The sequence below is a fragment of the Fundulus heteroclitus genome, chromosome 13 (assembly GCF_011125445.2).
Source record: "Fundulus heteroclitus isolate FHET01 chromosome 13, MU-UCD_Fhet_4.1, whole genome shotgun sequence".
Taxonomy (NCBI): domain Eukaryota; kingdom Metazoa; phylum Chordata; class Actinopteri; order Cyprinodontiformes; family Fundulidae; genus Fundulus; species Fundulus heteroclitus.
In genome coordinates this window covers 8306068-8539956 of record NC_046373.1, presented here as the reverse complement: position 1 = coordinate 8539956, position 233889 = coordinate 8306068, and the positions used below count along the sequence as shown (strand labels likewise).

Here is a 233889-nt window from a genome sequence, read left to right as displayed (position 1 = left end):
GGGAGAAGGGTGAGGTGAGGCAATGAGGAGTTGTGCCACAGCGCAGATGGTGCTCTGCCGCACACACTTCCTGATGCAAACAGTTGGCGCATGCCTATTGCTGACTCTCTTTATATTGCGAATATGCGTGTTTAATTACACAATTACACATGCTGGCATTCCACAGACTGTCCAACATATTTAATGGATGTGTGTGACATACTTATTTGTTTTCAAATCGTCCATAAATGCGCAGTGAAAATGCACATGGGGAGGCAATAGCAAGTGTTGCACTGATGGGGGGGGGGGTGCTGAGCCACATAGGAGCAACAGGTGACAGGTGCACGTTGCTGCGGGCCCTTCGTCTACGCAGAGGGCGCAAGTGCTGCACTGACAAATTTAATGCTACACTCCTTTGAATCTAATCAGACAACATAGAAGATTACTTTTCAAAACTAAAGGGTTTTCCTAGACCGGATGGTCAGTTGTAACAGGAAACATTAGAGAGAGGACGGCAGACTCCAGAGCTAAACGACCTGCTTCAAACAAGTGGGAGGAAGATAACCACCTGTTTTCAGCAGGAGTGGTGCACCTGTAAAGACTTCTGATTTCTATGCCTTTTATTTTCATATTTTATTTTCATTCATCTTCTCCACACTGAAAAGACAGATAGGATAGGATCAATCCAGGATGACTGTCCTCCTTGGCGACTAGTTAAAGCAACCAAAAAAAAAAAAAAAGCAACATGTTTGTATACTGAGGCTCCGCAGACGGTCAATGCCAGATTATTGAAAGCCAACGGTGAGTACATGTCCGGTGTTCCTTGCCTACCTTAGCAAGTTTTTGACACTTATTCTCTTCTGTCGATGTCCCTGTCATGTCTTGCCTATATGTCAGACACCCCATCAGCTTATCTCTTTTCTGGACATTGACCTGGTCTGCTTCTTTAACTACGAACCTTGCCAAGCCTTTTTGATCTGTCAGCTGGAACGCCATGGAGGCTGCTCAGAACCGCCTGAGAGAGCATGCCCAATGCCATATGTGAAATCCTGCGCCAGAGCTTTATGCTTAATTTTAATAAGCCTTTTTAAATGCACACTATGGCTGGCTCAAACAGCGGAGTCCCCATTTGTCTGGTCTTTCAAAACAGATTTTTACAACAGAGTGACAGAGATATTCATGAAAAAGGATTAGTACATAGACTTTATGCATTGATAAGAGTAAGATCATACACAATTATTAATCTTAATAAAAGACAGAGATTAGCCCCCCACCAAATAAAATGTTAAACGATCAAACTGGACCTTACAGTAAACATTATTTTGTTTTTCTAGCTCTGATATTGTTGAACAGTTTTGAATTGATTCACAGATAATCAAAAGCTTTGAATTGAAATATAAACGTCTATTTTGAGTTTTTACTTTTGTGCATCTGACTCCTTTCATGAACTTCACTGCGTCCCCTGCAGAGACAAAAACACTCAGTGATTTTGCTTGATTTGTGACATTCTTACATGGTTGTGGTAAGAATGTCACAACACTAAGCAAAGTCAGCATGTTTCATCCCATAGCTTGTTCGTAGCTTCTCTGTTTAGATGTGATTCTCTCCAAGATGATTACACAGCAAGAGCTTATCATGACAGAAACCAGTGGGCATGTTACGTTATCGTCGTTGTCCGTTGTTAAAACGGAGTTCTCCTTTCCACTGTCACCGCATGCATATTCAGTTTGAGCAACCACTGCAAAGTTAATGACTTGATGCAATCAAATACTCTCTGTTGCCACATGTTCATTCAGTGGGAGGTATTGCTGCAAAGTCAGGGACTAAATCCAATCGATTGGGCTTCCTCAGATAGAAAACATTTTATCAACTGGCATAATGCACTCAACATGGGTGCACGGATACCTTGGGTTGAATCCAAACATGTGTAACTAACTTTAAATCAGTTTATGTGACTGGTAAGAATAGTCTCTGGATCTCTGTATATAAATTGGATGAGTTTGTCTTATAGAGGCACTTGCTGGGAATTAATGCTTTCTTTTCTTCTCTTTAGGTCTTACCCTTTTGCACCCATATGGTAACATCCCTAATTAAACTGTCAACATATAGTACCTCTGAATGCCAGTTTGGTCAAGTGCATGGATGCACTAATGGCATTAAGTATTTTAACTAGCAGTGGCCAAACATTACCAACTTTTGTCTTTACTTGAATTACATGCAAAAGCCACAAGCCATCAAATCAGAGAACTTGAAGACTTATTCTCTGCCTCCGACCAAATCTGGGACTATAAGGGTTCTGTGAGGGTTGGAGTCTTTGGTGAAACCTGCTAATAATTGGCCTGGCAGACTTCAGTGAATTCAGCCATCAGAAAGATTTACTTGCTAAAGCTTTCTGCGATGTCTTACCAAATTTCAACACCTGGCATCCACACCTAAACTGGCTTACTCACCACAGCCTGTGTTATGAGAAATATCCAGCAGCAAGTGTGTCTCTGACGCCCATTTCTCAGGCCCCACCACTCTTAGTACATTCTGGTTCAAAAATTTTATGCTCTCACCGCTAAACCTAAGTGTAATTCTGATACTTATCACTAACCCTGATTTCTTCTCTAATACGTAGCTTAAAACGAACCATAGTGATAAGGTTTTAAATGATGAATTGTTTATTATGCTGTGTGCCAGTAGTGAACCAGAGGAAAAGCTGAACTACTACTTGGAAAGGGTTTTGGACCGTGACCCCAGAGTGGTGTTGGGTCTTACAGTTCTACTTTTTCCTTTATTTTTAAGAAGTAAACACAAGAAAACAAAACTTCTTGTTGTACTGCTGCTTTCACGTTTTCTTCAGTACTTAAAAATCTTAGTATTTACTTAGAAAGCACTTGTAAAACCTGGAGAACGGCTGCTGCAGGAATAAAACATTTTTTATTTTTCTAAAATGATAAAATTCTCTTTTACAGCAAACACTCTTTCTCCCACAACAGCAGGTGGGATTTTAATCCTGCTCCCAACATACATAACTAGTGACCAATCATGGCAGGAGGCCAACAAACGTGAAATGGCATTTTTAAGAACCTTGTATACTACGGCTTTAAAAACAACAGAACGTTAGTCCAAATTGGTATCGGCAGATAAAAGTCATACAGAAAACAAAGAACCGAAACTATCTGCCCGCAGCATCTTTTTTTTTTGTTTACAACTTATTGCCAGCATTGGGCTTCATTCAGCTAAGGCTGAATTGGGCCTAGAGTTGCATCAGCTTTGGACTATTTGTGTTTGTCTAATTGCTCTCTGCTCCTGTCTCGCGCCGTGTCCCTTTGAACGAACAAACATGCACTGCGTTGTTTCTTCAGCCACTCGTCGGCGTAGTTCCTAACAGCCCTGGCACGATGAATTTGATAAATCCCCTTATCGCCCCGGGAGACAATTAAAGCGCATGTGACAGGGGTCCCTATCTCCGCTCTCCTCCTGTAGCGCTTCATTTAGAAGCCATTTGTCTCCGCTATGGATTTCCTATTTTTAATGGCGGCGCGTATGCAGGGATCGGGGCCGTGCTGAATAATAGATGCCTTTCGCTTCCTATCGTTCCTTTTCACCCCCCCCTCCTCAACCTCCCTATCTCTCCTTCTCGTTCATTTCTGCGTAGCTGGGGCCCTGGGGAAAGAGTCTGTGTCGCTCTGGAAACCAAGTTTGCGCTGCCTCTCGTGCTCTCCTGGAATCTGGCAGGAGGCTATTCAATAACGCAGACAGGGCTTTTGGTGTGCGCCAGCAGCAGACAGTAAACTGATATCAACGGGCACACGTTAACCCTCAGCACCCGCCCACCCCCCTCCACCCCCCCTGCTCTCCAGTAAAAGACGTTTATCACAGCGAGCTGGGCCGCGGTGCGCTGAGGTGATATATCGCCCTGGCCGAGCGCGAATGAATAGACTAGTAATTATCCCGTTAAAAGGGTGGCCAGACAAAGAGGGAGCCTCGCTATAATTTAAATTGTTTTGTTTCCCCCCGCAGTCGAAGTCTGGCTGCCTGACTGACACAACGGAATGGGAAAAGTGAGCCTATTTATAGCCTGGGACGCTCGGCTAATTGTAGAATTTAATAAGGTTTCTGGAAGAGTGGATTGTGTAAAAGCCCAAGGCCTGCAGCTCCTCGCCGCCATCGCCCTCGTCTCTCCTTCACGTCTTCTTCTGCCACTTCAGCTTTGTTTGCGCTCATATTTCGCCATATTATCCTATCCTCCCATCTTACCTTCTTCCTTTGTTCCACCTTCTCCTCTCTTTTTTTTTTTTTTTGTGCATGCTGACCTCCATGCCGATTTTTCTTCCCCTCCCTCCCCCAGTTAGCTTCTATCATGTGAAACCTACCTTAGACTGATACTCCTCTCAGTCCGACTGCGTCCCCCTGATTGTGTGATTCTCGACATGTCACAGCGGTTTAAGGTGTGCAAGGACCAGTGTGTGTGTGTATGTTCGTGATTACAACCTACTATGCGTGTGTGTGTGTGAGTGTGTTGTGTGTGTGAGTGTGTGTGTGTTCGCGTCTGGTCTCATCTGGTGAGTGTGAGACAGGGGTAATTGAGCTCAGAGGGTTTTCTGTCTTTGGTGGCAGAGGGGAAATTGGAATCTTCAGAATCCATTAGAGAGGCCCTCTCACGGTAGGCGTGTGCGTGTTTTGTGTGTCTGCTGCGTCTCTGTGTATGTTGGGCGTCCGCACGTTCAGTGACAAAAAAAAAGATGCGGATGAAAAGCGGCAAGCGTCTTGAGGGATAACGGAAGGAGTGGGCCGATACTGGTTGACGGAAAAAATAAATATGACATTTAAAGTCGCAAATTAAGTTGGAAATGCCTTGCTTGTTCGCTCTATTGTGCGTGTTTGTGTGTGTGTGTGTGTGTGTGTTTGTACTTGTACTAGTAGCTGAGTGAGAAATGCATTTGCCCATTTTACTAGTAAAGTGAGGACCTTATTTTGGTCCTCACCTTTATGGGCAAGGGGTCAGGTTTAGGACTAAGGTGTCAATTAGGTTTAAGGTGGGGTTAGGATTGAAAATGAATGGAGGTCAATGGAGGTCAAGGCATGGTCCTCACTTTGTATTTAAGACAAGGAGGTATGTGTGTTCTTGTACTTGCAGCTGAGCAAGAACATTTTTTTCTCATTTTAATAGTAAAGTGAAGGACTTTGATGTAAAGTGAAGACTTTACATCAAACCTTTTTTTTAGACCTTTTTTTTTAGGTTTAGGACTATGGTGTCAATTAGGTTTAGGTTAGCGTTAGGTTTGTAGTGGTAATGGTTAGGTTTAGGGCTAGGGTCAGGGTTCGGGTTAGGACATAGGAAAGCTGGGAGATGAATGGAAGTCAAGGCACGGTCCTCACTATGTACATTAAACATGGATGTGCATGTGTGTGTGTGTGTGGTCCCATGAGTGCATACACAAGTTCTCTGCTTCTAACTGACTGAGTGTCTTTATAGACTGCAGGAGAAAAAAGGAAAAGAAGGTAGGTGCAGAGAAAGAGAGATAGAGAGAGAGGGGTGAGGGAACAGCAGGTAGCCAACAGCAGATGGTCTCTTGCTTCCTCCCTGCAGAGCTATCACTCTCCTTCCCTCTCTCTCTCTGCTCTTTCTGGCTTGTGTCGTTTCCTGCATCATACGTCGTATAATGTATCATTTCACCTCGGCGTCCTTGGTCACGCACAGTATTTACTGTCTTGTGCTTAACACGTTGCTAAACAGCCTTCTGGCGCTGAGGTTTATGGTTAATTGGTACAGGAAGGATGTCCTAGGATAACAAACAAGGTCTGCGTTTTTATCAATGTAACTTCCGATTGAAAGAAATAGGAGAATTTTACCCGGAGAGCCCGCTTTTACGTTTTGCAGCCATCATGGTGCCACAGATCCCCGATGTACTGAAAAACAGCGGTTCCAGTGGGTCATGTAGAAACTGTAATGACTATAATGCTGTTACGGCTTCATTACTGTTTTTTATTAAGTATGAAACTCCATTTAAAATTAGAATTTTAATGCGGTTTTGTACCTGTAATGAAATTGTGTTCTCATTATTTTTGAACAAGCTATTTAAATGCAAGAAGTCAGTCCTTGGTTATGCTGCGCTGTCATCCAGTTATTATACAGTGGCTTTCAAACTGTGGGGCATGCAGGACTCATTTTTAGCCTTTAAGTGCTGCGACTTGTTTTTTGCCCAGATCAGGAATAACATTATGACCACCTGGACCCGCCATGGACCCCACTGACCCCTGAATGTGTGCTGCACTATTTGACACCAAGGTGTTCGTCACAGTTACTTTAAGTCCTGTTAAAATTTCACTTGATTTTTTATCCTGAACATAAATCTTGATTGTTTTATCTTCCATTATTTGATTACCATAGAAATATTCTTGTTTTCAAATTCCGACCCCACTGCTGAAGATCGGTCATTCTGAAGTACATGTAACAAATGTACTGTTGGCGGAAGCTCGCATGCAGTAATGTCAAACTATTCTATTTGTGCATCATACATAGAATATTTGAGATTTTATTTAGCCTGTGATCTTTGATTTGTCCATAAGATCTGTCCTGATGTTCTCTTGTTCTGCTTTTTGTTGAGCTTTCTGTGTTTTTACTCTTATCAATCATCGCCACAACCTCTTCTGTTCCCAGGGCCCTTGGCTGAGAAACATGCTCACAGCTCCGTAGATCTCCCATCTAAATTAACAGTTCGCCTTGTGGGGCTCCTCCACATACACCCACTTGCTCTTTGCTAAAACACTCAGTCATAGTCCCCTCTGACCAAAGCACATGGCTCCAGAAATAAACACCATTAGCAATTGGCCAACTCCACTTGTTTACATTTGTGATGGCTGGACAGAAAATAATTTCACCATGCAGACATGCCTCCTAAAATACTTGTTGATATGCAGGTTGGGTCTTAGTGCTTTTAGGGAGACTTTGTGACCTTGAGATGCTACTCTTTGTTGCCGATCTCTACCAGTGAGTTGCGGGGCTCATTTTTTAACATTTTTATCAGGCTAAATCTAGTTCTGTTTAGCTGTGACTCCTTCCTTGATGAGGGCATTGACTGAGCTACTGCTGCCAATACGTTCATGTCCTCATTCCATAGATGCTACTCATGGTCCTGTCTTTCTGTGTTGTACTCTGTCTCCCTCCTAGACAAAGCAAATGTCTGAGCTTTTCCTGTGTCTAGCTGTATTCGTGCTCTCTTTCATCCTATAGACTTTAGAATAGGTTTGGACTTATCTGTTTAGCTGTGTTTCTGTCCGACATCAAGCCGCTACAAACCTACTCCTGCCATTAGCTCTCTTCTTTTTCTTTAACATAGAAAGTACTCCTGGATCAGTGCTTCTATGTTTTCCTTTTCTTCTGCGTATGCTCGACCATAAAGAGGACGGCACAATGCAACAATGAACTTAAAACCTAGGCTTGAACTGGAACGTGTGTATTTGACCTTGAATATTTCTGTATAATTGGATTGTAATGGGCCTTGAGTGTCATATAAATAAACTGAATTCAGTTTAAAGTGAAGAGAAAATCTTTTTCACCACCCTTTTAGTCTTGCTCAGTTTGTGGTGTCAAAACAGTATTTGTTCACCAGAATGAAATTGTCCAATATGTCTTGGTATGCTAAAGCATTAAAAACTCCTTTCACTGAAGTTAAAAAAAGCCAGGTCGAACCCTTGAGAAACAGCTCCACACTGCACACCCCTCTGCGCCACACTTTACACTTTGGAAAGAGGTTTTATCTGGGCAACTGAAGGAGTTAAACTCATCCACTGGATTGTGGATTGCCAGACAGAGGAGCCTGATCCATCTACTCTACAGTCCAGTGTCTTGCTTTACACCAGTAAATCCAAGTTAGGACTTGGGTGCTGCAGCTTGGCCATGGAAATCCAATCTGTAAAACCCAAACCACTGTTTGTTTGCCATTCTGAAAGCAACATCGAGTTTGAAGGGCTTTAGCTACTGACTCTGCTGAAAGGTGGTGACCTCTGCGCCGCGGTGTCCACTCACCTGTCCCTCTGGCTACTATTTCACTGCAATGTGCTTTACCCTGTATGTTTTCTTTTCTTATGTACTGTTCATGTACAGCACATTGTCTTGGCACTGAAATGTGCTGTAGAAATAAACTTGCCTTGCCTTGCCCTGCCCGGCATAAATGATAAGTTGTCTTGTATTTCTCAATTAAAAAGAAAACGGGCCAGCAAAATAACTCTTTGCGTAATTCTTAATTTATATCCATTGAAACAGTAAGTTTTACATTACTAATTTAAAGTTCTTAGATATACTGATTAGGTAAATAGGGAAAAATATACTTAAGAAAAATGTCCAGTTTGACATTGTCAGGGATGACAATAATTGAGGCACCAAAAGTGTGTTTTGCCCTTTGGCCTCCCAGAAAGTCTCTGGTAAAGTTTGGTCTTTCTGTGTAGAGTTTTGACGCATCTCTGGATTTCATCCCTTCACTTTTTTTCCAACGTACCAAATAAATGCATGATGGCCTTCGGGCAGAATCCTTGCAGGAACTTGGTTTCTCGCCTTCTGATGAGCTGCCATACGTAGGATGTGCTTCCACCTCTCATCACCTATTGATAACTGCGCTCCAGTCCCCCGTGTATGGTTGCTTTATCCCTCCACACTGTAAATCACTAAACTTTCTGCATCATTCTTTTCAAATCATCATTGCTGTGCTATTTTATGTAGGTAAACAGTCATTTAAACATCGGCCTTCATTTTATAGACGCTGTAAAGTACGAATGAATGATCCACGAAGCAGAATTTTACGTTTTCTTCAGCAATAAGTTGCACAAATTACACGACTGCATTGGCACTTGTTCAGATTGATAACCCGACTTTTACAGGATTCTCAAAGCGGGCTGATGAAAAGTGAACAACATGTAAAATGCTGCTTTCTTGTCAATTAAAGTGATAAGTGTGGTGTTTTCTTTCAGAGCACACTGTGTTGTTGTTGAGGGAAGCCGGCTCGGATCGATAAAGTCACACTGTTAGCACTTTGGTCGGGGCTTTTCTTCGCGGGGGGACGTGGAGCGTGTGTATCTGTGTGCTGTCAGGCGCGCCGTTATGTGTGTAAAGTCAGGTTCATGTTGATAAGGGTGCCGGGACTTATGGGAAAGTGCATTGCGCAGCAGGGATGTGTGCATTGCTCTGTACTGGGGCGTGTGTGTGTGTGTGAATGTATGCAGTTGGTGTGTGTGGGTATTTGTTTTTGTGTGTGTGCGCGCGAGGTAGGCCTAATGATTAGCCTTCTCTTAATGGGAAAATAACGTCAGAGCCACTGGGACGTTTAATCCATCTGAGCTGATTCTGTTTCCATCACAGTTATTGATCAACTCCAGTGACAAATCAACAGGGGGGTTACCAGTGTGTGTTTCTGTGTGTGTGTGTGTGTGTGTGTGTGTGTGTGTGTGTGTGCGTGTGTGTGTGTGTGTGTGTGTGCAGACTAGAGAGAATCTTACACAGCGTTTTACTATGTCACAACATGAACCCTTAATGCAACAGTAGATTCCTATATGCTACTTTCCTGTTTTTTTTTTTTTTTTTCTCCTTTCTTGTTCCCTCCTTTATTTGCTTTTTTTTTATCCCGTTCTTGTTTTGTCTACTATTTAGATCCCACCTTCTACCATCCTTCCAACCTCCACCCTCCTCCCCATCCTCTATCTCAAGTCTTTAAGTGGTATTGGCTTTAAAGGGGCAGCAAATCAGTTGCTGATTAATACGGGAATTTTGGTGGCCATTTGTCTGCACCGCTGCCCCTGTCTGTGTCAAACTGCCCCCCCCCCCCTCCCTTTTCCTGATTCTCTTGCTCTACCCCTCCTCTTGTTCTCCTTCCCATGGCGGTGATGAATGATCGGCCGATTGCCGAGGGATTAGAGTGGTCACGGTTACCTGTGCCTTGACAAAGTGGTCCTGATTGGTGACCAAGGAACTCCATGGGGGGGTGATATCTCAGAACGGACTAGCGTGGGGTTATGTGTGTGTGTGTGTGTTGTGTTTCATTTGAACTTGTGTGGTCTGTATGTAACAGGAAGGGTCGGCATACACACTTTATCAGATTTTCTGCTGTGATTGGGGGGCAGGTCTCTGTCGCACGTGTGCGTGTTTTTGAAAGGGGCAAGGTTGAGCCCCCCCCCCGCCACCTCGGACGCTGATACTACGCGACAGAGATTGGCGAGGTCCCGGCAGCAATGTGACCACGCTGACACCGGAGAACCCGCTAAACGGGCGCCGGTGGACACTGATGAATCGGCGGTCGGGGGAATCGAACGCGGGCCTAATCAGTGCATGGATCTCCCTGCAGCAACATTTTTCAGTTTTGTCTCGCCTTATCGGTTGACGGCCATCAGGTACGCCACATCCCATTGTTCCGGCCCCTCTGTCGCTCACACTTGTTAGTGATTAGGTGCAGTACAGAGTATCAGAGGAAGGCTGGGATTTCTGAAATAGCCTTGCATGTACTTGCAGGTCCGAGCATGCACAACTAGCGCTCTCTTCTCAGATTAAACTGTTGACATCAAGGGGTGGGCTGTTATCATATTTTTATTCACATTCTCATTTATTAACTGGATTAGATGACTTTCCAGAAGGCTGGTTCCTTGCATAAGATATTACCGTTTAATCTTACAAACTCATCAACAGGAACATGCTTAAAAAGAGATTCATTTTTTATTGCACTGGTGTAATCTTTAAACAAGTTTTTTTTTTTTACAAACTCCTCTGGCATAATATTTAGTACAGTTAATGTAAATGCCTTGAACAGCTCATCTTTTATTAATAGGGCATCATTTGGTCTCCCATAACATAACATAACAAGGTGCTTTTCCTCGTGCTCACCTTTTTTCATGCCAAACACACCTGGAGTGTTTGTTGCAGAGAAGCTCAATTTGTCTGAAGCACCAGGCCCAGTTAGAGTCCCAGGAAGAATTTAGCAAACTTTTACATTTACATTGGTGATGGTAGGACAAAAAAGGCTACTTTCTTGAATTCCACCCAAACTACCAAATGGCATGGAGACGGTGTCTAATAGTTGTGATGGGGACATGAGGATCCAATGATGCCTCAGTTTCTAGCAGATACATGATTGAGATTTATTTACCTCGCTTACTGGGCCACTCACCTTTCCAGGTGGTAAATTTAAATCGGCTCTGGAGTCCAACGACGAAAAGAAACGAGCCTCTGTGTCATGTTGATGCGCCTCAGTAAATTACAGATAATATTTACCAACAACTTTACCACCACTGATTTTCTAAAAAACAATAATTTCTTCCCTGTGACCTTGCAAGGATTAGAGTGGATGGATGGATAATAATTTCTTCATTTCCTTTTTATTCTTCATGTAAGAAATATATATTTTTTAAAACATGTGTGAGACTTTGAAAATTTCAAATAAAGTTTGATTTATTTAAGTACCTTCTACACATCTTTCCCTTAAATGCATCTGTAGTCTTACATGTGGCAAAAATGAAAGGACAGATTTGAATGGTTTGTGAATAATGTAGCAGACATAAGTGTGATTGAATTGCTGTTAACCACAATTATCAAAACATCTAATCAATGAATATCTTAATCCTATTCATCATCAACAGTTTTGTTCAAACACAGGAGAGAATCAGTTGGCAGAGCTTGAAGACAATGAGATGCCTATTATGTTAAAAAGCAATCAGCTATACCCATTTGAACTTCAGTAAGAACATGTTCAAGCAGTTTTAAATGGGTGGTGGTCGGTGTTAAACGTTTTCTGAATATTCAGCCACTGTGCTAAACATATCTTGTTGTTGCTGTTCTGGAGGTTTCTGAATTTTACTCTGGCTTGACGGCAAACCAGAGTAGACATGAGCTGATCACCTCGAGTAAAAATACCAAAAATGTCAAACAAAAACACATAACGTGTTCTAACTCCTTCTATTCTGAAAGGATTACAACAAGGACTCCTAATGCTGCTCAAAAAGAGAAGTTGTAAGAATGCATAATAACGTAATCGGTCACATTTGTTTTTTTAGTATTTAGATTTTGATTTATAAGCAAAATATAGAATAAACATAAGCTACGTTTTACAATAGTTAGTTTGTGCTCTAACTCGTGTAAAAGTAGCCACTATTAGCTGGGTAATCAGTTGAGCTGAACAGATATTCCGTTTGTAGCAAAACAGCCTTACCCACATTTATACCAAATATTATTCATACCCATGGCAGATTCTGTTGAAAAAAATACTTAAATTTACCAATATGTTTTTCTTGCTGGAGGTAAAATTATCCTTTTTGAAGCAGCCCAGCCAGACTCACAAACTGACTCTAAAAGACAATCATTGAGGGGAGCTAAATATTAGCGTTATGGTAATAAAAAGCTTTCAACCTCAATGATTTTGAGCTCATCACCAAATATAAAGTTTCTGAATACCTGAGGAGGCATGCAAAGAGAAGGGTTTGACCTGTGTAATACCAATATTTTCTTCCTTTCATAATGAGAAGAGTATAATGCATTTCTTGACATTGAATATTTAATAAAATCTAAATAGAAATAGATGAAAAAAAATTTAATTGAAAATCCTTTTACATCCATTTAATATATTTTCAAAATTCCTGTCTCATGTCCATTGAGAAACAAACTTCTTGCTTGAACGAAAAATATTTTAAATCTAAATCTGCCTGGGGCATGAATACCTTTGGGTTAACGGTAAATACTAGCGATGGACAGGCTTGCTTGTTTTGTCTTTGCCATGTAAATTTCTTTTTTACTACTGTAAATATTTCCAAATGACTGAAATTTGTAATTTTTAGTGCTCTTCTTTCAGCCAGCTGACAAGCAGTGTTAAGCAGCTGCCAGGGGAGGAAGCAATGCTGCTTTCTTTTGTTTGATCTGTCATTTTTTTTATCTCTGTTGTTGACTGAGAAACCGTAACTAACCCAAACAGCAGACAATAATAAAATTGGCCATGGATAGACTCTGGTTTGAGCTTCAGTGTCTGGCTCACGGACACTTGGTAGAGGGAAGGTGGAATCAAACCTACAATCTCTCAATTGCCAGATGCCCAAACTTCCTGCTGAGTCTAAGCTGCCTTGGTGCCAAACTGAAATAGAAAATAAAAAAATACAGAAGATCTTTGGTGAGAATACATGTACCATTATACCCTACTGACCAGTCATTGAGGTCTAGCAGCAGAAGCCTAGCCAGCTTATGTGCACCTTAATCAAATATGCTAGAATTTACACAGCAACTATGTTTTGTATTTTGTCCAGAGCCAAAATTTTATCGTTTAAAATAAAAATTTTGGACAAGATAAATATTATGTAACTTAAAGTTAGTTGAAGAGTTCAAAGGGTCAGAGAAAGGAGCATCCAGTAATTTGTCATGGCAGAACAGAACATTTTTGCAAACAAAGCCAGGAAAGCGGGCAAGTGTGACTTTATGTTCAGAAAATTGCTATTTATTTCAATACTACATTAAAAAAGTTTGCAAGTTGGCCTGCTTTTAGGTAACCTGGCTGTCGCCTGATGGATTTCATCCCGCAGAGCTCCATACATCCATTTGGGGTTGCTCCACTGGAGATGTATTTCAGAAGGAGGGACCTTATCAAAAAATCCTTGCATATGATTGGATAAACCACTGGTCTGTCATCTTTACTGACGTGCTACGACCACTCACATTAAAACCAACCTGTTACGCTGACAAGAGCGACGCAGGGAAACCCAAAACAGAACAGCCGCCATCTTGGATATAGCGTGATGTCGATAAATGACCAATGTCGTCTGTGCATTGAAAATCTGTGAAGAAAAGGCTACATAACGCACAGCAAACTAATTCTTAACATAGTTGACATAAAAGTATAGAAGAACAACTAACTGAACTGCCGCTGCAAGCCGCCATTGTTGTCTAAATTCAAACAGGCGCTTCTCTGATGCGTCACATCTACAAAAATCCCGCCCGGCCATCCTGATTGGCTCGTCCATTTTATGTGGTATTAAAATCCCCCCCAAATGGCAGCGATTCCAGATGGATGTGCGGAGCTCTGTGGAATGAAATCCATCTGGTGAGAGTCAGGTTTGTTTTATTTTGGTAACGTGATTTGAAAATATCTCAATTTTAAAAGTTACTTTTAAACCTCTGAAAACCTGAAAATGGCTTGAAGATGACTCAACCCCTTTTTTTGGTTTCAGGATTTCCTGAGATAGATGAGAGGGACTTTCTCTGGTTGGGGGACACTTTAGGGAGGGGGGGGGGGAGATCTTTTCTGTCCCTTCGGGCTACAGGAGGATGAAGAATGGAGAGATGGAGATGTGAAAAGGATGTATAGTTTGGATGGAAGATGATTATATCAGGGCAGTAAAGGTTGAAGAAGAGCCTTGACTAATTATAGTCATCTATTACAGACACAATTAAAATCTAGCTAATTTACTGCAGCTCGACGCTCACACACCCAGCTGATTTATACTAGAGTTCAATGACACCCAAAGGACAGAATTACTCTCTCTCACACACACATTCACTTGGAGGAATTAAAAATACATACTTAATTTTTCTTTTGTTCTATCAACATTATCCAGACAATGAATACAACAAAAGTCTAAAGAAAATGTTTTAACACTTGATTGTTTTAAAGCAGACTTTGACCAGGACTGTCCTGACAGGCTTATTAACGTCTTGACAGTGTTTGGCGAACAGAAATTATGTTTTGCCATTTCTATTTCAAAAATTCTGTTCGGTATGAGAATAAAATGTAAATTGTAAAGTTTGCAAAAGCTACTGATAACGAAACACTTATTAATCATCTGTGTGAGGTTACTAGCCGTAAAAGTTATTATTCATGCTGAGAAAACATTTTGTTCCATGTGAGTCTGTCGTATTATGTATGGAACCAATAACAAGCAAGACAATTTATGGGGTTTAATCTTCAGTGCCAAAATAATGTGTGGCAAACAACTCACTTCATGTAAAATAAATGCTGATACCACCAAACTTATAATGTTATAAGACAAAGCTATAACTTTTGTTGTGTACTGAGAGGGCTGGTGAATACAGAACAAGCTGCTTAAAAGCAGGAATCATTTCCAGCTTTAGCTCACAACACAAGGTTTAAGCCAGCTAAGTGCTAGCGTTACTAGCTTTGACTGAAAGCCTCCCACTAGCGCCCATGCTAGGAATTACTTTTTATCCGCCAGGCACTTTAGCCTATATCATATTTTGACTTTGATTGACTGAGCTTTGAGCAAATACAGCTTTATTTAATCCATATTGAACGCGGTACAAAAACTATGTTTCTAAACCTTCTTCATGCACATTAGTTAACAAGAAGCACCTAAAACGTGAGAATTTTTGGAACTTTCACTGCTTTGCTATACTTGTTAGGACTTTGACATAAGAAAAACCTACAGTTCTGCACAAAAAGTCGAGTATAGGGGGAAAAAAGAGAGAGAGATCAATTTGTCAGCAATATTCTTGCTTGTTCAATTGCTTGTCAAGGTGTTAGGTTGCTGCAGCAACGAGGCCCCGCCTCCATTTGGGATGGGCCATGACCACCTCCATCTCTCCACACATACATTTTTTAATTGAGCCAAAAATCCTGACAGGAGATCCTCCCACTCCGGCTGAGTCTACCAATGGAAAGCTCTCTCTCCCTCTCTCTCTCTCTCTCTCTCTCTCTCTCTCTCTCTCTCTCTCTCTCTCTCTCTCTCTCTCTCTGTTAACGGCCCCTCAGGTGATGCAGCACTTTAAGGGTTAAGTCGGCAGCATGCTGGATCTCTGCAGAGGTGACAGATGCTTCCTATCCCACCCAGCACCACAGGGGAACAGGAGACACTCAGCATACCAATGAGCCACCGTCTGACACACGCATGCACACACACACACACACACACACACACACACACACACACACACACATGCACTTTTTTTATGCAAGCATGCACACACAAGCATAAATATGCCCATTCACGCGCTCACTTGCACACACAGTTCACCTTCTGGGCTATATAAAAGATGTCATATTTATGATAATCAGCTGTATGAGCATCATTTATACATCTTCCTGATTTGTATGAGCATACTAAAACAAATAGATGTGCATGACTTCCCTTCCAGCAGGAGTCAGACAGATGTGATCTTTTGTCTCAACACATGACCTTTTATAGAGGGCCGTCACACATGGCTATGCGATAGCAGCCAGGCACATTCGCATAAATACAGATAGTCTCAAGCATATGGTCCAAACACAGTATATACACACAGGCAGAGACATACACAGGCTATAAAAGTGACAGCTGTCGTCATGATGGAGCACCCAGAGAAGGGGAAGTGAAGGCTAAGGCACCGCGCAACATGGTGTCGAGAAGACCCGCTATTCATTTTCAGCTTAATATGTTCCAGCCCATTGGAAAAACATTGCAGCATATAATGTAAGCAATTTCATATGCGCGCACGGCTCCCACACAGCTTTCCTCTCCGAAGCACCGGGCGAAATGAAGAGACCAGATTAAGATGATGGTTGACTGACTTCAAAAATAACACAGAGCCTGAACAGGGTGGGGAGATGTCCACTGGCGTGAAGCTGCAGGAAAACATCTAAACTTCTATATGTGTGTGTGTATGTGTGCGTGTGTGTGCGTGCGTGTGTCTGTGTGTGTTAATTAATCTGGTCCCATCAGTGTCTCTGTTCTGCAACTCTGAACATTCGCTCTCAGTTGCCTGGTGTGGTGTTTATCCAGCAACGCGGAAAAAATCATCAGCGGCGTGACACGGAACGGATGGCTCTACCAACACTGATGCAAATTTGTGGGAAAAAGGCACACAAAGATTTTCCTTAGAGAGCCCTGGCCGATATCAGTTTCTGCTGTTCTTTTGAGGTCTGTCTTGACGAATCCAACCAATTCCTTTGTTGTTGATTTTTTGAGGACTAAAACACGTAAACGTGACTGATCTTACATTCAATGTACAACAAGATAATCCTCACTTATGCTTTAAAGCACATACAATTCTTCAGAGTTCTATTAAACTACAATTAAGAAACAGCATTAAGGTAGAGAGACATGCAGTTGTTTGATGCGATTACAGGTGAAAAATTGGAGGGAGCGCTTTCCCTGCAGTCGCACTACTTCCTATCTTGCCATGTGCGCTGGCATGTTGAAAAAGGTCTAATGCAGATCTCACTTTGGTAAGAGATGTGCGTGGAACATCTGCTCCCGTCATATCTTTGAAGCATGTCTGTCCCTTTTGAGGTGTTGCTGTGAATAGCGCATGTTCATTGGCATCAAAAGAGTGGAATTCACATTGTCTACTGTTTTTTTTAACACCTTTTTTGTATATCTAAGGATCAGATGACCATCTGCAAGAAATGTCAATGCTCTATGAACGCTTTCAAGCGGTCAGAAGAGTATTAGCTGAATTAATCAGAATGTAGGTCAAGCTGTGAGTTACGCTTTCAGTTTCAAGCAACCTGCATGCCGGGGCGAGTGAACTTTCATCACGGCAGACTGTGGCAAAAATGCTAGCTTACCGAACGTTATTATTCGCTCATCGCTGCAACATTGCGGTAGCTTCGAATTTGACGTGCAGCATACAAGAAGCGTGGGAGCTCTGGCACTGACAAGACTTTTTTTTTTTTTCAATGACAGCGTAGCTTTTTTGCAGTATTTATTTAATGAATTTGAAAACGTTTTTTTTCCCCCATTGACTTGCACATCAAAGATCCTCAAACATGAGAGAACAACCTCGTCAGGAAACATCCACACGAACCCCGTCACCATAATGCTTTTTACCCCCCCTCTGCGGCATAAATGCTAAGGAACACAGATCCATAGACAAACAAGGCGGGGAGCCTCAGCCGGTCCCCTAGCATCTTTATAAGGGTAAATAAATGGTGGGTTTGGCAGTGGGTAAATGCATGTGCTCTCTGCCTGCAGGGCCCAGATGGCAGCCCAGTCATTTGCTTTACCTTGTTTTGTTTAATTACTACAATCTAATCTCTATTTCTAAAATTAATCACCACCAACCTGTTCTATTCGTCTCTCCCTCTCTCTCTCTTTCTCTCCCTCGCCCTCTTTTGTGCACACATATCGCAGCCACCATTCAAACCAAAAAAAAAAAAAAAAAGAAAGAAGCAAATGCACACGTATCGATGCATAATGGAGACACGAAAGGCGACAATGACTTGGCGGATTTAAAACAAGCAAATAAACAAAAACAATTTTCATGTTAACCCGATGTGGAGGAAACAATAAGGGGAGAAAAGCAGTTCCAGTTCCAATGGAGAAGGAGCTGGAGCGACTGTGAGGGGGGGAGGAGCGGAGCGTCAAGGCTGACAGCAGTCGGGCATATATGAGAATAACGGGGCGGAAAGCACTTCATTACGTCCCCTTTATTCCGTTATAATCACTGCACGACCATCACTCCTGGGCGACACCGGGGCCCAGGCACTGACACGAGGATTGATGCACCGGAAACATGGGGCTCCTGCAACACAATAAACAACACCATTAACCAGGGTGCCCCCCCCCCCCCCCCAAAGCCCCCCCATACCACCCCCACCCCCCATCCCTCCTCCCTTCGGCGCTGTAAACAGTTCATAATTATGGTCTGCCTGATACGAGCCTGCGCCTTGCATTTAATCTGCACTAATTTGACGACAGTCAAGAAGATTGTCAATTATAGTTTTATGTGCAGATGATCACGGATGCAGGTTTAGCCGCTTGTAATGGAATTAGATGGAAATCAATTTGAGGCGGCGGAGGGAGACAGATATGAATTGATACACAGGCGGGTCCGTGTAATTTAATGATAAGTCGGCCCACACACCTCAAAGTATTTTTTGTTTTGACAAAAATATATATATATAAAAATCGTGTTGTTGTGGAGATGTCTTATTTGGGTTGTTCGACCAGAAACCTTATCCTTGCTACCCAGATATAATGTAACAACGTGACAGGTTCGTTCAGAGTGAAACCTTCCCGGTGAAAGTGTTAGAAACCTAAAAGTATAACAGCTGCTTTGTAACAGACACCGGTTTCCCACATGGCTGCGATGGCACCCACTCTTTGTCTTCTACTGCCATCTAGAGGCCGAGCGGCAGTATAGCGCTTACATTTTAAGCCACGCAATGTTTCTTTTTGTCACCTCTTGGTATTTTTTTCTTCCTTTGTCCTCTTAAATCTGATACAACTCTCGGTTCTTATGCCTTCTTACAATATTTTATAATTTACTATAATTTTTTTTATTGGAGTGACAGATTTTTACTAGGCCTTGTCACCAGTAATCTTTCGTTTTGCTATTGCTGCCATAACAGTAGTGATTACATAAGACAAAACTGGGAAAGGCATAGAAGAAATGAGAGACAAAAAGCAATTAAATAAAAAAAAAGTCCTAACTTGTGTTGTGGTTTGGAGAAGAACGAGTTGTAAATTTCCTTTAAAATGAGTGAGTGCTCATTTTAAAAGGAAGCTACTGAATGTGGTTCATATAAAATGGCACTGATAAACATTTTCAACTCCCACCCATGAGAAATGCGTTGTGGAAATGAATCACCCTTCTGCTTCGAGGGCTTTGACACGAAGGTTTACTCGAAACGTAAACTGCTGGAAGACAGCAACACACTTCCTGCTCTGGGAACTAAACAGTGAAACATCATTTTTTCTGTTGCATCTATTCTGCAGAATACCTGATGTTAAATCAGTTTTATGATTCATATAAAAAAAAACTATGAAGAAAAATTAGCTCTAGTTTTCTGTAATAGCCTGGTAGGTTCTAGGTAAAACTTCAGCAATATTTAGATAATGATAATATTGGACTGACATTTTTAGAACCACAAAACCATATAAAGTCCGGCTAACGTCCTCACACCTCTTAAGCCTTTTCATATTTTACAACTACAAACTTTGATGTCATTTGTTGAGATTTGTTTACTTCATGGAACAACACAAAGTGGTGCATACTAATGCAAAGGAAGAAAAATAATACTTGGCTTTACAAACATTTTACAAATAGAAATCTGAAAAGTGTGACATCCACTTGTAATTCACTGTAAAACCATCACTTGCTCCAAGTGTTGCTGCAAATCTTTGGTAGATTTATGTCTCTGCTACCTTTGCTCCACTGTAGGCTGAAGTTTCTGGTTATTTTGCTTTGCAAAATAGCTCAACCTCAGTCAGACTAGACGAAAAGTGTGTGTGAACAGCAATCCTCTTACTTCTGGTTTTTATATGATTATGGTGTGTACCGAGCATACATACGGTGCAATCTAAACCATCCAATTGTACTTCTGGTTGTATTGGGTTGTTGTCATTGTTTATCTCCCTGTCTTCCAGACTGACGTTTCGTTTCCGGCCTTTACATGGTCCTCCTCAAGAATTTAGGTTTTTGCTTCTAATGCAAGTTAAAACTGATAGAAATGTAGATCAATGGTTACACAGATTGCACCGGGGACTTCAGAAAAACAAACAAACAAACAATGCAAACATCCACATTCATATAACCAACTTTAATGCACAAAGACCTCATCACTGAACAATGTCATATTTTTTTTTCTTTGCTGTGTGGTCTACATCCCTTCACATGGATTGAATAACTCTGTGGTCATTTTTGCTTGCTTCGCTACAAACAAACAGATGCAAACAACAAATGACGGACTTCATGACACATCCGAGGCCACCCGGACAGCGCCGCCCTTGTAGATGTGCAAAGGACTTTGATGTATCTCAGAATTGGACACTAGAATGAGATAACTTCCCCACCTGTTTCTTGCAGTACTTTCACCGTGCAAGACATGCAACACTTTCTATTGTTTTTACTTCTTGTCTCCTGGAGTTCACCGGACCCTGCTGCCCTGGGCAGAGAGCCGTCTAGAGACCAATACAGCCACTCACATAGAAAGCTTTCGCCTTTCATCCTGGTAAGGTTGGGATAAGCCTCCTGTTTCCCTTTTCTTCCCCTTTTCTTCTCAGTCTTCTTCTCCTCTTGTTCCTTCAGTAACATGGGGAGTAACGGTGCCTCCCATTCTTCTATTCAAGAATGGTAGGCAGCTCTTTTAACTATCAGGCTCCTCTCTTGGGGAACTAACTCCTAGTTTTGGTCCGTGAGGCAGACACCTTGTCTACTTTTAAGACTAGGCTTAAAACTTTCCTTTTCGACAAACCTTATAGTTAGAGCGGCCTAGGTTACCCTGAGCTATCTCTATAGTTACGCTGCTATAGGCTTAGGCTGATGGAGGACATCAGGGTCTATTTTTCTCACTCTGCTGAGTTCTCCTACTGCTCCCCAATTTTGTATTGTTTGCTGTTATTTCAGCTTTTAACTTTTTGTTCTCTGTCTTTTTTCACTTTATAGTAGGTACACCTGTTCTGGCTTTCCGTTAGCTGTGGCATCATCCAGTGGGGCAGATCATCTGCCGTTACCCTATAACATAGAAGGGATTCCTGAATCAATGTGTGCTTCTGTGCTTCTTGTGTCTCTGCTTGGTCTTCTCTAACCCGCAGGCGGTCGAGGCAGATGACCGGTCACACTGCACTGCAAAAAGGGTACTCAAAGTAGGTAAAATCCTCTTGAAATTAGCATATTTTTCATTGATTTGAGCTGGAAAATCATATTATTTGCCAACGGAGTAAGATTTTTGAACTTAAAATAAGAATAATTCATCTCCATCACCTTATTCCAAGGGCAGGATGTCTAATTATCTTATTTTAGGGGTAGAAATTCTCATTCAATTGGCAAATAGTCTTATTTAGCTCCTGAAATCAAGTAAATATATAAAAATTTTAAGAACATTTTACCTACTTTTAGTTCCCTTTTGCAGTGTGAGCCTGGTTCTGCTGGAGGTTTTCCTCCCTGTTGAAGGGGAGTTTTCCTCTCCACCGTCGCTTCATGCTTGCTCATTATGAGGGATTGCTGCAAAGGCATCAACAATGCAGACGACTGTCCACTGTGACTCTGCGCTCTTTCTGGAGGAGTGAATGTTGCTTGTCATGACTTGATGCAATCTACTGGGTTTCCTTAGATAGGAAACTTTTTGACCAATTTGTCTGTATGATTTGATCGAATTTGACTTTGTAAAGTGCCATGAGATGACATGTGTTGTGAATTGGCACTATAGAAATAACATTTAATTGAATTGAAATAACAATATTCTGAGAGTAGCCTATACAACAAAATTCTTAGTGGTGCTTTATATGCAATTAGATTATAAACATACGTTCTTGAGCTGTTTTGTATCATGAATGTATTTTTCAATATTACTGTAACACTTACAGTAAAAAAAAATCCCAAAAAACGTAACTATTTTAAAATCAGAGCTGGTTCTCTTCATTGCTGCAGCCCTGTCCTAGTTTCAGAGGCGTCGTTGCGTTTTCCGTCGGTAGATGGCAGCCTTGAACGTGTAATCCTCTCAGAGGTGGCTGCGCGCTCCCGTAGCGTCACGGAACGCGCGCAGCCGCACTGAGCTCCTTCCTGCTTGACAGGAACAAGCCCCGCCCCCGCGCGCCGCCTCGCCGCGATGCCGTCACCGCCGTGCCCGGGTGAAGAGTTCATGGCGCGGACTTGCCGGTGGATGGTGCGGGGCCCGTCTCCCAGCCTAATCACATTGTGCGGCGCGGCGAGTGTTATATTACTGGAACCGGCGGAGGCGGGACCTGAAGAGGAGCATGCCAATAAACAAAAGTAATGTCCCTCTTCTCATTTATAACTATTAGGAACACTTAACCTTCTGGTCAGAATATGGTTATGTATAAATCCACTACCCATTTGCTTCTGTGGTATATTGAGAGGAGAGATACTGCATCATCACTATTAGATTTTCTAAAAAATAAAAATAACAGATACTTCATTGAGCCTATTTGCATCTTATACGGCCTGCTGCAGCTTTGGATAAAATTGACTGACTTTGCGCTCATGGCTGCACAAAAAACAAAAAAACAAAAAAACTGCACACCCGATACACACCACCGTAAACGTCACTGGCTTTATCTGCTCTGTTTACATGGCACCGTGCAGACGGCTGTGCACCTGTTCTCTGCATCGTCCAGTTTAAAAAAGCTGGACCATATCCCTGTTTTACACACACACACGCCGACACACAGGATCTGCACAGGCTTTGTTCTGTGTCCTTCACTGCAAAGATGCACTTGAACGGTAATGGCCCTGCAGAGATATCCCTTTGCAATCAAAGTGTTTTTTTTTCTCTCTCACCAGAATGACTGATATCCATCCATATTTGTCCATATTTATCATTTGCATGTATTTTATTATGTATACTCTCATATCAGATGTGTTTAGTTTAGGCCTACCTCACTTTCTACCATGGGTGTATTTTGAAAAATAAAACGTTATTAGCTGTAGTGCCTTGCCAAAGTTACTCATAGCAATTGAGCTATTTTTTTTTTACATTTTCTTGCCTGGCGCTGAAAGCGTCACTCAGTTGGATTCCAAGTGGATTTGATGTGATCGACCCACCCAAAGAAGAGCGTAGTTGTGGAGTCGAAGCAACATGATAAATAGTTTTTATTATTTTATGTAGTGCGCGTTTGAATTTAGCCCCCTTTTCTCGATGAATAAAATCCAGCAGTCAGCAGCTGTTCTGGAAAGGCCTGAGGGGATTGTTAACACCGTCCTGGAAATAAAGCAACACAAAAGATGGAAAGCCATATCCCAAACTTAGAACGTCTGCGGGGAGCACGAGTCAGTTGATCCCTCGAAAGCGTGAAGAACACATCACGGCTTCAAACCTACCAAGACCTGGCTGACCCGGCATGAATCAGGGAAGCACGGTAGCTTTGGAGGAGATCCACAGTTCAGGTGGTGGAAGCTGTTCACTGGACAACTATTAGAAATGCACTCTACAGGCCTGGCTTTAGTAGAAAACATAGATGGATGAAGGCCACCCTGAAAGAAAGCCAGAAGTGGCTCAGTTTAAAGTCTGCCACTTTTTGGCCCGTCTGCAAATTGTTATGGGTGGAGAAAAGCGAACTACACGTCCCCACAGTGAAACACGGTGGCAGAATCATGCTGTGGGGGTGTTTTTCTTTAGTAGTCCCTGGCCATAATGGTCTGCTGTGACTTTTTAAGAAGAAACTAGAATTGAGCCTTCCAGCTGGACAGCAGCGTGGCCGTGGGGCTCAGCACAAATGCATGCCACGTTTGGCTCATTATGTTTGGAAGCTGTGTCTCAATTTCCTCTTCCACTTCACCAGTCTGCACGATGTGTTGGTGTGTCGCACAAAATCCTGACAAAAATACGCAGAGGTTTGAGGCTGTAACCTGGCAACACGTGAAGAAGTTGTAGAAATAGCTTAGCACGCCGGTGTAGACTGATGCAGAGGGACGACTAGAGGTTCCTTTTTAAAATAAGCACAATCTGAACTTCATTCATCTCTTGCATTGTCCCGGGAAATAATTGTTTCTTGGGAAAAAAAAGAGCATAAACGGCAGAACTTCAGTTTTCTGAAGACTACCGCAGTGAAAGAAATATAGGGTTCGGAATCATTGGGCAAATTTATAACGTATCACTTCTTTACAAATCTGTGAATTTGTATTTATAAATATTTGCCTTAGAAGAACAAAGGTTCACATATATATATATCATAAAATTCAAAAAAAGTTAGATTTTTGTGCCAAATCTTTAGAGCTACAGCATCCTTTGCATCCACAGCGAATGGTGTGAGAGGAGCAGAGCAGGATGATTTTCTGCACGTTTCTGCAGTACCTGTTTTTCTCCAGTAGTTGGCAGTAGAGGACCGGAGCTGCCGAGGCGCTCGCTCGGTCTTCACCTCTGCACGTTTGACTTGCAGCTGTTTCATACGCCAGCTGTGCATTCAAATGATAAAGTTAACCAAACGAATCAGGTAGAGAAGAGACAACGATAATGGAGACGGACAGACACGACCCTTGACAACAAATGAGATATCTACAGGGGCGGATCCAGGATTTTTCAAAGGGGGGTGCGCACCTCAGGGTCATGGGGTCAAGGGTCATGGGGTCGAGACAATGTGAGGCTAAACGACCAAAGAATGCCATCTTTATTCTTTCACACTACCCTAATTATTCATCTAAGGATTTTTTAATTGATAATAATTTTAATGGATGAACATAAATGGAATTAGCATGATTACCTTATTGTAATTGAAAATGGGTTTTTAAGTCAAAATCTCGTGCTTTTTACAGCATGCACAAGGTTAAAAAGTAGTTTGAAGAAAAAATTATCCTTATCAACAATTAATCAAACAAAGATTTTCTTTATTTCCAGAAATGATATGTATACAGAAAATGAAATAAAAAGACCCAAGGACTAAAGAACAGTTTGGTATGGTTCAAGTGACAAAAGAGTTTTAAAAATATACATGTATTTTAACAATATATTTTAACCATATAAACTATATTAAGAAAAAAAATACTTAGAAAGACCCAAGGACTTAAGAACAGTTTGGTATAGTTCAAGTGACAAAGGATTTTTTAACACATTTTAACAAGATAAACCATGTTGAGAATTTTTTTTTAAAGTAAGTTAAACCAATGAACATGTACGGTGAAGTTAAGCCATAAGCCTATAATAGAACTGTGAGACTTGACAAAGAATATTGCTCTCTTCTACAACACCTTCAACTTTATGATGATGATGATAATGGGTTTATGAATGTCAACCCTCTAGGATGCTTCTGGGCAAATGTGTGTATGATTTTGTTGATGTCTAAATGAATGTCCTTGTGGACATACATAAGTAGCAAAGCCACAAACCTTTCCTGTCCCATTGTTGACCTCAGCATGTTTTTCAAGGAAAAGGGTTAATCCAACAGTAGATCTTATATTATATGGGCATAAATTGAAACAGGTAAATATCGTAAGGTACCTCGGCGTATGGTTTGATGAAAAACTTTCATTTAAGATACATATACAGAAGATCATTGATAAATGTAAAAAAGGTATTAATATTTTGAGATGTTTGTCAGGGAATGACTGGGGGGCAACTAGTACATCTTTGAAAAGAATATATGATGTTTTAATTCGATATGTGTTGGACTATGGATGTATCGTTTATAAGTCAGCTGCAAATTCTTTGTTATTAGATTTAGATAGAATCCAAGCCAAAGCGCTTAGAATATGTTGTGGTGCTTTTAGAACATCTCTAATTCCTGCTCTTCAGGTGATTACTAGAGTAATGCCACTGGACTTAAGGAGAATGAAACTGTCAATACATTACTGGTTAAATTTATAAGGACATGAGGAAAATCACCCTACTAAACAGATATTCAGAGAATGTTGGGAATATGGCCATCACATAAGGAGTTTTGGATGGGAAGGAAATATTTATGCAGAGTATTCTGGTATAAGTAATATAGCATACTGTAATTACATCTAAAATTGCTCCATGGTTTTTTTGAAATGTCAACAGTAAATTTAGAAACCAAAAAAATAGAACAGTCCTGTGGAGGTTTGTATCAAATTATGCAGCAGTATTTAGTTATAAGGTATAAAAATATGACACAAATATATACAGATGCATCAAAACATGAAAATGGTAAAACAGGAGTAGCAGTATATATTCTGAAAGAAAAAAATTCTATAAAAAGAAGAACAACAGATAATTTATCAATTTTTTCAGCAGAGATGTTGGCAATTATTATGGCATTACAATGGGTGCTGGAGGTGAAGCATAGAAATGTAGTTATCTGTTCAGATTCATTGTCTTGCCTGACTAGTTTTAAAAGTGGAAAATCTGAAAGCTGTCAAGATCTTCTAGATGAAGTCAGTTATTTAATATATGGTATAAAGCAACAAAAAATAAGTATTCGATTTACATGGGTTCCAGCACATAAAGGAATTTTAGGAAATGAAAAAGTAGATAAATTAGCTAAAGAAGCAGTTAAGGCAAGAGAAATTGAATATGATGTCCCGCTAAGTAGAAAAGAAATAAAAGTAATTATTAAAGATAAAATAAATAATATATGGCAGGAGAGATGGAATTTAGAAGAAAAAGGAAGACATTTATATAAAATACAGAAAGATATTATCATAAGATATAATAGTATAATGAATAGAAGAGAGGAAATATAGATAAACAGGTTGAGGATAGGGCATACTAGTTTAAGTACTGGTTTAAAAATAATAGGGAAACATCCAACAGGTAATTGTTCTTATTGTGGAGAAATCGAAGAAGTAGAACATGTTTTGATTTATTGTAGAAAATATATAAAAGAGAGGAAAGAACTGGAAAGGGTATTGGGGAGTTCAGTAAAGATGGCTGATTTATTAGGGAAGCATCAATCAGATAAAATATTTAAAGCACTTATTAAATATTTAAAAGATACAGAGTTAGCTGGGAGGATTTAGTGTGTATGTGTGTGTGAGTGTGTAAGTATAGATATAATTTAGTTTCATTAAGATATAAAGATATATAGGAAAATATATTTCTAAATTACATCTCCGTCCAGCTGATGGCGGTAATGCACACAGGATGTAAACTGCCAGAAAACACAACAGAAGAAGAAGAAGAAGAAGTAGAAGAAGAACATGCTCGTCACTGCGCGCTATTATCCAACATGGCGACGACCGGTGCGGCAGAGAGTGATTATTTAGCGATAGTGATGGAGTTTCATGGATTTATCATCATCATCTGAGAGCGATTTGGAATATATAGAAGACTTTCTTGACAGCAACCTGATTTTTGACAAAATCCAGCCATACCAGTTTGAGGCAAGGAGACCAAAAAGGAATGATGTGAGTTGAATCTGTCTGCTGCGGCAGCGGTCTCCTTATTTTTGAGATGTTTTTTCCACTTTTACCCGATGTATTGCAACATCAAACCGCCATGCACGTGGGCATTGTTGCTTCAATAATAGCTCTAGAAAATTTCAATGGTGAAGTCCTCTGGGAATCTGAAATAATTGTTGTTTATCACACCTGTGTGAGCGCAGTGCCTCTGCTAAGAAACAACACAGGATGTGACGTCAGGCCGCCATTACTGCCCATATTTGGGCACTAAATGCCGCCGCCAGTATCGGTGATTGCGACGACAATTTATGCCGCGCCGGCGTCACAGTGCGTTCTAAATGACAGGTACTGGCTTTTAATCGTAATTCTATGAAGGATGTTTAAAATTTCGGGCTCTTTAAAAAATACTTTTGGTCTCCAAAAGGGGGGTGCGCGCGCCCCCTGCGCCACCGCCTGAATCCGCGGCAGATCTAAAACAAAAATCATGTATATATTGGCATCTTTTTAGTTAGGAGTTGATCCGCTTTGCCTTCTTTCTCTCAAAGCAAGACCATTCGAGAAAAAGCTGCACTGCATGTGTCACCAGTCTGACCCAGACTGCACTTCCTGCTCACCAGACAACTATCGCCCTGCAGTGACACACACACACACACACACTCACACACACACACACAGAGGCGCTGTGGTAGGAGAGCCGACACCAGATGGAGGCGCTGACACAGACAGGGCTGATAACGGGGGTTACCCTAAATCGTTCCCACTTTACACCCTAAACGCCCACGCCTCTCACAACGCACACACGAGGACACCCTCTCCAGTAGTGGAGTGCGTGCTATCTGCGGTCATCGGCCTCCTCCCAAGCTCACATCACACCCCTGTCACCTTATCAGCGCCTCGCCGCCCTGAGCTGTAATGTCCTCGCTCCTCAGAGGGGCGAAGAGACTAGTTGGACAGCTTATAAACGTCTGCGGCCTGTGTGTGTGTGTGTGTGTGCCCCGGAGAAGAGCCTGAGGTAGGAAGTGTGTGTGTGTGAGAGAGAGCGTGCGGGTGCAGAGGGCAGCCGGCAGACGCACGGCCTGGCACAGGGAGGCTGAGAGAAACAGCAGAGGATGTTGCGGTGTGACTGCTGAGGTGAAAGTGTTGCCAGCCACATGTACCGCACCTCTCTACCTTTTCCCTCGCTCCTCCTGCTCTAATTGTGTCTCCCTGCAGCAGCCTGCTTTCCCACCAGCTTTGACTCCTGGCCCTTTGCTCGACCGTGTCCTTCCTGCTACGAGCCCCCTCCGTTTCATCGCTCCCCCCCCTCATAGCCCGGTGTCTCCATGATACGAAGGTTACCCGCAGCCGAGAGGATTTAAATGTTTGTTTTCCTCCCGTGCTGATGCAAGCGGATACACAAGAACTTCTATAATAGCCAATGATTTCTAGAGGGTTTGGTGTTTTTATTTCTAAGCGACGAAGGCCCTGTTATTGTGTCTTAAGAGTATACGGGAAGATGGATGGAGCTAAACGGGAGGGGACTAGGCCGGAGGTACAATGGGCTGGTTGAGATCGAAGAATATTCGTGTGTCAGAAAATATTCATACACCTCAAACATTTAGCCAAAACACAAGCATAAACATAAGCGTGTTTTATTGTAATTTCAGGAGATGGACCGACACAAAACAAGGAAAATTTAACATGGCTTTGAGCATTCTTTGCTGATAAAGATCTGAAAAGTGTGGCATGCATTTGTATTTGGCCCCCCTGAGTAAACAGTTTGTAGAGCCACCTTTTAAGGCAGTTACCTCTGTTACGTTCATCTCGAGAATGAACTTATTTTTATGTGTAAAATGGCTCCAGCTCAGTGGAGCGCACATCAGTTTTCAAGGTTCCTCGCAGAAGGAAAGCATCCCCCGCACCATGAAGCGGACCTGACGCCACCGCGGATGGTGCGTTCAGGGAGTTGTGTGGTGTTGGTTTTCTGCCACTCCTAGTAGTTTGCATGTAGGCCAAAAGGTTCAGTTTGGTCTCCTCTGTCCAGAGCGCCTTCTTCCACATAGTTGCCGTGTCCTCCCAGGCAGATGCTTTGAACTGTGGATTCTTTTAGTAGCTCTTATATAAAGGCCAGATTTGTGGAGTGCACATTTAATGGTTGTCATGTCAACAGATTCTTTCACCTGACCTGTGGATCCCTGCAGCTCCTCCAGAGTTACCGCAAGCCGCTTGGCTTTTGTAACTAATGCCCGCCACACGATCTGGTGGACCCTATATACTAATGGGGTGACTCCTGAACGTAATTAGTTGCACTGGATTTTATTTAGAGGTATCAGAGGAAACGAGGCTAAATACAAATAATAAACTCCTGACTTTTCGTTTATTTTGTGTGCGTTTAAAATTATTTCAAAAGCATGTTATCAGTCACTTCAAAATCGCATGCTATTTCATGTCAATTATCGCATAAATCCTCATTAAAATACATTGAAGGCAATTTTAGCATGACTAATACATAAAAAAGGGGACGCGAATACTTTTCCAAAGCCTTTTATATCGTTCTCTATCAGCTTTAAGCTGACATTTAAGGATTTACATTATATAGTTAAAGCTTTTTTTTGAAAAGTAAAACCTGAATTTAGAGCAGTCTGAAATCGGAGGTAAAACTCTCCTGCTTCCAGTGTTCTTCTTTATGCTTTCTGGAAGAGTTGAATGAAGGAACAAGTGTGTTCATTCCCCGTGACAGTAACACAGGCAAGCTGTTAATGATGTTTAATGCAACTGGGACAAAGAAACGAGGCAGCGCCACCTCATACTTGTCTTTTTTTTTTTTTTATTAATTTACAAACAGCAGCAAAAAAAATGGAGCTTTATGCACTATCGTTCCTTATGTTTCGCTGCTACCTCGGGCTGCTTTGGGGAAGTCATGAGTGGCTTGAGCATGTACAATGCAGATCTTTGTCTTTCATCTCTTTAGAGCTGGCCCTCCACCTCCCACTTCTCTCTGACCATTTAGCTCTAACAAGTGCTCTCATGGTTAATGAAATTTCCCTGTCCCTGCTCAAATTTCTGCTATTAATCTTACTGTCTCCTCTCCCACTTTTCATCCTCTTACCTCTTAATAACACCTCCCTCCCCTCAGCTCTGCAGAGAAACAAGGATTCCCGGCTTCGTGCGTTGCTCCTCTTCCACCGCCGACCTACTACTCCGCGCTCGCTTCCAGCCCCACGGGTTCGTTCCTCGCCGCGCGTTTTAAACGTTTGCGAGAAGGACAAGCGGAAGGGAGAGGATGAGGAAAGCTCGGCCAACATTTGCCTAAGGCGCCGCAGCCCGGATCGATAAGTGGTCTTAAGTTTATCTGATTTTTATCAGCGGAGTCGACAGGGGGGTAGGTCAATGGGCTGTGCCCGCGTCAAGTTGACCTTTTCAGGGACGGCGGTGAGAAAGCCCCCCCCCCCCCTCCACCCCCCCGAGAGCCCCGCGGTCCCTTGTCACCACCTGACTGGCACAAGTCTGTTGCGCTCAACGACAAAGTCTGCAGAGACGTCTATATCAGCCTTTGGTCCGGCTGACAGGGCCTGGCTGTTGTATTTATAAACTGTCCTTTGGCCGTGACACTTTGCCAATGATCGGCTTCTAATTTATGCAGGCAAATCTCCTCGGTGCAAAAATGAAAGCTAATAGAGTCATTAGCCGCTAATTCGTGCTGGGATACCTTGTATAAATTGGCTTACTTTGTAAAGCCCTCCCCTGACAATACCCCCCCTCCCCAAAACAACCCGCTCCCTCTCCCCCTTTTCTTTCATTCCTCTCTCGGACCTTAACACAACATCATATCCACTCCGGGCACACAACATTATTTCGCTGCCTAAATGCTTGATGGTGTGTATTTGTTTAATGGCGTGTGAGGGAAGACATTTAGCGCGTGTGCCGGGCTGAGGCTCTCTCCACGTATGTGGCCGAGTTACACAAACACGCGGCGATGCGGCGCCACAGAGCGTTGCTCCCTGCTTGTGTCCGCGCGCCCGCCCGTGTCCCAGCACCTCGCCGTCCGTTCCCCGAGCTGTTAGTGCTGATGTGCTGCTGCTTGATGGCCGATTAGGACATTAAATGTTCATGAGCATTGATCAGCGATATCCCCAAAGTGGCGCGCGCCATTTTGGTATCCTCACTGGCCGCCGCTTAACGGCGCACTGATGGATGCACAGCGATCCCCGAAACGATGCGGCGGGGAGACCTGCCCGCGTCGCATGTAAACTCACGCAAAGGCCGGGGAACACAGTCAAAGCCTCACAAAAACACAAGGACCAACTGGGCTCATGTCATTATAGGGACATTTAACGGTTTTGTTGTATTGTACTTATGTAGTGAGTAGAGCATGAAGACAAAATTAGTGCTCGGGAGCCGGGGTGCCACCATGAAAAATATAATCTAAATCATCCCAAAAGTTAATACATATATATTTAAATTTTTCTTTTTTGGAAAAATAGAATTGTCCCAAGTTTCCCCCCCTATACAGCGCCCCTGCTCGGGAAACAAAAGGGCTGAACTGGATGAAACGATTGAAAGACTGGAAAGCATTCTGCTGAATACCAGTGGTGATGAAAGCACTGACATATAACTTTGTGTTAAAAAAAAAAAGGTTACGCTTTAAGGTCAAAGCCGGTCTGCTTCCATAACTTTTATACATGCATTCAGTTTTTTTTATTTTCATATAAAAAAATAAACATATTTAAGCCTGTGCAGGAAAATTTTTCCTCATACAGAACTGTCTCAGAAAATTAGAATATTGTGATAAAGTTCTTTATTTTCTGTAATGCAATTAAAAAACATGAAATGTCATACATTCTGGATTCATTACAAATCAACTGAAATATCGCAAACCTTTTATTGTTTTAATATCGCTGATTATGGCTTACAGCTTAAGAAACCCAAATATCTGATCTCAAAATATTAGAATATCGTGAAAAAGTATACTAGTAGGCTATTCAACTAATCACTTGAATCGTCTAATTAACTCGAAACACTGCAGGGTTTCCTGAGCCTTGAAAAACACTCAGCTTGGTTCAGTAAACTAAATCACAAGTATGGTAGTGGTTAAGAGACGACATAAGATTCTCACAGTAACTGGTGTACTGACCATGGCATTACTGTCCTTGATTGGCCTGCCAATTCCCCTGACCTGAACCCCATAGAGAATTTGTGGGGTATTGTGAAGAAGAAGCTGAAAGACACCAGACCCAACAATGCAAATGAGCTAAAGGTCGCTATTGAAGCATCCTGGGCATCCAGAACACCTCAGCAATGCCACAGGCTGATTGCCTCCATGCCACGCCGCATTGATGCAGTAATCTGTGCAAAAGGATTCCCAACCAAGTACTGAGTGCATTAATGGACATATTCAAATGTTCGATTTTGTTTTGCTGTTATATATATTTTTTTTTACTTGGTCTGAGGAAATATTCTAATATTTTGAGATAGGATTTTTGAGTTTTCTTCAGCTGTAAGCCATAATCAGCGATATTAAAACAATAAAAGGCTTGTGATATTTCAGTTGATTTGTAATGAATCCAGAATGTATGACATTTCATGTTTTTAATTGCATTACAGAAAATAAAGAACTTTATCACAATATTCTAATTTTCTGAGACAGTCCTGTAGATCCATCCATTTGTGGCGTAAGAAGAGCAATGTATCTAATATTTAAAAAACAACCACTGCAAGTCATGTATTATTTAGGAGGGCTAAACACTTTCCTCTGTGCAAAGACAAAAGAAACACAACAAAAAACTACTTCGGGTAAGTTTTAAAGACCTAAATATGTAACATTGTTTACCATTTGTCTTTGTTGCCATTCTCTCTCGCTCCGTCTCCAGCCCTCCCCATCTGCTGCTGACAGCTTCCTTGCCTTGACGGCTTCGGCTCTATCGGAGGTTATCAGTTGTTCTTTTAAAGCAGTTTGATGGAACCTTCATCTGTTTTTCTGTATAAAAATTGTTCCAAAACGTTGTGCCTGTGCAGTTAAATGCGTAGAAAGTAATCGCATCGTTTCATAAGTCGTTCTGTTAAGTTAAGCCACATTTCTTATGTAACAGTACTAAACCTTGACCAGATAAACTGAACCAAGCCCATATGATAATACTCCCACCTGTAGAGTAAAAGCTCATATCTTTCTGTTTTTTTTGGTTTTATCTTTTCCTGATATAACTGGAACAGGGTAAATCTGATCTTGAGAGACCACATTACCATTAAGTGTAATAGAGTCCAGTCTATAAACTCACATGCAAATGTGCCTTTTTTTGTTTTTAAATAGCCTCACTGATGAGCGCTTTGCCTAATGCTCCACAGCTAGTCCCCCGAGTTCTTTCCACATTGGAAGTTTAAAGGTTCTCTAACTTTCATTATAAAGCAGTAATGGATTTCACATTAGAGTTCAACAAGCATTGAAGTCACACCTGAAAACAAGCAGTTTAGATTATATTCTAATACATTTTCTTCTTCAGCAACACTAACTGTCCTTAGCTTTCATAAAACGCTGGAGAGCGCCTGACGTTTTGCCTTTAGTTCAGCAGCTTCAGTCTCCTTAGTCGCTTGTTAACTTGAGATGCAGCAATAATTTAACTCATCTCAAACCAAATATTCTTCAAACCCTGGATGCGTTGTCAGCTATGGTGTCATAGTGAGGACTACTGTCCCCAGATTTAAACTCTCAGCTACAAGAACATCTCTGAAGACCAGTAACCAGTGTCAGAATTACCTTTGGAGCAGAAGCTGACTGCTCCAGCAGCGAGATCCTGGGATTGGAGCTCCATCAGCGGAGAAGAGTTGCAGTAACCATCCAAATCTAACCCAGGAACACACTTTTTCCTGTTCCTTCTGTGGTGGTTCTGGTGCTGAAAGCTGAAACATCAAGCTTTCATATTAAAGTTGGTATCAGAACTCAGAACCAGGCAGTACATTTATTTTTCTTTAGGCTTCAGAGACACTGACAAACTCCTAATTAAACAATGTCCTTTCAGACTGAGAGAACCTCATACGTTCCCAATAAGTTTTGGACTTTTAATCAGTTCAGTCAGTATTTTGAGCACACATTTACTACATCGCAGCAGCCAGCCTGCCCCGCGGCTGAGTCTTGTGTGGCTAACTTTTTTTTTTTCCTGAGCACGGCTGGCAGAACTGGATGGTAGGCTGTCCACATTACTTCGTTGATCCATCTGATGCGTTAGACGTGCTAAACTGTGACGCTCGCCGCTCCCACCCATGTGTCTGCTCTCAGCTGCAGGTCTCCTCCGAGCAACACGCAGATGTCTCTGTGGTAAAGATGCGAGAAACGCAGAGAGCGTGCAGTCCTGTCATTAAGCACGGTGCAGTGTTAATGGAGCAGGAGAACAACTTTTTCTGTAAGTTTTGTCCAAACGCAACTGACTGGAACCGAATGGAAATACGTACGCTACAGGCCGGGTTACGAGCACGCTTGATTGTAGCATGCTAGTTTTCAGTTTTTTAAACGTAACAAAATAGCATATAGATGATGAAAATAAGCAATAAAGAAATCAACAGAACAAAGCAAAGTGAGAGGCTGCAAGTTTTATAGAGATTCCTTATTATGTCTGTAATTAAAGAGATTACAAATGAAATTGTGATAGTGTAATAAAAAGGGTAATTAGATAAAGTTGAGAGCTGGAATGTTTGAAAACCTGCAGCAGGACACGTGATATACGAGTTGAGAGCCTATTTTTGTGTTCTAACCCGTGTATCCATAGAGTATAATTGGGGTAAATGTAAGCTAAATTTGCAATTTCTAATTAATCATTAAAGAGTATAACTGAGTAGATTAATAATAAATGGCAACTGTTAGTGACTGACTCTTATTTATTCTTCTGATAATCTTTAGCTGAAGTGCCACAATCTTTTCATGTAGCTCAATAAACCCTAATCCTGAGAAATTGAGCGAACTTTCCTGCTTTCAGTTGTTATAAAGATTACTCAGCAGAAATGTTGGATTCATCCTAACTCTGAATGTAGCTTAAGAGCACTATGGTGTTTTTTTTTTTTGTGCCAATGTTCTTTTTTTCCTGCTGGTCACACTTACTTTTGGTGGATTTCTCGGAGCCCTGTTGTTGAGTTGCAGATATGTTGACGTTGGAGGACGTAGCCGAAAAAGAACATGCAAACTCAGCAAAGTACCATCCAAGTCAAAAGGGAGGAGCATGTGTGTCGTTTTTGTCATGTCAGTTGTTCAGAACTTAAATGTCAGAGCAGAGGCTGGGAAATTGTTAATAGACGTGTCGGAGAAGAGCATGGTTTTCAGTCTGCAGACATGCTGTCATTGGTGCTGTATGTTGTTAGCAAATCCAGCTGCCATCTGACATTAAACAGATGTAAAGCTAATGTTTGCTAGGGTGGGCCAAAAAGGAGAACCAGCCTATCACTCTTTTGTGATGCAATTTATGGTAAATCTGAGGTGTTTTTTTCCACTGGCGCAGCTTTTCAGTTAAAGCACCGATGCCAGGGATGACATCTACTGAAGCTGACGGAGGCCGACCGTGCCAGCTTCTTAATAGAAGATCCAACACGACTGCATGACTTCCCTGGAAAAGCTCACAGTCCTCACAGCAGGTCCAGGAAACAGCCTCCCCACACACACACACACATCCTCACCAGCAGGCAGCAGATGGAAAATACTAAGTGGAATCACAACATTTATTTCCAGATGTAGTATGACTCATGTGTGGAAATAGGATCTCAGATATTTCTGTTGTACGACAGTTTATAATTTATATTATTAAAACAAAACCTTGTTGGGTTTAAAATCATGAGCTCACATGACCAGTGAATGTAGCAAGTGAAGAACAAATCATGGCAGCGCAGTGCAAGCCATTTGTCTTCTTTTGAAAACTGCTTTCGGTCTCATTGGAAAGATTGCAGAAATGTGAAAAGAAATACTTTAGTTTTCAAAAGGCTTAAGGTTTGGATTTATATTTTCCCAAAACTTTGTTTTTACGATGCTACCCTGAACCTTGATCTTCTAGATCTTAACTAGCCCTAAACCCTTAAAGGAGATAGCTACAGCTTAACTTCTTGTGGGGCAAGAGTTAGAGAGTTTGTCATGTAACTGGCGGGTTGCCAGTTCTGTGCTGATGTACGGCAGCCTCACTTCTGTCTGTGGCTGCTAACACAGCTCACCACCGTCAGGGTGTGAAAAGGTGATTGACTGTAGTGTAAAGCGCTTTGGGGTCGTCAGATTTGATTAAGCGTTATACAAGTACAAGATATTTACCATTCTCCCAGCCAGTAGGTGGCGAGCTCACGCTTGCCCGTTCTCATTCCAACTTTTTACTTGCCAGGTCCGGTAGTAGCATTAGCAAAAATTTAACTTAAGGAGCAACCTCTGTGTGGCTTCATCAGCCCCTTTGCTTCCTTAAGTCAGCACCAATGCTCAGAAGCTTGACCTATGTTCACTCTCCTTTTGCTTCTCTTTTGGTCTGCTTGAATCTGAGAAATGTAACGGTGAGAAGAAGCACTATCTGGGAGCTACTATGATCTAAGATCTGGCAACGCCTGAGCTCTGTCTCACGTGACTTCAACTTATTATTCCTATTGGGGCAGAATCCTTTCGTGTTGATGTTGGCATCGTAGCCAGAGTTAAATATTTATATATTTTGGACCCGTCAAAATATATAAAACATTATTTATATACTATATATTTTTTAGGTAAAATTAATGATTTTATTTTGCACCACCCTGGTTGTTCCTTGGATGTATTCCATCCATCCATTTTCCGAACCGCTTTATCCCTCATGAGGTCGCGGGGGGTGCTGGTGCCTATCTCCAGCGTTCCCTTGGATGTATTATTTTTGAAAAAAATATTGTTTTGATCAAAACGTTGTAGCTAAAACCTTTAATCTCTCCTGGAGGGTTTGTTATATTAGTGTTTGCTTTGCTATCCAGTGTTATTTATTTGATTAGTCCTCTGATGCTGAGGAATGTTGCTCCTCTTACTGTCTGCAGGAACGCTCCTGTGCTGGACCTGTCAATTTCACTGAGCAAAACTGTCACGAAAACATTTTATTAGTGCAGAAATTAGCCCCAAACTAAATTAAAATTCCTTTAGAATGCTACTGCGCCAGAGCCAAAAATGATTATGTGATCATTTGTCTCATTTTTATTAATTTATGAAATCCAATCAGATTTCATTTTTGTCACCTGAAAACAGAGGATGAGTGGGAAACTAGTCAATGAGATGTATCCTCATTGATGTATGTGTGCCTGGTTTGCCGAAACCGCTCTTACAGCTTTGCCAAAAAGTTGACAAAGGGAAGAAAATTGGAGCATTTTGCAAAGCATGTGGAGCAAGAGTAGCTGGGAACACCCAGCAAACCTGAAGGGACATGAGGGAGCAGGCTGTCCTGGAATCAGTGTGAAGGAAAGCACAGTTTAACCAATGGTTTGTAAGTCGAACACCTTACACTGAGCTACTGCAAGGCTTATACAAACTGAAAAACCAATTGAATGTCATATTAATGTTATTGTTTAGAGAAGTTGCCAGAAGTTAGCGGCAGCTTCACTGTCTGGGACCCAAACTGCATGGAGCTGATTGGAAAAAAAATATTTGAAAGCCCAATTTTTCCAGGATAGCAAACATTGGCTTTCTGTTGTAACTTTTTCTTTCCTTTTCACATTTCCTGCCAGCTTCATTCATCTCAGCTTTCAGGAGAGAAGTTGGTACCTACCAGCTGCATGTAGCCTTTTACTTCTTTAACTTCTCTGCTGTGTAACGTCACTGTGGGCATTCAATAAAAACATTTTAAATAAAAAAAAGTGATTCAAATATATCACAAATTGTAGGTCATAATGCAGTTAAAATATATATTTTAACCAAACAAAATTATTGTCAGTTAAAATAAGCATTTTACACATTGTCTTTCTCTGTTTAAATATTTCTTAAGGGGCCATTGACATGAAATCAACTCCAAATGTTGGCAATAATTACCCAGGTGTTTGAGAAAGAAGGATCTTGACCGTCTCCTGTCAGATAAAAAAGCTCCTTTTAACTAACACACAAAAGACACAGCACATTACTCTAGTTTTAATCTCTTTACACTGGCTACCGGTACATTTTAGAGCTCATTTGAAAATCATAGTCTTTATTACTGACTTTTATAGCCATACTCCCCTTCTCTCAGTTTGGGAAGGCTGTAAATGGTTCCTCAAACTCATTTTAGGACCAGAGGGGATTGGTTCATTAGAACCGTGGCCTCAATGTATTGTGGAATAGGTTTCCTCCATCTTTGCATTGTATTGACTCTTGATTCTTTTAAGAAGGAGTTGAAGATCCACTTATTTTAACTAGTTGTATGGTGTTGCTTGTATGCTGTTTTTTTACTTTCTGTGTTGTTTTTATGGTTGTTTTATTGTGAAGCACTTTGTGGTTTTTATACTGTGAAAGGTGCTATATAAATACAGTTTACTTACTTACAAAAAAAACTATCCATACAAAGACATCAAAGTAGATTATTCCACAAATAAAGTTAGGATTAATACACTGGAATGACAAGGAAGAAGTATTAAACACATAAAGAAAAGGATGTGCACAGGGAATAGAAAGCCAATGAATCGGGTGAAATCTGTCACTATTTAGAAAACATTCCTGTTGCTATGTGTACATCAACATCAGCGGGTTTAATATTACCTGATGGCCTATAAAAGGATTCTTAACACCGAAGTATTGTAGAAGGGCATCTGATTTGCAGAATCAGAGACCTTCACAAAGATATCTTACTGTCGGGACTTTGATGCAATCAATTGGGTTCCCTTATATAGGACATTTTTAACCAATCTGTATAATATGATTGAATTTGACTTTGTAAAGTGCCTTGAGATGACAAGTTTCATGAATTGGTGCTATATAAATAGAATAAAATTGAATTGAATTGAATTGTTGCAAACAATCTGGCAATGGTTAGAGCTGCATTTCTGAATGTTTGAATATTCCAGGGAGCACTATTGGAGCCATAATCTGGAATCAGAAAGAACATCATTTCATCATCAACCAGCCACAGCCAGGTATCCCTTGTAAAATTTCCTAAAGAGGAGGTAGATTAATAATACTGATTTGTTCAAGAGCCAATGGCAGCCATAGAGAGCTTAAGAAAGTCTCAGAACAAAGCTGGGACAGTTTTCCCACGAACGCAATAAGTAATGCACACAACCGACAATGCCTTTATGCACACTCACTGCGCAACACTCCACTGCTGAAGAAAAAGAACGCTGAATCATGATTAATAGTTGCGTTTGAAGATTTGGACAAGTAAGTGAAATAGTCGGGCAATGTAGTCTGGCCAAACCTGGATTCTTCGAATGTCAGCGCGAAAACCATGTTTGAAGGGAAGAATGGTTCTGGACCGCACCCTAAATACACCCAAATGAAAGTGATGTTTGCAGGGCAGCCTTCATATAACAGGAAGGATGAATGGAAAAATGTACTGGAACATTCTTGATACGGATCTGAATATGAAATAAGTGTAGATTTCCAAAGATGACAATAGTCCCAAACACAACCAAGCAAACTTTACAGTTTTTTGTTTTTTGTTTTTTTTACGGTGGCTTGAGCACAATATTGAAAACAGGGCATGGAATAACACACAATTAGCACAACCACACACAAAGTATACAGAACACCTCAGATCCTGTGCAAAATGAAACACTCTTGTAAAAAATATGTAAACATTCATTAAATTCATATTATGTCACCCTATTAATCACACATTTCATAAGTCTTGATTCTGTTTGAACCAGTTACACACTGCTGCAATTAACTTACAGTTTTTCTTGAATGTTTACACACATTCTCGGAAAACATGTCTCATATTCTCAGAAAATATGATTTTCAAAAAAACCCAATTCTCCTGCAAAATCAAACTTAACTTTCAAAACAATATGAATTCCCCTCAGAACGTTATTTTGTTTGCAAATGACACACACAAACCATCAAAGGAATAAACATTTCTAAGAACCATTTGAACAATGATGAGCTCAGTATAAAACACTATGATGAATGGAAATCACATCTCATGACTAGACCTTTTTCTCTTCAGTGTTACACTTGCTGCTGACAGGGCATAAGTGTGATGCTAAAAAAATGACCTCATGTTTTTATAGCCGTAAACTCAGAACACACAAAAACAGGATATTGTATGTACTGTGCAGTATATTTTATTTTTCCCACAACAAAATACATCCAAGCAACACAAAGTTGTACAGTGCGCGGCACATATGAAATAACTGAAATTTACTGTAACAGCAAAATCCAAACAAACTATGCTGCATCCTGTCGTCTATTGGGTTCTGGCCCCGGCGCTTCATCCACATTCCCTGGCCAACCAGCGAGGGAAATGTCCGCTTGCATGGCGAATCCAGCCAGCGGTCCTCCTCCTCTCACTCTCACTCATCTGGCTCTACCAATGTTTCCGATGTTAGCCTCCGTTGCACTTAAACAGAAGGTCTAACCAGCAAACAGTTGTGCTATATTTTAATTGTTTACGATGGCAGGGCCTACCATCTTGTCTTACAAGCATGTTTCACAGCTTGTATTAAGTTGCACTTTGACTTCATGTCAACTCCCAGACAAGATGATTTGATAAAAGTAAGTTTAAAAAAAAATAATTTCTATATTTTCTTTATGAAATAAAAAGGGGAGGGGGCTTGGTTAATTGGATTTGGTAACAGAAAATTGTAGGTTTTATTTTGAAGCCATACTGCCCAACCCCACTATCACCTGCTTAACAGACTGATAATATTCTTCCAATCAGAGATGTCAAGCACTCTTCCTGCATAAAGTTGCTTTCCCAAGGTTCAGGCTAATACCAAGTATACCACAACTTTAACTGGGCTATTTCTGGGGTAAATTTTTACCAAGGGCAATCTGCAGTTACAGTCAAAGATCAAAGGATCCAGAATATTAACCTTATAGCTTGTAAAGGTTTCTGAAGCGGGAGTCCTTCTAAAGTAATGCCATGTACATATTTGCGGATGTATTTTCACAAACTTTGAATCAAAACATAACCCACCTCACTGCACACGGATTTGACTGAGCAGCATGAGCTTTCCCCATACATGGAGGATTAAGAAATAAATAATTAAGGCAATCAAATTGCTTCATAAATTATTTCATTAATCACAAGCTCACAAATTTCCTATGCCTCCATTCGTCATCCGGCTCAATGGCTTCATTACGGATCAATGTGGAGCTGTCCCCATCAAGAGTCAGGCTGTCATCATGGAGATTAATCTGCCTGCATGCAGAGTGGGTCTCCAAGACATTTCTCTAGTAGCCAGTGTGTTGCACTCGATGCAATCAGAAAGTGCCCTAAGATGATGCAATGGGCACAAGGTTTTTCAGCTGGGCACAACCCGCGTCTCTTTTCAGCATAGAACAGTGTTCAAAGGAAAAAAGAAAATCCAGATTCCATTATTTGACAAAGAAAAGACACTAATGCACCGTGGAAGAATGTGTTAAAATGCAACTTTAGCAAGTTTTTGGAACAGGTTGTTTTACGCTTCCGGTTGCGAATGCAAGTTTACATGAAGTATTCCGGCCACGAATGTCACTTTAATTTGAGCATTTAAAGACACATTAGCACTGTTCCTGATCATAAGAAATACAACTTCAGGGATTTGAAATCAAAATATACAACATCTTGATAAAAAAAATTCTTGGCAGAAATGGTAGAGCTCATTGGTTGGTTTCCTCGCTTTGAACCATAACCCATAAATGTGGCAAACAGGGCAGAGGTCAGGGCCCTTCCACAGGATTCACATTGGCATAGATGTTAGTTTGTTGAGATCATTCTCATGTTGAAACTCCAAATGTCAAAGCCTAAACCATATAGTAGCTGGTTTTTGGATAGAGTTGAAGTATTTGGAGGTATCTCTCCCGTAATTTCTGCTTCCGCAACGCACAAGTACCTCTGGGAGTTCTTTTTGGGTTGTTACCCTAAAAGCCTTTGGATATCAAGCTCACCTGACTGTGGACCTCCGGCAATCTTCCAGATCATGGAAGGCTTGAGCCTTTAGGGTTTTCTTGCACATAATTTCCTTTCATGCGAGGGTGAAAGTTAAGGTAAGTTAGTAGGTAAGTGAACGTTCATTTATATAGCTTTCACAGAGTTCTTCACAAGACAAGGTCACCCAACAAAATACACAGTAATGTACAGCACAGAAAACAAAACACAATAAAAACCATAAATGCATATCATAAAAGCTAAAAAGTAACTGAAAGCTTCTCGAAATAAAAACGTCTTTAGCTGCTTTTTAAAAGTATCCACAGAGTGCAATATCCATAAGATGATGTGATTCTGGGTGGTCTCCTCAAACGGGCGTGGGGAGACCACTCTGACGTTTTCATTCAGTGACCTCAGACTACAGGAAGAGGCGTGTATTTGAATCAAATCAGCAATATACAAAGGAAAGAAGCAAAGATCTAAAGGTTAAGAAATTTTTTTTTTAAATAAAACCTAGATCTATCTAGAGTCTGTTTGAGCAGGTCAGTAGTCTTGCAGCAGAGTTTTGGACAGACTCAAGACCCGCCGGACCCTTCTTCTTAAAACAAGAGCATTCAAATCATCCAGCCCCGATGAGACGAAAGGATGAATAATCATCTCAAGTTCACTGGTTTTCCTCATCTCAAAACTGGTTGATGTTCCTCAGATGAAAATGGGGGGTTCTTACTATTTGTAGGATACTTTCTTACTATTTTGCCATATTATGAGTTAGAATAGGAATAAGGTTGGTCAAAAATAAGACCTATATTTCTGAGGCTACGTTTCTGCAAGAGTCCCAGTTATTTATGTCAAGGCTGCTGATACATGGATGTAAAAGCCCAACGACATCAGACTAGTTTGAGAATGTCTATGCAGGCCTAACTTTAGTCTTTTAGGATGAAGTAGGATTACAAACAAAGTCCTTGCCAAAAAAGAAAACCCCTTTAATGGAACTCCATCATGTATGATGAGAAGGGTGGTACATAAGGACCCTTTTGATGGCTTCAAAACCTAAGTGCTTGATAAGCAGTAACCAAATATGAGTTGGAGTGTATGTATAATGTAAACCCTGTGTGGATTAGCTAAATCCACTCATTAAATATAACTTGTGCAGTAAAAAAAAAAAAAAAATCACTGGGGTAGTTCCCATGCATCATTGAATGCCTTGAAATCAATCTGGAGGTTTTCCTCCAACATTGAACGTTACATGTTAGCTATGCAGTTGAATTTGCAATTTTCTGAGCCCAGACCAAAAGCTTTGCTTGCACAGAAATTCCATTTTAAAAAGAGTGACCCTTTTTATTTTTTTTGCACCTATTAAGAAGTAATGAATACGTGTGTATAAATTTAAAAAGTGTTACACCCCTCCTTGGCTGGGAGATGGGTGTTACTTGACATATGAGCTGGTTGAAAAGTGGATCTTTGCTGCAATGAGCAGTAATGATCTTTGCAGCGCAGAGCGGAACACAGCATAAACTGAAAACTCATCAGTCATGCTGCAATTTACATGCCGGTTAATATTTCAAAGTTGCAACTGTTATTATAAATTAAATATGTTGAGAGAGCCTTGTATCTGCGTTACGTTTGAAAGGACTTATGGGAAATTTGTTGCTCGACTAACAATTTGGCATAAACACTTTAATGTTGAAATGGATTTTAGGGATTTCATTTCTAGCGTGGGTGCAGAAAGGCGTCTGGTCCAGAGGATGACATAAAAAAAAAAAAAAAGGGCCTGTTGGTGACAAATTCAAAGCTCGGTAATGTAGGTCTCACAGAAGTTTTGCTTGCCTTTGCTTTCATGACTGTGCAGCTTTGCGGTTGTCTTCAGTATAAGCTTGTGTTCTCTTTTGCGCTTCGCTTGGTTTTTATTTGTGCAACTCGGAGAGCAGACAGGGGGCCCCAGACACAGCAGCTGGCTGACAGGTATGAAAACCGGGCATGAGGAGATCTTCCCTGTTTTAGTCTAAATTCCTCGCTTATTTGTTTGATTAATTTGCACGGCGGCATGCCGTAACCCCGTTCTGTCACACGCCTCCTTCATGGTGGGTATTATTTTAGCAGGGCGGTAAGTGGCCCCATAATGTCAATGTAATACTGGGTCAGGCTTTTTCCGAACGGAGGGATGAGAGTGGTGGTGGTGGTGGAGGGGTGGATAGACAGAGTGGGAAAAGTGTGCGATAGGAGGGGGGAGGAGGAGGAAAACGTCCCTCGTTCATCTTCTGAAAGTGTGTGTTAAAATAACACCTGGATTCACTGTGGGTGTGCTGGAAGCTCCTCGCAGCAATTGTCAGCGGAGGAACTCTTGCAGACTCAGGGAGTGGAAACACAGGGAAGTGCTGGATCCCATGCTTGATGATAAAGAGGAGATTTCTAACATTTGTGAGCTCCATGCAAGCCTTAATCTGTCAATAAATTGGTAGGTAATAAAGACAAACAAACAAAAACAAAAAAAAAAAGGTTTGGTATTACTGCAGGGGCTTTTAGATGGTAGAGGGAAGAGGGATGGAGGTAGAGACATCTTGCATATTCAACGCTCTGTCGCCCGGCTGTCATCGGCCAGCTGAGCTTTGAGGAGATTGCGAACTAGTCGAATTACCGGCCGTGCTCGACTCTGTCTCTTGCTCTGACAAGCCTGTCAGAAATGGGATTTAATCTCTTAATAACGCACTGAGCTGGGATGTTTTTTTTTTCTTTCCTTTCCTTCCATATCCCCCTTCTTGCTCTATCCATTCCTCCCTCACCATCCTCTGATCATATCTGCCAGTGTCGCCAAATCGGGGTGTTTTTAAAAGTGAAATATCCATGTCAGAATATCTTACATCCCCTCCTGTCTTTTCTATCAGTATCTCTCCATCTCTAATACAAGTTGTCTTGCTACATCATGATTGATCATGGCCTGAGCGGCCAACGCCGGCTCCCGCTCTCCAGCTCCCCGGCACCAGGAATGAAGCGCAATCAAATAAGAAGGAAGCTGAGTTATTGGCGATATTGGCGATCATGAAGAGGAGTTGGGAGAGATGAGCAGGAAGTGGATTAAAGTTGGGTGAAAATATTAGAGATGCACCAAGATATTTGATGGTGAGAAGAATTGGACAATTTCCAACTTGACAGGCCCCGACGGATGATAATCTGAATTTTTCTGCTCAGTGGATGCACAATTTATACGTGATACCGGGTCATGCTGAGGACAGTAGGTTTTCACAAGTCAGAAGTTATGTTTCTGGGGTGATGGTTTGTATTTTTTTTTTTGACTGAGACGTTTAAAAATGATATTATAGGAAGCACAACAGGTGTAAGAAGATATTTGATAGGGAAATGAATTTTTCTTTGAACTGTTGTTCATTCAGGCCGCTACAACCAAACCAGTCTCACCGAAAAACACGTAATATCCACGTCAGTCCACAGGGGGAAACGTCGTATTGTCACAATTTAGCTTTTTCAGTACGTTTCATTTGACCTATTCATTGGCTTGCGACCAGGTCATGTGACTATCAAGTTTCCGCCAGCGTAAAAAGGACATGGCTGCCGTTGCCTATGGAAAAGTAAAGATTTAAGCAAAACCACTGCGTTAATATGCATTTTGATCACATTTGTAGCAAGAAGTATGGATATCATTTTCACAATATTCATTCAGGGAAGATAGACAATCTTTCATTCATTAGCTTCGCCGAAGATTTTCTCTGAAAGAAGGGAGGAAGTGACTTTTCCTACCTACGTCACCAAGGTGCACGCATTGCGCGCATGCATTTTGATGACATCTCTAGCAAAAAAGGATGCATGATATATGTATAATCTTCATTCAGGGAATGTAGACAGTCGTTCATTTATTAGTTTTGAGGAAGGTTTCAGTGTCACGTGTTTTACCACGTGTATGCTGGAGTCAGAGAGGGTTGGGTTCGATTTTTTCTGTACCCAACCCCCGTAATTATAGAGGGAAATGTAAAATTTAAAGACAGGATCTGTAATTCTTTATATTTGGATCACATTTCTAGCAAAAGTATGCATAATACTTTCATATTATTATTTGAGGAAATGTAGACAGTATTTCATTTAGTAGTTTTCCTAACCACAACCCATTTGTCAAGGCTGTTTCAATGGAGGTTGCTATCTTTTTTTGTCTTCAAAGCTTTTATTGAAAATTATAAATACAGACCAGCAGCCTGTTCATAAGTCATCAAGAACATTAATCGACTCGCAATCATAACAAAAAGTGCCAGGGGGGTACATAACTCAGTATTTATAGGGGCTTTTTTTTTAAGGAGAGCACATACCCTGTTGCATGTAAAGCTTAGGTTCTGATGAATAAAATATGATGTGCAGCTGGCAAGTGAGTATCTAAGTTTCATATTTTCAAAGGGATAATGGTTACATAACTTAATACATTTATATCCATGGGTTGGTCAAGGGTTCCGTTTCATATATAATACTATCATGTCCTGTCAACCACATATCAGTCTATCGCTCATGCAGTCCTTGATGGGTCCTTACCATTACACTTTCCCTGACATAAAGCAGTAAAAGGTCTCTTGAAGAAGCTAAGGTCAGTCAGTGTTTGTAGCAAGATGCTGCAGCTCTTTTCTGTTATGTAGTGTGTTATCCCTTCTGCCATTATATGTAGGGGTAGCCTCAGATGCAATTGACTTGAACCATCAGAGTAACTGAGAAAGCTTGCTAAACTTTTTCAATAAAGAGAGTCTAGAAACTCTGGAGATGCTTTTAAATGGAAGTATTCTTCATAAATGAAGAACATTAAGGACAACCCTAAGCATGCTCTTCAACAGAGTGTCTTCAATGAGAAACTTTTCCAGATCCATTGTAAGACAGACCGCTACAGGAGATCCTTCCTGCAAGTAGCCATCCACAGCTCATTGCAGAAACTCAATAACATGAGTCATACAAGCTTTTAATTTCCTTTGGGATTAAAAATGTATTTTTTATTACATTTACTAAAAAAAATGTAATAAGTAAATACGCATTACAGTGATAATGTCATTTTCAAACAATAAATGATTAGAATTTGTCCCTAATTCAAAATGTCCCTGCAAAAGTATTGAGCACAGTCTAATTTTACACATTTATCATGGGTGTAACGGACATTCACAAGCCTATGGCACGCGCACAGACTCTACTTCACACTCCCAATGGTAGTTTGGAAGCCTTCACAGATACCAAATGAGAGCCAATAGCACTATGTTTATATATGAGTGTTAAGTTAGATAAAAGGCTCTCCTGACAGTCTGAAGCCGATCTGGGCCTAGTATGGGTAAATGATGATTTTGGGCTATATCTGCTGTACATTACTAAAAACAGTTAAAAGCCCACCTTAAAGGTCAAGGGAAAAGGGTAGCATGAGAGTCTAGGTTTCTCACATGCAAATAAGTCTACAATTTGGCCATATTCAAAAACTGGATATAGATAGCGAAAAGGGCTCCTTTGCCTATCAAAATAACGGAAATCTGACGTTCTAAAACTTTTCATGGCCAAAGGTGTATAAAATCAAGCACCAGGTATGTAGACTGTTTGTATAAACCTTTGTGAGATAATGAGTTCCTTTCAAGCTCAGAGAACTTTAGTGTGGTTTTCTTAGTAAAATGTTCTCATTCCTAAATATCCCACAGTCAACTCTCACTGGTATATTATATATTATATAAAATCAACCCTAACTCAAAACTTCTCGCTATTAATTTCATTAAAATGTATAGAATTCTATCTTTAAAGTTAGCATTTCCCTCTATAAGGACGGGGGATGGGTACAGAGAAAATAGTTCCAGCATACACACCGTAGAACATGTGACACTGAAACCTTCGACGAAACTAATGAATGAATGATTGTGTACCTTCCCTGAACGAAGATTATGAAAATAATCTTCATACTTCTCGCTAGAAATGTATATGCAGTGGTTTGCTTAAATGTTTACTTTTCCATGGGCAACGACAGCCGTGTTCTTTTTACACTGAGGGAAACTTGATAGTCACGTGACCTGGTCGCAAGCCAGTGTAAACGAATAGGTCAAATAAAACGTAGGACTGAAACGTGTTGAGGAGCTAAATTGTAACAATACTACGTTTCCCCCTGTGGGGAAACATTCCACAACGGTGGATCGTGAAACGATGCGATGTCAGGAAAACATGTCGTAGTCATGCTGATACTACTACTGCTGAATGTTGTGATGGTGAGGTTGACAATGATAAGCCCACGTTTTCCTAATGCTTGACTTTCTCTTCCTTTGTTACAATGTCCCCACCAATCTTTGGGAGCTTTAGTAACTCATCCACTCAAAATATGCATTGGCGTGCAGAATTTGCATACATGGAATCTAAAGCATTACATTTAATACTGCAGCTCAACAGTCCTTACTTATTTTATATGAAAACATTGATATTGTGACGACAACTGCGATTCAGTACATTGTGCAGCTAGCCTCTAGCTAGCTAGAACTAGACTTCAGCGGGTTATAGTTACTTATATCCTTCGCTCTTTCATCCATTTACAGTTAGGGTATTTTTTTACTATAGTATTTCTGGTTGGAAGGTGGCTATCTGCCATAGAACGTCAATTAAATAACCACATTTTTGGACAATCTTAAATTGAAGAGTGAATTCACCCAGAGCTGACTTCAGCCATTTATAGGAATTGTGAACCTGTTACAACAAAGCTGACTCGTTTTATTCTTTCAAGCTTTCAACCTTTTGTTTGAACAGACTGGATTGGAAACCTTCTACAAATCCCGGAGTTGAAAGAAAGGGCCCGTATTCACTGGAGAATAATACACAGAGAGTCAACTGCACGACTTGGGGTCAAACGTTTTGGATATCATCACACACTATCAAACTTTTTTCTCCCTCTAAAATATCATTGTCATGCACTCTTGCTCTAAAAGTATTGTTTACTGGTCTAAGAACTGAGGCACACTATCCACAAACTCCCAGCACATTTGCAGACTCTTATTTACAAGCCGATTTCCTTTTCTTATCTGAGCCAATAGTTCCTTTTCCATTCCTATACTTGGCACTCACCTTGGAGACAGTTGTAACTCTGGTGATTAATGCCCCAGGAAATGAAGGTGTTGCCAGGGACAATTTGGGAACATCGTAACTTCCTGTGTTCTGCTGGGGCTGGAAGGGCTGGAATGCTTTGGTGTACGACACCGAGCCTTTAGCTAATTAGCTAAATCAGCTCGCTTGGGCTTAATTAGAACCAGCTCGCAGACACAGCCGTGTCCTGGGGCTCTTTAATTACCCCCAGATTCATTAGGAGAGAGGAGTTTCAAGCTCTAATTAACTGGCTATGTGCATTTGCAGGTGTGTGCGTTTGTAGGCATATATGCCCTTGTAATATGTGTTTGAAGGCATGCCTTTCCACCCATATGAAAAAAGGAATTTAGAGTCCAATGGGAAACGCTCATAACTTACAAAACTGCGTTTCAGATTTGATAAACGCAGGAAAAAATGGCAAGAGAGGCAGCAAAAACAATTGGTAGACCGCCGAATAAGAGAGGGAGAGGTTTTTTTTTTTCGAAGCAGAAAAGGGACAGAGATGTAGAGTGACGAGTGGAAGCGAGCGTGTCAAACAGATGGATGAAGATGGAAGGATGAAGACAGTGCCAGCTTTGTGTAAACCGAACTGTTATCTATCTTTTCTAGTAGCTGTCAGCTGGAGAGAGGCTAAATGTCTTTACATCGCCTCAACATTGAAAAGACAAAAACCTTAATAGGCAGGGTGATAGAAAAGAAGTGTAGCACATGCATTCCAGCTTATAAGTAGTTCATCCGTCCTCTGAAAGATGTTCTCTTGGTTGTTCCTTCATCTCTTGGCATTGTTATAGCTGTGCTTTGCAGAAGAATGTTTAGTCCTTGAACTTTTTCAAGTCGCATTATAAACACAAACTTCAGTGTTTGTTATTGGGATCATTTTGTGCGGCACAAAATAGTTTATATTTGTGACAGGGGAGGGAAATGAGGCATGCTTTCAAATAATTAAAAAAACTGTGATATGCTTTTGTATTCAGTCCCCTTAACTCTGTTACCCCTACATAAAATCCAGTACTAACCAATCGCCCTTAGAAGCTACCTAATTAGTAAAAGTACCAGTGATGGGTGAAATGATTCTTTTCACTGATTCAGCTTTTTATGAGTTAAACCTCAACCTGAATCGGGTTTTTGAGGGTCAGTGACCCTAAGTGCCACACATGTTCCTCCTTATGCCTATCCCCGATTATTTATACCGCAAAAACCACGGCCTCAAAACAAGGAAATTAGATTTACATGTGAGGAAAGTGACAGATCAACATCTAAAAGGAAAACCTTTATTTTATTGTTGTTGTTTCCCCCCTTGAATAACACAATAAATGAAGTTTGCAAAAAAAATATCCCTAGTGAGAATGTTTTTGACACAGGTCAAAAACCGTATAGATAAATAAATAAATAATTTACAATAAGGAAATGAAAAAGGCGGAACACAGATGGGATTAGCGAGGCAGCGGCAGCAGGAAGACATCGCATCATTTATTTGTCCTTGGAACAGATAGTGGAACTGGCTAATTTTTTTTTTTTTTTTTTATGCAGTCTGCTTTGGGACACAAACATCACATGAATAGTGAATCATTGTCTCTTCACCACCACAGGGAAATTAGGATGTTAGGAGACGTAATATCAAGTGACAAACAGCACCAGGAGAGGAAGAGTGAGCGAGCGAGTGAGTTGCTGTACTGGAAATGAGTTAGGGACTTGTTGTGCTGGGTTGAGTTAACAACTCCGTGATTCTTCTGTTCAGTGAATGCTCTTAGCGAGTCTTTTATTCACAACTCATTGCGGGGAGGGAAACCACGAGTTGAGCTGTTTTTTCCTATAGGGCTGATACAGTGGTTAAGTTGAAATCTTACCATAAACACAGTTAAAGTAACAGTTGTGTGGTTACATTACTGTGTACGTACTCTTCTTTGTCGTTGGCTAGCCAGGAATAACAAGAAGAAGAAGAATCAGGGAAGGAGTTAAAGGAGAGAACGAATCATGACTACAGAGGCAGTAAAGTGACTCACCAGTTTTGAACGATTCGTTTAGGACTCGCACATCGCTAAAATCCACCAGTGTTAATTAATTTAATCTAGGTATAATTCCAACTGCAGCAGTGAAGGCCTTAGATGTTGTTGTTAGAGAACAATAACCACTGTCACAATATGTAGGTAATTTTGGTCACAGCACTGAGGTCAGTTTATGATGTTGCAGTGAAGATTAAAGCTCAAATCATGGGGGAGTTTTTCCATCATCGGGGGAATTTCTCTTAAGCCCATATGGTTATTTCTTTTAAATGGAAGATGAGAAGAGGTAGAATTAGCCGAGCTATTGGGTGAGTAGAAAATGGCAAGTTTATGTCACGGAGCATTGAATTTTGTGTAATAGGGTTTTTTAAATGCACAATGTAGTGAGGATCCCACAAGCACCGTGTGTTGATGTTAGGCAAGAACAGCTTTTTTAGTCCCTTGATAATATGTTGTTTGCACATAGGCACGTTTTACTCACTGCACATCTCACAGGCGTAATACACATCACTATTTTTTTTTTATTGTAGCTTGTATGGCAATTTAAGGAGAGTGGTTGATAAGTTATTAAAACACATAATGATATATGAAAAACATATGAGTTATGATGTCTAGTCCATTTGAATAATATCTGAGAACTTGCTGATACTCCAAGTTTGTGCTAAATAATTTAGCACAGCGTTTTTTTACATTTGAATGCATGCCTTAAAATTATAAAGTGATGGAGCCCCAGCAACCTAAGGAGCCTAGAAGGTTCAGAGAAGAAGAAAAAAACACACAAGAGGTATTGGTTTGGGATTTTTTTATTTTATTTTATTTATTTATTTTTTTTTTGGGGGGGGGGGTTGAGGCCATTTGAAAATAGTAAAGAAAACTCAAGGTTTAACTTAATATTTTAAAATGCAAATGAAAGTTCTTAGCTAAGGAAAACAGAGGACAATTTAAAGTGATTTTAGATTTTCTTTCAAACTTCTTGTATATGCATGCATTCATACATTCTTGATACCACAAGTGTTATTTTTTATGAGTTTAGATCAATGTCTATTTTCATTAATGTTATCGTCATTAGCTTATACAGCTAATGATTGTAATGACATGGAGCTAAACCAATGACAGCAGGTAGATGATGAGGAGTACCACAAAAACGGAGGGCCTGTGAAGGGGCCTTCAATTTAGCCCCGCCCCCGACGGCAAAACAGTGCCAGCTTGTAGTCACATCGTAGCTGAAGCAACTCTGCAGTGACAATGAAAATATCTCTCATTGAAAAAATCTGCTCGTCATAAGTTTTTACTTTGTAACAATGTTTGACTTTTCAGTGTCTAATTTTTCCTTGCCAAATCACTTTTTCAATGTCATTGCAAGTGATTTTTTCAATGTTGGATTTTACAATGCCAAATCTCTTTTCAATGTCGCTGCAAGCTGTCACCATTTTAGCTCCATAGGTTCTTGCCATCGCTCTTCAGTGTAACAGGTCGTTACGCAGAAAGTCGTCAAAATTAGGTTGAAATTAAACCGTGAGCGTAACGGTGCTACATGCTAAGCTAACAGTACGACACGGATGTTTGAGAGCAACATAAAGTTCACACTCATCAATGAAGTTGTAAACAACCTGTAGTGGTACGGGAGGCGCATGTAGTTTTCACAAGTGGTTATCTTGAAGGTGTGTTCAGGGTCGTTATCATGTTGGATAATGGCCCAATTTCCAATAGTAGGGGATCATAGTATGCCTCAATATGTCACAGCACATGTTGGCATTACTGGTTTCAATGAATGGTAGCTTCCTACAGCCACCAGCACTCATGCAGGCATTAACCATGACACTCCCACTACAATGTTTGACTGTAGGCAAAACACACTGGCCTTTGTACTCTCCACCTGGTTGCTGTCACGCATGCTTGACACGATTTAACCAAATAAGTTTATCTTGGTCTCATCCGACCACAGGGCATGGTTCCAGTGATCCACGTTCTTAGTCTGCTTGTCTTCATGAAAGTGTTTGTGGGCTTTCTTCTTTATCATCTTTTGAAGAGGCTTCTGGAACGACAGCCATGCAACAATTTGATGCAGTAAGGATGTGGTTTGAGACCTGATTGGCTGATTCCCCTACCCTTTCAATCTCTGCAGCAATGCTGGCAGGCACTCATAGGTAGGGATGGGTACCAAATTCAGTACATTTCTAAGCATCAACCGAATTCTATCGGTACTATCAAGGACCAATTTGCGTGAGATCAAATTGTACCATGTTTGATACCTAAACACATCACTGTGACACTGAGGGAGTGGAAGAGTGGCCGATTTTCTATGCCGAACATGAACACAGCATTGAACACACAAGAGCGTAATGACGTCAGTAGCCGGTGGTCCTGTAAAGAAAGCAAAAAGTATGGCTCCGCTTTTCAAAATGCGCTGGCAGATTCTGCTCGCTGCAATATTTATGAGGTGAAATGGAAGGCCAGTGGTGGGAATACTTCTAATCTAAGCACCTGGCCACTGCTGCCAATTTAGCGCATTTCTCACTATATTTGCCCACTTTTCGGACCCATCCAGCACCTTTGTTTCAAAAAAGTGACCTGCAAAAAATCTATGACTTTTATAACCTGGCCAGTCAGACTAACCTTTACCTCTCTTCGATACAGCTTAAGATAGTTTGGAACGGCTCCCATGGAGGCTTTTTCTGGTGTGGGGTTAACAGGCGCAAAGTAAACCAATCAGAGAAACTGCGGATATGACGTAAAAAATGCCCAATCAGACTTCCGCTGTCAACATTTCACAATATAATTCAACCTGGCGAGCCGCGGTCGAGTGGAGACTACGGACCAATGATTTTTTTTTAAAACAGAAGAAAGTGAACTAGCAAACGAACACTCCATAGCAGCGGCCATATTGTTTGTTTTGGCTGAGGGATTCTCAGGCGCTGCACATTACTCAACATATAATACCCGCCCACCCATGTGATTGGTCGATATCAGGAAAGAGGGCTCCATGGGAGCAGTACCAGACTCACTTCGCTGTATAGCAAAGCAAAAGTGAAACCGAGCCTGGCAGGCCAGGCTAGCAACTTTCTTCTTCCCATGAAAGTAACACTAGTTCTAGTGTTATGGTCTTGAGAGAGTGGTGAGTGCTGCCGTGAGCCCGTTCACACTCCAAGCGTTCTCTCACAGACAGCTGCTGCCTCGTCGTGAAACTCACCTGTAGTCACAGCAAAGGGAGCAGAGGAAAGCCTCTCTGTTCCCTCATTGCAAATGTATCCCACCCTGATTTACAAAATGGGATAAAATATGTTTTTGATATTTTTTGTTTTCTTCTCTGAAACTGTTGCACTAAAAATAATTCCATGAATCTTATTCACACACAGCTTCAGTCCCATATTCACCTCGTTCACTCTAAGTGTTGCTTTGGTAGAAATGTGTTTTATGTGCTGTGGATTCAGACAATGTATTAAAATTAATAAATCATTTAATGAGATTTATTTCTAGAGTCAAACAGGTTTATATATTGTGAAATATGTTAAATTGTTACATTTCAGCATTTTATTAATAAACTAACATTTATCACTACATAAACACACAAAAGTACCGAACTAGGTGCCGTTAAGTACCGGTATCGATTCCCAGGTACCGGGTATCAGTGCTGTGTCTGTTTAAATGTGAAAGCTACCCATCCCTACTCATACGTCTATTTTCAAAAGACAGGATTGGATGTGACTCTGAGCAGGTGCGCTCATCTTCTTTGGTCAACCATGGTGAGCCCTTACCTGAGCGCAACCTGTCCTGTTAAACCCCTGTACAGTCTTGGTCACCATGCGGCAGCTCAGTTTCAGGGTGTTGCCCATGTTCTTATAGCCTCGGCCATCTTTATGTAGAGCAACACTTTTTTTCGTATCCTCTGAGATTTCTTTGCCATGAGGAGCCAGGTTGAACTTCCCATGACCAGTATGAGAGTGTAAGAGCGATAACCCCAAATATAGCACACCTGCTTCCCGTTCGCACCTGAGAACACTGACAAGTCACCCTAACTGGGCCCAATTTGGACATTTTCACTTAAGTGTGCACTCACTGGCTGTGTGCTGAGTTATTTTGAGGGCACAGCAAATTTATATTTCAGGGTTGTTCCATGAAAAAAATATATGAAGATATTAACAGAGATTTGAAGGGTGTACTCACTTTTGCGACACACTGTAGGTTAAGACTTTTTTTCATTTTATGCAGTCACTCCTTGATTGTTCTACAGCTGAGGCGACAAATGGATTTTGTTTCGTTTGGATCACTAATTGAGCACAGTGCAAATACTTGGAACCAACAAAACATATGGCGCCATTATACAGTAACTGCAAACCTTACAGAAGTGTATTATGGGCAAAGAAATGTTGAGTTGATAGTTTTCTCAGAAAGTATTTGTCATGGGAACATTCCCTGCGGTCTGAAAGTTACAGATTCCTTGGTGTAATAAAGGCAGATGCTTTACTTTTTATACTGTATTTCCATAAAAAAAACATGTGTTTTCAGAATAGCTGTTGTTGCGTGAGAAGTTCGTCAAGCGAGCTGTCAGACTTCCTCTTCACTGTTGTTTATGATGTGTACATGTCTTTCTGCGCTGTTCACAAAGTGCTGCGCCACACTCTGTCAGCCCCGCATGAGACAGACTTCGTATGGATTCATTGATTGACAGCATGACTGGAAGCTGCCAGGCTTGAAGCATTGAGTCGGCTCAGTCGATTTGTCCTTGGCTGACAGAGAGAGAAGTGTGATGACACACAGAAAGAACAAACTATTAATTCACAGAGTCAGTGTTATAGAGTACAGCAATGCAAGGACAGCACTAAAGGCGATCAGAAGGAGAAGAGGTCAAAGTTTTGATAAAAGTCATGTTAACCGATAACTAAATAATGATCAAAAGATTTTATTAAATGTTTCAGACATCTTTTATTGATACATTGTAACAGGTTGCATATAGTGCATTTTACTTTAAATAATTTCTATTTGTACTGAATTGGGATATTTGATTAAAGAACACAGTAGGTACAATCAGATTTTGAATCCAGTTGCTAAAGAGTAGATATTTATGACAAGGTAAGCACAGGTGTTAAAATGATAACAGACAGAATATGACGTTTATCAAACAATGTGCATTATACAATATGAAATTTGTATTGAATTGATTCTTAATATCTTAATAGATTGAAATTATAACCTCAAAAATATTCTGCATATGTTAAGGTTATGATTTCAATTATATACATATATTTTTTCCAGAAGAGGTTTTAAAAACTGTAAAAAATAAAAATAAAACAAAAAAAACAAGAATAAACCATTTTACTTTGCTTAATGTTGAAGTTCTTTGATGTGTATACTGATACTACATCAAAGTTATTACAACCACTGGCATGTGTATGAAAACTCAGCAGCTGTAAAGGCCAGCCATAAGACATTAAAGCTCATCTGTTTCATGTAGCAGTTTCCTAAAGTTCTATGCTAGCATTAGGGCAAGGCAAGGCAAGTTTATGTGATAGCACGTTTCAGTAACAAGGCAATTCAAAGTGCTGTACATGAACAGAACATAAGAAAAGAAAACATTACAGAGGAAGGAGCATTGCAATGGAGTAGTAGCAGCAGGTCAAGATATGAGACAAAATGGATTACAAACTTAACCACTAACATTCAAAGGCAACTCTAAACAAATAGGTTTTTAACCTTGATTTAAAGGAACTACAGGTTGCAGCTCTGTTATAGTCTTCTGGGAGTTTGTTCCAGATAAGTGGAGCATAGGAACTAAATGCTGCTTCTCCATGTTCGGTTCTGGTTCTGGGTAGGCAGAGTACACCTGAGATCTGTGATTGTCTTTAGATGCCTTTGAAGGTTCAGGTCTGAGTCCATCACTACATCCAGATTTCGGGCCTGATCTGTACTAGCTGGAGTTGTGTGCTAACTCTTGATGGGACCCAAAATGGACCCTTGGGGAACCCTGCATGTGATTTTTGTGTCCTCTGATATAAAGTTACTTACTGACAAAAAAGTACCTGTTCTTTAAGTAGGATTTAAACCAGTCGAGTGCTCTATCAGAAAGGCTGACCCAGTTTGCCAGGCACTCAATAAGAATGGCATGATCAATAGTGTCAAATAATGTGTCAAACATTGACATCTGTTTTGATGCATCTTATTGGTAATTTGCCTGTAACTTATAAAACGCTATATTGAATTAACAGAAAAATCTGTTCTTGTGTGTTGTAAACTTAGTGCTTTGTTTTTAACATGATCAGGTTTAGGTTTAAACTCTTCAACTCTGCAGCACACTCACAGCTGTTTGAACACGTCTTTTTATATTATTATTATTATTATTATTATGATTATTAGCATCTAACTTTTATTTAACCCGTTAAAAAAACATTGAGATCAATACCTCTTTCACAAGGGTGACCTGGCCTAGAGAGGCAGCAGCACATGTCATGGTGGACAAAAATAAACAAACAATAAAAACATAAAATGTGAACCATATGACAATTTAAAATGCAAGAGTAATAATTACAGTAACAGCATAGAATGTAAGAATTTAAGATTTGAAAGACAGGCGCTGTTAAAAATAATTTCCTGTGTCAGTTTCTTCTTTCAGTGAAACAAGCGATCATGAAATTCTGTGCATTTAAATAACACAGATACTCCTGCCTGCTTTGCAGGTGGTCAGTAGGTCTCGCAGATGTTTTTTCCCATCTCTCTTGCCTATTTTCATCCAGCTTTTTATCAAATTTGGCATTTCAAAGGTTCCAACATAATTCTCAGTGAGCTCTCTGCTAGCATGTGTGTTCCCCTGCGTGTGAGCACACACGACTCAGCGTGAGTCTGCTTGGGCAACACAGAGAGGGCTGAAATAGCGGAGTGACTGCATAGGGACAGAAATAGCTTACGATGTGATCTGCCGTTATTTAGATCATAAATCAACTGTGTAAATTAACTAATAAATGTTAACTGTGAACATGTACAATTACTACATATTGTGAGCTTTTTGGGGGGAGCTAGCGGTCTCGTTGGCGGGGCACCCCCCTTGGATTTAGTCTGGGTAAACGCCCATTGTAACATGCTCATCCAAACACGTTTCGCTCTACCTAGATTACCTCTTCCCTTAACTTGGATGTGCCTTTTCTCTTGGTGTGGATGTACCTACTTGAAAAATAAACTGTGGGGGAATGTGGTTTTAATGTAAAATCGCAAAGAGTAGACCAACAAAAGGAGTTGACTTTATTCAAGAGTCCTAGTTAACAATCAGTGCCTTGATTGGTACCTCTACCTATCCAATATAATGGACTGCAAAAATAAAATAAGATAGGCTTTATTGATCTCACATTGGAGAAATTCACAAATTCATATCTGTTATCTTTCTAGCTAGCTATATGTGTTTAATATAGACTTCTTTCTGCTTTTTTTTTTTTTTTGCTTGGATAACGCAGACATTACAATAAAAGTGGATGCACTGTCTACAATTTTCTTAAAACTGAAAAGGTAAAGCAAATAATCTGTAGAAGTCCTGATTTCTTAACCCGTGATCTTTTAAATATTTAGAGGTTTTTAAAGTCAATCAAACTAAAATGTGGAGCCAAACCCATATCTTTCCATTCCTTAAATCGGCTGTCGGTTCTATTCGAGTTTAATTGAGGATCGCATTGTATCCTTTGTATCATTCTGTGCAGTTCTGTGGTTTGGTTGCTCCTGACCACATGGTGGTAGCTACTTAACTACTCCAAGATTTATCCTAACAGATCCCGGACAACAGAGTGGATGCACCATTTAATTAATTCTGATTTTGAAGGTATGATGATTGGGTACTTCATAAGAGATGCACTTTGATTGACGCTAGCTGGAATATTCTCAATACCAGTGTGATGCTAATGCTAGAGCTAACAAAACTATGTGTCATCACACAAAATCACATTTTCTAAAATACTGTCAATCAAACTGAGATTGATAGTATTTTGAAGTGATTATATTAAAATGATCACAAAGGTGATTTGGATGATTTAATTGCAGTAATGAAAAATATAAATATAAAAGTGAATAATACTGGCATAATGCAGCACAATTATGTTGGGACTTAGATGATAAAATGGTAATAATGATAATAACAATGGCAATGATGTTAATTAGGGTTGAGAATTGTTAATGTAAATACCAAGGCGATGCTGATTACGCAATGATGTATAGGACTATAACGATGATAAAGTTGCTGATCATTATTATTAATGTGAGGAAATTTTATTCTGAAATTTGTTGATGGAGCCCCCATTATTCTGGTAATGATGATAAAGATAAAGGTGATAATAAATCAGATCTAGAAACCTTTGTGTGAGTAATAGTTACACATGTTCCATAAATATCCTGTTTACACTCCCACTGTGTGATCTAACAGGTCGGCGAGGTAGTCTCACACAGGCACACTGAGCGCGGGCGTTGCAAAATGACAGTCCTCCCTTTCCCTCCAACTGTAGAGAACGCACCTTCAGCCATTCATCAGTGTCACCCTGTCGCCGTCGGTTACAGCCCGGGGCCCGTCGCGTCTTCATTACGGTCCAAATAAATCTGAAATAAAACCACAGATGATTTATTAGCTTCCGACGGCGTCGTGCTGGTTAGCATGGTCTGCCGCCACTCCGGCCTAGAGAGACGGTCCTCCGACATAAGCAGCAGAAATGTGATGTGACAGGGCGACGTTGGTTTGATATCAGTTTGTGATCGCAAATTTCGCCTGATGAGAGGAAGGGGGCATGAGGGAACTGTCACAGACCAGTGGTGTTTGTCTGATGCATCGCCGCGTGACGCAAGGCAGCAACGTGGAGGCCACAGAGAGCCTTAGGAAGAAAGCAGAGTTGGCTTGTTCTCCGCGTCTATTTAAGAGTGAGTCTTGGGGAGGGGGAGTGGGGGGACATTTTTTCATCCATCCAGTGTTTATGCCCTGCTTACCCGTGCAGAGTCGTGGGCAGCTATTTTATTGCATATAATTATTTGTAAAGCTAAAACAATGTTAAAGCCATTAACTAAAGAAGGTAAACGGTTTTGGAGTTATGGAGAGTTGGCTTATCAGGAATGCAACTGCGGTGCATAAGCAGTAAAAGCCACAATTGATTCTGTAGTCACCTTGCTGAAAAAGGCAAGACGGTGACTCATTCGGTACATATCCAGCTGTAAATTTAGTTCACAGTACTAAATCTATCAGTAAAATTCTGTTTATAATAGTATCCATCTATATATTTATTCAGTAAAAACCCATGTCCTGTACTTATGGAACCATTGTTTATCCTGCACTTGCTGCTATTGCACTTCTGGTTAGACCTAAACTGCATTTCGTTGCCTTGTAATGTACCTGTGTAATGACAATAAAGTTGAATCTAATCTAATCTAATCATTAGCATATCGCACCGCTAATAGTGATCATCTCTATTTTCCTTCAACAAAAGACAGTTAGACCTATATTTTCTTACATTGACCACAACTGGAACTTGATAAAAGGTAATCCTGGCTTTTATACCATCGATTTAGCTTTTTCGACAAATTATTTTAGATCACATTTTTCTATTTCTTTTAAAGGCAACTGATGCGCAAACAACAGTAGCATACCCAGAAGTGTTGTGCTACATCATCGTCTGCATCGTCCAGCTTTATTCATGGAAAAAAAAACTAGAGTATCTCTAAAAACGACTTGCTCTCCATCCACATATTGTTTCTTTTTCTTTAGAGACACGATCTACCACAACCGCGTCCTGCCGAGATTAAAGGTCAGGATTTAGCCTGATATTTGTTTTGTGCCCGGCCACGCCTCTAACCCTGGAGCGGGTCCCAGCGTAGCCGTTTCAGCAGAGACCGGTCCAGATGACAGGGCTCCAGCTGACTCCAGGCCAGTTCAGCGGGGAGAGGCACAGCTGAGACCTGCAGGTGTCACATTGTCCTGGTTGTCACTAACCCAATTACACCTGGACCGTTGGGGACGGGCTCGCTCCACCGTGCAGTGTGAGAGCGCAGACACTCACTTCTGTGCAGGCAGTTGTAATACGTGCAGGTATGAGAGACACTGACGTGTTTAAGGGGAAAGATGAGGTAAGCTCAAGTCTTATTAAAAAAGACAGGAAATTAATTTCCTACTCTACAAATTAATCATACATCAGAAAAGGCTGATAAAGTGGATGAAAGCAAGAGAAAGGACTCATTGAAGCAAAAACAAATTCTCCTTCATGCTGTAATTCACATCTTTCCCTTTTTGTTATTGTTCTTTTCCGTTTGCTCTTTCGCCTTCAGCTTTAACCAATTCCTTGGCTGTCATTGGTGTGTGTGTGTGTGTGTGTGTGTGTGTGTCTGTCCCAGTGCCTTTGGGGGGTAACTAAACATGTGTATGAACAAATGTGTGTCATTGATAAAATATTTGCATGCAGAACTACAGTAAAACAACTAAATATACGAGTGTTTGTATTTAAGCATAACTTTTTCCCCGATATTATGGGCACATTAATGTGTCTGCATAGTTATATTAAAGACTCTTTGGATCTTTGAATGTTATATTATAAGACATTGTGTCAAAAACAAGCGCCCGTGATGTCAATCACAATTTTTTTATGGTAACACATGCTTTAATATAACTATTAGGCAGACTCTTTTTCTGTATAAAGATAGATTAATGATCGTGAGTCAATGAAAATTCCTCTTAAGTCTTGGAAACACAACCGTGTGTGTGTGTGTGTGTGTGTGTGTGTGTGTGTGTGTGTGTGTGTGTGTGTGTGTGTGTGTGTGTGTGTGTGTGTGTGTGTGTGTGTACTCTAATGGTGTTTAATGCCCAGACTAATGGTTTCAGCAGGGAATCCTTGTGCCGAGCTTTAGTCGAGGCCTGGGCTGATTGCTGGCAGGACCATTCCTCATCTTGATACCGCATGGAGGTGAGAGCCAGGGGAACACACACACACACACACACACACACACACACACACACACACACACACACACACACACACACACACTCACACACACACTACCGGTCTTCGCTTCTCACCAGCTAGTGTGATCTCTGTTTCTTTTCCTTTGTTTCCTATTACTTCTTGAATCTTATGTCTCTTGTTACCTTATAAGCTGTCTTCCAGTTTCAGTAGAATTACACTTTTTGCCTCTATCGTTTGTATTTTCAGCCTTCTAGTTAAAACTTGATTCTTGATCTGACTAAGTTCATCGCCTTATTTCACAATGCTACAACACTGAATAGGTATCAGAGCTATCTGAAATATATAGAAAGACAGAAGACACAAGCCTCTCTTGAAAGGGAATTTATTGGACCATCAGCCTAAAACACTACGAAGTATTTAGTATCATAACTTATAAAGGGTCTTGGGCTTTATAAAAGGGGTGATTGAGTTTAACAGATATGCCTAGAATGCTGACATTGAAGATGCTTGCCCCTGGATGATGTCATGTTAACAATAGCTGTATATAGAGAGTACTGGATTTTACATTTTCAAACAGAATGCACTCAGTGTAATCCATTTATTACTGAGTGGGCATGGACTGGTAGATATTAATTTCTGGTTTTGATCAATTTGCTTATTTTTAAAACATAAAATCAACCATTATTGCTACAGCTGCTAAAACAAATCCAACATATTCATTACTTAGTTGTATGATGTTATTTCTAACATATATCAATCGTTATTGTGATTTCCATACATTATTTTAAGCAAAACTACAATAAACACTTGATAAATAAAGTAGAAGTATTTGTGAGGTGTTATTAATATTTATGCTTAATAATGTTTAAAGGGCCTATATCATTCAAAATAAACCTTTTCGAGCTTTTAGCAATGTTATGATGCTATTCATTCATGAAAATCATGCCTAAAGTGGTATTTTGTTTGTTTGATTCATGCATGACTGTGTAGTCCTTGTAAATTCTGCTCTGAGTAGCAGCTCCTGTATGTCCTCGAAAACTGTGACTTTTTTAGATTTCTGCAAATTCACCATCATATACTTGTATGTACAGTTCCTTGTATTTCAAATGCCCATTCTAAAGATCTTTTTTAAGATCTTGAGGATTCAGGTCTTAAGTTAATATCAAGACTACAGAAAGATCTTCAGGAATTTAAAAAAGTAAGCACAAATTATATTAAACAAAAATTGGAAAGTGAAGCAAACCACTTCATATCAGAGGACACTTGGTCCTTTTAGTTCAAATGCACGGAGAAGCTTTAGCTGGAAGAGCCTTTGTAGATATTTTATTACTCCAGCACAGAGTTCTCACTACTCTGGTTTAAATACCTGCTGGAGAAACTGTGGTGCACAGGGAGGGAAACATTTACACTTCTTTTGGTCATGCCCATCAATGCAAGCCCTCTGGAACTCGATCCAAATTGAATTGAAAATAATATTAAACTCGCAGAGTGCTCTAAACTGGGACAAATTACTATTTGGTACTTTGTACTCCATAGATAATGATAAAAACACTAAATATTTGTTTGGCATGTTGAGCCTAGCGGCACGGAAATCCATCACCAGAAGATGGCTAAGACCTGTAACCCCAAACCTAGATGATTGGTATAATCTTATTTAGTCAATATTTACCATGGAACAAATCACATTTCAGAACAGACTTCCAATGAACAATTTCAATAAAATCTGGGAGCAAGTGGAGATATACATCTTGCCTAGAAGACCAGAATTTATTTGAATCCCCATATTTATTTTCTGTAAAAGAAATAAATTAGGATTGAGTACACCTCTTGTATATTGTCTATAGTTTGGTTATGAGTTGCATTATTAATGCTTTTTAAATATATATATATATATATATATATATATATATATATATATATATATATATATATATATATATATAATATGTATGTATGTATGTATGTATGTATGTATGTATGTATGTATGTATGTATGTATGTATGTATGTATGTATGTAAAAGACAATCATGGGGTCATGATCAGGTTTACACAGAGGTCATTTTGTACCCCATCCAGGAAGTGCCTACCTTTCTCCCCCTGTGCAACCCCACAGCCCGCGTCGCTGTGAGGGCAAGCCTTTTTCTTTCGGGTTTGAAAAATAGCATCAGAAACCAACCAGTATTTTATAACTAATGAATACTTTGAAGTGGCAAAGGTAATATTTAATCATATATATACCTATAATTTACTTATTAAAGCTTTTAAAAGAATAAAATATAGAAACTCTAATAATAGCCTGATATAAGATGGTTAATTATTTGTACGGCTATCTACTCTGCAGGCGAGTCCTCAAGCAATGTACTGTGCCATTGGTGTATTCTGCATAATCCATAAAAAAAAACATCCGCTCTATATTAGTGTACTCAATATTAGTGTACTCAATATTAATTACTTAATATTAATTTTGCAAAGCAAAGTTTAGACTCCAATTGTCTTTGAATATTTTATCTCCAACACACGATTGTGTTTCTGGCTTGTATTTTTGTGGCATAGTAAGATACAGTGTTTTAGGTAAATATCACATCACAGATGTAGCAGAACTGGATGTTTTTATATAAATAAAAAAACGTTTTATACCATTCAAACATACATGGCAGCATGGGAAAGTGCATTCCACATGTCGGGAATTCAAACTTTACGAGAGAGATGCTTTCTTGTAGTATTTTTAGATTAATGTATAAACTCAGGCTGTAAGCCCAACCCCTGTTCTGAAACAGTTTAAGGACCATTTTGACATTTTCAAGAAAGCATAAGAAGCTGGAACTGAATACAAAGGATACTTTTTACGTAGTACTAAGTGAAGCAAGTTTGCATGTGTACGTTCCTGTGTTGGGGAATGTATCATACTAAGTGGAAGCGTATTTGCGGGTGCTGCATAGCGATGCAGTATGAAGCACTGTTGGCCTGCAGCATGAGGGTCTTGAGAATCCAGGCCTAGGGTCTTTCTGCATGGAGTTTTCCTATTCTCCCCGTGTTACATGGCTTCTCTCCAAGTGCTCCAGGTTTCCTCCCAAACATGACTGTTAGTTTAATTGGTCTTCCTTTTTATTCTTTTACTTTGTGGCTCTAGTGGCCTTTATTTGACAGTAGGCTGACAGGAAATGGGGTCGGGAGAGTAGGGGTTAAACATGCAGCAGAGGTCCATGGGCCTGGATTCAAGCACAGGACGGCCATGTTAAGGACTGAGAGCCCCTTAAATGGGTTGTGTCCACTACCCCTGTGCCACCACCACATCCTTTAATTGGACTGCCTTTAGGTATGAGTATACGAGTGAATGGTTGTGTTTCCTGTGTCTCTATGTTGCCCTGTGATGGACTGGCACCCCAAACAGACATGTACCCCGATTCTTGGAAAAACGACCACTGGTGATCGGCTCAACCCCCCTTTGATCCTGAATGGATGAGCAGGTATGGGAGATGGGTGGATGGATGGATTTATGGGTTCAACCAACTAAATTGAAAAAGGAAAGTTGATTGGAGACTAGCATGATGAGACGTAAAGTGCAACGTGGTAAAAATGTTTAGTGAGAAGGTGGAAGAAGTAAAGAGGCGGTGTATAATGGGATGCAGAGGGTGAGATATAACAGGAAGAAGGGTGCGTGTGGAAGAGGGAGACGGCAGAAGGAAATAGACTGCCGGTTTGGAAGTCAGAAGAAGGCAGGGGGTATTTGTGTATGTGTGGGTGTAAGTGTAAAGAAGTAGGTGTTATAGGGGTATATTGGTGCCGGTTCTGCAGGGCTGGGGGTGTGTGTCAGTACAGATGCTCTGTGACCGGATGTCACAACTCGGGCCAGGAAGCTGAATCCACCGATTAATCACCGGGCCCCTCCGCTTGTAATCAAACGGGCTCTGGCCATGATGTATGAGCCATGTCACAGTTACTGACTAACACACACACACACACACACACACAGACACACACAGACACACACACACTGCACTCTCAGTTCATCACATGCACACGTGTAGTCACAAATGTACGAGGACGACCAGACGCACGCGGCACCCGGAACAACCTCTGGCAGTTCACCGGGATTATGGCTGTCTTCCAAAGGCCACTGGGGCAGACTTCAAAGACACAAACATAAACACCGTACCCAGGCCAACGCATTATCGTCTTAGTCAGCAACACAGGGTTAGCCAAAGAGAAAGACTTGGACGGAAAGAAAGGGTGGGAGAGAAAAAACTAAGTGGAGTCGCAGGGAATTTGGGACTAATGAGGAAGACTGATATACTGAATAATGGGAGTAGAAGAAAGACGGATGAAAAGATTGGAGTCCTGAGAAAGAGGGCCGTAAATGAACGAATCAGGGAAGAGATAATGAGCGAGCGAGCTCCAGGAGGAAGTGAGGGGCTGAGGATGGGATGAAGAGGTGAATCCGTGGGGATGAGGGAAAAGCTCTTGGTCAGCGGTTTCCACGGCAGCACTGGACAGGGCAGCTGACAGGATGAATAATTTAGGACGAGGTGTGTGAACATCGATCCCGCAGTGCACTTTCGCCTGATCACACTGACCCGTGCACGGATTCTCACAGAAACAGACACACCTAAATCACAATGGCGTTTCGCGGAGAAGAGCTGACCTCCACCAGGCCTAGGGTGGTAACAAATGTTTGCGACCTTACACCCATTATTTTGGTTACAACACAGTTACAAAGCCATTATCTCCAGCTTTGCGCTGGCCTCAAATGTGCACTTCTGGTAGGCTTTATACACAGCAACCTCCTCCTTTAGTGGCACACTGGGTAAAGATGTATAAAAATAAAATGTGTCTGCCATTTGTGTCTAGGGACTAAAGATGGAGATTAGCCATGGCTATAATCGCACATTTACATTTTAATGTTTATAGATACACACCATCCTTTTTTAAATGACGAATCAGAATATAAAGCAAAATGTATCTTTTACTGTAGTAGATTGAAAAATAAATCCAACTTCTAAGTTCAGTATATTTATTTAGTGGGGGAAAATCAAAATAGGCTAAAGAAAAAAAATTAATTTCTTTTTTGAAGTTTAGATTTAGGACATTTTTTACAAGAAACGTTTAAGTAAAACATATCTGTGCTGAATTTGTGATCCATGATCTCCTTTTGCCATGAGGTATAAATAAAACATTGTGATGGATTTAAAAGTGATCATATCTGTATTCTGTATGCATTGCACACTTGATTGTTGCTGTTTACATTTACAGTGTGTCTGTCAATAGTTTGGGATTACTAAATGTCAGGTCTTGTTTCAGCAGATGTAGTTACCACAGGCGACCAGCAGGGCGTGAGCCATAGTAAAGAGCAAGCCACTTCTTCCTCTGTCACTACATGCTTGAGCAGAGGCTCATCTATTGAATATTGCCCTTTTCGGGTTTGAGTTTTCTCCTATACACATGTTTACTCTTTTAAGGGCGTTTACTGATTGTTAGATTGATTGGGAATACAGTTCATCACTGATCATATTTACATACTTTGTTATTAGACGAGCTTTAAACCACGTTTAGTCGTTAGCTCACTGCTAACGATGCTAACCCAGGTGTGAATGTTGCAGCATAAAGAGCCTTTGCAAATAGCATATTCACACCTCCGAACATTTACAACAAAAACCTAATTTCCAGATTTGATCATCTTCTATTAATATCTATATAGAATCCTTAAAATTCAGCTCAAATGCTGAAGACATTCACATCACATCTGGCCTTAAAGAATTGCAACCCTCGAGCACAGATTTGATTTTGACATTGTAAAATAATTGTGCTATGTTCTGTAAAGTCCTTTCATGTTGTATCTGTTTGTAATTATTAATACTCTATGTTGTTCTTGTATGTTCTTTGTTTGCAATAAAAAAAGAGCCTCTGCACACGAGGTAACAAATGTTGTATGTATGTTCTGAAGTTAATTCATACGATAAGGAGGATTTGGGTCATTCCCGATATCAATCACCGCCACCAGCGCTGATTCTGCCTGGTGTTGGTTTTTTTTGGGAGTGGGTTCCCTATTAGCAGATTTACCATTAGATGTATGCTTTAACCAGGGGCCCATGTTTGGAATACCGTTAAAAGAACTGAATCTGACAACTGTTGGTTTGCTAACAAGAGAGATGCTGGGATGCAGAGGGAGCTGGTACCTTAAATGGGCCTAGTCACATGTTATGATCAGAAAAAGAAAACACAAAAACACATATATTTGTCTTCAAATAAGAATATATTTGAAGTGTTCATCCTGATAGGGTTTAATTAGTCCCTTTTGAGCGTGACAAGGACTTTGGCCCCAGATGTGATCAGCAGACATAAACATTGTTTATCTGCCAGCAGTAGCTACCTATCAGAAAGCAAGACGACGACAATTGATGCTGTTACTGTAAGAGCTAGCAGACCGTCCTGCAGTGCTGTGTGCTACTTTTATGTTAGTTTGACAGTAATTATTGCCGTTAGACTAAAAATTGAATGCACTTTGTTCTGTAGTTGTGGCTTTTTTTTTTTGTGCCGTATGTTTTGTCTGGCGTGTTTTACCCACCACCAGCAGGCAATGTAAGGATCCATGACCACATTGTTGCCTATTTAGTGATTATCTTGCTATATTTAACATCTTTTCAGACCCCTACAGCAACTTTGACTGGTGACTTTTTTCTGTTATTGGTGACTTTAGCGACTTCACCGATCGATCTGCAGTTACCCTCCTTAAGGCAGCAGCGAGTGCTGCCCTCATCGTTTCCAAGCGCTGTCTGTGTCACACACGCACACGCGCGCACACACACACACGTAGCTGTAGCTGCCTTGTCCTGAAAGCCCCGCTTTACAAAGCGGGATATAAATAAAATGTGAATATCGTTTTTAATCTACACATTTTTTCCTGTGAAACTGTTGCTCTAAAATAGTTCCATGAATTTGATTCATGCACAGCTTGAATCACTTATTCACCTGGTTCACTGTGTACCTCTGATAACTGTCCTTTTGGGTAAATTTGATGTATGAAGCTGGGATGCAGGCAATGTATTACAAATTCATAAATTATTTCATAAAGTTCATTTGCAGTTCCAAAAGTGTGTTTTTAATCCCGTTTTTGTCTTGCCAAAAGCTTCTCTTTCCTACAGCCTGAATCACAAGTGGATTAATAAACATGCAAATTTGGTGATGACGTCATTTGGCGACTTTTAAGACAGCCAATAACAATAGCTATCTTTGCTGAGGGGTTGGCAGCAGTGCTTGAGCAGAATTTTCATTGACGCTCCTTGTGCAACTTATAGGGAAGTTGTGCTAAATGCATATATTGGCTCTCTCCGCCATTGCACTAGCATTGAGATGTCACCATGCAAAAGAAAAAATAATGTGAATATATTACACTGAGTAAAATTTAATATCTATGACGTCATTTATAACAGGATCAAAACAAATGGACCTTCTGTGGGTGAGAGAGGCTACCAGAATTAAAACCCAGAGAGATTGCATGTAGTGATGCAACATACAGCCTATGATAGAGAAAGCTGAATAGAATAGAAATACATTTAGTGTCCTAGAGTGGGGAAATCTATGCGTGACAGTGGCAAAAACAAGTAGACTGAAGGCACCAGACTTACACACAAGATTAAATGTCATGAATAAAAAGCTACATTTAAAGTTAAGCTGAACAGCACAATTGAAAGAACTTATTAGAAAGGCTGCCACGGAGCATTCTGGGGCTAAGGGCCTTGCTCAGGGACCCAGAGAGGCAGTCTGTGGGAGCTGAACCTCCTGGAAACAAGCACAATGCTCTAACCACTAGGTCACCACTCCCTGCATTTGTTAATGATGCAAAATTACTAAAAAGGCAGAAATCGTACAGGGCTGCTGCTGAATATATTTGCATTGCCAGGTCATTGTTTACACTATAAAAATGCTTTGCATGCACCAGCTCCATGTTCATTTTGAAGCAATTTATTTTAAATTGGAAAGATTCTTTACTTGTCTATCAGTAGTAACATTTATTTGTATCAACAACAAATCAACAGGCAAATGGCACCCTAAAGGTAAGCAATTATCATGAAATGAAATATATATAACAAATAATGATGCAAATATATCACTGAATCAAAGGCACATACTTTCACAGAGGATATTAACCCTTATTCTAAGTGCTATCTTATCTACTGCTTTGCCAAACCAGGGGAGTGACAGATACATTATTAAATTCTCTTAACAAGGGCTAAGTTGTACCCTACTTATTGGTTTTGCCCTAATTAAAGAAGTAAAAAAAAGTCAGATTGTAATTAATTATATATTTTGCTCTTAACAATTAATAACCCTGTGCCTTGAAAAGATGTTTGGCTTGGGTGTCAAAAAATGCTGTACAGTATTTTCCTTATTATTGGTATCGAATTTGATAGTATTGTATCCGTCTTTTCTACCCATAAATTGTTATACTTAAACAGTTCGGTATTAGTCTGTTATTTTTTGTGGTTTGTACTTTTTTGTAGTGTGTATATTTTTTTACGTTTTGGGGTACAAGTGGCTTTTACTCATTTAACCACTAAGCCATGCAGTACCCTGCGGTTATAAAACCTCACAAATAATTCAATTGTATATTAGTTCCTTAAAACGTGCCTATTACATCCTATATCAGTTAATTGTGGTTCGGATCCCCAAATAGACCAGGTAGCTCTAATGGGATAGAACAGATTAATGATGCATAATCATAGCAAAGTGAGTCAGAGTCCTCCTTCTGCTGGATGTTATTTATCTGAGTCACAACTCTACGTTATCGATGGCAGATTGTTGAAACGTACTTTAAATGATCCGTTTTTATAGCGGCTATGAATTTACCCTAAGGTTGGTAGAAAATGTCTAGGAAAAAATAATCAAGTGCGAAGCTTCAAAAACTGCGAAGGCAGAGAGGCAAAACGACCAGCACTCACTGAAGCCAGCGTTTTACTTGCTTTTTAGTTATAATTTCACTCTCTTATGCATTCATTTAGTTTTATATTGCTCTAGATTTATCAGAATATTTGCCTTTTTTTTTTTTTTTTTTTTTAGAAAATGATGAATATAGTCATAGCCCACATGTTTGACAGAATATATTTTAGACACTCATGCAGTCATTTGCATCTACTTTTTTTTTTTTTTTTTTTTGCCTGCGTTGACAGATGCCAGCGGCTGTGAAAGCTGCCAGCCTTCATAGCCTTCTCTGCCCTAAAGTCCTTCCTGTTTGGTCCACGTACTTCCTGTCTACTACAACCTGATACTTCCCTGCTCGGGCACATGTCTTTCACGCTCTCGCGGTCTGCGACGCAAACCAAACACAGACGCTTCCACCGCTTGTTTTCCTGCAGGAACGAAGTAAGGGGCAACTTTTAGACACTTATTTACATGGGAAACCTCTAATTGAGCAACTCCGTGCCGCCTGATGACAAATCATCATATTTCACCAGTTTATTACTTTGGTGAGATTGATATTAAACCCCGGTTATAATGAACATCCACTTAAATGGCAGTCTTACTTTTTTTCTTTTTTTTTTTTTTTTTTTTTAGCAACATTCCCTCAGCCTCTGGCACAACACAAGACCATTTTTAACCCGGCGGAACAATGTTTCTCCCAAATCTCCCCGGCTTCGCAGGCACCTCTCCTCTTCATTCATCACACAGCCTGAACAAGTGACCGGGGAATGACCTCGCTCGCACGCAGACACTCTCTCACACACACACACACACACCAGCAAACTTGGAATCATCCCACACAAAAGCATGATTCATTTATCACAAACGATGGATACCTTGGAACACATGCTCCAACACGCACCCTCCGCACACTCCCACGTAGACACACACCTCGGCGCGCACGCTCACGTGTAGCGGCTCCTTTCACATCTGTTACAGATGGGTTCTCCTCCTCTTCGCTCCTAAATGAATATAAATATGTCTGTTTGACATCATTCATCTGCCAGAGATGAACACATTTGCCTCATTTTGCCAAAAGAGGCAGTGTTGCCTTCTCCTGTGTTTCAGAGAGACACACATGGGAAACAGAAACGGAGAAGTAAGAATGGCGGCGGGGATGCGAGGTTCTGAACATGGAAATAATCCGGCGGCATCGAATCGAGCCGGGGCAGGTCGCTAAGTGATCATGCAAATGCTTAAATGCAGTTTATGTTTTGGTCTCCCAGAAAGACACGCAGGAGAACAAACTTGCTTCTCTTTCTAAACACATTTTATTTGCCTCCGACGATCAAATCTGATCCCGTCTGTTTGCGGCGGTAAGCATTTGCGGCGCGATGCTTTAAAGCCCGTCAGCTCCATTCTCCACCTGCCTGACAAACACCTTAAAGGCGCCCTGATATAATCGGTAACAATCAGGGAGAAGATGACGGCCAGACGGCGAGTGAAAAGTGGATGGACTACGGGAGATATCGCTGATGGGAACAGATTGAAACAAAATGGCGGCTGATGCGCCACGAGGCGATATCGTGCGGCCCAGACACAAGAATCCGTGGACGGACGCCAATCAAGGCTTTGAGATAAAGATCATTTCAGAAGTGTGTTTTTTTGTCCTTTTTAGGGATCAAAAAGGAGAGGAATACACCTGTTGAGAACCCTGTTCTGTCACATAAAAGAAAAGAAAAAAAAAAACCTTCTGTGTCATTAAAACATCTTTCAATTATAATTTAGAAACCATTAGCAGACGTGACCCGTACACTCGGTCGCAACGTCTCCTTAATGTTCTGCCTGCGACGCCCTGAGGGAGGCGACAGCGGTTTTCAAAGTGAACCAGCTTCTGCTGCAATCTGTGCTCCATATGTCATTAAGGCCATTAGGGAAACGCAGCGTTAACGTTGAAGCTACAGCGCCAGCCTGGTTCAATGTGAGCCGCTGTGGGTCGACATAAAAGCGCCGTCTCACTTTGTCTCCCCTTCCTCTCTTTGTCTGGCTGCCTGCCTTAACAAGCCATTGTCTTTTTCCCCCACCACCATGCCTTTTGGAACGGCATCCTCCATTTCCCCGCTTTGAGTCATTTCTCTATCACTTTGCCCTTTTTTTTTTTTTTCTCCTGCCTCTGTCTCACCTTTGCAGGCGCCACCCGCTGCCACTGGGGGCAGTAGAAGAAAGGGCTTTTGGGTTTTTTGGGATAATATGACAAGTGAAGGAAGTCTGACATTCCAAGAAAGGGATCCGGTTGCCTTTCACTTATATAAAAAATACATTTTTTATTTTATTTTGTTGCTTTTTGTAAATGTATTGTCTTTTTCAGAGCATTTGTCAAAACACACGGAATCTTATTATAGTGCATAAACCCAAAGTGACCAAAAAAAAAAAAACACATTTTAAAAGACAGATCATTTACGCAACAAAAAAGATTAAAAGTCTTGTATTTGTCTACATTCAGTAATTCATGTAAAGACAAATGCAAATGAAAAAGAAATCAGCTCTTAAAACGTACCTCTCACTTTCATGGGGATCGTTTATTTTTTCTTTGTGATTTTAAATCTTGGTCGATTTGTAAATGTTTTCAATTCATCATTAAACGTATCCCATAACTGAACCCCCTGTAACTGGGGCACATTTCTTTTAGTTAATTGGATTTCATAAAAATGCAGGTTTTCTTTATACAAATGGTTTTGAACCTCAACCCGTTATTTTGTTATTTTTGCTTCATAAAAATTCATCTTGAAGACTGGGTTCCTACAATTTTTCACTTCAAATTTCCATACCCTTCCAAACTCAGATTTCTGAATTATTACACCAATTTTCATAAACATTTGGCTATTTTATCATTTTTGGTGCAATTTTGTTCAGAATTTATAATACTGAGATTTTTTAAACCATGATTATGTTGCACTAAAGACAGTTTTCTTTAATACTTTATTGTAAGATTTCTTTTGTGGCACTAGTGGCCTTTATACTTAACTATCAGACAGGAAACAGGCAGAAAAAGAGGGGGTTAACACGCAGCAAAGGTGTCAAGATCGGGATTCGAATCCAAGATGGGTGCATCAATAGACTAATAACCGCCTCTTCAGCAGGCTGCCCTTAAACCTAGAGTTTTACAGCTCAGCTCGAGACCTTTAATAATCCTATATCATTTGTTAAAATTGTTGTGAACTGGCAAAGCATAGTTAACATTTGTTATTTAAATGGAAATCATTGTTTTTAACTTTGATTTTTGCGAAAGTTATTTTTCTTTGATTGCTTTAGGATTTATTACCTTCTAGGTAATAGAAGAAAGAGTAAAGGCTAGAGACAATCTTTATACCATATTTATTTCTAAAGCACTTAAAATACAACACACAATATACACATATTTATGCAAGACACTTCTACACTCACTTTTCCCCATGCTTATCTAGACTGGAAACCTTCTAAAGATACATTTTATTACCTTCCTAGACTTTCCAAGAGCCTCCTGAAAACTTCACAGCTTTCTAATAAATAAAAATGTTGGTAATGAGCACATTATGCTGTCTATCCTTTTTTTGCATTATGAAAGCTGGAGTCGTGATTGTTCCAGATGTGTTCCCCACACCCCTAGGTTCTCAATCTGTGGTACATGTACCTCTGGTGGTACCAGGATTGGTTCTCAGAAGACAGTTTGGTGTCAAGTATGTTTTCCATTGTCATCTGAGCTGCAAAGCTGAGCTGATAGGCATAAGCAAGAACATTACGATCAAGCAGATGGATCATTCCTTATATCAAAAACTACTCCAAAGACAAATGTGGTGCTGAATATATATATATATATATATATATATATATATATATATATATATATATATATATATATATATATATATATATATATATATATATCACCAGATAATGGTAATCTAACTTAACGCAAAATACAGTTTTCAAATTGTGATTTAATTTATTAATTGTTAAAACTATCCAAAACCACCTGACCCTGTGTTAAATGACAGATTAACTGTTATAACTCCACTTTTAAAAAGACGAGTTTAGTTTCTCTAGCCAGACCTATGGTATCTAGCAATCTGTCAAATAAACCCTAACAGCAAGAAAGAGGGTTAAAATATCTCAAAAACCAAAACTTCTGTGATCAAAAGAAGTGCAGAAACCAGGTCACTGACATCTAACGGCCTAGAAGGGGATCCAAAGCCATTTCTAAGGTTCAGGGACTCTGGCAAACCACGGTGAGAACCATTATCCACAAAAAGAGAAATCACTGAACAGTGATGAACCTTTCCAGGAGTGGGCAGTCTTTCAAAATTACTCCTCGTCCAGGAAGTCACTAAAGAACCCAGAACGACATCTGAGGTGCTGCAAACTGCACCTGCCCCGGTTAAACCCAGAGGTTACGACTCAACAATAAGGGAGAGACTGGGCAAAATCAGTGAGAGTGGTAGAGCTAGATGACCATAGCTACTGCTGACCAAAGAGAACACAAAGCCCACCCCACATCTGTCAAAACAAATATTGACCGTCACCAAAACTTTTAGCTAAACTGGTGCAACAAAAGAGGAAGTTTTTGGAAGGTGCGCGTGCTGGAACATCTGGAGTAAAACCGACATAGTATTTCAGAAAGAGAAATCATACCGACAGTCAAAAGGGTGGAGGTGGTGTGACGGTCTGGAGCTTCTTCAGGACCTTGACGACTGGCCTTAATCGATGGATCCATGAATTCTGCTGCCTTTCTCTGCGAGGATGATTAAAGCCCCGGTGCAACTGGTTGGTACAGCAGGACAATGAGCTGAAGCTTCCCAGAAGGTTCGTCTGTGATATGAAAAACAGAAAATTCAATGAGCAGCCTGGTCAAGGCCCAGAGTTAAACAAGATAACATAGGTGCTGCAGCGTAACCCTAAACAGGCTCCTCCTGCTTGAAATCCCCACAATATGGCTGCAGTGAAACCAGTCTGCAAGGAAGAGTAGACACAATTCCTGCACAGTGACGTGAAACACTAATTTCCAGCTATCGCAAAGCTTAACAGTAGTTGTTGCTGCCAAGGGTGGCACAGCCATTTATTAAGTTAAGGTAACTTATTTTTAGCAGGGCCAAGCCCATTTAGCTTTTTCCATTAACAAGAGAAATCATGAGTTCAAATCTTAGTTGTTTAGTTTTTGTTTTTTTTGTTGTTGTTTTTTTGAGTGGGGGTATTTGCTCAGATAATGTAGGTCTCATATTAAAATTTGTTTGACAATTAGAATTTTTTAGGTTTTGACTAAAAGGAGGAAAACACTTTCGCAGCTCTGTAGATGTATTTGAGAACCACAGTTTCTTGCAGCATGTCAAACTTGGACAAGGTGGACGTGTGTAATGTTTTTGACTTGATGTAAATTTGCAACAGAATTTAACATCTTTGGCCAAAACTTTGTTTATTTGGTTTCCAGCTGTTTGACTAATACGCCTTGAAAATGCTCACACGCCATGCTGTGAGACATTACTGGACAAGAACACACCTGCAAAATTTGTATTTTAGGCAATAGAGATGGCCTTTGTTGATTAAACGGGCCACCGTTGGGAACCAAGGAGCCAGTGAGGTATGTTCACCTAGAGGTTAGCTGGAGGTCAGCGAGTGGAGTATCATGTCTCTGCTCCAACCCCAGCGCCCCTCCCGTTTCCTCCTCCTCCTCCTCCTCCTCCTCCTCATTTCTCCTCACCTCCTCCTTCTCCATTCCCGTGACAAAGAGAGCCAGTTTGGTTGCCAAGGAAACAGGCTTTTTTTCCACGGCGATGTGAGAACACGTGGGAAGGGCAGGGCGGCTTTTGTTTCCTTCACGAGATGAAGGATTCTCCGCATGCATGTTTAATCGCCAGACTTATGGCCCCCGAAGCCTGAGAGCCCCGGCCCATCTACCACCGCCTGATTATGCTCGACGGAGCTTCTGACTCCGTCATCCCGAGTGTTTTATCACGCCACGCGGCTCCCCAAAGCAGCTAACCGAGCCATTGTTGCACGGGGCTCCTGATGAGACCACAGCTGGGACCACAGATAGTCAGATCAAACAAGGAAGGCACACATGCATCCATTAACGGGTGCACGCCTGGCCAAATAAACACGCTGACTTTACATGCACGCGTACATAAGACTGGGCTTGCGATCCTTTTTGCCTCTTGGTGCATGTTGGCACCCACCCACTTCTCTTTGGCTTTGCACAGCAGGGGGGGAAATATGGCCGATCTCCATGGGAACTGTGTGTGCCGTTCTGCTACAGCTGTGATGTATGTGGTGACACTTTTGACCCGGTGGTGAACTCTATATTGCAGGGAGACCGTTCCCCGTGCTATTTGTCGCGTATAGCCTCAGCTGACGGTATATGCCAAAGTCACGGTCCGCTACAGATTTTGCTTTCCTGTAAGAGGGGGGGGGGGGAGATCTACCCTCATCATGAAAAGTAAATGAAATGTTTTTAAAATATGAGATAGTTTTGGTCATATCCCAGTAAACTAAGTGATTTATCTACACTTTTTTCAAGTATAGCTCAAAAGCCTGTAGTACCAGAAAAATTTCAGACATAGTAATCATTTGTTTGTTTTTTAAAGATGTTTTAAACATCTTCGGTTGTAATGATGATGCAACAAAAACTGGGGACACTGGCTTGAATCTCAATGTGTAAATTTCTTATGTCCACATGTGACAGCTAGGAGGATTTTCCATCATATTCTAACATTATACATATCTATCACTCATTTCTACCCGCTTATCCTCCTATGCAGGGTCGTGGGGGAGCTTGTACCTTCAGCTGTCGTTTGGTTAGAGCCAGGGTACACCCTGGACAGGTTTCCAGTAAAAAAAAAAAAAAAAAAAATGTTAATATTAATCTCTACAATACTGATAAATTAAAGTAACATACATAAACAACCAAAACGGGGGGAATAACGGAAGTTTTTCCTGTAAAACTTTATTTGGAAAAGAAAAAACTGTTCTTGAGAAATAAATTGTGGCACCCCTGTATTTATTACCACATAAAATGATAGAAATCACACATAGGCTTATCACTCCAGGCACACATCATTAGATCATCATTACCCGGCATTATAAATGAGGCTTGCCCCGTTTATCCCTCACACATTTAATTTAGTGTGCTCCTGACCGTAAAAAAAAATTTAGAGGGAACACCGTGGATAGGTTGAAAATGAGCTGTCTGGAGGCCTTTAGAAAGGAAATTGAAATAGTATGTGGGTTTGGTAAGAAGTTTAAAAAGGTATAGAAAGAATCTGAAATTAGCCACTTCACTGTGCAGAAAGTAGTGTATAGGTCCAGAGCATTCAAGACAACCATCATGCCCAGCTCTGGCTGTCTAAGCCCTAACCCTGACAGCAGACCGCAACACGCTAAAAGAAGTCTCCAAAACACCCAAAGATTCATCACATGACCTACAGACTGTTCATGGTTTCTGCAAACTGTTAATAGTCCATGCCATGTACAGGAGAGTTTAACGTTTACGGAGCATGTGCAAGACGGAAACCTTTGCTGAAAAAAAACATGAAGACTAGATCAAAGTTTGCCAGATAAAACTTACACAAAGACCAGGACTTCTGGAATAACATTCTGGAGTACTTTACAATTTGATTCTTTGGACAACTGAATAGAGGACGTGTTTTGAACCAAATGCAGCATGGCTGGAAAATGGCCTCATACACAACTGCGAAGCACGGAGGTGGAAGTGTAATGGTTCGGGGATGCTTTGCTGCACAATGGCATGGGCAGCTCGTCTTTGTTAAATCCGACATGCACCAACAAACCAGTGCACCAACCGAGGACTGGCTTAGAATTAGGAAATGGGAATTCCAGATAACATTTGTCATTAGTGGATTGTTTTTTCCTCACTTTAACATTTTGCTAAAACATTATTGAACCCGGCAAATTGTTATGATAAGAGCAGGCAGATGCACAGCCGGAATTGTGCAAGGAGTTAGTTGATGGCCACAAAAAGCAGCTAACAATAGATTCAATCATATGCACTTAATACTAAATCAGAAGAATTATCCTTTGTTGTTTAACTGAGAAAAAAAACTGTTTGGAAATGTCTTTGAAGGCCCAAAATAAAGAGAATCTTCGCGTCCATCGTAAGCGTACGCAGGTTTCTCATTGGGACCGTATCCTGGCCACCTTGAGCGCCTTTGAAAGAAGATGGAGGTGGCGACAGTCTGGTTTGGCGACCGGTGGGTTTCGCTGTTTGTTTGGCCCTCACATGGCTGTTTCCGGCCTGCCTTCCAGTTATGCGCGTCCTTTATTGTCATACAACACGACAGTTCTGCGGAGCCTCTGTTGGCACGCATTTTCCACTGACATTTACAAATCATGCACTTTGTTTCATACATAAAAGGAGGGTCAAACAAGTGACGAACGTTGTTGTGTGTAGACGCGGTCGCGTATGCTTCCAGTGTGCCTGGCCTCAAGCGTTTGTGACAAAAACACACAAGTATCACTGTCAGCGCAGAAACGTAACACCAAGAAATTGTGGAATATACTAGCTGAGTTCAGTCAGAAGTCATGTCTTCCTCTTGTGCGGGCGCCGTACAGGCACCCCAGGTAAAGATGTAACAAAACAAAACCTCTCTTTTGTTGCAGTGGCATAATCTAACATGGAGAACACTAAAGAATCCAACATTTAATTGAAGCATTTGGAGGTACCCCAAACAACAAGGCTTTTTTATTTCGATTTATTTTTTTTTAGGTTGATCAGATTTCATGGGAACCTTTAATCATTAACACATTTATTTTTATTTTCCTTAGGTATAAATATGTTGTTACACAAAGACTTCTTTTCAGCTACTGGCCAATTGGCCTGGACCTATACATATTTTGCCACCACTGACAATGATCCGACTGATACAGGAGATAAAAAAATATTTAAAAAAAATCCAAAGCTGACTGTTTGAATAGAGTGACATTTTGGGCTCTGAGTCTCCATCATGTTTATTATATTTTATCTCTATGCCAACCAGGTGTTTGGGAGGAATTCCAGGGGGAAAAAAATTAAACAATTTTAAATGTATGCTCCCCTAAATCATATTGAGGCTTTAATTGGGATATCACTTTTGGTTCACATTAGACTAAAATTAGATTTTTGAGCAACAAAATACCACGTATCAAAAGATAAAAATGAGGAAAAGAACCCCAAGCCGGTGTAAGGTACAGCGGAGGATCTGTGATTCTGTGGGCCTGTTTCTTTCCTAAAGACCTCAGGGACATTACCAGAGTGCATGGTATCATTAACCTGCATGTTTTACATAAAAATCTGCTGGCCATCTACTAAAAAACAGTATATACACACACACACACACACACACACATATATATATATATATATATATATATATATATATATATATATATATATATATATATATAGATAGATAGATAGATAGATAGATATTGCTGTACTTGCATTGGTCTTACAGACATTAAGTCTCAATTCTGCGTTTCCACCACTAGGAGTGCTGCAGCTTTGCACAAAAACCAGTCCTCCCAATTTGTCTGCCACTGCTGCTCTCTCGCTGTGAGCCAGGAGGAGCAGAGGAGGAAGGGGAGCTGACACCCAATAAAGGCTTACAAGCCGACACCCTCTTAATCATTCACTTTATTATGTTGTTTTTTTTCTTTTTCCTTACAGAAACAATCAGTTCCACATTGAACCAGTCGCGGGGTGATAATACATTGTGGGGGACGGACAGATAATGCAGACAAAGTGCTTGTGGACGACAAAACCAATATATGCTCGAGTGAGACCTTAAAAATAAATCACACTTCCAGCACTTTGTAAAACACTGACCACCAAGGTAATGAGTTTAAAGCAGAGTTTCCTGAGCCTTTACCTCTTTTTCCCCCCCAGCATCAAGGTTCCTTGCGTGGATTCTAAGGTAAGGTGTAGCAGAAGCAAAACAAAGGGCACATTCCTTGTGTCGTTGGACCTCCTCAGTCCTGTTTGTCCTGCTCATGGTGCGGAAGGGTCACGACCTCCGAAGATCCACCCAGACCTGCCGCACCACCAAGTCAACGTGCATGTCTGAAGACAGAAGAGTCAAAGGTATGTAACAGATACAAATCACAAAATGCAACACTACACAGGGGTAAAAGTTGTTCATTCTATTTAAAATCCTTAAAAAATGTTCACTCCAAGCTAAATATGAGTTATTTTCTCCTCCTTCACTCTGCAAACTAACTCACTGCAGAGTTTACAGATCGTCTCATTGATCTGATATCCATATGGCGTATGCAGCGCCCCGAGAATATATTTATATTTTATAATATAAATAATATAATATATTTATAAAGCAAGAATTCCACCAAAAGAAAGAAAGACAAGAAAGGTCTTATTCTGAATTTTAAAAGGCTGCAGGGACTTTTTTAGGGCTTTGAGTCAGAGTCCTTATACATAAATGGCCATATTTCCTAAAGCGTGTGCAAGTCTGTTTTTTTTGGCTCATTATGTGACTTTATGGCAACATTGCTAAACTTGATCAGGCCTGAAAAGGTAGTAAAGAGTGCTTGGAATACACTGGGGGGTCCTTGAAAACCCCACCCAGTAGTAGTAGACCTCCAGTTATGCCAGCACAGGCTTGGGCACATGCACTCCACTTGCTTTCAGGAGTGCAGATCTGGTGAAAAAAAAACATTTCAAGAGATCGCAATAAAACCGGACAACATGTAAAGTGAGTTTGCCTTTACAGAAAACCCGACTAGTAGCTTTAAGTAATGTATCGCAACGAAAATTGCAAATGTGAAATCCCAACCTGCTAGCCCAGAAGAGCTTTTAGTCAAAACTACAAATTAAATTGAAAAACAAAATTGCTTTTTGTCTTAAAAACTAATATATAATAACTATTTACAAGTGCACTGATAGTTAAAAGGATCAACCTATTTTCTCAGAGTTTTAAGCATTGTGTCTTTTGCAGACTCTAACAGCCCTTCTCCCTTTATTCAGCTCCATTTATCCCAACAACATCTGTGTTTAGCTGGGCAGGGGATGTGTTCAGGGTGACGTGGAGCAGCAGTTTTCCTCAACATGAAATGTTTAACATGCAGGCCAAAGGGATTCGTTTTAGCCTTCATCTGACCGGCTCCCCTTCCTCTACATCTTTGCTGAGCCCCCTGTACGGCCTTTGGCAAACTGCAGATTGAACTTCTGATGCCCTTTCTTTCAAAACTGCCTTAGATTTGGAGATTGCAAACTATTAGTTGTGTTGTCGACAGATTTCCCCACCTGAGCAGTGGATCTCTGCAGCTCCTCCGGGGTGTTTACGGGGCTCATCAGGGAGACTTTAAACATTTGGTTCAAAGGAGGGCTTGGATGACAGACATCTATTAGCTGAAGATGTAACTGCAGCTTCAGCCGTAAGCCATCCTGTTCCTGTGGAATTAAGTCCTTTTAATGTGAAGCCAGAGAGGCTGCCAGAGGGATTGGTGTTTTTTCTCCAGCTTTATGGTATCGCTCTGAAAACCCTTTTCCTCACCTGTTGCTGCCCACTGCCACCTACTTGTTTATCCTCACTATGCAGAAGAAAATGTGGTTGTTGAGTTATACTTCCGGATGAATAATTGTGACTTTTTTACTTTAAAGGAAAGCAGTTAGATCATGTTTTGCAGGGTTTTTTTTTTTTGTTTTGTTTTTTTACATTTTTATGTAAATACCGTAATGTGGTAAATACTCCTAGTATTTCTGCTTTATACTAGGAGTTCACACATTTCCAGTCAGATGCAAGTTTTGTTTATCTATTGAATCCCTTTAGTATGTTCATATCTGGAGTCTATAGTGAACCGAAGCCCAAAGACGTTAACATTGTACGCTTTGATATCTGATTGTGTCTTAAATAATAGCGTGACTGCCATATTGAACATCGTTACTGCGTGTCACATTTTCTTGGTTCCGTACCGCCGTACTTGTCTGACCAATTACACGCCGTGGATACTTTGCTCATTTGGTCCTTTCTGAGGCCAATTTCCTCCAAAGGGTTTTATTTAGAGCCATCGGAGTAGAGGGGGTTGAATAGAAATGCATGTCATACATTTTAGATTTTTTTTGTGTTTTTGTAAAACTTAAAAAAAAAAACATGCAGCATTTACCTTCAACTTCAAAACTCATGCACTTTGTGTTGCAACTTGACAAAATGGGAAAAATTTCAAGAGGTATGAAGGATACTTTTGCAAGGCAATCTACACCGATAAAATGTACGTGCCCTGCCAATCACGGGTGGCGGCCGTCGTGTTTGGGGACAGTCGCCGTCACGCGTCCTGTCCACCCCTCCCCACTCCCTGCCTGTGGTCCTGCCACCGTTGTTGAGCGGGTGACCTTTTCTCTTGGCTAATCCACACCAAAAAGCCCTAATTACTGCTGCCGCTCCACCGGCCTCCTCTGACCCAATAATCAATACAGCTGATTGGCTGGCGGATCGCCCCGTCAGGCACCGGAGCTTTACATGCAACTCAGAGTTAAGTCCGCGTGTCCGAACGTGCGTGCCTGCGTGCGTGCGTGCCGCGGCGTGACACAGAGATGGCGGTTTGATTATAAGACGCCACAGGAGAAGAAGAAGGTAAGGAGACGGCATTTGGATTGGCCGCTACGGCAGCGGAAGAATAAACAGAGGATGAGCAAAAAGTAACCACACACACACACACACACACACACACACTTGTATTTCCACACATTCCTCCCTGCCAGCTGAATGTTCTGACACTAGTTGACCTTATTGAGCTGCTGTTGTGTAAAGAGTCCCTCATTAGAATATCTTCCCTTTAACCTTTAGTAGAGTGACGCGTCTCCGGATGGCAAAGAAATAAGGTAAGTGTTTATACCGGGAGCTAAAAGTATTCTGTCAACATTTTCTTTCTCCAAAAGTCCTTAAAGGCCTTTTTCGGTGAAACGAGGCAAGCGCTTCAGGACACTCTATGATGAGCTGACAGTGTGGAAGGTGTACGCTGCCCAAAGCACTTCTACGTTTATTGCTACATCTTCTACTTTTTTTCCCAACCTCCCTCTCTGTAAATTTTTTTGCCTACCCGTGCATGCATGTAAAGCCTGGGGATATTTAAGAGCAATAACAGATGCAACATGATATGGAAAAGGAAAGATGGGGTTGATTTTAGAAAGCTATATGTTGTAAAAAAAACAAACAAAAAAAAAAACAGCAGTAAGCCATCTTTCCCTCTTCTTCTTCCTTTTTTCCGTTCGTTTTCTGTCATTCTCTCCTGCTGACAGTCTTTGATTCTATTAGACAAGTTAATGAAAAGCAACAACGAAGAGCGGACTGGCAGCCTGCACCTGTCGGGGCGCATGTCTGCCGATGCATACCTGCCACTGCCTCTGTCACGCTGTCTTCTGTCCTCAGGCACGCCAGTCAGCGCGGTGATGAGACATTAGGAGTGATGAGAGGCTCGTCTATGCCTTCGAGGCGGGCTCCGTTTCTGCGGACAGGAAAACGGTTAAGAATATTGACGTGCTTTCCCATCCGAGGTGAAGGTAGAAAGTTAGGGTAAGGCAGCACAGCAGAAACTGAAAAAAAAAATATTTATACGGGGCTACATGCTGTGTCAGGAAAAAATCTAAAAGTATATTAACAAGTCGGACTCTACCTGTTGCCAGCTTGTTTGCCCAAGTTTACCATTGCTGTTTATTCTTTCGGTCACATTTCTACTGTCCTGGGTGCTGAATATTTAGCCTCCTCATCATTTTATACTTTTGCACTTTTAGTGGTTTTGTACCTGACATTTGTCGGGTAGGAAAATGAGCCGTCTGTAATTCTGGAATTGAACGGGTGTCAAATTGCCATTGGGACATTTCGTACCTGCGTTGACAACCGATAATTGAAAGTCATTTTCTACAGTCTACTCAAATTCGCCTATAAGGAAATGAGTTGATGTGAATTAATTTAATAATATCTGCCAGAAAAGGGTTGCACAGAGTTATTTTTGCCAGAGCGGGACTCACAATCTGTCACACACACACACACATATATTAAAAAAATATTAGCAAGCATGTGGTAACGGTGGAAAAGAACGACTTTTAACATGAAAAGAGCTCCAGCAGAACCGTGATTGATATGAGCCACAATCGCCCGGGGGTTGGGATTGAGACAGGAACAAAAACGAAATACTAACCTACAGAAGCCCTGGGCCAGAGTTTCTTTCCATAGGAAAGCAAAACTATGCACGCAGAGTTATTGCAATAGCTTGGTTTGTCTAGGACTAAAATGCAGCTAAACACAGATGCGGCAAGCTGGTAGAACCATCTATAGCAGTGGTGTCCAAACCTTCTTGCCATGTGAGCCAAAAGTGTCAAGCTTAAACCTATTCTTGAGCCACAATTAGAATTTCTCTTTATTTACAAGCAAAAAAATAATTTTCTTATGATTAAATTTTTTTAAGCCAAGCTAAGCCTGGTATATTTCAATGAAACAAGCAAAGTAGTTTAATTTTTGTCGTAAAGAGATCTTGTAAATCCAACCCGTAAAAACGGGTCTTGCATGTTTGCATTAGGCTTGCATGATGATTGAAAAATATCAAATCTTTAGGCGACATTATGCCATTAAAGTAAACTGTATGTGAGATTTCAGCTTGTTTATATTTCTCTCCATAAACTGATATAGTGGTTATAAGCAAGAGTACAGAGTACAAAACAGGTTCCTTGGAGGTATGAGGAGGTAGGTCGTGGGCAGGGATTGCTGAAGGGACAAATTCACACAGCGCTTCACCGAAGACATGTTGGTAGTTAATTGTTCAAACTAAAAGAGAATTTAGGGATGGGAGCACCTGGGAATTTGAATGGATCTATAGCTTTGATAGAAACAGGATGTTTTCTTGGGAGCCCGTCATCCCTTCAAAGCCACATGACAACACTGTCACATCATGAAACTACCACCTCCATGCTTAACCGTGCTAAACTGAGCCAGACGCTGTGGCGTCAGGTTTGTGTTCTGAGAGAGCATCTTTTGGATGTTTTTTTCTTCTTCTTTTTTTCACAAATACCTTTCAATGACCTCATGCTTTCTGTTTCCTTGAAAGATGGACCCCTTATTTACAAATCGCAGAAGCGGATGGCTTAGTTTGGTTCATTGGGAGCGAAGCTGTGAAACATTTCTTAGAGGATAGTTTTCTTACCTCTCGGATTTTCTTTTCTGGTTTGTTATAGATGTCACTTTCTTTTAAAATTCGATTTAACGATTTAACCATGTTCCAAAATGTTTCTTGCTTGTTTCTATTACCTAAAACGTCTCTACACCTTTTAATAATGTTTCTCACCCACTTGTATTAAACTATCCATGATCCTCACCGTGCTGCCTTCTTAGTGCCCTCCACCTCTTGGTGATGTCGAGTCCTTTCACAACAGACAACATGTGAGTTGACGTTGCCAAAATAGGAGGAAAGGACTGCGGTGTTCTGAGTGTGCAAAACAAAGAGGACGATACTGCATGATTAAGGCAAAACCTACAAGTGAAAGTGACATCTGGTTCAAATCCAGCTCATTCGCGATGAGAAACAGGCATCACATTTAACAAACGGTCAAGTTTTTACAAAGATGTTGTTATGTTAGCAGCAACTTTCAGATAATATTGGGTTTTCACTACGAAACGAGCTGTATTAATCATACTGTCAATGCAAGGAAGTAATAGGTACATTTTGCCCATCCATCAGCAGAGGTTGTTAAGGTGACGCCATTACTGAGATCTGTGGTCAGCTGTGCATTATCTATCAGCTCTGGTCAGCCCCCTGTTCAGAGACACAATAACTCCTGGGCGTAGCCCGTTGTGACATTTCATTTTTGCTATGAATAAAGCATGCTGACTTGGAAACATAGATTCACTCATATTATTTTCTTTGGTTAAAATAGTTTTTAAGAGGAAATCTTTTTTTTTTTTTTTTTTTTTTTTTGGAGTAAATAGTAATTCACTGTTTACCTTGATGTGAGAATCAGTTTCTTGATGGCACGTTTTTGTAAATTAAAGAAAAAAACATGTATGTTTAATCACTGTAATTGAAATGGTGTATTTGCTGCAAAAAATTAACTGTTCAAACTAAATTAGCCGAGATCAATGGAATGAATAGTAGCCATGACCTGGTATGTGAGTGAGTTACCTAATCCTGTCTTTACAGACGTTTAACCCTCCTGTGTTACTGATATTTCTGAATGTTAAGCTTCAGGGTTGCAGGCTTGGGACACACGACGAAGGGATAGTTCATATTGGCTTATTTTAACCACATTTTAGTCATTTAAAACGTCCTGTTTGGCAATATGGCATTGTACTCCATTCACATTGACATCATCTGTTTGAATTAGCTTAACTGGGGGTCTGACTAGCTGTTAGCTTTCCATCATTTCCATCACTGTGGGAGAACAGTGCTATATTCATTGACTGTAATCATCTACACCTTCACAAGATATCATTGTTGGGTCTGTTGCTGTTTTCTTCATCGTTGTCTATCCACCAACTCACATTTAGCTTTTCAGAAAGATTGGTAAAGCAAGCAGCCTCAGCCAACACAAATTTTGAGTACTAGCACAGACGTTGTTCGGCTAAGAAAGCAGCAACACATTTAACAACGGTCTCCTATGAAGGTGTAGGCAGATATTTAGCACCCTCTAATATGGCATTGTACTCCATCCACACTGACATCTTCTGTTTGAATTGTGTTAAATTGTTCAAATTAGCTTAACTGGGGGTCTGACTAGCTGTTAGCTTTCCATCGTTCATCACAATTTTCAACAAATTTGCTGCAACCCGACATCTGTCTACTACAGATAGGTAAACTATGACTTCTAATACCTGCAAAGAGTTGCACTTTAAAAATCCCGAACTAAACGCAATGGAAACAAATCTTTCCAGATTAACTCCACGGGTTCAACATGTGCTAAAGCCACTACACTGTTGTGCAGAAAGTATTTCTCCCCTCTACTCTGATTTTTTTCCTTTCTTTCTTGCCACACTGAAATGAAGTTAATTAATTACACATATTTGTGATTTAACAAAGAGGGGCAACTGTTTTATTTAACATGTGGCCAGGTTAGTTTGGATAGCTTATTTCTGTTAGTAAATGCATAAAAAATTTGTCAGGGCGAAAACACTTTTTTCACAGCACCGGATCGCGCTATTGCAACACAACGTCTTGATAATTAACAAAAAAGCTAATTATGAAGACAAGCGTACTACTTCAAGTTGAAACCAAAACATTCCTTGAATTTTTCGTTTTTTGTAACACTGCGAGAGATTAGCTTTGCGTTTCTCCGGCCACAACCTGTGCTCCTTGCATCTGCAGTTTGTACATGTGTGCGTCTCAGGGAGTGTATGGCTGAAGGTGAAGACAAACGCACTCCCACAGAGAGCTCTCCAAGTCGACCCAGCCTGCTGAGTGAAACCCTGTGGTAATGTTTAGCTTATGGGGTGAAAAGAGGGTGAGTGGAGAAAGGATGGGGGGGGAAGGATGAGGGGATGACAGCGCCGGAGAAGAGAGTTAGCGAAGGAGAGTGAAGAGGGCTGCAGCCGAAGCGAGGGAAGGATGGGTCACGAAGGAGTGACAGGGAGAGCGAGGGAAGGAAGGATGAAAGGTCCAATCGGGATGGAACACAGGAGGCTTCCCGCTTCGACTTGTCAGTCAGTCGTCTCTCAGTGACACCTGAACCTCCGCTGACCGGGTCGTGACTGCCTCTCTGGCACGGGAGATATCATTGGGGGAATGACCTTTGACCTCCTCAAGCCCTCACTTTGCCGTCTGAAGCATCTCTTTACTCCCTTCCCTGCTTTCATTTCTTTTCAGGTTTTTCACCTCCAACCCTACCTGGAGTTTGGCTAAGCAGTCGCTGGAGCTATAAAGATTTATTAACCTTTCCTCAAGTAAAGGATGTACATCTACACTGCCTTGGAACAGTATTCATACCTATTCAGTCCCAAACTGATGTATTCTGATGGGATTCAATGTTATAGACTAAGACATTGTATGACTTAATTGTGAATTAAAATATAAATAATGATTTTTTGTTTTGTTTTTTAGAGCACATTAGTGAAGAAATAGCATCGTGAATACCAAAGAACTCAGCTCAGGGATATAGTTGTGGAGAACTTTGAAGTAGATTATAAATTATTTTCCCCCTATAGCTTGAAACATCATCCAACACATTATTCACTAATAGAAAGAGCATGGCTATAAAAGAGAGTGTTGATTGGAGAAGTAGCCAAGAGACCCATGGTGACTCTGGAGGAGCTCCAGACATTCACAGCTTAGTGAGGAGAATCTATCAGCAGGACAGCCACTGGTTGTGCCCTCCAGAAAGCTGTCCTTTACAGAAAAGTGGCAACAAATTAGCCATCGTTGGGGTGGGGTGGGGGAGCCACCAGAAGTGTTTGCAGTTTACCACAAGTCATGTAGGGGGCACAGCAACATGAGGAATAATTGGCTACGTTTACATGGACAAAAATACTCGGAATGAAGGGCTGATCGGAACCAGGGCAGTAGAAATATGATGATGGGATTGAGATCAGTCGGAATGAAATTGTAATCTGAATGAGAGGGGTGCTTTATGCCAATTGATAATATGATCAATGTGAACATAGACACTTGTCAGAATGAAGTTATTCCAAATGTGGCAAACTGACCCGAGTGCGCATGTGCGCCCAATGTTAATGTGATTTTTTTCCGCATTGGTGAGTACGTCGGGAAGCAAAACTGGCGGGGCTCAGGATACAACCTTTCTGTTTGAAAAATTAAAAGAGCTCAAAATTGTTGCTCACTCAGTAAAGTTTTAACCGTAATGAGAACCTAGTGCAAGTCCAGGCTGGGTACTCGGAAGAGAATCAAACTCGTATAACACTGCTATGTTTACTATTTGTTTTTGTTTAGCAAAGATGGACGTGCTTCTTCTTCTGTGTTTTTTAGGGGAATTTGATAACTGTGCATATCAAAGTGGTTCTACTCTGAATAAAGCCAGGTGTTGCGATAGAGTGGCGACCTGTCCAGGGTGTACCCCGCCCCTCGCCCATTGACAGCTGGAGATAGGCACCAGCACCCCTCGCTACCCCAATAGGGATAAAGCATGTAGGAAAATGGATGGATGGTGCACACACACACATTATGATTGGGTTAATTGATTGAATACCCACATAAACAGTACAATCCGATGACTTAATCCGAATACATTTTAATCTGATCGTAAAATTTTGTGCATATAAACATAGCTCATGTGTGACAGAAATCTAACACTTAAAGCTAGACTGCAAACACCATTTCTTGGCTAAACCATTTCCAAACCAATAAGATGTTTTAATACAAATGCACAAAAGCATGGTTTTTACAGGGTTTCCATCATCTTTTTTATATTTATACATTTCATAGAATGCTACAAATAACGTGTGCACATTCAATAACCGGATCGTTTCTCATGCTCTGAACCTTGAACCGTACCGTACAGACTCTGTTTTATTTTTATTTATGCTACCCGTTTCTATATGTATGTGTGTGCTTTCCATTTACCTGTCAGTTTGCTGCTGATACACTGAAGTTCCCCCTCTGAGAGATAAACAAAAATGCATGCCGCACTTTTCAGATTTTAGTGGAAATCCATACATCCCTGTCCTTCCACTTTACAATTATGATCTACTTGATTTTGTTCTATTTTATGACATCCCAATGAGATACACTGATCTTTGTGATTTCAATGTGACACAGTGTCCAATCAGCATGTTTACATTTTGAAGGCGCGTGTTTGAATAAAAAAAACAAACAATGTGTTTCTTAAGGTCCACAGGCATCATTTGCCTTATATAAAAATGCCTTTTCTCAAGCTTATGCCAGACACCAATTATATTTGTGTAAACATCCAAAAGTGCTTTAAAGGTGCTCCAGTGCAAAGAATAGATAACAAACCACTGGTAACAGTGTAATGTGGAACATTGCTGTCTTTACCCACAGCAGTGGAGTCAGCAAATAAGCTTCTGTCCACGATCAAAGCAGAACTTTAGCGTTCAAATAAAGAAACGTGCGCGGTGAATTAATAGGATCTTACCCAATCTGATTGGCTGACATATTACTATGGCGTAGATGCACAGATACGCACATTCAGCCATGCTTATGTGTCCCCGGGGAGCAAGCTCTAATCCCGGGTTTACATTGTTAGGACAACACAGATAATCCTCCTAACAGGGTGTTTATCTATAGAGATTGCAACCTCTGAATCCTCAACACACACTTTTGACCCGAAGGGGCAAAAACAGCGAGACGGTGAGAAAAACAACAACGGCAACAAGGCAAAAAAGGCTATCCAGGGTTTGAGAGGACAACAATGACAAAGTGAACAAAGAGAGATGAAAGGAAGGAAGAGGGAAATGCAAAACGACGCTGGAAGGGAGGAAGCACGCGGACGGAGATGAAAGAAAGGTCTGTGCTGTCAGTTATGCAGATGAGAGCATGATGGCATCAATGCAGGAGTGGACACAAGCCGTCCCTCAGGAACTCGTACGCCAGCTAAAGCGCACACACCAGGGGGTAAGCCATAAAGCATATAAAGTGTCTTTAGTGATAGAAAGTGACACTACAACCAGAAGTTTAAATTAGAGATGGAGACTTCCTGCGGTCGCATATGTTCTACGCTTCACTCCCAATATTAGGTCATACATTTAAAAAAAAAATGGACACAAATTATATTCAGAGCTGTGCCGGCACAAACTCCCACTGATCTATTTAATGCAACCAGCTCCTTGTTAAACTAGTTAACCCAACAAATGCACAATAAACCGTCACACGGTCCTTTTTTTATCATCTGATCATTGTACTAGAACCTTTCATTTTCTTAAACCCATGCTAATCAAGGCTCCCAAGAGAGTTGCCAAAGAAAAGGCCTCATGGTGTAACATTTTGTGTGATAAAGTTTAGATTTTTACTGGAAGATTACACCTAATCCAAAGGCTTCGAAAAGCCCCTTGAAGCGAAAGAAACTGACAAATCTGTTTTGTTGTGCGCTGAAGCTGAGGACATCTCAATACTGGCAAGTGTTCAGCTCACTGCTAAGTTATGAGTCGTTTGACCTCAATGCCCAGTGCGTAGTCCGCAGGAGCAGATATTTATTCTCCTGGTTACAGAGAGCACGGTGTGTCATTGGGAGACGGAAATGACACATAGAGTAAATAAGATGCTATTTAGTTTGACAAAAGGTCAAGCCGTGGACCTGCGCTACCGGGAAAGTAACCTTAAAGGACTTCTGTTGGGATTTGCTGCTATTCGGAAAATAGAATGAACTTAACCATCAAGGGAGGATGAGGGATGCCATTGGGATTTATTTTTTTTGACCTTTTTCTTCTTTCTGGTGTTGACTGGGGACAGTATATGCTGCAGGGGCATGCAGGGTGGAGCCACCTGGAAGGACAGAGCTTGATTTTATCTGTCAGACAATCATGTTTTGGCAGAAGCAACGGGGTGAAGCAACGTCTTCTTACTTGAACAAACCAACCAGACCGTATCGTTTTAGAGCAAGTCGGCTTACAGGTGATAGTGGAAATATCCCCTGAGTGCAGCAGATCTGTCAGACTAACAGCTCTTCCTCCTCTCAGTCGTAGGAAACGCCCTGCTGCCTCTGCGCTACATAATGGCACCACAGACAGCGCTTGACTGTCAAAACTGTGACAGTGTAAACAACTGTCTGATTCAAACGTAATGAGGTGTACAAACATCAAACTGTCTTTACTCAAATTTCTAGGAAGGTTTTGATCCTCGTTTCGTCTCGGCAGGTGGAAATTTGCCGATGACTTAACGCTGTTATGAATGACTCTTGGCTCGGCCTTGCCAAACGGAGGTTACTCTGACAACTGTACACAGGATATTGAATGCTCACAAATTTCCTTATGTTTCAGATTATGAAACAAAGGTTAGAAAGATAACATAGGGATAAAATGTGCTGTTTTCAAGTTATGTATGCTAAGGGGAAGAGCATCATTATTTTTATATCTATCTATCATATATATATATATATATATATAGATAGATAGATAGATAGATAGATAGATAGATATAGATAGATATAGATATCTATATCTATATCTATATCTATAGATAGATATAGATATCTATATCTATATCTATAGATATAGATATAGATATCTATATAGATATATATATCTATATCTATAGATATATAGATATCTATATCTATAGATATATAGATATCTATAGATATATAGATATCTATATCTAGATAGATAGATAGATAGATAGATAGATAGATAGATAGATAGATAGATAGATAGATAGAGCACCACTATATATATATATATATATATATATATATATATATATATATATATATATATATATATATATATATATATATATGCATGTATATATATATATATATGCATGTATACATGTGAGTGTGAGTGAGTGTGTGTGTGTGTGTGTGTGTGTGTGTGTGTGTGTGTGTGTGTGTGTGTGTGTGTGTGTGTGTGTGTGTGTGTGTGTGTTTGTGTTATTGGTCCAAGTGGTGCTAATTGTTGTTGCACTCAAAACTTGAGGCTTTTATTTTGTAGTTAATAATACCCTACATTTCAGATTTTGCAGGATTTTATGAGCTTATAAAAGGGAAATGCTCGCTATTGCTACAAAAGGAATCAACCTCAAGCATAGCTGGAATGAGTATTTATGTAAACCCATCAACTATGAAAAGATGGCCCATAGCCAGTAAGATTCAACTTTATGATTTTCTATATCATTAAATCTTCATTGTCTCACTGCTCTGCTGCAGCCTCCAGCTTCACATTTTATGAGCCTGAACTGTAAGATAAATGGACAAACTGAAACTTATTGAGATTCCCTTTAAATCAAGGGTGATGTAATGTCTATTGTTTCAATTTGGAGTCTCGGCTGCTTTGTTTCTTCTATTTGTTGCTGCTTGATGTTCCTTTTGAAACTTGTGATCTGTGCTAACTGCAGAATCTTTCCACCCCCACAGACTGTTAATGATGCTGGAAATGCAAAACACATTGCTTCCAGTGCGCGAGTGAATATATCCTGAAGATATCACAAACACAAGACGCATAATGGGCGACCGTCTCATCACCTGGGGACGGGTTGGAATTTATAATGGATGCTGTCAGAGGTAGATATCACAAAAGTTATCATTTTCATGAACGATAAGTAGCCTAACGCTGTAACACACGCCGTTCCCGATGCGAGACCCCACTCTTAGTTCATCATTCCCTCATGCTTCAGCTCGACTGCAGGATGAAAGTGTTCAGTCTTGAACCGGAGCTGCTTTTGTGAAACCTCTCTGAGGATGCAAAAACATTTTCCTCCGCAAACGGGCAAAGCGTCGGATTTGGCAGAACACGCTGAGCTTCTTGGGACGATTCCAAATTACCGCAATCAACTTTAGCGCGTCTGCATGGAGCACAAGGCGTTCTCAGCGAGCAGCAGGCAAAGAACTGTGGCAGACACACAACATTGCACTGAGGTAAAAAAAAAAAAAAAAAACTAAAATCACCTCAGCAGCTCTCTCAGTGGGTGTCATTATGAGCAGGGATGTCCTAATTAGGATTTTCCATCATTTTTATCTCAGCAGAACTCCACTTACATGTCGCCTACTCACTGACGATGTTCTGGAGACAGTTTACAACACATGCCAAATTTGTTGCATCAATACAGTTGTAACCAGAGCTAAGTCCAAAACTGTTCATACCCCTGGCAGATTTACGTTCAGAGCAATCTTTTCGTTTTACCAACGCGTTTCTTCCGGCTGGAAACGATATAGTTTTCCGAGTGGCCTGACTTGAATCTGACAGAGAATCTAAGATGGGAGCTGAAGATTAGGGTGATGCCCAGGAGGATCGTCCACCCTCACCGAAGCTAAACTGTCAAAATATCTGCAGCGAAAAGAAGAGTACAAAAAGCTGAGCGGCATGTTTGAGAAGGTCTGTCTGCTCTAATGTCAATAAAGCTTGTTTTCTCCATTGATTATTGAGAAGGGTATAAATAAAACAAATACATTTTAATGTTATAAAAACCTATACCTATACTGATCCAGCAATCTTTTATGATCCGCCCTCAAACACTGGCATTAAAAAAAAAAATCAATGATAGGAGAGGTTGGAGAGTTTTCTAAATCTTAAACTTTATTTTTTTCTTTTATCTGTAAAATACCCTACTTCAATATAGACAAGTAAAGGAGTGTTGAATTTCAGCACTCACAGAGAAAATCTGTTTTATATTATACTTCCCAAAGTATAATATAAGCTCTGCCATTATTAACCATAAATAACCATAAAGAACAAACTGAATTTAAAATTTTTCCCCAGAAAAAGTATTATGAGAAGAGTTGAGGGATTTATGGAATGATCTGTTTTGGACCTGCTATACTATACGTGGCTGGGCTGCACCTCACTTATTTCATCTTCACTCCTAGAGATTGGATTTTCTCCTTACGTGCATACATAGGTTCTTTCTGGGTACTCCTGCTTCCTCATACAGTCCAGAAACATGACTGCTAGCTTAATTGGTCTCTCTAAATTCTCCTTAGGTGTGAGAGTGTGTGCTGTGTGTGTGTCTCTGTGTTGCCCTGTGATGGGTAGGCAACCTGTGCTGGGTGTTACCCCAATCTAGAAACTGGATGGATGAATTAATTAGCTAAAGAAAAATCAAAATGCACCTGTTTTATTGTTATGCGCTTTGGTCTACTTATTTGGATGTTTTAAAATGCTTTATAGACCAATAAATGAAATCAGGTGAAAACGACAACTTTACCTGTGATTCAAGACCTTGAAACAAGATTATGCTGCTAAATTTCTTCAACAATATTGTGCTCCTGGTGTTGTTACACGAAATTGAGAAATTATTTTCCTTTATAGATTTAAGGCTTTCACTCATAACTCACTAAATAGTGAAGTGAAACAAATGCAATGTGCAAAATAAGCTTGTTTCAAATTTTGGATATCCTGCAGAAAAAAAGGTAGCCGAATATTTTTGTTTTTTTCTTCCAAAAAAGATGTCATATAACAACATTTAGAAAAATTTAAAAAGGCTTAGATAGATAGATAGATAGATAGATAGATAGATAGATAGATAGATAGATAGATAGATAGATAGATAGATAGATAGATAGATAGATAGATAGATAGGTATGTATGTATGTATTATGCGCTTTGGTCTACTTATTTGGATGTTTTAAAATGCTTTATAGACCAATAAATGAAATCAGGTGAAAACGACAACTTTACCTGTGATTCAAGACCTTGAAACAAGATTATGCTGCTAAATTTCTTCAACAATATTGTGCTCCTGGTGTTGTTACACGAAATTGAGAAATTATTTTCCTTTATAGATTTAAGGCTTTCACTCATAACTCACTAAATAGTGAAGTGAAACAAATGCAATGTGCAAAATAAGCTTGTTTCAAATTTTGGATATCCTGCAGAAAAAAAGGTAGCCGAATATTTTTGTTTTTTTCTTCCAAAAAAGATGTCATATAACAACATTTAGAAAAATTTAAAAAGGCTTAGATAGATAGATAGATAGATAGATAGATAGATAGATAGATAGATAGATAGATAGATAGATAGATAGATAGATAGATAGATAGATAGATAGATAGATAGATAGATAGATAGATAGATAGATAGATAGATAGATAGATAGATAGATAGATAGATAGATAGATAGATAGATAGATAGATAGATAGATAGATTGATCTATTCAGCACTAGTGTATGTACTAAATGAGGGGCTCTAAAACTTTTTTGAAACAAGACCCACCTCTGTAAACTAAGGCTCCTGTAACAAAACACTCCTAGAGGGAACCAAAATGCCTATTTGCTAGCTCTTTGTGTTTTATGACAGTCCCGAGGCAGCAAGGTGGGGGGTGGGGGGGCGAGTCAACACACTGCTTTTACACCCCCGGCTTCTCAAGCGAGGTAGTTGCAGCCCCTGATGGGCTGATTTGGCAAGGGTAAGGGTGAGCCAGTGCCTCAGCTGGAGTGCGTGATGCGGCTTTTACAGGCGGTCTGCTCTGGCCAGCAGGCTGAGGGGCTTTCAGCAAAACCCCACCGAGAGAAACACATCTGTCCGCTGTTTATCTGATGCACATAATGTCTTGCCATCAACACACACCGGACGGCTCACACTGAAGTGCGACGGAACAAAGCTGATTACTGGTCTTCGGCTCTGCATAGTCTTTTCAGCAGCCGTGCTCGCAAAGAGGATCAAACCGAAGCGGTGTCTCATTCCCCCAATTTTTGTTTTTTTGTTACTTTTGGAAGATTTCGGACACTTATTTTATATGTAACACCCCACATCGGCCCTGATGCCTCTCTCTGTGTCTTCCTTGCCCCTGGCCGGATCTTTGATAGCGGGTATGAGTGCAGGATATCACCGGATTGATTGATGAACGACCCAGAGGCAGATCAGACAGCCTATGCGGGTTCATGATGGAACTGTTTTGCAAAAAAGGCTTAAAATTCAAAAGTACGTCTGCACTGACAAACACTTTTCAACAGTAAATCAAGGCGTCCATTCATCAGAGCATTTCCTACATGTCTTAGTTCATACAGTGGAGCTGGTGCCTATCTACAGCAGTCAAGGGGCTCGGTGCAGATGTTTTTTGGACCGAGGGAGCAAGCAAGAGAGAACCCCTGGATGCACTGACGCAAACTTCATTATGAAAGTTTCAAATCTGAACCTTCTTGCTGCAAGGCACCAGCGCTAACAAATGCACCACAACAGAACTTGGAAAGACGAAACATATGAATATTTGCTGGAACTGCATGATTGATGGAAGGGCAGCATTTAGTTTGTACGGTTAATTTTTTTACACAAAGTTAATATTTGTACGTTTCAGGTTGGGAAAATGAGCGAATCGCTCCCTCTGAAGTCAAATTTCCAAGCCGCAAAGTCTAAAGTTTCTCACTTTCTCCAATTTTAAACTTAGTAACAACATTTGTTCTCTTGTATCTGAACTGTGTCTCGTTTGATGGTTCACACGCACGGCTTTGTTTCGCTAACATTTTCGCCCAAAAGTTTTTGCTCGCACCTTCCACGAGATTAAATTCAGGTGTTCCAATGGCGCAGCCGAATAAAATCAGGCCCCCCAGGCATGCAGGCTGCTTCTACAAACAAAAGATTAAAAGTGAAAAGATTGATCGCTCTCAGGTCCACGGGTACCAGCGTGGTAGCAGTGCAATAAGTTCAGTCATAAAATTTCCCCCCTTGCCAAATACTTCATAGTTAACTTTGAGCGGCAGGCCAGCTGACAGCCTTGCCTGGGCCTGGGACACGATCATCTAAGATGGGGCCCCATATGTGACATTCTGTAACTAACCAACTAATATTTACCGTTTCACGACATGATTGAAAACTGTTTTCTATTTCTTTATTTCTCCTTCCAGGTCCTCCTCTAGTCTCTTCTTCCCTTCCTTTCCCTTCCATGGGATGATATTTATATTTTCAATCTATTTTTAAAAGTCTTGATTTATTACTCAACGCAGTAAGTGGGGTAATCTAATCAAAAGTTGAATCAAATATATGGTAAAATCGTACATAAAAGTGTTCTATTTAACTTTTTTCCTTCCTGTGCCGAAGCACTTTGTGAAATGTTTGCCAACTGCTGCTGTGTCTCTTAAAATAAACCCCAAAATCGGACTGCTTCACCTGCACCCAGCAACTCAGTGTTTGTGATTTTGATTTGTAAGACACAAATATAAAATGAATTAATGATTTTTGGAGCATGCTGATTATAAAGTACAAATATTTAGATTTATGTTTAAATTTGAGCTCCAAAAGCCATGGGGCCTTATTTTCATTTTATTCCTGCCGCTCACCTTCAGCCACAAATTCTGGGGTGTCTGGATCACTACAGCAAGAACATTAGCAAGAAAAACAAAAACAAATAAAAAGACCTTTTGTAATTTGAAGTGTAACTCGCCCTCGTTCCAGAGCCTTACTGCATTCACATCTCATGTTTGAAAAAAATGCCTAAAGGAGGCGGTGCCCGGTGGACCAGAGAACGGGTGGGTGAGGGTCGGGCGTGGTCTGAGCAACTAGAACAAGGTAAATAAATGCTAAATAAACTACCTGAATGCTAAGCTAATAAATTGCTAACCTGGAAACTTACAGAGAGAACGTAAAGCTCACTATTCCAACTTCAACTCGCTACGGAGGCCTGTGCTGGATGGAGTCACTTTCATACCCCACAGCTGCTGAGCCACTGACGTCGATGTTTCTGGGTGACGTCACAATATCTTTTGAGCCAATGCCGATTCAAATGCAGCACACTAAACATGAAGAGGGCACCACAAAGGCACTTTTAGACACAAAAGCAGGATTCTAACACATTTGCAATAAGTTGTCAAAAATAATGACCGGGAGACGTAGACCACACTATAAGACCAGCAGGGAGGGGTGGGCCAATGGGTAGAGCAGCACTTGTGTTCTGAGAAAGCTGCAAGTACCCGGTTTGAACCCCACAGACTGCCACTGTGGGTCCCTGAGCAAGACCCTTAGCCCCAGATTGCTTCCTGGGCTGTGAGATGCCCACTGGATGGGTTAAACGCAGACGACACATTTCACTGGAATGTTCCAATCGCAATGACAAATGTCTTTCAAGACATCCATGTATACAGTTTATTAGCACAAAAAAAAAAGCTGATTTGGGGGTGAGTTACCCTTTAATTATTATTAGGCTACTTCTCTCTCTGACTTTAAATCGCTTCTTAAAACTCATCTCTTTGCCTTGGCAGTTGACACTATTTGAGATGTTGCTTTTAGTCTGTGAGGTGAAATTATTTTTATTAGACTTTTGAAGTTCATGTTTTTTATGTTTATATTTTTTGCTTTATATTTTATTTATATTGTTATGTCTTTGAGTCTGTGTATTTGTTTTTATTCTTTTTTTACCCTGTTGTTACTGTACAGCCCTTTGGTCTTTGGGAAACTTTAAAGTGCTTTACAAATAAAGTTAGACTGGATCAGATATACTTACATTTTCTTAACAAATATGCCTATTTTGAAAAAAATAAAATAAAAAATCTTGCCTATAATTTGATAGTTGGAGTGCTTATCCAACATCAGTGTCTGACCTTTCCAATGCACTTTCAGAAGACTGATCAGAAATCCTTGTAAACACGAAAGCCTTCCCTGGAGCGTTGAAGCTGTTATAGCTGTAAAGATAAGCCCTATGTATTCAGAATATGTGTGAAGATGAATACTTTTAGAAATACAGTTTATATCCAACAGCAAATCCCACTGGGTTTCACGCTGAAACTGGAAAATAAATTGCGTTTAACGTCACTCCCAGATGGAAGTTCTCAACTACACCACAATCTGAGAACTATGGTGCAAAAAAAAGTCAAATTTCTTCCGTTCAACAGCCGACTACTCAAGAGCAACAGCCGAACTACACCGCATTCATGCATGCATAAATATTCAGTGGCTAAACGGCATCCCAGCATCTAATGCTGCCTGTTGGAATATTGCTCCGGCTGGCGTTAACTCACCTTTTGGGGGAGGTTAGGCAGGCGCAGTGGGGGGATATCGGCAAAACAGCGGCAAGCTTTAGCATGCATGTCAGGGCCGGGAGACGCTTTCTGAGCCAAATGCCAGTCTATAGATCGCCGAGGGGACTAAAGATCACATCATCGTGCAAGCCGGGCATAGGTGACACCGGACAGCGGACGAGCTAGAGGTAGGACCGAATGATCCCTGCCAGGGCGAGGGATTATAGACAGCCGCTGTCATTACAGGGCAAACATGCACTAGTTTGAGAGCGCAATTGTAAACACACACACAGGGCAACACACCCAGACTCGAGCTGTGACAAAGGCAATATAGACAAGTGCTGTCATTAGGGGAGTCTCTGTGGAGCTGAAATGATAACGAGCGGAGGGGGGGGGGGAGGATGAGCAGGGGGGGGGGGGATGTTAAGGAGGGTGACTGTCCAGCTGTCTGCTGGGAAAGTCTGTGGCGTTGGGAGAGGTCAGCTCACTGTAAGAGCTCTGACACAGGTGACCCAACAAAAGCGCACGCCTATTTGTGGTTCCTTTTTCTTGAAAAGCTGGACGACAAAACATCAGAGCCTCTGGGAGAAGAGTCTTTCCTTTAAACTTTGTGCACATAAAACGCAACTCTGACCTGATGTGATTGTTTCTTGTTCTGTGGTTTGGTGACGTACTGATTTACTAGTCTTTTCTGTTTTCCTGTCGTCGTTTTACCAAAGTAAGACTGCAGGAGAAGAGAGAAATTCTCATACGAGTTAAGCCACTAGGCTTTTTTTGCGTGGGTGGCACCCTATCATGCTCAAATTCACCAAGAGTTCTCCCAGGGTGTCATTCATGTAAGAAGAGCTGCCTCTCATAAAAGAGAAATGTCTCTGAAAGTAAAAGTTGTTTGGTTTGAATGTTTCAAACAGTGTTTCCAAAGATCTATCAATCAAGTATAAGGATCTCTGCTGAATTTAGGAGATTCTTTGACATGCGTTATCGTTGTTATGACACAAAACACTGGGCACAAGACATAAGACAAACAAGCAGCCAGAGAAATACAGTAAATCATAGACTTTAACTTCATATCAATTTGTCGGACTAAGCTCTGCGTTTTGAGTGCCACAGATTTTAATCTAGACCGCTTTTTGCCCGAAGGGGACAGGGAGCATATCAGTGCATAGTTTCATTTCAGCTCTCTGACTCCCACTGTGTTGTGTGCTGCAGGGCCTGTACAAACCAGACGGTTTGAGTTACACTATGCCAAACATATGTCACTAAAGCATCTCTTTCATGCTCTACCATAACAAGCTGCTGAATTAACACTGGCTGATTCAAATGGGGAAACACTGCACCAAAGCAGTGCAGCCCATCATGTTCTCAGTCCAAAACGCTAATTTCACAGGTAACGCTGTATCTGAAAAGAAAAGTTAGCCAGTGCAGGGTTTTTGGGTGATATTCCTCAAGGTAGTCAAAATCCTTAAAGGAGCTATACCTATATCTGTACAAATTTGAACCAAAGAGTGAGGATAACAGTTTACGTTAAACTGTAAGCCCCGCCCCCAACTGTTTTTTCCCAATCAGAAACCCCCTACGGGCACGAGACTAAACGCGTTCCTCGAGCTTTTGTACAATCCTGCGGAAGAAACGAGGCTTCATCGAGGTACTTTTCCTCGTTTTCTCTGACATAAATGGATACGTCTCGAGTCATTTATACGTTTTTATGTGAATGGTCAACCCTTAGATGTGTACCATGTCGTTCTGGTTACATACCCTGACGTGCACAAGCTGGAAAGAGCTGCTGCTTAGCAACGTCTACGCACCTCGTTATGCTATTGGCAGAGAAAAGTCGTCATGGTTTGTCCCCCATTTCGCTGCTTATTCCTACTAAAATGAGCCTGGACTCGCTCAATCGTGCAATCGGTTAGTCAACTGATATGACCAAATTGCTACTTGTGACAAAAACAGTTTTCTTAACCACACAAAAAAATACAGGTACAGTTCCTTTTAATGTGATCCGATCTGCTTTCACATGTCAGAAGCCATCAAACGGATCAGTTAACACACAAATTGCTCCCTAATCCTCGCGGACTGTGTTTCCAATGCTCTCCTGTCACAGCACACGTGAGCGCCATTTCTCTTCTTATGAGAGTTACTGGCAGGTGGTTATCAGGTAAAAACGGTGTCAGGTAAGATCAAACACCACAACAATGGTGGCCAGTCCCCGCGAGCAGAACCCACACCTAGCATCGTCTGCTTACTCCACCCGACATGAAGGCTTTGACTCCAAGTGCTGAAACCTGTCTTTTGCCCTCAAGCTGTGTGTCTCTGTAACTGTGTGAAAGTGAGCATCACTGCGGTTGTTTCTCCCTGTGATATGCCGGCAACTATCTCCTCGGGGCTGTTTTGCCATGTTTTGTTTAACCTTTCCTCCCATTGATGAGACCCAAAGGCTCAGCTCTTTGATATCAAAGACTTGGCCCAGGCTCCGAATCAACAAGATCTGCTGACTTTGCGGTTTAGGCTTTGGGATTATGTTTTGGTTCTCCATGTTGATCCTATCTCTTTGGCTCACAAAAAAAGAAAGAAAATACAGTAAGCTAATCAAAAGCCATGGCTACACTGCAAAAACAAATCTAAAAATATATAAAATGTTCTTAAAAGTTTGTTTTTGTCCAATGGAATGAGTATTTTGACTCCTAAAATAAGATAATTAGACATCCTGCACTTGAAATAAGATGATGGAGATGAGTTGTTCCTATTTTAAGTGCAAAGGTCTTATTCCATTGGCGTATCATCTTATTTACCTGCTCAAATCAAGGACAGATACACTCATTTTAAGAAAATATTACTTATTTTTAGTTCCATTTTTGCAGTGTAAATAAAATTCATCTTAGAAAAGGGAGTAGCTTGCATGACCAGAAAACTACACATTTTATAACACCAATAAATATTTTTAGAGTCTGCTCTCCAAAGAAGAGACACTTTGACTTTCAATCATCTTAGTCTTTTCTGCTCTTCCAAACATAAATAGTCTTTTTACATTTTCAACCAATTAAGCTCTTAGAGTGAATTGGTATGGGGGCCAGGGGTACGCTCAAATGTGGGACACGAAACTACCACTGCACATCACCCATGAACTCAACTTTGGCATTGTGAAGCATAGTGATGGTAGCATCACGCTGTGGGGATGGTCAGAGTTTATTGAAAGATGAATGGATCTACATATTCGGAAATCCATCAAGAAAATATGTTAGATTCTGCAACAGACTGGAGCAGCTGTCTTCAATCCTGGTCCTCAGGACCTACAGTCCTGCATGTTGTAGGTGTTTCCTGGCCTCCACACACCGGACCTAAATAAATGGACAGGTATGGGTTACGTATGGGCAAAAAGATCGGATTTGGGTCGCATTTCCCTGCAGTGTGAACGTGGCCTTACACGTGCAAAACAGTAGACCCCGAGGACCAGGGTTGAAGACCACTGGACTGGAGCAAAGGTTTGTATTCAAGTTTTACAAAGATCCTTAACATACAGCCAGATGTACAGTGGAGTGGTTTAGTTCCTAGGTTTTAAAAAAGTGGTATAAGTGGTATTTTGCCCACTCTAAAGATTATCCAGAATCACCTATGCATTTTGTAACAGTTAAATACATTCTACAACGATTTCTAACAACTAGAACTTTTCAACATCGCCACATTTTATAAACTATGTTATATTAACAACAATATGAAGCCATAAATATTAAAGATAAATAACTGTTACATTAAGTTTTATACTCTTTTAGGAGTTTATTAACATTATTCATCAACAAACTTATCATAGCTACATTACCAATGCAGTAAAGCTGTTGTGCTATGAATAATATAAACCAGTTCTGGTTGTAGTGATTGTTTATTGCCCAGTGATTTCAGACGTCAACAATCTTTAGTATCTCCGAGAATAGACTTTAAATTACTTCTGTTAGTCTATAAATCCCTGAATGGCTTAGCACCTAAATACATCACAGACTTGTTATCAGTGTATCAACCCTCCAGACTATTCAGGTCGTCTGGCTCCAGCCTGCTCTGCATACCTAGAACACGAACCAAATACAGAGAAGCAGCATTTAGTTCCTATGCTCCACTGATCTGAAACAAACTTCCAGAAAACTGTAAAAGTGCGGAAAGCCTGAGTTCCTTTAAATCAAGATTAAAAACACATTTGTTTAGGGTTGCCTGTGACTGTCCTAGTTAAACTGTTTTACTGAAACATCATTAGTTCAACTTTGTAGTCCAACTGTTTTTAATATTTGCTGTTAGTTTCTATTTTCCCATGTTTTATTTTGTTCCATTTTTTTCTACATTTTATTCCAACTTGCTTTTATCCTGTTTTTATTTTCCTATATTTTAATCATGTAAAGCACTTTGCATTGTCTTTGTACTGAAATGTGCTATAGAAATAAATTTGCCTTGCATTGCCTTGTCTTAGTGTTTGATAACCCTCAAATAAGCACAAATTGAAACCACAAATTTAGACATTCACAGTAAATCGTGTGAACACATAACCAAAGTTATACTGGGTTTAAATCAAATATTTTAACCACAAATTTATTTATTTCTTGAACATCAGTTTCAAACCATACTGTGAAACACAGCTAGCATGGTGCTAACTAAGTGCTAATGTACAGAAAAACCATGAAACCGCAGAATGTTTCCCAAAAGCAACATGTTACAAGCTGTTTACAGTGTTCAAAATCAACTCACCATGTTGGGCAATGTATTGAAATGTAAGTAAGTAATCTGATGGATTTACTTAGATTTCTAGTGGTTTTTATTGGCACAAAGGTTACTTCCGGTGTCGGCCGGACCACTTCCTGTTTCCCAGAATAAATGTAATTTAACTAATCATAAAGCCCCATAGTGGAGTGACAGGAGAGAATCCTACATGTTGCTCGAAGGATTACAGAGAATCCTTCGCTATTTACACTAATGACTGCAGGTTCAGACCAAACGGTGTGTGGAAAAAAAGGGAAAAGGCAAGGATGTTCATGGGCCCTCTCTGTCATCCCCCCACTATTTAAGAACTACTGTCTTAGCACCACCAACAGCTAAAATCATGAGTTATTCACGCAGAGCTATCTGTGGTTTATCAAAAATATTTCAAAAGGGAAGTGCAGGGAGAACATCTTCGAGAACTCTGTCTATAAACTGAAGCAGATGACAATAATTCAAGATGAGGTGCAGGTGACTATTTCACATCTTTCAATATTTTCATTGCAATATTAGACCAGACTAAATCCAAAAAGACAGTGATTACTGTGTAACACTTGTGGTGGCTGGTCTCTGTGTAACAATACTATCAATAGTGTGAATCTGCTTACTAAAAATAAGAGTCCAATATAATAAAATTGGCACATTGTGGTTATAAAAGCCCCCAGTTGTGCCTTTTTACATAAAAAAAAAATAACAAAGGTGTTTCCTGGTTACTTTTACAGTTAACCCCATAATTATTCCTACCCCTGGCAGATATAGGTTTATGGTAATCTCTCAATTTTACCAACAGTTTCTTCAGAGTGCAAGTAATATCAGCATTTTGGAGTGGCCCAGACAGAGCCTCAATTTAAACCAAGGACTCTGTAAAGGAACTAAAAACTAGGGTGATAGCTAGAAGGCTTAGCTATAAAAGACTTTAAGCACATCATCAATTTTTTTTTAAATATCAGTAAAAACGCACAAAAAATTAGTGAGCAATTAAGCTATAAGAAGGACTTTATTGCCATAATACCAATGAAGGTTTCTCCATTGGTTATTGACTCTGTTTCTGGTAATCATAATAATACCATTAAGTATAAAGTAAACATTACTTCATTATATTGGAACTCTGATGCCTTCTCATGACGTAGATACCGTCACAAAGATTTTCTGTAAAACATTACAATATTAAGCATTTAGTTCTTCAGCAATTTCTTGAAACAAAAGCATGTTTAAAGATACCTAAGAGATTTTAATGCTACAATACAAACAGTTTGGGCAAAAGAAGATAGGCTTCTTGTTATTTAATGTATATAAAAAATATATATCATAATGTGTAATCAATTATTCGCTTAGGTCATTGCAATTTTATCTTTGTTTATCAAAGAAGAATTAATTGCTTTGCTAATAAAAATGTCATTATTCTAGATAGAAAGAACTTTTAAAAAACAGTGATGTAAGGAACTAAAGGTATCTTTTTAGATGGAATATGGTATGATGTCACACACCATCTCTCTATGTGGTTCTCCAGTCTCTTGTTTACAATGCCGGGCCGGCCGCGCGTGCACGTACGTCTGTGCTAATAGCTGAGAACCCAGCTGTGTTACAGTACCCAACGGGTACTGTAACTGTGAACCCAGTTACAGTACCCGTAACTGGGTTCACAGTTACGGGTACTGTGCAGATATGGTGCAGGCCCTGCACAGAACCCAAATCATTAAAACCAGTGTGTACACTGGCATCAGCCACAGCACGGGTCCAGTTACCGACCCGCACTACATGCAGTGCTACAGAAAATTCTGAAAGAAGGGAGTTTTGCTGGACCTTAAGCGGCCACCAGATGAAGCTCATGAATGTCCTGAGCTAAACATTAAAAAGTAAAGAACTGGACAGAAGAGAGCTCCGGCGATTTTCAAAATAAAATCAACCCACCGACGTATGCTAACTTGACTAGTGTAAACAAAACGACAAAACAGAAACTATTTGAGCATGGCTGTTGGAGCATGAAATAGGATATTTATGTGCATGGATAAGGTGTTTTGGCCAGGAGAGGATAGAGAGAGGTGTGGCTTGTCACACATCTTGTTTTGGTTTACAAACAGTGCTCAACAGCTGACCTAGTGGTGAAATTTTGCTTATTGCTCCTTTAAACTGTTAAACTATTGCAGGGTTTTATTATATAATGAATAAATAGTGGACTCAGTGGAACTTTTGTCTCATTTGCAAGGATTATTTTTATTAGTATTTGTTAATATGCGCTACCGTTTCTGTGTCAGATGTTGGTGGATAAAAATGTACGGAGCCCCTAAAAGGGACATTGAAGGGGGAAAAAAACTTTTGTTCGCACCGGATACTTCGTTGGGTGCCACAAGAAAGTATCTGGTGCACATGGGAATTTTTTTTTCCTTCAATGGCCCTTTAGGAATTGGACCTCAACAAGAAAAATGTAGCATTTATAATTCCAGTTGATATAACAATGGCTCTGCTATTTCCTTTATTATAAAATTCTCTCAAACTGCTGTTAGAATGTTTGGATTAGGGAATATATAGGTTTATAACATTTAGAGCATGTTGTTTTGCCTCAAAGTGTGTTTCTCTTTAAAAGTAAAAAGTAAAAAAGAAAGGGGCCAACAGAGGCCAGTGCCCCTGTTGAACTTATCCTGCCCCCTGTTATGGCCCTTGTACAGAAGACATAATACTAACTAAATTTCGTATGATATGCGCAGGAACAGAGACCGTAACTGATTGGTCATTTTGACCAGTTTAATTTGTATACCTTTATGATATTACTTTAACAATTATTTAAAAATTAAGGTGTTACACTTATAGCCTTTGCCATATTGAAATAGGATCACAATTTAGGTATCTGCAACCTGCAGTTCCAGAGCCAAAAGTGTCTCTTTACCTCTTAATATATGAAGCGATAAAATATTGCCCTGTTTTTTTTGTGTCATTCTGTCGTTCTGTGCCCCCATGAAAAAACATTGGCCCCAGCCTGGCCTCCCTGCTAAACTTGGTCTAGAACTGCCACTGAGAGATTTCTGTATCTTTCTTTCTTTTTAAAGCATCTCTGAGTGTCCTGCAAAGTGCTATATTAGTTTGATGTAATATTATCATTAATAGAATTTTTAATAGCCATGTTTTTATCAGAACTGCGCCTTTATGTCTGTCCAGGCAGCTGCTTTTCTTCCTCTGGATTGAAGCAGCTGAAAAGGGTCAGATCAAGCACTAGGATGGACCAGTATCTTCAAAAACTGTCATAACAGTTCAGCAGAGACGTTTATGTCCACACATCATGACCATAAATGTCTTTATAAATTTGGACTTTTATTCAATCATTTCTTTTCAAACATTAATTTTTCCGCTGTGAATTGATTTTTAGAAAACATTATTTTAAAAAAAATTTTAAAGTAGGGAGTACATTGACCGTATTGTTTTTTGGACCTAAGAAAGTTTTCTCCATAATTCTTGTTGAATGTCTGAAGACTCACCCTGACAGGAATAATTGCAGAAAAGCCCGTTTAGATTAGCTTTTAGTTACATTCCATAAAATTTCAACAGGCTTCAAATCTGATGTGTGTTCAGGATCATGGTTCTGTTGAAACACCCAATTATGTCTAGCTTTAAACCCTCTGACATAAACTGTCACCCTCAGAGGAAAAACATTGGTTAAAATGAAACGCCAGTACCAGGTACACCAGTATGCTACAATCTATACTGAAGACATTGCCTTCAAGTTGACAAGCAAATTAAATTCACAGCTACCCTCATGAACAAGCCAGATGTCTTCTAGGGAAAGGTCTTATTGTCAGATGAGAAAAAAGTTGAGTTTGTTGGTCAAGCTGAAGTGTACAGTGGAGGACTCATGGTGAGGCTTTAAAGGAATGCTGTACACTATGTCATGCATGGGGGTGAGAGCGTCATGCTAAGGCTCTGTTTTGCTGCCGGTGCAGGACTGGTCCACTGCGTATCTTCACCGGAAATCAAGCGCTTTTATGGTCAAACTTGGACCTGGTGTTCCAAAGTGATCCCAAACATACATCAGAACTGGTTTTGGGATGGGCAGAGCTGGGAATGACCTCAACACCTATCCCTGAAGGTTGGATTTGTGTCAGTAAACAACCCAATTTGAAAAAAAAAAACTCTACCAACTCTACTGACAAGAGAGGGTCTCATGTTTAGCCAGAATCTCTCCGGGAGTGTCTGATTGCACTGTTCTGTAAGTGAGGGCTTAAGATTACTGCACAGAATTTACTGTGGGTGTGAGTGTATCATCGAAGACAAGATGAGGGATCAATTCATGTAACAACACAGTAATTCATATCTTTCAAAAAAGGGACTAAGACTTTATATATATATATATATATAATATTAAGGCTGTTGTGTCTGTGTTATATGTTATCTGTGTACATCCTGAGTCGGTGTCTGTCTCAAAAGAGTGGTAACACATGGTGACAATAAAGTTTCTTAATTCTTTAATTACCAAGTGACCCTGGGGCATTCCTCCAAATGTTATTGGAGGTGTAGGTGTCTACTTCAGGCAGTCTGGAATGGGGGAAAACCCCAATAAATTCCAACCTGTACACCTGATTGTTGCGTTTAAAGATAACTGCAGTTGTCTGTGTTTTTAGGAGTCACTCCCAAAAAAAAAACATGGGTTCTCATGCATCAACAGAGGCCCACAAATATTGTTTTCTAACTATCTGAATCTGACTTGTTCCCAAATCACAGCAATAATGTTTGTGCATACGTTTCTGACCAAAACTATTTCACTTGAAACAAGACCCACATATGAAGCATGTACATTTTACCATTTCTGTCTGCCTCTTTATAATTATTTCCCTCTCCTTCACTCAGATCACTTTTACTGCTGAAAGTGTTACTCGTCAGCTACTGCTGGGGACATTCCTCAGTTGATCTTTCTGTTCAAACTAAAGCATGTGAGCAGTTACCTGAATGTCTGAGTCGGTGAACATTTGTCTGTCTGTCAGGTGTTGGGACTCACATTAGCTAGAAAAAGAATCAACAAAGGACTCCGGGAAGCTGGGGAGGCCTGCACAAAGAGCATCCAGGCTCCTCTTGGTGTCACCCGATCTCTTGTGTGTTCGGACGTGTATGTATGGCTAGATAAGTGTGTGTGCGTGTGTAGTTGAGGGGGGGGGTGCTTTCTTTAGGGGTTGAGGGCGCCTCATTGGCTGCAACGCTGGGGTCAACTGGAGGTCAGGACATCTGTGATGGATGGACCCTCTGTCTGTAGACCACTACCCAGCCCGCATGCTCCCACTCTTCGCTCCTCCTGTGGGCCTCCGACCCGCCGGAGTCCCCTCGCTGTGCACTTCTGTTTTCACATCTCTTTGTGTGCCTCCGTTTCGGCACCCCGAGTCGGCGTTTTTCTCGCCTGGCAGAGACCGAGCTGAAAGAGAACCGCAGACAACTCCCGGAGGTGAGTTCTGATGTGGAGATGCGGACTCTCTGCTTTTCCTCCATCCAGTCACCCGCATCCCTATTTCCTTCCTCTCTTTCTCCCACTTTAGCCAGCGCGCTTGTTCTAACGTAGCAGCTCAGCTACAGTGACTGACCACATGATGTCATCCACCCCCCCCCCCTCTCTCTCATGTCGATCCATCCATCGCCCTCCGTCGCACATCTGTCGATGGAGGAATTCATTTTGTCTGCCAATCACAGCGGGGGAGTGGTCAGTTAGAGCAGATGTGCCAATAGCTGGACCAGCAATGATGAGTGACTTCTGTCAGTCCACCTCACTGCCTCTCTGGGTTTACTGGCGCTCTCCGTTTCAGGCAACAGTCCGTAAAAGTCAGAGCGTGACATTTCTGAGTGGCGAAAGTGTCTCGCTCTTTTTGCCGAGTCGTGGATGGGTAGCAAATAAAGCTCATATTAGATTTATGTGCAAAAGCAACTTCTGATCTTTTTATGCAACCACAGAAAACCACATCCCTACTGGTTTTTACTTGCTTTCTACATTACACACATAATATTTAAAACTAACAATGATGAGCTATCACTTTTTTACTGCAAAATCTCATTAACATTAAGGTAAACGGAGCTTTGTGTGAAAAGCCAATGTGTTTAAATGCAAATATCGAATTTTATTTAATGTCTTTTAAACGGCGAGTGTAGCTCATAACCTTGTTTTCTTGCTCTTTGGTATAAACTGTCTGGCACACACAGACACAGAATCAAAGGAAAACTTTGAGCCTGGCATCCAAAGCCTGAAACATCTGTTTTTAAATGACGAGAAGCCCATTGAAACGTTTTTCTATAGCATGCACTCTACGCGGTTGGGCGTAAATGTCGGCGTGCACTTCTGCTTGCATCTGTTTCTATTACTTCATCAAAAATATTTTGCGCATGTTACTGCATGTCTCAATATGACGGTGTGTGGGCTCTAACAAATCCGAAAAAATACCTGTTTGCTCTCAGGTTCGTTTTCTCTTTGTATTCTTGAAGATCTCTCCTAACTTTTAATTACTCGCAATGGATTTTTTTATTTATTTATTTTTGGTCACTTTTGCTGCTGCAGCCGGAAGAGATAAATCTTATAATTATAATGTATCCATTTTTTGCCAAGGTTTTTACTGTTCAATCTAAAAGAAAAATAGGTAGAGAGAGGAATACTTGGTTTTTTTTGTTTGTTTTTTTTACTTATAAGCAAATGCATTCACTATCAAAGTCCTTTAATTAAAAAAAAATTTACTGTTTATAATAACAATAATAATAATATGTATTACACACTCACACATTTATATTTATATATATATATATATATATATATATATATATATATATATATATATATATATATATATATATATATATATATATAAATGTGTGAGTGTGTAATACATATATTGTTATTATAAACAGTAATATATATATATATATATATATATATATATATATATATATGTATATATATGTATATATATGTATATATGTATATATATATATATATATATATATATATATATATATATATATATATATATATATAATATCAAAATGTTTTAACATTTTTAAAGATGACGTTATGCAGGATTAGTTTGGAAATATATACACTTAGGATTTGACAGACAATACTACAAATTCTTATTATGAGAAGGAAGATCTCTTTTAGAACCAGTCAATGTTGGTTGTTGAAATAATTCTAGGTTAAAATAACGTTGCAGCTTTGTCTAATTGATGTAATTGATTGGAATGGTCTTTATGTGGAGTAATTTGCTCACATTTCAAAAATTTAGTTTCAAAATTGTAATTTAGGCCTGAAGATTCACTGATCACTCTTTCCCATGAATAAATAAAGAAAAGGCCTGAACTGTTTGTTTTTAAATAATAATAATAAAAATAATAATAATAATGATTATTATTATTATTATTATTATCATTATTACTAATACTATTATTATTATTATTATTATTATTATTATTGTTGAACAGAGCTTTGACTGACTGCTGTTTAAGAACTCAAACCTGACCATTGAACAAGATTTTTTTCATGTTATGTGAAAGACGATATATTTATGGTATTCCACTGTAACGCTTTAAGGGTTTATTCCTGTTTCCCACAGTCTTAATGCTCTGAGTTAACTATCTGTCATCGTCCCTATGTTTATCTGGAGGCCTTAATGGGAACCATCAGGATGGTTGGGACGTCTTCTCCAATGACGCCATAAGATCTCTTTTCTCTTTTCTGTAATTTGCTGATTATTTTTACCATTGCGTTTAATTTAAAATCGAGCGTCCTAGTCAGGTTTGTTTGCCCTGTGCAGGGTGTATAAACTCTAGGTTTGAGGGGGGGGTATGCTGGTGCTGTGACAACAAACTGAAGCGGTGACCGAGGATTGACCCTGCATGCATGGCCTTTTCCCTTTGAGAATCAGCTGGGTTTCACTCTGAGAGCATCCTGCAGCACACAGCAGCAGTAAGGGGCAACATCAGGGGGTCGGCCACTCACAAAGTGGGGTCCGCAAGGTCCCACAGAAGGATGGAGCCACTGCAAAATCACATGTAGACGCTTCGATCCGGCTGTGATTCATTAGATTTAATTTCCACCAGAAATCTATGCATATCTGCCACGAAGTTGCTACGTATATTTAGATTTGAATGTAGCTAATTCTCTGTATTGTTCTGGATTCTATATACCTGAAACTTTTAAAGGGCCAAGATGGTGACAATAGATGTAATGTATGGTGATGTTAAATAATTAGAATCTGAATTAGAATTTAAATTAAATTGGTTAAAAACCACTACTAATACTACTATAATGATCAACATCATCATCCTTTCTACTATAATTATATATTCCTGTTTTAAATTGAAAAGATATTTTCTTTAAACATATATTAGTGAGTATTCCGATTTAAGGTAACAACCTAAATATGAGTGTAAGTCTATAGTTTGTAATTACAGATAATTCGTTTTGAAAATTTTAAAATGTATTTAACATTTTCAAAACTAGATGAAATGAATACATTTTGTTATGGACAGTATAACAAGTTGTGTGTGCTGTTAATCTATTATTCTTTAATAGTTACCTAAAATTGTATTTGTACTACATTTTAAACTAGCTATTTTCTAGTCTAAAGATCTATTCAGATTTGATCAAGAACTGCATAATGTTTTGTTTTTTTTCTTTTGTAATTTAGTTAAATATTTATATAGGCTACACCACATTGCTCGTTTTCAGTTAATCGCAGTATTCAGAGAGGCCTTGAAAAGAAACAGCCTCCCGCCCTGTGCAACAAGTGTACAGTGTATGTACACGAAACTATTTATATGGAAACAAATAAAGATAAGGGCGTACAGTTATCAAATAACCTTGTCAACGTTCAAAACGACGTTATGTCCTCTCTAACAAACAAAAAAAGCGCCCCGACATAAGTAGGCGCGAGTTTAATCAAATAAAAGCGAAAAAGTGATAGAACTTACTCGCTTTTTCCACGTGTGGAGCAGAGTTAGACTGAGCGCCTTGCGCCACAGACTCCCCGAAGCTTAAATGCAGCCGCTTGTGCAGGTGGGTCCAAGGTAAAGGTGAACTGCGCTCATTAATCACGCTTCTTCCGTGGGCTCTTTGCCCTTTTATGGTAAGATGGACGCGCATCCTGCACATCAGGAATTAAAACAACAACAAAACCCCACTAGGTTTCTCCCTTTCCCAGGGTGTCGAATATACCGACTTTTCACGCACTGCTCTGAAAATCACAATTGAAACCATTTTCAGCTGCGGCGGTGGGGATCGCTTATGTTAAAATGAGGTTTGCGCACATTTTGCCGGTAACGCCGCAAGTTTTTACAGTTTATGCTGTCATTGGGGTGGCACGATGACAACTCGGTGAACTTAAGAAGCTGAACTGACACTGTGACACCAGTCAATAGCCTTAACCTCAGCGTTTCAATCAATATATTTTTGTCCCCTCAGTAAGCCGGTAGCTCGATAAGGTTGCCATCACAGAAGACGCTGACATCCTCGCTCTCGGATAAACATGCCTTTATTATGCCAATAACTGTTTACCCCAGGGACGGAAGCTCGCAGGGACGCATACATTGACAGGACCGGACGGGTGAAGAGACACGTGGACTTTCTCTTACTTATCTTCTATCCTTTTGTCTTACTTCGAAATATATATGAAGGGGATTTAGATTCAATATTTGCTTAAGATAATAAGGTTAAAGTTTACATTTTTTAAAAAAAAATCTCTCCAAAAAATAGACACAGAGGAAAAGATTTATATTTAAACGCACTTTAATGCACATGATTGACCCGTAAACTTCTCTCTGGACAAAACACTTTGCGTTCGTCCCACTTGAACACGTGGAAAAAAACACATAAAAGCCTTTCACAGCCCTGAAGGACCTGCTCCGCGACTGATAAAACTCAGCGCCCCACTGGTGATACATGAACGCTTTACGCACCATGCAAATCCCGTACAGTACACGAAAACGGCCAACACGCACACACACGTACGCACGCACACGCACGCACAGACAAAAAAAATAAAAGACAGAAGTGACATCGATTAAACAGCTACTGTAACTATTCATTCCCTAACGATAAATAAACGAGGTCATCTCGTTGATTGCGTGATGCCCCATTAACAGCAGCGGCCGTGGCCGGTAGCGCACAACTTTGGCACATTTTCTTTTGAGGTATCTTTGTGTGTGCAGATTTGTCACTTTATTATTTAAAGAAAAGCACTAGGTCAGGGGTGTGCGGGGTGGCAGACCCTCCACATTTTCAGAGCAAATAAACACATCTCAGGTCACGACTGGACATTGCTGCTTCTTGCAGACATGTGAAAGAATACGCAACAACTCTAAAGCTTTTAAGTGGAAAATGTCCCAAACCTTTACATCTGCCCACGCATATACCACCCAAAAAACACACTTTAACTTTGGTATAAAGGCTCACATGGCCTGAAGAGATAAAGAGTTTGTATTCAGTTGGAGGTGTAATTGTCAGTGCTCGTGGAAGACACCGTTGAGGATGAGGGGGAGGGAGTGGGAGGTGAAGATGAGGTCGACCTTTCAGATCCCGCATCGTCCATCTTCTCTGGGATGCTCTCCTCCGGTTCCGCTGGTGGCACTTTTGCCGGCAGCAAACCCTCCTTCTCCCGCTTTTTCTGCTTCATCCTCCGGTTCTGGAACCAGATTTTCACCTGAGTCTCATTCAGCTGCAGCGCGGCCGCTATCTCCACGCGGCGCGCCCGGGTCAGGTACTTGTTGAAGTGGAACTCCTTTTCGAGTTCTGTGAGTTGCTTGGTGGTGAAGTTGGTCCGGACCGTGTTCGGCTGGCCTCCGTAACCGTATTCTCCGGAGCGCACTGCAGACAGAAACGCACAGAGGGTTTATCATGTGTGTTCCGTGGTGCCATAACAAATAAATTAGATTATTTACAGACCCCCAAAAAAGAGACGCATATTTTAACGCAGCTGGATACAGTTTTACGCACCGCCAAATTGCAAGATGCTCTAGTAAAAAGGCGCAAATGACATCCTAATCCTGTCATGAAGTCGTAATTAAGTTTTTAAGTTGCCCGTGTTACTGCAGTCAGTTTAGTAACGAAACTATGGTGAAAATTTGAGCTTTTTAACCACCATGTCATGTCCAAAGTTACATAAATGTCAGGTTTAATAAGCCCCTTTGGTCAATAAACATCAATTGACGTCTTTAGACGTCCTTTCACTCTTGCTGTGAAAATGTGTTTATTGTTTCAACTGTATTTGGAACATCCTTTTGACTTTTGAACACCCTTTCCGAGACTGTGCAAAATAAAATGAATCATCTCCACGTCTTTGCTTTCTCTTTCAACCACATTTTGACATTGTTCAGAGAGCAAACGATGTCATATTGTCAAGGTCTTATGAAGTTTTATTCTTGTCTTCCCCTTCCCGTCGCGCACCTGTTTTCGGTGGATTCCTCTTGACCTTCATCCAGTCAAAAGTCTGCGCAGAGGAGGCGCCCTCCGACAGAGGTGAGCAGCAAGCGTCCAGGTGAGCTGCGTGCAGAGGTGACATTGGGTTTGAGCCCCCGGGGTAAGGGGGCGCTTGCTCGTGTCCGCCTCCATAGGCAGCGTGGCTATACTGCAGCTGGCCCAGTGGGGTGGCACTGTAACCGTGTCGGTGCTGAGAAATCATAGAGGAGGACAGATTGCCCGAAAAAATCAGTGGACCGCACTGGGGGAATGCAGCTCCGGACTCCACCTCCTGGTTCAGCGTGTAGTGGTTGTATGTGGCGCAAAAACTTTGGGGCCCATAGCTGGAGCTGCAGGCTGGGTGGGCACCGTAGGAGAGACCCAAAGTGTTTGCAGTAGACTGGTAAGACCCCGGCGGATTGGGGACGCTGTCAGGAGAAGTCCTGTTTGCCATGAAGTGCTCATCCGCCCCGCAGCTGCTCACAGCAGCCCCGCAGGACGGAAAAGTTGTAATCCCGTGGTCCGAGTGGAAAGCCCTGATGGAGCACGAACCACCTTCTCCGCTCATCGCCGAGTAGTCTAAGAAGCTGCTCATTGTGGCATCGCTCTCCAGGTGCCGAGGGACCGTCCACTCCAACAAACACCCTCCAACCCACCCTTGCCCAAAGTGACCGTGACAACCTTTACCTATACTCTATCCTTATCAGTGCTGGGAGGAGGTGGGGTGCGCACTGACCGATATCAATGAACGGCTGCTGTCACGTGGCCACAGGTCAGCCAGTTAGGCATTTGTCCTTATCCCTTAAGCCGGTGACAGATTGGTGTTTGAGGGGCTATTTAAATTCCGAGCGCTCGTCGATCAAGGTGACGCGCGTCGCCGCTAATGTATTGGCCGAGCAAACAATGAGCTGGGAGGCAGACGGAGGTGGACGGTCCCGGGGTCGCATGCAGGGAGCAGGGCTGCAGCAAAGCATGCACCCCCCCCCCCGCTGCGCGCTCCTGCACCGGTGGTGGAGAGATTAACATTTCATCCTCTGCTACCTCACAGCCAGGACGGCACTGGACGCTGACCCCCAGGTACCCTATTTTTGGATTGGTGTGTGTGTGCGCGCGTCTGCGTGTGTCCTGCTCGAGTATAACAGCGATGTCACATGAATAGCAGCGTCAGTCGCTCTTGGATGGATGAATGGCCAAGTGTGTGTGTGTGTGTGTGTGTGTGTGTGTGTGTGTGTGTGTGTGTGTGTGTGTGTGTGTGTGTGTGTGTGTGTGTGTGTGTGTGTGTGTGTGTGTGTGTGCGTGCGTGCGTGCGCGCCTGTGCATGCGTGCGTGCGTAGCACTGCCGCGGGGTATCTGCGGGCTATTAATGTCTCATTCCGATGCGAAATGTTTCACGCTTGAACATTATGGGATTTTACTCTGCAAATATTGTCACAGCGTGACAGTGAGAAAGACGCAGGGAGATTTCTCTCCCAGTGCAGACCAAAATAGCACCCTTTGCATGTCTTTCTTTCTTTTTCCTTTCCTCTCTTTTCTTCCTCTTTTCCCCCTCAGAATTGTGGTTAAAGGCAGCAGCAGAAGATTTGGAGGTGCAAGTACTTTCGCCCCCTTTTCCATTTCATGCCTTTGCCGTTTCGTACTTGGCCTTTTCAGGTAGGAAAATGAGCCATACATTGACCATGCATAGGACCTGCTTAGACACAGAAGACACAGGAGGAAAGACAATGTTGTATAAAATTGTCAGATATTAAGTGTTACATAATTCAATTTAAATATACAGGAAAGTTGGGGATTTTATTTATAATGAATAAAAAACACTAAAATGGTTAACAGATATGCCCTGGTTTGTTTACAGGTACGAAATAAAAGTATGTTGGTATCAAATAGCCTTGTGTGGGCATAAACAATTGTCAAGGGGCCAATGTTTGGCTATTGTGCGCGCCACATCACGTGACGCCAGGTGCGGCTCCAGGGCTTTCTCAGAGGGGTGGCCAGATGGGGGCCAATTGGTGATATTGGGGTGGAAAACAATAACCAGAAGCCATAACAGATTTTTTTTTTTTTTTTTTTTGTGACATCATGGGGAAGAGGCAGAGGACCCAGAGTGTATGACAAAAACTGACATAAGAATAAATAAATAATTAAATGTTGAACACACAGAAACACACAGAAAGCTTCTCTTCTCCTCACTTACGTTCCTCTTGAAAATTATATATATATATATATATATATATATATATATATATATATATATCACACAGATACAAACAGTATATTTTTATTAAATCAGCAACATTGAATTATGACTATACAGAACTGATATTTTACATACATGCCTGTTTTTAAAATGCTGAGCACATTAGATTTTTTAACTACTTTTCTTGAGGAACCTCTGAAGCATATTTAAGAGTACGCTCACTCAACACATATAACATAGGAGAGGTTTCGAGATACATTCTGTATATGAAGTCAAGCACTCATGTGCCTTCTTAGGATCTTCTAGTTTGAGAGGATCCTTGGGAAGGATGAGACTTTTTCATTATTATTGTTTTGAACTGGAACTTAATCTCAAATTCCACCATAGCAAAGTAAAGTACCCATCTGATGACCCCTTACAAAACCTTCTGGAGGCGCACCGGTCACGGCATCTCCTTAAATCCCCTGTCAAGCGCATGTAGTTTCAGGCCATGACACACACACAAAAAAAAAAAAACTCTTTGTACTAACCTGAGTTGGGTTTGGATCTGTATACATTCATAAAGCAACACACAAAAAGCCTCGCAATGTGTGAAACCGCAACCAAATTGGCACTCCGCATTTCCGCATCACGTTTGGGTTGTCACAGGTGATGAAGAGGCAAGACAACACGCACACCATTAGGATGATGGGGTATTAATTTTTTCGTCTCTTGCAGGTCATAGGGTCAGCCATCTACAGTGGTTTCACTCCCACATGTATTCATTACGCATGTATGGTGATCAAATGATATAATAATGAGAGGAGCTCTTAAATGCGCCTATGTAGCCTGAGGTGTGAGTGTGCGCTGATTATCCTGTTAAGATCATCAAATAAAGCTGCCGGAGAAATGAATGGGCAAAGAAAAGGAGCGGAGAGAGAGAGAGAGAGAGCCTGGAGAGCAAAGAGGGGGAGGAGGGGGGAGTGGAGTGTGCGTGGGAGTCTTGCAGCAGATGCGCAACCTCTCACCGAGGAAGGAAAAGAAAGGGGCGGGAGAAGGAAAGGATCTCCTGGAGAAGCGAGCGCCCCCAAAGGCCGAGGAAAGTTACAACACCCACATGAATATCTCTCCAACTACTGGAGAGCCGTCGACATCTCTTTAAGGTTACTTGTTGGCAGGTCTCTCTCTCTCTCTCTCTCTCTCTCTCTCTCTCTCTCTCTCTCTCTCTCTCTCTCTCTCTCTCTCTCTCTCTCTCTCTCTCTCGCTCTCTCTCTCTCTCTCTCTCTCTCTCTCTCTCTCTCTCTCTCTCTCTACTCTGTTGATGCAAATTTAGCATCGTCAAAAAGGTACAGGTTTGTCATTAGCCCATCACATGAGCCCCAACGACTTTTCTACCTGGGCAATAAAGATCTTTGGCCATTTTACTTTTAAAGCACATTCGGAACTTTTTGTGAACGCCTTTGCATTTTCAACCACCATTTACTTTTTTGTGCATGTATTTTCTGTCTCTATGCGTTAAATTGGCTTATAGGATAATATATTGTGCTGTTGAGCGTTTTGTCAGTTCGCCAAGATTTAGTATTAATTAAAAAAAAGTTGTTTTACAGTGTATTTCGGTACTCTGTTTTACCGTGTTCACACAGGTGTTTGAATTTTTGGTTTAAATACACTTACCTTCGCCAGTAAAGTGTATGATATTATGCATAATGAGACCAATAATTTAAAATGAGTGTTCTTCAAAAAGTATTCTGTCTTCTCCTTTTATTTCCTATTTTATTATTATTGCTGCATTCACGCTGGGGAATATATATATATATATATATATATATATATATATATATATATATATATATATATATATATATATATATATATATATATATATATATATATGAAGTGAAATTCGTTTTAAACTTCCCACCAGTGGGGAGGGGAAGAAAAAGCGCAGTTGTTCAATTCCCCCTCCACCCACACCACTCCTCCTCCTCTCCCTTTTTCTATCTTGTCTCCTCCAGCTGCCTCTGCAGTGAGTGGGCGAAGGTTCCTGCCTCCCTGAGGTTGGAAAGAAACTTCGCCACATGCAGGAACCTCGGAAGGCTTTTCACGGCTCTTTGTGTGAGCTGCAGGAGCGCAGAAAAGGCGCGCTGTGTCGGAATGATTTGGTTAAACGCGGGCACCATGGTTAGTCAGAACACAGGAGAAGGGGGGAAAAAAGTACCCCCCCCCCCTCACCCATTAGAACACACACGCATATAACTTTTCCCACTAGTGTTCACTCAATCAGTGAGCAGTTTATAGCGTTCAGATTTTCCAATAAAAGTTCGAGTTGATTTGCAAGAGTCTATATCGATCCATCGCAACTGGTGTTTTTTTTTTTTAATTAACTATTTATTTTACATCAGGATAAATTCTGTTCTATTGAGTTGATATGTCGAGTAAAACCCTATTCTTGTGAGTCTAATGAAGAGCCACATAACAGAGCGAGATTATTAATAATCCTGTGTTGAATAGAAGGCTTTAAGGTGCAGCTGAAACATACTTTTTCCAGTAAAGCAGTAAAGTCACCAAAAACACGCCTTCTTTCCTGTTAAAACCAGCTTAGGCAATAATCTCGACTTCACAAAAGCTTTTCTTTGGAGTAAATCTGATAAATGTTCAACGCTCCAAGAGGAGTCTGGCTTAAGTTTGAGCGCAACCTCTTAACCCTGAGCAGGCTTGCTGCTGCTGCTGCTGCTGCTGCTGCTGTCTCCGAGCCATGAGCCGTGTTCAAACAAGCTATAAAAATGAATTATGACCAAACGCATGCAGAGACACGGCCCCCTTTTTAGTTTTAGTAGTAGGGGAGTCCCGTATGAAAACCTAAGTGGGTGTTGTTTTATTTATTTTTTTATTTGTGCACATTACGCGACAATTGCCCTCCTTAACGCCCGTCTCTTTCATGCCACGGGGGTGATTTATGAGCTCCTGAAGGCAAACACGGCTCGGCTTATTTGCCTGCAACTTGCACTCAGTGTTAACAGCCCGGTCCTGTTCAGATCTGTGCAGAAATGTTTGCTTTGATTTTTACCTAAAAAAGAATCCGTGTGGAAGCTGGAGATGCAAATATTGATAGAATTATCCTCACATTTCTTTGCACTTTTAAGTATTTTTGAAATTAATTAATTAATTAATAAATCCAATTATACTATTTTGCATAAGACAATAGGCTACATTCCTGTTTATTTCATGCTTTGTTTTATTATTATTATTATTATTATTATTATTATTATTATTATTATTAAAAATGTGTAATAATAGGGGTTTTGCCCACAAAGATTAACGTGTGAAATGTAATTAGCAATCCACTGGTGCTGAAAAACTTTCGTCCAAATTGTCTGTTTTATTCAAACAGGTGTTCCGTCAAAAACTAATGCAAATAGATCATTTATAATCATTACCAACCTGTTGTTAATTCGCAGAGCCCCCTCACTCTCGCTTTTGAATAGATTTATTTATTTTTTTTGTCCATACGTAAAAATTAAATTTAAAAACATACATTCACCCTGGAAGTCTTAAAAAGAAAAGAAAAGAGTCGAACACAAGCAGAAGGATTGTAGCAAGTTAGTTGTATTCTAACAAAAATATCCAAGAAAACTATACAAAAATAAAAAACGACCCAGTTTCATACAGGTCTAACACTGTTGGATAATTCTCACACAACACACACACACACACACACACACTCGTAATTTCCATTCCAAGTGATCATGTTGTTATGATAATTAAGCTACTTTATAAGCAGAACTATTTCAGTGATTTAATTCCGTCCTTACCTTGTATTAATCGTCAAGTCAAATATCAAGAGAATAAATGTGCCGCACATACAAACAATATGAGTTAATTCTGCCGGAGCCTGATTTCCCTATCCCACACACACACACACACACGCATTTTCTAACACACACACACACACACACACACACGGGAAAAAGTTGTGGGGGACTTTTCTTTTTCGGAGTTAATAGTTCAAATGCTGCAGGTCGATTGTGGTCAGGGACTCCGAGAAAAAATAAAACGTGTCCGCGGAAATGTCCACGGGGCTATCCAGAGACTCCGAGAGGCTCGGCGAGGCTGTGTCCGAGAGCTGCAGGCAGGAATCCGAGGAGAAAGGCTGAAAGTCGTGCAAAGAAACATCCAGGGCAGAGGGGCTGTCACCATTGTCCGGCCCAGATGCCGAGCCGGGGCCCATTGTTGACATGCAGCCCGGAACAGTGGGTGACGGGTTGGGAAAATGTTTCAGATTTTTGTCATAGCTGGCCGCCTCTCCGTTATTGTGAAGCTGCTGCGGCTGTATCTGCTGCTGCTGCTGCTGCTGCGGCTGTGTGTTGTTCTGAAAGGAGCAGGTATCTCTCTCCAGGAGGGGCCCGCTCTGCTCGTACAGCAGGCCGCCCCCCTCCTCGTCCTCCTCGCTGTGGATGCCGTCGTCGTTGGCGCCGGGGCCCTTGGCGTCCCCGCCGCCGTGGTTCTCCTTGCTCTGGGTCTGGCGCTTGTGCTTCATGCGCCGGTTCTGGAACCACACCTTGACCTGCCTCTCGGTCAGATCGAGCAGGGCCGCGATCTCCACCCGCCGCGGCCGGCACAGATACTTGTTGAAGTGGAACTCCTTCTCCAGCTCCAGCAGCTGCGTGTTGGTGTACGCGGTCCTCAGCCTGCGAGAGCCCCCTCCTCCACCCGCTCCCTCCACGATCTCAGGCGAGCCTGGCGAATAAACAGCAAAAAAAAGAAAGGGGGGATTAGAAAGAGCAGGACGCAGCAGTTGCATAATAACCCCGCTGCCCGTAAATCTAACGCTATGACTTTTGCAAAATGGCCGCTGGAGCTGCCGAACCCACACACACACGGTCATACCCAGACATCATGTCCGCGTTAAGAGACGAACTCTTTTTTTTTTTTTGGTTCTTTTACGCAATAACACCGCGGCCTGCGCGAGCGTAAAGCGCTCCAGAACGGCGAGGTCCATCCTGGTGTGGGAGTCTAATGAATGCTCCAGCTGCCCTCCTCGGCAAAGGCACTCCATCACTCTTCATTACTGTCACCCATCAAAACTCTGCCTCGCCGAGGGGGAATAAATCATCTTACATCACCAAACTTTAGCCAAACTTTTCCTCCCCTCTGCATGCTTCGCGTTCATATTCCTCCATCCGTGAATAAAAACGCGTCCTTCGTGCGTATTTTGACGCGTTTATTGCCCCTTTTCCCACCCCAATCCGAAGGGGCCCCCCGAGCGTGACTCGACACGCAGCAACAGATAGCGAAGGCACCGTCGGTCAGGTTTCACCCACCTTTCGGGGAGAAGCACACCGGTCCGTTGGAGATGGCGGTGGCGGCGGTGGTAGCGGCCGCCGCGGCGTTGGCGGCGGCGGCGGCGGTGGAGCCCGGCAGGTGGTGGCTCCTCTTGGAGGCTTTCTTCTCGCGCATCCACGGGTACTCCGGGGGTAAGGAGGCGGTGGGCAGCGGGCTGCAGCCATCGGGGCTGTGTCTGGGCCGGCCGTGGCGCGGATGGCTGCCCGGATTCAGGCTGGGGATGGTCTGCTCGAAGGGAGGAGGAATCAGTGTCGGGCGTGAAAGCGTCGAGCTCTTGATTGATGAACTTTGAAATGAATCAGCGACAGGGGGGAAAGATGTCAGGCACTCAGCAAGCGACGGCTGACTATTGATAAAACCGCTCTCTCGCTCGAATTCGTAATTCATCTCCGCTCCCTGAGAGCCGAGGAAAGTTTGCGGCGCCGTATTTTTATAAACGTCGCGGCTCACTGAGGACGATGAAGAGAGAAAAAAAATATATAAATAAATTAAAAAAAAAATCCCCTGATGTGTTTTTTTTTTCTGTTTCAGTGATTACGGCCGTATGGGGACCGAGCTACCATTAAACTATAGAATTCATGGAGACAAGGTTGAAATTGGACCGAATTGCCTGTCACATGATTACCTCTGCCCAATGACAATTTGGGGCTTAATCAAAAGAAGCCACTCTCTGCCTGATTGATCCAAAAGGGAGGAAAAAAAAATTGAAAAAAAAAAAAAAAACAACCCCAAAAGTCCTCGCTCAGCTGGGCCATGCACGACTGTTTTTATTTACATCTCTGTCCGCTCAGCTCGTCCTCGCCTCGCTCCTCCAGTCCAGTCCACTAAGCCACAAAATGGGTTTTTTAAGAAGCGCCTGACGCTCTCTATTACAGGGAAGGAGACCAGCTCGGGGTGCGCGGATTCGTGCACTCCTCTTTCTCGTATTGTTTGAGCATGTCAGTCGAGAACGCCCCCACCACACACACACACACAAATACCCACACACATACACAAAACACACACACAGCCACACATTTCACGCCAGTAGCTCTTCATATTTAAGCTCTGGGGGGGCGAAAAAATAAACTTAAAAAATCCCAGAGATTGTTCACATCAGAACGCTTGTGAGCTTTTAAAGATGCATATTAACTAATCTTAACTGCGCCCAACGCCCCCGCGTCTTCTGTTTAAAACTGACAGATTTTACCCAATCAAAGCCTTTATTGTAGAAGAGTAGCTGAACTTTCTCAGGTATTTTTTTATTTTTTATATTTTATTTATTTTTTTAACAGGGCTCCAACGAAGGGAAAACAGCCAACTATCCCACCAAGCGACGTTTCGTTTGAATTCCGGCTGAGCAACGTGGTTCACGCAAACCGGTTCAGGTGAGGGGGGCCGAGCGTGCTGGACGGAAACGGGTAAAGGTGAAGGGACGTCCACATCAGACGTCTACGTCTCCAAATCCGTCACCTTTGTTTGATGCAGGGCCAACGCTTGTGTGTCTAAACTTGCTCGAATCGTCAACCTTTCCCCTCCGAGTAAACTTTCGTTCCTCAAACACATACAAGACGTCAACGTGAAGACGTGTGCCAGTCCCTGTTAACTTTTGATCAATGTCCCGTATAAGGACCCGGTGGGGTTCAAAAGGCAAACCTACGTCCTACATTTATTTAACATAGTCACCCTTTCCTCAGAGGAGAAAAAAAATGGACAATGTTACCTTCCATCTAAACAATGCCAACATGTAAAAGACGTCTGATGTCTATTCATTTCTACATATTAGCTTATACAGAAGGATATAACGGCGCTTAAACCCCAAAGCTGTATCCTGAACCTTGTTAAATGGCTACCCTTTCCCACACAGCACATTTTTGTGCAATAAACGCAGAAAAACGCCCCAGCTTTCACCTAAAAAACGTGAAAATGTGGTTGAAAAGTGGGCGTTAACAAAGAAGAGCTCTACTATACCCTGAGTCTTTTTTTTTTTTTTTTTAACAGGCCAAACTGCTGGACGGACATATAAAAGACGACATTGTCTTCCATCTGAACGACCTGGAATATGGAACTGAAGAGTCAAAGGGGGAAAAGACGTCTAATAAATCCTATATCTTGGTTTTAAATTGTTGCTCGTTTTCAAAGACCCATTTTCAATTTTTTTATTTATCTGTTTTTGTTATCTAGACAAATGCACGATCTAAAGAACATGACAGTGCGTCTGGAAAACAAAAGACGCAAAGACGTCCGTGTTTAAATGTGGTTGAAAGGTGCTGGGGGGGGGGGGGGGGGGGGATCAAATGGGCTAGCCAAGCCCTACTTTCAATGTATTTGTCTGTGGCAAATTTGGACGAGGCCCATGGGCTAAAAAAGTATCTTCTGTGGTAAATAAAAACAAGGACTGGCGAGCCTTAAACACACAATAAAAGGTAACACGTAACATGAAGGCACATTTTTCGTTCATTCCACTAAATGATCGAGTCCACGGACATGCTGTGAAGCACAGAATCTCTTCTTGTGACTCCAATGCAGCCACGATTGCGGCATTCCTTTTAAAGGGAGCCTTGGAAATAGTCTTGTTTTCATGTCGGGAGCGTGAAGCCACAGGGCTATATAAAGCAAGGATTTATTGGAAGGACATTGCCACATTGCTGGGGGGAGGGAGGCAACGAGCTTCCCACTGTATTTCTATTATCCTTTCTACCTGAAATGGTCATGGAGCAAACATAAACACGGTTACAATCGACCTTTTACAGCGAAATCTATTTGCTGGCGTTATTATGCTGATGGGAACGCTATTGAGCTGCTGTCTCCCTCCTCGTGTGTGTCTGCTTTCATATGGCTCTTCTAGAAGAATCCGTAAAAGCCACAATCAGGAAGTCCCCCCCCCCCCCCCTCTCTCTTTATTTTTCTGGCAGTACATGGCGTATTTTCGTTATATCTAAAATAGAAATATATATGTGTGTGGCTTATTGAGTAAGAAGAGGGGTAGAAGAGAAGAAGTGGAAGCCCTCTCTCTCAGTTTGTTGCTTATATACCAAACAAAGAGTCCTGGAAGCCTGTGCGCGATCAATCTTACTCGCCAGAAGGTCTGACAGCTCGGTGCCCTCACAACACATTTAAGGCTTCTAACTCTCCCCCGGATCAAATGCAGCCAGGAAGCGCCGAGAAACAGTGGCCACTCAGATTAGAACCAGTTTCTGCTCGCACTGGTAGTCTGTTTGTCGCTGGAGGGATTTTTTTTTTTAAGAACAAGAGAGAGGAAAAAAAAGGAATCTGGTCACACAAGATGCGACCATTTCCTCTCTGAGGAGCCAACGGTGTGTATGTGGTGAGACTGGCTTCCCCACCTGGCTTTTATCTTTGAATTTTCCTCTATTTTTTTTTTCTTTTGTTGTTGTTGTTTTTTTTTTCTCTCTTTAAGACGCACATGTTTGCGAGCGGACCAGTGGCGAGTTGCTAAGAGAAGAGACGGATGGCTACTTTGGAATTACGCAGTCTTTGTGTGCACGAAAAGAAGTGGGTGGCGGCATTATAGGGGAGCCCGTTGCGTTCTACACACTTATCTTTGCGGCAGGAGTGATTTACGGCACAGTTTCCCCACGGATGCGAAGAGAAACACTCCGTGTGCTCAGTTTTGAGTTTAAAGGCAATTTCTGTTTTATTGGCGCTACCTGCGTCTGGCGCAGGAGGGTCAAGTCGCTGTCCTGCAGCGTGCGCGCGTGTGCGTGTGTGTTTCCGCCTTGGATGCAGAAATATTAAAAAGCATTGGCCTTTTTTCGCTCTGTGAAAGTGTGTGTATGTATGTGTGTGTGAGAGAGAGAGACACACACACCATGCTTCAATTGTTCTAGCTTTCCCTGCTAACCATATGTCAGGGCTGGTAATGTTGGTGCCCTCTGATATCAATCATGTTGAGCTGAAAATGAGAGCAGGGAGGGGAACAAAACAGAAGAGGCAATAAATTAATGCGAATAAATGTTGTGAGAAATAAACAAAAATCTGTCAGAAGCTTGTTTCGGAGAAATATGTTGGCACACGGATTTGTTTCGACGGCCTGTTCCAGCTTAATTCAACACTGTTACTCCTGGATGCGTTTTGATCAGTATTATTATTTTAAAAAACAAGGGAATTATCACAATGAATTCATTTGTTCACAATATTATACTTTTGCGGTTTAAACGATTTTGTAAAAAAATAAAATAAAATAAAAAATAGACCAACACGAAATATTCCATTTTTGTCCAGCATTTGTTCCCCTCCGGTCGTGTGTGGCAGGTTTTAAGCAGCTAAAGCTACAAATCGCTGGGAATGATCCAACAAATAAAGGTCCTTCGTGATGGTACCTCGGAGTATCCTCTCTGAGCGGGTTTGGACTGACTATAGGCAGAGGTGAATTATATTTTAAACGATTTCTCATTCGGCTTGTTGTCTCCTTGCAGAACCCTCCACGAAGACGTGGGTGACATTCTTATTATTATGGATGTGCCCACGCAGATGAGAGAGACGCGCTGGGAAAGAGAAGGGGGCCCACCCTCGAGGAGGAGAGAGTAAATAGATCAAATGTTTGATTTCTTTTTCTTTCTTTTTTTTTTTTTTTTGAAGCTGCGCAGTTGTTCTTGTTTATTGAACAAAAATTTAATTTGGAGCAACGATCTCACTTTATTTTAGCAGCATTTACTGTTCTCTGATTAAATGTTTTCTTTTTATCACCATATAAATTTTTTAAATTTAGTTCACATTTGTTATTAAATATTTTTAAAGGATCTAAATAAGGTGATATTCTGCTTTTTATTTCATACTAAAGCTGATAAGCCCCTCTTTTTCTTATTCTTATTATTTTTTGTGGGTGAAATTAGAAATAGCGTTATATGACGTTAATAAAGGTGGAACTCTGCCTGCCAATTTCAAAATTAAAACTGATGGATCTGCTTTTCACTTCAATTCTTTTATTCATTTCTTCGAACTGGAGCAGCATGGAATGTTTGACATCGAGAGGAAGAAAAAAAAATGATGATGTGTTTTGTCTTTTATTCAATAAAGAAACTGCAAACGTGTGTCCTTTCCACCCTTTTTTTTTTGCATGACTGATTGATTTCTTTCTCATTCGCTGACAAAAATAATACCTCCTCGAATAATAATAACAATAATAATAATAATACTAAGAAAGAAACAAATTGGAAACAATTAGCTTGCAATCTAGTGACATGGCTGCATGAATGGGCCGAACATGGCGCTGATTCTCCACCAGCCTTCTCCCCATGCAAACAAAGATGGAGGGGGGTGTCAAATAATACTACTGGAGTCTAAATAAATAACATTTAAAAAGACCAATGGAACAAAACCAATGCAAAAAAGGGGAGGCTGTGCAAGCTCATGACCCTTTTCTTTCCTTTTTTTTTTTAAAAATGCAATCTCCTCACATTCCCAGCTCCTGGCTCTTAAGGTTCTTTTTGTACACAAGTGCAACAGAATGCAAAAAAAAACAAAAAAAAACAACCTAACTATAATTCTTCAATTGCGGATAAATAAGGACGGACGGCTTCACATTGAAAATGAATAACATGTGTTCATAATACCCTGTTTTGAGATTTTTTTTTTTTTAAAGTCGGTTCAAAAAGGAAAAAGATTAAATAAGCCTATGCGTATGCTATGCTGTGGCCCTTCTATCCTCCCTCCGTCCGGCGCTATAGACTCTTTATCGCAGTACATAAAGGTCTAAGTGAGACAATGACACAAGCAAATAGAGGAAAATTCAAGCAAGTCGTGATTATTTATCCTACGCTACTTCACACATCAAACTATAGAGAACACAAACAAACAAAAAAAAAAAAGAAAAGGGCAGAAGGAGAAGGTGGGAGCCGTGAGGAGGCGCGGAAACAAAGCAGGGGGTTGGGGGGGAGTATGTCTGGAGGTGGATGAGACAATGGGGCGGAGTGATCCAGCCTTTGCGCCGCATGCTACAGATGCGTCAGTTTGGGCGCTTCCTGGATTCTTCCCTGAGAGTAGTGCGGCGTTAAGTCCGTGTACGTCGGCGTCGGGTCACACACTCCGTGATGCTGACCGCCGCTGTTGCCCATTGTGATCGCCCCATTGTACTCCATGTTCGCGGACGGGGGCGGCGGGTGAGGGAGGTGGGTGAGGCCAAAAACCGAGGCCCCGGAGCTGGGTACGGAGTCGATGTAGCCTCCGCCGACGTAGACGGGGCTGCCCTGCATGTGCGTGCCGTAGTTGCCGTTGCCGTGCAGCGGGTGGTGCGCGTCATACTCGGGCGTGGCCGAGTCCGTCCCAGGGTACCTCTTCTGGGGGGGCGGGCAGCTGTTGAGGGAGTTGCTCAAAGGTGGGGGGTATGACGTAGCCATGCCGTACGCGTTTTGATGAGTTTTATTGTACGAGGTCGGAGACTGGGACTCGTATTGTACACTGTTAACAAGAGAATGCATAGAGTTGAGGTATCCGCTCGCCCCACCGCCGCCCCCGCCCGATGGCGGGCCCACTGGACTCCGAGGAGACTGTCCGCCGGGAGACGGCATCATCCCGACACCCTTCTGATCCTTTTTGTACTTCATCCGTCGGTTCTGGAACCAGATTTTGATCTGTCGCTCCGTGAGGTTGAGCAGGTTGGCCATCTCCACCCTCCTGGGCCTGCACAGGTACCGGTTGAAGTGGAACTCCTTCTCCAGCTCCACGAGCTGCGCGCTGGTGTAAGCCGTCCGGGCCCTCTTTGATGCTGCTGACCCCGGAGGACTCTTGTCTCCGGGGCAACTCTCCACTGTCAGTGAGAAGGAGAAGGAGCGCGTCAATCAGTAATCCATTACAGAGACACACAGAGAGAGAAGTTACAGAGGCCAGACACAGGAGAGTGAGAGCAGAGCTGAGTGACAACACATACACTGATACTGAGACCCTGCAATCAGAAGAGGGCGGCGATGCTGATAGAGCCCTTCGCTAGATAAATATGCCCATTAAAGTACAGTTTTTTTCTTTTCAATCTCCAAAGATCTGCAGCCAATGAGCAGAAAACATCTCAACATTTTGATAAATCTACCCCCAACGCAGGGGTTATCGTCAGGGGACCATAAGATAATGAACAATTAATGTGCCACGCACTAGCCAGAAATGCAATTGCAGAAAACTAGGTCACTATCTGATATGTAACCCTGGTTTCCTGTACTAAAACATTTTGACCCTTTATCCTGCCCTCAAAGTCACACAGCATAACAGGGGCGCATAATGCAAGCACGGGCTTTTATGGATTCCTCGGGGTGAATAAAACTGCTCCTCTTGCCCTCTCTGATAAGCTTTAAGAGGCTGGGGTTCGCCTGCAGAATCCTAAGGTCGTATCCACTTGCAGTGGCAGCCGGCCAGCACTTAATAAATTTCACTACCTGTCTCCTAAACCTGAAGTAGGAGGAATGCAACATGACATAACCTGAGGCGTAATGATATTGCACAGATGAAAGAGAAGTCTGCACGCGGAGAAGAAGGAGCGGATGTTAGGCTCAGCCCAGTCAACGTGTATGTGGGCCACATAAGGACTCGCTTCAGCCTGGACGGGTTGTAAATGATCCTAGGCTCAATAAGCCCACTTGGTTTGTATAAATACAAAACAATTTGGGCACCACACCTTACCTGGGTCTCAATTTGATATGAAGCAAATCAGTTCAAACTGAGCTGGACACGGATCCCTGTGGATGCCCACGGAGTGCCTGTGCAAATTCTTAGTTATCCGGGTCATCGCAACAGCAAACAGGATTAAATCGGTTTTTTCGAAACGTTTTCAGAAAGGACTGACCAAAAGTCCGGTTGCCTCCGATTTAAGCCCGTTTGCTGTTCACACAGAGTGTTTCTGTCTTAAACCTACACAAACAATAAACGAGGGCAGCGTGCAGCCTATAAACAATCCATTATTGGGCCCATATTTTAGCAACCACTTCCTACCCTAATTGGTGCCAGATGTGAATCTTGGGTTTGGTATGAATAAAAAAAAGTGAAATTTTTCACAATTACTAGAACATTCCTTTTAAAATGCTAGCTTTACAAATAATTCATTGATTTATAAAAAAAAAAAAAAAAAAAAATACAGCGCCGTAAAAAGTGTGTCTTAGAAGCAGGGCTGGCTTTAAGAGGATGAGCTAGAGCCCTCCACCCACGTTTATTTTACCCATACAAAGTATGACAAAATTATTTAAGGTACTCATAAACTTTAAGGTTTTTAGGCAAGTCTTTGTTTTCCCCGGAACATTCTTATTATTTGTATTGGATACCAAAATTCAACAGAAATCAAGAAGGAAGCGTGGATGCCTTTAAGGTTTGCTGTTGTGACGCCTGAGGTGCTTGTGGTTGACCGTTAGGGTTCTTGTTGTACTTGGAAATTGACTTTTCAGAGTTCTAATAAGCATGTAAAGCGAAAATCCCTTTGAAGTCACCCTCTCGTCTGGAACAGTCAGAGGTTTATTTTCCAATATGACTTTTTTTGCATACAAAACACAGTGAAGGTCAAATAAATCGTTTTTGGCACTTCAGGCGGTATCTCATTGAACCAGTTTCACATACAGTGCCCTCCAACTTCTGTTTGAGATCATTTCCTTTTTTTATACAGTAAATATATTTACTGCCAACATATTTAGCAAAATCCCGATGACTAAGATCTGTATCTGGAACATGCTTAACACAGGTGTAACTGCTGTGGCAAATAGAAAAACCCAATGAATTCAGAGCTGGCATGGTTGCGTATTGGTTGTTTACTCCATTATCCACCAAACTGAAACCAAGACTTTAATATTAGTTCATACATTTGTTGTTAAAATGGTTGAAATACATTGTTTCCAAAACATAAACCTTGTTTAATTTTTTCATTTTCTATCATTTTAATTTCTTTGGGTGGGTTGGTGGGTTGTGTGTGTGTGTGTGTGTGTGGGGGGGGAGTTCTGCCCAGCTTGCAAACATTAGCCATGGTAATACTTGCATAGAGGGGGTGATGCGTGCGTAGCAGACGGGCTCCTTAATGTGTTGCACAGGCTTTTCAAACTCTCGTTGGAAATTGCAATCATTTTGGATTCTTCGCTGCTTTCATAGACCCTCTGTGACTAAACGTGCGCAACTGAAGATATAAGTTGGCTAAATGAAAATTAAAAGCTTTTTTAAACACTCTGACGTCGTCATTGTTCGTACAGAAAACGTTTGCTACAGTCGACCTCGTCTATGTTTGCATGCAAACCTTTAAAAATGACTCAGAGGCCTTATCAGCTTTGGACCTTTAGCCGTTTCTGTAGAACATCGGTAGCATAATGTGTACACCTGATTGGTAAGCTTGGTTCCTCAAACAACAGTTTCATTGTTCTTGCACAAAATCTGCGTAGAAGTCAAGCTCTTTGATGTCGTACGTTGAGTCTTTAAACTCGTACAGACACCATAGATTATGGAGCACCATGCTGTTTCTGTCGGCCATCTCTAACTTAACTTGTACGCCTTAATTTTCAGGTAGGCTCGATGGCAAATGAAACATTTTTAAACATGATGCCAGACATTTACAAATCCATTTTTTTGGGAAAGAAAATGTGCATAGAAGACGAATTCCTTAATGTTGTGCAAAAATTTTTAAACTCACATTGAAACCGCATAAATGTACAGCCCTTCTCTGGCGCAATTAGCACAGTGGAGTTTTTACTTGGGTGCACCATGGGACACTCAATATTCCGTCGCTGTGGTTAGATGTATGTAAAATTCTAAAATTTTGGAAAAGAGGAGTATTGCTTTGCATTTTACTAGCAGAGATGAATAGGTATTAAGTTCGAAAGAGGGAATAAAATGGTTGTGTTTTTTTTTTTTTTTTGGTTCTTAGGATTTAACCAAAGAGAGATGTAAACAGAGAGATTTAACTTACACAAACAGATTCAATGAACATAAGGGGCTGTCTTATATAAAATGTGTTCTGTATGCTAGAGACTGTCTTTAATACATAAAACGCATTTGGAATGTGGTGGATTACCAACTTCATGTGGACGAATAAACTCAAATACGGTTTTGTTTTGAACTAAACTCCCAAACCTGACTAACCACATCCACAGTCTCAGCAGAAATCCTCCCTCTGCTCATGAAAACGCTTCACTCAAACCTAAAAAACGACGCCTATAACTTTGAATGCTTCTGAGTGCCGAAAATAACTACCGTGCAACCTTATTTAAAATATCAGCCACCAAAAGCACAACAGGTCATGGGAAGAAGAGCCTTTCTAAGGTTCTAGGTTGGCTCTGAGTAAATACCACCCCTCCCCTGGCCCGCCCCCCCCCCCACCAGTGCCCCCCTTCCCAAACGCTGACCCACCGAGTTTCCCCTCTAATCAAAACAGCAGGACAAACTGAAACAACTGTTGTGTGTGTTTGTTTGCTGTCTCTCTGGGAACATTATGTGATCAGTGGAGATGTGTGTTTACAGTAGGGACAGGTCAGCTGGAGGGCATGGGGACAACAAAAGGACCGGTCTGCTGCTTTTCCTCCACTATCCACCGCCTGCATTTATCCTAAATGATCTCAGAATATTAGCAACACAGACAAAGAAAAACTGTCATACTGTCTTCCGATACAACAAACAGTTCACCTAAAAACGCCACAGCTCAGAAATTTAAACTCCATCACTGCCTATGCAGCCATCGAACCATTGCTCTGTTGTGGTTTGCCCCCCTTACACCCCTCCCTGCGAACCCATACCTGCCCACCCACCCATCCACACACCCCCCTGTGTATTGAATGTAACTATCAGGTTTTTGTGTGTCAGCAGCAGCTGTACCTGAGCTGGAGCTACTGGCGGGTTTCTGCTTGGTGTTCTGACGGGACTCCTTCATCCAGGGGAAGATCTGCTTGTTGCGGGTACCGGAGGTCGGGGAGCCGCTCTTGGCCGCACCGGGCTGGCTGGACCCGTTGCTGGCGTCCTGGCCGACTCCCCCGGGGGACTGCGACGGGGGAGGCCGCGGGCCCGACACCGGCACCGGCGCTTGGTGATTGCTTTCGGGGAGAACCTTGGCCTGCGCCGCCTGAATGGCCCTGTCGCAGCCCTCCGCCACCATCTCCCCCGGCTTCTGCAGAGCCACGGAGCCGCCGCCGCCGCCGCCGGGAGACTGCAGGGAGCAGGCGGGTCGATGGTACTCGCTTTCCACATGAGAGGCCCTGGGATATTGGACCTGATTGGCATCATAACCGAAGCCATTTGCGCTTTGATACGGGTAGCCACTGTAAATTGCGGAGCTGTCGTAGTAGGTCGCCTTTTGCATCTCGCCGTTTCCCAATATTTATTTCAGAAACTGACAGGGTCTTGACACCCTCGTAGAATAACATTGGCACCCCGTGGTCACGTGACGCCTCTCCGCCAATGGCCTCCTCGGGTGAACCTAGGGTTACAAGAAGCACTGTGAGGAGGAGAAATGGTAGTGATCCATCTTACTTTTCAATACAGACCTGACACTGGAGACTGAGGCGGCAAGATAGGGCCAACAGTTCTGTGGACTATTACCGTTTACCTTATGGCTTTACACAAAAGCGCACACTAACCTTGCATCGCCATCTGTGGCAAGCGGCATAAAAACGTTTTCAAAAGCATTCAAATCATTTTAAAACGCCTAACAAGGAACAGGGTGAGGATTTAAAACTCTGAGCCGAGACACAGAGAGAGAGAGAGAGAGAGAGGAGAAGGAATATAGTTACAGTAGAGTTTATGGGGAGAGGACCTGCTGTGGAAACGGCTTGTTAGCGGGCTGCCACACAGGAAAATAATGTTTCTCTTACAATATTATTCTACAAATCGGGCTGTCAGCAGCGTTTCTAATTTCCTGTGTAGCAGGTAAAGACTCTTAGTGTGGCTCCCGCAAACTCTTTTGGCATTTTTGAAATTATTTTTCTCAGCTAGAAAAAAAAAAATCCTTCTGGAACACACACACATATATATATATATAAAAGATGTATTTATTTGTATGTTTTTTTTTCTCTCTCTCTCTCTTTCTTTCTTTTATTTCATACTGCAAGACAAATGAAAAAAGGGGCCCCGAGAAAAACCTGAAAAACCGGGCGGGCATCTCTGCGCTCCTGTGACCACGGTGGGAACTTTTGTCCACGCAGGGCCCAAAATAATGGCTGCTCCTGCCGGCTCCGTCGTTGTGATTTATGAGTGGCTGGGAGCGTCGGGCCCGGCCAAGAGGAGAAGCCCGGTTCTAAAGCGCAGCAGCAGCAACCCGGGGAGGGGACACCGCCACAGCCTTCCGCTGCAGCAGCGGATCCGGTAATAATACAGGTATAACAAGAGGGATGCAGGAGGAGTTTGAACCGTATGACGCATTGATTGCTACATTTTATCTGGTGGAAATGTTTTATAGCACTGTCAGAATAGGGGATAATAATAATAATAATAATAATAATAATAATAATAATAATAATAATAATAATAATAATAATAATAATAATAATAATAATAATAATAATAATAATAATAATGTTTAAATTAGTCTGTTTTTTTTTTACATTGGAGCGCCCCTGCCCCTTGCTTAGTTTAGAAACGGTATTAAAAGAATCTTAAAATCCAAATATTAGATAAAGTATTCAGCACAGTTCTATCCACAAATGCCAGTTTACATATATTATTGTGTTTTTGTGTTTTATTTGTCATAGTAAATTGGTATCAATCTCGAGGCTCCAGGGTTCAAACGAAACATCCGTTCCCTCGGCTTATTGGTCTAAAGTAGTGTGTAGAGCGGAATGCATTTTGTAAAACAAGAGACAAAAATTTTTTTAAATAAAAAAAAATTAACCCTGGAACGCAAGAGGGGCAAATCGGTCCAAAAACGAGCCCCCGTGGTTGCTTTGAACGCAGCCTGTGCACACTGAAAGAAGGTCTCCAATGGCCGGTTAAAGATACGAGGAGGCTTCCTCCTCTCTGGATCTCCCTGCGAACCGTTGCGACAGTCACAAATGGCAGAGAAAAAGAGAGACAAAAGGCAGACTTGAGCTGCGCTGCTGCAGGGGAAGAAGGGTGCAAAAAAAAAAAAAAAAAAAATCCGTCCGCCTGACTCTGTGTGCGTGTGAACTCTTCCTGAACCGAGATCTTAAGTCGTACGGTGATAAATCACCGCCGCGACACACAAACTCCACCATTTACAACCGAAAGGGGAGCCTATTTCTGGCCCCTGCTTACCTTATCCTCTCACGATGAATGCAGAGCGCCGGGCAATATTTTCTCATTCAGCGGCGAAATCGATCAAAGGCAGTAATCCAGAGGAAGAGAGAAGGGGGGGAAGGAAAAAAAAAAAAGTTTTAAAGGCAGCGGGGCTGACTGGGTTGAAGGAGCAGCGGCAGACTGCGCCCTGCCATGCAAGCAGGCATTAGCAGGCGCACCACGCAGGAGAAAAAAAAAAAAAAAAAAAAAAAGGGAAGAGCCAAGAGAAGACCCCCTTTTCCCCCTTTTTTTTCCCTCTCCTTACTCTCCGAGATTGCGAAAGCAGACGCGAGCGGTCGGGTCAGCGCGATAAGAAGAGTTATCTGCTCCCATGCTCGCAGGGTAATGGACAGGGCTTCATGGCAATATTAACGTCAGCCAAGGCTATGCTTGACTATGAGATCCTTCAGCAGTTACTATGCAGACACCAGTGAACTGCCCCGAACCAGAGCGTCACCGTAGACAAGAAAAATTATGCAAATGAAGCGAGCGCCTTGGAAAGCCAGTCCAAATCAAGTAGTTGCCTCTCCTCCTCCTCCCCCCCCCCACCCAAATGAGGTAGTCCGTCTAGAAAATAATAACGTTAATAATGCCTCGTTACGAATGCACCGTCCCAAAAGGTGTTTTAGGTCCTTTTCTTATAATCTACCCCGCGTCCTAGAGAGGAGTTATGAACCCAAGGAGATTTTTTTTTTTTTTTTTTTTTTTTGGACCAACAAAGGAATAATGAGACACACACACAAGGAGAGAGAGAAAGAGAGAGAGCAGCATTTCCATTTCCATGGGAGATAAAGAGCTTCTACAGGCAGCTTAATCATTAACCTGGCTTTTATATATTTTTTTTGCGCAGGATTCGCTGTTTTAGCGCAAGGAGGCACGGCTCGTTTTCGTTTTCACAATGAATCATCTTCCTATAAAGGACAGCTGACGTATTGTGTACATTCTGATCAAAGCTGCTAAATATTAAAGAAGAGAGAGAGAGAGAGAAAAAAAGCCCACAGCAGCAGTGAGCAGTGGGGATGAAAAATGGGCAGAGGTTTCATCACCAAAAAGGCCAAAGCGGGAGGACGCGCAGCGTGGAGCAGAGAGGAGAAGAAGGGAGCTGGGGGAATCCCTCTGCATGGTAATGTTTGCAGCCGGAGTGAAAGACTTGATAGAATTAGATTTATGACTCCCCTCTCAGCTGTAAACACGGCCAGCAGCTAAAGCCTCTCTGCTTGGTTTCAGGCCGTGGGACAGAAACGTTTCTGAGACACGAGTGGAGAAGGTAGAGAGCGCACGCACGCACGGACGGCGTGGGAGTCTTGAGTGGGTGAAAAAATTCACACATTAGGCTTTTTTTTTTTTTTTTTTTTTTAGCAAACTTCGCTATTTTCTTTCACAAAGCAACTGCTGCCACTTTGTATAATTATTTACTTCTTTGTTCTGTGCTAAAACGCTGATTTAGTCCTTTTTTTTTTCCTCTCCCCCATTTTGCCCCGGGGAGAAGGTTAAAAAGGGGGCTTGCGTAATAAGACCAAAAAGCAACGCGGGAAGGCAAAAAGAAAAACCTTAAAATGTTCATAAAATAAAAAAAAGTAGAACCCTTTCGCAGTAGCCCGTAGTAGCTCCACAAGCAGATGGCTTTTGCAGAAAGTAGGGTTTTTTTTTAGACGAGTAAGGCAGCGCTCCAAGAGCCGCGATTCCCCTCCGTCACTTTTATGGTGACAAATTACACCACAAAGACAAGTGGAAGAAAAGGAAATATTGCTCTCGGGTTGGTCGTATTGCTGCTACACGGAAATATACAGCAAGCTATACACAGGCTCCTGCTTCTCCGGCCTTGTGAGCGCACCGGGAAGGCGGGTGTGTGTGTGTGTGTGCGTGTGTGGTACTTATTAGAAATTGAATAAGGATATCACCATCAAGCATTCATAACATAAATCAATAAAGATATATGGACTTACCGAAGGCAGCTCAGGGTGTTTCCGAGACTGCGCCTGAAGTTACTCGGCCGGATTTCTGCAACGAGAAAAGGATTTTTTTTCCTCCTCTTTGTAGCATTTTAAAGCTTTTTTTCTTCTTCCTGAAACGAGTTTTTCTATGTATCGTTATTTCGTTTATTTATTTTCAGAATACTTCAGCATTTTCTCCAAAACAAATGAATGCGGGTTTTAATTTTATTGACTTCCTTTTGAAGCATAATTCTTCATTTTTAGGGAGCCATGATTTAACATATATCTCCAGTTAAAACAGTTCACTGTGGCGTAATTTAATTTTGTTTATTTCTTCACCCATTTATTAGGAGCAGAATTCTATTTTTTTTTTTAAAAACACGTTAAGCTAAATTTCTTTTTTAGAAGTTTCATAATATATTTCAGAATATAATTTCAAACCTAAGAAGGATCAGATGAACGCTAATAACTAGGCCCGCATTTAGTGTTGGGAAAATAATATTTAAATCAAATACGGGGTGGTTGCGTAGATTTCTTAGATTTTTTTGCAAACATTGTCATGATATCCTTTTGTGTCACTTGATAGATTCAAACGTGTAATATTTGTTGCAGTAAAAACAATAGTTCCAAGATCCCAAAGCTTTTGAAGACTGTCATTAAATATACACATTGAATGCATTTAGAAAAATAAGCAACGCTAAAATGAACGTTCCAAACATGAATTGCTTTTTAAAAAAAATCAGACAAATAATTCTCATCGCTGCAAAAACACTAATAAGTGAAAACAAATAATTGTCCAGTATGCAAATAACGTATTTGTTGCATCTCCTCTCCCAAACGGATCGAACAGTCATTAGCTGGCGCTCGCCACCTTCCCAAAGTCCCCGCGCCCATAAATCAAAGCCGGAGCGCCGTGACCTCAGCGCGGCCGCGGCGGTCCTGGATGGCACTCCGTCTTCCATTATATCCTCATTTCCCCATGGCAGAGCGACACAACAACAACCCCGACGCTCCCCGACAGCTACTTCTTTTTATATTCTTCTGCTTTCCTCTTCTTTTTTTATGAGGGATCGTCTTGATGCATCGTTTACGCACGGGCGCGGCACATAAACCAGCTTTAAAGACCCGCTGCTGTTTTAGTTTTATGGGACAGGTTGTCACCCTGAACCGCCGGTGCGCGCTTCTGTTTCGGGTGTTTACTGGAAGTTGGGATAAATGGGGGGTTTATTTACTTAGACTGGCCTATTTATCCCCACAAAAAGCGCCTAGCGTTATTGCTCGTGTTGTTATGGTGTCATTATTCCCACTGGATTCTTTGTGCGTTTTTGATACCGTCTACAACGATTGCAACGAGGCTTTTTGGATTTAAAAAAAATGCGACATTGATTTAGGTTAACGTATGTTATGCAATACGGACAGCTTCTTGATAATTCTGTCGCTGCAAAAAAAAAAAAGAAAAAAAAAAGAAGGAGCCCCCCCTTTTCTGACTGACCTCTGCCTGGCGCAGCAATAACTCACGACAGTAATGAACAATCGGCGGAAATACCTCAAAATAAAATCCATCCTCCCAAAGCTCGAACTCCGACTCCGTCCGCGTGGAAAAAAAAAACACATATCCGTCCGTGACAACAGAATACATCCACAAAACCCGGGGTTTCTCTCCTCTCCTCCTCTCCTCAGCTTGAATCGACTTTCTTTTTTCTGGACACACACACACACACACACATACACATACACACACGCACGCACACACACGCAAACTACAAAGCCAGGACTCCCCTCCCGGAAAGTGGGGGTAACCAGCATATAATATGCTTCATACGACCAGACCGGGGCTCCGGTTTTCGTCCCAGTGCCATAACACCGCGCGGTATTATGCGCCCTGCTCACGTGACGCAACGTCAACTTAAATCCCCTTTTATTTGAGCCCGTGAATCATTAATGGAGGCAGTCATTGCCCCTGAGGAGAAACGGATTGGGCTTGGAGAAGGGGGGGGGGGGGGGGAGTAAAAGAAGAAGAAGAAGAAAAGAGGGGCTGTGTGATAGTGCAATGTATCTGGCTGAGGAGCAAGCCTCTCACTGAGAAGCAGCTTTTCCACGTGTCGCCCCCATTCAGAAGGGGAGAAAATGGCTGTTCTGACACTTTTAGAGCGCCATATATTTGGTGCCTGTTAGCAGCTGAAAAGGCGAAGAGATTCGAGCGCACTTGCGATGGGAGAAAGCAGTCCAAGAAAGAAACAAAAAAACAACAACAAACAAACCAAAAAAAAAAAAAAACATGATTTAACTCCCTCTTTATTCCACCGCTGCCTTGCTTTGCGGGGTTGTATTTCACAGCGCTCAACTCAACACCGCCCCCCCTGTTCTCATCGCGACACTTGTACATTAGTATAGCACTTTGTCAGCCTCTGATCCCTCTCCATCAGCGCGGCGCGCACGCTGCGGGGGTAAATAAAAACCAAACGTTGCCACATTTACCTGTCACACACGGAGAGGCTGTGCGTCCCGGTGGTCGTGAGGGGCGCCTGTCAGTCAGCGGTGGGCGGAAAGGAAAGGTGAGGTGACCAAAGACAGGCTCCTCGACCCCGCTGGTTTGTACATGGACCCCCATTAGGACTAACATGGACCAACGAACTGAACTCGATATCGTGCGTGATGAAACCGTTTTCGAGGTAAATCCCTAAGTAAACAGAGAAGCGCTTTAAGGAGGTGACTTCGTGTGCGCACAAGAAGGCGTGTGCCCAATAACTCCTATAGCCCGGAAGAGATTCTCACTCCTCTCGGCACCGTTTGGCGCTTGTTTTCCGTCAACACCGAGCAGCGGGCGTGGAAAAATCTCCACCACAACTATTAATCACGCGAGGCAGACAGAGGCTCCATCCCACTCCCACATTATGGCTTTTGTCCTCTCCTGCTCCAACTTTAGAGGCAAACATTTAACACCAAGAGAGCAAGAGAGAGAGAGAGAGCGCAGATCTGGTTTCGTCACTTTTAATCAACATCCAGCCACAAAGTGGACTCATGTTCATGAAAACGCACCAGTGTTGTTGTTTTTTCTTAAATGTCTTAGTTTAATATGTTATTGTGCGTGTTTTTGCAGATGCAGACTGTTGCAAAAAGCGTCTTGGAGCTGCATGACAGTGCTCTGCAGGATAACCCCACCCTACCTGTCGCCACCGCACCTGAACTTTCCCCTGACCCGTGCCGAGAGTTGAGTGGGGAGTCAGACGTCCAAGCATCCAATTTGGTAACTACAACTCCCCCCATAAAAAAAAAAAAATAAATAAATATAACACGGTAACATTTCTAACTTTTTGCTATTCGCGCAAAACCAATACACGACGTTTGAATGACGTTTTTAATCAAAAATAACGCGAACGTTTCCAGATGCATCTCCACAAATCAAGGCTCCTTATCTCTGTCAGCACGAAGAGGAGCCGCAGGCGCAGAGACCCTCTGGATGTCGGCCAGACGGCGGGCCATATCTTCCCACAATGTTGACACTCGGAGCTCTTAACAGCCAGGCTTGGGTTACCGAGCCTCTCAGCCGAAGATAACTGCTGTAGCGAGGTTTACATCGGCCAACATCAAGACTAATGCGAAATTCAACGCCTCGAGCTGAGTGGAGCCATCTCTAATTAACCCCAGACCAACGCTGCGACCAGGACACAGGAACTGTTTGCTTTGAAGCGGTTGCAATAAAGAAATGTTGTATTTTGTTGCTGAAGTGGCGCTTTATTTTCCCTGAAAAATGCTATAGCGGGCGTTTTTTTTTACCCTAAATTTAAATAATAATAATAATAATAATAATAATAATAATAATAATAATAATAATAATAATAATAATAATAATAATAATAATAATTATCCTAAATGTAAATTATAATCTGAGTTAAAGGAACTGATAAGCCTTTATAGCTCCTTAACTTTATTGTTATAGACTATCATTGTTAGGGAGAAGGCTGAGCTGATTAGAACCAAAAAATAACATCAATTAGAAGAAAAAGAAAGAGTTGCGTGGATTTGTAGAATTACGCTTGGTTAAATAAAAGAAACAGCCTTTGCAGATCCTTAATGTTAGGTTTTTACGCTAACAATGCATTAAACAAAATCCACCTTTTCAACAGTTTGCATTAATCCAAAGTGTAAAAATAAACAATTCAAGACATCAGTGCATCTCTGAATATCTCATTCAGCCCAGCAAGTCTTGCAACATGAAACTATATGATGATAACGATCCTATTCTGACACTAAAGCCATCTTTCACCATTTGCATTCTTCCACACATCCTAAAATAAATGATGAAATAAGCAAATGCATGTGCATTTGCGGGTATTCGCCCCCAATCTGGTCACGCAACAATAAAAAAAAAAATTGTAAAACACTAATGACACTAATTTCTCAATATCTCAATGTACACTCAGATTAAAGGCATGTTTTGGCCATTTGTACGTATGCACACAGTGGAGAAATTGCTGCGTGCTTGTGGGTGTTTGCCACAAAAAAGACACACCACGACGACTAATAATAATAATAATGATAATAATGTCATATTTAATCTTTTTTTTTTAAATCATCATAATTTGAGGTCTTTGAGCAATGATCATTTTACAATAGAATCCACACCTGATTTCCTTCATCACTTCCCCAATTTACTTTGAATGTAGTTTTTTTGAGAGCCTCAAAATGCACGTCTGAAAATGTGCAACGTTTAACCCATGTTGGCACACCAACACTTAGAAGAAACAACGATCCTAAAACATTCTGCCATTTCAGATTATTTGACCCAGTATGGTATGTCTTCAAGCAAAAAAAAAAAAAAAAGAAAAGAAAAAAAGAAGCAAGAATAAAAACTCCACCACATCTACTCACAGGTCATGATGGTTCTGCCGCCAGAAGTTCTGTCAGAGGGAGAGGAAATGTGACTCGCACCTTGCAGAGCATCACTTCAAATGAAATTAAGTCAGATTTTCAGATCTATTTCTGACCCCCCGGGGCATTCATTATTCAGCAAGTCACGTGAACAAGAGGAGATTAAAATTTCAGCACTCTCAAAGTGACCTCTATTCGCGAATCAAATGACTTGAAATGCGTAATTGAACTATATATTTGGACGTCTGCGTAAAGTAGGTGCCAATCGGGGCTCGGCGTCATCCTTCAAGCCCACAGAGTAGGAGAGAGTTTCTGCCGCAAAATGCATTCATATTTTCCAGATTATTATTTTTTTCTCCTCCTCCCCCCCTCCTCCAATACGCGTGGTTAGCGAAATGAGATGCTTGTTTGTGTCCCTCGTAGTTTTAAACTAAAAGGCAATTTACGATTTACGCTCCGTAAACCCATAACCAATAAACTTGTCGACACATTTATGGGGCTTCAACCAACACATGCCAACACGTTCTCAAATTTATGCGCCCCAAACACGAAGCATCGCAGCATGTTTCTGCTCATGTGCGCCCTCTCCTCCTCCGGGCCCATGCCAGCGCTCCCCCTGTGAACGATCTGCACATGCACAAGCGCCGTCTCTTGGAATCGCTCTGGGAGAATCCGCGGCTCGGTTTCACACTTTAAACACGGTTATTGTTTGGCACGCCGCCTTTGGATAAATCTCACATGGGCTGACGGAGGTCTCGGTGCTGATGTATGGTCTGAACACTGTGTGTGTCGAAAGGTCAGGGGTCAGAAGAAGTGCTCGGAGCCTGTGATTGGCCAGCGGCCGCTGCTGTCCCCTGGCTGAACTCTCTATTGTTTGTCAGGTAGTGACCAACACTCACACTTGGTGCTCTAACGTTGGCGGAGATCTCCTTGGAGTGGCGAAGCGGGGACGATATGCGTGGCAGGATACTGATAACAGTTCAGGTTTGCTGTGATCCATGTCTTACCAAGTATTATATGTCCACAGATGTCTTTCTTAGGTTGACAAGTCTTCACCTTTTTTTTTTTTTTTTTTTTTGCCAATAGGTCCTGCCCATATTTAGACTAATAACAAACCGGACCTATATTAGCCTGTTTGATCTACCCCAGCCACCTATAAGCTATATTTAAATGATTATAAAAAATATATTTCCTATCTTTCCATCTTTTCACCGTTCACTTTTCCACATATGGTAGTTCTGTTATTTTCTGTTTCTTTCTGATAAAAGCAGGCAGCCACCTCGGCCTGGGTGGATTTGGACCGTGTGCCTCTGCCACGTCTCTTCCTGATCCAAGAAAATCTACATAACAGGCCATGAAAGTGCACGGATTTGGATCTGAGACGAGGAAAGGATGAAAAGAAAACCAACAACAACAACAACCAGATGATGCAAACATGTGTCTCAGCGAAACTAACTGGAAGGTTTTGATGCATCAATAACACTGCGATCTATTTTCCAAGGAGAGAATATACAGCTTTTCACATTGATCTCCAAGATAAACCTCGGTGCAAATGAAATGACTTGTGGAGAAACTGTTTATTTAAATAACATGGTGCAGGAGCAGCATTTAAAACACACCACTACGGGAACGTGCACGAATAGACCCGTAGTGGTGCTCAAGCATCTGGCCTTTTGTCCTGGATGAGAAAAGTAGCCTTTCTGCTGTGATTCCAATGTTTTTTTTTTTCATTCACCAACATTTCAAAATACAAATGTCATCAATTCCCCCCAAACATCTTTTGAAACGTGATAAGCATTTATTTGGGTTCTTATGAAAATTCCACACCTGCTGGACCCACTGCACCTTGCCTCTCCCTCCTCCTCGTCCTGTTATCCCTCATGCAGCAGTGCTGAGCGCCAGGCCAAACTCCTCTGACCCGCAGCATCACACAGACATGTAATGACAGTGTTTTTACAATCCCTAACCACAATGCTCAACATTATATCACTGTTGCAAACATTACTTGGCTTACTGGCCTAACGTTTCCTTAGAAAGAAGCTTAGAAAAGGAAAGGTGTGGGTGTTGGGGCATCTGGGTGTCAAACCGCTTGCCTTTTTGTAGAACAAGGCATGAGATATGACAAGAGGCTCCAGTTAGTAAACGGACTCAGATCCCAATGTGGGAGTTTTCTGTCCGAACCGCAAAGAAGTCCGTAAAACATTTTGCTTCAACTGCTTGCCGCAGGGTTGTTGTTGTTGTTGTTTTTTTTTTTTAAACAGGCGTTTTAAAGACAGCCATAAAGTGCACTGGACCTGTAAAGCTTGACAAATGGCCAAACGCACATTTGGGCTATTTTATGAAATGTCTGGAAATACTTTAAAGCCACCGATGTACCGCATGGGAAGCATTGACTGTGCTACTCTTCTGCATCTTAAAAAATATTTTATTCATTTGTTTGCACGCATTTTCAGTTTAAGGAGCCGATCTTATAATTTGCCAATATCTTATGATGCAGTTTTATTCACAAATGCCTTGATTTGCTGTTACATTATATTCGGAAATATCTGAAGTATATTTTAAGTTTTGATAACGGCGCCTTTGCACAATAAATGCCAAATGCCAGTGCTCAGAGTTATTACCCTCTTCTGTCAGCTTCAAATCTAGATGCTTGAGGATGTATAGCGTTCCATGCCTTCAAAGCCAAATCTACGCTTTCTTACAAGACGAGAAATTAGTCAGACGAAATAAAATACTGAGAACCACAGCAACAAAAACAAACTGCGTCATGTTATTTAATGCTCGGACCTCCGTTGGGAGAAAGGGCACCCATGTGGACCTTTGGCAACTTTAATTGAAGACCACTGCTTTATGATATGAAAAACATTCAGAAAATGATCAATGAATAGGAAACTCTTATTCAGCTGTCTATTTGGATTAATTTGCATAATAATGGGCCAATTGTTAACACAAATTACACAGAGTGGGTTTTTCAAAAGGGAGGAGAGGTAGGTTTTAAGTTGAGCAACGTGACAGTCTGGTGAGGTATATTGATATAGTATCAGTGTATCGTCACCTGAACAATCCTGCTCCCTTGACCTCAGCAGTGACCCTCACCTCCTTTGCAAATAGCTGCACTTATTAGAATATATTGGGTGCTTTGTTTTGATTTTATTCATTCAGAGAAGAGTTTTTTTTAAAATGATGTTTTAAGTTAGAACATTTTTATGATTATTTAATATATTGTTTGAAAGCATGCACAACATGGTCCACTTCTGTCTGTTTTTGCCTGGATTTAATTTATTAGCATTTGATGTGTTGAAAAAAATATGTCTATCAGGTAAATGTAGCTAAATATAGCCTAGTGTGTTTTTTATTAATATTTTGTTTAAAAAATAATAAACTTTGGCGATGGGTGCCCCTTCTTTTTGGCTTGAGCGCCTTGGTCCCTAAAATCTCTGCGAACGTGCCTGCACCGCAAGGTTTTACAAAGCCAGGATAGGCAAATTAGCTAATAATCATCATTATACATATTTTCTTTAATAGATGTAGAACACCTATTGATCCATAGAACTGTTTCAACATTATGGAGTTATATCTTAAAAGTTAAAGGTAAAAAAAAATACGTCTATTAATGGCAAAATGAATCAATCCTGGATTTCTGCGCCTACGTTTCGGCTAAATTTGGACAGGAGACAGGAGAAAGAAACGTTACATTTGCAACATATTTTTGGGGCTGAATAGGTCAAATGAAATAGCTTTAAAGGCTGCGCGCGGACTCCGGTGCTCGGATCTATCGCATTATTTGAGGGAAATATGGAAAATAAATCCTTGATAGCTGTATTTTATCTCCAAATTTGTATCCTTAATAATTAATCATGGCTGGCGTGATCACGGCCACTTAGTGCGACGATAACGTCCAACGCGCGTGGATCATACATTTCAAAGCGAGCTCCAAACGTCCGCGTACAGCCGCGCGTAAATACAGGGACGGCTTCAAAAACACGCTGTTGCGCTCAAGTGAAATCAATACCCGGCGATGACAAAAAAAAAACAACAACCACAACCGCGTCAGCCTCGTAAGTGGAGCACATCTTTTATTTCACAAGGACAGGTTTAAACCTACACTATATAGCCTACATTACATTGGTCATTACTGAGACAGCACATACAAATATTCACAGTTTAGAACACAACACAGCATCAGGACGCACGACAGCACAAACGAATCTGTATGGACCTTGTGTACAACACCGACGGAACTTGACACGCAAAAAAAAAAAAAAAAAAAAAAAAAAAAAAACCGACTTATTTCCCCCCGCATTGTGCCTTCATTAGGTAGGATTTGTCTATGTACATTAGATGTGAAAGTCACCTGGACTATACATTCAACAGTAAGAACCAACCCAGTCAAACACACGAACTACGCTGCTGCTCCTCTGGCTGATGCCGCCCCCCCCCCCCCATCCCCTCCCCCTCCCTCCCTAAATGAACAGGCATCTACGGAGTCTCCTAAATATCTTTCAAGTATATTTGTACTTTCCATGAGCAACGATCGTTTAAAAAATAAGAATAATCGCAGAGAACGTGTTGAAAAATAATGACCCCCAAAACTTACTTTCTCCTGACTCACTTTTAACTGCGATGATACACACTTTGTGATCCAAGTCCTACACGTCTGAATGTGCGTTGCGTTTTCTTTTTCTTTCCTTTCTTTGTTTATTTTTTTTTCTCTCCTTCCTTTCCGTTAAAATAAAAAACAAACCCTTTAGTTGCCACCGTGGCAAATAAAGGCGATTTTTTTTTTCAAGCTTATATGAGGACGGGTGAGGACGAAAGGGTGTAAAAAGGACGTGGCACAGGCCTGTGTGCAAGCTTACAGAGATATAACACCATGAGTGTAAAATACTGAAAATCGGTCCATCGAATTCCACTTTGTGTTGTTCGCCATCTCAGTCTGGATTATGTGATGGGGGGGATTCTTATTCTGGACACTATAGCCCAACCGTGCACGGCGTTGGGACAAGCTGCTGGCCTGTTTTGATCTGCTGTTGTTGTTGGTGCTGCTGCTGCTGCTGCTGCTGTTGGGCCCCGGAGGCTGAGGAAGAGGCCGACCCGGATGATGAGCGGATCTTTGTGTTGGGAAGCTTGTGCTCCTTCTTCCACTTCATCCTGCGGTTCTGGAACCAGATCTTGACTTGGCGCTCGGACAGGCACATGGTGTGCGCGATCTCCACCCGCCTGCGCCGAGTCAGGTAGCGGTTGAAGTGGAACTCCTTCTCCAGCTCTAGAGCCTGCTGGCGGGTGTAGGCAGTGCGGGACCTCTTGGGCACCCCTCCATTGTAACTGGCGTTGACTGGGAGAGGGGAGAGGGGGGGAGTGGAGGAGGAGGAGGAGGAGGTGGGGGGAGGCAGGTGTTACATGCAGGTTTAAAGAAGGAATTATTTGCCTTATTCGTGTCCACTGGGCACGCACAGTGCATAAATCGTGCAGCACGTTTCTGCAGCCGCTGTTTAAACTCTCTTCTCCTTAACGGAAGAGAACGCGCACAAGCACTCCCATCCAGGGACACATCAAGCTCTGGAATGATTAACAAAAACAGCAGGGCGGAATATAACACTTTGGCTCGCCTCCAGTGCTGGAAGGGTAGTTTGGGTTAAAAAGCAACAAAGGCGCACGGCCCCAGACAGACGAACACGGGCAATAAAATTTACGAGGGGTCCTTAATTACCGACCCTGCTGCTCGATAGTCGTAAATTGCTGCTGTAAGGGCTGCTACTAGTGCTGCCTCAGTGGGGCTTATGCGTGCGTTTCCAGTGGCTGAGGAACTCACCGCTGCTAACGTGGACCTTCTTCATCCACGGGTAGACCACCGGCTCCTTGCCCTTCGCAACGCCGGGATACACCTCACCGGCGAGGCTGCAGTCTTTGCTCCCGTTTGCCCCTGCGCCCCCGTCTGGCGCCGCGGAGAGGCGAGCGCCGTGGCTCTGTGGGACCGGCTGCGGCTGTGCGTGGTGTCCATCGCCAAAATCGTCGAGTCCCGCCGCGGCAGCGGCGGCGGCGGCCACCGAGGGGACGCTGCCGTATTCGTAGCCCGTCTCCGCGTAGCCCGACCTCGGGTAGGATTGCTCGTCGTGGTGGGGGAAGCCCGTATCCTTTGGCCGCTCGTAGTAGTCGCCGTGGCTGGGGATATATCCGCTCTGCGGGTACTCGTCGCACGGTGGGAAGGAAGGCTCGATGTAGTTGGAGTTTATCAAGTAGGAACTCATGGTCATTAATTTGTGAAGTGCAACAATACTAATTTTTATCGCGCTGTCGTTTTTCTGATCTCCACAAAACCCTCCTACTCCCCCCTGTCAAATGTACAAAGTTGTCTGGTCACGTGCGAGGAGGCCACCAATCACCGCGAGTCCTGTGGGCATCATGTAAACAGGAACCAATGGAAAAGCATGGCACTGGCACCAGCAGCAGCGCTCCGACTGGCGTACGTTGGTGTTTTCCTTATTAAATCACAGCATATGAAGCAAAAAGAAAGTAATCGGCCAAGTTGTTTGCTGCGTGAGTCCAAACTTGTGCGGCTGAGGCTCAGCTGCAGCACCGTGGTCCAAGTCTTGGTCCCAGCAGACAACGGCGCTTTTGCAGCTGAAATCTGTTGCGTCCCAGAGGTGCAACGCACATTCTGGTGATGAACACGTCCAAATCCTCATGGTCAGAGAAGAAAACAGATGCCAACAGATGCATCCCATCTGCACATGCTTTTTGCATCCTTCAAACAACCTGCAAAAGTCCCCTTATAAAAAAACAGATGTTCAAATAGAAGAAAAAAAACGGAAGCAAAGCTGTATCCACGTGCTGCAGAGCAAAATTTCCTTGTGCAGCGTACAGAGCCGTGTGTCAAGTGCCTTTAAAGAGGCAAATGAATATGATAAACACTTGAAAGCATATGATTTGCGTGTGCATTGCTGCCGGACGCCTAAGCTAAATATCTTGCAGCAGCCTTTGCAGGGAGCTGCACGTCAGAACTGAAAGTGTACGTGCAATGAGGACGAGCACTAATTTCATTCCCAATGATAACTCTGAATAAACGTGTAAGTTTTGTAAAGGCAGGTAAGAAGTACTACAAATTGAAACAAAATTAAATCAAATTGGGAATTTCTACTACTGAACTCCTTTGCTTTGCTATGAGTTTTATCATCAAGCAAGAAGTGCAATAGTTTTTTTTTAAAGTTACGCAGTTGTATTACAATAATAACAACTACACTAATAATAATAATAATAATAATAATAATAATAATAATAATAATAATAATAATAATAATAATAATAATAATAATAATAATAATAATAATAGGGAGAAATCCAGTTGAGAAATCAGATTCTTCTTGTGATTCAATGCAAAAGAAAAAGACCCCAAAATAAAACACTAATCTGACAAAGTAACGTAAAAAGAAAACTAAAAACTAAAAGACATTTTGCCTGTTTATGATTAGATCATAAAACGTGTGTCTGACCGTGCTGTTCGCCATCAGCCATCGTGTCCACCTCCAGTTTCCGCTCCTTATCCGAGATGACCCTCTGCATCCGTGTTCTTCGAGGATGCAGCAGCAGCAGCGGCTCCTCTCGGATCTGATCCACCTCGACAAGGCCTCTGCAAGGGAGAACCAAAAAGGGGGCCCACAAAACTTACGGAAATACCAAAAGCTTTCTTTTCTTTTTTTCTCCTTTTCTCTCCCTATTTTTTTTTCCTCCTCTGCTGCTGCTCAGCCTCTCTCCTATTCTCTTTTTTTTTTTTGACGCTCCCCTACACAGAGATAACTTCTGCCTGACCCCGAGGTGACACCGTTTCCATTTTGTTTCTGATTAATCTTGCCCATTGACAGTCTTTGTTAAACAACAAGGCGTTGCCCCCTCTCTTTTTTTTCCAAAGAGGCGACATTTTCATATCTGTTAGACGCAGTGACCTGGGGCTCACCCCGGACTTGGACTTCAGTTTTGTAAGGCTCTCTTTAACTATTGGAAGGGGAGGGGGGACTATTCAACAAACAAGGAGGCTCCTCCAGGAATTTGTTGGTTGTGGGGGGAAAAAAATAGCAAAAATACTTATAAGGACATAAATTGCATGCGAGGGAAGGATTTTTCCAATTATTTTCCGCTATGCTAACCTTCAGAAAAGTTGCAGCTTTTGGATTGCAGCCCCTGAGAACAACCTGGCCTGTGCGTACTGAGCCAGAGCTGCTGCTGTGTCCCCTCCTAACTCTTTACAAATGGCGTGCCGGAGATTCACGGTGTCCTGCACGGCCGCAGAGACCACCTGAGAGGCAATGTGTCAACATAATGTCGGCGTGGTAAGACGGCTTCACATGATATCTGAATTCACACTCCGCCGCCTCTTCTACTCTAACGCAGTTCCAGCATAAATATAGAGCTGGTCTGCTAAGCTGTTATCCACTTACTGTAGATTAAGCCGGCGGGGATATGGAGCGGCGTCGTGTTTTACGGCTCGTTCTACTTGTTGCTGATATATGTACCTCGAACACCTTTATTAAAACGCCATTATTAGAAAGGCTTTTTTTTTTTTTTTGGAATGAGCAGCTCCGTGTAATCTGCTTCGGGCCTGCGCAAAGCTGGGGTGTCTGCGCGCAAGGGCTCCTGGAAATATCTGTGCCCAAAATGCAACAAAAAGAAAATCTTTCAGCCCGAATGAGACCCAACAAAGGCGTGTGATCAGATGCTCGTTATCTGTACCATTTTCCACATGAACGTGAAACCGAAAATTGCGCCTGAAACCGCAACAGGCTCGAGTTGAGATTTTTTTTTTCCAGCTTTGGTGTTGTATGGGGGTTTCGGGGTGTTGGCTTTCAGGGCGCATACACGCTGCGAAGTGAAGGTCTAGTCAGCCCACATATATCACGCTGACAGTTTACTGTAAATTTAGATTATCAGAGAAGTGCTCTGAGACGATGGTGACAGATTGCAGACGGCTCTCACAAGGTCTGCTGTCTGCGTGGCGGGGAGGGGAAAAAAAAATTCTCAAGAAATGCCAAGGATCTGAGCTGAAACATGCACCTTTCACGCCTTTAAGGAAACATTGCGGTCTGGGTTGGCATTTTTTGCTGTAATCGTTTTTGCACGGTATGCGTCGCGTTTTCACCACGTTGGTTATCGCAGCGATAATTTGCAATTAGTGTCCTTAACGTTGCTCTGCAGCTGCTGGTTTGGATGGGAAGCGCAGAAACGTTCCTAAAAAGTTGACAAAAGACGCATTTCTTCCTTTGAAAAGCACAAGTTATGTGGAGTGCACAAGTTTCTGCAAGAATGAAAATGAATCAATGTTATGCGTCATGCGCTGTTTTTTGGGGGGGAATAAAACAGATCAGACAACACATGACCTTTGTGGTTTAAAACTAGTGTTTTAAAACCAGTGAAATATTGGTCCTTTTTTTTTTTTGGAAAAACGTGCAGAATCGCAAGCCATCAAACAGAGACAAACTAGACCCCTCTAACTTATTAAGAACGCTTTCATTTTGAAATTAGGCCTGGTGGAACTCATTTTCACAAAACTACAACTTCTCTAAATTGTTTTGGAACTAATTTTTAACTACATGAGCATTTTAACTGTTTCTAAAAAGGCAAAACATGTTACGTGCGTGGACTGTGTTTCATTTGAATCTGTAAAAAAAAAATCCCCAATAAGAACAACAATGACGTGTTTTTAGAAATGTGCAATAAAGTGTTGTAATTTCCATTCAATTCTTCTTCATAAAGTCGCAATAAAAAAAACCTTTAAAACAGAAAGTTGTGATGATGTGATCGGATTCTAAGTTCTCTTTTCCAGGTGTCAAATGTGTGAATGTGCTTTTGTGATATTAAAAGAAGATATACTTTGAACATGAAAGCTGTGTCGTCTATCCTTTGTTTTATTTTATTTATTTATTAGGTCAGCTGCTTATAAAGAATTATGACAAAAAAAAAAAAAATCTGAGACAAAATAATTTGATCCGGACATCAACAGCCAGCCGCTCTTGTTTCAATTCTGAACCCTTAAACTCTGAACAACTCTGAAGCTCCATGAACATCTTTCTTATTTCCTGACAAGTCGACCGGCCTTTGTCACTATATAGGCCAGAAATATATATAAATATATATGTATGTTAAAATGTATTATTATTTTTTTATTCCCATTAGTTCCATGTAAATTTAAGCTAAACAAACACGACGAAAGTCATTTACCAGTTTTCTTTTCAGCAACAAAGTCAGGTTATTTCCTGCCAGGTGGGTTTATGCTGCGGCAGGTCAACACCTCATGTCCACATTTAGGATTTACAGCATGTTAGATTTTATGTACAAACGTGTAAAATAAATTCATTTAAAAAAACACAATTGTCTGTGTGGATTTGATACCACTGCACGTCCTAGCTACGCATTTTCCCCTTTCACTTTTACACCGCATCGTCACGTTTAGATAGAAGGCGCACTGTCGTCTTTTCTACGTATTTTCAAAAAAAAAAAAAAAAAATCGCACAAGGTGAAAAGGTTAATTATATGAACAACAAAAATAAATATGTACTTGCCGTTTGGATGCTATTAAGACCTTTCCTGAGAGAATATTACAAAAAAATAATGTCTGAAAACTCAAATCCTGAAGCTGATAACGCGCGAGAAAGAAAAAAAACCCCCATCTGTGCCATTTCTGCTTTTTCTAGAAGGATTCTATTCAGCTGATCAGGAAGAGAGGCGCTAAATGTTTTTTAAAGGATCTGGGGGGCTTATTCGGGGAGGGGGTGGTGGGGGTGGAAGCTCTGGGCCTTCTCATTACCCTGTGACCGGGTCGAGAGTATCAATCCTCAAAATGCAAATTTTGCCCTCGTCCCTAAACATATCAGATGCAATTTATTCAAAGGAAATTCACCAATCAGCCGCCCTAATAAAACGCAAAACACTCAATCTTGTTGCTGTGGCGGGGGAGAAACCCGTGCAGTGTGTGTGTGTGTGTGTGTGTGTGTGTGTGTGTGTGTGTGTGTGTGTGTGTGTGTGTAGGGGTGGTGGTGCTGGGGGGTCCAACCACCCCCCCCCCCCCTCCCTGGTCCCTAACGCGAGGTCACTGCGCTTTCCAGGGTTCACCTGGAGTGCACCGCGCAACATATGTAATGCAAAGCTATTCTGCCTTTTGTGTGGAGAGTCAAGATCGCTATTATAAAGGCTGGCATCGAGCTCCGAATGAACAGATGACGGAGACTTGCTCAGCGCGTAAACTTTTGACCCCAATTTTTCCTCTTCTTCCTCCTCCTCCACCTCCTCCTCCTCCTCCTCTTCTGCATCATATCTTCGCTCTCGTCGGTAGCAGCCAGGAGAGATATCTGCAACCACCCACAGCCTCCTCCAAAAACATAGACCCAAAAAACGTTTCTTTTTTTCTCCACTTGCGCTAATTATCATTTTCCATAAATTGGATAAGCAGACGAGTTTCCCAAAGAAAAAAAAGAAAAAAAATGATGTAAAAGGCTTTTGCATCTTTCTGATGGTTCCCAGTGACAGAGAGGAGGAAATCAATCCAGCCCTGAGATTGCAACTGAAGGCTGATAGGGTTGTAAAATATGCAAATCGCCCATTTGAATCAGAGCGAGCAAAAGCAGGGAAAACACTTTTGTTAGAGGCATTCGCTTCAAAACTCTCTCCTCCTCTCCCTCTCTCTGCACACAACAGCCCCTCCGGTGCGGGTGCATCACCGCAGGCTCTGGCTGCAACCTTCGCTATAACTTCATTTATGCTCCTACTCCTTATAGGAAAGCTGGCATCAACGTGAAAGGCGCGCCAGCGTGTTTTGTTGGCGTTGGGAAGCGGTTTATTTCCCTCGCTTTTTCCCCCTCTGCGTGCAGCAAGGGTGACAGTGAACTTGGCCTAAAGCGAGCTCTGCTGGTGGCTCGGAGAGGATGCAGATTCATCTTTGTGCTGAGGGGGCTGACCTCCGGATGAACCTGCAGCGGCGCTCCCCTTCTCTATCTTAGCCTGGCAGCGCGCTGCACATGGGGCCCTGTCGAACTGTCTCCCTTATTTGAAATATTGGCAAAAGGGAAGAGAGGAGAGGAGGGGGGGTGGTTCGGTTCCAAAGATCCGCGCTCTAGGCACGTCCTGTTTGATTTTCAGTGTTCCAAAAATGAAGCTGGAAAGAGCTTATAGTGTTATATTCTGTTAGGTCTAGCTCACTACAATGCATTTTTGTAGGGACTTGAGTCTGGTTGCGGTTTCTTTTCTTATTTCTGAGTCTAAAATTAATGTATTTTTTATTTCTACATGGTAGAAAAGAATCTAATATATGAAGAATAAATCTAATTTTCCTGTGACCTTGATTTCTTCCTTGAGTTGTCGATATTTAAATCAGACAAGGGATGAATTCTGTTCCCCAAACACGTTTTCTAAACGAATTATGTGCATATTAACGTTTCTTTTTACGTAAAATAACTCGTTAAAACGCAATTTCTTGCTCTCTCTCTCTCTCTCTGACCGTGGCAAGTTCTCTTTTTAATAAGGTCTTCAAACTCCCCGTCATGTTTAATGTGTCTGGTCAGCCAAAAAAAAAAAAAAAAAAAAAAAGGCATCCTTTTCACCATAAACAGGAAACTATGTTACATTTTTTAAGAGTATTCAGTAGTATTAGTTTACAGATCTGAGTTCCCGATTGTTTTTCTCAGTTGTGTCACGCTTATTCGCGCGTGAAATAAGTCATTTCAAATCCAAGGGCGCACAGAGACTCGTCCTTCTAATTTAAGAGTACATAGATAGATAGGTGTGCCGCTGTTTTAACTAAATGTGATAACCATTTTCTATAGACAGGAATTTGTAAGGTTTCGTCCACTTTTGACTTTCCGTCCATCTCGTTCTGGACAGGAAATAACCCCCAAAGCGAGAGTGACTATTTCGGAGGTCATCTGAACTTTTCAACCCCAAATACACACACAGTAATGGGGGAAAAGAAAACCTCGGTTGACACAGAACGGAATTGTTAAATGTTTCCCCGCTGCTTCTTCTTCCTATGTTGTGTTTACTCGACACTGTTTACAGCTTGCTCCAAAGTCCACATCCATGCGCGGCGCCAACATGTGGAGCGCACGCTGCACTCCTGCAACTTTTTTTCCCCACCCCTGCTTCTTCTCCTTTCCTTCAGGGACTTGGACCTATATATGCATGCTCCAAAAAAAGTAATCTGCGCAATCACAATCCAATCACACTTTGTGCATCTGCAGGCCTGCATCAGAGCTTAACTTTATCAAGCAACACCGCACGCTCTCCTGCTGCCCTATATGGCACAGTTCTGGCTGCACGGTCTGCGAGTCCTCCAATGTAATAAAACGACAAGTTTTTTTGTGGGGGTGGAAATGGACACGGAGATAATTATCCAACATGTAAAAATGGATTATGAGTTAACACCGCAGATGGAGGGGAAACAAGTTACGCAGGAAAGGAAGCAATTAAATAGCCATGAGCCGGACCCAACCCTGCGCAACATCTGCCGAGACCAGTATCCAGCACTCCACAACTGACAAATTAGTGTAATGCACTAATAGGGACGGATAGCGAGGGGAGCGAATACAATAATACGGCTGTTTAACACGGGGGTGACTGCTCTCTGGCTACCGGTTGGTCTGGAGAAACTTACCCAGAGAGGCGGTCTTCATCCTGGAGAGAGAGCGTGTCCGGTCCACGCTGAGAGGAAAGTCCGAGCAACAGAGGCTGCAAAGAGAGAGTCAGACAAGGCTTCGCCCTCGCTGCGATTATATGTTATGTGCAATATACTGTCAACTCCCCAAAACCATAAAACTTACTTTAATGGCCCACCACGTGACCGTTTATGGCCAGTGAGCCTATCTGGCCGCGCTGTCGGCTGATTTTTTACGATCTAATTCATAGACAAAACCCCCCATTCATTTAGCACCCAAATGTCAAGAGGAGCCAGAATCGGCCTCTCTAATAAAGTTTACGGCCGGGGAAAAAAGTCGAGTTAATTTGCTGGGGATTTGCTCAGGAGAGTGTGCGCAAAGCAGGGTGGGGGGGGGGGGGGGTTTGGCCCCATGCACGGAGCTTGTTAGTGGGGTCCCCCCCACTTCCCCCATGCAGCAACAGAGCAAGGTGAGTAACAGCTTTCATTCAGCGAGGGAACCTGTTGAGTTCAACCAGATTTGGCTCAGGAAAAGGGAGAGAAACTTTGCTCATTTTTTTTTTTGTTTTGTTTTGTTTTTTTGGGAGATGAATATTTTGCAGCTACCTGTACAGATCTAGGACTAGCCAGAGGGAAGAAGACGCTCGCTGCCGTCCAAACAACCGAGGTTAAACACGCAAAAGGTGAAAAGCCACTCAGGCTGAAAATGAAAGGTTAAAAGGCTTTTTTTTTTACCCAAAGACGTCTGTAAAGACATCTGAAAGAGGTTGAACATTTCAAAAGTGAAAAAATGTTTATGGCTGAATGCGGTTAAAAATCTCCACCACTAGCTTAAATTCTGGGGAATATTAAAAGGTGCCAAGGGGAGATAAGAACCTTTATCACGATGCGGGCTGGATTTGATAACCTTTTACAACGTCTGCTAAATATGGATGTGAACTTTAGCTTTAAAAAAACGAATTTTCCTCTTTTTCCGGCCTAAATAAAGACAAAGGCCTAGCCAACCCTATCCGTGTCCAGTTCTTGGTGGGGGAAAGTAATTCAGTAAGCGGGCCCGAGCAAAAGAAACTCACTGAAGTTGCCGTTCCAGTAAAAAGTTTATTATCACGGCCACGACAGCCATCATCAACATGAGCGTCAATATCATTCTTCTGATTATTGTAAGCATATTTTCCCCCTTTTCCAGTCTTTGTAAAACATTTACAAAAAAAAACAACAAAAAAGCTCATCACGATGAAGTCATACAGGTGGGGACCTTCCACATAGAAACAGCGAGAAAAACAGAGACAAACACGTCTTTTTGTTAACTATGCTGCGCCCAGGTGAGCAAGTCAAATATAATCTCCTGCAAAAAAAAAAAAAAGAAAAAAAGAAAGGAAAACTTAAAAAAACAAGGCACCACCACTGTACATACAAAGGGGCGAGGCGGCACCTCTGTCCATACACGTGTGTTCACGATACAATTACGCACACAAAACGCTTATTTGCTGGTTATCGGATGCGAGTATTTTTTTTGTTTTGTTTGTTTTTGTCTTTTTTTCTGACGAGTTGGCACAACACATGAGACAAATAAATACATACATATACAGTACATGTGCAGATAGAACTAAACACAAACCTTCTATTTATTTCATTTTTATTAGGCTGTTGTTTGGAGTGCATCACAGATTTGTTTTCTTCTTCTTTCATTTCTTTACTGGACAAGTTCAAGCTTTTTGATTTTTTCCCCCCCTTCTGAACAAGAAATAATTTAAATGTTGCTGATTTTTTTGTCCTAAATCTAAACAGAACTGTACAGAATGCATATTTTTTTTACTCGCATACTGATTAACACGATGATATAAAGGAAATATAAGGTTAATGGGGGCATTTACAGAAGGTGGGGGTGGTGGCTCAGAGCCCCCCCTCCAACAAGTCTCTGCGAGATTTTTTATTTTGCTTTTTTACACTTTCAATAGTTTATTTCATTTCCATTTTATTTATGGATGAAGGTGTGGGTGGTTATCAAGGCCTGTAGGCTCCCCCGCCCGCGGCCGCCATGCTCATGCTTTTCAGCTTGTTGTCCTTCTTCCACTTCATCCTGCGGTTCTGGAACCAGATTTTGATCTGTCTCTCGGAGAGGCAGAGGGCGTGGGCGATCTCGATCCGCCGCCTTCGGGTCAGGTACCGGTTGAAGTGGAACTCCTTCTCCAGCTCCAGGGTCTGGTAGCGGGTGTAAGCGGTTCGGGCTCGTTTCCCCTCCGGTCCGGACAAATCTTTGGACAGAAACACACCAGGGAGAAGAGAGTTATTTAAAAAAATAGGACTTCTACAGGAGCGCGTAAACTTTGAACACAGCACTGCTAATTTCGGGAGTCATGGTTCGTGGAGCTGAATATTCTAGCTGAAAAAGTTGTCGTTAGAAACTAAACTGACCTTTTTATTATTATTATTATTATTATTCTTTTCTGAGAGCAATTTGGAGCCAGAATTTTAGGGAATTCATGGCACGTTTCTTTAAATGAATTTATCTCAGAATGATCCATGACATTTGTTGTAAATTTGGCGCTGCACATTATGAGCCAAATTAGTTATGAGTTAAAAAAAAAAAAGAACAGCTAACCAACTGGATAATTACACGTTCACCACATTGAACTATGTACACAACATGTTTGGAAATTCAGTTCCATCATTAAAACTACGATTCATTCCTGCGAGTGATTAGCGAGTTTTCCTGGGTGATCCTTATCTGGGTAAATCAAAGCTTTACCAAACAGGTGAGAGGCGCGACTCCCTGTCAATTTCATTTTGTGGAATATATATATATATATATATATATATATATATATATATATATATATATATATATATATATATATATACATACATGACTTCTCTGTTATCATAAAACACAAGAAAATCTCTCTTTTTAGCGTGTAAGGTGTAAGCCTTCTTAAATACTAACACACCAGGTCAACATAGAGGACACAAAATCAATAGCAGATCATTAAAGTGAGCAGTTTACCATGACTTATGTGGAGTTTCCTCATCCACGGGTATATCTGAGGCTGTGCCGAATCGCTGCCGCTCTGAGGAGTCGTCGGTGCGCTCCCCGCGGGCTTCTCTTCCTCCAGGGGGGAAGCCTTGGAAGCACAGTCCCGACCCAGCAACAGCGTGCCTCCTCCGTTCGAGCCCGAGCACTGAGCGCCGCTCATGGAGTTCTTCACGGCTCTGAGTTGGGGTTGCGTCTCGACGCTCGGCGACAAGCTGGCCACCGTGGAGGAGGAGCACGGCAGGGGCTCAGGTGGAGGCGACAGGGACGAGTTCTGGCTACCGCCCGTGGACTGGCTGTACCTGACGTGTTCCACGGAAGGACTCGCTGCTGCTGCTGCTGCTGCGGCAGCTGTGTGAGTCGGGGAGTAGCCCGGCGTCCGCTCGCTGCCCACAAAGTGTCCGCCACCGGTCCGCCCGACCGTCAGGTCCATTCCGTTGTAGCCATAGCCGTACCTGCTGGAATGCATGGCCGTGGAGTCCCTGTACGGCTCGTTCGCGGCATTATGCTCTCCATAATTATGTAACTGAAAGTCCGCGCCATTGGGATAGCGACCGCAGAATGAGTTCACAAAATAGGAGCTCATTTGTTGACAGTTCCACCTTTTTTTTTTTTGCCCGCTGCAGGTATTGCTGCTGTTTTAGGATTATTCTTTTAGGGGAAGTAAACAGCAAAAACCTGCAGCTCCTTGATTTGTGGCTCTTATGCTTTAGCGCGTCCTATTGCACCCTTGCACAATTTATGATGAATTATGGAAATGAGAGTGGGACATGGACTTGATTCTCTCTTACGTAGGCAACCAAATATGGGGTACGAGGCTGAATCACGTGCTTTTGTTGACCAGTCGTAAATCCTGCCTGGTGACCTCCAGAGGTAAACTCGTGCACGCAGGAAACACTCCGGCGGGATGGGAGGGAGTGCGCGCCTCCCCCCGCCAGGCGCTCTCGGCTAGGCGAGGCGTTCTTCCACTGTCGTGCTGCGCCATCCTCTGGCGCAACTGTTGCACTGACTGTCTGCGGCGCTTTTTTTTTTTTTTTTTTGCTTTTTTTTTCTCGAGGCGTGGGCTCCACGCTCGGAGGGGTCATTCGGAGGTTAACGACCATTGCGGCAAAGAAAGAGGTCTCCCAAACAATACAACAAGTGACACGCTGAGAGTGCAATCTCTCCAGAGATAGCATACAGGAATAATTCGATCAGAATCTGTTATGCACGTTGTGCCGGGAGATGGCTGTAAATAGGCTCGCTTTAATAGAATAAAAGCCCATTCGGAGCACGGCCCGCCACTCTTTCGCACTTTTTCTTTACTCATAAAATAACCGAACGACTTCATGGGAGAACGTACTGATGAATAAATGTTGGGAGAAGAGATTGAAGCTCGAGACATCACACACACACACACACACACACATGATCAAATAACGCAACAGAGCCTGCCGTTCAGAGCCTGCTGTTAGTGCCACTTTGGCAAAATTAATACCCCCACACACAGGCTTTATATGAGCACAGAAATACAGCTTACAAGCAGGTTTAAATGGGACGACTCCAAACAGCAGACGCTTTAGAAGAGATGGCTATTGCGTGTTTTTTTTCCCCACCACACACGCTCATATTACGACCTTTTTTTTGGTCTTATTTAGAGGCGACTCTTCCGTCATTCTGACTTTTAAACACTCCGTCCTCCAGCGAAGTTACACTTCTGTGTGAGTGAGATGTCATCTATAAGGCGGATAAGAGAATTTGGTTTTTCCTTTATGGGAAACTAAAAGGGAGCCGAGTTTTGTTATCAAGCTCGAAGAAACAACGAGATGGGGGTGAAAATGTTGGGAAATAAATGCATAAATGTTTTGTTTTTTTTTTAAGTAATGTATAGGTTCATATGAAGAACGTTTTCCCGAAATAGCTAAAAAAATTAACACGAAGAAAAATACAAAATAAACTAATAATAGGCAGAAAACGAGGGAATCCGTGGGCCATTGCTTGACAAATGCAGCATAATTTGATCTTTATTCGACGTTGAACAGACATGGTTACAATTCTACGTTTTTCGGAACACAAAGACCAGAAGAATGATCATTGGGGAGGGAAAAGTTAAACACTCCTAGAGTTTATATTCTTTCCCTTGTGTTTGTTTTTTTATCCATTCAAAGCCTTTTTATTCAGCTTTACGTCTCGCAACCTGGATAGATGCGCTTCAGGGTTTATAATAGCAAATAAGACGAGAACCAGGAATGAGGTCACGAAGCCTCTGCAAAGCTGGACATGCATGCGTCGGCCAGAGCTCACCCGTTTGGCTTCTCTTTTTTTTTTCCTCTCCCCTTTCTCTCCCTTCTGGAATTTTTATGGCACCTTCGCCTCTCAGAAGCAGAGACTTATCCTCTGGTTCATGCCCTCTACTCACCCCCGGGGGGCGGCCATTTTTATACCCCAAAACGCACAAGCCCAATCCTGCGTATTTCTGAGCAAAGAACGCAAAGAAACGACGAGGTACGTGTTCGCCTTTTTTTTTTTTTTTTTTCGCGGTAACAGAGCCCGGTGAGGCTCCACGATATGCTGCAACACATGGGCCTGTAAGGCTGCGCATGAGCGGCGCATGGAGTGTGTGTGTGTGTGTGTGTGTGCTTTTGCCGAAACTGCCATGCCTCAAGTAGCTGATCTATGAGTTGGCCAATGACAAGAAAGTTCCCACGAAAGTCGAGTTGAAGCAGGGACACACCCAGGAGCTACACCAAGCCCAAAAATAAAGGGAAGGAGGAATGGGGTCACTTGTTAGAGCAGAGGCAGCACATGTGTGGAAGAAAACACAAACAAAGCGCTCTGGAACTCGCCTTGTACGTTGCCAATGCTATTTGCCAAAATAAAATTACAAACAAAAAAAGATACATTAATACTGTGGAGGGGGGATCCTTATTTTTTTTTATTTTTTTTTTTTAGTATTTGCTTTAGTTATGTATTCATTTATTTTTACTTTTACACGGTTGACATAATGTCACAGAAATGACAACACGTGTCTTTTTTTCAAAAATGAATGAATCCAGGGTCTAGATAGATAAATACTGTACAATAAATATTTTTTGTGTGTTTGGGTAAAAATAATGACTTATAAAAGCAGATCAGCAGAAAATAAATCTGTCGTGCATGGAGGACTTTATGGAATTTTACACACCGATGACAACTTACACGCTTTTTAATATATGCCAGACCTGCATGCTCACATAGGACATGCACCTCTCACACGATAAACAGGTCTCTCGTGGAAATGGGAAATTTGATCTCAGAGTGACAACCTGTGCAAATACCGGTGGAACAAACAAATAAAATAATTATGCAAACCATTAACAAGACAGTAAAACAAAGACGCCCGTTTCCTCCACTCTCCAGGCTGCACCCATGTCATTTGCTGCACAACAGCTGAAGCCACAAAGCCCCGAGTTTAAGTTCCGTTTAACGCAAGTAGCCCGTGTTTAAAATATGCACGTTCACAAATAATAAAAAAAGCGAAACATTTACAACTAAAAGTAGACAAATAAACATCAACCCTGTGAGTTTTTCAGGCCGCACACAAATAAATATTCGCAGCAGCTGCATCCACAAAGCCTGCACACGTTCGGTTAAACGTTTGCGCATTGCTATTTAAAGCCCGCACGCTCAGATGTAATCTGAAACAGTTTCAGGAATGAAGTAATGAGAACAGACATAGATGCCAAGCTCTGGGATGTCCTGGCCCCAAGCAGAGATTTGGTGTTCCCCCAGCTGCATCCGACTCGATTCAATCTATTTCATTTCTATCTACACGGCGCCAATTCACCACACATTTCAGCCCAAGGCTCTTGACAAAGTCAGTTCTATCAAACCGCACACACAGACTGGTTAAAAGTTTTCTAAGGAAACGCAGCAGATTGCAATCCAGTCATCGACTTGCAGCATCCACGCCTCCCGAAGGAGCGTGTCGGGACAGAGCCTTCGGTTTCAGTTCAGTCGTGGTTATCACTGTTTAACGAATGCCTGCTCGGTTAAAATGCACAACATGTTAAAAGAAAATGGTCTCGTAAGAAGGAACGCCGTGATGCCTGGACTGACCGCAGACGTGCAAAGGCTTCGCAACGCTTTCTCCACAGGAGGGCAGCAAAGAGCACGTTTCTACTTTTGCAGACCACGGTTAAAGCAAAAAACAACAAGCAGATAAGGTCCACAGGGGCACGCCAGAGCACAAAGGTCTTCAAGAAAAGATGGCAAGCTTTACAGCAGCCTGGATGTCTGCAGGCGTGAAGAAAACACAAACACGCCGCTCTGCAACTCGCCTAGTATGTTGCCACCGCTGTTTGCCTGTTTAATAGTGAGATCCGTCTGTCATGGCATTTTGAAAACGCGCAGGAAAAAAATAAATAAGTGGAGCCGCAATATTTAAGCCTGCATATTTATAAGCACGCACAAACATGAGCAGTCTGCGAATTTCCTCTGGCCTACCTTGTGACGGCATCTGCGTGTAAACAGAGCATACATGACGGGTGGAAGGGGGAAAGTCTCCAGCTGAGTCCCCGGACGGAAGCCGGGAATCCTGGGGGTCAGTGACGCACCAGGGCTCCTTCCATTTATCCCGCCAAGGCGTGTCAGAAGCACAAACATATCCACTCATGGCTCAGTGTATAACTCCTGTGTTTTGAGTCTGTACTCCCTTAAAAAAAAAAGTAGGGAAATAAATGCCAACAATAAAGTCCAAAATAGGAAAACGAGAACGGTTTGGCCATAAGGAGGGTGCCCGGTGAGGAGAGCCGAGCGAGGAAGCCGCGAGTCCTCTAAATGAAAGGCTGCTCTATTCCGCTATTGGAAATTATATATATATAGATATATATATAAAAAAGTTCATGTTCACGGCTCCAGGACACGTGACCGAGCCGTGCAGCCAATGGGAGGCCGAGAAGGCTCGTAAAGTTGAAGCTCTGTGTTGTAAATTTTCATAAACAACAACGGATTTATGGCCCGGCGCTGGGGACGGAGGGTGAGAGAGAAAGGGTGGGTGATGGAAAGGGGAGGAGATAGGCTGGAGAAGGAGAGAGAGAAGGAAAGGAGGAGGGGGGTGGAGGGGGGGGGGGGCAAGTCGCCATCAGGCGCCATCTTACCGAGAGGAGGAGAGGGAAAGCAGAGTTCAACATCCGCATGCAGCCTGTCCCACCTCGCATCCTCATAGTTCAAATTCTTTTACTTCACTGTTTATCTAACCTCTGCGAGAACAAGCTTTGGGAATAGCCTGCACAGGTGACCTAATATGGATAACCTGTCATGGCTTCGCTTTCACTATGACTGATATATCGACTGTTATCGACATTATTTGTGAAAACACGCAGGCATGTCCTCTCCATATGCTCATTTACTTATTACTATATTTACCTATATATATATATATATATATATATATAGATAGATAGATAGATAGATAGATAGATAGATAGATAGATAGATAGATAGATAGATAGATAGATAGATAGATAGATAGATAGATAGATAGATAGATAGATAGATAGATAGATAGATAGATAGATAGATAGATAGATAGATAGATAGATAGATAGATAGATAGATAGATAGAATCTGTATGTAGTTCTGTCAGGGACTTTAATTTTGCATTGAGGTAATTCTAATCAGTGCTTTCACTGTGATCGTGAGCATAACAAAGACACACATGCAGGCGAGTAACATTTTTTTTTTATTAACCTTTGTGCGCTCCATTACACTTGTAATATGTTTCCCGTTTATTATTCAGCTGTTGCTTTAAAGTTAACACCCAGCCTAAATATGTCACAGTATTTGCACATTGTCAATTAGACTCTCCAACACATTTGGAATTGGCAATGAGCATATTACACAAATTGCTTTGTACTGGTGCAATCACCAAAAAAGAAAGGAGAAAAAAAAGAAAGAAAGAAAAGCCTGCCCCTTCCCAGGCAAGCATTCGTGCATTCCTTCAAATTATGTTGAAGATCATATTGAGAAAGCACGCTGTTTATTGGTTTCTTGACGTCAAATAATATATATATATATATATATATATATATATATATATATATATATATATATATATATATATATATATATATATATATATATATATATATATATATATATTGTGCAGGACATAGGACATGCGTGTCAACTGTCATTCAGTGATAAACTTTCATTTTTAATGAAAACACACACCCGGCTCGAAACAAGGCACATCTATGCTGTAAACAACACGGTTTGCTATCTTAAAAAGAATACAGCCGTTTGTAAATAAAATATTCTCATTTAATTCCGAGTCTGTGTGAGCTTGAATGTATATAAAAAAGGTAAACGTTATAGGTTGCGTATATAGGAATGTTCATTGGCATTCAGTCAGACGGGCTGCAGACATGGGCTGATAATGTTATGTAGAAAAATATAGCTCGGATATATGGTGAAAATGTTAGTCGTTTATTTATTTATTTATTAATTTATTTAGATTTGTAGCTTTTCAGGAAGTAAAATGCAAAGACAATCATTTTACAACTCAAATCAAAGAAAATGCACGCGTGAAAAGTGGAGAAAACATGTCCCTTATTATCCCTGCACATTTGTGGAGATCCTATCATTTAATTCTGTCTGTCTCTGTCTTTAATGTTTAGGTTCCATTGGGTCTGCGTTGCCAGGGTCTCCATCTCTGGATTCGGCCTGCGTGTCACCCAGCTGCCCGTGGATGGCCTCCTCTTTGTGGTCCTTCTTCCACTTCATCCTGCGGTTCTGGAACCAGATTTTGATCTGTCTCTCGGAGAGGCAGAGGGCGTGGGCGATCTCGATCCGCCGCCTTCGGGTCAGGTACCGGTTGAAGTGGAACTCCTTCTCCAGCTCCAGGGTCTGGTGCCGGGAGTAGGTCTGCCGGCCCCGCTTTCGGCTTGGATCTGCGGAAGATGTGAAGACAAATGAATAAATGAAATGCATTAAGTGATGAGTCGTTCCGGAAGCTGACCATAAAAACACGTTTCTCTAATCGCCATTTAATTGGTGCGGTTATTATTTCCCCCGTAATTCTAAATTTCTCCAAGGAGCGTATTTTTAAACCCCGCCGTTGTTTTTGTTTGTTCTATCATGATCATTTCAAAGTAGTCCTGCTGGGGTCCTTGGTGCACGTCAGCATCCTCTGATGCCCTGAAGGCCTTCGCGATTAAAAGCTTCCACGTTCTTCACACGAAAAAAAAAAAAAAAACAGCAATGCGACTATAGGACACGGTGGCCGCAGTTCGCTTTGGCAAAAAATAAATATATTAAAAACGCAAGTTTTTATTGTGCTCTAAATCCATCTGACGGAAATTGTGACTCATATTGATCCCGGTTTTCAGGGAACTGCAGCGCCTCTGCGGCGCAGACTCAATTAGAAAGAAGCTGCAGAGAACAGGGGAGCTGATTTACGCCACTGGCCGAGCTTTTTACAGCCACAAAGGGAGAGAAGAGGCTGTAAGAGTAATAGGAGTGCAGAGGAGAGAGAGAGAAAAAAACCCAGCGGCAAGGTCTCTGCCTATAGTGAACACACACAAGAGCTTTGGGCAAATGAATTTATGGCTCCAGAACTCATTAGTTGCGCAATAAAAGTTTTACGATTCTTTCCATGCAACAGGAACGAGCGGCTAGATATTAATCGAATTGGCCAGGTCCAGTCTAAGTAAAAGTCGTCGTGGTGTCGAGCATGGAACATACCTGATGCCCTCATCCAGGGGTACATCCGGTGCTGTTTGTCCGCAGGCGAGGTGAGGGCTCCCGGTCCAGGATGGCTGTAGCTGTCGCTGAACAGGCGGCCCTGGTCAAACGGGCTGCTGCCGCCGCCCTGGCCGTGTACGTCCCGTCCTCGGCCATATCCGGAGGTAAACACGGGGTCCAGGCTCTGGTACGCCGCGCTGCTGAGGCTGTAGACTCCCGAGAGGGACGGCGCTAACGCGATGGCGGCGGTCCGACGGTCCTCCGCGCCGGGTCCAATTCCAGAAGCTCGGTCTGCGATCGGAAACAGAGCACTGCCCGGCGCAGATTTGTAAAGGAGACTGTCCACATAATAAGAACTCATATTTTTTTTCCCCCCTTTTTTTCCCCTCCCGCTCTGATTTGTTGGCCCAGAATCCTCAGTGTCGTTTTTACGAGGTAGCGTGATATATGACAGCAATACACCCTAGATTTACACCAAACCCCATTTTTACTCTGGACCATAGAAGCCAGCCATGTGACCCAGGCCCGATTGCTCTCAGCCAATCAGCGGAGGCGTGGATTTCGTGATGGCACCGGACCGCAGAGCGGGATCAACACCTCACACACGTAAACACGCAGAGTGGAATAAACACGCTGCCCAGAACTTCTCACGATCCTAATGATCCAGAGATGCAGTTACGGATGGGACGTAGTATGCATCTCCCCTCCTTCCTCACCAAGAGCCCGTAAATGCAATGCTTTTTATTTTATTTCTACCTAACACTTTCACTTCTACAACACATGCTGTGTAAATGTTCTCATTAATGCAAAAATAAATGGCACTGGTGTTTCAAAACTGCGTCATCTAATGTACTCCTTTCTTAAAAGAAAAAAAAAACTGGATAAACTTTTAAGACAGTTTAAACGAAACTAAATAACATCGCAAGGGATTTCAAATTTATTTTGCGGGTGACTCTTGTTTAGAAGTAAAATAATGGAAAACACATTCATATTTAGACTCGATTCAATCTATTTGGAATTAATATTAGTAAAGGGGGGAGGAGGGGGGGGCTATAAAGACATAGGATAGAAAACTTAATTGTATTTGAAAATAATAAGAAAAATGCATTTTCGTAATAAGAAAAATCAGCTAACGTGTATGTGGATATTATATATATATATATATATATATATATATATATATATATATATATATATATATATATATATATATATATATATATATATATATATATATATATATATATATATATATATATATATATATATATATATATCACGCGTACCGTATCTCTGTCCATTGGCCTCCCACCTTATAATTAAATTGCTAATAAAGGACACGATTTAAAAGAAAGCTGCAGATGGGGGAATACAAGCTTAATGGTTAACTTATTAATTTTATCACTTGCTATTCAATGAATAAATTTTGTTTTAATAGTAGTAACAATTAGGAATTTGTCAAGATGTTTTAGAAAACGGAACTACCCTAACACGCAAGTAAGAACTTTTTTTTTTTTAAAAAAAAGCATAATATAATATTATTTCTTCTCAGCCGTAAGAATAACACAGCTGGTGTTGAAGCATTTGAAAAGAATGGTATGGTAACAGGCATCTGCTGCAACTATAATAATGTTACAATACTTCTACAAAAACTACCACCCACAATGATATTGTTGTTATTATGAGTAGTAGCTAGTTGTGGTAGAAATAGAACCAGTATTAAAACGAATAGAAGTGGACGAATTGCTCCTAACTTTTTTATGCTGCTGAATCTATTCAAATAATCCAGGTCCCCAATAACTTATATACAATTATTTAACATTTCTGATTACACTTGAAATATAACAGGAATATAAATGTGACAGAATATTATTATAGAGACTGTCTCTAATAACTCTACCTATTATTTGTTACCATCCCATTTTACCACAAACAATTTGTATCGGTGTTACTCTTTGTTGCCGTTATTTAGTTCACATTTGAACGCGCAATTCATGAATTTATTTATTTATTTTTTACATTTCACAGCGAATCAAAATCTTCTTTGTAAAAACTACTGTACAAAATACTCAGAAATAAACCAAACGTTTAGGGAGAAAAGTGCTGCTTTGAGGTTTCTGTGCTCTCAAAGAAGTTCAGCTGAGCGTGAGAGGATGAGGAATGAATAAATGAACGAACGATTAAAATGCATCTGAAGAAAGGGGGGGAAAAAAACGTCAGTAAACACATGGACCTTTGTTGTGCGCATGAGCAGAAGTCATCCGGCAGCAGCCACACTGTTCAATTTACTCTGTCGGTTTTCCCCCTATTAGAGCTGCAGGGTGACGAACAAGGTTCTGCGGTGAGACTGTAAAAAAAGGTGTGAAATTATTATTTTTTTCCCCCCTTGACTCTTAAACTGTTGCTACTGTTTGTTCCCTCCGTACAAAAAACAAGAGTGAGGTTGGTGGGAAAGTGTCGCCACCTCCTGGTAACACACAGGTATTACGAGGTGGGGGGAGGTAGTATCGTGCTGCACCGACTTTTTTTTTTTCATTTGTTTCATTATTTCAGGAATGTAAACATGACAGAGAAGGAGAGACGTGACGCACAGGTACGTTGTGTCTCCGTGATTGTGATGTTTTAAACAGCTAACGCACTAGAAAGCGTTTTTTTTTTAAATTAAGAACGCTTCAAAGCGTGTTGCTGCTTTCGACTCTAGCTCCAGAGTTTGTTGCTCCTTTTTCTTAAAGACAAAAAAAAAAAAAAAAAAAAAAAGCGGAGGGCGGAAGGTTCCCAGGTAGAAACAAAGGAGTGCTCCAAATGACCGTGAGTCCTGCGCGTTCCCCCGTCGGATGGGCATCCAATAAAGATGATCATTTCCGCTCGGCCTTTTGTCACAGATCCCAATCACACAGAAAGAGAAAAACAAATGGGTGTCATTCTGGAAATGGCCTAATTGTGTCTGGACGGCCATAAAGCCATTAAAACTGGAATGCCAGACAGTGTATAGCAGAGCAGGCGTTTTTATTGCGCTGTCTCTGGCCGAGTCTTTGAAGTTTGGGTCCATCTGCGTCCATCCCCAAACGCGTCACAACAGCTCTCCTGTTGGACTCGATTTAAGGTTAGAAGAGCAGGCAGGCTTTTTTTTAATTTACCTTATCCAGGCTTGGTCTGTTTGAGCGTTTTCCTCCAGGACGCTTAAGTTCACATGAGATAGTCCAGTATTTTCGCAAAAAGAAGAAAAAAAAACGTGCAAAATGCTTTCTCCAACATGCAGGGACTTGAGCCAGATGCTGCCATTCAAGCACGCACGTTCACATACTGAAGGGAGTAAGATTTGCCCCAAATGAAAAACACGTAGTTTGAAAATAATTACAATTGCATTGGAATTAGACTCTAGTCACAATAAAACGTTAAAAGTGATCCAGAATCAGGTCACAGCGCGCAGCTCCAGGCTTGTCATATCTGTGCTGAGCTCACACGCATTATTTTGAGCTTCAGCTGTCAAAAGATCTCTGTGTCTCTTTTTTAGTGTGTGCGTGAGCGTGTGTATGTGTGTGTGTGAGTGTGTGTGTGTGTGTGTGTGTGTCCTCTCGCCTCGCAGCGCTTTGCACCCCATAAAAGGTTATAGCCGTAATTGTCTTTTATGACTGTATACAGCTAACAACATTCTCTGCCAAGACGCAACTCTGTCCCCAAAACACGCACGCAAACGCACACACACACACACACACACACACACACACACACACACACACACTATTAAATTACCACGTATCTGTGCGTAATACCTCTCCAAAAATATTAGAATGAATAAATTGCGTTTTAGACAATATGCTTACATTTTCCTGCTTGTCCAATTAAATATTGATCAAACCTACTAGTGGGCCTTGTTTGTTTTTTTTTTGTTTGTTTTTTTGCAGAACAACAAAAACTATAGATGGTGACAGGTGGAAAGAAAAATCATAAAACAACACTCTGGGGTCCTTGCTTTCGAGATATAATTTGTTTTATTTAATAAATAATACAAATTACATTTATGAACCAGAGGGTCAGCAGACCATGCGAGGTATTTAATGAGTAGCCTACAGTGTTTCCTTTTCTCTCACTAACAAACATGGTGTCCCTTAATTGGAAATGTCACCCACCCCCCCTGAAATTCAGTCAGACGTGTTGATACAGAGATGCCAGCAAACCTACTATGATCCGACGTCTAAAAAAAAAAAAAACAAGCACATTGTAGGTAGTTGAGAGACATAGGTAGTCTATGATAGTAACTATACCTGTGATAAGAGCTTTTAGGACTTTTCAAGAGATCTGAGCGGTTTACGCACCAATGCGAGCTGTCCCTCCCCCTACGGTTCTAAAATTAGTATCAAATTCACGGTCATCTGTCATAGTTCTATCACTTATGAAGAAACAACAATAAAATTAACACCTTTTCTTTCATACACTATACGTTTAACCAACAAATATAACTAAACAAAACACACACACACACACGCGCACACACTTAGCTAGAAACATCCATACACAAACGAGCACAATTAAAAGGAGCAGGCCAGCTAATTTAACACTTTAACGAGGTATTAATTCAAATAAACAGAGACAATTAAAAAAAAAAAAAACAACGAAACGAAACACAAACAAAACAATGGGCACTGTCAGAATTGTGCAATTTAAAGGTAGTAGCATCAAACTAATCTCCAACATGCTTTTTTTTTTCTTCCTTTTACAAGACAAATAATCGTATAAGATGTTATTCAGTACAATAAGACAAGGGAGCTTTTTTTTAAAAACAAATGTCCAGCTGACTCCGCTCGCAGCTTAGGAAATCCGTGAAATCCGCACGCCATTCATTCGTCTTTCGGCGCGCCGTCCTTGTTAAACTTCTTCATCTTCATCCTGCGGTTCTGGAACCAGATTTTGACCTGTCTCTCGGTGAGGTTCAGCAGCCGAGCCACCTCGTACCTGCGGTCCCGGGTCAGGTAGGTGTTAAAGAGGAACTCCTTCTCCAGCTCCAGGATCTGGTGCTTGGTGTAAGGGCAGCGCTTTTTTCTCGTGGCGCTCGCGTGGAGCCAGTTGGACACAGGGTTATCTAGAAAAGAATTTTTGGGGAGGGGGGGGAGGAGGGAAGGTCAAATATACTGGTTTCCACTTTTCAGCAATAAATAAATAAATATTGTGATATTCATTCTAGCAATAATTCTAACAACGGCTCGGTGACATATAGGTGAAAGAGGCGTTATGTCTAAATACAGCTGTCCACCTTTCTGCACTCTCTAGCGTCTGATGCTGCAACGTGAGCCCTCCACATCCACCCCCCACATAAGGCAATGGCACGTTCAGAATGTCACCCGACATCGCGCGCCTCGCACCTCGCGGCTCTTACGCGCAAAAAAATAGTTTGAACATGAAAGAGCGGGCGGCGGCCTGACTTACTTGGGTCCAGGCCCGGTTTGTCGTCGCCCTCCGCGCTCAGCTCCCCTCCCTGCGCGGATAACTCGTCCTTCTCCCCGGGTGACGGTGTCGCCACCGTGCCGTTGGCGTAATCGGAGAGCAGCAGCGCCGTGTGCGACCCGGTCGGCGTCCCCAGACCCTCCGGCTTGATCGCGTAGTGGTGGTGGCTGGGCGGTAATCCTGTCATTGACACGGGCTCGAGGAGCCAAGACTGGTAGCGGCCGTCTGTCTCCGCGCCCATCGGGCCTTGCGGATGCCCGTAGTGGTGATAAACAGAGGAGACGGCGCCTGGGAACTGAGCCGGGACATGGTTCCACGACGGGCCGAACACGGGAGGTTTGGACGGGAAGGTACACGTCCCGAGCTCGCCGTGGTCAACCACGGGGGCGGGCTGTCTGGCGTGCTGGAGTCCGGCACCGGGGGGGTACCTCGGGGCGGAGAGCTCCTCGCTCTCGGGCAGGATGAGGGAATCGACGTAGTAGCTCGTGAGCGCTCCGGACGTCGACATGGCAGGGGAAATTAGACCGATTTCACATGTACGCAGTCATACAACGGATACACGCAGAGGGAAACAAAAAGCACACATTCCCCCCCCAAAAAAAGATGCACACACACGCACACACACACATACGCACGCACAGCAAAGCGCAGCCTCGCAAAATAACAATGTGGAGAAATCAAGTAGCAACTTGGCCCCATGCGCGGAGGACTAGAGCGAGGAAAATACTGGGGAGCCACGCCGCCATGCCATTGGACGGCTGAGACACGTGATCATAAAGCTGAACAATAAAAGATAAATCAATCCCTGCAGTCATTAAATACTCAGCCTGCTTAGCTATAACAAGCACTGTTTTTTTAATAAATGATCAGGATTTGGACATATGCAGAGAGAGAAATAAAAATGTGAATGAATGAAAGACAAAAGGGTGAAAAAAGGAAAAGAGTAAACAATTACACTGCTACTTGAAGCCCCCTCCAATCTGTTCCTCGCTTATCCAAAACGGTACAATATGTATTTGTAAGCCTTATTTTACGAGAGAGTTTATTGGACACGTAAGCGCCCCGCCGCTGCCGCTCGCCAAAACACATTTAAAAACACCCGCGTATTAAAGAGGAACTTTGCAACTCGGGGATTGAACACTGAGATGATAAATTACGACCAAAAACACATTCCGTCCTGTTTTTATTTTTCGCACCGAGGGCTGAGAGAGAGACATCTCCCAAACGCGTCAGCTTTGTCCTGTTGGAACTTCAGAAATTACTGTACAAATGACAGAGATTCTGTTAATACTATAATTTTCTGATGCAGGATGCATTTAAACGTGTTTTTATTACTATTATATATAATATATATATATATATATATATGATATTATATATATATATATATATTATAGATATATATATATATATATATATATATATATATTATATATATTAGTTCGTCCTATTCCAAATTGAATATAAACACTTTAAATGAACTATAGGATCAAGCATACATTTACCACATAGATATACAATTCCTCTAAAAGTTTATTATATATATATATATATATTATGCTATATATAGATTCTATATATAAATTGCTTTAATATATATATTCATATTTAATTTACTAATATACTATATAAACAAAACTGTAGAGGAATGTTAATCTGTCGCACGGAGACGATAACAATTATTATATGATATATATATATATATATATATATATATATTATATATATAGGGTTTATTTGTTCTTTAAATCCCAATTTTAATTTAATGAGTAAAATAGGCAAAAATGAAAGTAGGGATATCTAATTTCTTCAATAATCCCTTCCAATGGTGAACGGCGTAGAGCAGTAGGACACAGCCTCTCATTTACTTCACCTCCCAGCCTCCAGATATGTTTCTTGTTATGATGGTTTTTTTTTCCCAAGACATAAAGGCGGTTTACATTAAAGGCAGGCAACAGGAAACATTATAGAGGTTTAATTTTTGGGCAATGGCCTGGTCTTTTTTTCATTATTATTTAAGAGGTTGGGAAGAGATTTTTCTTTTGTTTGCTTTTTCCCCTCTAATTCGATGTAAGCTTAGTTTACTTTAGAAAGCTAAATTAAAATGATAATGATGTCATTTCGGCCGTCTTAAGCCTCATAACGTCTAGGAAGGAAGTTATCAATGAAATACAATTAATAAAAAAAGACCGAAATAAAGATATCTAAACCTTTAGCACGCAATAATACAGACTAAACTAGCCCATTTGCATCACACCCCATGGCACACAATCAAAAACCCAAGTTGAATTAAACAAAGTTTATTTTTCTGCAACGCATTTTCATAAACATCGCCATAAAAGAGATTAACGGCAAATGCCGGTTTGCATAACTCGGCGCCCTGTGCCATTCGCACCGCCGTTATCACTTGCACCGCCCTTGCGTGCTAGTGGCACCGCCGCCATTAACAAACGGACTCTTAATACCTGCCAGCGGCCCGAGATTCGGTGTAACGTTACACTTAAAATCGGAGCTATAAGATTAACCCTAAATGTGGCCCGTGTGCGTTTCACCAGTGAAGAACAAAATAGCGCACAAATAAGAGATTGTAATTTTAAATGCGGTCAATTGTTTTAGGTGGAAAAAAATAAATAAAATAAAAATGAATAAATAAAAATGCTGGAGCTTCTCAACACAAATAAATATATTCTCAGACGTGAGAAATGTTAAAGATGAGTTAATATCCTCTGACGGTTTTTAATTGTTTAAATGTTTAAACGTGCGTCTCTTTTATAGTTTAATGTATGCCATGAGCTATTAAAAGTATAGAAACGTTGCCTCATAATGCTATTAAGCCTGCAATGTAAACTAAACAGCATAAATACACTTTCATTTCAAAACAAGAGGTTTCCCTTTATACATCCCCGTTTTATTATATCCTAGCCTCAAAGTGGTCGTATGGGTTTAAAAGCTGCAACTTTGGGTTTTGCTACACGACTCTGGTGTTTTATTTCATGCGAGCATATAAACAGAGTCTGGCCAACACCCTTACAAGGCCGCAGGGAATTCAAGCCGCGCAGATTTTTCTCCATTCTGCTCAAGCAAACAGAGGAGGATGTGGGGAAAAGGAAGGACTCCGAGGTGTCCAGAATGTGCAATCTGCTTTCTCATCACCTCTCCCGGTATACTTGCACAGTATCTGAGCAGCAGACATCAAACAAGCCGAGCAAGGGAGGGAAGGAGAGGAGCGGCCGCAGTGCGCCTGTTTGTGCACTAAAACCTTGAATGGACAAACACGAATAGACAAACACCTTTGCAGCAGGAAAGGGCGCCACTACGCCAATGGCTCTCGGGGCTGTAAATGCTTTTAAATCTGGGTGTCTTTTTCAACCCCCGCGGTTTACCGCAGGGGCTATTCACTTCTTTTGCTTCTGCAGATAACAGCCTGTCTGGCGGATCTGAAAATCGCCATAAAGCCCCCCCCCCAATTCCTCCTCCCTTTGTGGTGGGAGCCACCATTGCGCAGCGGAAGCATCCGGCCTCACTGCCCGCGGAGGTCGCTGTTGCCCCATTCACCTTCCCCTTCCCCTCCACTGCTGCAGTGGTCGTAACCGAGGCCTTGTCTGGCGTGTCTGCGTCACTACTACTAGCGGAAAACGCTGAAATGCTTAATACCAAGTCCAGCGCGCACGCTGCGCCTGCGTTTTGATCACAAATACTCGGCGCCGAATCTTCTTTTAGTTTATTCTTTACCAGACATACATTTTTTGCAGGAATCCAAAGAAAACAAGGAATATATTGGACACACAGACTGAAAGCAACCCAGCCCAACCCCTCCCAAATTTATTACCTATCCGTCCAAACACCTATCCACATTACAAGAAAAAAATAAATCCACAATCCTTATTTCTCCAAGCAGCCTTCCGCTTGGTCTCGGCGTCTGTAACTGGGGCAATTAAGACAGTTTCGTGTTGCAGAGTTAAGTAATGGACCCCAACAACATGAAACTACCTAAACCACTCGACAGTCGATCCGGGGGCCTCAAGTGGAACATAATCGGCCGGTTCGCAATGCGCCGTGGCGGCCGCTTCCGTCATCGTGTTTCCAAAAAGCGCAGCATCGCGCATTAACACAGTGCTCTACATACTCCAGGTCTGGAAAAGCCGCTGAGACCATGTGCAACAACAGCAGCAGCAGCAACAACAACAACAAAAAAAAGCCACAACAACAAAGGGCACTGGACTCACCCGAATCCTGGATCTGTTTATCCCGTTAACTCCCAAATACAGACGCTTATAGAAACAGTTTATCCACAGTGCGTTCGGCTTTCTATATAGCCCGTGAGCCGGGCCTCCTCTCCGTGCGACAGGCTCTCTCACGACTGAAGCAGCTCTTCGAGGAGAGGGAGAAAGCTCATATACCCGCCAGTCATAAAACTCTACAATAGCCGGCTGAGCATGCAGCAGGACGGCTTATACAGCCTAATTTCTTAATTATTTCCGATGGCCGGCCTCAGCAACGCTCCTTTCTTCGCCAGCGTTGGGAAGTCTGTTTGATTTTCATCTTTGGCCATTTCATCAGAACACATTTCTTTTTCTTTCTTTGTTTCTTTTTTTCCCCTTTTTTTTTTTTTTTTTTTTACTCCTGCAGTGACAGGCAGAACAGATAATTATCCACTGTACAAAAATTCAAGCAGCTAGTCCAAGCTGATAATTTATTAGGCATTACACAAAAAAACAAAAAAAAAAAAAAAAAAAAAAAAAAAACAACGTCACCTGTACACAGAAATATACAACAAAAATATTCGTCCTTCACACTGCTTTTGTTCTCAACGCGAATGAAGTTACAGTTTATACATTTCAGCTTGGAGGTTTCGTGTTTAAACGTGAGCCTTGTGGGGGACATTTTATGTCATGCATTTCAAAATTCCAGCAACTGAGGAAAACGTTTTTCCAAATTTAGGCAGAAGCTCGTTGGGAATCTAATTTATCGTCCCTTTTTTTTATTATTATTATTTTTTTTCTTGTAAGTGTCAATCCTGCTTGATACATAGAGAGAATATAGTGTGTGTGTGTGTGTGTGTGTGTGTGTGTGTGTGTGTGTGTGTGTGTGTGTGTGTGTGTGTGTGTGTGTGTGTGTGTTGCACTGATTTAACCACACGGCCCCGTCCTACCACAGATGTAACGATACAAAAACACGTCAGAAAAAACAGTCAGAGCTAAAACACCCAAGGACGGTTTCCTCAGTAGGTCAGAGACGGTGATGGGCGATGAGAGGAGGTTGCATCTCCCAGAGAAATGAAACACTGGGCGTGGGGGAAGGGGGCGGGGGGCAATCGGTGAGGGATTTGTAGAGTAGCCTGTCAATAAATTCATCTATTCTTTTATCTTCCCTTCCGCGTTGTCTGTTCATCATGAAAAGCCATAGTTGGACGTGAGCTCCCGGATCCTGTTCTCCCGCGTCATCTTCTTCAGCTTCATCCTGCGGTTCTGGAACCAGATCTTGACCTGTCTGTCCGTCAGGTGGACGCTCTTGCTGATCTCTAGGCGGCGCTCTCGGGTCAGGTACATGTTGAAGAGGAACTCCTTCTCCAGCTCCAGCGTCTGGTGCTTGGTGTACGGACAGCGCTTCTTTCGGCCGCTTTTCGCCGTCAGCCAGTTGGCCGTGTTTTCGCTTTTTGCGTCTCCTAGAAGGATGGCAGATAAAACAGTTGGTTTGTTTTTTTGTTGATTTGTTGTTTTGGTTTTACTCAGTGCAACGTGAGGATCAGAGCAGTGCGTGCCAGAGCGCAGCAGTATAAGAAAGGCTTTGGCACATGTGGACGTATGGCACAGCAAAGACGAACCAAATCACCTGAAAATAGCGCACAGATATATTTTTATAATTTTACGGGTTTGTAAAGGTGAAGTTGCCCTCCAAACACTGGACGTCCATCCCTGTACTCTTAAGCACAGAAAATATGCTAAAAAATTAGATTTTTTCCCCCTCCACATAGCTTTCACCCTTATAGTTTTAAATAAAACTAATTAAAGTGGGGCATTATCAATCTATTTTCTCAAATCAATCACTTTTAATTATATATTTTTAAGCCTTTGTTTAACCAGGAAGTCCCATTGAGATGCACAATCTCTTCTACAAGAGAGACCTGGCCAGGGTGGCAGCCAAATCACAAAAAATGACAAACTCCAAGTTACATTTTCATGATAAAAAGAAGCACAAAATGCTAAAAACACAACGAGACTCATAAGGAAAAGAAGAACATGTCTTCATCACAACAGTCTTTACAGTAGATTTTAATTCATTAACGGACAGGAGGGTTTCTAACTTTAGCTCTTTCTGTATGATTGCACCCCCCCCCCCCCAAAAAAAAAAAAAATAAAAAATAAAAATTAAGGTGCTGAATAAGAAAAGACAGTTTTTCCCAATTCGGTTGCAAATCGTGGCACATTTGAAAGCAACTACTTTGTGGAGGGTACCAGAGCACACATTTAGACAATATTAGGCGTCTTTACGTGACTATGTTATTTAGCGTGAATATAATATTTTCTCTGCATATTCAACAAAAAATAGAGGGTCTTTAGCGAGACAGTGTGTAGTTCTTCCTTTTTTTGTTGTCACAAGGTCTTTTCATATGACAATATGTACGAACTAAAATTTATTAGTTATATATTCTTCACACCTTTCATTTTTTATCTTCTTTTCGTAGTGTTTAGTTGTCAGGTGGGGATAGTAAAGGATGACTGTAACGTTAAAGATGTCTACAGGAGAAAAATGATAAACGCATCTAAACAACTAGTCAGCATGAAAGCAGGAAAATGGGGAGGGGGGGGGGGACGCAACCTGACTGTGATGTGACTGGAAACGTTTTAATTAATTTAGCTAGTTCTTATAAACGTACTCACCTTTTTGAGTATTTTGTAAAAAATAAATAAGTAAATAAATAAAAGATGCAGACAACCTTTGCACCAATAACGCACAGGGGTAAAACATATGTATAGGAGTGCAAGTGTAGTGAAAAAAAAAATAAAAAAAATCATGGAAAAATGTTGCCTAGTTCCAAAATGACTGTAGGTCTGTGCGCTAATTTACGCAGAAGTCTAAACTATCTCCAATCCTGGTTTTTAAAAATCATTCCTGATCCTTTGAAGTTTGATAGTCAAGTTTAACTTTACTCTGTGCTTGCTTACGTTGTGGGTATGGGTTTAGACTTATTGCATAATAAATAATTATAACACAGTTTTTTTTTTTGCAATGCTATGCACTGCTACTATGAATGTCATCTTTACCATAATTTGTCTCGACGTCTTATAGCAGACCAAACCTGACAGGCGCCATTAAAAAGCGTCACCCTTCCTGTTTCTTTTCTCTTTTTTTTAACCTAAACAAGGCTGACCACACCTAAGCACTGCCACGATTACCTTTATTGGCATTTGCTGCTCTCTGCTTTTCATTCTCCTCGGTTTCCTCCGCAGAGGAGGCTTCGGCGTCCGAGGAGTCGCGCCCCTCCTCGGTGCTCGACGCAGCTTGAGGCGGCAGGTCTGCTGTCTCCTCGGCGTCCCTCCCCTTCTTCTCCGCGGTGGCTGGAGCGGACGTGGAGGTCGGCGGCGAGTGGAAGCGAGCGAGATCGGTGGGATGCTGCAGGCCGTAGTGGGAATGGGAAGGGTTTGACTGGGGGCCGCTGTTGGCGCTGTAAAATTTAGGAGAATGTGCGTGCGGCTGAGACAAGCGGAAGAAGCCCGGCACGGGCACTGACCCCCCTCCGCCCCCAGCGCTGCCGCCGCCATCATTGACTTTACACGAAGAGGTTAATCTTGAATACGTAAGGTCTTCGGCGGTGGAGGCTTTGGGGCACTTGGATTGCTCATACAGGCAGTAGGTGCTCTCTTCCTTGATGTTCTGCGGGAAGGAGCAGGGTGCGACCTGGGGACCCACAGAGTGCTCTTGGTCCACTCGACATGACCTCTGCGCGTCCATCCACATCTCCATGCTGGACATGTACGCACCCGGGGCGGAGACCACGTTCTGGGGACCCACCTCGGTCCGTTTAGTCATACCTGGGAAGTATCCATAGTTGTGTAGTCCGTAAGGCACTTCTGCCGCGGCGCTGTGCGGCACGCACACCGCGCTCCCAGCATAGTGACCTCCGCCGCTCTCGGTGCGCGCACTGATCAGAGAATCAACTAAAAACGCGTTTCCAGACGGGCTGTCCGAACATGACATTATTGTGGTGTATTTTGGCGAAGGGAGAAGATAGCCCTTTCTGGCTGACATTTCTTGTGCAAAACATGCTGGATATGATTAGAGGCACCCCCTTCGCCGCCGAGAGGACTGTAAAACCAATGAACATTCAGGAAGAAGGGGCAGTCCCCTCCCACTCCGAGGCTACGTAGCAGTCGAAAAGAAATCCATCATGGAGCTCAGGCAGAGAAAGAAGAGAGCAGAGCAATCAGAGTGTTTCCACACCTCGCCTTAATGCACCAACCTGTGCAGAAGAGGCTAAAGTCCAATGCTGCTCACGGTTGCCAAATACATATCTGCACGTTTTTAAACACGTAAAAAAAAAAAATATTGAGCGCTTTTTAATCGACAGAAACGCTACATGCAAATCAAATACCGCTGCAAAACTCAGCAATCAGTGCAACAATGATTTTGATTTTTAAATCCCCGAGCTTTAAAGCTGACAATCGCTCACTGTGAGGTGATCGGGTACAAAACCAGCACCAATAATATCCAAAAATAAATGGGTTTAACACACAATAACAAAAGGGGCTTAACAGGGTTTTTTTTGCGTAAAGGTGAAAAGTACTTTTCAAAGTGCAGGGCTGACGTGATCCACCAACAAAGGCATAATACAGCAGAACCACGGGTGTCCATGGCAGTAAAGTCTTTTTTTTTTAAGACTGTGGAGAGGAATGCCCCTTGGTGTAATGACGGGTTTTTTTTTGTTTTTTTGTCTGTCAACTAGTCAAAAGCCTCATCTCCTGTACGCCAAAATGCCAGGTTTTCCAGCAGAGCAAAGTCTGTTATGAATGGTTTGGCTGCACTGCTCGTTTCCTGTTTGAAATAACTCGATCACATCATGCTCATGGGTTAGATCTAATGTTAACGAATGCCGGGGCCCACAGGTTCTGTAAGAGTCTGCGTGTAAAACCGGGGATTTTTTATTTTTTTTAGATGGATAACAACAAAAACCAAGACAATAAGACTATTGTATTCTGCATTTCTTGTTGCGCACCAAATTCGCCTTTCAATACTATGTGTTTTAAAGAAGAAATTCAGACATGGGCTTTATATTTATATCCAACATGTGATTTATTTTGCACATTTATTCTCATATTTCTCAAAATTTAGATCGATTTAATGGCTTTCCTTTTCAGTTTTTAGTTTTTACGTTTAAAAGCAGAAATAACTTTAAAGTTATCATTAGTTTATCTCTTTAAAAGGCAAACACAATAACGGTTCTCTTTTGCGCCAAGGCCATAGTTTTAATTTGAAATCACGCCATGCCTCCTTAATTGCCCGTCTCTTTCTCTACTATACACACAATTTTAAATAGAAGTAGGGGGAGAAAATATTTTTTTTTTCTTAAACATTATACGTGTGCATGTGTACCTTTGTGGTATATTAAAGCAGGTCAAAAGCTTTGACGTGCACAAGTCGTCCTGTTCGTCCAACTTCGGGGCAAAAAGAAACAAAAGAAAACTCCAACTGCGCAACGTGGTGTGACTGGACAATGTTTTATTCTTTTTTTTTTTTTTTTTATAGTTTTCTTCTGGGTTACATGTCACCCGCCCTCTGGCTTTTTTGAAAAGGAAATGTACTGAAATTAATACATTTAGGAGTATTTAAAAATATGTATCGATACAATTTGGCGCAATATAACTGCAGTTTTTTTTTTTTACATTGTCGACAGTGGACATGCTTCAATTTTTTGTCTGCACCTGGCGCAAATGAGACTTCGTGTCAGCTATACTTTTGATTGTGCTAATTTAAAACAACAAACCACTTTAATGTTCAACCTGTTTTATTCACGAATTAACTCTTAAAATAAATAAAGAAATAAAAAACGTTCCCGTGTCTCGTCGCAGAGGCCAGTTTCCTCTTGGACACACGATCCGGGGAGGAAAACTGAAACCGTCGATTAATAATGCGCACGCTTCGTGTTGCCGGGGAAGCGTTTTGGAGGCTCGGGAAGAGGAGGCGAAGGGGCAGCCATCGATATCTTTGTGTTACAGTTATTAATTGTTGCTATTAAATCTTCATTTCCACAGCTGCCGCGCCGTAGTTCCCTGAAAACACTTTACTCCGACCGCTGGCTTTGATCGGACCCATATAATGGTGGCCGAGGAGGCCGCTTGACTCGGATCATGTTCGTCCTGAGTGCAGTTATGAACAATAATGCGGCGTTTTATTACATCCAGCGGAAGCATTTATTTTTCACGAGAGACAGACAAAGGGTGGTGGGGCTGGCGGGAGGGAGGCTCGGTCCAGAACTGACATCGAATATAGCCAAAGTTTGTATCTGCCATACAGGAAGGAAAAGGGAGACGCGATGGCAGCCCTTATCGCCAGCAAATCAACTCCCCTGAGAGCGCAGGATAGGTGTGATTAGATTTGTCAGACGAGGGATGCGATTTTTAATTGAAGCTGCCAAGGCATCCGCATATTGTGCACAGTTAGGAAAAAGGCCACTGCGCCCCACAGCTTTATCAGTTTAAGGGGGTCAGTCTAATGCAAAGCGTTTGGACTTGGTGCAGAACTCTCCAAGAAAAAGTTGGCACGCCTGCACTTAAACCATTAAAACGCTCAAGCTCAGCAAAATGAAAAGCACGTGCGAGCATGGATGTCTTGGCACAAACGCGTCGCCTTATTAGGCCTCCAAAGAGACTTTTTGTTCTAGCGAAGTTGGCAGAAGAAAGAAATCCTGACCGAAAACTGTTCCCAACAAAAATGGGAACAAAATTCGCTGCAGAGTATCTGTTTTGCTGGGAGGAAGAAGAAGGGAAAAAAAAAAAAAACCTTACCTGCATTCCATTTTGAGCGTAAACTGCAATGCCATGACTTTGGTCCCAATAGTGCCGCCTTGTGGCAGGAGCGCCAAGTTCTCGGTTCAGGAGAGCAGCATTGAGAGGGGGGAAAAAAGCCTGAAAATGAAGTCGATGCAGCAAAGGTTCTCTTGCCATTCTGTCCTCTGCTTGTCGTCGCTGTCGCCTTGCTTGGTAACACAGTTAATAACCTTGGGTCTCAGACGGTTTATTGCACCAGCACTCCAATTGTACAAATGCTCCAGACCCTCAGACAGCTTTTATGGCCACGTTGCCCGGGCAACGGGGGAGGATGTCCCGTAATTAGGGACGGAATTCCAGCGCGCAGTAAAGGATGCGCATGGCGAGGCGAGGTATGGCAAGGCCGGACTATGGCGGAGAGAGGCAACCATAAACTTCAGCCTCTCCCTCCCCAGCGTTTATGGCCCTTTTGACTGTCATATATGAACGCCAATGCGCTGCGGCCAGCTCCCATAAACACTGTGATAACAACAGCAAATATGGCGACCCCTTCACCAGAGGAGGCTGCTGCTGCTGCTGCTGCTGCTGCTGGACGAGTGTTTCCAGGGCCAGTCAGCAAAATGACAGCTAGCACGCACGAAAACTAAGAAAGGATCCGGATATAGACCATTAGAAGGCCAGCTGATGTAAACTTGATCCGCTAGAAAAAGCGTTTGCAGCTGAGACGTCCCCCCCCCTCCCCTCTCGGTGTGTAGCGCACTTGGTCCCAATCAAACTTTGAATCCCGGATGCGTCAGGAAGGGAATCCGGCGTAAAAACTCTGCCAAGTCTCCGTGCAAGCTGTAATGACTTGGTGTGATGAATATAAGAGCAAGTTAAACGACTCAGTCCCTCACAAATGGAGCTCGGCTCTCTGAAAATTGGTCCTTTAAGCCATTTTTAGTGGTTAGACTAAGCAATTGTATCCCTTTAAATGGAAGGTTTTATTTAAAACTCCACAGCTAAACTTTGTTTTGGCACAATCGTCATAAATATTTCAAACTGTCATCTTTTTTGCTTGAGCTCGTCTGCACTTTAGGGTGTATGCGTACCCTTAGTGTGGTTGGACTGCTCCCAATTCGCAATTTAGACTCCTGATATTTTACACGTGATGGCCACTGATTGATCACTACAAGCACGGGCACCCATTTGCTGCAACTTTGCTTCCGCAGTTGATATGTTGATGTTGTGTGCTTACAGCGTTTCACATGCGGGCATGTGATCCATCGAGACAAGAGCCAGGGTACAAAAAAAAAAAAAAAAAAAAAAAAAGCATGTAGGAGAAAAGCAAACAAAGAATTTAAACTGATGTCAAGTTGTTTTTCAGTAAACGTTTATTTTGGGTTTTATTGTTATTTGGAAATATAGTATAATACACAATTTGGGCATACCAAAGCACTTGATTTAATGCATGAACCCTTTTCCTTTTGTTTTCTTTTTTTTTTCTTTTTTTTCTTTTTTTTTTTTTTTGAAAGCGCAAGGATCAGCAGTCATGGAAACAATCATGTTACCAACAGCAGACCAAATCCACAGCCTCCCACTCCCGTGCAAAAATCTTTTAATCAGACAAAGAAACGACAATGTATAGCCCTCTGTCTAAATAACGCTAGAAAATCCGTGAAAAAACGTCTATGTAAAGACCGGTGTGTATCTACATGAGGCGATTCAAACAGGCCACCTAGTCTGATCAATGTGTTGGGAGTATATTTAAGAGACAAGGTCAAACTTTTTTAAAAAGGTAAACAGCCTAGACCAGGAGGAATTGGCAAAAAAAAAATCACGTTGTTTTTTTTTGGGGGGGGGGTGTATTCAATTCAGTCAGTAAGTCTTTTTTATCTGGAAATACAGTACAATACAACAGTGATTTGGCCAAACCAAAGCAACTGACTAACGCTGCATACTCAAAAATGTTTGTCACAAGTGTGAAAATAAAAATAAAGGCAGCAGCTCAAATACTTCTCTTACAAAATTCAAGAGAAAGTTCCGTCTACATAACGTAAAATAAGGGCAATTAATATATCTACTGATGTTTGGATGAAACATGGTTGGATCAAATAGGTTCATTAAGCCTGACGTTCATTGTCTTTGTTTAGGAAAAGACATGGACGGGATGAGCCAAATATCTAATTTTGACATTTTGGTAAAAAAAAAAAATTTAAAGCCATATTTGGGGAATGGTGGAATGAAGCTGCAAGAAAGCTGAACAAAGCGTTTTAATGTAAAAATGTATTGTAAAGCTTCAACGTGATGAGGTGAAGACGTTTTTGTACCGGAATTCCTGCAGATAAATGTTTGACTAAAATAAAAGGGAAAAAAAACTGCATTCTAAAAACAGCTAAAAAAAAAATGTGGTTATAAAAAGGTAACACTACATCTTTAGGCGTTTATGAATGTCTAAATGTGGTTCTAATTCTGACATTCATTGTCTCTCTTTAGGTCAAATTTGGATGGACACCTTGAACTAAAAAAATAACCTAAATTTCTACATCCCAGTCCAAAATTAAAACTTGAACGTATCCAACCATATTTGGTAAATGGTACAAATATTCTACAGTCTTGAGCACACCAAGGAATTTTAAAACTAGGTTTTGCCATGAACAATTAGGGTTTGACTTTTCTGCAGCAGAATCTCTTCTAGTAGCAACTTCTTGACTAGACATTGAAACAAAAAAATTAAAATTAAAATTAAAAAACAAAAACCGTCCAGATATTATTGAAATGGACCAACCAATTATGACATTCAACTTCTTTGTACCGGCCAGATTTGGAAGTGGTAAATGTCCTGAATTTCTGTTCCAAATAAAGAATAAATAGCTGTATTTGTTGAAAGATGGGATGCATTTTTAAAGATTTGAACGCGCAATCAAATGTGTTTGCGCATTTAAAACCGATAATGAGGTCTAATATGTTGCTGCGGGACATCCCAGTAAAATGTAATACAATAAACAAGAAAATACCACATCACATTCAGTTTAATCAGCGCTTAGGATGAGAAGTGAAATATGAAAAACACCTTAACGCCCCTAACTAAGATTGAAAAGTGGTTCTAATTGGCTAACTGAGTCTGACCTTTATTAGGTGAAATTTGGACGGGACCTATGGGTTAAAATAGATATTTTTGCGTATTTTTTTGGTTTTCACATCAGCAAGGATGAAATCTATAAAAATGATGCATAGACGTCCACAGATCGAGGGGGGGATGAGAAATAAGCTGCACCTGCGAGAACACCTCAGGGCAACTCCGTACGGATCCAAGCGGACAAAGCTTATCTGTCTGGTTTTGGCCCGCATGTGATCAACGGCATGGCTTCAGACTTTTAAAAGATACGCATTATATAAATAGTTAACCCCCCTTTTTTTCCCCCGGGGGCGGCCGTCAGAGATAAGAAAAGGTGGTTTGAGGTGGAATCCCACCAGCCGTATGCGTGGACTGGGACTCGGACAGCCGTGGCATAGAAGGAGAGTAAAACGAGCGGCCGTACAAAATAAATAAGCACATATGAACAGATAAACCAACATTCTTCTGCGGATACGGACTCGTTTGGTCACACCAATAGACTCCACCTGACCCCCTGTATAGTTCAAGATATTCCCCTTGATTTTAAATCCAGCACATTTCTGATTTAAACAGACAATACAAATGAAATTAGATATCATTTTTGATTACAAAATACATTTAAGCAGCCCATTAATGGCTGCTTTTTTATTTTTGCCCTTGTCAAGAACAAACGCGGCATAATAACACGGGCCTTTGGCGAATACAGACCTGGAGCGCACCAAAGGGGGACAAAAACAGCTTCCATATTTTTTCTCTCCATTCAAAAAAAAATCAGTCTGATGCGCAAAATCACGGCCCCGTTAATGGCTGCGTCATAATGGCGCATATTGCGTGTCCTCGAACTTGAAACGCACAATCTAGCAATGTTATTGCAGCCGTCCTCGGCCACTGTGGTAAACGTTGAGGGGGGGGAGTCGTGGCGTCCGTGAACGCACCCTGTGTAGTCCCACAGGAGAGGGAACCCGAGCAATGTGCTTCTCCTGCTTGCTGGGTCCACTAAAGCAGAGGGTTGGACGTGTAGTACTGTAGCCTGTCCCTGTTCAGTTTCTTCTCCTTCATGCGGCGGTTCTGAAACCAGATCTTAACTTGACGGTCCGTGAGGTTGAGCATCCGCGACAGTTGCAGCCGCTTCTCTTTGTTTATGTACACGCTGAAAAAAAATTCGCGTTCAAGTTCTCTGATTTGATATTTGGAATAGGGGCATCTTTTTTTGCGCGTCCTCTGTCCACCTGGAAAGCACAGAAGAACACACAGTCACTTGATATGAACTTTTTAATATGCTTTTACGCATATAAGCAATAAAAACAAGCGGGTTTCGCTTAGAACGCATTAATATATTTTATGTTGAGCCATAATAGAGAAAAACAGACAGTTTTAAGGGATAACACTATCTCATTTGATCTAGAGCACACACACAACGAGCTCATTTAGGCAAACGTGTTTTTTAAAAAGGCACAACAATGCGCCACAAAGAGGAAAACTACAGCTGAATGATAGCCTTAACATCTCAGATCATGTGCGTTACAGCTTCAAGCGCCCCGGCGCCACCCTCGCAACAAGCAGGAGGTCTTTTAAAGCAAAGAAAGCGTAAAACTTGCACGCTCGTCATAAATGGAAATAACCGCTGCTGCTCCATGTGAAGATCCTCATACAGCGAGTCGAGACAAACGCACCAAAACAAACAGACACACACAGAAAAAAAAATGGGACATATATGACGGGCCTGCTGTCTTTCACGGCCAATTTCAATTCCAAACACGTGATCCTGCAGTTTATAACAAACTTTTGGTGGAAGCTGGGGGAGGTGGAGGTGGAAGAGGGGGGTTGGGGGGGTTCTACAGGCCCTCTATAAACCCTTATATGCTTATAAAACAGCATATAAAAAATTTAACAGCAGTGCGCAAGATTGCAAACTTTCTCCCATATAAGCAGCGCGCTGGGTTTAAATACGTACTGCTGCTGCTGCCGCTGCTGGATTTCTCCTCGTTGTTGCCGGAAGATAGCTCCGGACTGCTGGTCTCATCTCGCGGCTCCTTCGCCTCGGAGTCCCGGCAGGACGGCGCCTGCTCCGGCTGCTTGCTCGCAGCCGCCTTGTCCCCCGAGAAGGCGGCGTTGGCCGACGGCGAGCTCTCCGACGCGTTGCCGTACGCCGTCTCGTAGAACTGGTCGAAGGCTTGCGGGAGGACGCCGTTCCTTCCCACGCTGCCGTAGAAGCTGGCCGCGGCTGCGGAGCCAGCGCCCGCGCCGCCGCCGCCTCCTCCTCCTCCACTTCCGCCGCCGTAGTGGTGGTGGTGATGGTGGTGGTGGTGATAGGGGCTGTTTTTGCCGAAGACGTCACCCACGACGGCGCTCTGCGCCGACAGGCACTCCCGGTGCACCATGTCCTCCGCGCTCGGGTAGCACTGTGGCAAGTTCCCCCGGTGCGGCCACTTGCCGGGCGCCTCGATGCCCGCGTAGTCCCTGAATGTCACTTCCCTGACCGGTTGGACCTGCGGCAGGTTAGAGGAGTAGGAGTACGTCACTGGGCGTGTGGAAGGGGTCTGGGACAAAAACGAGGGAAGACCCGAGAAATCGGCCCCCGCCGACACGTAGTAAGTGCAACTGGGCAAGTACATGTTCGATCCGACGGGGACCCGCTCGTCAAAATCCATCATCGTCGCTCGGCCGCGTCTACAACTCTGCGCTGGGCTCCGATTCCTCTATATCCGCCCCGAACATGGCTCTGAAGCGCCGTGCCTCTCGCCTCTTTGAAGCAGGTTCGCTAAGCGCAAATTGGGAGACGTAAGCTGACGTGGAGAGCCATCTCCATCCACTCCACTGAGGAGGAGGCCACGTGACCACGCGGCAGGAATTGACAGATTTTCAGGCTCCGGTGGATGTGTGCGTGGGTGCGTGCGTGCGTGGGGTGCGTGCGTGCGTCCAAGCCACAGGGGTGTGTAAAAGGCTCTGCTAGGGGAAGGAGTGTGTAGGAGTGTGAGAGACATGACTGCTGTGTGTCCTGAAGCTTGACATTGGTGGTTTACAACCATGCCGGATTAAAATGAATTACTTAACACGCAACTGAGGAGGGAAAAAAAGGGCATTTTGAACTGCTTGGTGACTAGTTAGACGAAGATTTAAACCGATATCAATGCAAACCGTTCCACACATTTCAATATGAGCAAACGTGCTTATGCTAAAGTCTTAAAGTTTGTTTATTTCCACGGAACCAGCTCCTCAAAAGAAAATGTTCCCTCCTAAAGTACCTGTTCCCTCCACGAAAACAACATTGCAACTGATCCACATGGACAGACACCTCATTTCTAAAGGGTTGCTTTCACAGAGATGCCTTAGTCACCGTCATCTGGTACTTTTACAGCGCAACGTTTGGTTATCAGGGTCATGTTCAAAGTAGCTGTGATAATGTCTCAACGGAGGGGGGGGGGGGGCAATGAGTTTGTATCTCTGCATTAGCCACAAGACCAAACTGATTTTTGTTTTTTAGGATTTTTTTTTCCTTTACGTAGCAAAGAGTGGAAGTAGTTTTAACATCCACAAAACGCAAAACTTGAAGGCGAGCACAGACAACGCAACTTTGGCTGTCAAAGTTTTCAGCGTGGAAACCGGGTCTTTAACTGCAACCTCACGAGCCCTACGGACACTTGCCCTTCTCTAAATGTCCTGCTCGGTGTGCAGAAACAACAAATTAACACTTTAAAACAAGAGGAATAGGTGCGCTAAGGAAAACAGACGAGAAAAAACAAACAAAAAAACAAGGACAAACCTCAGCATGAGCAATCAACGGCGAGTTGCTCGGCATTACATGTCCTCAGAAGCACAACAATATTTTCCCCCCTGTCCAAACATTTCATATCTAACCATTTCCATTCACGCGGGTTTGTTTGTGCGAACCTTTTTTTGCGTAAATGTTGCGTAAATCAACATCAACCCAAAATCAAAGCGAAACACTGCCCTGCGTGATTGTGGCTTGCAGGTTTATTTTGTAGAGCGAAAGGTGAAACGCACGCTCAAAACATCTCAAAGGAAAACGCATTTAGTATCACACGCAAAAAAAAAGAAGAAATAAAATAAATGTATAGACGACTGAGATGCATTTGCGCAGTTTTATTTTGTAAACAGGCCACACAGCATGTTCCGCCGGTCTGTGCTCGGGAGAGGGGGGTGACCATGGAGCTCGTTTTAGAGAGGTTGCAACCTGACTCTAATGTGCTGTGAATGAGAGACCTGAGCTCGGATTAAGATCGCCGCGGCTGGTCTGGCCCCCACAGCCCGATGGCGCGCATACACGGATTCAAGTGACACGTCTGAAACCCAAGCTTGAAATATCCACACTGGTTAATACAGCCCATAGACGCCCCTTGTGAGTGTATGAAAAGCACGCAAAAACCACATGATATTGCGCGTTCTGCTTAAAGAGGGGACTTTATTTGATTAAATACACTTTATTTGACACAAACGACTTGAGTGTCTTTCCGACCGCACGGCCCCGCCTCCCTTGGTCAATCCAGACAAATTCTATGAGTTCTGCTGGAGCTTTTAAGCTGTAATTGAGGACAGGATGCCCAGAAAAGAAAAAAAAAACGGGGGGAAAAAAACCTCAAAGCCAGCTCTGCACAGACCTTCGTTTTTATTGCTGCTATAGTATTCTACTTGGCTTTTTTCCCCCCTCTCCAGAGCCAGACAGACACCACAAAACTGGCCAGGCGTGATGGGAAGTCGCCACCTACGTGGACTCAAAGTCAGTAGCTGGGGAACTTGAAGAATTATAGAAACATTTTCTCTACACGCAACTATGGTAGGAGTTATTTTAAAAGCTTAAAATGTGGTTCATATCAAACAAGTGTTTCCCTTTAAAAAAAAAAAAAAACAAGCAAAGATTAGGTCCATTTTACAACAAATGTGTGTTTTATTTTTTTAAAATAAACTCGTTTTGTGTATCCTGTAGCGTGCTGGTTCCGTTTTCCAGCCATCCTGCAGACTGGTGCTGTGTGCGTAAAAAAAAAACTCTCAAAGCCAAAACTTCTACGGTCGACTTCAAGTTCGGGGGAGGAAGAGGGTCTTTCACAAGAGAGAGCAAAGGGCCCAGCATGCCCCGGATGGAGTTCCGTTTAATTGCCCCCTGCATCCACTCAGGCTTTATGTTACAAGATCGCTTTGAAAGTGTGAGAGTAGAACTTCACCTTCGGCGTAACCATGTCCACGCAGCAAGAGTGGACCTCACCAGGATGGCTTTTTTTAATTTAAGTAAACCAAATACACCTACAAGACATAATCTTATTATAGGACCTTCTCACAGTAATTTCGTTTAAGTAATAGAAGGGAATAGTAGTCCAGTCTTATTTTACCGAAAGTCTGCTTGATTTGTTTTGGCAATATCTAACCGTGAGAGACGATTATTATTTACTCAGGCAAATTCTCCCCTTGAGCACTTTTGGCAACGCGTTTAATGCGTGAAGTGAAATAACCGCACGGTTGACTGACTTATCTAATCGTATTTGGATTGAACGGTTAAATTACGCGGGAATAAAACTTTAAATTACAGGAAACTATTTATTAGGACTGGTTTAGTCCGTAGGAGAGCAGGGTCTTTCGCCATAAAACCTCAGCAGACAAACAAGTAAACAATCGAGCGTCGAAGGGGGTGGATATGGAAGTATACAGTTTAACGCCGCGTCAGGTAGGCCTTAAAGGCTGTAAATGAAGCTAAATAAGGCGCACTCAGTCAGCAGCAAAGACACCCCATGCAGTGTGGGTCTTTGGTGGAAATAAAGAGCCCTGAATACTTTAACCAACAGCCCTTATTTGTATTATTTTTTTTAGTCCATGGTTATAAAGTAGGCCACCACACCCGCGACTAAAAAACAAACTTTTTTTATTTAAAACTCAAAGCAGAGTGTCTGGAAATCTGAAGGGAAATGTGTCAAACAAGGAGGCCCAAACGCAAGCACAGACGCACAGGACAAATATTAGGTCGGTGCTCAATTAGAGCTTTAAGGAGCATAGTGTCACAGTTCATTTAACAGAAGAATGCCACAATCTTACAATGATAAGAAACCACATTTTTTTCTCCCTTAACTGGTTTACGACAAAACAATAATTCTATACAATCTCAAGTGTAAACATTTCTGAAACGCTGTTGAACTTGAATGGCGGCGAGCTCGTTCTTCGCCACGGTTCGTCGTCGCGTTGCGGGGCGATTATAAAAACCACCAGACTGAAACGTGAAACAGTCCGAGCGGCCGAATGAACAAGCCTTGATATATATATATGCCCATATATACTGCAGAGCCCCAGCATTTGGAGACCAGGTTCAGCAGCAACTGTTGATTTATCCACAGGTGACAGCAATGTGAGCTGACGGGAGATTGCGACGACGGCGGAAGAAAGCGCGGGGCGAAGGCGGACCACACAGTGGGGGGAAGAACGGATCAACTCCACGGTCAACGGGAACAGCGCACTGCTGCTGGGGACGAGCGAAGTGGCACCGGGACAAAAAGGGGACTTGAACTGGGATTTACATGAGGAAATCTAAAAAAAAAAAATTGAATAAATAAAAAAAGGAGTGTTAACTGAGCCGCTATACTGTTGTAACTGTATTTTTTTCATAAAAATGGAACCTGACGTGAAAGAAAAAGACACTATACTGTCATAAATTGCCTCTCTTTATTAATAACTTGAAGCGTTAAAGAAAATCCGGAAGACTCGGACTTTAATTTCCATTCAAAAATACATTCAGTTTTGGTCGCCATAGATCCTGAAAAATAAAGCGAAAGGAAATAAGTTGAGGAACATGTATTTTTCTTATTTTAGTTTTTTAATTAGTATACAAATATGCATTAAAACTTGCTGTTTTATAAAAAAAAAAACATTGAATAGATTCTTGAAATGTATTGCATATTTTTTCCTTTTGTTTTAAACTAGACCCGAAACCCGAAAACCCCTTTATTTATTAACACAAAATAAAGGCAAACAACATTATGATCTAAAAATACCACCAAGTTTTATGTCTTCAAAATGTAAAAATCTCTGACTTCCTTGTACGGAAGTAATCTGTGGTAATATGGAGAAATTGAATTTATGAAAGTAAAAAAAAAAAAAAAGAGATGAATCCCCCGATGCATGAAACGCAAATTCTAGGTAAATTCTGGCATATTTGAAGAAATCCGTGTCAGGAGAATAATACTTCGCGCCTCTTAAACCGGCACAACCGGCCTCTGAACCGTCACTGCTATGACAGTATTACGCTAAAATAAAGACAATTCCTGAGAAATACTAGTCACCAACGGGTCATTTTTCTTCAAATGGAAATATTTAATAATGGCAACAATAGGCTACTTCGTCCCTCGGGTCCTCAATTTAGATAAATAGAAATCGTTAATAAAATTGGAAAAGTGGAGGGGAGAAATAACGTCCACAAGAGGACATGTTTGTCCAAATGTGGTTTAAAAGTTAATAAAGTTGATCAAATGACCTGAGCCAGTTTTAAGTACCTCGTTTAAGGTTAAATTTGGATCTATGAGCTGAAGAGCAGTTTTCAGCATATTCTGGAGGAATAAATGAAGAGGAGGGTCTGTTGTGTGTGAAAATAATACCTACAGGGACTGGATTAGGCGGCCACGAGGGGAAAAAAATGGTTAGCTCACCTGGACCTCCAATTGCTCAGCTGTCCGGAAATCAGCTTCTCCTCTGGTTCTCCCATGACTCTCGTCAAAAAAGGAAAGGAAAAAAAAAATGTTTTCAGTTCAGTTTTACTTTTAATTGTGAGGTTTTCCTACCGTTCGTTTAGCTGAAAGTGAATTTATGTAAGAAGAATACACAAAAAAACAACCAAACTATGTGTCCTTTCCATCGTCTTTTCAAATCTCTGTCCTTGTTTGCGTCACACACGTCAAAAGCACCAACCCAATCAAGGCAGCGTGCACCTTTACGTGGTGGCAGCATTAGCCGCTGCGGGACAGTTGATCCACCGGACAGGACAGCCACACCACACTTTGTTTCTAAGCCAAAACCAGCCCAAAATGGAGGGGGATTCCCCCCCTCATCACGCTCAACAGATCTGTCTATCTGACGACAAAACGCCTCAGCTGTCACGGGAAATCACCACGCTCGCTTTTTTGTGCCCTCCTTTCTTTCTCAAGTCCTGTGCGTTAAAAGAATATTACACAGGGTATAAAAGTCCCCCCCCCCCCCCCAAATGACCTGATAATAACCAGGACGAGAAAGCCAGGGCGCTGAGGAGAACAAAGAGGAGGCTTTCTTTCACACATCTCGGTCAAGTGCTTCCTATGTGTTCGCTTGTCACGGATCCTGGATCAGCTAATGTCTGCTGATCTCTGTCTGCTCCATTTGGGTGGGTGGGTGGGTAGGATGGTGGGGGAATCCTCTCCGAGATCACGCTTTTGCGGGCTTCAGCAGAGCCTACAAATGCTTGGTGACTGAAGGTTAAAGAGGGCCTCGCCTCCATTACACGCAGAGACAGCGAAGGTCAATGTAAAGAGCAGCGCCGGGATCCGCTGGCCGAGCTGCGGCCACGCCTGACTGACTGGCAGGGGGAGAGAGACGCGTACTGCGGCGCGCACTGATCCCATCAGTCAATACTGCAGCTTCTACCCCCCCGCAATAAATCAAGCCTGTGTCGTTTTGAAAGTGGCTACCTAGTGTTTGGCAGCATTTTGTTTTTAAGTCACGAGCGCGTTTTATTTGATTAAAAGAAGACTTTTTTTGGCATTCTGTTTTTAGTTTTATTTTGACCATGTTTTCTTGTTAGTAAAGTTCCCGTGGCAATGATATAGCAATTAATTTAGTTGTCTTCATTTAACAGTAAAGAAACTGACAAGATGATGGATCTGAAGCTACGTGGAAAACGCAGCTAAATAGTATTGTTGTAACATATATATAACAGTTATATGTTATAACATATGTAACAGTTAAATCAGTAAATGAAAGTGTAATTTCCAACGTTTCCTAGGTGTGGCAGCAAACTTCAATTCTTGAACACAGCTGACGCCAAAGACCCCGCTGATCCCGTCAGTCTCTCCAATCAAAGATGGCTCATCCGTGGCGAGAGAGAGAGAGCGAGGCGGTGCGCCCGGGGGTTCGGTCACATCCTGGAGGCGTTTGTTTTGGTTCTCCTGATCCAATAAGAACGCTGCTCCGCTTCCCCCCAGCCAATGAGCTGCGTCTCTGCTAAAATCACATCCAGTGAGCTTCTTCTACGCTCTTCCGCCTTTTCCCCCCTTGCAGCCCAGCGAAACGCGGTGTGGTCACACATCTTGCTTCTTTTAACCTATCTCCGAACGCGTCATCTGGCACGTTTACGGCCCCAACCGAGGCCACGTCACACAACGTGGGAACGCCGCTGCGCTGCGCTTGGTGCAGGAGGACGTCACTTCAGCCTCACGTCCTCAGCCGTCCTCTAAAGCAGCAGTACGTTTATGGGACTGTCTTTGTTTTGTTTGTTATTGTGTGGTGGCTTTTCTCTTGCGATTTGTATGACACGTTAACCCGGTAATATTTATGTATTAAGTGCCAATTTTTTATGGGATGACATAATCTGCTGCTCTATACTTAAGTTTCATAAAAATAAAAACTTCAGAGAGTTTAGCCATAGGACTACAGCATTTTGGATAGTAAAATTCACAGAAAGCAACAAAGAGCCTGAAAGAGTATCATTAACAAAACCGAGATTTTTCCCTCTCCAAATACCATTTAAACAACCAACAGAAGGCATCAAAATAAAAAAAATAAAATAATGTGATATTATTATTATAATTAGAAATATTAAAAATTAGGATTAGTAATATGAAGAGTCTGCAATGTCCTGAAAATGATTGGTAAGTGTTGCATAACAAATGTATTTTATTATATTTAAATAAGACATATTCAAAGGTTACAGTTGTACAAAAGAGAGGCTTGTTGTATTTAATACATCACAATATCTATCTATCTATCTATCTATCTATCTATCTATCTATCTATCTATCTATCTATCTATCTATCTATCTATCTATCTATCTATCTATCTATCTATCTATCTATCTATCTATCTATCTATCTATCTATCTATCTATCTATCTATGCACACAGAGTCATATCCAGTAGTATGGAGTTAGATATATGCATAATACCAAGTGCAGTGGTAGTCAAATAAAAAAATATTTTTAATTAAACAACCGTTAACCTTTAACCTTTAAACATACTTTTCATTTAGCCGGTATTTCTGGAGGAAAAATTTTGCTTTTGTATTGGTCTGATGCAACATTTTCATCTTAAACGCTGTTTTTATTGGCTAGAGGTTGGGGGGCAAAAAAAAAACAAAAAACAAACAAACAAAAAACACACACACAATGTATAAAGGCTTTAAAACCTGTCTGTATTAAACTATATATTATGTGTCCCATAGGGAATTTGATATTCAATAATATTCTAATTTAATGAATATATTCTCACATATATATATATATATATATATATATATATATATATATATATATATATATATAGTAACACACACACACCTGGCGAACACACACACGTCTTTCTTCAATCAGTAACAGCCAACTCTCTCCATAATGGAAAATTAATTGATAAAATACTGTTTACACGGGAATTCTACTTCCACCTTTAACTTAACTGTTAATGTAGCCTAATACAAGAAGATACAGTAAGAAAAATAGTGGAGGAAGGGCCTGAATCATTCATTGTTTATTGAACAGAAATCCTATGGTGTTGTTAGCCTGAGTGAAAATATAAAAAACAGTTTTTTTTCTTTATAAACATAAACGAGAAATGCACCGATAATCAATTGCGTGGCATGTGTCTCGTCTTCACACACTTAAAGCAGAAGGACGCGGCGAGGCAGTGACTGAACTCAGTACACGCGGTTCGGTCAGATCGGTTTTCTTCTCTTTTTTTAGCAGTACAGAACCTGGTATTCTTTTCCTGGTTTTTATATCACACTCACAAGTGAATGCAGGAGCGACATTTGCGTTACTCTTTTTTTTTTTTTTAATTGTATGAAGCCAATACTTTTGACTGTGCGAGACAAATGCACACGGGGAGTGTGTGTCTGTGTGTGATGTGTGTGTATATATATATATATATATATATATATATATATATATATATATATATATATATATATATATATATATATATATATATATATATATATATATATATATATAAAAGAGAGAAAAGTATTAGAACATTATGTGCCTCACACGTAAAAATATTTGCAGAAAATCAAGCCCGTGTTCTCCTTCAACATTTTCAAGGACAGTTGGATGAGCATGCCTAATGTGGCCAAGTAATCCTATTGTTGTATGTGTTCCTGTCTACACCTGCTGCCCTGGCTTTCTTATGCAAAACGCTTTTCTAAAAAATATATATATATATATATATATATATATATATATATATATATATATATATATATATATATATGTATATATATATATATATACATATATATATATATATATATATATATATATATAATATCTGATTACTTCTGGCTATGCAGTACTTATTATTGAAAAACTAAATATATTGCAGCATTTCTATTTTTGTCTGACTCGTCTATTATTATTATTATTATTATTATTATTATTAATTATTATTATTATTATTATTATTATTATTATTATTAGCAGTAGTAGTAATAGTAGTAGTAGTAAAGTTTGAAATCAAAATTCTGCTTCTGTATAATATGGGTGTGTGAAAAGTAGTCGCCAGATGGCGGTATAAGACCACCAAACAGCACTGAGCAGCCTCGACCCAGGCCTCTCCTCTGTTCCCTGCGGCAGAAAGCGACCATAACTATTGTAGAGCTGTTGACATTTTGTGGACAGACATTTGTCTGCAGTGTCCCTGCCTGTAGGCCCACAGAAGGCTTTGCATACTAGCTACCGATGGCTCCTGCACCTTTCTCCTGACATTCGCGCTTTTATTAAACGAAAACGTAACAAACATCGAGGCTTACATTTCTCCAAAAGGTAAAGTGGTTGGGTGTAGAATAAATATACACGCAAGAGTGTCCGGATGAACGTAAAAGAAGCACATATTCATCATAAATTGGATAAAATTCAACCAAGTCCATGTTTTATTGCAGGGACGGACTTTAACACCAAACATACGCACGCGCGCATACACACACACACACACACACACACACACACACACACACACACACACACACACACACACACACACACACACACACACACACACACAGCCCGGATATCATGCTGGAATTTACTTTTACACTTATATACAACCACATGAAGACACGCACGCATATAGCAGGAGCTATGATTGGTACAAGCACATCTCCTGGACGATTATTTATAAGTATTACAATAAAGAATTGCACCATGGACTGCATATGAATGAAAGTACGGTTCCATATGGTAAGACTATAGACTTCATACAAGCTAAACACTAGAAAAAGGGCTTTAAAAAGGAAGCCAGGTTGGTTTAATATTTAACATTTCCAAGGTCCAAATCCCCTCCAAAATGGCAGAATTTCCTGTGACTCGTCTAATTATCGCCCTTGTTAAAAGAGAAAGGTGTAGCTCAGTGGCGCGCACCTTTGTGAAGAGAGGCATGCCAAAATAAAATAAAATAGAATAAAAAGGGATAAGATGAAAAAGCTACACATGCTGGCGCTATATTGTACAATGTCCCAAGCTCTCTCGCTCCAAATTAATATTTAACAAGTGGCAGGGCAGGAAAAAGAGGGTCCGGCCTTCAGAGGCCCCAGAAAAGTTTGTTCCAGAGGCTCCCGGAAATCATTTGCCTACATCAAATTTGAATCATGTTCAGTCAGCAAGGAGCTCATTGTCCAAATCCAGGTGTCCAAACACGCGCAGACCTGCACATCTCCAACAGATTATGTCCACAATAATAATAATATTATTATTAATGGCAATAATAATAATAAAAAAAATATATAATAATCAACTAGCTGATGGTTTTCAGTTTGTTGACAATCTTCTTCTCCTTGACGCGTCTGTTCTGAAACCATATCGTGACCTGCCGCTCGGACAGGTTGGTCTGGGCCGATATCCGCCTCCGTTTGTCCTTCGTGATGAATTTATTGGCGGCGTACTCTCGCTCGAGCTCCTTCAGTTGCACCTTGGTGTATGGCACGCGCTTCTTTCTCCCCCGCCGGAACGAGCCGACATCTCCTGCCGCGTGGGACACTGCGTCTGATTGAGAGGGTTTAACAAAAATTATAGGAGGAGGAAAAAAAAGAGAGAAACGATATCAGATTTGATCACATGTGGTAAAAAAATAAATAAATAAATCGGGCTTTTCTCCCGAAATTACGGTAATTTCGCAAGAAAAACAAAACGAGTGGAGAACATTTCACTTATTTTAATTTTAAGCACACATTTGCAGGGAATTAAACGTTAAATCCAAAATGAAAATGTGAAAGTAACGGCCCCTGAAACGTTTTCTATTATTTTCTTTTTTTAAATCCTTTTACTGATATTTGAACACGCTTGATTTTAATTTTACCTCTGTTTTACTGCAATGCAGTGATAAAAAAATAAGGTAAACGATATACCCTTTCTCTTTCTCTTTCTCTATGAGGCTGTTACAAACATCACACACACACACTATTTACTCCTTGTTTGCGCAAAAAACGTGCTGAGCAGCTCTGCCTACCTGGCAGGGAGGACTTCCACATGTGCCCGGGCTGAGGCTGCTCCTTGGCGCAGTAAACCTGGCCGTTCCAGCCGTTGGGGGCGAGAGTCCAAGGCTGGTAGCTCTCCATGGGCAGCAGGGACTCGTGTCTGGCTTCTGACGCTGCGCTGATCGCAGGCACCACGGGGACGTCAAGGTAACTCGGGACGGGTTGGTATGGCCCAGAAGGGTAGGTTGGATAGAAAGCAAACTCCTTAGCCCGAGAGGAGAACTCCTCTCCCGAGGCGGCCGTGTCCATGTATTTCTCTCCATACGCAGAATGTGGCTGCGCTCCGCATGACTTAATGCCGCTGTGATGAGACATCCTGCACGGGTAGCCGAAGTATCCGTACGGCAGGGACGCGCTGGTGGAATTCTGAGCCGCAGAGCAGGGGCTGCACTGCTTCACCGGCTCCCCCACGGCCGAGGCGGACGCGTCCCCAGAGGAGTACGCCGCCGCAGCGCTGGGTGCCAGGGACGCTGGGTGCGCCATCAGATTCCTGCACTGATTCGCGGCGAAGTTGCCACCCGGGAAACCCTCCATGTTCTTGCTCGCGTCGTCGGAACCGCCGCCGTTGTCATAGAGGAACATCACCGACGGGTCGACCCAGCGCGGACGGAGGAGCAGTGACGTTGTCATAGCACTGCGTCCAACATCGGCAGCTTCTGACTCTTTTTTAAAAAGCCCAGCGACTGAAAAAAGGAGACGGCGGGGCTCCCGGAGAGTAAAAGCCGTTCTGACGCGCACGGGAGCGCCGCGGTCGGGCTCTTATTGGTCGAGACGTCGTCATGTGACCGGGGCTATGCAAAGAGGACGATAAACATCAGCAGATAATTACATGGAGAATAATGCGGCGAAGTAAGGTGATGGTGCGATGCTGCGAGGGGATTTTTTTTGCTTTTGTCTCTGCAGATTTAACTGAGTCTTTTTTCCCCCCTACTGAACAAGTAAGGCGCACATGCAATTTAGCTTTTCGTGTCTTGTCATGCGCTACATCTACTTTTGAGATCAAAACGAGGAGATGTTCCCGCTTTTAACGATTTATCTCATGTGCAACACTCAAATAAGAATGAAATATAGAGATTTGAGCTGAGAATTAAGGCTTTTATTCAGCCACATACACCCACTTGCATTGCTTTTACGCACGTACGCCGACCTCTCTTTGTTTTCATTGCAGGCTGACGTGAGCATAGGTCGGTATTATTCAAGGTTCTTCTCATGAAAGCAATTCCTCTGCACTCAGTTCTTCTCTTAAACCGGGCGCAATCTCCATGCAATGAGCATATCTCAGTGGAGTGGCTATCCGCACAGATATGTGCCACACGCAGTGCTGGTAGGGCCCTATTTTTGCGTTATATTGCGTGGGAGTAGTCTCAGAAAAGCACTCACTTTAAGGGATTTCCATTGCAAGCATTTCTGCAAAAGACGGAAGGGTTGAAATTTCGCTGTCCTGCTGTAAAACAAAGGAAACACAAATGAAGTTTAAAGTATGATTTATTGTTCTGATAGAATATTAGGCGTTTGGCTTCCGACGTGTTTACGGCATGCAAAGTCAGAAGGCGAGCCCTGGACTTGGCTGTGTTTTACGCAGGGGGGGTGAGACGCGGCTGGAGGCCAAGGTCAAGTTGAAAGTTGTTGTTGTCTGGCCGTCCAGCCCGTCGCACCATTCAGGCTTTGAAGGGCCCCGTCTGAGCGCTTGAAAAGAGCGGAAGAAGGGTGAGAATTCCTGTCCTAATGAAAAGCTATTGGAGGGCACTAACTTTTACTATCATTTTGTTTTCTCCTGTGCGTTTTCTCTCTCACGGACGAGCTCATCCCCGCTCCTTCTCGCTCGCTGTCTAACTTTAAAGGGGTGCAAAGCAATGGAAACAAAAAAAACAACAAAAAAACAGAAAAGTCATCGCGTCTTTTTAACGTAAAATTCTTGTGGAGGAGTGTTTTTTTTGGCAGATATGTGTGAAAATGATGTTGATCCATGAGAAAAAGGAGGGTAAACGGCGTGCGTGCGTGTGTGTGTGTGTGTGTGTGTGTGAGTGAGTGTATGTGTCTGGTCTGCTCCACTCTGCCATGGAAAAAGCTTGAAGTTCAGCAGGAGTTTTCTTTCTTGCTCTTCCTTTCCTTTTGACCATAATAAACTACAGATCAAAATTTTCGTCCACTCTTTATTTCTAAATTAAAATGTCTTAGTTTCACCTGCAGCAGGGGAAATTTACACTGCAAATCCAAAAAAAGAAGAAGAATTCTTCTTCTTCTTTTTTGGATTTGCAGTGTAAAAAAAAGAATCCACCTTATAAAATTAACACCGGTAACGTCTCAGAAAGCTGTTTATGAATTACACAACTAATCTCCAAACAACAAAAGCCAAAACGGGGTGGAACCATGATATTTAGAGCAATAGTTTTGTTGGGGGCAAACTGAACGCAAACTATTGTGTATGAACTCAAATTCTTATTTCCTTCTGGAATCCACAATCAAATGTTGATATGTTTGAACGTCTCCAAGCAGAGTTCCAACATTTCTGAGCTATACATTGTGTTCAATGTAAGCAACGCGAACACGTGGTTGGACAGTGTAAGGAGAAAAAGAGGTTGAGATAAAGACGTTACGGATGTATGGCGTCTTATGCAAGTGGCCATTGGCGAATATCCTCGTTTTTAAACAACAGACAGTCTTTTTCCCTCCTGTGCTGTCCGTTCAGCAAAGACACAGCTCAGAGAGCTTTGTCTGAATAAACAGCACGACAATGTGGTTTAAAGGTGAAAAGACTTTCAGAGATATGTGATAAATGTGATGTTGCAAGGTGGATGGATTTGATCAATCGAGCTTTACCAAGCCTGACTTCCTGGATGCATAAACCCAGGCTTTGTCTCACTTTGGAATACACAGCCAAAGGAGTCAAAACCTAAACGTAATCTGGCATCTCTTGGTGTTTTTTTTTACAGCAGCAGCAGAATTACAATTGAGCCTAATTTAAATATGCATTGATTTATTCCGAGTGTAAACTCGGACGTGACTGTGGGGGAGTTTATTGTATTTTCGTGGCTTAAAAAAAAAAAAAAAAACAAGGGCCGACCCAACTTGATGAAGGTCGAGATCTTTATCGTTTAATTTAAAAAAAAAGTTATAGTGTAATCTAGAACCAAGTTATTGACCATCATATCATTTAATAGCAGTCAATAAATCCGGATTTATCTGGTTCCACCTGTTGTAAGGTTCATACATTCCATGAAACAATTACGCATGAGCATCATAACAGATGAAAATGATGGAAAACGCGTAGACATGACCAGTATACCTTAAAGCCTGCTGCCGCGCTTTTAAATAACAATCTGGTTTCGCACACTTTGCTTCCAGGTTCGGAAATGCTGCTCTGCCCGCCAGGCAAACGCTCAAAGCCCGTCACTGAGGTGATGCACAGTAGTCGCGTTTTTATCTTCGCGTTATCGCACAGGAGGGGGGGCAAGGCGCAGCGAGCAGCATGAGTCACGGTACAAGGCCCGGCCTGTTGGCGTGCGCGCCGCCTGCCTTCAGCCGTTTCTGCCACTGCAAGCAAATCGGGCCTCGGAATAAACACGCAGCGGTGTTAATGGTTAGCTGTTCCTTGCTCGGGGGTTTGTCCTGTTTTGACTTTTTACTGATACGATTTGTCACTTCACAGCAATCCTACATGTCCCTTGTGTCAAATATGTGAAATACGTGCTTTTTTGTTTGTTTCTTTGTGTTTTGTTTTTACTTATAAAGGCTCATTTGTGAATACTGTATGCATTCAACGGTTTGTGTTGTCGTCCTGCAGAATCAGCAGCACTGGGGTCGCCAAGGTGGCCGTCGGCGCGCACATGTGGTCAGCTCAGACAAGAGACAACCCCAAGCACAATGAGCAATGTCTACAGGAGAGGGGTGGTGTGTATGTGTGTGTGTGAGGGGGGGGGGGGGGGGGTACCCACCGCCACACACATGAACCAGAACTCAGCACAGAGTCTGCAGGAGCAAAGCATGGTCCCCACGCCAAAGAAGTCAACGGGTAGTCTTAAGGCGGAAAATCCGCCAAAAAGTGTTCCGGGCTTCATTTTGCGGGCTTTCAGAGCAGCCTGCAGCCATTTTTCATCTGGACTCAAACTTCACGTGTATCCAAATGGAGAAGCCACTGATGGCAAGAACACATTAGTCCACGGCCTCGGCGTTTGGAGCTTCGGCTGAGCAGGAGAAGCGGCCTCTAAAGGGACGCACACTTTTAAATTTAGATCTCCTCTAACGCAGATCGCGACATAAATCAGTGTCCCGAGAGTCAGCAGTCAGACTGCAGCCTCGCCGGTGACACGTGTTTAAACCAAGTGGCCGTCAAAGAGCTGTCAAAAGCTAACAACCTAAATGTTTTTGTGGCCAGAGATGGGAACCACAGGGCGGTCACACACTTGACTTTTCCATATTTTCCTGGCCGCTCGCCTGCGGTGCGATGATGACGGCTTACATGACGTGAAGAAGAAAAAAAAATCACAGGACAATAAGAAAAAAAAGCTGAACTACCTCATTTTCACCTCAGCTGTAGGCTTACAACACTAAGTTACCCTGCCAGTGAGTGAGAAGCCTTAAATGTGAACGGCTAATGCTGCAGCCTGCAAGCTGCGCGTCACATTCATTTACAGGCATTCAGGAACCTTTATTTTTAGGTGTTTTCACTGATAGTCCAGGTTCACTTCTGCATCTTCTGTCATTTTGAACGATTATTATTATTAATAATAATATTATTATTAAAAGCTGTGCATTATTGTTTTTAGAATTTGTTTTGCACTTTTTCAGGCATTGTTTTTTTTTTACATGAGCCGTTCCTAAACTCAAAATAAGGAAAAAGGGGGAAAAAGAAAACATAAAACAAGAAAAAAAAATAAGAAACCGCAAAGACAAGTGTAAAAATGGTTTTATATTTAAGATTGTTTTTATGCCAGTCACAATGATAAAAAGGAAAGAAACATCCTCACACGATATACTGAATTCTTTCAGGATAATTCCCCTGAAAAATGACCAAACAAAAATGTCTAAAGGATAAATTAAGTCAAAAGCAGCTGTATTAATATTGAGAGTGTAGACTAAATAAATATGGATTATTGCCCATTGATTTTTCCTTCAAAGCTCTTATTTTACAAACACTAAAATGATTCCCCGCAAAAAAAAAAAAAAAAAAAAAAAAAAAACAACTGTTTGGATGTCTTAATATTTCGGTCATATTTATTAATTAGGAAATGCTAATAACCAAAAAGCTGTTTCACACAAATTCGTTTGTATATATTTATATTGAGGCTAACGAAATACAACAAAACAAAGCGGCAATTATTTTTCCTAAATTCTGACCTACTTTTGCAGACGACCCCTCGTCCCTGCCGCCATTTTTTTAAATTGAAAAATAGTAAATGAAGAACAAAGGTGGCAAAAAAATTACCCAAGAGCTACATTTGTCAAATTAGTTTGTAAAAGTCAATATGCGTCATCAGAGTGGAAAAGAACCGAGCCACGGCACGTTCGTCGCTCGCGCTCTCAGTCTGAAGCAAAACAGTTGGACCCCCTGTTTACACCATGCGTTTCACTCATTGTAAAAATTGGGGTACCTAAAAGGCTTTTCAAAATAAGTGATCGAACCAAAGCGCATTTTTGGAAAAACTACCCATGACTAGCGGCAGCATCCTCAAAACGGCCAAAGAGGGAGAGAAAAAAGAGAGAACAGTGGGGACGGGGAGCGGAACTGATGGCACCGACACCCACTAAAAAAAAAAAAAAATGAAAGCCCGTTTGCAAGCAGACAGACTTGTAAATATCACCTTTCCCCGAGATGCCAGAGACGCACAGATCTGTTTAAAGACTTACATGTGAAACGCCAGGGCTTTGCACTTGGTGTGTTGCTACTGGTGAATAGGTGGTGGAGGAGGCCCGCCCTCCTCCCCCTCCCCCGCCTCCCCCCACCATCCACCTTTAAAATGGTATAACACTGGCCTGATCACAGATCACTTGGGTTTGTGGGATGAATCTGATCAAATGCGCTCTCAGGGCGCACAGATTTCCGGCTGTTTAGTCATCGGGAAGCATTTCGCTCCAAGGTCAATCAGTTACGCTGTTTGCTGCGTCATCCTGTTTTCAAGGCCAAGTTGAAGTAATGGAGGCGGGAGGAGCCATAGAGCTTGCACCCCCCCTCCCTCCACATACACAAGTTGTTTATATTGGAGAAATAATCCACCTGAGCTGTACTGAAAGCGTAGCACTGTCACACATTCAAAGATTTCCCACTCTGTGCAAACCATTGTGGGTTTTAGTGCTGCAGAGACTGCGGATTGGATTACACCCGCAGTGCGCAGGCTCCATGGTCAAGTTCAAGTTGGGCTGGCTAGTAAAACTGAGGGGGTGCGCACACTGCAGCGTCTGCCGCGCACCTTTCTTTGATGCGCCCCTCCACCAGCCCCTGCAAAACGGCGCGGGGGTGGGTGGCGTGTGGGGGTAGGGCACTGAGTGTGTATCTGCGGTCCATTTTTTTTTATTTTATTTTTATTTTTTTGCCGCTTCATTCTTGGGGTCAGACATGATCCGCAGCGAGCAAACCCATCCGGTGTCCTTCACTATCTCAGACACACACACACAATATAATTGGCACTACTGTAAAGGCGCAAGGTCATCCATCTGTTGCGCAAAAGGCGTCCAGGCGTTATCTCTGCACGATCACAAGATCCCATCTGTCCCGGCCACGACCCATTCCATAACTCAGTAACCGGATGGATCTCTGCCACCTTTGGGCGCCCAACATTTATGAATGTAACAGCAACAGCACGCCAACTCCGCCTCTACATAGAGAGGGGGATTCTCAGTGGGGTAGTAACTAGTTACATTTACTCAGTTACATTTAGTTGAGCAAGTTTTTGAACAAAACGTACTTTTATGAGTAGTTTTACTGCACTGTACTTTTTACTTGAGTCATAATGTTACTCAAGTATCGCTGCTCTTGCTTGAGCAAAATTTCTGTCTGCTCTACCCACAGCGAGTAACTTCATAATTAAAGAACTGACTTGTTTTAATCGAGCAGAGAGACAAAAACCTATATTATAGTGAGACTTCTCATTTGAACACAGGCTTTGTTATTTTAAAGTCAGTTTCTATCTGCTGAGCTCATTGAGCCATTTTGAGGTTAAATGAACTTGCAGAAAACAGTAGATATTGTCATTGGAAGTACTTTGCACTGTTCTGACATACTGTAAATACATGAACTGCTGTAAGTATTGCTTTCAAGTTTAATGTTGAAAATAATGATTTAGAAGTGATTATTCTGCCTGAATTTGTTGTTTTTGCAATTATGTTTTTCTTTGTATTTTTATTGTATTTAAAAATACCAGAATTTGCACACCATCTTATATTTTTCTGCCCGATTACATGATTTTTAAATATTAAATCATCAGCTGTTATGATTAGTTACTCAGTACTTGAGTACGCATCTTACTCTGTACTTTTTACTCTGACTTAAACAATTTCTTGGCTGACAACTTTTTACTTTTACTTGAGTAAAAAAAAAAAACTATGTTGCTGAAGTAGTGCTACTCTTACTTGAGTACAATTTTTGGCTACTCTGCCCACCTCTGATTCTCAGTATGCAAAATCTGACAAGTACCCGTCTTTTTGGCTCGTCCCTGAAAATAAACACTTTACGCAACCTGCTGGTGTTGAGGAAAACACGCGGATTGTCTGCCGCGTCTGCCATCAAAAGCCTCAGACAAAGCAAACGAGTCGCTAGATAAGGTTGAAGTTCGGTGGCTTGAAAATGAGAATGAAACAAATTCCTCTCTGATTTTGGGAGACGCTTTTGGTTCGGCAGAGAACTCCCTTTAGTGCTTCAGAGCATTTTTTCCCCCCCTGCTGATTTTAGTGAGGGACTTTTAACTCTGGACAATCACGTGATGATACACTTAAATAAGTCTGTTACCCCGTCCAGCATAAGAGGTTACATTCAGGTATTATATTTCAACGGACAACTGCACTTAAAAAATAAGTTCACTTTGGCTCATTTAAAACCACCAGCAGCCAGCAGAAAGTAAGCATGGAACAAAAAGTATTTCTTTCCTCCTCTTTGCGGACCAGATGAAGGAGTTGGGGGGGGAGAAAAAGCCAAAGGAATTTCCCTCAGTTCTCAGCCTCAGGGCGGGTGGAGTGTGTGTCTGTGTGTGTGTGTGTTTTGGGGGAGGGGGAGGGTGTGTGTGTGTGTGTGTGTGTGTGTGTGTGTGTGTGTGTGCCATTGCTGCTGCTAGTTTTTCCTCCTTCGGACAGGCGAGGGCGCACAAGGACAGCGGAGGCTGCAGGAACGCCACCGTCTGCTCTCCTGTCTCTCGTGTGCGTTGCGTGAGATCAACATGGGAGCAGCTTTCTGGAGTCTGGTTTTGAAGTGCATCACGTCTATCCAAGCCCTCTGCCCCCCCCCCCTTTTTTTTTTAAATTGAAAATCAACTTAGAAACATGCGTAAAGATGGCTGAATCCAAAAGCAACACGCGTACCGGTTCAGCATGTCATTTTCTCCGCGCACAAGCCGCGGTTCAGCGAAAACTCTGATTTATGGATTTGATGCAACATAAAGTTATGATGCTCGCGTGGAATACAGCTGATCAAACCCAACAGCTGTGAGGTCGGAAGACACCCAGATGACGCAGAGTACACGTTTTCTTTTGCGACCACTAAGTAGCTTTTGTCTGAACTAAGGGACTGGAAACTGATCCTTTGGGATAAACATGTATGTTAAGTGTCAGTTGCCGTCCTTTAGTTCTCTACTGACCTGGTATTGAAATAAAAAAAAAAGTGCGCTTCTACTCAAATTCAGAAAGACAACCTCGATAAGAGCTCGGCCTTATTTAGATTTACTTCCAATCTTTGAAGAAATTCGGTACCTCCTTGGCGGTAAATGTGAAAAGGAATCAGGCAGCAGCTTAGATTCATAAGGTTATAGGAGCAGAAGTGTCTCCACAGAGTTTTGTAAAGGGTGATTATGGGTGCCAGCTATAAGTTGATGGTGCTATACACCAAACCCAAAAGCAGCAAGTGAATAAAAAGACAATTGATCTTTCTTTGGGATACTTTTAAAACAACCTTCTTCTCTTAATTTATTTTGTTTTCAGACACTGATTAAAGTAAATCAGCTTATCTGTTCGAGAATGCATAGCTGGGCCATAGCTCGGCTGTACAAAATTGTGGACAATGAATTTTGTGGGGTCTGCGTTTAGTCTCCTTCGTTTTGAACAAAATATAAGAAGACATGAGAGACGGGTATTCAAAAGAAAAAAGAAAGAAAGAAAGAAAGAAAGAAAGAAAGAAAGAAAGAAAGAAAGAAAGAAAGAAAGAAAGAAAGAAAGAAAGAAAGAAAGAAAGAAGCAATTCTGTGACAGACAACCAAAAATGGCCGCCATGAAGGACAAGAAAAAGACACAATAACTACATGTAAAGTGTGATAAATAAATGAATAAATAACTGTTGCAACAACAACAAACTTGTTCTTTTGTCTCTTAAATGGGTGCCTTAAAACATATATTGTTCCTGACAAATTTATACTTGTATTTTTGTTTCCGTGCAACACTTTTTTGTTTATTGTCAGTCTTTTTTTTTTATTTGTTCCTCTGTCCAACACTGGGAACCGGTCGGGTATTGAGTGCAGTGCTCGATAAAAAAATAAAGCTGGATCAGGCTAGATGAACATGGGCTCCACCACTCCCCCCTGACCCCCTTGGTGGCGCCACTGGTCAAAAAACTCCCCCATATTATATATATATATATATATATATATATATATATATATATATATATATATATATATATATATATATATATATATATATATATATATATATATATATTGAGTAATTTCAAAGATGATTACAACGCAATTATTAAAAAATATCAGTAATAGACAGTAAAAATAAAAAAATAAAAATCTAATTTACAGTTCTTTCTTTCATGGATTGTTCATACTGATATGAGTTTATATTATATAAGTCAGCCAAATGAATCCATAGGCGCAATGCATGGGTCTGAAATACAGCAACTGCCCCACCAAAGCGCCACTGCCCTCTCTCCCTTCTGTTTACCCACATTTCTAATCAATGCGTGGCGTCATCAGGGGGGGACCATCCTGAAGAATGGCCTGTTAAAAATGACAGCTCTGTATAGCAGTGGAGAGAGAAAGAGAGAGAGAGAGAGAGCGAGAGAGAGAGAGAGGGGGTAAATGGTGATCCCTCCCAGAGCTCCGTCTCCGCACTCTGCGGCGCTCTTGCCTGATGGTCACAGCGGATTGCGTCCCCTCTTTTCCAGAAGCCTTCAAAGAAACGCTCACATCCCCACCCACGCACGCAACCCGGCTCCGCCGCCTCCAAGCTGAGAACCTCCGCCTCGCGTTTCTGGCCGCTCTCGTTGTGCCGCGAAGTCGAGGCTTGCTTCTTTGATCAGCGCCAGTGATGGAAAGCAGAGAGGAGGTGCTGGTGGTGAGGTCCTCGGAGGGAGCCACCGGGATCCCCGCGCGTGAACCGCACGGCAAACCGGGCCACAGGAGCTGCCTGAGCCCCGGTGCTGCGCCCTACTCCCGGGAGAGGACCGCGGAGCTGGTGCTGGAGGAGAGCGCACGGAGGAGCATGTGCGCCGACGCCAGGCCGGTCACCGTATCTTCCTCCGGGCAAAGGCATCACAAAGACGGCAGCAGTTCGGACAACGAGTCGGACTTCTATGAGGAAATTGATGTGAGCTGCACGCCTGAAAGCATGGATTACCCAACAGCTAATGGTAGGGGAGGTTATGTTGTTTTTTTGTTTTGTTTTTGCAGCCTGTCTGTTTGCATGCAAGCACAATGCTGAATCCTGCATATTGTAAAAGTCACAAACAAAGAACCACGCATAGGTTAACGAACATGTTGTGGAACACGGCTTAACGAAATCGAAAACGATTCAATCTGCGCTTTTAGTGGAACAGGAGAACATCAAGCTGCAACAGCAGTCGGTGCGAGCAGCTGTTCTGTCAAGTGGCTGAAAACGCTGCGGTGACACCCACCGAATAACCAGACATGCTCATCACTGACTTTGACAGCGAACCTGTCTGTGCGCCAGCATTTGCTGCACGAGGAACGAAGACAGGATTTCGGGCAGGCCGGAACACACGAAATAAACGTGTGCGCGAAAATGCGTCATTATCTTTATGAACGTTTTCTTTAATTAATGCAAGGTGCAAAAACTGAGCACCGTGAAGGTGAAATAAGCCTGCAAAGAAGCCTCAATGAATCATTGAATGTGAGGTTTTAAACTGCAAATTAATATAGATTATTTTCTTTACATAAAATGTGAAAAGGGGAAGGCATTTTATTAAAAAAAAAAAGGCTTTAGTGAAGATCTATGTCATGAAGGCCCTGGACCGACTTAGAGCTACTGAATGTACATGTTCAAGTGCATCCATGCTATAATAGTGAGATGACCTCTCAAACATGGTTAAATAAAGTCAGCGCAGACAGCGCGTCCGTGTTTACATGCGTTCATTGGTTATTAAAAATGATGCATTATTCCACGTGTTGGTCCAGGTCGAAACGCGGATTCTCCGGGTCATTCCCCGGGCGAGACCGGCCCCGACCCGGGTAAGACGGTCCCGGGTCAGGGATCTCTGTCCTACGGAGCGGACCAGATCCGGCGGTACCGAACGGCGTTCACCAGGGAGCAGATCGCCCGCCTGGAGAAGGAGTTCTACCGGGAAAACTACGTGTCCAGGCCGAGGAGATGTGAACTCGCAGCTGCTCTAAATCTACCTGAAACCACCATTAAAGTAAGATTTTTATTATTATTATTATTAGTGGTAATAATGTGGTTTCGGCTTAAATTAGTAAAGAGAGAACCAGGCGCCAGATGTATCAAAGATAGACTTATGCTGAGTTTATATGATGTGGATCATTTTTAGCATCCCTCCTCGAAGCAGCAGGTGAAGTATAACTGCTTTGCTTAAAGGGATGGGGAAAATCTGTAGGAAGAAATGGACCTAATAAGAATTTGGGCCTGTGTGCGTAAAAGCAGAACTACTGTAGCATCCAGCTTTTGTTGTCGTTGGCCAGAGGGAGGGCCGTGGTTAATCTTTGACCCGGTGCGTCTCCGTTCCAGGTGTGGTTCCAGAACCGCAGAATGAAAGACAAACGCCAGCGCCTGGCCATGACGTGGCCTCACCCCGCAGACCCGGCCTTCTACACCTACATGATGAGCCACGCTGCGGCCACGGGGAACCTGCCCTACCCATTCCCTTCCCACCTGCCGCTGCCCTACTACGCACCCCTGAGCGTTGGCGTGGGGGGCGCCCCGGCCCCCGGCGCCACCCCCTTTTCGACCCCGCTGCGGTCTCTTGACAGTTTCCGGATGTTGTCTCACCCCTACCAGAGGCCGGAGCTCCTGTGCGCCTTCAGGCACCCGTCCGTGTACCCGTCGGGCCCGGCGCACGGCCTCGGCCCCGGCGGCAGCCCCTGCTCCTGCCTGGCCTGCCACACCAGTCAGTCCAACGGGATCTCTGGCAGGCCATCCGCTTCGGACTTTACCTGCTCCCCGACGAGCAGGACGGACGCTTTTGTCACTTTCACGCCTCCGGTGCTCAGCAAATCTTCATCTGTGACACTGGACCAAAGGGAAGAGGTGCCTCTGACCAGATGAAACCCGAACAAACCAACTTTCCCCCCCCCCCCCCTTTGCGTGGGCACAAACCTTTACTGGATCAGGACTGCAACAGCATGAAGAAGTCGGGGAGGAAGACAAACCTGCCCGCGTTGACGCAAGAAGGCGCACAATGGACCTGACCTAACTTTAATATAATCCAATTTTAAGATCACATTTGATTTATTTGGGGGGTGGGGGGTGTCATTAAGGCCCTTTCCCCTATTGTATTCTCTTTAGGCATCCAAATCCATCTACGCTTATTATTAGTTAAGAATGGCGCTCTCCATCTCTCTTTTTTTAACAAGGGGATTTATTTTTCTTCCTTTATAAAGCAGACTACGATCGTCTCATTAGAAGCCACTATCCACATCGGGGGTCCTGGCGGGGGGGGTGGCGGCTGCGGGAGCACGGGCCGAAATGTGCACATGCAAGTATAAAATTAGTCGGGTGATGTATATGTACGAGCCGGCACACTCTGAGCGTCGACTTGACGGTAATGCTAGCAGGAAGGGATCGTCGCTGCCAAAAAGGTATAACAAGGCGTCGAGGGAACGGATTAGGTTTAGGCTGCGCAGCGCGCACGGAGATGGGCGACGGGGAGGGGGCGGTGGAGGAGACGAGACGAGAGGAGAGGAGAGGAGACAATCAAAAGAGGGGAGAAAACAGGACATCGAGCACTCTTCTTTTTACGCTCCTCTCTTGATAGAAAATGCTGGCTTTTAAATCCCATCAGATGAAGCTGTGCGTTTCGTCAGCGCTTCAGTGGCGCCTCGCGAAGGGAAGAGGACAGAAAACGGCTCACCGGTTGTTGTTGTTGTTGAATAGATACAGGAACGACGTCGATGACTTTCTTTTTGAGCTGCACGAAAATGAACACGGTGGCAAAAATTAAAGGTGAAAATATCAATAGACAAACCCTAGCAGAATTTCAACGTTTGGACACGCGGGCTATATATATATATATATATATATATATATATATATATATATATATATATATATATATATATATATATATATATATATATATATATATATATATATATGGTATTTTATCTTTTAAAAAACAAAAACAATCCCTGTCCGACTTTAAATAGCCATACAAAAGACTTCCATAAACGTCCATTGTTTGTTGGGTATGTTTTGTTCTTTATGGCTCGACATTTGTTTTTGGGATATTATTTTTATTATTATTATTAATATTATTATTATTATTATTATTGGAGGTTCTTGCCTATGTTTCTCAGACCGCATTGTCTACAATGTCTTATTTGCAATAAATTATGTCAATGGATAACTTCAGTGTTTGTCAACTAAACAAATTTGTCTATTTTTTTTCCAGGCTTAATTTTTTATTTTATTTTTATTTTGTGATGCCGCTTGGCAACGAAACCTTTATTGTTTCCGTTTGAATCCTTTTATAATTTTCGTTTGATTTCGTTCAAGACGAGCTCCGCTTGTTCCCTTCTTTCGATAATAACAGCAATTTCGCTCTCAAGTGGCCGCTGTCAGAACGCCCCGGCGTGGCCCCCAGATCCCCACCAATATATCTCCTGACGGGACCGAGAGATTGACCGTGACAGCTAAGTGGTCCCCGGGCTCCGTTAACGCCACTCATATTTTCTCTGCAACCACTTAATAGACCCGGAATTAGTTGTCTGGATACTGGAGGGTGAGAGTGAGTGAGAGAGAGAAAGCGAGAGAGAGAGAAAGAGAAAAAAAAAGAAGAAGCATCGATTTCTCGAGCAGGAGCGCAAACAATCAGTAAGATCTTAATTGGCTGCATTTGAGAAGGGCCGCGCAGATGAAGCCAGTTCTCAGGGCGTTAATGGGAACGAGGGAAAACATGCGGTCCGCAGAGAGTGAACGCTGATTTGCTTCTGAAACGCGTTTCAAATCACAGATTTGATGTTATTGGGACATATCTTACATTAAGCGTGGGCATTTAGGATTCCTGATGGGATAAGAACTGCAACAACATTCTTTAACAACAAGGCTAATTCCCGTTTTACCCCTCGCTCTTAACCCTGAACCCCTTCCTCTAAGGGGTAGGGTGTCCCACATGTCTCTGTGGAGTGTATGGAGAGGGGTAAGGGAAATGTATTTTTGCCTCTTAAAAATAAATTTGTTTAAGGGCCTCGGAAATCAAGAGGTAAATACACTAAACATTTTTTTGTTTTCAGAGTAACTTCTCTTCAATTGCACAGGCAGCACTGTGACGTATTGATCTTGATATCTGCTAATCAGAACTGGCCTCAGACGGGGCTGTGAGCAGAATTTGATTTGGGGGCCAGGATTCTAATTTAGGGTATGAATGAAACGTAAGTCAGAGAAATAAATTGTCAAGACAAATTTATTTCTCAGACTTAGTATAAAGCCTTTACAGTTTATTCCATTTATTTATTAATTAGTCAGCAGTTACGTTGTGCATGAAATGTGACTCCAGCACAGACAAGCAGCAGACACGAGCAACCTACGAACACGACATTATGAATATAAATCCTGAAAATGTTCCTCTTTATAATTTCCCATTGTTAATTACACTTTCCGGTTCTCTAAAATCCTGAATAAATGTTTATTTTGAAAAATATATTTGGATTTCTTTAATGTTGCTAATTCTAAAACTGTTGATTTTTTTTTTTTAAATTAGGGTTATTTTAGACAAATGTATAACTACAAATTAGCTAGAAATTTTGAACCCTAAATATTCTGTGGGGGAAATCCAGCACTCTTTGGGGGCCTCTTGCTGAACATGGAGGCCCTAAGCAGCAGCTTAGTTCTACTCTGCCTTGGGCCGGCTCTGAGATTATTTGTATTAAGAATAAAAAAATCTAATAATTCCCAGTATAGAATACTTTACCATCACACCAACTATTAATATTTTAACCAGTACGCAGTAAAACTGGCAACAAATAAAATGATGCTATAAGATTTTGAAGTAAATTGAATTACACGAAACAAACAAAAACACCAACTTCTAGCTTGTTGTAACCTGACACTGTTGTGACACCAGAGTTTTAGCACCTGCGATTAAACAGATATGCAGGTCAACAGATATATGCACTCATTAATATCTCCTAATGTGGAACAACTCCATGTAGTGTATTATTTAGTTCAAATATAAATAGTTTGTTTTAAAATATATATAAAAATTCATAGGGCACATTTGGAATATTACTTGTTTTTCCTTCAACCACAAACGTAGAAAAAAATAATGTTTGCCGACATTGGTCGCAGAGCTGACGGCTTTTTGCACAACCCATAAGGACTTGTTTGGGCTTACACTTGAATATTTACATAGAAGAAATAAGTGAGAACTGAAATAAGATTTTTTTTTTTTTTTTTAAACCGGCATATTTTAAGCACTATTAAGTACGAACGGACCGGTGTGCAAGCCTTGAGAGTCAGCCTTGCTGTCGCTTCTTCTGTCAGGTAGATCCGTTGTGTCCTAATCAGAAACCCCTAGCACCAGCGATCTCCCCCCCCCCCTCTCCTCCTCCTCCTCATCCTCCTCCTCCTCCTCCTCCTCCTACCCCCTCTCTCCACTACACGCGTTTGATTGATGGCCTTATTAACTGGAGTTCTTGTAAGTGTGACCGAGCTGATTAAAATGCATATGTTTGGAATAATACAGCGTTTTAGCCTCCTGGGTCGGGCAGATTTATGTAAACTATCAGGCTCAGCGTCTTTAAGCCTGATACAGAAACATGGGTCAAGCATGGAAATTGCTTTCTTTTTTTTTCTCCCCTCTTTTTTTTTTTTTTTTTACGGCAATAAAACAAAGATGAGCAGGATTCAGCTTGCTTTGAACGCGTCTTAAAGCTTTGTAAAGCAGAGTACGCCAAAGCGACACATTGAAGTGAGGCGAATTACAACCGCATTTAACCAGCAGCACATATAGATGCTGGGCGAGCGTATCCTCAGCGGCAGCATCAGCACCGTCAGTTAATTGCAGGAAGATGACTGAGCTGGAAGACGGGACGGGCTCGTATAGCTTGCGCGTAAAACAGCAATTACATCCGACTTAGAAGATCCTATTAGCGAGCATCGGCGGAGGGTTCCCCCAGCTCCCACAACTAACACAAAGCGTTTGGATAGGGGCGGTGCGGTGCAGCTGTCCGCCGAACAAGGGAGGGGGGGAAAAATGGTAAGCGGATCTGTGGCTGCCGCTGCTGGTTAAATTGGATTACATCCTAATTTACAGAGCCTTGTCGTATAGCGGCAAAAAAAAAAAAAAGAAGGGAAAAAAAAGAGGCTGTCGGAGGCGTGGACGGAGCGATCGCACGGTAATGATGATGAATGGGAGATTAATGCGCACACAAGCAGGACAATTTAAGCCTTCATCTGTTTAAACGGCCTTCCAATATCATTTGGAAACGGAGGTCACGTTAAATCAATCGGGGGGAGGGAGGGATGGGGACGCGAAAGTCATTTTTCGAGGGGTGGTGGTGGTGGGGGGGAGGGTGGGGGTGTCTTTATCAACATTATTTACGGCGCACCGGAGACAGTCAAGCGCGGAGAGAAAATGGGCCCCGGCTGCTGCCGCTGCTGCTGCTGCGAGCTTCTGTCAGACAGAATAACAGAGCAGGAAGGATCCAGCCCATCAAAGGAACAACTCAATTAAATCCTCATCTTTACGGGTTTAAATGAGGCCGCTATTAACATGTCTCCATACTTTGGTTTCTAAGCAAACTTGGGCCACAACTAGTCCTCAAGACACATTTACAAACCTCATACCTTCGTATTATATGTCAGAGTTGCATCCTTCCATCGATCGCTTAAACATGTAAAAGAAACATGCAACTCAAGGGTATTTCACATTTAAAAGACATCACGTTTCTCAAGTTAAGTCACTGGATCCATACATTTACAAATCTTTGAGTTAATAATCACCTTGGGCACCGCCCCACCCCCCATTTATTCACTTGAATTCAGTAAAGTGAATGACATTTAAAGTAAACTTCATTCACTTCAAACTTTTGTGTTGTTAAACTACCTCAAAAACGTGAAATACATCTTTATTTAAGAAATGACACTGTTGAATCCCAACACGGAACGTCCACAATGAACACCATGTTGGAGCGCAAGGTGGTCCGTAAGCGTACATGGCACCAGGTCACCGTCGGCCAAAGATGATAAATTTAGTAATCGTACTGTAACGCTCTTCTAACTCTGTGTTATATCTTACACAAAGGAAAAGATCGGGTAGAATGGGAATCTTTAGTAGATGACTGCTGTGGGCCACAGCCACTCCAAGCAGGAACGAACAATTCTCACCAAAACAGAATTCCCTCCAAAAAAACAAACCCTAAAAGAGACCTCCATATGGCAATGTTGTAAAGCATCGCAAGGACCCTTCGATGGAAAATTATCAGCCGTGTGTACAGAACTGCTGTTGGAACCATAACTGTAAGAATGTCACTGTTGGCAATATACCTACAGAGAACACGGTACAGCATTAGCAGACCTGCAGTGTTATGCCTTGGACCCTCAGGTGAGGAGAAACCTGGTAAACTACGTTCAGGTGCAGATGTGGCCTCCAGGAGCCGGGGCCTGAAGGTTTTCAGTCCCTGTAGCGTTGGCGACGCCAGTGGTGATGGAAGCCATCAGGCTAAAGAAGGAGGCTTTCGGGGCTTGGTTGTCCTTGGGGAATCCTGAAGCAGCTGACAGGTACCAGGTGGCATATTCGTAAGTTATTGATGTTGCAAATCAAGGTTTTGAGTCACTTGAATGAAATGAAAATTCCACTGTGTTGAGAATAACTCAGCAATATGAGTTTAAAAGGACCGGATGACCGGATCAAACTGGTGTGCTTGGTATCTTAATTCATGGACAAGTAGTCCTGGATATTTTGTCTCAATTGGATAATTGAAAGAACTGATATGTAACTCTTATCTGATATATTTTGGTAACATTTGAGGCGGAGATTTGACTCACTCGGCTCCATTTGCCCCTTTAAATAGACAAAGAGCAACATGACCAGACTGAGGTTGTTGAGGAGTAGTGGCGGAGGACTACTTCTTGCCGGGCAGATCACCGCCTGGAACATTAGGTCGAAGATCCATTTGAACGAGGAACTGATGGAGCAAGGAAAGCCGTTACATTTGTCAGAGTTTTGCTCTTTCCTCAGTCGTAAATTGGTTATAAAGAAATCAATTTCTTCATTAGTGACATTGATACACACATGATAGCGTGTCAAAAAAGGTGTCAATGCCAGTAATCCACCACTGGAGGTGAAATAAGCTTTCAAAAGCTACGTTTTAAACTGATCGTAAGTAGAAATGCATGTAGTTACATTTTTATAGCGTTCAACTCCGACTGAAGCACATTTATGATACTTTGGGGAAGTTTTAAATGGTAGCATTGGTGTTGCTCGTAGCTGAGTTAGCCAATTTATACGAGGCTGGTGTCATAGTGTTGGCTCCATGCACGTGCTTGATTCATGCAACCACATTTTAATCACCATCTGAGACAAAAGTGGCTTCCAAAAGGGCTTTAAAGCGGCAGGACTCTAGTTCTGAACCGACATTTGACAACCGTAATTACATTGTTTTTAATGTTGTGACACACGGTAGCTCCTAGCATGCCGTAACTTCCTGTTGTTTTCAGAGGGGAGTTCATGTGTGGACTGTGTACATGTTTTAGATCAGAGCAGAGGAGATGGCTGCAGTTTAGACTGGAGCACGTGTAAAAAAAAAAAAAAAAGAATCTGCTTTGGTGCACTTACTTAAGCTTTGTGGACTAAGAGCAGCAAAACCGACTCTAATCCATCCGAGACTGCATTAGGTGCTGGCTGGTCAGATACTCGCCTCAGAGGACTTAAAGTGACTACTAGCAAAACTAGCGGCTTGCATTTTGACCATGTTACTAACAAAGTTATTTAAAATGTACCCTTATTAAGCTGCACGGGCATGCTGTCAGGTCGTGTTCTTTGGCAATATTCTGAGATGTGTCAAAAAATATGCACACATTCTGGCTCAGCTATGAACTGATGCATAAAAACTAAAACTGCCGTGATGCTGTCTGCATAAAACGTTATAATTGGTAAGGCTTCATACAGTATTTTGTAGAGCATGTTCGCTTGTTTTTACTTTTCAAAACTGCTTAGTTTTGGTCATTTTGTTCATTCATTTTACCGTTTTGTTTTTTGTGGCATGAGTCAAAAATCTTTTTACGGGGAATTTGTCTGCACAGCTTTCACGTAGATTTTATTTTCTGAATTGATAAGAATATCGTTTTCCCCGCCTTTTCTCCTCTCAGTTCTGAGAAACTTGTTTCTAGATTCACACTTTTGTCAACATTTCCAGTTAACATGTTAATGGGTTTTACGGCATTCTCTCGCTCATGATTTCTGTCTGTGTTTTAGATGAGTTCAGTAATGAAGGGTTGGTCACAGCGGTGTGGGAAGCGGAGTTGTAAGTTTTGCACTTTTGCTGCTATCGATGAAGCAACAATAATAAGCCGTCACAAAGGAAGTCATGAACATGGAAGACAGGCCTTGAGTTGCATTGACTCTTCAGGTTTAACTTTGCTCCTATCACATGTGGATTTTGCGGAAGACATCCAAGAACATTGAAGTGGATCCAGTTACTAAACTGACTTGTGAACTTTGCACTTTTTCTGTACCAACAAACAGACAATATTTTCTTAATTTAAAGAGACGGCTTAAAAAAAAAAAGAGCCTGACCGCCAATTAGTAGAGGATCTGATGCTCGCTACGTTTTCCCAAGGCAGAAAAGAGATAATTGCAGATCAACCATGTATCACAGAGGTCCTTTCCTGAAGGCCAGCTCTGTTCCATGAGACAGGTAATGAAACACTTTGTTTTAATTAATAATCATCATCTTTATTTGTCATTGCAACATGAATTCCTATGAAATTTGTCCTCCGCATTCAAGCCACCCATTTTTAGGGAGGAACAGGAAGCACTGCAAAGGCGAGAAACAGGTTAGTGGCTGAGACCAACTCAGTGGAATGTAATGTGCACCGAATAAAAGCCACTAACCTTTTTAAAGACCGGGAGGCTGCGCTGGTCCTGATTCAGATCATTCATTCCCTGATAATGAACTGAATCAGGGAATGAATGATCCACTTCAGAATCCAGGCGAGAGAATCAGTAACGGGAGGCACACTCCAGGCAGAGGTTTCCAAACAGGGGCAGAGACAGGAGATGAATCCGAGGGTCCAGGCTTAGCGTTGGTAACAAGAGGCAGAAGAATCCAGGCTGGGGCAGAGACCAGCAAAGTCGAGAGAGAGAGAGATAGAGAGAGAGATAGAGATAGAGATAGAGATAGAGATAGAGATAGAGATAGAGATAGAGATAGAGATAGAGAGATAGAGAGATAGAGAGATAGAGAGATAGAGAGAGAGAGAGATAGAGAGATAGAGAGATAGAGAGAGAGAGAGAGATAGAGAGAGAGAGAGAGAGGTTTGGTGTCCAGAGACAGAAGCCAACTGGAGAGTCCAACAAAGAGCAAGGTAAACAGGTGAAAATCCACAATATGAAACAGGTCACAACAGGCAGACATACAAGGAAACACGGAATGCTGGATGGTCTACTGACACACAAAGGCTTTCAAGGATCTGGCAGTCACATACTGGGAGAGGCAGGTTTATGCAGTGATCTCCAGTGGCGCTTCAAGGGTCTCTAAGGGCCCCTAGCAAAAATTCCAAGGGGCCTTCAGACCAGATTACATCACATAGATTGAATCCAGGACTAATAAAAATGTAAAGTCTTGATTTTAATTATTACACAGTGCACATTAGAATTTTTAAAATCTTGTCATATAATGGTATAGAGGAGGATTTGTTCTGGAAATGTAGCTCAGAAACAAGCAAGTCAATGCCCGTTCCCAAGAGCATCTTACCTGCTCTTCTGCTCCTTAAGGAGTGGTCAGGTAAAAGAATCTTCCGAATCCACTCTGTTCTTACCGGTGTTCTGAGGCCTTCCTCTGCTCCTCACAAACTTGTAAGACAATTTGCTTCTTGCGACTCAAAACCAATTTCTTAACAGCTGAAACAGAAGTTCACTGCATGCATAAACACTAGAAGTACGCAGCCAGCAAGGAACGAGCACACACATTGGCATTAGATGAGAACGTCACAGTGACTGGCCTGTGGCACAACCAATAGATAAGATGAACCCTCATAACTCGGAGTCCAAAAAGATCGGTCACTATACCTTTAATCCTATAAACCCCTGCACCAAATACAACAAACACCTACTGCACACAACAACTTAGTTGCACTAGCAAACATTCTAGCTCATTAAGTCAATAATTTAGCATTCTTAGCTTGGCTGATTGAAAACTTTTGAGTAAAAAAAATGTAAAACTATTGTTTTAGACAGTTTTTACATTAAGCAAGCTTGCTGAACAAGTTACAGTCTTTACTGCCAGGTACATAGCATGGGCATGGCTAGGTTAAAACTGCATTAAGATCTATTGCTTTAAGCTAAACAAGCAACAATCAGCTATCACACTCACCACTGTCTTGTTTTATTTTCTCTTCTTCCCTCCTTTTTTTTTATCCAGAAGGATATCTTCTTTTCATTTTGACACAAGTTGATGCTGCTGTCAACCTGTGCTTGTGCAGCAAACAAGATAAACCAATGTTTGAGCTAAATGAGCACTTATTCAGCCCAAACTATAATTACAAGCCATAGGGTTACACTCACTACTGTTGTGTTAAATTTCTTTTCTTTTTTTGTCTTTGTTCTTTTTAAACTTCTTTCAATTTTGATGGCGTTGATGCTGCTGTGGAGCCCGGGGGCTTGTGCTCAGCTTTGTTTACTTAAGAACAGGCTGCACTTTCTGTAAGAAGAGGGTGAGGGCCCCATCAGGGACTCTGAGAACCGCGCTGTCAATGAAAGTTCTCTGCTGTAGGTTTGAATTGGATCGAAGTTTGTCGGCCCTCTTGGGGCCCCTGGTGGCCTGGGGTCCCCAAGCAATTCCTGGCCCTGCCTAATGGCACCCAGCGCCCCTGGTGATCTCCCCAGTCAGTGGCGGTTCTAGACCAAATTTACCAGAGGGGCCAAGGTGGGGTCAGCGTTTTTTCATAGGGGCACAGAACAAAAGAACGAAACAATAAAACAGGACAATATTTAATTGTTCAATATTATCAAGTGAGCCACTTGTGGCTCTGGAACTACAGGTTTCAGACCCCTGATCTTGCTGATGAAAACTATGATCCCAGTTCAATATAGCTAAAGCTAAACATGATACACATTAGTTTTTAAATCCTTGTTAGAGTAAAACTGTATAGGTAAAAAATAAAATAGACCAAAGTGACCAATCGGCTATGGTTTCTTCCTCATGGCATATAATTGTAAGTGTTCTGAGTATCCGAATACCATGAAGGGTTCCTCAGAGTTTCCACAGAGGATTCTACTAAATGGGTTTTCTTACAGCAGCATCTCTGACTTTGAGGGGCATATAAGTTGCAGTCTTGTTGTTTGGTTTGATTTCAAGATGATGTTGCAACATCATCATAAACTGATGCCTTCAAGCAAAGGTAAGAATAAACTTTTGTTTGAAGCCGTTAACATACTGAACAGTTTTATTTAAAGAAATAATGTTTTCCCTCAAACCTGATTGCCCAACACTTAGTTGGAGGTCCACACGTTTGAATAAGATATGGATACTGTTCAATGAAGTGATGTTTGGGACACAGTGTTCCTTTATGGAAAATCTGACTAAAGCAACTGCCTTTTGTCCAATATTTCCACTTGTAAATTTGTACACAGTGAGTCTGGAGTGAATTATGGAGTTGATAATGACTCCAACAAGTCTCAGAGCTGAAGGATTACTTCCCCATGTCTGATCCTATTCTGCAATATGATGAGCAATAATACAGGGAAGAAAATGTACAAGACTCAAGTTTTCATGTCCTCTTCTGCCAAGGCATAACAGTTGATGGAACTTTTAGGCCTGTTTGTCCTAAAAGCAAAGGCTTGTATTTCATTATTACTTCTTTGACTCTGTGGTGGCACCAGCCATCTTCTAGGTGTGGTAGCAGCAGTTTATCTGTAGCTGAGTGGAAGCTGCTGGATAAACTCATCAGAAGGGCCAGCTCTGTCCTGGGATGTCCCTTGGACCCAATGCAGGAGGTGGGAGACAAAAAGGACTGTACGAGAAAAAAAAATATGGATGGATGGATGGATGGATGGATGGATGGATCATGTGTCCCACACCATGGATGGAGCTGTTGCAGAGCTGGAGAGCTCTTTCGGTGACAGACTGCTGCATCCTAGATGTTCAAAGGAGAGCTTCCGCAGGTCCTTCATCCCAGCTGCTGTTAGACCTTCTAATCTCAGCTGCTCACAGTGGACTCGATAAGTATTGACAACATGCAAATGGCTGTATGGCTTCTGACCGGATCATGAATTTTTTGCCCTGGCTCTCAGATGCTGACGTCCATTTGTACTCGCTTTAGCTTCTCTCAGGTGTTTGCTTGTGCAGTCATGCATATTATATTTTTTTCTCACATTTGTGTAAATCGGCTGCTGTATTTCCTCCATTTGTCTTGAATATTGTATTTTTATCTGAATATGCTGTATTATAAATAATTATGCAATATTTTTTCTTTTGCCATTATGGCAAGTTAATGCTCTGTTGCTTTAGAACTTACCATTAAATTTGCTTGTTATTCATCACTAATCTAGTGTAGAACTCTGTGTTTTGCCACTGTCACACCTGGATATCCCCATTGTTGGAACGCAAAGGTATTTATCTTACAACGTTCTCTCAATGTGAAACCCTTCTTGGAAGTGAAATCTACAAGGCACAGACTTGACTCCATGGGTACAACGCCTTCTAGCACAACGAGTAAATAGTCTGGTGAACAACCTTGGGCTGCATGAAAACTTGTCAATCTATGAAAAGGACAATCTCATTACACGTCTTCGACAGATCAAACTTAATTCTGCTTAAATACATTCACAGCTTCGTCATACAGGAAGCTGCATATTCTGCAGGTTCAATGGAAATACATTTCTGTCGTTCTGCCTCCTCAAGTCTGTACCATGAGCTCATCTCTTGACAGTAAAGTGGTTTTTACTATGACACGGCTAATTCCTCAGATGTAGAATTATGTTCTTTCAGAATATTTTATATTGCCTGTCTTATTTGTTCCGCATATCTGCTAACATTAAATTAGTCAACAATTTCTTGAGTTACTGATTGTGACACAGTTTACTGCATATGAAGTAAACTGAGATGCTAACCGCAGCTGAACTGCATTATATGCTAAATGACATTCAGATTCTGGCAACAATACATCTGATGACACTGAATCATCTAAGTCTTCCTCCTCATCCTTTTACAGGGTCTTCAGTGTAACATCGTATAACAACATCAGGTTTGATGTCAACAAATATAGCCGTTTAATGACACGGACTCTTGTGGGCAGTAAACGTTGAGCATGCCCTTGACTTGAAAGAACACACAACAAATGGACAATTCATTCTATTTGGGTCTCAAATATCTCTATAAATGAAGGGATTATTGCTTGATGGTGCTGAAAACGTGCAAAGCTCACAACAATGCAGTTCAGCAACTGGATTTGATATTTTTTGTCTTCTTTGACATGTGCGTCTAGGGTAAAGTTAGACCATTAAGGCAAATGTAAGTTAAGCTCCATCTTCTACGTTCATGACTTCTTTTGTAATGGTGGTCTATTGTTTTTGTTTTTTTCCCATTGCAAGTAACAACTGCAAAACTTATAACGCCACTTCATCCACAGCTGTGGTCAAACTGCAATTCATGAAAAAAAAGCCATTTTAGACAATTTTCTCTAATAGTAAAATGTGACTAAGACATGCACCCACCAAGCACATGCATGGGGCCAGGCTAATTACCGACACCATGACACTAGTAAATTGGCTAATTCAGCTACCAGCAGCACCAGTACCATGCAAAACATCCACCAAGTGCCATAAATATGCTTCAGTAAGAGTGAATGCTTTAAAAATCTAACTACATGCAGTTCTACTTACGGAAAACATAACTTTAAGCTAGGTTCACCTCCATTAGCTCTTAGAGATCCAATTCGATCCAATCACCATTTTTTTTTAAACTCATACCCATTGACATTTTAATTACACTCCAGTGACTCAAATCCTTGAGTTGCAACATCAAGAAATTATATTAAAATATATTACACACACACACTGGAGTGCTTTGTACCACCATTGTGTTAATAATACACAAATCACTAACATGTAGATTTCCAAAAAGAGATGTTCACCATGGTAAGGTCCAAACACAATGATGCCCTGGGATCGTTTCACCGACCTGCTGATTTTCACTGAGACACCGATGTCTTTATTCAGCCGCTGTCTAACTAGTAAAGAATTACTCACAAACATAACTGTGGCTGAAGCACTAGTGTGCTTCAGATCATCGCCCTGCTGCATAAGCAAAGGTCCAAACGGATGGCCGGGCCTTTAATCTTGACATTCTTTTCTAAAATTCCGAGTATGTTTATTTGTCAGATGGAACAGGATGTTCATCTTTTGCCTTGCCCACTTGTTTCTTGTCCATCCCTGTTGCTGTGACCTGAATTTAATATTCAATGTACCAGACTGAGCTGCAGAAGTATTCAACAATCCTTTTTTAAAGCCAAAAAAAGCAATGTTTTGTTCTTAAAACGTTTGGTCATCCCTGTGCGTCAGTATTTTAGTGACATTGAAAATATTAATAGTTCCACATTTCAAATCTCATTCTTGTCTCAGTGAAACACCGAGAAATTATTTTGTGCCACTCAAATTAGGGTATCGGTCGCTGTGTGGTAACCCAGAAAATTTTCCTTACTCCACCCCTGGAGTTATACAAGTATGTCGTCAGTTTCTCCACTTAATAGTTCATTTGTCCCTCTGTTTACTCATTTGATTGCATGTCTGCTGTCAATAATAAGTTTCTTTTTTTTTTCTTTTAGAAAGCTATTAAAAAAATAACACAGGTCGTAAAGAAATGGCCAACAAATAAAATAACAGTAGTGATGTTCGCTTGATTACAAGCCAGATTTATACTCTACAAGTTCTAATAAAAATTGAAGAAAATGGGCATAATAAAGAAAAGACAGACTTAACTTTGAAATCGGATCATTAACTAATTCTTTGGAAACCAAGTTACAGTCAAGTTAAAGGTTCACTCGAAAATAATAAAAGCAAAGTGTGGCTCAAGGTGTAATGATGGGATCATTTTCAGTGATGCATATAAACCTTAGAAAATGTTGATCGGATTTTAATCAAATAAAGCAAAAGACTTCTTTTAAATTTAGTTTGCAAAATCTTAAAAACCTCACGGTAAAACTGAAAGTGCATCTAAGAAATAAAGGAAGTCTATCAATCAGGCTGAATACAAGGCAGAGAAGATCTCATGATGACTGTACTTACTAAATGATGCTTTTCAGTAAGGCGCTAGTTGAATCTATGTAGGTGGGTTTTTATTCCTGTCTTAAAGTGATTATAAATAAATATTTGAATCTTTCTTAGGTGTTAACGCATAAGAGAAAACATTAACATGGGAGCTGTACAAAGAAAAAACAAGCATTATAAAACAAAAATCACTAAAATAATAAGATTTAACATTCACAATGAAGCAAGATATATCAAGAAATAACAATATACACTTCAGATGGTGTTATATGAAGTTGTGGGGAAAAACAGCTCTTGTGAAGGACCTTTAGTAAGATGGCGGAAGATTAACGCAGTGTTTTTCATTGATTCGTAACAGTAAAAGGAATGTGTAGCTTGGTCCTTGACCATTAAGGGCTTCATATGTTGGAACCCGATAATGCTGGAGAACCTGTGATGCTGCAGGCCTACATGTTAAACAAAAACCTGGTGAGCTTTCAGAAAAGCTAAAAAGGATTTGCCTTCGGGTCTTTCAGTGTAAAAATAATCCACCAAAAAAATAAATAAATAAATATGCAGAAACGTTTCACCAGGCACAAAAAACAAAACAAAAAAAAAATTATCCAACATTTACGTTCTCTCCACTGTACCGGACGTAAATTAAAGATTAGAATTTTCCCAAGTTGGATTATGCTACAGCAATAAATGTATTGCTTTATTTTATTTACACATTTTTACCAGGAGTTCCCACAAACGTCTGCATCTTTAGGCCCATGTGGGATCCTGGTGCACTGGAGTGAAAATAAGGGCAGTGGGCTTTGTGGGAGCTTTAGCAGCCGATAGGAGGGGAAGTCCAGGCCCCTCTGGACCCCAGGAGAAAAGCAGCGGTCTGGGTGTGACGGTAATGCGATGGGGGCATAATGAGGATACATCACTGCAGCAATGAGGCACTCTGTCACAGGCAGCCTCACACGAGCAGCTCCGTACCTGCTGTGTGCACAGACAGAAGCAGTGGCCACAGCAGAGATCATTCCGCCATCACCGTTTATTACTGTTCTGCACGAGGATATCAAGCAAACCCAAAGAGGGCCGCATTCTCTTTGTAAAGAACAGAATCTAATGCTGCGAGTGACGCAAGCCCATGTGTGACTGTGGGAACGGCTCCATCCCTTACGTTGGAGCTGCTTTGAATGTGTGGGAAAGAAGGGGACCGACTTTTTTTTCCTGTCGCCCTCACCCACCCGCCGTTACCGAGCGGTAAAGCAGTAAAGCAGCCAGCGAGCAGTAAAATAAAATAAAAAAAAAGGGAGGTGTGGGGAGAATTGGACTGATCCACTAAGCTTTTGGCAGCCCAAAGAGCTGTAAAATAATAACGCCGTCGTAAAACGAAGTACTTCTTAAATCATTTTTTAAACATATCGCACAATGCGGTGTACGCTCCTGTGAGTGCAGCAAGACCTCGCGGGGAAAAGCATCAGAACAATCAAATAACATTTAACGAGTTGGTCATTATCACAACACTGAGTAAGACTTTAGCAGCAGAGCTCCTGCAACAAGCGCCATCGATAAAGTCTCACGTGGCCATAATGTGGCCATTACTTGGTGTTTGAAGTGACGATCGTACGTCGGAGTAGCAGTCGGGCATTAGGCCTCATCTTTATTTTCCACACTGAGGTTTTTGTGTAGGTTGCATTGGGGGAGGGTTTGGGAATGCTGGCAGTGAAACACCAATAGATGTGAAATATCATGCTGAGGCAATGGCTCGACGCTGGTGGTTCTGTGCCGTGGATTTACAGGAATCCTGTTTGGTGGACATGTCAAATGTGCACGTGACATGTAAACAAACTACAAAGGGTACACCTGTTCTAGCAGGTGGAAATTTGGATTCAGAGTTGTTTTTAGTGCAACTTACATAAGGAAAAAAAAAAAACTTTTTTAAATTGCATCCTCTTTGATCAAAGCGTGTGATATTTTCTTACCCAACTCTGCCTTAAGATTATCCATAACCTTCATCCCTCTTCTTCATGATTCTTGTTTGTTCACTGATGTTCTCTGTTATCCGCGCAGGTGTTCACAGCTCACATCATGACATGTATACCAGTGAAAATGTGTGTGTGAGAGAGATATGGTGACTTCAAAAGTAATTACAATAGTAATGCACCCCATCCAAGGAACAATGACTTTCACAATCTAGATCTGAATAAATGGCTTCTTTTTTTCTAACTATGAATGCATCAGAAGACGTGACAAGTTCCACAACATATGCTTCATTTCCAGTGGCGGCTGGTGCTAAAAAAACTGAGGGGGGCGCACACAAACAAACAAATGAAAAACAAACAAAGCAAATCTTAAAAAATAGCACTATTTGAACATGAATTTTGCCCTCCTTTCCTTCTGCCCAGCAAATTTCTCAATTATATTCTTAATTGTTAAAGTCAGTCATCTCTGTGACTAGTCTTTTCTCCATTGACAACATGGCCAATGCATTCAGCCTGTCCTGAGTCATTGAGTTTCTTAAAAAAGTCTTGATTCTTTTCAGAGTTGAAAAGCACCTTTCAGCTTCTGCTGTGGTCATTGGTGTGGTGAGGAGGATCTTCAAGAGCGTGACAGTTTCTGAAAGACTTCTTCTAGATTGTTTTCCTGATTTTAATAACATTTGCTGCCATTTTTTAAGGCTGTGTTATGAAATGTGTTACAGCATTTTTGTGGGACAAGATTATACAAAATTCAGTAACCAAATGTTTTATTCCCCATTACCCATAAACTTCAGTACAACTTAAATAATAAAATATCTTGCTGACAAACAATACATCAACAAATCTACACAGCATAGACACAACTAAAGGTATTTCTAACTACAAAGCACATCTTCCTAATATATTAAATAACATTACTATAAACCAGTGTAACAGTGATTTTCCACAACAACTCACCTCTGCAGCAATCCTTTCATGGTCTTCTACACTGAGTATCCAACGCTTCTTCACTGGCTGACTACTACCTACACTGCTTTTCCAACCATGGAGTGGAGAGATCACTTGCCTGCTGCTGAATTTGTAAATTAAGACGATCCGGTCCAAGCTCCTTTATCCTGTTTTTTTTTTCTTCAAGTGAACGCTTTGTAAAAACATTTTTTTGTAAAGACAAAACAGAATTTTCTCTCATTTTGAAACTACTCAACTTTGCAAGCATAACCGTGAATCAACCTAACGAACTGTAGCTGAGCTGAGTCGAATCGGGGATTGTCCAATCACACAATGTTTTTAAAAAAATTAGCCAGTACTGACACTCTACCAGTAATGACGCAACAGAATAGGTGTGTCCGGGACGCAGAGCCGTGCGCCCCTATGCAAAACCCTAGCTAACCAATTAAAAGTCACCCTCAGATCACGTGCTTGCCAAAGTTGACGCGGCTACATTCACTCCCATTAGACCGGCGCCCTGCACATAGGAAAGGAAGTGTGCACAATGTGAGCAATTAAATAGAATTATGTATTTACTATTTTAATAAATTCTAACATGTCTATTGGACACACAGTATGAATAAATACATTTCTAAGTACATTGCAGTTCAGAAATCATTTATTATCTAAACGATTTAAAGGGGGCGGCGCCCGAGCGCCCCCTACTGGCCAGCCGCCACTGTTCATTTCCCTTCCCTTTAGACCCACTTAACACACGCTGATCTCCAGTACATCAGTGTTACCAAGTGTTCTGAGAACCCAGTAATTCCCCCGGACAGAGTTACGTTTTAAAAGGTTTACTAAAATGGATGAATAGCGGCTGAAGAGGCCGGCAGACCAGACTTGAACAGGTGTAGCAGGCAGTGGCAGACCAGAACCAGCGATGAAAGCAGGAACTGACCAGAGTTGATGATGCAGGCCGAGGAACCGCCGAGACAGGCAGAGGAAGCGGCTGGATCTCACAAGGAGCGAGAACAGACTTGAGCAGCACGCAGACACTGGAACCAAACATTAGTAGGGCTGAACATGAGCAGAGACACAGCGTCCAGCTGGCTGAGTGCGCAGGAACCGGTAGAAATCTCAGCAGCAGTTCCCATGAAATGAGACGAGACGTACCGGCAGGGGGTAGATGAGTGAGGCAGGTATACAAAGGCAGGGTGACAGGCAGCAGAGTTGGCACTCATTAGTAGCAGCAGGTGAAGCTGATCAGGTGCTGAGTAGTGATTGGATAGTGACTGGGGGCTGAGAGAAGTGGAGCAAAGAGTGGAAAATCAGTCCAGAAAGTCCAAACAAAAACCTAAATCATGACAGGCAGAAATATTGTGATTTTCTAAGACACTGAGTTATGTTATTCTCATTTTCTGTAAGCCATGATCATCAAATTACAAGAAATAAAGGTTAGATATTTTTCACTCTATATGTAATTAATGTATTTAATGTCTGATTTTAATTTTCTGAAATGAATGACAAAAATATTGAACCTTTTCATATGTTAATTTATTGAGAAGCTTCTGAACATAGATCTAGAACCTCTGGAGATGACTGTGCAGAGAATGATTCTTCATAACGTGAACAACATCATAGACAACCTCGAGCCTCCTCTTCATCAGAC

The 233889-nt window shown here is 41.8% G+C and overlaps 11 protein-coding genes and 3 long non-coding RNA genes across 25 annotated transcripts; 3 read left to right on the top strand and 11 right to left on the bottom strand.

Moving 5' to 3' along the window:
* Positions 1 to 59169: 59169 nt before the first annotated feature.
* Positions 59170 to 114850, bottom strand: LOC105934285. Of its 2 annotated transcripts, XR_004932243.1 has the most exons (5): positions 86875 to 87465; positions 84898 to 85010; positions 81425 to 81615; positions 76200 to 76376; positions 59170 to 60293 (listed from the first exon to the last, which is right to left on the bottom strand). It is a non-coding gene; the product is annotated as an uncharacterized LOC105934285 (long non-coding RNA). The 2 variants fall into 2 exon arrangements; XR_004932242.1 differs by lacking the exons at positions 59170 to 60293; positions 86875 to 87465 and adding an exon at positions 114719 to 114850 and having other exon boundaries at positions 75448 to 76376.
* LOC110369259 lies at positions 111032 to 129263 on the top strand. Of its 4 annotated transcripts, XR_004932244.1 has the most exons (5): positions 111032 to 111215; positions 117224 to 117279; positions 121389 to 121554; positions 125991 to 126083; positions 129135 to 129263. It is a non-coding gene; the product is annotated as an uncharacterized LOC110369259 (long non-coding RNA). The 4 variants fall into 4 exon arrangements; XR_004932246.1 differs by lacking the exon at positions 117224 to 117279; XR_004932245.1 differs by lacking the exons at positions 111032 to 111215; positions 117224 to 117279 and adding an exon at positions 118197 to 118277.
* On the bottom strand, positions 115515 to 118275 carry hoxa1a (homeobox A1a). The gene is made up of 2 exons (XM_012874215.3): positions 117189 to 118275; positions 115515 to 116609 (listed from the first exon to the last, which is right to left on the bottom strand). The coding sequence occupies exons 1-2, from the start codon at positions 117793 to 117795 to the stop codon at positions 116227 to 116229; spliced, it is 990 nt and encodes a 329-aa protein (XP_012729669.1). The 5' UTR covers positions 117796 to 118275; the 3' UTR covers positions 115515 to 116226.
* On the bottom strand, positions 122959 to 126981 carry LOC105934326 (homeobox protein Hox-A2a). The gene is made up of 2 exons (XM_012874261.3): positions 124695 to 126981; positions 122959 to 124110 (listed from the first exon to the last, which is right to left on the bottom strand). The coding sequence occupies exons 1-2, from the start codon at positions 125101 to 125103 to the stop codon at positions 123371 to 123373; spliced, it is 1149 nt and encodes a 382-aa protein (XP_012729715.2). The 5' UTR covers positions 125104 to 126981; the 3' UTR covers positions 122959 to 123370.
* Positions 129264 to 129624: 361 nt separating the features above from the next.
* Positions 129625 to 166173, bottom strand: hoxa3a (homeobox A3a). Of its 7 annotated transcripts, none has more exons than XM_036144995.1 (5): positions 165827 to 166173; positions 152189 to 152325; positions 139839 to 139893; positions 135481 to 136078; positions 129625 to 131464 (listed from the first exon to the last, which is right to left on the bottom strand). In XM_036144995.1, exons 4-5 carry the CDS (start codon positions 135959 to 135961, stop codon positions 130653 to 130655), a joined length of 1293 nt encoding a protein of 430 aa, XP_036000888.1. In that variant the 5' UTR covers positions 135962 to 136078; positions 139839 to 139893; positions 152189 to 152325; positions 165827 to 166173; the 3' UTR covers positions 129625 to 130652. The 7 variants fall into 7 exon arrangements, with proteins under 7 accessions (XP_036000888.1, XP_036000887.1, XP_036000890.1 ...); XM_036144994.1 differs by lacking the exon at positions 165827 to 166173 and adding an exon at positions 158332 to 158411; XM_036144997.1 differs by lacking the exon at positions 152189 to 152325.
* Positions 149295 to 151755, bottom strand: LOC105934305 (homeobox protein Hox-A4). Its single transcript, XM_012874228.3, has 2 exons — positions 150511 to 151755; positions 149295 to 150033 (listed from the first exon to the last, which is right to left on the bottom strand). The coding sequence occupies exons 1-2, from the start codon at positions 150950 to 150952 to the stop codon at positions 149672 to 149674; spliced, it is 804 nt and encodes a 267-aa protein (XP_012729682.2). The 5' UTR covers positions 150953 to 151755; the 3' UTR covers positions 149295 to 149671.
* On the bottom strand, positions 159055 to 164256 carry hoxa5a (homeobox A5a). The gene is made up of 2 exons (XM_012874227.3): positions 161336 to 164256; positions 159055 to 160586 (listed from the first exon to the last, which is right to left on the bottom strand). The coding sequence occupies exons 1-2, from the start codon at positions 161946 to 161948 to the stop codon at positions 160336 to 160338; spliced, it is 864 nt and encodes a 287-aa protein (XP_012729681.2). The 5' UTR covers positions 161949 to 164256; the 3' UTR covers positions 159055 to 160335.
* A 1343-nt stretch (positions 166174 to 167516) lies between the features above and the next one.
* LOC105934307 (homeobox protein Hox-A7) lies at positions 167517 to 169921 on the bottom strand. 2 transcript variants are annotated; one of them, XM_021322389.2, is made up of 2 exons: positions 169067 to 169921; positions 167517 to 168276 (listed from the first exon to the last, which is right to left on the bottom strand). In XM_021322389.2, exons 1-2 carry the CDS (start codon positions 169425 to 169427, stop codon positions 167990 to 167992), a joined length of 648 nt encoding a protein of 215 aa, XP_021178064.2. In that variant the 5' UTR covers positions 169428 to 169921; the 3' UTR covers positions 167517 to 167989. The 2 variants fall into 2 exon arrangements, with proteins under 2 accessions (XP_021178064.2, XP_021178065.2); XM_021322390.2 differs by having other exon boundaries at positions 167517 to 168273; positions 169067 to 169914.
* Positions 169922 to 173035: 3114 nt separating this feature from the next.
* Positions 173036 to 175821, bottom strand: hoxa9a (homeobox A9a). The gene is made up of 2 exons (XM_012874229.3): positions 174491 to 175821; positions 173036 to 174146 (listed from the first exon to the last, which is right to left on the bottom strand). The coding sequence occupies exons 1-2, from the start codon at positions 175014 to 175016 to the stop codon at positions 173905 to 173907; spliced, it is 768 nt and encodes a 255-aa protein (XP_012729683.1). The 5' UTR covers positions 175017 to 175821; the 3' UTR covers positions 173036 to 173904.
* Positions 175822 to 179492: 3671 nt separating this feature from the next.
* Positions 179493 to 183003, bottom strand: LOC105934303 (homeobox protein Hox-A10). Its single transcript, XM_012874226.3, has 2 exons — positions 181906 to 183003; positions 179493 to 180173 (listed from the first exon to the last, which is right to left on the bottom strand). The coding sequence occupies exons 1-2, from the start codon at positions 182756 to 182758 to the stop codon at positions 179899 to 179901; spliced, it is 1128 nt and encodes a 375-aa protein (XP_012729680.2). The 5' UTR covers positions 182759 to 183003; the 3' UTR covers positions 179493 to 179898.
* Positions 183004 to 186848: 3845 nt separating this feature from the next.
* On the bottom strand, positions 186849 to 191998 carry hoxa11a (homeobox A11a). Its single transcript, XM_012874198.3, has 2 exons — positions 190545 to 191998; positions 186849 to 189819 (listed from the first exon to the last, which is right to left on the bottom strand). Exons 1-2 carry the CDS (start codon positions 191242 to 191244, stop codon positions 189587 to 189589), a joined length of 933 nt encoding a protein of 310 aa, XP_012729652.2. The 5' UTR covers positions 191245 to 191998; the 3' UTR covers positions 186849 to 189586.
* LOC110369262 lies at positions 191071 to 195170 on the top strand. The gene is made up of 3 exons (XR_002428860.2): positions 191071 to 191181; positions 193265 to 193385; positions 194929 to 195170. It is a non-coding gene; the product is annotated as an uncharacterized LOC110369262 (long non-coding RNA).
* A 5500-nt stretch (positions 195171 to 200670) lies between these two features.
* Positions 200671 to 203016, bottom strand: hoxa13a (homeobox A13a). Its single transcript, XM_012874194.3, has 2 exons — positions 202265 to 203016; positions 200671 to 201801 (listed from the first exon to the last, which is right to left on the bottom strand). Exons 1-2 carry the CDS (start codon positions 202920 to 202922, stop codon positions 201554 to 201556), a joined length of 906 nt encoding a protein of 301 aa, XP_012729648.1. The 5' UTR covers positions 202923 to 203016; the 3' UTR covers positions 200671 to 201553.
* A 9405-nt stretch (positions 203017 to 212421) lies between these two features.
* Positions 212422 to 214979, top strand: evx1 (even-skipped homeobox 1). The gene is made up of 3 exons (XM_012874214.3): positions 212422 to 213066; positions 213851 to 214089; positions 214419 to 214979. Exons 1-3 carry the CDS (start codon positions 212745 to 212747, stop codon positions 214953 to 214955), a joined length of 1098 nt encoding a protein of 365 aa, XP_012729668.2. The 5' UTR covers positions 212422 to 212744; the 3' UTR covers positions 214956 to 214979.
* The last annotated feature ends 18910 nt before the right edge of the window (positions 214980 to 233889 follow it).

Bases quoted from the DNA above. Each gene is read 5' to 3' on its own strand.
- LOC105934305 (XM_012874228.3), bottom strand. From the start codon at position 150,952: ATGACCATGAGTTCCTACTTGATAAACTCCAACTACATCGAGCCTTCC. The intron at 150,034-150,510 runs GTGAGTTCCTCA...CCCCTCTCCCAG, and splicing joins GAAGGTCCACGTTAGCAGCG to TCAACGCCAGTTACAATGGA.
- LOC105934326 (XM_012874261.3), bottom strand. From the start codon at position 125,103: ATGAATTACGAATTCGAGCGAGAGAGCGGTTTTATCAATAGTCAGCCG. The intron at 124,111-124,694 runs GTGGGTGAAACC...TTTATTCGCCAG, and splicing joins GGTGTGCTTCTCCCCGAAAG to GCTCGCCTGAGATCGTGGAG.
- hoxa13a (XM_012874194.3), bottom strand. From the start codon at position 202,922: ATGACAACGTCACTGCTCCTCCGTCCGCGCTGGGTCGACCCGTCGGTG. The intron at 201,802-202,264 runs GTAGGCAGAGCT...CCTCTCAATCAG, and splicing joins GTGGAAGTCCTCCCTGCCAG to ACGCAGTGTCCCACGCGGCA.
- hoxa9a (XM_012874229.3), bottom strand. From the start codon at position 175,016: ATGTCGACGTCCGGAGCGCTCACGAGCTACTACGTCGATTCCCTCATC. The intron at 174,147-174,490 runs GTAAGTCAGGCC...ATTCTTTTCTAG, and splicing joins CAAACCGGGCCTGGACCCAA to ATAACCCTGTGTCCAACTGG.
- hoxa3a (XM_036144995.1), bottom strand. From the start codon at position 135,961: ATGCAAAAGGCGACCTACTACGACAGCTCCGCAATTTACAGTGGCTAC. The intron at 131,465-135,480 runs GTACAGCTGCTG...TCTCACTGACAG, and splicing joins CGCCAGTAGCTCCAGCTCAG to TGGAGAGTTGCCCCGGAGAC.
- hoxa11a (XM_012874198.3), bottom strand. From the start codon at position 191,244: ATGATGGATTTTGACGAGCGGGTCCCCGTCGGATCGAACATGTACTTG. The intron at 189,820-190,544 runs GTACGTATTTAA...TGTGCTTTCCAG, and splicing joins CAGCAGCGGCAGCAGCAGCA to GTGGACAGAGGACGCGCAAA.
- hoxa1a (XM_012874215.3), bottom strand. From the start codon at position 117,795: ATGAGCAGCTTCTTAGACTACTCGGCGATGAGCGGAGAAGGTGGTTCG. The intron at 116,610-117,188 runs GTGCGCGACGGG...TTCTGTCTGCAG, and splicing joins GAGGAATCCACCGAAAACAG to TGCGCTCCGGAGAATACGGT.
- LOC105934307 (XM_021322389.2), bottom strand. From the start codon at position 169,427: ATGAGTTCTTATTATGTGGACAGTCTCCTTTACAAATCTGCGCCGGGC. The intron at 168,277-169,066 runs GTATGTTCCATG...TCACATCTTCCG, and splicing joins CCCCTGGATGAGGGCATCAG to CAGATCCAAGCCGAAAGCGG.
- evx1 (XM_012874214.3), top strand. From the start codon at position 212,745: ATGGAAAGCAGAGAGGAGGTGCTGGTGGTGAGGTCCTCGGAGGGAGCC. The intron at 213,067-213,850 runs GTAGGGGAGGTT...GTGTTGGTCCAG, and splicing joins GGATTACCCAACAGCTAATG to GTCGAAACGCGGATTCTCCG. The intron at 214,090-214,418 runs GTAAGATTTTTA...TCTCCGTTCCAG, and splicing joins TACCTGAAACCACCATTAAA to GTGTGGTTCCAGAACCGCAG.
- LOC105934303 (XM_012874226.3), bottom strand. From the start codon at position 182,758: ATGTCAGCCAGAAAGGGCTATCTTCTCCCTTCGCCAAAATACACCACA. The intron at 180,174-181,905 runs GTAATCGTGGCA...CCATCCTTCTAG, and splicing joins AGCAGCAAATGCCAATAAAG to GAGACGCAAAAAGCGAAAAC.
- hoxa5a (XM_012874227.3), bottom strand. From the start codon at position 161,948: ATGAGCTCCTATTTTGTGAACTCATTCTGCGGTCGCTATCCCAATGGC. The intron at 160,587-161,335 runs GTAAACTGCTCA...TTCTGTCCAAAG, and splicing joins GAAACTCCACATAAGTCATG to ATTTGTCCGGACCGGAGGGG.